Here is a 288,358-nt window from a genome sequence, read left to right on the forward strand (position 1 = left end):
TTGCTATTGCAACTCTGCTTCAGCAACGACAGCATCCTTGCTTTATTGTTCATATTAGGTCTCACACTCGCTTGCCAGGACCTCTGGTAGAAGGGAATGCAGTAGCTGATAAGTACACTGTTTTGCCCATAACATCATCCTCCCTTACTCAACGATTTCAACATGCACAATTATCTCACTCCTTTTTCCATCAAAATGCTCGCAGTTTACAGAAAGAATTTGCTCTGACAAAAACGCAGGCTCGTGATATTATTCGGGCATGTAACGATTGTCAATTATATAATACTGCAACTTATCATGATGGTGTAAATGTCAGGGGACTGAAGGCTAATGAAATTTGGCAAACAGATGTTACACATTATCCACCTTTTGGCAGGCAAAAGTATGTTCATGTTACTGTGGATACCTTTTCTGGTTATGATGTTGCTTCTGCAGCTACAGGGGAACGGACTCAGGATGTTAAGAAACATTGGACAAGGTGCTTTGCACTTATGGGCCTCCCTAAACAAATAAAACCAGACAATGGACCCGCCTATGTATCTCAAGCAGCGGCCTTATTCCTACAACAGTGGGGTGTGTCTCATGTTACAGGTATCCCGCACACCCCCACCGGACAAGCCATAATTGAACGGACACATCAAAACTTGAAACACATGTTACAAAAACAAAAAAGGGGGAGTGTAGCCACAACTCCTCAAGAACAATTAGATATGGCTGTGTTCACTTTAAATTTTCTAAATCGGTCATCATCTCGATTAGACACCATGGCAGTAGAACGACATTTTCAGGGTAAAGTTCCCTTTACACAAAATCCTAAGGTCTGGTATAAAGATCTGCCAGGCCCAACTGATTGGCGTGGACCAGTAGAATTGTTGACATGGGGAAGGGGATATGCTTGTGTTTTACTCCCAACAGGTCCTCGTTGGCTACCTGCGAGATGCATGAAGCCATACCATGAGCTGGAGAAACCACAACCAGAACCTGGTACCAGAAATGCAGACGCTGAAAGTGCAGGGACCACGCAAGCGACGTAGAACAGTCAACCTGACACCAGGCATTACTTGGGGAATGCTGAAATGACTGGATGAGCACGCAAGTAGCATGCTGCGAGGGGTCTTGGGTGGTCTCTGGTGGTCGTGGTCCCCCCATAGTTGTGCTGTCTGCTGTGTGACTTCGCTTCCACGCAAGCATGGTTAAGGCCTTTCTGTTGACACATGCAGGTGGCTCTGAGGAGAAGATACTGTTTTGATTTTCACAGCAGTTATCTCTTCTAGAGCGTGTGAATCAAGTAAATTTGGACACTATAGGGATGTTGTTCACAGTCTTGTTTATCTTTGGCCCTTCTTTGTAATTAGTGATGCTACAGCATTATTGTATAGATATCTATGTTTATTCCTTTTTCTATATGTATTTATTGCATGCCTCTGTATATTACTCTGCTCTATACCCCACAAGCCAAATGTGCACGTCCAGCTTTGCACTCCCCAGGAGAAGCAGTCTCATGAGCGAGGGGGTAGAATGTGGGAATATAACGGAAGATTGGCGAGGAGGATTGTAAACACGCTCAAGTGACTTGCACCTGGGGTGTCAAAAACCACGTATATCATACTACTAACTGTTGTTTAGTCTTGTGTGCTGGACAAGTAGAGCATCTCCATTCAGATAACATAGGCCTGTGATAAGACTCAAGGGCACCTAATTGTTCATGCCTGAGATTCCTGTCCTGCTGTGAGAAAGATCAAAGCACAGTGGAAAACTGCCGCCTGCAAGAAATCCCTAATATACAGGCAAAGGCAGCAGGCCCGGAATCTCTCTCACTCTCTTTCTAACAGGAACTGAACTCCGCGGTGCCTGCGTCCCTGCTTGTGTGCCTTTGCCCCGAGTGCTGCTTCAGAGATTTCTCGGTTTGCGAGTTCTTCATTTTACCTGGTCTGCAATCAGAGGACTCTGAAAAGCCGAAGCCCACATCATGACCACCCTTGTCATCGAATAAACAAAAAAGGGTGAAATGTGGAAGACCCTCAGCCTGCAAAGAGCTGTGCTTTACTTGGGGAGCATAAGATTTGCTTGGGAACACTGCATTGAGAATAGTTTTTGCTTGCTTCTAAGATAAAGGAGCCGAGACCAGTTCACAGGGCTTTTTGAGGCATGAAAGAAGTAAACATGTGTTGAAGGTCAGTTCTGAACACAGAGCTGAAAACGGGGAATGGTTGTTGATGTTTTGAGCCCAGGACACTGTGGCTCTTGCCAGAATGGGTGATGAGTGCTTAGCGTGTGAATGTTGGTGTTATCTTGAACTGCCTAGTCTGGCTCCTGCATTGTAGCAGTTAAACAGGGTAGTAGCATAAAAATAAAAAGCCTTAGGCCTTTCGGCTTCAGGCCCTTGCATCCTCGATCTCAGAGTCTGTGCCTTCCTTGCCGCCCGCCGCATTTTACATCAAGTGTCTTTTATGCAAAGAATCTTTTATGTTAAGAGTGTTTTACGTTAAGAGTATTTAATTGCGTGTGTGTTTCTGAGAGTATTTTATGTTAAGAGTATTTGACTCTGTGTGTGTGTTTCTGAGACACAGCGCCGCTGTAAACTGAGTGAGAGTCCTGATTCGTAGCGCCAGAAATGTTTGCAGAAATTTGTATATGTGAGTTAAGTTACTGTGGTGCTTGGTCAATTTCTTTAATATCAGAGTTCTGACTAATCTCTTGAAGGAGCCTATTTAACTCCCACAGGATGGTTAATAACTTTGGGCTGGGAACACCATCCTCAAGAACGCCTGCCCGAATCTAGATACGCAGGGGCAATACCTTGTTTTGTGTGTGGGACTGTGGTACTTAATAGACAAGGTGGATGACATTTGGTGTGGATCCTTTTAAGTTATAAGACCTGTAAAAAGGTGGTACTGCGTGTTTGGGAGATGAAGGGCTGAGTGAACCATGTTTTTTTTTCACCCTCCGAAACCATCCGGAGTGGCAGAGGGACTGTGGAATGATCCCACCACAGGACCCTATGGTACTCGCCCTTGAGCGAGAAAATAATAAAGAGTCTAAAGGTAAACTGAGGCGGTGTTGTTCGGCATGTAGTATTGGACAAAGGTACACTAGAGTAAATACTTGCCTAGCACCGGAATAAGATCTAACTGATTTGTTTAAGCCTCCCCCTCGACCACAGGAACAGGATGAGGACTTGGACGGACACCCCACTCCCCCAGACAGCCCTGTATCCTCCCGCACCAGAAGGAAACCTGCTCCAACAGCTTTACAAGCACCCCTTTGAGAGGCAGTAGGATCTGACGGTGGGACAATGCTAATAAAGGTACCTTTTTCTACTACTGATTTAGAGGCATAGAAAAGGGTTGCCAAAGATTACAGGAATGATCCGATAAGCGTAACCAAACATTTCCAATTTATTGTGAAACAGCATAACCCTGATTGGAATGACATACAATTGTTATTAGATTACATGACTGAAACGGAGAAGCAGTTAATCATAAAAACTGCAGGAGATTTAGCTGAGGATCACTATAAAACTATGGGAGGAGATATAAAGGAATACCTCCCCCTTCAAGATCTGAACTGGCAACCCAATAGATCTGCACACACGTGGAAAGGTTAAAGACATATCAGGAGTGGATCTCGAAGGGAATGGAGAGAGCCATTCCTAAAACCATAAACTGGTCAGCATTATATGCAATTAAACAAGGTCCCTCCGAGTCACCATCCGAATTCCTGGATCGATTAAGGGACGCAATGCACCGTCGAGGTCTAGAAGCAGTGTCCCTGTTGACGCGGAAGTTGCAGGACACTGCTATACAACCAATATGATTAAGCAAATGCCAGTTTATTAGCCGATGCACCGAGATTAATATAGCAATTCTACTCCCGTATCACGCGTCTACTTGATTATGATTGGTGGTTAAAGGCAATCACGCCGTAGCAACCCGCTTATGATACGTTAAGTCTTTTTGTCCATGCTCCCCCCTGCAACCTCTCACTAGTCAGTCCTTTCACCATCCCCCTGTGCTGTAACATGATCCTGCAGGTGCCAAGTCCAGCACTGTTCACAGTGATGTTTACTGTCAAGTATGCAGAGGCTCCGTGGGAAGCACACAGGAGATGGGCCTGTGGCCTTGCAGGTGCTAAGTCTGGCAGAGACTCTGTGGGAAGCACACAGGAGATAGGCCTGTGGCCTTGCTTGGAGAGCTTGTTGACTTCAGCTCTTGATTCTTTCCGTTAGCTGCAACAATATCCCCCAACATGTCCCATCTGTGGCGCCAAAATGTTACCGTAAAAGCCGTTGTAAAGGAACTGTCTAAGACTCATTTTGGAGATTTAGAAAGCAGGCATTCTTTATTCGGCGCCGGGAATACGGGGGATCGCTCCACCCAACGTGTTCACCCGAAAACAAAGGAACAGGTTCTTTTATCTAGTATAATCATACATATTCATTACATTTCTCGGAAAGAGGTAGTCATTTCTGGGAACTCATCTTAATACTTGCATACTTATTACACATGCGCAAAGTTAACAAGTAGTGGTCTCACGGTGGTCCTAGAAGGGTCTCTAGTGTTCTTTGGTGATCTTTACACTATGTCCTTTAGCTGAACTCTAGGAAAGAGCATGCACAGTCATTGCTGGTTGCCCATCTTGCCACAGTGCCTTACAAACTGGTTTAAGCCAGAGTAAGTTCCTTATCAGGAGATGAGGCTCCTTATCTTCTTGGAGATGAGTCTGTTCTTACAAAATGCTAATTTTGGCGACAGCCCCCAAGGCTGGTTCACAAACGATCTATCCCACAGAGATAAGGCCAGCTCGACAGGGTATCAGAAGTGAAATTAGTAGCAGTTTTACACTTCTTTTGCACTACATTTAAAGAACCTGTAGGTATCAGAGGAAAAAAAGGAATGATGTTGTTCACACATCACTAATAAAATACAGAATAAAAAAAATTAATCTGAGGCAAAGCATATTTTATTTTCACAGTATTCACATAGGTCCATCACAGTAAAATATTATTCCTATAGTTCAAACATGTTTTCAACTCTTCTAACTACATTTTGTGTGCAAACAGGAATTCTGATTTTCATTTGTTACTGAACCATTGTAGACTTTAATAGCTTGTGATTATACAAAGTTCACATATCTTGTTTTAAGCTGTTTGAATACAGCATGACAAAAGCAGCTGAATGTGATCGTCTCATTTCGTTCATCTCTAATTTTATTCTCCTATTTTGAGTCACCGAATCACTGGAATTCTGTCTTTAATAACTTATCAGAAACCTGATCAAAAAATTAAATGCTTTCAAATTCCTGGGCTTAGCAGGAAGTCAAGAGTAGCAAATACTTTTCAAGAAGCGTTCAGATCTCAGAGAAAATACTGGTTTAGGGATACTTTTCCCAAGATGACACATTCTCATAGGTGATGTGTTTTTAATGTTTAGGCTAAACCAAAATTGCTGGATAATTGTACAAAGAAATCAATAGTGATTTTACAGAATTAATGAATCATCAGGAAATTAATATCAAAGCACAGCTGACTGGGTTCCTATTCAGCACTTCTGAATCACTTCTCATTGAGCAAAGCAGTCACTGGACAATGGGGGTTTTGCCTAAGCAAAATGTGAGTCAGGAGACCTGGACTCCCTTTGTCTTCACTGGGAGTTTTGCCTGCATATGGAGTGAGCTGGAACTTATGGTGAATAGGACCCATTCACAGAGCAGTTAAGTAAAGCACCCATTACATCACTATTTTGAAGTTAACACTAGGTGGTAGACATAACTGGAAGAAATACAAACATTTTTGGAGCCATGTGAAAGACTTGTATAAAGCAGCACTTCAAATGTATTGTCTCTTATTTCCTCCTATTTTAGCCTAAACATTTTTGGTTTGAAAGGTATCTGGCTCTTCACTCTGACATTCCCTTTGGTTTAACAAATTAAAATAATTTCCTTTTTGCATGCAGTCTGTAGGCAGAGACATCCCTGTTTGGAGGGGAAGAGCTGACATCCTTGTAGCTGAAAATGAAAATCTATTCCACTGTCCATATCCTCTATTATTGTTTAGTTGGAGGAGGGAGAGATTTATACCTAACCAGTTCTCATCATGCTGCTATGTAAGTGCATATTCACTGATTATAAACACTTGCAGCTATACACTTGTGATACAAACTCCTCCATGAACACAAGTCAGTATATCTTCAATCACATTTCCCAACACAACTGGGAGTCGGTATAAGCAGAACATAGAGAAAAGCTCAAGGTGAAAAAGGAGATAGAGTCAAGTTAAAAAAAAAGAACAAAATAGCAGGACAAGAAAGCCTATAGGGAAAAGACAACATGAGAGAACAAAGAGCAAAGGAGTATTATAGACTACACACAGAAGGAGCATAAAATTAGGGATGATTTGGAATAGGTGTCTAAGAACCAAATAGGGCCAATATCTAAGCTTCCCTCAAAACTTGGATTCACTGATTCAAATGAAAACAAGACCTGTCCTTAATCATTTTTCTCTGACTCAGAGGAAAGTAGTGGTGGACTAAGGAGTAAAAGGGGAGCTAGACTTAATGGAAGAAGAAGGGAGAAAGAGAGTAATGAATCTGAAAAAAAATGGGGAGTAGTTGCTCTACCAAGGAAAAGAGGGGGAAAGGTAGCACTCTCTTGGGGTAGAAGTCCAGAAGGGAGCAGAAGGGATGGAGTGACTGCATGAAAAAGCAAACCTGATATGTATTATATAGTGAATCTGTAAATGAAGGATAGGACACTATACTATGCCTGAAATAGCGACTGAGGTGAGTCCGGGGCGAGGGTGAGATCGGGCTGTACCGGGCGGTTTCCATACTCAGGGCCACCCGAGCAGCAGCCCCGAGTCCCGTCTGGACCTGGAAGTTCCCGGCAACGAATCAGGCAAGGAGGGGGCGTAGCCGGAGGATTTGAAGGGCCCCTGGGGAGCGCGAGCAACCCTGAGCGTGCAAACAGGGGGGTGGCAGCTTGCTCGGCAGTTCGCGCAGGCAGGGCGAGCAGGCTGGGCGAGCAGGAAGGTGCGGTCTCCCTCCCATCGGGGCAAGAGGACAGTCCAGGAATGGTCTCCACTCGGCGGGGCACTAAGTCCTCTGTGGGTGCCAGAAAGGACATGGCTACGCAAACAGACCTGCCGCGGAAGCATGCGGAGGTCCAGGTGGCAGGCTGCAGGGAGTGCCAGAGCCCGGCACTGGCACTCGAGGGTAACGGAGATGTCGCCTGTGTGAGGTGTGAACAGGTCGATGACCTGATCTCCTTGGTGGCACAACTGAAGGAGGAGGTGGAAAGGTTAAGGAGCACAAGAGCATCCCAGGAAGAGATTGGTGGGCAGTGCTGTTCCCTGCCTGCCCTGGGGAAAAAGGACGGGCCTAATGCTCCCCGGGAAGTGGAGGATCCTCTTCCTCCTCCACAAGGAGCAGGAGGAGACCTAGGGGATGGGGGGGAATGGAGGCAGGTCCCTGCTCGGGGTTGTAGGCGAATCCCATCCTGGCCTTCCTCCCTTCCCCGCGTCCCCCTGCAGAATAGGTATGAGGTGCTGGAACCTGAGCGTCTTCCTGAGCGTCAGGAAGACATGAATCTAGGTGAAAGACCTTCTAAGGGGCTACTTAAACAGAAGCAACCAAGTAGGAGGGTTGCAACCAGCTCCAAAAAGGAGAAAAGAAAAGTAATTGTTGTAGGTGACTCCCTGCTAAGGGAAACAGAGGGCCCCATATGCAGGCCAGACCCAACTCACAGGGAAGTCTGCTGCCTCCCTGGGGCTCGGGTAAGGGATATTGCTAGGAGGCTTCCTGAACTGGTGAGGCCCTCTGACTACTACCCTCCATTAGTATTCCAGGTGGGTAGGGATGAGATTGAAGGGAGAAGTCCCAGGGCAATCAAAAGGGACTTCAGGGCCCTGGGGCATTTGGTGAAGGGGGTTGGTGCACAGCTTATATTCTCCTCAATTCCTTCAGTGTTAGGTGAAAATAGGGAAAGGACTATGAAAACACAACAGATTAATACGTGGCTAAGAGACTGGTGCCGTAGGTGGGATTTTGGGTTCTTTGACCACAGGGTGGCTTTCATGGCACTGGGCCTGCTTATGCTGAATGGGGAACAGCTGAGTCAGAAGGGGAAAAGGGTTATGGCCCAGAAGTTGGCAGGGCTGGTTAAGAGGTCTTTAAACTAGGTTCGATGGGGGAGGGGGATAAGACCAGGGCAACCACAAATGAACCTAGGGGTGACAGGCCTGCGTCAGGGGCAAGACCGTTAGCCCAGCTGAAGTGCCTTTACACCAATGCATGTAGTATGGATGGCTATAAGCTCTTTAAGAGAGACAGGCGAAGCAGGAGAGGCAGTGGGGTAGCGCTGTATGTTAGGGAGTGCTTGGACTGTGTTGAAATTGAGAAAGATGATGAGGATGACAAGGTTGAATGTCTATGGGTAAAGATCAGGGGGAAGGTCGGCAGGGCGGACATTACGGTGGGAGTCTGTTATAGACCACCCAACCAGGATGAGCAGGCGGATGAGGCGTTTTACAAGCGGCTGTCAGAAGCTGCCCGGTCGCCGGCCCTTGTACTCGTGGGCGACTTCAACTTGCTGGATGTCTGCTGGAAATACAACATGGCAGAGAGGAAGCAATCTAGGAGGTTCCTCGAATGTGTGGAGGACAACTTCCTCATGCAAGTGGTAAATGAGCCCACTAGAGGAGGGGCCCTGCTTGACCTGTTGTTTGTGAACAGAGAAGGACTAGTGGGAGATGTGAGGGTCGGTGGCCATCTTGGGAATAGCAGCCATGAAATGTTAGAGTTTTTGATAGTGGGGGAAGTAAGGAGGGGCAAGAGTAGAACTTCTGCCTTAGATTTCCGGCGGGCTGACTTTAGCCTGTTTAAAAGGTTGGTGGACAGAGTCCCTTGGGAGTCGGTCCTGAAGGGAAAAGGAGTCCAGGAAGGCTGGACGCGCTTTAAAAAGGAATTGCTAAATATTCAGGAGCAGGCTGTCCCGGTGTGTAGGAAGACAAGCTGTCGGGGAAAAAGACCGGCCTGGTTAAACAGAGAACTTAGGCTAGGAAAAAAAGAGAACCTATCTGCTCTGGAAGAAGGGTCGGGTAACTTGGGAGGTCTATAGGGATGTTGCCAGGTCATGTAGGGAGAAGATTAGAAGGGCCAAGGCTCAATTAGAGCTTGATTTGGCTGCTACAGTCAAAGATAACAAAAAAAGCTTCTACAAATACATTAACAGCAAAAGGAGGGTCAAGGAGAGCCTCCACCACTTGCTGAATGAGGAGGGTAGTGTAGTGTCAGGGGATGAGGAAAAGGCAGAGGTGCTCAATGCCTTCTTTGCCTCAGTCTTTAATGTCAGGACGGGTTGTCCTCAGGAGACTTGGCCCCTAGAGCCTGAAATTAGGGACGGGGGGGCTGTGTGAACCCCCCGTAATCCAGGAGGAGACGGTTAGTGACCTGCTGTGCCAATTGGACACCCACAAGGCTATGGGCCCAGATGGGATTCACCCCAGAGTAATGAAGGAACTGGCAAAGGAACTTGCCAAACCACTCTCTATTATCTACCGACAGTCCTGGTTAACTGGAGAAGTTCCAGCTGACTGGAAATTAGCAAATGTAATGCCCATCTACAAGAAGGGCTGGAAGGATGATCCAGGGAACTATAGGCCTGTCAGCCTGACCTCGGTGCCAGGCAAGGTGATGGAACAGATCATCCTGAGTGCCATTACACGGCACATGCAGGACAATCGGGGCATCGGGGCCAGCCAACATGGATTCGTGAAAGGCAGGTCCTGCTTGACCAACCTGGTCTCCTTCTATGACCAAGTGACCCGCTTAGTAGATGAGGGCAAGGCTGTGGATGTAGTCTATCTAGACTTCAGTAAGGCATTCGACACTGTCTCCCACAGCATCCTCCTAGACAAACTGGCTGCCCGGGGCTTGGATGGGTGGACTCTTAAATGGGTTAAAAACTGGCTGGATGGCCGAGCCCAGAGAGTGGTGGTGAATGGGGCAAAGTCCAACTGGCGGCTGGTCACTAGCGGTGTTCCCCAGGGCTCAGTTCTGGGGCCGGTGCTGTTCAATATCTTTATAGATGATCTAGACATAGGGATTGAATGCACCCTCAGTAAATTTGCAGATGACACCAAGCTGGGTGGCAGTGTCAATCATCTTTTGGAGGGTAGGAAGGCCCTACAGAGGGATCTGGACAGGTTAGATAGATGGGCTGAGACCAACGGCATGAGGTTCAACAAGAACAAGTGCCGGGTCTTACACTTTGGCCACAACAACCCCATGCAGCGCTACAGGCTGGGGGAAGAGTGGTTAGAAAGCGGCCCGGCAGAAAGAGACCTGGGGGTGCTGATCGACAGCCGGCTAAACATGAGCCAGCAGTGTGCCCAGGTGGCCAAGAAGGCCAATGGCATCCTGGCCTCTATTAGGAATAGTGTAGCCAGCCGGTCTAGGGAAGTGATCATCCCTCTGTACTCGGCACTGGGGAGGCCGCACCTTGAGTACTGTGTCCAGTTCTGGGCCCCGCACTTCAAGAAAGATGTTGAGGTGTTGGAGCGAGTCCAGAGGAGGGCGACCAAGCTGGTGAAGGGTCTGGAGGGTCTGACCTACGAGGAACGGCTGAGGGAGCTGGGGTTGTTTAGCCTGGAGAAGAGGAGGCTCAGAGGTGACCTTATTGCAGTCTGCAACTACCTGAAGGGAGGTTGTAGTAGAGTGGGAGTCGGCCTCTTCTCCCAGGCAACTAGCGATAGGACAAGAGTACATAGCCTCAAGCTTCGCCAGGGGAGGTTCAGGTTGGACATTAGGAAGAATTTATTCTCAGAAAGGGTCATTAGACATTGGAATGGGCTGCCCAGGGAGGTGGTGGAGTCACCATCTCTGGATGTGTTTAAGAAAAGACTGGACACGGCACTTAGTGCCATGGTCTAGTTGACATGGTGGCCTCAGGGCGCAATGGTTGGACTCGATGATCCCTGAGGTCTCTTCCAACCTGATTGATTCTGTGATTCTGTGAAATATTTGAAACATCTTTCTTTTAACAATTTCTGGTCTGAATGAAAAGGCTACTCTTTGTGTTCTTTCTACAGATGCATTTATAATATATGGCAGAATAGTTTTCAGTGTATACCAAATAAATAAAAATTAAAAAAAGTACAGTATATCAATCCCTTGTGTTGATACAGAAAAGAGACATTTTTAAAATATGAACTCAATACATTTTTCTTTCTTGATTTGTCTTAATTTTGAATTACAATTTTCTGGATTTCTTTTGTACAACAGTAACATTCATATCCTCTCAGACAGAGTGAAGAACCTAGTCCTTCCGAACAGAATAAATTCAGCTAATATATAACACCAGTGATGTGTTATCTCTCCTTTGAAACATACTTGTTCACCCTGCTATCTAATGCCTTCATAGACTTATTTTTTCTATAGGTCTGATGACAGGCATTTGATCACATTTCAAGAAGAACAATGAGTAACAAATATTAAATGACTGTTCCTATTTTCTTTTAAGTAAATCCCAGATTACCAATGAGTTCTGTGGGCCCTGGATCGCACCAGAAAATGGAATTTCAGAATGAAAAACAAAGCAAGAAAATAAATGCTGACTACCACACAGCCTGAATGTTTGGATGCCAGGGATATTATGAAACAGAGATATTTTGAGCTCTTCCATGGTATATGAAACAGATATTATCCAGGAGAACCTAATGACTTTAAATCATCTCAGCCTACACGGACTGGAAAGATAGAAGCAAAGATGACTTTCTGCCATTCTGTTTTCCAAACCTGATGCTGCTTTTTCCCTTGCTGAAAAGTTGCATGTTTTCTCAGAGCCTGTTTCTTTTTCACAATAAACAATGCAAATCCCTGCTGCCAAAAAAATGTACAAATGCTAAACAGTTGCTATTATAGTCATTATTCTAACAGCAACTTTGAACTGTGTGCTTTTAAATAATAATTATTTTTACAAAAGATTTTTATGTCTTGATTGCAGTAATTATGACGCTATAGTAGTAAATGTGTATTTAAAAAGTCACGTTAGCTTACTGCTCCAAATAAATGAGTTTCCTTAACTTCATACAAATGAGTGGTTTTCTTTGTATTTATCTTACTTGCTATTCTAACAACACACTAGGATGTATTAAACAGCTGATAAACCATTGTTTCATTACAAAAATAACTATGGACAAAGATGTCAAATGAAAAGCAATGTTTTATATGAAATGTGTTTCATGCAGATAATATCAGATTCTAATTTAGAAATGAGCATTTCTCTTTAGTCTTGTTTCTCACCTACCTGCCGTTGTTTTGTTTAAGGAGATCATGTCAAGAAAACAAAGCGATGAAAAAGGAAAAAGGAATCGGAGACCATGTTCATTGTACAGGCTAGAACATGTACTAGTGATAAGCTTGTACCCTGTGTAAAGAACATCCAGTATAAAGAGCATCACAGGGTCCAAGAAATGGGCTTCTTCAGCAACCAGTCTGGTAGGGAATAAAGACAGAAAATAGTTCAGCCAGTGGGGCACCCACCAACAGTGCTATTATCCCAAAGTAGGACCAATGTGGGATCATCATTTTGTTGCCACCATGACCAGCAGGGCTTGGAGGTAGTAGAGTACTTGTGACAGCATATACTTCCAGCCAGAGCTTCCCCAGGGGACTTTCAGTGGCTCAGTCGATTCACAAGCTACTGAAGTTTACAGCTGATCAGAGAGAAGGTTTAAAAAAAAAGAAATCAGGAAGAGGAAACAGAGAGGGACCTGAGAGAAAGGAGGTAGCAAGTTTCTGGCTCCAATGCCATGCTCTTTTGTAACTGGCCACAATGCTGTATTAACTTTTCAAATGAACCTGTCTGTCCCTCTGAGCCCATTTAAGTGGTTACCACTAGCTGTGGGAAAGCCAGTGAAGTCATACTATACAGCGGTTTGGATCTGAAACTCTATCAGCTATCAATGTGATGCCATTAGATTTCTTACAATGACACAATCTCATCCTATCTCCCATCCTTCCTAGACAACCTTGCCTATTCTTTGGTGAGAATTGCTCCATTGTGCATACAGACATTCACATTCTTGATAAGACATTGGGGGGGAAAGTTATGAGCCACATCCTCTGCTGGCATAACTTCCTTTCCCTTCTCCCAGGACTGAGTGGGTGATCTGGCTCCCTGTGCTGAAAGGAAACAAGGTTGTCTATTCAGCTGCAGTCAGACATACAGTATGTGTTAAGGCCCAGACAGCCCATGATGCTGAATGGAGATACTAGAGGTTCGTGTTTCTCTGCTGAGAATTTTCACAGAGCAGAAAGGAATGCCACGTTTTTGTTGTATAACTTCCGACTGAAAACTGACAGAGCTCCAAAGCATAAAATCAATTATTCTCGTGGCACAAGACCTCAAAATGTAGGAATAAAAACGACCAAGGGGACTTGTTGGTTGGCTTGAGTGAGCAATGTTAAGACTGTAATGGGACAATAAATAGAAATGTAGAAACAGATCACTGAAAATCTGAGTCCTGCTGATTAGATTGGTCATTACTACTAATCATTCTGCTTAATCTCAGGCAAAACACTTTGCTTTTGAAATGTTCTTTTGATGGAATAGTAGCATTTTATAATAATAATAATAACTTAATCGTTACTATCAACAGAACATTTCACAACATAATTTTTATTGATAATTGAGTTTGACCAATGATTTGCAATGTATCAAAGATATACTCAAGTTCAGAGTAATCAGTAGAGGAAATTTTCTACTAAAAGTGACCAACAGCAACATGCTTTGATTCTTATCATGGAGTGGTCTTAGAAGGTGTGAACTGGTTTCTTTTAGGAGAAAACAAAACCAGATCATATAGTCCAAGCACTAACAGGTGTTTGGGCCACAAAAATGAGGTTAGAACTAATTCAAAGTAACCTTCCCAGAGTGCATACAGTGCAAATGTCAGGTCCTCAATAGCAACTATGGATCTACAAATCTTTTCCTGCAGATCTTCATATTTGCTAACAGAACATAGCCTATGCCTTTTTTGATGTGTGCAGAGCACACACAAGTGTATAAATTATAGCACACTATCTCTTCCCACTGTCTTCAATAAAGCAATATGTTAACTTTCATTGCATCAGATGTTAATAAAAAATAAAGTATATTTTTCACATTTGGCTGGCCAAAACTGAGGTATTTGTCAAATCCCACTGTGATAAATAGATTTGAAAAGAAACAAACACCAAACCACAATTTCTCATACTCATTTTAGCATGCTCAAAAAAAGCAAGAGCCAACCAAGTGTCTCAGGAAAAAAAACATGCCATGGTCCTGTGGAAATATTCAGGAGCCTAAGGCTGTGTCTTAGCTCTGCCAACTATTTGCTAATTTGTATGGATTAATTTTGACCCCTTAGAGACTCAGTTTCTTCATTGATACAACAGGGTATAATGCTAATTAACAGTTCTAAGCTAGATTGAAGCTTGCAAGGGAGTCATATATATTCTTATTTTGTCCAACTTAACTGAAGACTAGGGACATACCGACATACCATTTACTATGAATAAATATATTATTTCATAAGAATTTCACTCCAATTTCACCATTGTGGTCTCAACAATACTTCACTGAGCTTCTACCTAAAACTCCAAAACTTCAAATATTCAGCCAGTATTAATTTATGGTGCTGATTTATTAATGTGAAGGCCGGATTATTTTGAATGTTAAAAAGCTTATTTCAGCTGGGATACATGCACTCTCATACTAGATTTATTACCATCTGGGACATGAAATAGTTGCAGAATTTGTTGATTCTTTTCCACTTCTTACATTTGTTACAACTGACTTCCCTGGGTTTTTGTTTGATAGCTCTAGTCAGCTGAAAATAACAATACTTTATGTTTGAACAGCAGCTTCCACTCTAACACCTTTACTTATTTTACAAAGGCACTCAGATACTTTGCCGACATGCAAAGTACATTTACTGACTGATTTTGTTAGCCACAACCAAACAGGGCTTGAGTTTACCATGACACATGATTTCAGCTGGCTGAATCCACACTACCTGGGAGGACAAGGTTCAAGTTAAAGCCAGTCCTTACTCTATACTTGCATTTCCCTGCTTTGCAAGCCACCTAGTACATTGTCAAAGAAGGGCTGAAACTGAAACCCAAAGCACAAATTAAGAGTGCTGAGCTAATGTGACAAGACAGACAGGCTCATCAAGGCCTTAGGTCGTTCCTTGTCTATTTTTACGGAAAAAACTCTGAAGCACATAGAAATTATTTTGTCAATGTAAAATTGGTGGTAACACCAATGACTGCTGCTCTGTGTTACTCTACAAAGCATATCAATGCTTTCATATATTCTTAGTGTTGGCTGATCCAATCTAAAGCTTGCAATACTTCTAGTAACTTTTATGTTTTAATTTGCTCTTCCTAGAAACTAATAATACTACAGAAAATTACAGACTTAACCAGTAACATTTTAATTTTGTCCTAGTCCTAGTCTTAAATATTGTATACTAAATCTGTTAAATCTATTGTGTATGTAAAAGGAAATTCCAGTATATGCATTGTAATTTTGTGTATTTCAGAGTGACAGCGTACTATGAACTGTGATTTTTTTATTGTCATCCAGGGATATCTAAAATACATGTTTATTGTAATATAAAGGATAGTACTCTTTATATAGTTTAGTTTCCTTATTTCACTATCAAAGCTAAGAAAATCAATAAAAGAAATGGATGTCAGGAAAGGAAGGAGAGAGGAAAAAAGCCAGAAATAAATTTTTTAATAAGAACATGTTGCCAAAAAACACTTAATAGTCTGTTTTTCTAAGCACTACGTAATAATGTCTGTTGCTCACTGAGAGCTAATAATAAAAGTATCACTGCTGAAGTTAAGCTAAGCTCTATGACTGCTTATTGTCTGTTTTCATTTTGTCTCACTGAATAGCTAATTATCTCACAGGATTATCCTTGTTTCTCATAGACTCCATTATTAATGAAAGCATTAAATGATGACATAGTTTTGGATCACCTCATTTGGGGCCTGACCCCTATCCCCTTAAAGCAACTGGAACATTACTATTCATATGAACAGAGGGCAGAATGAAGTCCTTATCTGGGAGGTTTCACAGAAAGCATGCCATACTCCAAAAAGAAACATCAAACAAGCAGATCACTAAAGGCCAAAGGTCTGTTAAGAGTTCAATTCCCATCTCCAGGCAAAATGGTGAAAGTATTTAAAAACTGTACCATGAAAAATAAGAATGAGATAGACATAGCAACACAAGCGGTCAACAATTTTTCTTGCTTTTTTAAGTAAATTAATAATAAACAAATTAATTCAGATGTTTACTTTCTTTCTTGTGTTAGATACCTAAGATCAAGATTCTGTGTTTCTCAATCCAAATGCAAACCTACATTAATCATGAGCAAGTTTGCATTATACTGTAAGATTATTTTTCTCTATGTTATACATCATTATTTGAAACACATTTAAATTAGAAAACACTTTAGCAAAACCATTACTGTGAAGGCATGGAAGTAACACTGCTCTTAATTTTATTTCGTACACAGAATCACAGAATCACAGAATGGTTAGGGTTGGAAGGGACCTCTGAAGATCGTCTAGTCCAACCCCCTGCCAAAGCAGGTTCCCCTAGAGCATGTTGCACAGGGTCACGTCCAGGCAGGTTTTGAATATCTCCAAAGAAGGAGACTCCACAACCTCCCTGGGCAGTCTGTTCCAGTGCTCTGGTACCCTCCAAGTAAAGAAGTTTTTCCTCATATTGAGATGGAACTTCCCATGTTTCAGTTTGTGCCCATTGCCCCTTGTCCTGTCACTGGGTACCACTGAGAAGAGTCTGGCCCCATCCTCTTGACACCTGCCCTTAAGGTATTTGCAAGTATTGATAAGATCCCCCCTCAGTCTTCTCTTCTCCAGACTAAACAGACCCAGCTCCCTCAGCCTTTCCTCATAAGAGAGATGCTCCAGTCCTCTAATCATCTTTGTAGCCCTCCTCTGGACTCCTAACTATTTTTTGTGTGTCTAGTACATATGATTATTTTTGTATACTTAAAATAGCTTTGGAGGAAAAAACATTAGAAGCCACATCATCTATAAACAAACTTCTTAATTATATGTTTAGCATATATTTATATAAATTTCCATTTACAATATTTGTTAATCTTATAAGAAAATACACTTAAAATCTCATGAAAGATGCACTAAAATATAATTCTTGAATATTTTTAACTGACTTTACCAAAATTTAAAACAAAAATGTTCTTCTAAAAAGTGAAAGAAGGTCTTTGGAAATTCCCCTGACTCTCTCTGCAAATATCTTTTCAATGGTGCAAACTTTTAAATGCTAAAAAAACTGAAGGCCACTTGTTTCTCAAAAGTGGATGTTTTATGCTTTTCCCTTCATCATTCATTCCATGCTATTGAAACAGGCTGAATGGGGCTTAGTACCAGTGAGTTTAAATTGCTAAACAAGAGGCAAGTCTCATCATGTGTTTTGAATATCTACAAGAAACATACAAAGAATTATAGCTGATTATGTTTTTCTCTATTCTTGATAACACTCCAGTTGCTTCTGAAAGATATGTCCGGTTCCCCAGCCTGGGAAGAGTAGTTCATGAATAACTGTCTTTAAGAATTAGAAAATACGTTATAAACTCACACCATGTCTCTTTTTAGAACAAACTAGCATGCTCACATATTTTACCATTTATTTTTAAAAGCACAGGAATGTTATATAATTATGCTTAGGCTTTTCAGATTTCCAGTCTGGAATATCTAATGAAGAAGTATTCCAGTCTCCCCTGTTCTATGTGTATGTGTGCCATCCTTCAATTCTTCCTGGGTTCTGATTTTGCATTTCTAATGAAGCTGAACTGACAAAGCGTGAAAGTGGTCTAAAAGGAAAAACAAAGAAAGTGACCCTGCTTTCACTGTTCCAAGACTAATCAATATTCCAGAAGCTCAGCTTTCCCCTCTTCTGATGTGTTTTTATTTTTTTCAGAGTTGAGCTAACAGTCTCCTCCCCTTTCCTTAAGTTACAGTGATAGTAAATTGCTGTATTCCAGAGCATATGCAGATTGTTTTCTCTGTCTCCTGCTCGCTCAACTTTGCAGCTCTGTTGTATTTGCTGGGAAACCCCTACCTTAACTGCTACCACCGTGTTCTTAGAGTACTGAAGATCTGAAAAGGTGAGCCGATCGTTTCACTTGGTGGTGTTTTGAGTATGGAGTCTTAATTTTTCACTCTCTTCCTTTGCATGTTATTTAATGTAATGATCTTTTTGGCTGTACCCATGTTCTTTCTTGATTTTAATGTAATGTAAGTTATAAAGGACAGATTAGCTGCATTAATCATCTTGGAAAGAAAAAGCACTGTGAATGAATCTGTTTTTTTACAAAATACTGAAAATTAATTGTTCTGAAAAAAATCCTTCTTGCACACAGTAGTCGTGTCCAAGCTAGAATACTTACTAATTTAAATATCCAGTTCAGTCTAAGAATGTTTTCACTCTCTGAAGAAGCAAAGCACATATCATTCTGTTAAAATTCAGAGAGAATATTGCACTAGCCAATCTTCAAACATATGGTAAAAGCAGTGAACAAATACCATCAAAATAAATTTGTTACAACATGGTATTTCCTCTAAAACATGCTGTTTGAAAACCTTATGTATTTATATTTTAAGTGCTTCCTAAAAAAAGGTATTTTGGGACTAGATTTATTAAAAGTAAGATGTTAGAGTTGGACTGTGTATAAATGGAGAGTGATTTCAGTGGAAGCAACTAACTCTATCCATTTATGAATTTCCAATTTCTTCATAAAAACATGCTGGTGTATTAAATAACACTTCAGAAAACAGGATTCTCAGTCTGGAAAACACCTTTGTACAGATTCCATTATTAAATAAATTCATACCAAGCAGCCACAAAAAAAAATCATTTTAAAATGAAAAATAATGTCCTAATGAAGGATTTTTAATATTAAAACATTTTAAGGTTGATTCAGTGTGTAATTTCTTAAAATCAGATTATATCCCCATAATTGCTGTCAGATCAAGCTAAGCATCACTTTGCAATGCGAACTTGTATTACAGTCTGAAGCGACAAGCTAAGTGGGATATAAGTTCTGATGTTTTACAGATGTGCTCTAAATAATTTATAGACTTCAAAGATGAATGTTATCAACATAAAATTGTCAAAGAAAAGTCTTCTAAATAGTGGTTGAGGGATAAATAAACTATTCCTGCTGTGTTTTGCCACATGAAAAGGAGGAATTCAGCCAATGCATTCAACCATTTAAAAACATCTGAAATGCAGAACATTTTAAACTTTCCAGTTCAAGCAAAATATTTCTCTCCAGTGGTTAATGCGAAGGTGAGCTAGAATTTTTTTCAGATAACATGGGCCTGCTAAACAGATGAAAAGCAAGCCTGACATAGTTTTAAATATTATAGCACCTTATGCTTCTATGAATTGTACCAATTTTACATTAGTATGTCTCTAGTAACTGCAAAGAAAATTACTCATGGGTTTTACAGCATGACAGCAAATTCATATTAATTTCTGAAGACACAGGGCATATATCTGATCAGTCCATGTAATCCTTCTTTCAAAGAGTTCTTCTAACGGTCATTGAGGCTATTTATCAAAAACTGCAATCAACAACTTAGATATTACAAATAATATACATTTTACTGAAACATGAGGAATATTTACTTCCATGTAAGCATATAGCTAATCATTCCTCTAAAATCTTATTGCAATATTTGATATTTCTTGTCATACAGGTTTCTCCAGTACCTCCCACAGAAAAGGGTCTTCCACTTTTCTGAAGGGATATTGACAGAAGTTAATTGTAAGAGAAAACTTTCTGCAAGTTAGATGACTAAAGGTAACAGAGAAGATCCAAAAACTGGAAGTAGGATGGAACGCTTTCAACAAGGAGTCCGGAAACGTACACTTTTGGCAAAAAAGAAAGTGCAGAGCATAACAAAGGATGATGTTAAAAGTTATTTATTGAGGAATGCCTTTGTGCTCTTCACCGTTGTTGCTGTGATACTTGGTGAGTAATTTGTTCAATAGGAATATTCTGTTCTCCAGTGCATTTGACAATGACGATTTGCTAGGGCAATTTGCATTACAAATGAGATCCCAAATTCTTCTGCACTGATAAGAATGTTCTGGCTTGGAGAGTTTTGGCTTTGACAGCTGCACATTGAAGTTTTAGAAAGAGCCGTTTTAATTATTCTAGTATTCCTAAGGAGAATTTTGGTGAAAGAAATCAGCTGTTTTATGGATTCTTCTCTTAAAGAATCAGGTACAATAACTGAATTGAATGTTCTCAGTTAAATCTTTTTCTATCAAAACCAGCTGCAGAAAAATGCTCAGGATATAACTTTTATTTACCTAATCTACCCAAAATTAACACCTTGCAATGACAAACAGAAGTCCTCAATGAATGAAATTAAAATTAAAGGGTGACATTTCTAAGCAAAGGTACATATTAGAGCCTCAATCTTTTCAGTTTTCCCTTGATAAATGCAAAACAATCAAACCTAAGTACAAGCTTATGTACTCTCAGTCGCTCACAATCTTACACATGCATCTTTCAGATGCAATTGGGGCAACAGTGGAAATTCTACTTGTTCAAAGGACTGCAAGATAGCACTTGATTAAATGCCTTTTTAGAGTGTATGGAGAGGAATCCAGAACAAAAAACAACATTTAGATTTGGAATGCACCAAAACGTTAACTTAAAATATAGCTACACATTTTGAATTTACATTAGAAAGAGAATCTTCCGAGAAAAACATACACTTTTTTAAACAAAATTTCCTTTATATAATTATGTGATCACTTTTGGTAATTTTCCTTTAACTACAGATTAATTTTCTAAATGACACCAGACGATTCATGAAATACCATTCCTTATAGTGTGAGCAAGAACATTATGGTTTTACTGCACTATTTTAATTTTTATTTTGTAATTAGTTTAAAATATAAAACTGCGAATCTGCTAATCAAAACCCAAATGTTAGCACTTAAAGACAGGAGTATATATCCTACACCTACATAGGCCCTAATGTCCTTGATGATGCTGTTCCACACAAATCTGCTTACTATGTTTCCACAACTTTTTTAGGAATTAAAATTTTAGAGCTTTACCATTATTGTTGCTTGATACCACATCTTCAGGATTATTTTAAATTAATTTTAGGTTTGATGGTCTTTTTTCTGTGAGACAATTATATGAATTTTCATATGGGTAAAATAAAGTACTTCATTGCTATAACAGAAATGTCATTCTCTCATATTTATCAACAATATTTGATCACAAGTGCTTTTAATTACTAAATAAGAATTTGTTCAATGCAAAAAACCCATTAATATCAGGGGTAAAAAATTTAGGCATTTTATCTACAATGGTCAGGAAAGGCAGAACAAACTAAGCAGGTTTTGAAACACTGTCCAATCATCTCAAAGGAATGCAATTCTTAGACTGCTGACTGTCTATACTGCACAAGACCAAAGCACTCTTGCAATTTTTTCACTGTCATCTACCTCGTGTGACGCCCATAAATTTGGCAATGTGAGAACAGAAATGTAGGCTGGACAAATGTTTTTACTGTTATTGCATGTTCCAATTAGCTTTAGATGACTAGCGACAAACGTCTGACCACAGCTCCACTACCACCTACAGCAATGACAGCGTACCAGTTAGGCTGGGACACAAGTTGGAGAACTGATGAAAATGTACAGCCTGGGATGAGCTGGCTACTCAAATTCTGCTCATGAACCTAAAGACATATCTGGTATAATATCTGGAAAAAGGTCTTCTCATTACTATGATGGAATATTAAAAATTTTCTCACATTTGTTATTTGTGGTGCAATTTTACGGTATATATATGATTAGAACAACAAGTTCACACTTGGTAGCTCATAAAAAGGTAAAACTTGGCTTCTTTTTGACCTTTTTTTTTCTGTTGTGGAAATAGGGAAGAAGTAGGGAAGAGTTGGCTAAAGAGTTTGGAAAACACTCAGTGGTTGAACTCCATCTGTCTAGTTTGTCAAGGACTAAATTGTTATAATCTCTCAGTTGTTTGGTGATCTGTGGAAAATCAGATGGTGGCATTGATCCCTTTCCTAGCAGACAGTAATCAACATTGCAAAATTAACCCACCAATTAGCACTGCTGGCTGTCTCATCAGAGATGCTTGGATGTGAATGTAGGTGGAAACCAAACTATACTCAGGTCAGGGTTGAATAATTTACAAGAAACAATGCTTAATGCTCTCTGTAATCTAAACAGACAGATGACATCAGTTTTTAGGGCTGTTGGTTCAGCAATTTTCATAAAGACTAAACTCCGGGAAAGCAAAATTTTAAAGAGCACAACATTTCTTCAGAAACATTTATTTCAGGCCTCTTTTGTCAAGGGAATGATGTGAAAAAGCCTATTTAATAGAGAATGTCCAACTTCTTTGCTGAGCAGGATTGATGCTGTTAGAGGTTAAGTGGATAGGACCACACATCTTAGCCCAGTTTCAGGACTGTAGTTTATAACAGGCACTTGAGTTTGTCAGATGACTTTGTCTGTGGAAACATGCACTTTCTTATGAAGTGTGTAGCTGCAATATGCATTTGTTTGTTTTGCATACTGATATACTGATATTTTGCAGGCAGAGCAGAGATTTTCTGGCATTCACATGATAAGGAGAAATATAGCTGTTTACCCTAACTTCTGCTGTTACTCTGATTCTGAACTGAATTCTAAACTGAATTCACTAGCTGTTGCAATACAAAAGCAATTAATCTTTAAAAACCTAATTATAAAGGTGCCAGAAGTTATAACTCATGTTGAGAATTGCTTACGCACTGTCCTCTATTTCCCCAAAACCTCAAAAAAGGTCCTTCTGACTTCACATTTTGCATAGTTAGGGTCTGTCTACACATCATCCTTATCATCATTGTTGCTATTTTTAGTGAAATTTAAACTGCTTTCAAGCCCTTTGAGAAACTTTGAGAAAAACGCGGTCAGTGAGTTACAATGAAGTGTTTCAGATTCTGCTGGCACACCTAGAAATATTAAATTAGTTTTTTTTTGCAGTGGATCTTGGCAAGAGCCAATGGATGAGAACAATTATGTGAGGCAAATTTGGGAAGTTGACCATTGGTGAATTCAGTTTCATGACGACCAGGAGCAATTTAAGGTAGGCTAGGGGTCCTGGTGGCTCATGGAAAATCTGCAGGAAGTCTTACAAACTTTGAAGTGCTAGCCAAATTGCTGGCAAAATCTCAGGCACTGCCCTCTCTCCCACGCTACTTAGCTTCATCATCCTGTCCTCAAAATGCCTTACTTTCAGATACCTTTCCTTCAGCAGACTGTCTTCATTCACTGCTACCTACCTCCCATTTTCCAAAAATGCCACAGAGTCCAGACTACTCTGTCAGGACTCTTAAATGCCAAAGGATCTCCTGTGTATTCTGAAGTTGTACTGAAAAAAAGATTGAGACACACAGAGCTGCTGAGCAGAGATCCTGAGAAGCTGTTCACAGAGAAATACTGTTTTAATTGATGGTCTCAGTGAAGTAGAGAGAGACTGTGGAGTAAGTACTATAAAAAGCAATTTCTGCATAGTTAAGAAGCCATCATAGCTCCAAATTGTTAGCTAAAATCCTCTTTACACTGCTGAAGTTATATGCCACAGTTGTCCACTGGGACATTCAAGGGGGACAGAGATGGATCCAGTTCTGGTTTCTGGCTACCTCCCCACTGAAGGGAGTGCAGGACTGGTTGTGTCATGGAACCCAGTCCTCTGTAATTACAGGCAATCTCACAATTGATATAAAATGTAGATAGGCCCATACAACTTCTGTTCTGCAACAACAGCATGCACCATATATAGGATCCCAAAACTTTCCAAAATCCTTATAAAAAAAAAAATAGTTAAAAGTACAGGAAGAAGACAGGAGAGGTGAAGGCATTACCAATGTCCCTATGTCCCTGAAAAAGCAGAGAGTTAAATAAAGCCTGCAGATGCTCCTTCATAATACAGAAGAAAAAAAAAAAACAAACCAAAAATAAAACCTCCACAATCTAAAATATCTGAACAGTGAAAAGTTGTGCAGAGTAGCAGGTTCCCTTATCTCAACACACTGCTGGTCTGAACAATAAGTTAAAATGACTCCAAAGAGGTAAAAGTCTGTGGTACACAGGTAGACAGAACCTTGGATAACACCCACAAAAAAGAAAAAAAAGTCTTTTGTCTATTGAAGGGACATCTTCTCTGCTACTGGCATATCCTCTGTATCCACTGAAGACCAAGACTGACATACCCAGAGAAGGGTATTTGACCTCATTACACACTGACAATGAACACGGTAGCAGTGTCTAAGGCAGCCTTGGTAAAATTTGCATGAGAATAAAGCAAAAATTTATCACTATAGGAGAAACAGCTGTGGGAGGTGAGTCCTAGGTGAGAAAACATAAAGAGAGAAATGTGATACCAGACAAAAGGTTAAGATATATACAAGAAAATCAAGACAGTTTAGGGACAGCTAGGGAGAAATTAATTCTATTTATGCTGAACTTAGAGGATGATTCTGTCCCAATGCTCTCCTAAAGAACCTGCCCAGCACAACTGCTCGTTCTCACCAAGTGAAAAAAACCTTCCTAAGTAATATCTTGAAAACATTGCTAAGCAAAACCTTAATTCTATTTGAAGTTAAGAAATATTTATAACTTTGGGGAAAATATTTAAACAGACACTGTAAGATCCAGAGTAACAGTTAAAAATTCAAAGATGATCCTTTTCCAAAAAGAGAAAAAGTATAGAAATACAAAGAACTTTAATTCTGCTATTAAGTAGACAGTAATAAAAGTCAGACTGTGAAATATAAACAGTATGCTAGTTTAGCAGTTACTTTCAAAATAAAATTATGTTAATTTATTATCACAATCTTAATTTCTACATTCTGGTAGTACTGAAATGAAACAGCAGTGGTTGTTGAACTGCCATACATGGCATAGAGTAACAACAATACAGTTGGCTACTTTGTGAATCACAATTGTGCATTATGGAGACAGTATCTGTGCATATTTACAGAGTAAAGGTAAAAATGTGCTAAATACAACCTTACTACCTTCTTATTTGCTCTAAATTGTCATATCAGTGGACTTGCAAAGTGGTGCTGAAAAGTAACATTTCTGAGCGGTCATAAAACAATTCAGAGAAACATACATTCACTGCACTCTTCATAGAATCACAGAATCACAGAATCACAGAATGGTAAGGGTTGGAAGGGACCTCTGGAGATCATCTAGTCCAACCCCCTGCCAAAGCAGGTTCACCTAGAGCATGTTGCACAGGGTCACGTCCAGGCAGGTTTTGAATATCATCTCCAGAGAAGGAGACACCACAACCTCCCTGGGAAGCCTGTACCAGTGCTCTGGCACCCTCCAAGTAAAGAAGTTTTTCCTCATATTGAGATGGAACTTCCCATGTTTCAGTTTGTGCCCATTGCCCCTTGTCCTGTCACTGGGTACCACTGAGAAGAGTCTGGCCCCATCCTCTTGACACCTGCCCTTAAGGTATTTGCAAGTATTGATAAGATCCCCCCTCAGTCTTCTCTTCTCCAGACTAAACAGACCCAGCTCCCTCAGCCTCTCCTCATAAGAGAGATGTTCCAGTCCTCTAATCATCTTTGTAGCCCTCCACTGGATTCTCTCCAGTAGTTCCTTGTCTTTCTTGAACTGGGGGGGCCCAGAACTGGACACAGTACTCCAGGTGTGGCCTCACTAGGCAGTGTAGAGGGGGAGGATAACTTCCCTCGACCTGCCGGCCACACTCTTCCTAATGCACCCCAGGATACCATTGGCCTTCTTGGCCACAAAGGCACATTGTTGGCTTATGGTGAACTTGTTGTCCACCAGGACTCCCAGGTCCTTCTCTGCAGAGCTGCTTTCCAGCAGGTCAACCCCCAGCCTGTACTGGTGCATGGGGTTATTCCTCCCTAGGTGCAGGGCCCTACACTTGCCTTTGTTGAACTTCATGAGGTTCCTCTCTGCCCAACTCCCTAGCCTGTCCAGGTCTCGCTGAATGGCAGCGCAGCCTTCTGGTGTATCAGCCACTCCTCCCAGTTTTGTGTCATCAGCAAACTTGCTGAGGGTACACTCAGTCCCTTCGTCCAAGTCATTGATGAATAAGTTAAACAGTACTGGAACAAGTTAAACAGGACTGCTTATGAAAACGTAGGCACTGGTGAGCTTCTCGAAACTCTCTCTAGAAATTCAATTTAAATTTATTTACGTAATACCACTTCTTACAAAGCAGATTTCAAGGCTATCCTGGGTGGAATGCAGTACAGTAACAGCATGAGATATTTAGGATGTTTACGTGGTTCCTAAGAGATTTTACAAGCAATTTCCCTGAATGCTAGTAGAATATGGCAATCAACCATGCAACCAAAAGATATGTTACAACAGAAACAGTGGTCATCTTAAAGCCTGTCAAGAAACAATTTGTGTTTGTATGAGCATCAAAGGAGACTAAAAAGACATTTCAGTAGCAAATGAACTAGACAGCATGTTCAGTTGTTTATGAATTCCTGAAACTTTCATTCATCTGGCTTAAATTTCTCACATAATTTCTTGAAAAAAAAGGCATCTAAAAGTTTCCAGAGATTTTATGATATCAAAGAAAAAATAGTTTTATAAAATATTTATCTTTTTAGGTGAATCAAGATAAAGTGCATTTGAAAAACTATAGAAAGAAATCCAATATTAAAGAGAAGTAAATAAAGAAATTAGATCTTCTGGATTTTAATAAGGCTGCTAAAAAAGATAGATATAAATGCAGGCATTCTGATACTTTATACTGTAGCATTGACTTTTAAATCAGGACAAATAGCAGCTGAGAGATATTAATTGACTTTTTTATTTTTTCATGCCTTGTTAAAAAAATCACGTGTTCTGGAACCAGCAACTGTGCAAAATAATCCATGCAGTCACATTAGTTGTGTATATCCTCTGTCCATCCTCCCAATTCCTTTCATTTACTGTGCATTCCATTTGTATTTCATTCAGTTTCAGATTAGAAATCAGCATCTTTGGGATTTATCATATTTTGTCATATATTTGTTTCTCAGCATAATACAGCCTGGAGCTTTGGAGCAATAAGGCAATGCAAGTGATAAATAAAAAAGTAAGGAGCTAAGACATTTCTTCTTCATACACTAATTTCTTTAAATGTGTTCTTCAGAGAATATGCTATGATATCTACAATGTATATTAGAAAACAACTAGGCTCCTGACCAAGGAACTTTAAATTAGATCATTGACACAAGAAAAAATAGAGGGTATGGAATAAGGAAGACACTACTGAAAATAGGGAAAGAACAAATGGAAATTATTCTAGAGAAAATTTAGTAAGAGTTGGATTATTCCATGCATTATGTCATAGAATCATAGAATGGTTTGGGTTGGAAGGGATCTTAAAGATCATCTAGTTCCAACCCCCCCGCCATTGGCAGGGACACCTTCCACTAGACCAGGTTGCTCAAAGCCCCATCCAACCTAGACTTGGATGCCAAGCCAACAGACTTGAAATTGTACAGACACTGTTCATACTTTTAATCAACAGGATGAAACCACAGAGTGTATAACTTTTTAAAAGCCATACAAAATAAGTTTATTTTGATAATAGATTTTATAAGGCATTTTTGAACAAAAGAGGAAAATAATAGGTCCAATGAACTGTACAACAGTGAAGAGGAAAACGGTTAAAAGCAGGAAAAGAGGCAAAGAAAACCAGAAGGATAACAGGAGAATCAAAATAACAAAGTCTTAGTTACTCATATTCTGTAGTTGTCCTCCCATGTCCTTTCTCTTAGCAGTAGTTATATTCACCTTTTGAACCTTGTTCAATTCTGTAAATTGAAGAAATGCATTTTCTTTCTTGAAATTTGACATGTCTACATACTTTCTATTGGCATGGATATAAGATCATGAATGGAAATCAGCTTGAAGTGTGTGCTTGGTTTTCACCATTTACTGTACCTCGGCATAATTGAAAATTAATTTATTCAAAAAGTCTATAAAAGATGAGGCTTAAGTGTTAAGCATTATTTACACAGAAACATAAGCTGCTCCCTCAAAATGGCTCTAGTAAATGCTCTGTTTTTACCATCCACAATGACTAATTTAAAAAAAAGATTAAAATTGCCTTTGTATTAATATAGCAGGGAATTCCTGGGAGTACTGACCAAAGGCAGTTGATAAATAACACTACTGCATACAATTTGATGTCTTTTAAAATAATTTTGACTTGGGAATACATACATTAAACAAACATGGATGTACAGTCTAGTCCTTCAAAGCCTAAAACGTAAGCAAAGGAAGCTGCATATGGAATCCAAATCTCAGAGCTGGGTGGTTTTTTAGTGCATGGGGAAGAGCTAGGAGACTCAAAAGGGTAACCCCACAAGTCCACAAACTAAGCATGTAACTGCCTAAAACTTGCCAGGAGAAAAAAAAAAAAAAAACAGGATTACATTCCTACTCCCACTCCTTTCTGAGTGAGTCAGGACTATGCCAGATACTTTCACCCAGTGAAGATCCAGAAGCACAAGAGCCCTCATCTTGGGAATGGTGTCACCAGTGCTTGAGGAATTGGCTCACTCTTTTCCTTTCAAAAGGCAAGTTACAGGAGGATGCAATTCCACCATTCCTTTCAAAGTTGTATCCTCAGACAGAAGGAAATGCAAGAATTCTAAAGGCAAATACATATGCCAAGAGAGCAAAAGACAGCATGATGTTTTACCTAATGGCTAAAACACTCATCTATAACAGGGAGCCCCAGGTTGTGAAGCAATCCTTGGAGCAAGAACAGTAACACAGGGCATCCAAAATCCAGGTGATTCTCTGCATGGGTGTGTCAAATGTGCTCAGTTTCTAGATTCCCAGGACTTAGCATGGAATTAGGCAAATAGATGTTTAGGTCATGGCAATTCTGAGAAAAACACAAGCAGAACGGTGAGAAGTGAGGGGTCTTCCAAAACAAATGGAGAAGTGTCCATTAACTTTATAGATTTTCCACAACTAAGCTTTTTTATCTAGAGGTACTTTGAAGGTCACAATTTGGACTCCAGTACTTACTATGTAATTAAGTATTGTTTCAGGTGCCAGTTTCGCTTTGCCATTTTTGTGACCTTTAAGATAGGGAAATTCTGCCGTGCTGAATAATGCTTAACAGTGAAAAGAGAGTCATCATAATCTATATGGAGGCTACATCTAAATTAATCCTCTATGCTACAATGTTTTCAGAATTACAGACCACCCACTGTATCCTTCAAATGACTTAACTCACATAAAGTTAGGCAATGAAAAGGCTTACATCAGACCTCTTTTTAATCAACTGAAATAAAACACTTTTTGCAATTCATATATTGAAAGAGACTGTTGACCAGTAAACTGAATAGATGGAAGGTTCCATCCATTTAGTCATATTGAGGCTTTTAGGGATGAAGTGTCTCAACTAACAAAACCAAACAGCTAGGGACGGAAAGCATCCTAGCTATCTTTTTAAAAAGATGGTAGCATGATTCCATGAATTTTAGTCATGAACCTGAATTCCTTATCAAAAGAATTCACTGAATGATAAACATAAATAAAGGATTCCAGTAATACTTACAACTGATATGGCAAGAGTCTTGTATTCTACAATGGGGAATCCTTCTCAGTCTGTCCAGGTTGCTTGCATGTGTCAGCAAAATACTGGATAAAAAAGAATCTTTAAAATCTTTTAACAGTCTGCCACATGAGTTATGTTCCAAGACCCAAACAGTTCCAGCATAGGCATATTTAGGTTCATCAAAACGGTTCAAAGAGAATATAAGGAAAACCAGAAAGCAAGGAAGGAGTGGGTGATATATAAGGGGGGGTGAGGGTGGGGGGAAGGTCCAAGATAAAATTATGAAAAAAAAAAATGAAGATCAAAATCAAAAGCACGCAAGGGAATTGGTGAGTCTGTCGTTCTTGCGGCGAGCAAATAAAGAGATTAAGAACAATTGCGATTTTGTTGGCAACTTGAAGTATTTATCACTAGAGAAGTTATTTACCTGTTTGTCTCAATTAAATACAGTTGTGGCCTTATCTGAAAGTGATTGTTAGAAGAAAAGGTGTCAGAACAAAATGGTAAATTAAGCAGAAACAAATGACCCGAAGAACAAGAGCATTCATTCCAGAGCTCTGCAGGAACATAAGAATGAAATGACTGTGCAGCTAACAAAAACATACAATGTCCCATTAAACTGGTAGGAGCCCGATTCTCTTACTGGCTCTAGCCCAATTTCTCTTATGGAACAAAATGTTATTTGCTTGCTGGTTAAAAGGTTTTCTGAAAGAGCACTATTAACAGTGCTACTAACTGATATTTTAGTGCATCATTCTACCTAGTTTAAGGTAATCTTTTCCAGTTATTATGAAGTTCTCTATTTCCTGCTGGAAAAGAAAAAGTAAGTCTGTACCTCATCTATTAAAGAAAAGGATATTGATACAGACCTTATTTAACAGTGTTTTGAAATTTAACTCTTATTGATGTGTTCTATTTGAACTGGTGAGCACTAATATGGAAAAAGCAGCTCTTGCACTGTCATTAATATATCACCTAGTAATTTTCTCTTTAAATACCCTTGAGTGATTTTTGATCAATTAAAAAGTAAAACTGCTAGATTTTCTACTTTCTGCATGAAAATACAGTAGAGGGCATGGACATTTAAAAAAATATTAACTCCAAATAATGGTGTGATCTTAATTCCTGTGTGTTTCTGAAATAAAATAGAGAATAGAAGCTCATAAGGATTATTTTTAAAAATTGAGACTTTACTTCTTTAACAAAACTGCTGCTATTGTTCAATTAAAACCATCATGCCAATTTTGGGGGCTTCTTTATGCTCTTAAAATTGTCAATTATTTGCAGTAGTGAAAAAACCCAATCCTTCTCTATTAAATTTTTTTATCTAATTCTTCTAAGTAGGCCAAGGAGGAGGATAGATTTAAACTTCCCTAAACTTCTTGAATGAGCACTTAGATGTGGGTAAAGCCCCATCGCTCACCTTCTAAGAGTTATGGTTCATTTTTTTTTACTGATGTGGTGTTTTAAACCCATGTGTAGGTGTGCAACTTATTTCATCCATGCAACACAAAGAATCATGTGAAAGAGTTTTATACCATTGTGAGACCAAGGCATTTTGTATTACAATTAAGAACTTCTTATTTTTCTCCATGGAAGATTTTAAAATTAATTTTCAAATTTAGTTTAGGAAATTATATATAAGTTGATGATACTCGGGTAGATCACTCGATTTTTTTTACAAACTTGTTTGTAAAAAAACAACCAAACAAAAAAGAATAAACAGCTCCATAACTAATCTATTCCTAAAAAACTGAATAGCATAAAAGTATTATTCCTGAGGGAAATGGCTGATGTAGTTGCCAAGCCACCCTCCATGATATTTGAAAAGTCATGGCAGTCAGGTGAAGTCCCTGGTGACTGGAAAAAGGGAAACATTGCACCCATTTTTAAAAAGGGTAGAAAGGAGGACCCTGGGAACTACCAACCTATCATCAGCCTCACCTCTGTGCCTGGGAGCTCCAGCCCCTATGACAGACACCGCAGCTGCTCCAGCACCCACAACAGGAACTGCAGATACTCAGACCCTGCCAGTCCCTATGCAGGCATCATGGCTACCCCAGAGGCTATTCAGATTTCTGCACTGGGTCCTGCGATCACCCAACTCCAGGCAGCACTTGCTGTGAGTAGCGAGACTTTGGCAACAAGCGCTGCAGCTAATGCGCCTCCAGCGATGGGTGGTGCAGCTAACTTAGGGATTCAACCAGTGCCGTTAACAGTCGCCCCTGTACAGAAGATAAAAAACACAAAAAGAGCAGGTCATGATGGCCTACCAGGGACATCACAGGAGGCCAAGCCAGAGGTAGCAACTCGATCCCTATCCCTGAGTGAGCTGTGAGATATACATAAAGAGTACAGCCGTCATGAAGGCGAGCAACTTGTTACTTGTCTGCTCCGCTGCTGGGATAACAAAGCCAATGGTCTCAAGTTAGATGGTAGAGAAGCCAAGCAGCTGGGACCAATGGCTAGAGAAGTGGGTATTGATAGGGGTCTTGCAAGTGGTGCAGAGCCCCTCATTCTCTGGCAGCGACTCCTGCAAAGCGTGAAGAACAGGTATCCCTTTAGAGATGATGTCATATACCACCCAGGCAAGTGGACAACCATTGAGAGAGGTGTTAAGAATCTGAGGGAAATAGCTGTGTGGGATCTGATTTTTGATGACCTGGATGACCCACAGACACCACTAGATCCAGATGCACTCAGAGTTACCAGACCCATGTGGTGCAAGTGGGTACTGAGCGCGCCAACATTGTATGCCAACACATTATCATTATTTAGTTGGGGAGATGCCGAAGCACCAATGGTGGGTGACATAGATAATCGGATGCAGGAATATGCAGACAATCTCTTTTCCTCCCCACAAGACAGCATCTCTGCTGTGGAAAAACCATCTGACAAATCCACAGAACTGCTCGGTAAGCTGTTGGACAAATTGTCCCAGATGGAGGACAGACCCCGCTCCCCACCTGCACCGAAGAATGTCTCAGCCATCAGGAGACAGTGTTCCCCTGCAAGACCTGCTCAGGAGAGACAGTATACGTCACGAGGCACCCTGTGTTTTTTCCTGTGTGACCATGGAGAAGACATGAGGAAATGGGATGGAAAACCTACCTCGGCTTTACGGATATGTGTACATGAGTTGCAAGGTGAACCGATTAGGAATGGGGCTTCTTCCAGGAGATTTGTTGCTCCACTTTCCAATGGGAAGCTCTCCAGACAGCGTAGATGGGCTTTAGATCCCTATTTACCAGATGTGAATAATAGGGATCAAGTCTACGTGAGTTGCTTGAACCAAGATGTCCATAACGAACACTATGTTCAGAATTAGAGGGGCCTTGCCTCCAGCCAGGTGGAGAAGAGGGACAACCGTGCTTTTTGGACTGTGTGGATTCGATGGCCTGGCACATCAGAACCACAGCAGTATAAGGCTCTAGTGGACACTGGTGAACAATACACCCTAATGCAGTCAAACTATAGAGGGACAGAATCAATTTCTATCTCTGGCGTTACAGGGGGCTCCCAAGAGCTGACTGTATTGGAAGCTGAAGTGAGTCTGACTGGGACTGAGTGGCAGAGGCACCCTATTGTAGCTGGCCCAGATGCCCCATGCATTCTTGGTATAGATTACCTGAGAACAGGGCATTTCAAGGACCCGAGGGAGTATTGGTGAGCATTTGGTGTAGCGGCTGTGGAGATGGAAGTAATTGAACAGCTGTCTATCCTGCCTGGTCTATCAGAGGACCCTTCTATTGTGGGGCTGCTGAGGGTCAAGGAGCAAAAGGTGCCCATTGCTACTACAACGGTCCACCGGCGACAGTATCGTACTAATCGAGACTCCCTGATCATCATCTGTCAACTGGAGAACCAAGGTGTGATCAGCAAAACACTCTCCCCCTTCAACAGTCCCATATGGCCAGTGCGAAAGTCTAATGGGGAGTGAAGACTAACTCTGGACTATCGTGACCTGAAGGAAGTCATGCCACTGCTGAGTGCTGCTGTACCAGATATGTTAGAACTCCATTACAAACTGGAGTCAAAGGCAGCCAAGTGGTATGCCATGACTGATACTGCAAATGCATTTTTCTGTATTCCCTTGGTAGCAGAGTGTAGGCAACAGTTTGCTTTCACCTGGAGGGGCATCCAATACACCTGGAATCGATTGCCCCAGGGGTGGAAACATAGCCCCACCATTTGCCATGGACTGGTCCAGACTGCACTGGAAAAGGGTGGAGCTCTAGAACACCTGGAGTACATTGATTATGATATTGTATGGGGTGATACAGCAGGAGAAGTTTTTGAAAAGGGGGAAAAAGTAATTCAGATCCTTCTAGAAGCTGGTTTTGCTATCAAACGCAGTAAGGTCAAGGGACCTGCAAGAGAGATCCAGTTATTAGGAATCAAGCGGCAAGATGGCCACCATCAGATCCCAATGGACATGATAAACAAAATAACAGCCATGTCTCTGCCAACTAACATAAAGGAGACCCAAGCTTTCCTAGGCGTAGTAGGCTTCTGGAGGATGCACATTCCCCATTACAGTCAGATTGTGAGCCCTCTCTACGAAGTAACTCTAAAGAAGAATGACTTTAAATGGGGCCCTGAGCAACAACAGGCTTTTGAGCAAATTAAACAAGAGATAGTCCATGCAGTGGCCCTTGGGCCAGTCTGGACGGGACCAGATGTAAAGAACGTCCTCTACACCGCAGCCGGGAAGAATGGCCCTACCTGGAGCCTCTGGCAAAAGGCACCAGGGGAGACTCGTGGTCGACCCCTAGGGTTTTGCAGTCGGGGATATAGAGGATCAGAGGACCATTATACTCCAACTGAAAAAGAGAGAGTGGCAGCTGTTTTGCCAATGGACGGGGGTCAGCACAAAGGACACAGACACCAGGTTCAAAAGATCATGGAACAGATCCTCCTAGAAGCTATGTTAAGGCACATGGAGGACAGGGAGGTGATTTGAGACAGCCAGAATGGCTTCACCAAGGGCAAGTCCTGCCTGACCAACCTAGTGGCCTTGTATGATAGAGTGGCTACATCAGTGGTCAAGGGAAGAGCTACGGATGTCATCTATCTGGACTTCTGTAAGGCCTTTGACACGGTTCCCCACAACATCCTTCTCTCTAAATTGGAGAGCTATGGATTTGATGGGTGGACTGTTCAGTGGATAAGGAATTGGCTGGATGGTCACAGCTCAATGTCTGGATGGAGATCAGTGACAAGTGGTGTCCCTCAGGGGTCTGTATTGGGACCAGTACTGTTTAATAACTTCATCAATGACATAGTGGGATTGAGTGCACCCTCAGCAAATTTGCAGATGACACCAAGCTGAGTGGTGTGGTTGACATGCTTGAGGGACAGGATGCCATTCAGAGGAACGTGGACAAGCTTGAGAAGTGGGCCCTTGTGAACCTCATGAAGTTCAAAAAGGCCAACTGCAAGGTCCTGCATGTGGAGCAGGGCAACCCCCGGTGTCAATACAGGCTGGGGGATGAAGGGATTGAGTGCAGCCCTGCCGAGAAGGACTTGGGAGTACTGGTGTGTTTTGCCAATAGACGGGGTCAGCACAAAGGGTACAGACACCAGGTTCAAATGATGAGCTTACTTTTTCTTTAGTTTAAAGCAGCAATAGAATAGTAAGGGAAAATAATACAGCAGGAACAAAACAAAGCAAGGTGATAATCATTACTACATAGAATTAAGCATAGTGATTAAGAAAGATTCATCACCCATTGCCTTAATACTTCCATAGGATCATAGAATGTCCTGAGTTGGAAGGGACCCACAAGGATCATCGAGTCCAACTCCTGTCCCAGCATAGGACAGCCCCAGAATTCACACCATGTGCCTGAGGGCATTGTCCAAATGCTTCTTGAATGCTGTCAGGCTTGGCGCCATGACTGCTTCCCTGGGAAGCCTGTTCCAGTGCTCCACCACCCTCTGGGGGAAGAACCTTTTCCTAATATCCAACCTAAACCTCCCCTGGCATATCTTCCTGCCATTCCCTCGAGTTCTGTCACTGGTCGCCAGGGTGAAGAGGTCAGCACCTACTCCTCCACTTCCCCTTGTGAGGAAGCTGTAGACCGCAATGAGGTCTCCCCTCAGTCTTCTCTTCTCCAAGCTGAACAGACCTAGTGAATTCAGCTGCTCCTCGTACGGCTTCCCCTCTAAACCCTTCACCATCTTTGTGGCTCTCTTCTGGACACTCCCTAGTATCTTCATATCCTTTTTATACTGTGGTGCCCAAAACTGCACACAGTAGTCAAGGTGAGGCCGCACCAGTGCAGAGTAGAGCGGTACAATCACCTCCCTCGACCGGCTAGCAATACTATGCTTCATGCACCCCAGGACACAGTTGGCCCTCTTGGCTGCCAGGGCACACTGTTGGCTCATGTTCAACTTGCCATCGACCAGAACCCCCAGATCCCTTTCCGCAGGGCTGCTCTCCAGCCTCTCGTTCCCCAGTCTGTATGTACATCCAGGGTTGCCATGTCCCAGATGCAAAATCCTTCACTTTCCCTTGTTAAACTTCATGCAGTTGGTGATCGCCCACCTTTCTAATTTATCTAGGTCTCTCTGCATGGCCTCTCTGCCCTCAGGGGTGTCAACAGCTCCTCCCAATTTTGTGTCACCAGCGAATTTGGATAGTAGTCCTTCAAGTCCTGCTTCCAAATCATTAATGAAGATATTGAAGAGCACTGGCCCCAAGATGGATCCCTGAGGAACCCCACTAGTGACCGGTCACCAGCCTGATGTAGCCCTATTTACTATAACTCCTTGAGCCCTACCCATCAGCCAATCGTTCACCCATTGCATTATGTGTTTATCCAGCTGTATGCTGAACATTTTGCCCAGGAGGATACTGTGAGAGACAGTATCAAAAGCTTTACCGAAATCCAAAAAGATTACATCGACTGGCTTCCCTTGGTCAACTAGGTGGGTAACCTTGTCATAGAAAGAAATCAAATTTGACAACCCCATGCTGGCTGGGACCAATGACTGCATTGTCTTTGAGATGTGTTTCAATAACTCCCAGAATAGTTTTCTCCATAATTTTGCCAGGCACCAAGGTGAGACTAACAGGCCTGTAGTTACCGGGGTCATCCCTGTTGCCCTTCTTGAAGATTGGGACAACATTTGCCAACTTCCAGTCAACTGGGACCTCTCCAGATTCCCAAGAGCATTGAAAAATCATTGAGAGAGGTCTCGCTATGACGTCAGCCAGTTCTTTAAGTGCCCTTGGATGAATCCCGTCAGGCCCCATTGTCTTGTAGGGATCCAGCTGGAGCAGCAAATCCCGCACAAGTTCAGGGTTGATTAGGAGTGTATCATTCTCACAGTCATGGATCTCAGGCACAGGGCTCTGGGGGTCCCAGCGCCCCTCATTGGTGTTGAAAACCGAAGCGAAGAAAGCATTAAACGTCTCCCATTAAACTTTACCATCATCCAGAGCCGTACATCAGCTGGGGAGCCCCTGTTACAGCAAGGATTTGGAGAGCCTTTCCCAACAATTGGGAAGTCCTACGCAGTACGTCCACTCATAGGTGAGGTCTCCAAAGTCGCTGTAAGAGGGTCCAGCTTTTATACTATTGAATAAACAAGCTTACATAACTTCAAATGCGCAAAAGTCTGGTTTCACTCCGTTAGATCCACCCAAAGCCTGTCCAGGGCTTAAGGAGGAACTAAGGGAGTGTCTTTATCTATTTGGCTCTGACTACATGTTCCCAGACAAGGCCGGACACCTGGTTTCACAGCCTTGACAGCCTGCCTCTAAGCAAGGAAAAATAGATACGTTCTCATAACATGGATACATTCTCATGACTTTTCATTTTCACTAAGGATATTTTACCTAAGCTACACCTTTCATTAATAATCATGCATATTTCATTAACAATCAGATACTAATATTATATAATGTGTGGTTGGCGGTTCATCTAGAGGTCAACTTTAGTTCGGGGCCCATTGCTCAGGCCTCAGCAATTCATTTGGTCCTCTGACCTGTAGAGGGGTTTCTGGAGGAGAACGGTCATGTAATGAGCCAGAAGTATGAGAGTATGGAGTGAGGGCCTAGCTGCGTGACAAGAGTCAAGCCGACCTTGGAGAGAAGAGATGAGGAAAAACAGCAGCTGAGCAAACAAGAATTGAGGGAGTAGCCGAGGGGAGCCGAACACGGAGGAGAAGAAACAAGAACTGATGGAGCCAATTAAGAAAGGACCAGTGGCAGAGCAGTAGCCAATCAACACATCAAAGAAGAGTATGCTTGAAGTGTGGACAGTAATATTAACCAATAGCAATGCACATGCTTACAGCCAGGGAAAGTACAAAATGTATAAAAGGGACAGCTTATGTTTAATAAATGTCTTCACTTTGATTCACATTGGATTGTGTGGAGTCGTGTTTCTTCTCCTCACTGACCTATAGATGAACTACAACCTTCACATTTTTCTATTAATCTAATCTTAGATTTAGGTATTAGGTGTAAAGGCATCGCCTTTTGTTCTTCCGTTAATTTCTGCTCCTAAAATTAGAAATCTATTTTCCGAACTTATGTTCTAATTACAATGATAACATAATATTAATAACGTCAACAAGTTTCATTGTCCGTGTGTCCTCTTCTGTCTATGAAAATCAGTCAGTGTTTGCATTGGTCTTCATATCAAGTCACATGGATAATATCCTCTCCCAGATGGAGCGTTGTGGTAGATAAGTAATTTTAGTTGCACAGGATCTGTAAAACAAAATTCTATACAATCTAGTTATTCTCTCATATAACACTTAGTTACAGGGATATATTCCCATTTTCCTTGCCCAGGTTTCATGATTAGAATGGTTTTGTTATTATTTCTAAGACAGCTTGTAATCTAATTATTCGATTCAGATTATAAATGGGTTCTCTGGTAAATTGCTTGCAGAGTCAGTCCTCCGGTCAGGAGCGGTCCTCCGGTGGTGGGTGGGAACATGCACCAGCATCCCAAGCGAGAAGTTCTAAATACTTTAGGTCATTTTCATGCGAGACAGGAGAGGGTGGTAACATCCCTCATCTCCTCCTTCCGCACACTCCTCATGCTAATTGGGATGCCTGTGCATTTGTAGTCTTAGATTGTTCTCAAAATGGGTCGGTGGTCCCCCCTAGTTGTGGTGTCTGCTGTATGATCCCATTTCTGCACAAGTGTGTTGATGCCCCTTCTGCGTTGTTGTCAATCGTGGCCCTCGTGGTCAACACCGAGGCCAATGGTCATGCTACTCTGGTCCACGGGGGTTAACTGAAACAGACTTTAATTTGTAATTAAAACCAAACAGCCAAAATAAACAAACAATAGGAAAAAACAAGTCAATACTCTGATAACATTGAATGAGTTGTGGGTTCAGTATACCGGTCAGGGATATTATTACTGCACGACATGCAAAAGAATGATGATTTAAAGTGTGCACACACTCACTCACAAAGAGGAAAATCTCTCGCTCAAGGGTACCCAGATGATAAAATCACTCACCCAAAGAGAAAAGGGGTTAGGGTTTCCTCGAGTATCTCTGGGTGGCGTCCCGGTCCAAAGGGGAGAGTTCCCGTCCACAAACCACTGCTCCGAGGAGAACCACTCAGAGGGGGTTTCCAGCGGGGGTCACTTTTATATCCTGGTCTGTAGTCATACATGGTTATGCTCCAGAACCTTCTCTGGGTTGAGGCACCCCATTGGCTAGGACCCTGTCTTGTTCAGGACCTTCTCTAGGCCGATGCATCCTGTTGGTACAAAGGGTGAGGATGCTGCAGTCCTAGTGCCCTCTTTTTTTTTTTTTTCTTTCTCATGGAGGTGGGTGTACCTGCCACATTCCACCCCATACCATAGTCACAGTCCAGTTAGTTCCTTTGGCACAATGTTAGTTGTTGCCGCTTGTCTGCGGCAAGCTCCGTTCGGTTGCTGGCTGGCCTGAGGCTATCCGCACCCCAGGGCCATTGAGCACTGACACCAATGTGAGGATGCAACAAATGGCGTTTATTTAACTGCGCAACAGCCTTATATAGTCGTCTTGTCCCGTACGAACTCGCACGATAATGACACATCCTGCTCCTTTCGCCACGCCTACCTTCCGTTACAGCCCGAGATTTTCCGGTCGCCGTACCCTAATCTACCTACATTTCCCCCTCCCCATGCTTCAAGTCATGCGAAGTAAAGCGTATCGCTGATTCTGGAGCCTTGCGTCAAAGCGTAAGCGTAGCTGGCGGATACAACATCCCGAGCCCAGGTTCTCCAGTAAGATTCCCCTGCAACTCCTGAGATGCAAAGCAAAAGCAAGCTAATCATGAGCGCATTGTTCAAAGCTTTTGTTTCACTCAGCAATGGTCGCCGTTCCTCATCTTTCTTGGTGCCCCGCCGCTTTACCAGGCTCTCTGTACTGTCATGACTCCTCACGTCTGAAGGTCGAGGCTGGTGCTGTTTCAGCTTCCCCCACAGGTACTCCTGCAAAACATAAAGCTCGGACAGCGTACATATTACTTCGGGTTAGGATTTTGTTTTAAATCAGGGCGCAAACAGCGTGTAGGGACCCACTGTATAACATCATCCCGTTTGATGGCGGCATACCCCCTCCCGTGATGTAGCAGCTCCCAACCTGTTTCCCACTCCGCTGTCCCAGGGAACCGAACCTTGACTGGGGGGCCCACTTCTGGCACCCCTGGACCCCAATGTCGCTCAATTGGGGCACGCTCTTGGTCTCCCCGGGCAAAATGATTTAAAGAATAAAGAGGGCGATGTAAAATGTGAGATTGGTAGTTGACAGGAATTACGTCTGGGAATCCTTCCCCCTCCCCAAGAATCTTAATTCTGTGTTTTTGTTTCTTACTTAAACCTGGTTCCCTGTGTCTCGCAGAGCCCGGTCAGAGAATCCCAGCCTTGGTTACCCATAAATCCTGCTCTCTGTTGTTGAGCCACAAAGGTTGTATTGACCATTCGTTGCACAGTTTTCTGCAAACATGCAAACAAACAGGGTAACACAAGTAGGATAATGCCTATTATAAACATTCCCATAAGCAGACTCTATCTACAAAACATGCAGTTTACTTCAGAACATACTGTTATTCTCTGTTATTCTAGCTGAAAGGAAAACTACTGACAGGAAAGCTGATTCTGTTTAAAGGTAACACAGAGCAGGCCTTTTAGAGCCTACTCTGAGGCCTACTCTTGCTAAACCGTTGCTAAACCATCCGGTATCAATTTCCCCCTTTGGAAGTAGTTAGATTTATTATCTCACTACTTCCATATACTATTCTCAATGATTGCCTCAACACAACCCACGCAGATCCCTATGATAACTATAATCACAACTACAGAGACTATTCCCTCTAATAATGTGGCTAACCATCCTTTTAGAGACAATCCACCTAATTCTTGCAGGATTTTGTTGAGCCAATTATTTCCTGCTGCATCCCTGATTGCCCTGCTGTCTTCTGCTACTCTCTGTCGGATCTCCGGATCTAAATCCCACCTCCACATATGGTTTAATACACTTGATCGGAAACCACCGTACTCCTGTGCCTGTAGAGACAGAAGCATAACCTCGACCCATTAGTAATAGTTCCCCTGGTCCCAACCACTCGTTAGTACCTGGTTCCCTATACCACACTTTGCCTTTGTTTTGCACATAGCTTGCTCCCTGTCGAACTGCCTCCCAATGTATTACAATTGGGGGTCGCTCCTTATCTCCTGCTAAAGTTAAATGGTTAAGTACATAAACAGCTTTTGCAAGTCTCTCAGAAGGCTCAGTTTCCTCTCCCCCTTTTTGTTTTTGCAGAAGCTGTTTCAATGTACTATGAACATGTTCCACAATCGCCTGACCCGTAGGCGAATGAGGAATCCCAGTGACATGTGTAATACCCCATAGTTGACAAAATTGATGAAAAATCTGTGAACAGTATGCTGGTCCATTATCAGTCTTAAGTTGTTGTGGAACCCCAAGACTCACAAAGCAAGCAAGTAAATGTCATTTGACATGACGACCTGTTTCCTCAGTTTGTGTTGCTGCCCATATTACATGTGAAAACATATCAACAGATACATGAACATATTTGAGCCTTCCAAATTCTGCAATGTGAGTAACGTCCATTTGCCACAGTTGCAACGCACTCAATCCTCGAGGATTTACCCCTATCCCAATTCCCATGCCAATTTTCTGACAACTAGGATAAGCACTAACTAATTCACGTGCTTGTGCCATGGTGAGGTGAAATTGTTTCGCTAACATTTTCGCTGATTGATGAAAGAATTGATGGGATAGGTGTACTTGTTCAAATAAATTTGGTGATATTTGCGTATAGGACACAAGTGTGTCTGCTTTATTATTTCCAATGCTCAAACCTTGATCAAATTGATGACTACGAATGTGGGTGACAAAATAAGGTATCTCTCTGAGGTTTATTGCTTGATGCAACTGTAGCAAAATGGTGTAAAGTCGCATATTTCTTATTGGTCGTATAAAAGCTTTTTCAATTCGATTTACAATGCCTGCTGCATAAAGAGAGTCTGTTACAATATTGACAGGTAAATCCTTCCATTTTACAAAAACCTGATATATCGCAAAAAATTCAAGTGTCTGCAATGAGTCCTCAGTTTGTCCTGAGAATTTACAATGTTTCCATTGTCCATCCTCTTGCCAGGTAATAATTGCTGAATGTGATCGCTTTCCTGCATCAGTAAAAACAGTTAGTCCAGTCACAGGTATCTCTGATCTGATAGGTTTTTCTTCCCAATCCTGTTTTCAAATAAACTGTAGCTTTTTATCTCTTGGCAAATGTGTTAACAATTGTCCAGTAAAGTCCTGTAAGGCCATTTGAAAAAGAGTTGACTGATTTGTTAACCACTGTAGATAGCATCTGAGTCTAGTCCGGTAATGTCTGTAATCCTTTTATGCACTTTGACAAGCAATTGTGCTATTGCTTCCACTCTGGTACAAATTGTTGTTTTAGGATGAAAAACCAAAGAGTCCACTCGAGCATTGCCTTCTGCAATAAACCCAGGCAAATTAGTATGATTTCTTACATGTAAAACATAAAACAATGCAGTTCGGATTTGAATTTCTTGCCACAGAGCTCGCAGCAATTCAAAAACACACTGATTACATATATGCTCTATAACAGATCTATCCAATTGCTTTATAATGCCAGCTACATATGCTGAATCAGTAATCAAATTAAAGGGAATGGGAAAATTCTGAAATATTTTTAATACAGCTCGTAATTCTACCACCTGAGGTGAACCCTTTTGTTGTACTACCATAGATTCCCACTTGCCATCAGAATACCAGACAAGGCCCGCCTTGCCTCTGTTCCCAGATCCATCCGTAAAAATGGTAATTCCATCCACAGGAGTGTCTGCGCACCACACTCCTGTGGCAATTGGAAGTTCCACACTCAATTTTATAACAGGATGGGAGGGCAAGTGGTAAACAACCTGTCCCGAGAAATTCTCCATGGCTCTTTGCAAAGCTATTAGCCATACACCACTCAAAATATTGAGCTGCAATAGGAACGGTTAGTGATGCAGGATCTCTGGCCACAAGCTCCCGACATCGCATCCGTCCTTTGATGAATAATCTGTGCCAATAGCTCTGTAACGAATCTGATCGTTCTGAATTCCATTGACCAATTATTGCATACGGAATTTGCCTATCAAACAAAGTGATAATTTGTATTTCCTGATTGAAATCAATACGATGTACAAATTTGGAATGTAGCCTGCTTTCTATTTCTGTAATCAGTTGCTGTATCTCTGAAGTAGTGTGTCGTGGTGCTGTTAAAGTTGTGTCCCCTGCTAATAATTGGAATAGAGACTGCAATTGTGACGACGTAAGCCCCAAGTACGGCCGCAGCCATAACTTGAGCCTTATGTTCCACAGTACCCACTTTTGCACATGCCTTTATCATAGCATTCAAATCTGTTTTTCCAGGTAAAGCTTCAATGATCTTTTGACAATCAGCATTAGCATTATCCCTGTTTGCCACAGGTCCAAGGCTTGGCAGCCGCACAGGTTAACCCTGCGTGGAAACACCAGTCCTGCGCTCCCTGAGGTTTGGGCTGCGAGTTAACTGCTTAGGCCTGGAACTGGTTGGGAAGATTCATTTGTGTCAGCACACAGTTCTCCCCCCCCCCCCGCTCTTTCTCCAGTTTCCCTGCACTCTGCAGCTGGTTGTTATCAGCTGACCTTGAGCATTATACTGAGACCTGCACAGCTTCACAAGATGCCCTAGCTTCCCACAGCAATGACACATCAAAACAGAGTTATCTCTCCCACTCAGCTTCAACTTCTTAAGGCAGTTTTTCTTAAAGTGACCTTCCTGCTCGCATGTATAACAACGATGAACTACCTTAATTGCCGCCGCAAAAGTTTTTGCTAAATGCTCCATCTGAAATGTGGTGGTTCCTACTTTCTCACAAGCATCCATTAGCTCAGTTAAGGTGGGGTTACGATTTGCCATCCCCGCAACAACCCCTCTGCAGTCCTCACCTGTGTTGTCCCTCGCCAACTATAGTGGCAATGCTTCTCCCACAACCCTCCAATCCAACAGTTGCCAAATATTTCCTCCCTCAGGACCTGCACCCACAATCACCGGATATGCCCGTGGAATCACAACTCCTTCTAATAACGCATCTCGAATGACCCCTTTCCATTTCACTCCTCCCTCACCTCCCCCCCCTTCCCCTGTATACGCGGGCGGACGCTGACCCTCTCCCTCACCTCCCACATTACCAGATGGACGCAAACCTCCCCCCCTGCCCTGATCTAAAGGTGGAGTAGGGAGTTGTAAAGGAGGTTGAGGTGGCCCTAATACTTGTCCCGAACACAGAGGGGGGTTTTGGGGGAGACATAGTCACGTGTCCCGAGGCGTTGGCTGAACGATGCTGCTGCAATTCCGTCTTTAATTCTTCCAGTCGTCTACCAAGCTCTGTCATGTCAAGTTCGTGTCCATTTCGTGATGGTAACGGTCCTTTAAGTCCTTGTGACTCTGGTACTGCTGACTCCGTAAATGGCGAATCCGGTAAAGGTGGATAAAAAGCAGGTTTACCCTCCTTCTTGTCCTCCTGCTCAGCCTAATCCATAGAGAGATCAATGAGAGGGAGGGGGTTTCGGAGGGGGTTTCGGCCAAGTCTCCTGTTCAGCGTCTGAATCAATTAGTTCAAATCGAGCTCATGTTTTAGGGTGCACTACCGGTTCTGATGGATCTGTATCTATTTTACTCGCTCCCCGCTCCTCAGCTTTTTTCGGAGCCGTCCGTACCCACGGTGATAAAGGAGCTGCCACCGGTACAGCCACCGGGGCCGTGGGAGGTGTTGGTCCCGCAAACAGTGAGGGGGTAGTAGACGTCTGCGGTCCTAAAGCCATAAAAGCTGTATGTGTGACTTCTCTCTCTGCTTTTATTCCTTTTAACGCTTCGCTAACCAGCCTCCATGTAGCAGACAATTTAAAGGCTTCCTTATCACCACTTGACACCGCATTCCAGAGAGAGTCACCAATCTTCTCCCATAAAGGCACTTCAAAGACATCATTAAAGGTTGTAAAATGTCCTTTATCTTTTGCCCAAGACAGTAACTGCTTTAACGCAGCTTCGTCATATTTAATTCCTCTCTCAGAGAGTATATGTTGGAGGAGTTTCACCACTGCCACTTCTGTCTTGGTCAGGGTAGACCCCATGTAAACACGTCCGAGCCGCATCCCATGTCGCCCAGTCCTCCTGCGCAGCCCGTAGCAGCCACAAGATAACTCCCCATGTTTTTAATTCTTTGGCAGAACCCGCTGCCATAGCTCGCTCAGCGAGCTGCATCGAGCACCGCTCCCAGGTATTCGGCTGTAAACAATCAGCCGGTCCTGCCACCGCCCCCTCTTTAATGAGGCGACCCACACTCTGGACTACGTCTTTCGATTTCACAGAAATCTTAAACTCCTCGCCCAGTAACGAAATCACCTTTATCAAGGTTTCCATGGCTCGCGAACCCACTCCGACCGCCTGCGGTCCGCCAGTCCAGCAATCACGTCGGGGTCACCATTTGTTGCCGCTTGTCTGTGGCAAGCTCCCGTTCGGTTGCTGGCTGGCCTGAGGCTATCCGCACCCCAGGGCCATAGAGCACTGACACGAATGTGAGGATGCAACAAATGGCGTTTATTTAACTGCGCAACAGCCTTATATAGTCGTCTTGTCCCGTACGAACTCGCACGATACTTGCACATCCTGCTCCTTTCGCCACGCCTACCTTCCGTTACAGCCCGAGATTTTCCGGTCGCCGTACCCTAATCTACCTACAGTTAGTGAGTTACAACACCCCTCACAGATCATTATTTGTCAAGTGTCCTCCAACTGTTACAAAGTGTTATTAGCAATCAATCTATTAATAGTCAATCAACAATAGAAACCAGCAAGCATAGAACAATAATCAACATTATAGTAACAATCAATAAATAAAATGGATAAACAAGCAAGTATCATCCTATGGTTGTAAATCTGTTGTTCCCCACATCCTAATAAAACCCTTAATCATTTTTCAAGCTAAGTTTTTGGGCTCATCTCCTCTCCCCCTAGTGACAGCAAGGGTGAGGAGAAAGGCCTCCCAAAACAATGATTGCGATGATAGTAAACGCATATTATAAAGATAAACAAACTAAAAAACATGTAAGCTATTAATACACTTAAAGTATCTCCTCTGGACATGAGCTGGCAATGTGCACTTGCAGCCCAGAAAGCCAACCGTATCCTGGGCTGCATTAAAAGAAGCATGGCCAGCAGGTCAAGGGAAGTGATTCTGCCTCTCTACTCTACTCTTGTGAGACCCCACCTGGAGTACTACATCCAGCTCTGGATTCCTCAGTACAAGACAGACATGGACCTGTTGGAGCGGGTTCAGAGGAAGGTCACAAAAATGATTAGAGGGCTGGAACACCTCTCCTGTGAAGAAAGGCTGAGAGTTGGGGTTGTTCAGCCTGGAAAAGAGAAGGTTCTGGGGAGACCTTATTGCAGCCTTGCAATACTTAAAGGGGGCCTGTAAGAAAGATGGGGACAGACTTTTTAGTAGGGCCTGTAGTGATAGGACAAGGGGTAATGGTCTTAAACTAAAATAGGGCAGATTTAGACTAGATATAAGGAAGAAACTTTTTACAATTAGGGTGGTGAAACACTGGAACAGCTTGCCCAGGGAGGTGGTAGATGCCCCATCCCTGGAAGCATTCAAGGTTAGGCTGGACAGTGCTCTGAGCAACCTGATCTAGTTGAAGATGTCCCTGCTCATTGCAAGGGGGTTGGACCAGATGACCTTTAAAGGTCCCTTCCAACCCAAACTATTCTCTGATTATATTAATTTTTGTCTTGCTGCTTCAGACCTTGATTTTAATACTCAATTTGTCACACTTTTATATAAATCCATTTAAGAAATTTGATATAGAAGGTTATATGTTTCTTAGCAATTACAGATGTACACATAATTTTTAAAGCCTGATATGAAGACTTTGTTTCCTTTCTGGTACTGGAGCATCTAGAAGTGAAAAACCCTAGGCCAATTCACCAATATCTACTTGTTTTAGGAATAAGCAATCCCAAATCATGTCTGCCACTTTTGCAATTTCCATCCCATTACTATCACTGTCAGAATTATTTTTGCCTTCTGTTCCTTTCAAGTTTTAAACCCTCTCTTCACTGTCTTCATATAAATTGAGTTTTATTTTGAACATCTACATTGGTATAAAAATGCAGTAAAATAATTTAGTTCAAGGATTGTTCTGATTGTCATCAGGATTATCTGCAAAATCATGTTTTCCATACATTTGACTATCACTAACAAGTACAACTCAAAAACTTTTAAAAAGTTGCCCATGTTTAGCCCACACCCTGGGCTAAACAAAAAGCAGTTTTTCTATCACCCAAAGACCCTTCCCCAAATGAGAAAGGGAATTGGGAAAAGGAGGGAGACCTGTAGGTTGAAGTTAACCAGATTTAATGAAATGAAAAAATCAATATAAATGACAAGACAAAATAGACAAAACTATACTTAGCTAACAACTAGCAAGCTGCTTTAAAAATCAGGAGCCCTCCCTTTTATAGTGAGCATGATGTTAATGATATAGAATACACCTGTGGGCCAGCCAGGGTCAGATGCCCTGGATTTAACTGCTAAGGGCCTTGATCACCATGGCTGGCCACAAACTGAAACCAAATCCCAATGAAACCAGGACAAAAGTCTAGCCTGATTTGCTTCTTCATTATGAACTGTATGAATTATTCAGCAATATGGTTCTGTTGTATGACTATACACATGTACAGAATTCATCTCCTTAACCTAAACAAGCTCTACTGATTTTTGTCCAGAAAAAGCCTAACAGATTCTGTCAAGAAATCTACTCTTTCCTGCCACGCAGAAATGGTATACCATTAATTGCTTGAGAAGTCAGGCTCTGATAATGTAGATTACTTGTTCTTTTCTATTACAAAGGGTAGACAGAAACCTGCACAACAGGTTGTGGGAGCACATTTCACACAAAGCTTTGTTTCATTACAATTTTCAGAATTAATCAGAAACTTGAAACTTTTACTGGGAAAGGCCAGCTCCAGTATTTTATCTTCTCAGTCTTGATCGTGAACTCTTACCACACACACAGACGTGGATGGTTGTTGAAATACTGCACACCTTCCAAAGATTTAGTACCTCCTACCAGGTCTTCCTGATTTTAGTTTGATACCTTGTCATTGTGTCTATCTTTAAATCATCATTGTATGCTGTTATCTCACTATTTAAAACCTGTGAATGTTGGCTCTGAGAAGTGAATTCAAAGAAATAAAAGCTATCTTGACAAGTTTGACTTTTCTGTTTCAATTTCATCATTTTTGTTCATAAAACTTTGACAGACAGGATGTAATATCCAGTATCCAGGTATTTAAACTCAGAATGGAAAATAAAGTCTCATCTCCATATATTCTAAAATGAAGAGTGACTGGTAAAATCATGCTGTTCTGTTTTTATTAACACAGAATACAAAGAGGAAATAATTTGCTTTAATTCCTTGCACTGCTAAGATCACTATGTGAACACAATTAATTTTCAGAAATATTTGTGAAGCAACTACTATACCTATTTTACAAGTAGGGAAACTGAGTCAGAGAAAGGTTCTTATGGTTTAGGCATGACTGCATATAAATTAATAGCAGTGCTAAGATTAAGGCTGAAGAATTAGTAACTATTGAGTGTCGACCCAGTTCACCAGAATACACTACCAGGGCACATTTTTTCCACATCTCAGTGCTGGGCAACCCTGCAATTATGTGCAGAGCACATTAGGACCAAAAAAAAGGAATAATTTTTGGCTCAACAGGTTTACATGGAGCTTCAGAAACTTACTCTCGCTACCAATAATATTCATTCAAACAGACATCTACTTGGGCCCTGATTCTCTCTTAGGCCACTTTGTACTGCTTGGACAGTAGTGGACCAGATAATCAGGCCCTTATAGCATAGCATAAGAACTAGTTCTTATAGCAGCCTCAGAAAACCTTACTAACATCAGTGAGGCTTTGTACTAGTGCAGAGATTAATCCATGTGGAACTAATTGCAGGACTGTGCCCTAAGTAAGAAACTGGTCTAGCTCTATTTGCTTGTTATCCAGTTGTCAAAATGTAGTGCTCATTAAGTGCAGAAACAAAGGGTCCAGATCACAGAATCATAGAATACCAGGTTGGAAGGGACCTCAAGGATCATCTTGTCCAACCTTTTTTGGCAAAAGCACAGTCTAGACAAGATGGCCCAGCACTCTGTCCAGTTGAATCTTAAAAGTGTCCAATCTTGGGGAATCCACCACTTCCCTGGGGAGATTATTCCAATGACTGATTGTTCTCATTGTGAAAAATTTTCCTCTTGTGTCCAATTGGAATGTCCCCAGGAGTAACGTGGATGGGTGGACTCTCTGATGGGTTAAAAACTGGCTGGACGGCCGAGCCCAGAGTGGTGGTGAATGGGGCAAAGTCCAACTGGCAGCCGGTCACTAGCGGTGTTCCCCAGGGCTCGGTTTTGGGGCCGGTGCTGTTCAATATCTTTACAGATGATCTAGACATAGGGATTGAATGCACCCTCAGTAAATTTGCAGATGACACCAAGCTGGGTGGCAGTGTCGATCTGCTGGAGGGGAGGAAGGCCCTACAGAGGGATCTGGACAGGTTAGATAGATGGGCCGAGACCAACGGCATGAGGTTCAACAAGAACAAGTGCCGGGTCTTACACTTTGGCCACAACAACCCCATGCAGCGCTACAGGCTGGGGGAAGACTAGTTAGAAAGCGGCCCAGCAGAAAAAGACCTGGGGGTGCTGATCGACAGCCGGCTAAACATGAGCCAGCAGTGTGCCCAGGTGGCCAAGAAGGCCAATGGCATCCTGGCCTCTATTAGGAATAGTGTAGCCAGCCGGTCTAGGGAAGTGATCGTCCCTCTGTACTCGGCACTGGGGAGGCCGCACCTTGAGTACTGTGTCCAGTTCTGGGCCCCGCACTTCAAGAAAGATGTTGAGGTGTTGGAGCGAGTCCAGAGGAGGGCGACCAAGCTGGTGAAGGGTCTGGAGGGTCTGACCTACGAGGAACGGCTGAGGGAGCTGGGGTTGTTTAGCCTGGAGAAGAGGAGGCTCAGAGGTGACCTTATTGCAGTCTACAACTACCTGAAGGGAGGTTGTAGCGGAGTGGGAGTCGGCCTCTTCTCCCAGGCAACTAGCGATAGGACAAGAGGACACAGCCTCAAGCTTCGCCAGGGGAGGTTCAGGTTAGACATTAGGAAGCATTTCTTTTCAGAAAGGGTCATTAGACATTGGAACGGGCTGCCCAGGGAGGTGGTGGAGTCACCATCTCTGGATGTGTTTAAGAAAAGCCTGGACATGGCACTTAGTGCCATGGTCTAGTTGACATGGTGGTGTCAGGGCACAATGGTTGGACTCGATGATCCCAGAGGTCTCTTCCAACCTGACTGATTCTGTGATTACCCCTCATATTTTCCATGTGACTCCTCCTAAAAAGGGAGTCTCCGTGTTTTCCGAAAAGTGGATTTGTTCCCGGCATGCAATTAACCAATCATCTCACATGCTCAGGAGAGATATTGTATTTATTCTGCACAGGGTGCTCAGTGGAATCATCCACAAATCAAGCACACCTACCGCAAATCCCAGCACCTTTTTATACACAAGGAATTACATGAAATCATCCCTCTGTTTGCATAACATACTTTTCATTGGTTAATATATCTGACTTAAATCCCTGCCTTTTTTGCCAAGTTGACCACCTGCACAAGAAATCTTATGTCTTTGTTCTGAATTTGATGTTCCAGAACTCAGTATACCTGTTTTTGGCCTTAACTTAGCAATTGTTTATTGTTTTCCTTATTAGCTCACCTGCAAAAGCTATGGTTAGCTTTTAATTCAGCTGAGCAATAAGCACTAGGTATCAATAAGCACTAAATAACAATAAGCACTAGGTGATTGATATCATTCCCCCCTTTGAGGCTTATGATGTTCAACATCGCAAGCCTCATATTCTTCCCTTAGAATAATTAGGTCTACACAAAGATATGCACTGGATCAAGCAACAAGTAATAATGACCAATAAGACAATCATCAATACTAGGAGGAATAATTGCCATAGCCAGTTCAAATTTGGGAGCCACGAGAATAACTAAGAAAAATCCAATCCTTCTCTTCTTTTAAATTCGGATGCTTCGCATTTTGAGGAACAGCTGGTAAATTTTATACAGTTATCAAAACCGAAGGATTGAAACATTATGTAATTCCGAATCAATTCCAAAGGGGTGGGGATCCCTACCAAACATGAACTATACATTCCCCCTAATGAATTCTCTGTTACTATGCTGAAAGAGGAGGTATTTGTCACCTCTCAGGCTAATAGTGCCTAAATATTTTGATCCCTGTCCCATTTTGGTAGCACATCTTGAAATTTAGTCTTGCCCACCAGAAGTATTAACAAACATAACAGCACCTTCAGCTCCATGGTGTCTGCTTTGGCCAATTTTGAAAATGTTGTGTATCCTGATTATTGTAATTATTCCTCCTATGCTTATTATTACAATACAGAAAACAACAATTCCTCAATTACACTCTAAATGAATAAATGATTCAATATCTGTCTGAGTACAATTCATTAATTTCTTTTCAGAGTTAGTTTCAATGGTCCCTTGGGAGTTGATGTCCACAGTCCTGGGGGCACCTTCTTGATCCTGGTATAGTGAATCCAAGAGTCCACTCCTTCCAATTTAGCAGTATTTGGAAGGGTCCTTTCCACTTTTCCCCCAGGGGATCATCTTTCCATGTTCGCAGGTACACCTGGTCTCCCAGCTGGAAGGGATGTACTGGAAGTTCAAGAGGTATTGGTGTCTTCAATAACACATACCTGTGTAAGGAACTCAACACCTTTTTTAGAGACAAGAGATATTCAGTTAACACCTTTTCTCCTGTAATATGCATCTATTCCGATTTCCCTGTCAAATTGACAGAATAGGGTCTCCCGTACAGAATCTCATAGGGGCTCACCTTTTCCTTGGTTCTAGGGGTCATTCTAATCCATAACAGAGCTAATGGTAACACTTCATTTAATTTGAGTTTCTTGGCATAATTTAGAAATTTGTCTTTTCAGTGTTTGATTCATTCTTTCTACTTGCCTGCTCGATTGTGGCCTCCATGGGGTATGTAAGTCCAATTTAATTCCCACTATCCTACTCATATTTCTAATTATGTCAGCCACAAAATGTGGTCCCCTATCAGAGGACATCCCTACTGGCAATCCAAACCTGGGTATAATTTCTTTTAGCAAATGTTTAATTAGCTCTCTTCCCTTGTTGGTACAACACGGAAAAGCTTCAGGCCATCCTGAAAAAGTGTTCACCAACACTAGTAGGTACTTGTACTGATTACACCTAGGCAATTCTGAAAAATCAATTTGCCAATACTCACCCGGAGCAATGCCTCTTTTTACCTCTCCAGGAGGGGGTTGAAGCTGGATATTTAGATTATTTCTAAGACAAACCTCACAACTGTTAACTACACATTGTCCATGTGAGGTAACCCACCATCCTTCATCATTTTTTGTACACTGCAAGAGTTCAGCCAATTTGTCTTTCTTTTTGCCATATTGTGAAGTCTCTACTTATATTTCTTTTGATGGGACTAAAACATAAATTATGGTTGTCGAAGCAGCACGCTTTTCAGCTTCATCAGCTTTCTTATTTCCTTCAATTATGTTGGAGTTTCCCTTCTGGTGTGTCTTGCAATAGATCACAGTTAGCTCCTTGGGCTTTTGGACTGCCTCAAGTAATTTTAGAATTTCAGCTTCATATTTTATAGGAGTTCCAGTTCCAGATAAAAGTCCTCATTCTTTCCATATGGCACCATGTGCATGGACATTCCGAAAAGCATATTTAGAATCTGTATAAATATTGACCCTTTGCCCTTCAGCCAATTCTAACATTCTTGTCAAGGCAATTATTTCTGCCTTTTGAGCAGATGTGTTCGGGGGTAACGCTTTTACCTCCAGGTCTTCAGTCAAAGTTATCACGGCATAGCCAGCTCTCCTTTCTCCTTTCATTACAAAGCTGTTTCCATCAGTAAATAGCTCTTCATCTGGATTTTGCAGGGGGGTATCCCTCAGATCTGGCCTGGGGGTATCCCTCAGATCTGGCCTGCTGGCATATACCTGTTCAATAACTTGTAGACAGTCATGATTAGAATAATTTTATTTTCCAATAGGCATCAGTGTAGCAGGATTCAGGACTGTACTTACTTTCAGAAAGACATCGTCTTGTTCTACCAATAGAGCTTGGTATTATAGTAGTCGGCTGGGGGTAAGCCAATTATGTCCTTTTTGTTCTAGTACTGCAAGTACCACATGAGGGACATGGACTGTTATCTTTTGTCCCAAGGTTAGCTTTCTGGCCTCCTGGATAATAAGAACTGTTGCAGCAACTGCTCGCAAGCAACCAGGCCAACCCGAACTTACTTTATCCAATCGCTTGGAGAAGTAAGCCACTGGCTTTTTCTAGTCTTCCAGGAGTTGAGTCAGTACTCCCATGGCCACATGTCCCCTCTCATGGATAAATAATTCAAAAAGTTTAGTCAAATTTGGCAGTCCCAAGGCTGGAGCCTTCATTAATGTCTGTTTAATTTCATCAAAACTGTTTCTGCATTCAGGAGTTCACTCTAAAACTTGTTCAGGGCTTTTGATTGCCTCATACAACGTTTTTACCAATAAACCGTAATTTGGAATCCAAAGGCAACACCATCTGGTCATTCCTAGAAATCTTCTCAGTTCTCTTTTAGATTGTGGGGGTGACAACCTGCAGATGTTTTTGTTTTGTTTTGTTTTGTTTTTGTTACCTCCCAATCTTCACTGTCCCCGGGATATCTCAAATCCAAGATATATTACAGTCTGTTGTGCAATTTGTGTTTTTTTTCTCTGATACCCGGTACCCAGCCATTCCCAAAAAATTTAGGAGGCTAACAGTCTTTTCCTTACAAATCTCAATCGTATCAGCTCCTAGTAAAATATCATCAACGTATTGGAGGAGTGGTACTTGATCTTCCTTACCAGACCATTGTTCTAATTCCTTGTCCAGGATTGTCCTGAAGATGGTCAGGCTGTTCTTGAAACCTTGAGGTAGTACCGTCCAACAGAGTTGAGTTTTTCTCCTGGTCGATGGGTCCTCCCACTCGAAAGTGAAAATTTTCTGACTATTTTCTTCCAGAGGGATACAAAAGAAAGCATCCTTCAAGTCTAAAACAGAAAAGTAAGCATTTGTCTCATTGATAGTTGTCAGCAATGTGTATGGGTTAGGGACCATCAGGTGGATATCCACTACCAGTTGATTTATTGCTCTCAGATCCTGGACCAATCTGTACCTTTGATTATGTGGTTTCTTCAAGAAAGTTATTTATAATTGATTCCAGACCTTTTCTAGCCTCTAAACTGATAGGATATTGTTTCTTTCTTACTGGTTTGGTTCCCACTTTTAATTCGACTTTTACTGGCTCTGCATTCTTTGCTCTTCCTTGTTTTTCCGTTGCCCAGACAAAAGGACTAACAGCATTCTTAATTTCCCCTGGAACACTTCCAGTTTCTTCCATTTTTGGCAGTTTTCCAGCTGCTTCTGTCTCTGACTGCAACAAATAAATCTGGGCTTGCCAGACATTAGCTTCAGGAAAATCATAGAATCATAGAATGGTTTGGATTGGAAGGGACCTTAAAGATCATCTAGTTCCACCACCTGTGCCACAGGCAGGGACACCTTTCCTCTAGAGCAGGTTGCTCAAAGCCTCATCCAACCTGGCCTTAAACACTGCCAGGGAGAGGGAAGCCACAACTTCTCTGGGCAACCTGTTCCAGTGTCTCACCACCCTCACGGGAAAGAATTTCTTCCTAATATCTAACCTAAATCTACCCTTTTTCAGTTTAAAACCATTCCCCCTCATCCTATCGCTACATGCCCTTGTAAAAAGTCCCTCTCCCACTTTCCTGTAGGCCCCCTTCAGATACTGGAAGGCTGCTATGGGGTCTCCCTGGAGCCTTTTCTTCTCCAGGCTGAACAGCCCCAACTCTCTCAGCCTGTCTTCATAGGAGAGGTACTCCAGCCCTCTGATCATCTTTGTGGCCCTCCTCTGGACTCATTCCAACAGCTCCATGTCCTTCTTATGTTGGGGGCCCCAGATCTGGATGCAGTACTCCAGGTGGGGTCTCATGAGAGCAGAGTAAAGGGGCAGAATCACCTCCCTCGACCTGCTGGCCACGCTTCTTTTGATGCAGCCCAGGATACGGTTGGCCTTCTGGGCTGCAAGTGCACATTGCCTGCTCATGTTGAGCTTCTCATCAACCATCACCCCCAAGTCCTTCTCCTCAGGGCTGCTCTCAATCCATTCTCCGCCCAGCCTGTATATGTGCTTGGGATTGCCCTGACCCACATGCAGGACCTTGCACTTGGCCTTGTTGAACTTCATGTGGTTCGCACAGGCCCACTTCTCAAGCCTATCAAGGTCCCTCTGGATGGCATCCCTTCCCTCCAGCATGTCGACCACACCACACAGCTTGGTGTCATCAGCAAACTTGCTGAGGACGCACTCAATTCCACTGTCCATGTCACCGACAAAGATGTTAAACAGGACCGGTCCCAATACCACCCCCTGGGGAATGCCACTCGCCACTGGTGTCCACTTGGACATTGAGCCGTTGACCACAACTCTTTGAGTGCGACCATCCAGGCAATTCTTTATCCACCGAGTGGTCCATCCGTCAAGTTCATGTCTCTCCAATTTAGAGACAAGGATGTCGTGTGGGACAGTGTTAAATGCTTTGTACAAGTCCAGGTAGATGACATCAGTTGCTCTTCCCCTATCCACCAGTGCTGTAACCCCATCGTAGAAGGCCACCAAATTTGTCAGACATGATTTGCCCTTGGTGAAGCCATGTTGGCTTTCACCAATCACCTCCTTGATTTCCATATGCCTCAGTATAGTTTCCAAGAGAATCTGCTCCATGATCTTGCCAGGCACAGAGGTGAGGCTGACTGGCCTGTAGTTCCCCGGGTCTTCCTTTTTTCCCTTGTTGAAGATGGGGGTTATGTTTCCCCTTTTCCAGTCAGTGGAAACTTCACCAGACTGCCACGACTTCTCAAAAATGATGGATAGCAGCTTAGCACCTTCATCTGCCAGTTCCCTCAGGACCCATGGATGCACCTCATCAGGTCCTATGGACTTGTGCACCTTCAGGTTCCTTAGATGGTCTCGAACCTGATCTTCTCCTACAGTGGACGGCTCTTCATCCTTCCAGTCCCTGCCTCTGCCTTCTGCGACTTGGGTGGTGAGGCTAGAGCACTTGCTGGTGAAGACTGAGGCAAAAAAGTCGTTGAGTACCTCAGCCTTCTGAACTTGAATTTTCCCATTCTCAAAAATAATTTGTGTTCCTAATTTATCCAATAAATCCCATCCTAGGAGAGGATTTGGGCATTCCAGTATATATAGAAATTCATGCATTACTGTTTTATTTCCAATTGTACATTTTAAAGGTTTCAGGTATGGTCGCATTTCTCTCTTTCCCGTAACCCCAACGGTAGACATAGAAAATTTACTTAAAGGTCCCTTGCATGTATTTATCATAGAATATTTAGCTCCTCTATGTACTAAGAAATCAATGGTATTTCCTCACAGCCTTATTGGAACCAGGGGCTCGGCTGGGGAATCCTTTTCTCCTGCCCCCGGCCCCCTTCATTCTGAAAGAGGGGGCACCAACATCTGAATATCCTCCTCCTCTTCCCCATATTTCAAACATCTCTTGCCAATACTACAAGTCGAATAGCAACACGATTTGGTATCTCTATCATCCAACATTAACATCACATTTGCATCAGAATCCATAAGTTTACATTTTTCCTAATATCATGATCTTTCCTGAGAGTAAAAAATAAATTCACATATGGTACCTCATCCCACTTGTTTTGCCTTCTGCAAAACAACGTTAATTGTAAAATGGTGTTATATTTCAACGACCCTTTTCCCGGCCACTTTTCCTCACCATCCAACTTATATAGTGGCCACCACTTAGTACAGTACTCAATCAACCATTTTTTCTTTAATGGATCTCCTCCAAATTTTCCCCAATTTTTCACACTACACCCAAGAGGAGAACATGGACTTAACTTAGACTGTTGACCACCCATATCGTTTCCAAAAAAAGAACATTCTCAACCACGATTTCATATACTCCAGTCATCACTGTCAAGCATATATGAATTTTATTTCAATAACCTCCCTTTGCATGCACATTAATCACAATTTCATATACGCCAGTCGTCACTGTCAAGTGTATATGAAGTATATTCCAGTAACTCCCTTTTGCAAGCACATTAATCAGAAACAAGATCTCTTATTCTAGCGTTGTACCATTGTGTCACTTACCTGCTCTGGGCGGGGAGAGTACTTGCAGAATCTCTGAACAGCTCGGTGTGCACTGGAATCCAGAGAGTCTCTTCCCTCCGGGAGCTGGCAAGTCAGTTCGGGCAAGGCATCACAGCAGTCCCATCTGGGTTGCCAAAAACTGTTGTCCGAAAAGCGGATTCGTGCCCGGCGTGCAATGAACCAATCTCACACGCTCAGGAAAGATATTGTATTTATTCTGCACAGGGTGCTCAGTGGAATCATCCACAAATCAAGCACACCTACCGCAAATCCCAGCACCTTTTTATACACAAGGAATTACATGAAATCATCCCTCTGTTTGCATAACATACTTTTCATTGGTTAATATATCTGACTTAAATCCCTGCCTTTTTTGCCAAGTTGACCACCTGCACAAGAAATCTTATGTCTTTGTTCTGAATTTGATGTTCCAGAACTCAGTATACCTGTTTTTGGCCTTAACTTAGCAATTGTTTATTGTTTTCCTTATTAGCTCACCTGCAAAAGCTATGGTTAGCTTTTAATTCAGCTGAGCAATAAGCACTAGGTATCAATAAGCACTAAATAACAATAAGCACTAGGTGATTTATATTATCCATCTTCTTGTAGCCACCCTTTAAATACTGGAACATGGTGATGAGGTCTCCCCTAAGCCTTCTTTTCTCAAGGCTGAATAAACCCAGTTCTCTCAGCCTTTCCTCAAACAGCAGGCTTCCCAGTCCTTTGATCATTTTTGTGGCCCTTCTCTGGACCCTCTCCAGACTGTCCACATCTTTTTTTGTATAGCAGGGACCAAAACTGAACACAGTATTCCAGGTGTGGCCTGACAAGCTGTCCTGGTTTCATTGGGATTTGGTTTCAGATTGTGGCCAGCCATGGTGATCAAGGCCCTTAGCAGTTCAATCCAGGGCAGCTGACCCTGGCTGGCCCACAGGTGTATTCTATATCATTAACATCAAGCTCACTATAAAAGGGAGGGCTTGGTGGGAAGAGGTGGGGTTTTTCCTGCTCTCCTTGCTTATTTTCCAATGGTTGTGATTCCTGGAGCAACTTGCTGGTGCTCTGTCAATAAGTATAGCTTTGTCTGTTTTGTGTTGTCATTTATAATGATTTCTTCATTTCATTAAATCTGTTTAACTTCAACCTACAAGTCTCCCTCCTTTTCCCAATTCCCTTCCTTGTTTGGGGAAGGGACATTGGGTGATAGAAAAACTGTTTATTGTTTAGCCCTGGGTGCAGGCTAAATGACGACACACGTGCTGAGTAGAGTGGGATAATGACTTCTTTTTCTCTGCTGGTGATACCCTTGTTGACGCAACCCAGCATCCCATTGGCTTGCTTTGCCACAACAGCATGCTGTTCACTCATATGGAGCTTGTCATCCACCAGGACCCCCAGGTCCCTTTCCACAGAGCTGCTCCCCGGCTGGGTAGATCCCAGCCTGTGCAGCACTCCTGGATTATGTTTTCCCAGGTGCAAGACCTTACCTGTGTCTCTGTTGAACTTCATAAGGTTCTTGTTAGCTCACTCTTCCAGCCTATTCAGGTCTTCCTGCAGGGTGGCTCTCCCTTCTGAAATGTCCACTTCCCCACTCAGTTTGGTATCATTGGCAAGCTTCATCAGGGTACACTTGATCCCATCATCCGGATCACTTATGAAGATATTAAACAGCATTGGGCCCAATATAGGTCTCTGGAAGACCCCACTTATGACAAGTTGCCAATTTGAAAAAGAGCTATTTACCACCACCCTCTGGGTGTGGCCTGTCAGACAGTTCCCCGCCCACTGCACTGACCACTTTTCTAGACCATAACACATCAGTTTCTCTAGGAGGAGGCTGTGGGGAACTGTATCAAAAGCCTTGGAGAAGTCCAGGTAGACAATGTCTTCAGTCACCGAGGGGAGCTGCTCCGGTGCCGGCACGATCCACAGCGGAGCGCTCTAGCATGGTGCACAGGGGGGATTCCTGAACTGGGGGAACCTCAGAGGGAGCCGTGCGCTAGCGACCTGGGCAGGCAAACAGGGAGTGGCGCCGCAGTTTGCGCAGGAAGGGTGGGCAGGAAGGGTGCTGAAGCTCTGCCAGCTTGACCAGGGGGCAATGGTATCCACCCAGCAGAGAGCCCTGGTCTCTCTAAGGTCTGCACCCACCACAACCGACACAGCTTCCCAGACAGAGCTCCAGTGGGAACATGTTGCCACCCAGGTGTCAAGCTGCAGGGTGTGCCCTACTCTTATGCCAGTACTGGACAGCAGTAGTGAGCACACCTGTGGGAGGTGCACCCAGGTAGAGGAACTCCTCTGCTTAGTGACAGAGCTTTGGGAGGAGGTGAGCAGGTTGAGGAGTATCAGGGAGTGCAAGAGAGAAAGAGACTATGGGAATCGTACCCTGCCTTCCCTGGGGCACTCCTGACAGGGAATCCCCCTTGTCATGTGCCTTATCTGCTTGTCTTCCCTCCGCCCAGCTGAACATACGGACTTAAGTGATAAGGGGCAATGGCAACAAGTTCCTGCCTGGCACAGCAGGAGCGTCTCCTCCATGACTGCCCCACTTTTCCAGGTGCCCTTGCACAATCGGTATGAGGCTCTGCAAGGGGACCAGGACAGTAATGTGGACGATGGTTCGGCTAGCTCAGAGGTGTCGCCGAGGTCAAGTCAACCTAAGCACTGCATCAAAACGGTGTCTATAAAGAAAAAAAGACGGGTCATTGTCATGGGAGACTCCCTTCTGAAGGGAACAGAAGGCCCAGAAGGTCCAATGTGTAGACCAGATCCACTTAGGGAAGTCTGCTGCCTCCTTGGTGCCTGAGTGAAAGACACGAAGAAAAAGCTTCCTACCCTGGTAACGCCCCCAGATTATTATCTGCTATTGATTTTTCAGGTTGGCAGCGACAAAGCAGCTACGAGAAGTCAGAGGGGAATTAAGGGAGGCTTCAGGGCCTTGGGTCAACTGGTTAAGGGATCAGGAGCACAAGCAGTGTTCTCCCCTATCCCTCCAGTTGCAGGGAATGATGAAGGAAGGAACAGGAAGAGCCAGGAGATCAATACCTGGCTCCGAGACTGGTGTCACCAGCAGAATTTTGGGTTTTTCAATCATGGATCGATCTACACAACACCAGGCCTGCTGGCGGCAGATGGGGTACATGTGTCTCAAAGGTGGAAAAGGATCTTTGTGGAGGAGTTAACAGGGCTCATCGAAAGAGCTTTAAACTAGTATGGAAGGGGGAAGAGGATAAAACTAGGCTCGCTAGAGACAAGCCTGGGGGTGGCACGCCAATGTTTGAGAGATGGTGTGCTAGTGAGGTCCTTCGGACTGCTGTCTCAGTGGAGGCAGGGGATGGAGAGTCATGCGGCAGCAGAGACGCAAGGGTTAGTGATGATTTAGAAACCGCAGAATTGCCCGAGAATGGTTATGCAGCAATTAGGGCTTCTCCCCCAATAAAGGTGGCAGGATCAATAGCCCAGCTGAAGTGCATCTACACCAATGCACGCAGCATGGGCAACAAACAGGAGGAGCTGGAAGCCATTGTGCAGCAGGAAAACTATGACATAGTTGCCATCACGGAAACATGGTGGGATGACTCAATCACAGAATCACAGAATCACAGAATCAACCAGGTTGGAAGAGACCTCAGGGATCATCGAGTCCAACCGTTGCCCTGACACACCCTGTCAACTAGACCATGGCACTAAGTGCCATGTCCAGTCTTTTCTTAAACACATCCAGAGATGGTGACTCCACCACCTCCCTGGGCAGCCCATTCCAATGTCTAATAACCCCTTCTGAAAAGAAATTCTTCCTGATGTCCAACCTGAACCTCCCCTGGCGAAGCTTGAGGATGTGTCCTCTTGTCCTATCGCTAGTTGTCCGGGAGAAGAGGCCAACTCCCACTTCACTACAACCTCCCTTCAGGTAGTTGTAGACTGCAATAAGGTCACCTCTGAGCCTCCTCTTCTCCAGGCTAAACAACCCCAGCTCCCTCAGCCGTTCCTCGTAGGTCAGACCCTCCAGACCCTTCACCAGCTTGGTCGCCCTCCTCTGGACTCGCTCCAACACCTCAACATCTTTCTTGAAGTGCGGGGCCCAGAACTGGACACAGTACTCAAGGTGCGGCCTCACCAGTGCCGAGTACAGAGGGAAGATCACTTCCCTAGACCAGCTGGCTACACTATTCCTAATAGAGGCCAGGATGCCATTGGCCTTCTTGGCCACCTGGGCACACTGCTGGCTCATGTTTAGCTGCCTGTCGATCAGCACCCCCAGGTCTCTTTCCACCGGGCCACTTTCTAACCACTCTTCCCCAGCCTGTAGAGCTGCATGGGGTTGTTGTGGCCAAAGTGTAAGACCCGGCACTTGTTCTTGTTGAACCTCATGCCGTTGGTCTCGGCCCACCTATCTAACCTGTCCAGATCCCTCTGTAGGGCCTTCCCACCCTCCAGCAGATCGACACTCCCACCCAGCTTGGTGTCATCTGCAAATTTGCTGAGGGTGCACTCAATCCCTACGTCTAGATCATCTATAAAGATATTGAACAGCACCGGCCCCAGAACTGAGCCCTGGGGAACACTGCTAGTGACCAGCCGCCAGCTGGACTTTGCCCCATTCACCACCACTCTCTGGGCTGGGCCATCCAGCCAGTTTTTAACCCACTGAAGAGTCCACCCATCCAAGCCCCAGGCAGCCAGTTTGTCTAGGAGGATGCTGTGGGAGACAGTGTCGAATGCCTTACTGAAGTCTAGATAGACTACATCCACAGCCCTGCCCTCATCTACTAAGCGGGTCACTTGGTCATAGAAGGAGACCAGGTTGGTCAAGCAGGACCTGCCTTTCATGAATCCATGTTGGCTGGCCCCGACGCCCCGATTGTCCTGCATATGCCGTGTAATGGCACTCAGGATGATCTGTTCCATCACCTTGCCTGGCACCGAGGTCAGGCTGACAGGCCTATAGTTCCCTGGATCATCCTTCCGACCCTTCTTGTAGATGGGCGTTACATTTGCTAACTTCCAGTCAGCTGGAACTTCTCCAGTTCACCAGGACTGCTGGTAGATAATAGAGAGTGGTTTGGCAAGTTCATTTGCCAGTTCCTTCATTACTCTGGGGTGAATCCCATCCGGGCCCATAGCCTTGTGGGTGTCCAACTGGCACAGCAGGTCACTAACCCTCTCCTCCTGGATTACGGGAGGTTCACACAGCCCCCCGTCCCTAACTTCAGGCTCTGGGGGCCGAGTCTCCTGAGGACAACCGGTCTTGACATTAAAGACCGAGGCAAAGAAGGCATTGAGCACCTCTGCCTTTTCCTCATCCCCTGACACTACACTACCCTCCTCATTCAGCAAGTGGTGGAGGCTCTCCTTGACCCTCCTTTTGCTGTTGATGTATTTGTAAAAGCTTTTTTTGTTATCTTTGACTGTAGCAGCCAAATCAAGCTCTAATTGAGCCTTGGCCCTTCTAATCTTCTCCCTACACGACCTGGCAACATCCCTATAGACCTCCCAAGTTACCCGACCCTTCTTCCAGAGCAAATAGGCTCTCTTTTTTTCCTTAAGTTCTAGCCTAAGTTCTCTGTTTAACCCGGCTGGTCTTTTTCCCTGATGGCTTGTCTTCCTACAGACTGGGACAGCCTGCTCCTGAATATTTAGCAATTCCCTTTTGAAGCATGTCCAGCCTTCCTGGACTCCTTTGCCCTTCAGGACCGACTCCCAAGGGACTCGGTCCACCAGCTTCTTAAACAGGCTAAAGTCAGCCCGCCGGAAATCTAAGGCAGAAGTTCTACTCTTGCCCCTCCTTACTTCCTCCACTATCGAAAACTCTAACATTTCATGGTCGCTACTCCCAAGACAGCCACCGACCCTCACATCTCCCACTAGTCCTTCTCTGTTCACAAACAACAGGTCAAGCAGGGCCCCTCCTCTAGTGGGCTCATTTACCACTTGCATGAGGAAGTTGTCCTCCACACATTCGAGGAATCTCCTAGATTGCTTCCTCTCTGCCATGTTGTATTTCCAGCAGACATCCGGCAAGTTGAAGTCGCCCACGAGTACAAGGGCCGGCGACCGGGTGGCTTCTGACAGCCGCTTGTAAAACGCCTCATCCGCCTGCTCATCCTGGTTGGGTGGTCTATAACAGACTCCCACCGTAATGTCCGCCCTGCCGACCTTCCCCCTAATCTTTACCCATAAGCATTCAACCTTGTCATCCTCACCATCTTCCTCAATTTCGACACAGTCCAAGCACTCCCTAACATACAACGCTACCCCACCGCCTCTCCTGTTTCGCCTGTCCCTCTTAAAGAGCCTATAGCCATCCATAGCAGCACTCCAGTCATGAGAGTCATTCCACCACGTTTCTGTGATGGCAACCACATCATAACCTTCCTGCTGTACAGTGGCTTCTAGCTCTTCCTGTTTGTTGCCCATACTGCGTGCATTGGTGTAAACACACTTCAGCTGGGCTAGCGGCCTTGCCCCCAACGCAGGCCTGTCGCCCCTAGGTTCATTTGTGGCTGCCCTGGTCTTATCTCCCTCCCCCATCGAACCTAGTTTAAAGACGTCTTGATCAGCCCTGCCAGCTTCTGGGCCATAACTCTTTTCCCCTTCTGACTCAGCTGTTCCCCATCCGGCATAAGCAGGCCCGGTGCCATGAAAGCCGCCCCGTGGTCAACAAACCCAAAATCCCACCTACGGCACCAGTCTCTCAGCCACATATTAATCTGTTGTACTTTCATAGTCTTTTCCCTATTTTCACCAAACACCGAAGGAATTGAAGAGAATATCACCTGTGCACCTACCCCCTTCACCAAACGCCCCAGGGCCCTGAATTCCCTTTTGATTGCCCTGGGACTTCTCTCTTCAATCTCATCCCTACCCACCTGGAATACTAATAGTGGGTAGTAGTCAGAGGGCCTCACCAGTTGAGGAATCCTCCTGGCAACATCCCTTACCCGAGCCCCAGGGAGGCAGCACAACTGGAGTGCTGCAATGGATGGTTATAAACTCTTCAGAAGGGAGAGGCGGTGGGGTGGTCCTGTATGTCAGGGAGTGATTTGACTGTCTAGAGCTTGAGGATGGTGACAGTAGGGTTGAGTGTTTCTGGGTAAGGATCAGGGCGAAGGCCAACAAGGTAGATAACATGGTGGGAGTCTGCTATAGACCACCCAACCAGGATGAAGAGGTAGATGAAATATTCTATAAGCATCTGGGAGAAGTCTCGCGATCAGTAGCCCTTGTTCTCGTGGGAGACTTCCACTTACAGGATGTCTGCTGGAAATACAATACAGCAGAGAGGAAACAGTCTCGGAGGTTCCAGGAGTGTGTGGGAGATAACTTCCTGACACAGCTGGTGAGTGAGCCAACTAGGGAAGGTGCCCCACTAGACCACTTGTTTGTGAACAGGGAAGGACTTGTGGGTGATGTGACAGTTGAAGGCTGTCTTGGGCATAGTGATCACGAGTTTTCGATTCTTGGAGAAGTAAGGAAGGGGGGGTCGGCAGAAGTGCTACCTTGGACTTCTGGAGGGCACACTTTGGCCTGTTTAGGAGCCTGGTGGACAGAGTCCCTTGGGAGGCAGTCCTGAAGGGCAAAGGAGTCCAGGAAGGCTGGACACTCTTCAGGAAGGAAATCTTAAAGGCGCAGGAGCAGGCCATCCCCATGTGCTGGAAGACGAACCGTCAGGGAAGAAGACTGGCCTGGCTAAACAGAGAGCTTTGGCTGGATCTCAGGAAAAAAAGGAGAGTTTACGAGATTTGGAAGAAGGGGAAGGTGACTCGAGAGGACTACAAGGATGTTGTGAGGCTATGCAGGGAGAAAATTAGAAGGGCCAAAGCCCAACTAGAAATTTATCTAGCCACTGCCATAAAAGGCAATAAAAAATGTTTCTATAAATACATTAGGAACAAGAGGAGGGCCAAGGAGAATCTCCATCCTTTATTGGATGCAAGGGAAACACAGTGATAAAGGATAAGGAAAAGGCTGAGGTGCTTAATGCCTTCTTTGCCTCAGTCTTTAGTAGCAAGACCAATTGTTCTCCAGGTACCCAGCCCCCTGAGCTGGAAGACAGGGACGGGGAGCAGAGTGAAGCCCCCATAATCCAAGGGGAAATGGTTAGAGACCTGCTACGCCACTTAGACACACACAAGTCTATGGGGCCGGATGGGATGCACCCAAGGGTACTAGGAGAGCTGGCAGAAGTGCTCACCAAGCCACTTTCCACCATTTATCAGCAGTCCTGGCTAATCGGGGAGGTCCCAGTTGACTGGAAATTAGCAAATGTGACACCCATCTACAAGAAGGGCCAGAAGTAGTATCTGGGGAAATACAGGCCTGTCAGTCTGACCTTGGTGCCAGGGAAGGTTATGGAGCAGATCATCTTGAGTGCCATCATGCAGCACGTACAGGACAACCAGGTGATCAGGCCCAGTCAGCATGGGTTTATGAAAGGCAGGTCCTGCTTGACTAACCTGATCTCCTTCTATGAGAAGGTGACCCGCTTACTGGTTGAGGGAAAGGCTGTGGATGTTGTCTACCTAGACTTCAGTAAAGCCTTTGATACCATTTCCCACAGCATTCTTCTGGAGAAACTGGCTGCTCATGGCTTAGATGGGCATCTACTTCACTGGGTAAAAAACTGGCTGGATGGCCGGGCCCAAAGAGTTGTGGTGAATGGAGTTAAATCCAGTTGGCGGCCGGTCACAAGTGGTGTTCCCCAGGGCTCAGTACTGGGGCCAGTTCTCTTTAATATTTTTATCAATGATCTGGACAAGGGGATCGAGTGCACCCTCAGTAAGTTTGCAGATGACACCAATTTGGGCAGGAATGTTGATCTGCTTGAGGGTAGGAAGGCTCTGCAGAGGGACCTCGACAGGCTGGATTGATGGGCTGAGGCCAACTGTATGAGGTTCAACAAGGCTAAGTGTCGGGTCCTGCACTTGGGGCACAACAACCCCATGCAGCTCTACAGGCTGGGAGAAGAGTGGCTGGAAAGCTGCCTGGCTGAAAAGGACCTGGGGGTGTTGATCAATAGCCAGCTGAATATGAGCCAGCAGTGTGCCCAGGTGGCCAAGAAGGCCAACAGCATCCTGGCTTGTATCAGAAATAGTGTGGCCAGCAGGACTAGGAAGTGATCCTACCCCTGTACTCATCACTGGTGAGGCCACACCTCGAATACTGTGTTCGGTTTTGGGCCCCTCACTACAAGAAAGACATTGAGGTGCTGGAGCAAGTCCAATGAAGGGCAATGAAGCTGGTGAAGGGTCCAGAGCATGTCTTATGAGGAGTGGCTGAGGGTACTGGGTTTGTTTAGTCTGGAGAAAATGAGGCTCAGGGGAGACCTTATCGCTCTCTATAACTACCTGAAAGGAGGTTGTAGCGAGGAGGGTGTTAGTCTCTTCTCCCAGGGAACAAGTGATAGGACGAGAGGAAACAGCCTCAAGCTGTGCCAGGGGAGGTTTAGATTGGATATCAGGAAAAATTTCCTCACCTAAATGCTTGTCAAGCATTGGAACAGGCTGCCCAGGGAAGTGGTGGAGTCACCATCCCTGGAGGTATTTAAAAGACGAGTAGACGTGGTGCTTAGGGACATGGTTTAGTGGTGGACTTGGCAGTGTTAGGTTAATGGTTTGACTTGATGATCTTAAAGGTCCTTTCCAACCAAAATGATTCTATGTCCAGCGCTCACCCCACAGCAACGAAGCAGGTTACTTTGTCATAGAAAGCGATCAGGTTTGTTAAGCACAATTTGCCCTTGGTGAATCCATGCTGGCTTTTCCCAATCACATACTTCATTTGACTTGTGATAGCCCCCAGGAGGATTTGTTCCATAACTTTTCCAGGGACTGAAGGGCCTATAATTTCCTAGATCCTCCTTTAAGCCCTTCTTGTAGATGGGGGTGACATTAGTCTTCTTCCAGTCTTCTGGGATGTCCCCTGATCTCCACGACCTCAAAGATTATGGAGAGCAGCCTCGCAACGATGTCAGGGCCATCAATTTGTAGGGGTCAAGCTCCTGTAATAGTTCACATACCAGCTCTTCTTCTTTCACTGATGGTGGGTTTGTGTTTGCATCAACCTGGATTTTTGTTCTCGAGGCCTGAGGCCCAACAGTGCTGGTAAAGACAAAGGTGAAGAAAGTGTTGAGAACCTCTGCCTTTTCAGCATTGTTGGTGACCAATTCACCTTTCCTGTTTAACAGTGGGCCAATATTTTCCTTCTCTATCTGCTTGTTGTTTACGTCCCTGAAGAACCCTTTCTTGTAGTTTTTGACATTGCTGGCCAATTTCAATTTGAGCTGACATTTTGCTTTTCTAACTGCATCTCTGCACACCCTGGCAATGCCCTTGTAGTTCTCAACAGCCATTCGTCCACTTTTCCATCTCTGGTAGGCTTCTCTTTTGGTTTTGAGCAGACTCCGAAGCTCACAGTTAAGCCAGGAACTTGATGGACATGTGATAACATGTGAGCTGCTGTATTGTTCTTCCAACAAATGTCTGGGTAGTTAAAGTCACCCATAAGAACCAGGTTCTGTTGACCCAAAGCTTGCTTAAGTGACCCAAATATTGCTTCTTTGGCCTTATCATCTTGGTTTGGAGGTCGGTAGCAGATGCCTACTGTAAGATCCCCCTTGGAGATGATTCCTCTGATCTTGACCCAGAGGCATTCGATAGGGCTTCCACAATCGCCATAGTTGACTTCTATACATTCAAGGTTCTCCTTAACATAGAGCGCAACTCCTCCTCCTCTTCTTCCCTGCCCATCTTTACCAAACAGCCTATAGCCATTCATCGCAATCCTCCAGTCATGTGAGTTGTCCCACCATGTTTCACTTATTCCTATGATATCATAACTTTCTGACTGGGCGCAGAGCTCCAGTTCCTCCTGTTTGTTCCCCAGGCTGCGTGTGTTGGTATACATATACTTGAGGTGGTTGGTCTTCTGGTTCTCATCTTGGGAGGCAGCTAAGGAACATTTGTCGCTGCTCTGGTTGGCCTGGCTTATTCCCCGGTTGGTTGCAATGGCGTGAGCATTGCCCCTTTGAACCTCGCCCCCCAAGTCCTTCAGTTTCAGATGGATTCTTTATAACAGAGAAACGTGTTTCCCATATAAAAAGAAAATAATCAGTAACACTGCAGTGGAATTTAAAACCTTATTGAAAAGAAGGGAACTCTAAGGCAGGTCTTTTAATCAAGAATAATTCAGAGGCCCTTTTATGATCACACCGTTTATGATCTACTTTTACCTAAAAAATTCATTTACACAAAATGCACTTTGACTACCTGAGTCCATAGAACATGAATGAGACTAAAACAAATGTCTTCTAGTCCCACCACTCTCTTCCATAGCGTGAAATCCATGCTTTGTTCCAATTGTGCTCTAATCACTTTTCTCCCATCCTGTAATATTGAGATTTTCTATCCTACACAAGACACTTCTGGACTCCTGTAACTTAACCAATCTGCTGAAGTCCCTAACAGCATGATCAGAGAGACAAGGGTCGCTAAGATCAGAGTTATAGATGTTTCCTTACATCAGCAGATGGCAATAAGCTAGTGTAGGAGACATAATAGCATATTTTAGCTAGTAAAATTTGGCATGAAGATATTATCTGCTGTATGGATGTACCAATCTAAAATCTGATTTAAAAAAAGAAAAAAACACAAAGTGATTAAGAATTTGAACTAGCAATTTTCACAAGTGTTCAATATTATTGCATTTTCAGGATATGCCCAAGTTCTAACAAGCTCTAGAAGTGAGCTTGAGAGCACTACTGCCTAACATCAATGAGGATGCAGTTTCATGAAAAGTTTTAGGAAACCTAAGTCTGCCTATCTGCCAAAAAGGGCAGTCCAACTCATCTCCAAGGCACATTTCTACCTATTCCCTTGTGAAGGTACCAAAACTTGTGCAGTCATGCAAACAAATTACCTCAGGGAATTGACCTGGCCGAAAAATAACCCAGTAAAATAAATTATTTTTGCAGTAGGATCAGTTCTTTGATCCAACTTTCTATACAGCCACAATTAGCACAAATGCCAGTACTAGGCAGTGGGCAAGAACATGGAGTCAAGAGTGGGAAAGAGGAATAGTTGAGTTTCACCATCTGTATGGTTAAGGAGTGTTCCAGATACAGCCACGTGTTGCCTGTCTGGATATAGATGATCTACATCAAATAGGCACCAAACCATTTAACACTCAGTAAATTGTAACTAGTTGTGTCAATTAACCAAATAAGCAAATACAGCAGTTGGTGCCAAGTACAGGACAAAATCTGAGAAGTTCTAGCTGAGAAGTTTGGGTTGCCACACATATCAGCCCATCTATGGCTTCCATTTGTAAATTTATCTTAAGCACCATTTATCTGTTCCCAGCAAGATAAATGGATTCAGGCACTCCCTTACCCCATTCCCTCAGGCATTGAAACCCACAACTTAATCATCCAGTAAGACTTTCCAAGCCTGATTAGCTGCTGCTTTGCAAGTGCCTGTGTTTCTGAAGGTAGGCATGTGTAAAACTGCTGATGCTGTTTTGCTGTGTAAAGACCTAACCACAAGGGGATTCACAAGTAAATCTCTCCTGATTATCTCATCCAATCTGAAGCACATCTACAGGATCAGGTCCCACAGAGAAAACAAGCAAGGACAAGACTTCTGAAGGTTGGCGGCTAGTATGTATATGCATTGCATATATGATTACACTCAAAAATCCCAGAAGTCAAAGCACTCGGTTGCAGTAGCAGGGACTGTTTCCTTTTCATTAATGCTCAAGATGTACCTTTTACATTAATCCAGATTTTAAAAAGTAGCAACAGAAATAACCTTCTGAATCTGTTACAGTAAAAAATAATTTACTGGCTTCAGTAGGACTACTCATATAGGTAGCTGATATTTGAGTCTAATCTGGGGTGTAGTAAAAACTGCATGTTACAATCAGATACATCAAGTAAGTACTATACAGATATCCACGTTCAGATGTTACTACTACTTTAGAAGAGTAAGTCATGATATCTTTTCCCTCTCTTCAGGTATAATCCTTGGATTTTCTCTCCGATCATATAAGATGAACTATCGGGAAGTCAAGTACTTTTCATTTCCAGGAGAACTACTCATGAGAATGCTGCAAATGCTGGTCCTGCCACTAATTGTATCCAGTTTAGTCACAGGTAAAAAAAAAAAGAAACAGTTTCTTTGTTCTGAAGTTTTCTTTTAAATAATTTGATAAAGATGCACACACAAAATCATAAAAAATGAACATTTCATGTGCTAGAACAGAAGTGTTATAACCTGCAGAAAGAAATACTGCTGCTATTGCTGTTTTAGAGACAATATAACAAAAGGTTTGAATTAATATACACAGAAACTAAAAGAGCCTTTTCCCAATTTCTGTATTCAAACAATACCCTTCTTTTTGATGTTTTTTTTTCTTTTAAATTCTTTGGAGCACTTTATCCTTTTTAATGCCCCTTTTTCCATAAAAATCATTCATATTATATAAAGGTTTTTGGCAAAGAGAAATGTTATCTATCTATGAGATTTGTCTTCTTATCGTGCAAGTGCCTCACAATGTTAAGTGGATTATTCTTAGAGTTTCCCTTTGAATCAGAGACATTTATTTTCAAGGTGAATAACAACATTTTGAACTTCCTTAGTCAGGCAGGGAACAATCACAGAAAACTCAATGCAATTCACAAATGACAGATTTAATTATTTAAAAAAAATCCTTAAATACAACAGGACTTTTTCATGGGTTTACAAGAACTTTCCTAGTTTATTGCTAAAAACTCTGGAAAAACTTTTCTACAGTGAGCAATACCTCATTTAGCACACAAATGATTTTAAAAAAAAAGATGCTCCTACATATTTGCTACAGAACTCATACTCAAGTAAATATACAGGTATTATTCAATATCTAAATAACAAACTATAAACTTTACAGGTATACTACTTTGCAATTTTATAGACGCTAATGTTTGGGGGTTTTTTTTTTTTTACACATTATAGGATAATTGGATAAAAGTCTTATGCTTCTCAAGTCAGTCTTAAGACCACTCTTGGCATCCATGACCCAAATCTCTTACTCTATTTTGTTTGACAAAGCTGTAACCATAAGATTCCTCCAGGGTCTTGCATGCTGGTAATATTGCTTCTTCCATCTGTAAATGATCTGAATAAATATTTTTGCTGTTTGCAGGCATGACAGTGTCTCCCAGATACGATGTTCTGGGTTTCCATTTGTATTTCACAGAACCACAGAACCACAGAATGTTAGGGATTGGAAGGGACCTCGAAAGATCATCTAGTCCAATCCCCCTGCCGGAGCAGGATTGCCTAGACCATATCACACAGGAACACGTCCAGGCGGGTTTTGAATGTCTCCAGAGAAGGAGACTCCACAACCTCTCTGGGCAGCCTGTTCCAGTGTTCAGTCACCTTCACCGTAAAGAAGTTTTTCCTCAAATTTAAGTGGAACCTCCTGTGTTCCAGCTTGCACCCATTGCCCCTTGTCCTGTCAAGGGATGTCACTGAGAAGAGCCTGGCTCCATCCTCTTGACACTTCCCTTTACATATTTATAAACATTAATGAGGTCACCCCTCAGTCTCCTCTTCTCCAAGCTAAAGAGACCCAGCTCCCTCAGCCTCTCCTCATAAGGGAGATGTTCCACTCCCTTAATCATCTTCGTGGCTCTGCGCTGAACTCTCTCTAGCAGTTCCCTGTCCTTCTTGAACTGAGGGGCCCAGAACTGGACACAATACTCCAGATGCGGCCTCACCAGGGCAGAGTAGAGGGGGAGGAGAACCTCTCTCGACCTGCTAACCACACCCCTTCTAATATACCCCAGGATGCCATTGGCCTTCTTGGCCACAAGGGCACACTGCTGGCTCATGGTCATCCTGTTGTCCACTAGGACCCCCAGGTCCCTTTCCCCTACGCTGGTCTCCAACAGGTCTGCCCCCAACTTGTACTGGTACATGGGGTTGTTCTTGCCCAGATGCAGGACTCTACACTTGCCCTTGTTATATTTCATTAAATTTCTCCCCGCCCAACTCTCCAGCCTGTCCAGGTCCCTCTGAATGGCTGCGCAGCCTTCTGGTGTGTCAGCCACTCCTCCCAGTTTTGTGTCATCAGCGAACTTGCTGACAGTGCACTCTATTCCCTCATCCAAGTCATTAATGAATATATTGAATAGAACTGGTCCCAGAACCGACCCTTGCGGGACTCCGCTAGACACAGACCTCCAACTGGACTCAGTCCCACTGACCACTACTCTCTGGCTTCTTTCCTTCAGCCAGTTCACAATCCACCTCACTACCCGATCATCCAGACCACACTTCCTCAGTTTAGCTGTGAGGATGCTGTGGGAGACCGTGTCAAACGCTTTACTGAAATCGAGATAGACCACATCCACAGCTTTACCATCATCTATCCACCGGGTAAAATCCTCATAAAAGGCTATCAAGTTGGTTGAGCATGACTTCCCCTTGGTGAAGCCATGCTGAGTGCCCCTAATGATCCCCCTATCCTTGATGTGCCTAGAGACAGCACCAAGGACAAGTTGCTCCATCACCTTTCCGGGGATGGAGGTGAGGCTGACCGGTCTATAGTTACCCGGGTCCTCCTTCCTGCCCTTTTTGAAGACTGGAGTGACATTCGCTTTCCTCCAGTCCTCAGGCACCTCTCCCGTTGCCCACGACTTAGCAAAGATGATGGAGAGTGGCCTAGCAATGACTTCCGCCAGCTCCCTCAGCACCTGTGGGTGCATCCCATCAGGGCCCATGGATTTATGGATGTCCAGGTTGCTTAATTGGTCCCTGACCCAGCCCTCATCAACCAAGACAGATTCCTCCTCTATCCTGACTTCTTCTGAGGCCTCAGGGGTCCGGGGCTCCTCAGGACAGCCTCCAACAGTATAGACAGAGGCAAAGAAGGCATTCAGTAACTCCGCCTTCTTTTTATCCTCTGTCTCCAGGGCCCCCACCTCATTCATCAGTGGGCCTACATTGCCTCTAGTGTTGACTTTACCTGCAATGTATTTGAAGAAGCCCTTTCTGTTGTCCTTGACCTCTCTTGCAAGGTTTAATTCCAAGGAGGCCTTAGCTTTCCTAGTTGCCTCCCTACATCCTCTGACAACAGACTTATATTCCTCCCAAGTGGCCAGCCCCTCCTTCCATGATCTGTACACCCTCTTCTTCCACTTGAGTTTGCCCAGCAGTTCCCTGTTCAACCATGCAGGTCTCCTGGTACCCTTCCTTGACTTCCTACCTGCTGGGATGCTCTGATCTTGAGCTCGGAAGAAGCAGTCCTTGAATGCTAACCAACTATCTTGGGCCCCCTTACCTTCTAGTACCCTGTCCCATGGGATTTCCCCTAGCAATTGCTTGAAAAGGCCAAAGTTGGCCCTCCTGAAGTCCAGGGTTGCAACTCTGCTAGCTATTCTGTTCCTGCCACATGAGATCCTGAACTCTACCATCTCATGGTCACTACAACCAAGGCTGCCCTCAACCTTCACCGCTTCAACCAGACCCTCCTTGTTAGTGAGGATAAGATCCAGCAGCGCTCCTCTCCTAGTTGGCTCATCCACCATTTGCATCAGAAAGTTATCATCAATGCACTGGAGGAACCTCCTGGACTGGGGATGGCTGGCTGAGTAGGCCTCCCAGCAAATATCAGGGTAGTTGAAATCCCCCATGACAACCAGACCCTGTAATTGAGAGACTGCTCTCAGCTGCCTGTAGAAGGCCTCATCACCCTCCTCATCCTGATCAGGTGGCCTGTAATAGACATCCACAACAGTATCACCCCTGCCAGCCTGCCCCTTAATTCGCACCCACAAACTCTCAACTTGCTCCTGATCTGCCTCTGGACAGAACTCAATACATTCTAGCTGCTCACTCACATAAAGAGCAACTCCACCACCTCTCCTTAGTGGCCTGTCTTTCCTGAACAGGACATAGCCATCCATGACCACATTCCAGTCATGCGAGGTATCCCACCAAGTCTCTGTAATTGCCACTAGATCATAGCCCCCCGACCGAACACGGATTTCTAACTCCTCCTGCTTATTCCCCATGCTGCATGCATTGGTGTACAGGCATTTCAGGGAGCGAGCTGGGCACACCGATTTCACCCCAGGGGGATGGGAGGCCTCCTGGTCTACCTCAACACTAGAGCGTTGCCCCAGTGGTGCAAGCCCAGCTACTACCCCATCCCCCTTCGAATCTAGTTTAAAGCTCTCCGAATGAGCCCTGCTAATTCCTGTCCCAGAACCCTTTTGCCCCTACGACATAAACCTTTCCCATGTATTACTGTCAGGTCTGGTGTCTTATAAAACCAGCCATTATCAAAGAACCCAAAGCCCTGCCTGTAGCACCAGTCTCATAGCCAGGCGTTAATAGAGAGAATCCTACTATTCCATCCCACGTCATCACCTGAAAATGGAAGGAGGGAGGAGAAAACAACTTGTGCCCCAGACTCTTTCACCAACCGTCCTAGGGCCTTGTAGTCTTTCTTCATCCCCCTCAGACTACAGGATGCAGCTTCTTCCCCACCTGTCTGGAAGATCAGCAGGGGGTAGTAGTCTGTGGCCTTCACCAGGCTGGGGAGTTTCCTGGTGATATCCCTGATTCAGGCTCCAGGCAGGCTGCAGACCTCCCTGTGATGGGGGTCAGCTCTGCATATTGGGCCCTCAGATCCCTTTAGGAAGGAGTCTCCAACCACTAAAACTCTTCTCTTCTTCCTTGTGGAGGAGGTAGCTATACGCCTGTCAGGTTTTTCTGACTGTGGTGGGACCTCTGATATAGGTTGCCTCTCCACCACATCCCCATTGGACCGGCTGTATTCCACTAGGGCTTCATATCTATTGCTCAGAGGCACCTGTGGAGGCAAGGTAGGCAAGGAGGGCACTTGCCTTTTGCCATGGCCATAGACTTGCCTCCACTCACTCCTCTCCTCTAGGTTATTGTTTTCCACCTGAGAGGGGGGGAGTACAGGGGTCCCTCGATCCTGGGAGCTCTCTGGCAGGTGCTCCCATTTTTGTTGCAGGGAGGGCAGAGCCTGGCTCCACCAGTCTATCTCCATTTCAGCCTCCCGAATGCTCCTAAGCCTTTCTACTTCGGCTTGAAGCCTTTCAACCTGGCTTTGCAGCTGTGCCGCTCGGCCGAGCAGATCATCTACCTGCTCACAGCACACACAGCCCCCTGACACCACAGAGACAGTGTAGCATTCCCTGCAGCCCGCAACCTGCACCATCGCCTCCTTCCATGGGAGCTCTGTCTGGGTTCCCACATCCATTTTGGTCTTCTTCCGCCGGGTAGATACCATTGTTCTTTCACTGAACTGGGAAATACCTGTTGGTACCACCCCTGGTTCACAGCTCCTTGGCACCTCCATCACCTTGTGCACTGGGAGGGAGTCAGTGCCCTCCCCAACGAGCTACAAACAACTGCAGCCTCTCCTGCCCTGGGACACACCCAGTCACTGCTGACTCACACAGTCACAGCTGAGTCTCCCACTCCCTTCTGGGCAGGGACTAGTCCCTGTCCTCCAGGAGGCTCTTTATCACCCGATAACAGGGGGTGGAGCATTTAAATCGCTTAAATTGCCCGCGGTGCCTCCGGCTATGCTCCCTCCTCTCCTGATTTGTTGCCGGGAACCTCTGGGTCCGGGGTCAGGAGGAAGCAGCTCAGGGCTGATGCTCGCGGGGGGCTCAGGGGGGGCCCAGAGTACGAAAAACCGCCCGGTTAAGCCCGATGTCGCCCTTGCCCCCGCACTAACCTCAAGTCGCTGCCACCGCTTTCGCTGCTGCTGCCGCTGTCAGCATTTATGTAAGTATTTATGTCAGTATTTATTATGTCAGTATTTTATTATTTATTATGTCAGTATTTATGTAAGTGCGCTCAATATAATTGGTTATGACAATATCAGAACATATGGTCTCTGAGGTGTTAGAAATAGGCTAGGCATGATTACATTCCTTTGCAAATTTTTTGAATATCAAATAAACCAGAACAATAAAAATGAAGTAATAATTATAGAAGCTATGAGCTGTTATGTAAGTGACAGATAAATTGAAAAAGTGAAGAGTTTTGCTATACAGGCAAACAGTTCTGATGGTTATTCACAGACTCTTGGGAAAATAAACTATAAAAGGTGAAGTTAACCCAGTCACATTTCTCTATAGCCTGTTTTGGTACTTTCATGAAAGAAACAATGCAGAATCACATTCAGAGGTTTTTACTCTCATTTGCCTTATGACTTACAATTATTTCACGTGGCTCAAGCAGGCATGCAGTTTTCTTCATGAGATTCTATGTTCTGATGTGTATGTTACCAGGCATGTACTAACATCTGCTTGGGAGAAAATAGAGATTATTTGCATACCTTTCATCTTTTACTGTTTATAGGAAAATATGGTTATATGAATATCTGTTTTCTTAATCTTTTTGTGGTTTAGACACAAATCCAACTGCATAGTCTATGCTGGTCTTTATTCTCTCCAGTCTGCATCTCCTTTCCCAAAATTTCCCCCAAAAGTTCAGAAGCTTGGAATTTATTTGTATAGGGACCACTACTTTTAAATGCAGGTAAACTAGGATTAAATTCTGTGCATTTCCTTCAAAGATCTGAGACCCATTTTTGCTGTGCATTGCACAAACAGTAAGAAAACATCCTGCCCTGAAAACTTTACTAACATAAATCAAGCTGGGGAAAGAGAAAGGGAATGTAGAAACAGTGAAACAGAGAGGTCTGCTGGCTTGCCAAAGATTATACAGCAGATCAGCAATAACAGAATCAAGCAAAGATCCCAGTCATGAATACCAGTACAACGCACTGTGCATTAGATGATAATGCTTGTCCAAACTGTTAATGGGAGTAACACTGATACAGTACAAATGAATCTTAATCACAGACCAGGATTTTGTGTGCAAGATTCTGTACAAACACAAAGAAAAAGACTCTGAATTTTCTTACACAAAAGAAGGCTGTATAGTAAAACAATTTAGAAGGCTGAGTATGGAAGGATTACCTCAAAGAAGAAACATCTTAGTATGCAGTTTGTAGTATGTCTTTGTTTATATTCGCTCCCTTTTCTAATTCCAATCATGACATGACTATCTTTCATGGATTCTGGAAGATATAGAAACTTCCTTGCCTCTGATGCAGCCTTTCAATAACAGACTACAACATCAACAACTGCAGGAGACACAAGTGACTTTTCTTTGGGCAGACTCAGAGACATAAGGTTTTGTCCCCAGACTTTTTCAACATGTTCGTAGTATTTACCGCTACACAAACTATAGAAAGAGTTGACAAAGTGCAGAGAGCTGGAATTTCCATGTGTGGATGCCTCTTAACTAACCTCAGATGTACATATGATGCTCTTGATTTCAATTGTCAATGGACTGCAATGAATGGTGGCAATGTTAAAAACAAGTACTAAGGAACATGGTCTATCATCTCCTCACCGAGATAAAAACAAAGGCACACAAAGTGACTTAAGTAATAAAACAAAACACAAGTAGAGGTCACAACTAACAGCCAAATTGCAGATACAGTTGCTTGAAATTACCTATAATGAAAGAAGGATAATATTCAAAGAAACAACTGAACTTGAAATAGTCTCTAAGCCACTCCCTTACTTAAGTCAGGAAAAACACAGCATCTGGATATGAATAGATTCAACTGGTGAAAAGCAAAATTTTTCCCAAAGCAACTTATGGATGTAAAAATGTGGAAAATTAATGCTGTGACATATTGTATAACCTTAGGCAAATCAAGTTAATTTCCTTTTATGACAAGGTCACCCATCTAGTTGACAAAGGGAAGCCAGTAGATGTGGTGGTTTTGGATTTTTAGCAAAGCTATTGATACTGGGGAAGTTGTCATGGCACCAAGCTTGTCAGAGTAATCCTGATTCTCCTTACTGAATATATTACTTTCTCAACTAGTTTTGTGGGGGTTTTTTTTGCTAACAGCATTTTATAAATGTTTGTGGAATAAATAGCTTCCCTAAGTCTTACACATAAATCCTGAGTTTAGACTCCTGTTTACAGAGATACTAATATAAAAGTTACCCTCTTGGTCACAATGCTTTGAAAATATGTTAATTTTATGTAATTAATTAACTTGCACCTGCATTGTATGTAAAGTAAGCATTCTGAAAACCTGGGTATAAAAAGCTGGATTTTCCCTCTCATATCAGTACCCCTTGGAAAGATCTTTTTGATGTGGAGATGAAAAAAATGTTACTGTATTTGTCACTGATTGATATGAAATGATATAGGCATAACAGCTGTTCAGAGGCAGAACACCAAGCCTGTCTCGGAGTTCAAGGAGCATCTGGACAGTGCTCTTAGTCATATGGTTTAGTTTTAGATAGACTTGCAAGGAGCGGGGAGTTGGACTCGATCATCCTTATGGGTCCCTTCCAACTTGAGACGTTCTATGATTCTGTTTCCCTTCTGTATCTCTGCTTTCTTTCTCCTTTCAAATGTAGTGCTGGCAATGTTTTTTTTATAGCTAGTAAGCAGAAAAGAAGATGACTATATTTGATGGAAATTTTAATGTAGACATGTAGATTACATTGTCACAGCTCAGCAGACACAAAGTATGTAGCTATTTTAGTTATATCGCTGTAGAGATGGAAATAAACTTAAGCAAATAATTGCAGAAAGAATTGTATGGGGCCATCACTGAGACAGTTACTGTAGAAATACTACACCCAAAGTTACCTAGTGACTGCTTGCAGCTAGCTATGATGATATCACCAATAATCAGATATGCATAAATGGACCATATTTTTTTACTAGATACAACTGTTTAACAGGAATGTGTTAGCCATGAAGTTAAAAAAAAATTCTGCTGAAGTTAGCATTTGGTGTGATGGACCTAAACTAGGTTGCATGACAGGGAACTGTGATACAATGGCACAGTCTCCCACATCCAGATAGCAGCTGTACCCAGTCCTCTGTAAAGACATCATTCTAGAAAATACTACAGTCCCATGTTATTAAATTTAAGAAGTTAGGTTTTATATTTGCCTTTCCAATATTTGGAATGAGGCAGTAAATGACCCATCAAGTGTAACTGGATGCAAATGCCACTAAATCTTATCAAAATATCTATCCTCTAGTAAATTATTACCATTTTTTATTTTGACAATCATGTCCTTTATTAACATATTAAGTTAATAGCAGTAAACATAAAGGGCCAGAATTATGAATTTGCTCTTCCTAACTGCTCACATTGGAGCACACAAAACAGTAGGAAGGTCTTGTTCAGAAACCTGTGCATCACCTCTTCAAAAAAGAGGCTGGGAATCCATCCTATGTCTAGCTTTATTGAAGCAGGAGCCATACTGCATGAAGTCTCTATGTAGTTCCAGTGTTCTCCTATCTCCTCGCTGACAAGTCTATGGTGGAAAAAATGCTATCACTTACTACGAGGTCCCAGGTGCTGTCTCATATCAGCCACAAATGTTTATAATAATTTCAACAGATGGAAAAATTCTCATTCAACAGGATTCCAGAGAGGGGAACAAATGCTGTGGAGCCAGCATTATCCTTCTCTCATGAAGAAAAAGGAGGGGCCTAGCAGTAACTCCCTTTAATTCATTCTGGCAGAACAGACCTATAACCATCTATATTGCCTGTGCAATGTCTTGGGTACTCACAGTAAAGCTGGAAGCAAAAAATATTAACAGAAGTCAGTCTTACACTTCTGTGTTTCAGTTTAAGAAATATAGCATTCCTAATTCAGTTCGTATAGCTCATACGTGAAAAGTGAGAAACAATTAGGCAGTGTTTGCTCAATTTAGCTCGTCACCAGAACAATGAATCTATTTTCCAAATTCTAAAAATTTGAAATTTTCCAACTTTCCCAAAATTCTCTGTTTTTTGCATGTCCTAAAGAAATTATTTTAGAAGTCAAAGCAATCAAAATCCATCAAATCAGTTAGAAGCTTTATAGTGATCTCAGTTGACTAATCCTCAGGGCAACTGCCCCCCGAGCCAGTAGACAGGGACGGGGAGCAGAATAGACCGCCTATAATTCAAGAGGAAGTAGTTAGCGACTTGCTGTGCCACTTGGACGCTCACAAGTCTATGGGACCGGATGGCATCCACCCAAGGGTACTGAGGGAGCTGGCCGAAGAGCTTGCTAAGACACTCTCCGTTTTTTATTATCAGTCCTGGCTAACCGGGGAGGTCCCAGATGACTGGAGGCTGGCCAATGTAACGCCCATCCACAAGAAGGGCCGGAAGGAGGATCCCAGGAACTACAGGCTTGTCAACCTGATCTCGGTGCCTGGCAAGGTCATGGAACAGATCATCTTGAGTGCAATTACACAGCACCTAGAGGACAACCAGGGGATCAGGCCTAGTCATCATGGGTTTAGGAAAGGCAGGTCCTGCCTGACCAACCTGATCTCTTTTTATGACCAGGTGACCCGCCTAGTGGATGAGGGAAAGGCTGTGGACGTAGTATACTTGAACTTCAGCAAAGCCTTTGATACTGTCTCCCACAGCATTCTCCTGGATAAGCTGGCAGCCCACGGCTTGGACAGGTGCACTCTTTGCTGGGTTAAGAACTGGCTGGATGGCCAGGCCCAGAGAGTGGTGGTGAATGGTACTGCATCCAGTTGGTATCCGGTCACTAGTGGTGTCCCCCAGGGCTCAGTACTGGGCCCAGTCCTGTATAGTATCTTTATCGATGATCTGGATGAGGGTATCGAGTGCACCCTCAGTAAATTTGCGGATGACACTAAGTTGGGTGGGAGTGTTGATCTGCCTGAGGGTAGGAAGGCTCTGTAGAGGGATCTGGACAGGTTAGATAGATGGGCCGAGACCAATGGCATGAAGCTCAACAAGGCCAAGTGCTGAGTCCCACACTTTGGCCATAACAACCCCATACAGCGCTACAGGCTGGGGGGAAGAGTGGTTGGAAAGCGGCCTGGAGGAAAAGGACCTGGGGGTATTGGTGGGCAGACAGCTGAACATGAGCCAGCAGTGTGCCCAGGTGGCCAAGGTGGCCAACAGCATCCTGGCATGTATCAGGAATAGTGTGGCCAGCAGGACTAGGGAAGTGATTGTCCCCCTGTACTCAGCACTGGTGAGGCCACACCTCGAGTACTGTGTCCAGTTCTGAGCCCCTCACTTCAAGAAAGACATTGAGGTGCTGGAGCGAGTCCAGAGGAGGGCAACAAAGCTGGTGAAGAGTCTAGAGGGTATGTCCTATGAGGAGCAGCTGAGGGAACTGGGATTGTTTAGCCTGGAGAAAAGGAGGCTGAGGGGAGACCTTATCACTCTTTACAACTATCTGAAAGGAGGTTGTAGTGGGGTGGGGGTCGGCCTCTTTTTCCAGGCAACTAGCAACAGGACTAGAGGACATACATAGCCTCAAGCTGTGCCAGGGGAGGTTCAGGTTAGACATTAGGAACAATTTCTTCACAGAAAGGGTTATTAGGCATTGGAACGGGCTACCCAGTGAGGTGGTGGAGTCACCATCCCTGGAGGTGTTTAAGAAAAGACTAGATGTGGCACTTAGTGCCATGGTCTAGTTGACACAGTGGTGTTAGGTCAAAGGTTGGACTCAATGATCCCAGAGGTCTCTTCCAACCTAGTTGTTTCTGTGATTCTGTGACTCTAGTTATGGGCAAAAGAACAGAACTGACAGATTGTCTATGAGTAAAGCTCCTTTTGGATTGCCAGTGCATATTTGAGCTGCCTGTGTTTTTGTATTGGAAGCTTTCTACAGAGGAACCCTGTAGATATCTCCTACAGTAGTAAGCCTGCTATGACTAATCAATCCATGACCATCCTAGGAGTGTGTTTTTTTTTCTTTTGTCTGTCTTTTAATACACAAAATGTTATTAAAAAAATAATTTACCTTCTTTTTCAGACAACTCTTCCCTCTTCCTCCCCCATCCAATACTATATAAGCATATCAACATTGTATGTTGGGGTCCATGCGAGGAACGGACTACAGCACACCAATGTGATGCTCTGATAGCCACTTTATTGCAGTTAACACAGCTCTTTTATAGCATACATACTTCCTTATCTCGCGATCACACCTTAAGCTATTGGCTGCAAGCACTGTGCACACTCTGTCCACGCACCTCTTCTGCTGTTCCGATTGGATACTTGCTATGAGCCTAAGCAAAGCCACATCCTTATAGTTTCTTGCTGTCTCATGCTGCCTCAGCACGTACACAACAGTGTACTCATATGTCCTCTCTATAGTTCTTCCACGACCCAGGCCCCAACAATTGTAAAAGCTGAATTGCATGGCAGCTTTAATTTTATGTACTTGTACATTTCATGCAAATGTCAGTTTATGCATTCATATAGGTATTTACATATGCAATTTGCATAACTGGACAACAGTGCTATTTAATTTGAACATCCAAATACTTTTTTTCCACAAATAAGGGAAAACTCATATTTTTATTTGTGTGTCTCCAAAACCAAGACTGGCTAAAAATGTGGCCATGCAAATTAATGTTTGTAAAGATCCAGTCATCTTGTAAATGGGATTTCCTGTAGGAATAAAGAAACAATTGAAGAAATATTACTGGTGTTGATCCATGTTCTGTAACAATTTCATTTCAAGCTAGCATCTATATGGTAGATTAGGGCCAACAGCAGCTAAAAATATATAAACATGAAAATTTATACACATAATTACTTTAAACACTGGCTCTTCAGTACCTGTATTACTGTTTAAAATAAATGTTTATCAAATCTGGCATATAGCCTCTATAATCATTGTTTAGACAGTCACTCAAAGATGAAAAAATTGGAACCTTCTTATACTGTTCCACTCCACAGTCGTTAAGGGAACATGGGCAGGGTAAGTTTAATAATCATGTCATGTAATTCTAAAGTAGCTTCTTACTCAGAAAGTGCTATATATCTTAATCTATGCAAATACTAAAAGCAAGGAGCTACAGAAAGGATCATAAAAGGAAAATATAACTCACTTCTGAGCCATTTCTGAAACAATTTTGCAATAGGAAACACACAACAATCTATCTTTACAAGAGCCTGAGAGAACAGTTCTAAGTGAACCCAGATCTCACTAAAAATTAAAACAGAAGAGATGAAATTCCTGTATATAATGACACTCTGTATAAAATAAAATTTTATTATATCTTAAAGAAAACCTAAGCATGATATACAGCATCCAATGGTGGAGCGCAGTAGTGTAGTTTTTGAAGCAGTAGTGTAGTTTTTGAATTCTTACTCTCTGCAAGCAGTAATGCACAAACAGCAAGGGTGTTCAAGAAGAAGTCTGCAATAATTAAAGACAGCAAAACTGAAAAAACCCTCTAAAATAATTTGAGTTTGCTAGTGGTCCTTAATTAAAGGCTGATTTAAATTTCATTGTAAAATATAGCTTTTCTTAGTGGACCACTACTTTTAGTTGTTTCACAAAGTAATGAATAACAGGTTGTTACACACTGTTATTGTTTGCATTCTCCATGGGATTCCAATTGAGCTGATAATAGGTAACAACCTCCCATCCACAAAGGCTTAGTTTTGATTTTTTTTTTTGTCTTAGTTCAAATGCATAACATCAAGACTTTGCTTGCTGACAGGCAAGTCACTGGCAAAACAAAAAGCAAAAACTATTTGGAAGAATATGTAAGAGTTAGTTAAAGTATCTTGTCTGAGCACTGATGGACCGTTGTAAATCCACACTGCCTCTATTAACATTTCCATTTCAATCAAAGGCAAAAGGACTAAAAATATCTTAGGGACAATTCATAACAATTTTTTTTTAGTTTAATTACAAAGAAATATGAAATGGTTACAGGAAAACAACATACCTGAAAATTAAACCCCACAAAAATATTATGAAATGCAAAATTAGCTACATTAGATTGTAAACAGAAAAGACTTGGGTTTATATTTTATGCTGCAAAATGTCCAAAATGCAAAAACAAGTCTCCTTAGCAGTTTGGGAATTAGGACAATGAGAGCAAGCATTTTATTCAGGATATTGAAGATTGAAACTGTAATGAATGATGTTTTCAATAATGAATGACTCTGTGATAAAGTGACGGATGAACTAAAATGGTGCCAAGTGCGAAGTAATACACCTGGGAAAGGCAAACATGCTACACCTAATCACGAGCTCTCAGTTGGCCATTAGTACACAGGCAAGAGTTCTCAGACTCACTGTGAACAGTCCGGAGAAGGTGACAAGGCTTATTAGTGGTATGGAGTTCCAGTGAAATGCAAGGAGGGATTAAACAGCTTACAACTTTTTGGCTTCAAAAACATACAACTGTGGAAGATCTCCATAAAAATCCACAGAAATCATGAATAATTTGTAGAGGCTTAGATGGAGTAACTATTTATTATTATATCTCATAATGATTTTTCATAATAAAGAAAATATGGGGTGTCCAATGAAGTAATTAGGGAGCACATTTATGATAAGGAAAAGGAAGTACTTTTTCACACAGCACACAATTAAATTGTGTTGTACATTGCCACAAGCCAGAAGTTAATAGTTTCAAAATGAAACTAGAGAGTTCACAGATACAGTCATCACTGACTATTAAACTTGGGGAACTAGCAATTTAGTCCCCACTGGTGGCTAGATGCAGGGAGGGCAAGCAACGGTGGTGAACACTATCTTTTTCTGTTTCTGATAGTCTTTCAATAAGAATCTGTTGCCAGGTAGAGTTGAAGACAAAGAAATGGGTTGGACCGACCATCGGACTAGCCTAGTTAATTTACCAATAGGTTTATGTTAAAACCTCTATTGTTGCATTCCTTAAAATTTCATATCAGATTGAAGGGATCTCTGTCTTCACCTCTTAAGATTTCACCTACCAATTACTCTAAGGCAATGACTACCATCAATAGTTTCAGTTTTCTGAGACAACATAGCTCTTTTGAGAGCCAGTTCAAAACCAAGGAAAAACTCCTCCAGGATCTGGGAATCACCTCACCTTCAGCAAATGTAAATTCACTCCGTAGACATGAAATTAGACTTAAAAATAAAATGAATAAAGCAAACCATTTTTCAAGAAAGAAAGAACGAACTATGCACAAAAATATCAACAGCTCTTAATTATGACACTCTTGGGAAGGTGGCAAATAACAACAGTGTAAGAGCCATATCAGAGTAAGACAAAAAATAGCCCGAAAACTTGTGAAGAGTTATACCCAGAGATATGTAGATACACGGAGGCTCCATTCAGGCTTTAACAGCTTTCACTTTCCTACTCCTTTCACCCCTTTACCTCATCATACTTGCTTCTTTGTCAGTTTGTCTTTGCCATAACCACTCATGAAGACCTGAACCATCTAAAAATCAAGAATCTTCCTGAGGGTGCATTTTGGGGACACCAGGAACACTACGGGGAGTACTTGCACAGCAGCAGGAGAAACACATGTCATCCTTTCATCAATGCTATAAAATCTGATAGACACAAAACACTTTCTGAATCACTGCATCAGCTACACAGATGATTGCAGAAGAACCAACTGGAGACCAAACCATAAGCAGAAGGTTGTTATCTCTCAGAAACAGGAGACTGTAATGCTGTCCTCAGGTCATCTACCCTTGTTTTCACCCCTGATTTTTCTTTTTCCATGTTTTAATAATGGGCAGTTGTTGACCTATAATATATTATTTCTATTTAAATCACAATTGTAATTGATGGAGCTGCTACATACTGTCCTTCAAACATGTCTTTGGATTATAAACTTCTATAATGCAGATTCATCATTATCACCATTACTGGAGGCAGAGATATTAAAATAGAATAGAATAGAATAATTTCAGTTGGAAGGGACCTACAACAATCATCTAGTCCAACTGCCTGACCACTTCAAATGCCTCTTGAACACTGACAGGCATGGGGCATCGACCACCTCTCTAGGAAGCCTGTTCCAGTGCTTGACCACCCTCTTGGTAAAGAAATGCTTCCTCATGTCAAGTTTGAATCATTCCCATGCGTCCTGTCACTGGATACCAGGGAGAAGAGATCAGCACCTCCCTCTCCACTTCCCCTCCTCAGGAAGCTGTAGAGAGCAATGAGGTCGCCCCTCAGCCTCCTTTTCTCCAAACTAGACAAACACAGAGTCCTTAGCTGCTCCTCATAGGACATGCCTTCCAGCTCTTTCATCAGCTTTGTTGCCCTCCCCTGAATGCATTCAAGGACCTTAACAGCCGCTTTAAATTGTGGGACCCAGAAGAGCACACAGCACTGACACTAAATACAGCAGGATAATTGCCTCTTTTGACCAGCTGGTTATACTGTGTTTAATGCACCCCAGCATGCGGTTTGCCCTCTTGGCTGCCAGGGCACACTGCTGACTCATACTGAGCCTACTGTCAACCATCATCCCCAGATCCCTTTCTGCAGGGCTGATCTCTAGCCACTCCTCACCCAATTTATACTTGTGCCTGGCATTACTCCGTCCCAGGTGCAGAATCTGGCATTTGTTCTTCATAGAATCATAGAATGGTTTGGATTGGAAGGGACCTTAAAGATCATCTAGTTCCAACCCCCCTGCCACGGGCATGGATGCCTTTCCACTAGACCAGGTTGTTCAAAGCTCCATCCAACCTGGCCTTAAACACTTCCAGGGAGGGGGCATCCACAGCTTCCCTGGGCAACCTGTTTCAGTGTCTCACCACCCTCACAGGAAAGAATTTCTTCCTAATATCTAATCTAAATCTACCCTCTTTCAGTTTAAAACCATTGCCCCTCATCCTATCACTACTTGCCCTTGTAAAAAGTCCCTCTCCTGCTTTCCTGTAGGCTCCCTTCAGGTACTGGAAGGCTGCTATAAGGTCTCCCCAGAGCCTTCTCTTCTCCGGGCTGAACAGCCCCAACTCTCTCAGCCTGTCTTCATAGGAGAGATGCTCCAGCTCTCTGACCATCTTCATGGCCCTCCTCTGGACTCATTCCAACAGCTCCATGTCCTTCTTATGTTGGGGCCCCCAGAGCTGGACGCAGTACTCCAGGTGGGGTCTCATGAGAGTGGAGTAGAGGGGCAGAATCACCTCCCTCGACCTGCTGGCCATGCTGCTTCTGATGCAGCCCAGGATATGGTTGGCCTTCTGGGCTGCAAGCGCACATTGCCTGCTCATGTTGAGCTTCTCGTCAACCATCACCCCCAAGTCCTTCTCCTCAGGGCTGCTCTCAATCCATTCTCCACCCAGCCTGTATTTGTGCTTGGGATTGCCCTGACCCACATGCAGGACCTTGCACTTGGCCTTGTTGAACTTCATGCAGTTCACACAGGCCCAGCTCTCAAGCCTGTCAAGGTCCCTCTGGATGGCATCCCTTCCCTCCAGCATGTCGACCACACCACACAGCTTGGTGTCATCAGCAAACTTGCTGAGGGCGCACTCAATCCCACTGTCCATGTCACCGACAAAGATGTTAAACAGGACTGGTCCCAATACCGACCCCTGAAGAACACCACTTGTCACTGGTGTCCACTTGGACATCGAGCCATTGACCGCAACTCTTTTAGTGCGACCATCCAGGCAATTCTTTATCCACCGAGTGGTCCATCCATCAAGTCCATGTCTCTCCAATTTAGAGACAAGGATGTCATGCGGGACAGTGTCAAATGCTTTGCACAAATCCAGGTAGATGACATCAGTCGCTCTTCCCCTATCCACCAGCGCTGTAACCCCGTCATAGAAGGCCACCAAATTTGTCAGGCACGATTTGCCCTTAGTGAAGCCATGTTGGCTGTCACCAATCACCTCCTTGATTTCCATGTGCCTCAGTATAGTTTCCAGGAGGATCTGCTCCATGATTTTGCCAGGCACAGAGGTGAGACTGACTGGCCTATAGTTCCCTGGGTCTTCCTTTTTTCCTTTCTTGAAAATGGGGGTTATGTTTCCCCTTTTCCAGTCAGTGGGAACTTCAGCAGACTGCCACGACTTCTCAAAAATGATGGATAGCAGCTTAGCAACTTCATCCACCAGTTCCCTCAGGACCCATGGATGCACCTCATCAGGTGCCATGGACTTGTGTACCTTCAGGTTCCTTAGATGGTCTCGAACCTGATCTTCTCCTACAGTGGACAGTTCTTCATCCTTCCAGTCCCTGCCTCTGCCTTCTGCGACTTGGGTGGTGAGGCTAGAGCACTTACCAGTGAAGAATGAGGCAAAAAATTCATTGCGTACCTCAGCCTTCTCCATATCCGGGGTAACCAGGTCTCCTGTTTCCTTTCGGAGAGGGCCCGCATTTTCCCTAGTCTTCCTTTTATCACTGACATATCTATAGAAGCTTTTCTTGTTGCCCTTGAAGTCCCTGGCCAGATTTAATTCCATCAGGGCTTTAGCTATCCGAACGTTCTCCCTGGCTGCTTGGACAATTTCTCTGTATTCCTCCCAGGCTACCTGCCCTTGCTTCCACCCTCTGTAGGCTTCCTCTTTGTGTCTGAGTTTATCCAGGAGCTCGTTATTCATCCATGCAGGCCTCCTGGCGTTTTTGCCTGCCTTCCTCTTTGTTAGGATGCATCGCTCCTGAGCCTGGAGGAGGTGGTCCTTGAATACTAACCAGCTGTTGCCGCTTGTCTGCAGCAAGCTCCGTTCGGTTGCTGGCTGGCCTGAGGCTATCCGCACCCCAGGGCCATTGAGCACTGACACCAATGTGAGGATGCAACAAATGGCGTTTATTTAACTGCGCAACAGCCTTATATAGTCGTCTTGTCCCGTACGAACTCGCACGATAATGACACATCCTGCTCCTTTCGCCACGCCTACCTTCCGTTACAGCCCGAGATTTTCCGGTCGCCGTACCCTAATCTACCTACATTTCCCCCTCCCCATGCTTCAAGTCATGCGAAGTAAAGCGTATCGCTGATTCTGGAGCCTTGCGTCAAAGCGTAAGCGTAGCTGGCGGATACAACATCCCGAGCCCAGGTTCTCCAGTAAGATTCCCCTGCAACTCCTGAGATGCAAAGCAAAAGCAAGCTAATCATGAGCGCATTGTTTAAAGCTTTTGTTTCACTCAGCAACGGCCGCCGTTCCTCATCTTTCTTGGCACCCCGCCGCTTTACCAGACTCTCTGTACTGTCATGACTCCTCACGTCTGAAGGTCGAGGCTGGTGCTGTTTCGGCTTCCCCCACAGGTACTCCTGCAAAACATAAAGCTCGGACAGCGTACATATTACTTCAGGTTAGGATTTTGTTTTAAATCAGGGCGCATACAGCGTGTAGGGACCCACTGTATAACATCATCCCGTTTGATGGCGGCATACCCCCTCCCGTGATGTAGCAGCTCCCAACCTGTTTCCCACTCCGCTGTCCCAGGGAACCGAACCTTGACTGGGGGGCCCACTTCTGGCACCCCTGGACCCCAATGTCGCTCAATTGGGGCATGCTCTTGGTCTCCCCGGGCAAAATGATTTAAAGAATAAAGAGGGCGATGTAAAATGTGAGATTGGTAGTTGACAGGAATTACGTCTGGGAATCCTTCCCCCTCCCCAAGAATCTTAATTCTGTGTTTTTGTTTCTTACTTAAACCTGGTTCCCTGTGTCTCGCAGAGCCCAGTCAGAGAATCCCAGCCTTGGTTACCCATAAATCCTGCTCTCTGTTGTTGAGCCACAAAGGTTGTATTGACCATTCGTTGCACAGTTTTCTGCAAACATGCAAACAAACAGGGTAACACAAGTAGGATAATGCCTATTATAAACATTCCCATAAGCAGACTCTATCTACAAAACATGCAGTTTACTTCAGAACATACTGTTATTCTCTGTTATTCTAGCTGAAAGGAAAACTACTGACAGGAAAGCTGATTCTGTTTAAAGGTAACACAGATCAGGCCTTTTAGAGCCTACTCTGAGGCCTACTCTTGCTAAACCGTTGCTAAACCATCCGGTATCAATTTCCCCCTTTGGAAGCAGTTAGATTTATTATCTCACTACTTCCATATACTATTCTCAATGATTGCCTCAACACAACCCACGCAGATCCCTATGATAATTATAATCACAACTATATAAACTATTCCCTCTAATAATGTGGCTAACCATCCTTTTAGAAACAATCCACCGTACTCCTGCGCCTGTAGAGACAGAAACATAACCTCGACCCATTAGTAATAGTTCCCCTGGTCCCAACCACTCGTTAGTACCTGGTTCCCTATACCACACTTTGCCTTTGTTTTGCACATAGCTTGCTCCCTGTCGAACTGCCTCCCAATGTATTACAATTGGGGGTCGTTCCTTATCTCCTGCTAAAGTTAAATGGTTAAGTACATAAACAGCTTTTGCAAGTCTCTCAGAAGGTTCAGTTCCCTCTCCCCCTTTTTGTTTTTGCAGAAGCTGTTTCAATGTACTATGAACACGTTCCACAATCGCCTGACCAATAGGCGAATGAGGAATCCCAGTGACATGTGTAATACCCCATAGTTGACAAAATTGACGAAAAATCTGTGAACAATATGCTGGTCCATTATCAGTCTTAAGTTGTTGTGGAACCCCAAGACTTGTAAAGCAAGCAAGTAAATGTCATTTGACATGACGACCTGTTTCCCCAGTTTGTGCTGTTGCCCATATTATATGTGAAAACGTATCAACAGATACATGAACATATTTGAGCCTTCCAAATTCTGCAATGTGAGTAACGTCCATTTGCCACAGTTGCAATGCACTCAATCCTCGAGGATTTACCCCTATTCCAATTCCCATGCCAATTTTCTGACAACTAGGACAAGCACTAACTAGTTCACGTGCTTGTGCCATGGTGAGGTGAAATTGTTTCGCTAACATTTTCGCTGATTGATGAAAGAATTGATGGGATAGGTGTATTTGTTCAAATAAATTTGGTGATATTTGCGTATAGGATACAAGTGTGTCTGCTTTATTATTTCCAATGCTCAAATTTTGATCAAATTGATGACTACGAATGTGGGTGACAAAATAAGGTATCTCTCTGAGGTTTATTGCTTGATGCAACTGTAGCAAAATAGTGTAAAGTCGCATATTTCTTATTGGTCCATTTTACAAAAACCTGATATATCGCAAAAAATTCAAGTGTCTGCAATGAGTCCTCAGTTTGTCCTGAGAATTTACAATGTTTCTATTGTCCATCCTCTTGTCAGGTAATAACTGCTGAATGTGATCGCTTTCCTGCATCAGTAAAAACAGTTAGTCCAGTCATAGGTATCTCTGATCTGATAGGTTTTTCTTCCCAATCGTGTTTGCAAATAAACTGTAGCTTTTTATCTCTTGGCAAATGTGTTAACAATTGTCCAGTAAAGTCCTGTAAGGCCATTTGAAAAAGAGTTGACTGATTTGTTAACCACTGTAGATATTCCTTTCTGATAGGTAAATAGATAGCATCTGAGTCTAGTCCGGTAATGTCTGTAATCCTTTTATGCACTTTGACAAGCAATTGTGCTATTGCTTCCACTCTGGTACAAATTGTTGTTTTAGGATGAAAAACCAAAGAGTCCACTCGAGCATTGTCTTCTGCAATAAACCCAGGCAAATTAGTATGATTTCTTACATGTAAAACATAAAACAATGCAGTTCGGATTTGAATTTCTTGCCACAGAGCTCGCAGCAATTCAAAAACACACTGATTACATATATGCTCTATAACAGATCTATCCAATTGCTTTATAATGCCAGCTACATATGCTGAATCAGCAATCAAATTAAAGGGAATGGGAAAATTCTGAAATATTTTTAATACAGCTCGTAATTCTACCACCTGAGGTGAACCCTTTTGTTGTATTACCATAGATTCCCACTTGCCATCAGAATACCAGACAAGGCCCGCCTTGCCTCTGTTCCCAGATCCATCCGTAAAAATGGTAGTTCCATCCACAGGAGTGTCTGCGCACCACACTCCTGTGGCAATTGGAAGTTCCACATTCAATTTTATAACAGGATAGGAGGGCAAGTGGTAAACAACCTGTCCCGAGAAATTCTCCATAGCTGTTTGCAAAGCAAAGCTATTAGCCATACACCACTCAAAATATTGAGCTGCAAAATAGGAACGGTTAGTGATGCAGGGATCTCTGGCCACAAGCTCCCGACATCGCATCCGTCCTTTGATGAATAATCTGTGCCAATAGCTCTGTAACGAATCTGATCATTCTGAATTCCATTGACCAATTATTGCATACGGAATTTGCCTATCAAACAAAGTGATAATTTGTATTTCCTGATTCAAATCAATACGATGTACAAATTTGGAATGTAGCCTGCTTTCTATTTCTGTAATCAGTTGCTGTATCTCTGAAGTAGTGTGTCGTGGCGCTGTTAAAGTTGTGTCCCCTGCTAACAATTGGAATAGAGACTGCAATTGTGATGACGTAAGCCCCAAGTACGGCCGCAGCCATAACTTGAGCCTTATGTTCCACAGTACCCACTTTTGCACATGCCTTTATCATAGCATTCAAATCTGTTTTTCCAGGTAAAGCTTCAATGATCTTTTGACAATCAGCATTAGCATTATCCCTGTTTGCCACAGGTCCAAGGCTTGGCAGCCGCACAGGTTAACCCTGCGTGGAAACACCAGTCCTGCGCTCCCTGCGGTTTGGGCTGCGAGTTAACTGCATAGGCCTGGAACTGGTTGGGAAGATTCATTTGTGTCAGCATACGGTTCCCCCCCCGCGTTCTTTCTCCAGTTTCCCTGTATTCTGCAGCTGGTTGTTATCAGCTGACCTTGAGCATTATACTGAGACCTGCACAGCTTCACAAAATGCCCTAGCTTCCCACAGCAATGACACATCAAAACAGAGTTATCTCTCCCACTCAGCTTCAACTTCTTAAGGCAGTTTTTCTTAAAGTGACCTTCCTGTTCGCATGTATAACAACGATGAACTACCTTAATTGACGCCGCAAAAGTTTTTGCTAAATGCTCCATCTGAAATGTGGTGGTTCCTACTTTCTCACAAGCATCCATTAGCTCAGTTAAGGTGGCATTACTATTTGCCATCCCTGCAACAACTTTTCTGCAGTCCTCACCTGTGTTGTCTTTCGCTAACTATAGTGGTAATGCTTCTTTTACAATTTTCCAATCTAACAGTTGCCAAATATTTCTTCCCTCAGGACCCGCACCCACAATCACCGGATATGCCCGTGGAATCACAACTCCTTCTAATAACACATCTCGAATGACCCCTTTCCATTTCACTCCTCCCTCACCTCCCCCCCTTCCCCTGTATACGCGGGCGGAAGCTGACCCTCTCCCTCACCTCCTACATTACCAGATGGACGCAAACCTCCCCCCCCGCCCTGATCTAAAGGTGGAGTAGGGAGTTGTAAAGGAGGTTGAGGTGGCCCTAATACTTGTCTCGAACACAGAGGGGGGTTTTTGGGGGAGACATAGTCACGTGTCCCGAGGCGTTGGCTGAACGATGCTGCTGCAATTCCATCTTTAATTCTTCCAGTCGTCTACCAAGCTCTGTCATGTCAAGTTCGTGTCCATTTCGTGATGGTAACAGTCCTTTAAGTCCTTGTGACTCTGGTACTGCTGACTCCGTAAATGGCGAATCCGGTAAAGGTGGGTACAAAGCATGTTTACCCTCCTTCTTGTCCTCCTGCTGAGCCTCATCCGTAGAGAGATCAATGAGAGGGAGGGGGTTTCGGAGGGGGTTTCTGCCAAGTCTCCTGTTCAGCGTCTGAATCAAGTAGTTCAAATCGAGTTCGTGTTTTAGGGCGCACTACCGGTTCTGATGGATCTGTATCTATTTTTCTCACTCCCCGCTCCTCAGCTTTTTTCGGAGCCGTCTGTACCCACGGTGATAAAGGAGCTGCCACCGGTACAGCCACCGGGGCCATGGGAGGTGTTGGTCCCGCAAACAGTGAGGGGGTAGTAGGCGCCTGTGGTCCTAAAGCCATAAAAGCTGTATGTGTGACTTCTCTCTCTGCTTTTATTCTTTTTAACGCTTCACTAACCAGCCTCCATGTAGCAGACAATTTAAAGGCTTCCTTATCACCACTTGACACCGCATTCCAGAGAGAGTCACCAATCTTCTCCCATAAAGGCACTTCAAAGACATCACTAAAGGTTGTAAAATGTCCTTTATCTTTTGCCCAAGACAGTAACTGCTTTAATGCAGCTTCATCGTATTTAATTCCTCTCTCAGAGAGTATATGTTGGAGGAGTTTCACCACTGCCACTTCTGTCTTGGTCAGGGTAGACCCCATGTAAACACGTCCGAGCCGCATCCCATGTCGCCCAGTCCTCCCACGCAGTCCGTAGCAGCCACAAGATAACTCCCCATGTTTTTAATTCTTTGGCAGAACCCGCTGCCATAGCTCGCTCAGCGAGCTGCATCGAGCACCGCTCCCAGGTATTCGGCTGTAAACAATCAGCCGGTCCTGCCACCGCCCCCCCCTTTAACGAGACGGTCCACACACTGGGCTACGTCTTTCGATTTCACAGAAATCTTAAATTCCCCGCCCAGTAACGAAATCACCTTTATCAAGGTTTCCATGGTTCGCGAACCCACTCCGACCGCCTGCGGTCCGCCAGCCCAGCAATCACGTCGGGGTCACCACTTGTTGCCGCTTGTCTGCGGCAAGCTCTGTTCGGTTGCTGGCTGGCCTGAGGCTATCCGCACCCCAGGGCCATTGAGCACTGACACCAATGTGAGGATGCAACAAATGGCGTTTATTTAACTGCGCAACAGCCTTATATAGTTGTCTTGTCCCGTACGAACTCGCACAATAATGACACATCCTGCTCCTTTCGCCATGCCTACCTTCCGTTACAGCCCGAGATTTTCCGGTCGCCGTACCCTAATCTACCTACAACCAGCATTGTTGGGCCCCTCTTCCCTCCAGGGCTTTATCCCAAGGGACTCTACCAAGCAGGTCCCTGAAGAGGCCAAAGTCTGCTCTCCTGAATCCAGGGTGGTGAGCTGGCTGCACGCCCTCCTTGCTGCCCTATGGATCTTGAACTCCACCATTTCACGGTTGCTGCAGCCAAGGCTGCCCTTGAGTTTCACATCCCCCACCAGCCCCTCCTTGTTGGTGAGAACAAGGTCCAGCATGGCACCTCTCCTCGTCTGCTCCTCTATCACTTGGAGAAGAAAGTTATCATCCACACATTCCAGGAACCTCCTGGATTGCTTGTGCCCTGCTGTGTTGTCCTTCCAACAGATATTGGGGTGGTTGAAGTCCCCCATGAGGACCAGGGCCTGTGAACATGAGGCTACTCCTGTATATAGAGGGCCTCATCCGCTCAGTCTTCCTGGTCAGGTGGCCTGTAGCAGACGCCCAATATAATGTCATCTGTCCCTGCCTTCCCTTTAATCCTGACCCATAAGCTCTCCATCGGCTCCTCCTCCATCCCCAGGCAGAGCTCCATGCACTCCAGCTGGTCATTGACATAGAGGGCAACACCCCCTCCTCATCTCCCCTGCCTGTCCTTCTTAAAAAGCCTGTATCCCTCCATTACAACACTCCAGTCATCAGAGCTGTCCCACCATGTCTCCATGATGCCAATAAGGTCATAGCTTTGCAGGTATTCACACATCTCTAGCTCCTCTTTTTTTGTTCCCCATGCTCCGTGTGTTTGCATAGAGGCATTTCAGTTGGGCCCTTGACGAAGCTGACACTCCCTGAAATTCCTTTCTGCTGCTCTTCCAGCACTCTCCTGCTGACCTGCCATCCTTTTCCAGGCTCTGGGCACCTATTGCTGGCCCTGGCATCAGACTGGCTGAATTGGGATGGACTGAGGTTCCCCTCCCCAGGCAACTCTAGTTTAAAGCCCTGTTCGCCAGCTTGGCAAGCCTATGACCGAAGATGGTCTTCCCCTTCTCTGGCAGATGGACCCCGGTGGCTGCCAGAAGACCAGGTTTCTCAAAACGAGTCCCGTGGTCTAAGTAGCCAAACCCCTGGCTGTGGCATCAGTCCTATAGCCATGTGTTGATTTGCCTAATTCAACTGTCCCTTTTAGTCCCCTTCCCTTTGACCGGGAGGATTGATGAGAAAACTACCTGGGCCCCAGAGTCCTTTACCACTGCTACCAGGGCTCTGTAGTCCTCCATGATACACCTCGGACTGCTCTTGGCTGTATCACTGGTGCCCACATGAAACAGCAGCAGTGGGTAATAGTCCGTGGGCTGTACTAGGCTCGGTAGTCTCTCCGTGACATCCCTGATGCGAGCCCCCGGTAAGCAGCACACCTCTCTAGAGAGTGCATCAGGTCGGCAGATGGGTGCCTCTGCACCTCTCAGTAGAGAGTCACCTACCACTATCACCCATTGCTTTTTCTTAGTAGCACTGGTCTTTATACGGGGAGCACACTGGGCTGCCTTACTGGGCTCCAGCATCTTTCCTGATGCAGCAGGTCTTTCCTCCTCAGACTGCAGAGGACTGAAGCGATTCTGCAAGTGCACCTCAGGCTTCGGGGGAAGTCTCTTCCTCCTGCTAGTCCTTGCCTTTGCACCCTTCCATTCCTCTGCAGTTTTATCCCCCCTTCCTTCTGTGCGTGCCACTGGGGGATTCTGCAGGGGCACCTCAGGCTCTGGGGGAAGTCTCTTCCTCCTGCTGGTTCTTGCCTTTATGACCCTCCATTCTTCTGCAGTTTTATCCTCCTTTCCTTCTGTGTGTGCTGCTGGGGGGGGGGGGGTTGGCTGTTTGGCCATGAACTGCGGTTCTTGTTAAATTTCATGCCATTAATGATTGCCCAGTGCTCCAATCTATCTAGACCCCTCTGGAAGGCCTCTTTGTCACGAAAATTGGGAATAAAACCTCTTAACACCAATGTAGTATTAAGAAGCAGGCACACCTGTATTGCAGCGCTGGGGACACGGGGGATAGCTCCACCTTGCGTGTCCACCTTAGCATCAAAATTTAAGGGTTTTTATACACTTTTTTTCAGTCAAGTCATTGTTACATAACCTCTATATTGATTGGTTTCACCCATCATACGATCACATCAATATTCCAATCTTACTATAATCATTGGTTAGCTCTCCATCACACAATCACATCAATATTTTAATTTTATTATAATCATTGGTTAGCTCTACTGACCGATATCCTTAATATTTAAATCAAGATAGGAAGGGTAAGGGGATTTCCAAGTAGCATTACTGGTGTTCATTGTATTTAACTAGCATCCATGTCGGTCTCCTAACAAAACAAAAAGTCCAGTAACTTACCTAGTGGGGTTTCTATGGTTACCTGTTTAAAATTTAACAATCCTGTAGCTAACTCTATAGATTCTAAAGCAGAACACAGCACTTCTTCTATTATTATACCTATTCTATTAAACTTATCTTCTTATGATTTTAAATTAAATTTCATTTAATTTAAAATATTTATAACATTTCCCCCCTTTGAAAGTTTTAAAAATCATTTCAAGACTTTCACCTTTATCTCTAGAGTTTATCTGTTAATACATTTTCATTCAATTTTGTTGGTGGGAGCCTTAAAATCATTTATCTTTCATCTTGTGGTCTGGTCACTGCTTGGATAATCATCTGATTTAAGGCAGTCTTGCTGTTTATTTATTTCTTTAGGCAATAATAGATCAGAAAAATAGTCATAAAGACTATTAGCAAAACTAATGCAGTGCTAATCAATGATTTAGCCCATGAACTCAATTTCCATCCCAATCCACTGAAAATTTTGTCTATCCAATTTTCTTGCATGTCCTGTTGAAGTTTTTGGCTATCAGTTTTTATTTTCTCCAATAAATCTAAATCATATTCCATATCTTGAGTCACATTTGGGATATGTATGCAGCAGTGGTCTACTCTATCTTTCAGATATCCACAAACCCCATGTTCTTTAAGTAAGAGCATATCCAATGCCATTCTATTTTGTAAAGTCATTCTAGATGTTGCCTGTAATTGTAAATTTAAGTCTCTAAATCCTTTTCTGGTCACATTTGCTAATTTCTCTACCTGTCCTGTTAACTGATATATCCATTCTCTATTCCGGTACGTTGATAAAGGAGTTAATAGGGATTCCAAAAAACAGCTCACTTTTACCCCAGTTGATGGTTCATTCCATTTATCTTCTTCTTCTGACCTTTTTACACGTTTTAATTTCAAATTTTCAAGTGCTCCCTTAAAGGGAGACTTTTTCCAAATTGGACATAATGTTGGCATGCCTAATGTTATTTGTTTTACTTTCCCATCTAAAGGTAAGTGGGTTGTCCAAGTTCCATCACTCATCGCCCAAACTAAATGTCCTGGGCTCTGAATTGTATATTTTCTACAACTAAATCTCTTGCCTCTTATTGGAGTATATGCATCAGTCAATAGGAGGTCATTCTTAAGGCCTCGACAGACACCCAAATTTTAAAGCTGCTGCTAAAGGGGGAATTTCCTGGATCGCCCAGTTTATTGTGCTACAGTTGTAAACCTTTTTGCAATTCCACCAGGGTACAAAACTTTCCTTTTCTTGAATTGAACTTCCTTTATCATCTACTGATGGCCATATTGTAAAAATCGATCTGTCCCAAACAAAGCACCAGGAAGCATTTGCCATATATTGGAACTGGGATAGTATGGTCATAGACCAGACTGAATCCCAAACTATTCCTTTTTTCTTGTTGAGTTTGATTATTCTTTTCACATTTTGTTTCTGATATCCATACACTGGTGGTTTTTGTATCCATTTTAGGGTAATAACACGCAAGCTGGAACACAGGAGGTTCCACATAAATATGAGGAAAAACTTCTTTACAGTGAGGGTAACTGAACACTGGAACAGGCTGCCCAGAGAGGTTGTGGAGTCTCCTTCTCTGGAGACATTGAAAACCTGCCTGGACGTGTTCCTGTGTGATATGATCTAGGTAATCCTGCTCCGGCAGGGGGATTGGACTAGATGATCTTTCGAGGTCCCTTCCAATCCCTAACATTCTGTGATTCTGTGATAACACCATCCCTTATTTGCTAAATCTCCATATAATCCAGGTTTTGCTACAAATCTTCCTTTACATTCCCAAATGGTTGAATATACTGGTGCTTCTTCCCCAATTTTAACCTTTTGTAATCCCCAAGTCTCCCTAGGTTCCTGTCTACAAGTCATTGTCCCATTTTTATATTCTAAGTTAGTCAAATTCATAGTTAAAATTCCCCATGGAATTGGTTTACCCACTGCCCTTGGTATTGGTAAACAAGCTGTAATCTGTGACACATTTTGTAAATTGGCAAACTCCTTGATTAATCCTAACATCAAATTTTCTTCCTGAGTTTTCCTTGGGAGATATATCAACTGATCTGTTTCTGTTTGAAGGTCTGTGTCCCCATACCCTTTTGTTACACCATGTTGTCCAATTTTTGTCTCAAACCAGGCTCCCACTAACAATAATTCACGAATCAATATTAATTTCACAAGTATTACAAACTGATATCCAAAGTTAGATATATTTCAGAGTCAATTTTGAAGTTCCAGCATCCCTTTTAACAATCCTCCACGCTGGCGGAGTTTTCTTCTCTCTGGTATAATGTATCCACGCATTTGATTCAGCGATTTTTATGGCAGTGAATGTAGTCAGCAACACCTGGAAAGGTCCTTTCCAATGTTCCTGAAGAGGTTCAGAAGTCCAGGTCTTTATATAAACGTAATCTCCCGGTTGAAAATCATGTACAGGATCTTCTAAAGACAGAGGTCTGTTCCACACAATCACACTCTGAAGTGCAGTTAGAGTTTTTCCTAAAGAAAGCAGATAGTTATATACATCTTGTTTCCCTTTTAAATGAATATTTACATTTGGTTCAGGAGATTCATAAGGTTTTCCATACAATAGTTCATAAGGACTAATTGATGTCTCACTTTTTGGTTGAACCCGTATCCGTAAAAGGGCTAATGGAAGAGCCTGAGGCCATTTCAAATTGGTTTCTTGACGTATTTTACTGATTTGTCTCTTTATTGTTTGATTCATTCTTTCTACCTTTCCCCTAGATTGTGGCCTCCAAGGTGTATGTAAATCCCAAGTAATTCCCAACACCTTACTGATATTTTGCACTACCTCTGCAATAAAATGTGGACCTCTATCTGAGGAAAGTCCAATAGGTACTCCAAATCTCGGAATGATTTCTTGTAACAACCATTTAATAACTTCTTTTGCTTGATTTGTCCGACAGGGAAAGGCTTCTGGCCATCCTGAAAAAGTATCAACCCCTACCAGAATGTATCGATACCCATTTTGTCTAGGTAATTCCGAAAAATCTATTTGCCAATAATCTCCTGGTTCCATTCCTGATTTTAACACTCCCATTGGAAGCTTCTTTTTCACTAATGGATTGTTCTTTAAACAAACCTCACATTTAGCAATCGTCTTCCTTGCCATTTCTAGCATCTTTACTGATACAATTTGTCTCTTTAGGGAAGTCAGTAATGCTTCTGCTCCCCAATGACATTCCCTATGTTTTGTCTGTATTATTTCCCTCATCAAAAGCGGTGGAATCACCACTTGACCTGTACCTGTCACCCACCATCCAGCTAAATTTTTCCTTGCATTCAATAAATTTGCTAACTTCTCATCTTCTTGTGAATATTTAGGTTCTTCTCTAGGTAGGGTAATAGTCTTAGTAGGAATTAATGCCATTTGAAAGGCATCTTTCTTTGCTACTCTTTTAGCTATCCTGTCAGCTAGTTTATTTCCTATTGTTTCTTTTGAGTTTCCTGTCTGGTGGGCTTTACAGTGCATGATTGCTACATTAGCTGGCTTCTGAACTGCTTGTATTAATTTCAAAATTTCTTCTTTGTATTTTATACTTGCTCCCTGGGAAGATAGTAATCCTCTTTCTTTCCACAGAATTCCATGGACATGTACTACACCAAAGGCATATTTTGAATCAGTCCAGATATTTACTCTTTTTTCTTTGCTCAATTCTAACGCCCTTGTCAAGGCTATCAATTCTGCCTTTTGAGCTGAGGTTGTGCTAGGTAAAGAATTTGCTTCTATGACAGAGTTTTCAGTTGTCACTGCATATCCTGCGTATCGAATTCCATCTTCCACAAAGCTGCTGCCATCTGTATACACTTCCCAGTCAGGATCCTCCAACGGTGTATCCTTTAGATCCTCCCGACTGGAGTATGCATGTTCTATGGTCGTTAGACAGTCATGTTTTAGTTGCCCTTCTTCCTGTACAGAACTCAAGAAGACTGCAGGATTGACAAGGTTAGTAGTTTTCAGAATCACATCATCCTGTTCTGTTAAAATCACTTGGTACTTCATCATTCTGCTAGGGGATAGCCAGTGACCCCCCTTTTGTTCTAAAACGGTGATTACCATATGTGGTACATATACTGTTATCATTCTCCCCAAAGTCAATTTTCGCGCCTCTTGTATTAGCATTACCGTGGCTGCAACTGCTTGAAGGCAACTTGGCCATCCTTTACTTACAGTGTCCAGTTGTTTGGAGAAGTATCCTACTGGTCTCTTCCAGCTTCCCATCCTCTGAGTTAACACTCCAAGTGCAGGATGTTGTCTCTCATGAACAAACAGTTGGAAGTCCTTAGTCAAATCTGGAAGTCCTAGTGCTGGTGCAGTCATTGGGGCCTGTTTTAAATTCCGAAAGGCTCTTTGTTGTTCTTTACACAAGTGGATCTTGTTTCTGTAGCAATCAGGATGTCATCCACATATTGTAGAAGTAAATGTCCAGGTTTTAGTTCTGAATCATTTTGTTTCCACTGTTCAAGATCCTTTGTTAACTGGTTACCAAAGATCTTCGGACTGTTTTTAAATCCTTGGGGTAACCTTGTCCATGTCAGTTGCATCTTCCGTCCTGTCTGCAGATTTTCCCATTCAAAAGCAAACAGTTTTCGACTTTCCTTCTCCAAGGGTATGCAAAAGAAAGCATCCTTTAAATCAAGCACTGTAAACCACCAATATTTTTCTCTTAATGCAGTTAAGAGTGTGTACGGGTTTGCAACAACAGGATGTATGTCTTTAACTAACTGGTTTATAGCTCTCAAATCCTGAACTAACCTGTATTCACCTGAAGGTTTCTTTACTGGTTTCTAACTGGAGTGTTATATTCTGATTCACATTCTTCTAAAATTCCGTATTTTAAAAACTTGTCAATTATTCTTTTAACTCCCTGTCTCACCTCTGGTTTAATTGGATATTGTTTAATCCTTACTGGTTTTGCTTGATCCTTTAATCCTATTTTTACAGGCTGTGCTACCTTAGACTTCCCAGGTAGGTCTTTATTCTAGACTGTTGGTATAACAGCCTCATCTGTTTCCTGGGGTATTTCTGATTCTTTTACCCTTTCTTGTATCATCAATATTTCTCCTGTCTTTGATTCTGGAATTTTCAGAAAGACTTCACCTTCCTCAAAAACTATTTGTGCATTTAATTTAGATAACAAATCTCGTCCTAGTAAAGGTATCGGACAATCTGGTATATACAAGAATTCATGTGTGATTATTTTACTTCCAAATTTTAAGTCTAGGGGTTGTAGGAATGGCCTGTTTTCTTCTTTCCCTGTGGCTCCAATTATTTTAGCAGATTTATTTCCCAACTTTCCTTTACAAACATTTAGAACAGAATATATTGCCCCAGTATCAACCAGAAATTTGACTCCTTCATTTCCCAGCTTAATTGTAACCAGAGGTTCAGCTGGGTTCCCCTCCTGTCCTCCTCATTCATCTAAAGTCATCATTCTCCTTGCCTCTCTTTGATTTGCTCCTTGATCTTGTCTTGGGACATTCTCTTTTCCAGTGCCCCTCCTCTTTGCAGTACGCACACTGATTAATCCCGAGGGTATTTGACCCTCATTCTCCAAAGTTTCTAAAGCCTCCTCTTCCCCTAGCTCGATCTCTGCCTCTTGTAACATTTCCTGTTAATGCAGCTATCGGTCTGCTCTCTTTAATCCTTTCTTTCTTTTCCTTTCTCTGTTCTTCCTCCTTTTCTCGGTTATTATATACCTTCCAAGCTGTTTCAAGCATTTTATTTAAATTCCTTGAATCCTCCCCCTCTAATTTTTGCAGTTTCCTCTTTATATCTGGCGCTGATTGTCCCATGAATATTAAAGCCAATTGTTGTTGTTCTGCTTCTGTCTCTAATTTCAAATCAGTAAACTTCCTGGCCGTTTCTTTCAGTCTCTCTAAAAACAGTGAGGGTGATTCATTTTTGTCTTGTCTCACCTCATATAATTTAGACCAATTTAAAGCTCTTGGCATTGCATGTTTCACCTCATACAGCACCCACTTTTGGTACTGACTTAGCTTCCTCCTGTTCTCTGTTACATTCGGATCCCATTGAGGGTCTCCTGTAGGAAATTTTGCTCCGGTGTTCCGGTAAGTGAACCGTTTGTGTGTGCACCTTCTGCCTGTGTCTTTACATTTTTTTCTGTTTCCATGCCATCAAATCCATAACAGAAAACGGCACTTTCACATACACTGGCCCCTGCTGCCCTACCCCCTGTCTTAAAGGAGCTATTTCTAATTCTAATTCCACTTCATCTTCTCTCGTTACAGTACACCTAATAATACATCTCTTGCCAATATCACAAGCAGAACAACAACTTTTAATTTTCCTTTTTTCTGAATCCAGTGTCATTACTAGATTGTCCCGACTAATTAATTTACATTCATTTTGCCAATCAGTTCATTGTCTCAAATAAAAGAACAAATCTACATATGGTACATCACTCCACTTTCCTTCCCTCCTGCAAAACAGCATTAATTGTAGTATAGTGTTATATTTCAATGTTCCATTCATTGGCCACTTTTCCTGATCTTCCAAGACATACAATGGCCACCAATTACTACAATATTCTATCATTTGACTTTTACGCAAATCCTCATTTAACTCTCCCCAGTGTGATAGCAAACATCCCAATGGCGAGGTTTTTGGTATCTTTTCATCCAATGTTAAATTCCCTGCACTTTTACTCTTAAACAATTTTACAAATCCTGATGCCATGTTACCAAATTTTTTTTTTCTTTTTCTTTTTCTTTTTTTTTTTTTTTTGTAAACACTCAAATCAAATGCTTCATCCTTCTCCGACCAAGCCCCTCGTGGGACGTTGGAACTGTGGATTGGGACTCCGCACTCGCTTCGTGCTTATATGCACGTCTCAGTCACGCACTCACACACTCAATAAAATTCACAGTTACACAATCACCCAACAGAAAAAACAGAACTCGAGTTTCCCAAGGCAACCAAAACCAAAATCAAATGTCCAACCCTGCAATAGCTTTCGCTTATGACTGACGGGCAGACTACCAACATCTAATTCAGCAACAGCTGATTGGACCCAAAGCGGGCGCCCTGAGCCCCAACCCTGTGAAGCTTTCGCCGCGCCTTACGGACAGGCTATCCAAAACCAAAACCAAACCAGAGTTTGTAAAGATGTGCCTTATCTTTCCAGGGGACGTTGCGAGGAGCTATCGTGAGTCGAGGACGATGCTTCTCCTCCGAGAATTCCTCGGTGCCAGCTGGAGCTGAATCAGCACTCGATCTCCTTCAGTCTTACTCACAACGTCCCATCTGGGTCGCCAAAACTGTCACCGAAATCAGGAATAAAACCTCTTAACACCAATGTAGTATTAAGAAGCAGGCACACCTTTATTGCAGCGCTGGGGACACGGGGGATAGCTCCACCTTGCGTGTCCACCTTAGCATCAAAATTTAAGGGGTTTTTATATACTTTTTCAGTCAAGTCATTGTTACATAACCTCTATATTGATTGGTTTCACTCATCATATGATCACATCAATATTCCAATCTTACTATAATCATTGGTTAGCTCTCCATCACACGATCACATCAATAGTTTAATTTTATTATAATCATTGGTTAGCTCTACTGACCGATATCCTTAATATTTAAATCAAGATAGGAAGGGTAAGGGGATTTCCAAGTAGCATTACTGGTGTTCATTGTATTTAACTAGCATCCATGTCGGTCTCCTAACAAAACAAAAAGTCCAGTAACTTACCTAGTGGGGTTTCTATGGTTACCTGTTTAAAATTTAACAATCCTGTAGCTAACTCTATAGATTCTAAAGCAGAACACAGCACTTCTTCTATTATTATACCTATTCTATTAAACTTATCTTCTTATGATTTTAAATTAAATTTCATTTAATTTCAAATATTTATAACATCTTGACCCTCAAGAGAATCAACAACACCTCCCAGTTTGGTATCATCAGCAGACTTGCTAATGGTGCATTCAACTCCTGCATCCAGATCATTGATAAATATATTGAACAGAACTGGCCCTAGAATTTAACCCTGAGGAGCACTGCTGGTGACCAGTCACCAGCCAGATGTAGCCCCATTCACTACAACACTTTGAGCCCTGCCATTCAGCCAGTTCTTCACCCAGCACACTGTGTACCTGCTCATCCCACAGTTGGACAACTTGTCCAGAAGGATGCTGTGAGGAACAGTATCAAAAGCCTTGCTAAAATCCAGAAAAACTATATCCACCACCTTCCCTTCATCCACTAGGCAGGTGGCCTTATCGTAGAAGGATATTAAATTAGTTAAACAGGACTTTCCCTTCATGAACCCATGTTGAATGTCCCTGATGATTGCATTGTCCTTTAAATGCCTTTCAATAGTACCCAGTATGATCTTCTCCATATTTTTTCCAGGTACTGAGGTTAGACTAACAGGTCTGTAGTTTTCCTGGGTCTTCCCTCATGCCCTTCTCGTAGATTGGAATAACATTGGCTAGCTTTCAGTCAGCAGGGTCCTCCCCAGACTCCCAAGACCTTTGGTAGATGATCGAGAGGGGTCCTGCTGTAACATCCACTAGCTTCTTCAGTACTCTGGGATTAATCCCATCATGCCCCATGGACTTGTGAACATTCAACTGATACAACTGGTCCCTTACAATTTCACTGTCCACAAATGGAAATCATGTTCCTGCAGTCATGGTCCTCCCACTCAGAGGACCGGGCAGCCCGAGGTCTATCATTATTATTAAAGACTGAGGCAAAAACCACATTGAATGCCTCTGCTTCTTCTTCATCCCTATTAGTCAAGGTGACCATCTTCAACAAGTATCAGTCCAATGTTTTCTTTAGACCTCCTCTTGCTATTAACATACTTTAAAAAGCCTTTCTTGTTGTCTGACACAACACTGGCCAGTTTCAACTCTAATTGAGTTTTGGCCTTTCATGTCTTCTCCCTGCATATGCAAACCACAGCTCTGTAATCTTCCTGCGAAGCCTGAGCTCACTTCCAGAGATCATTCAATTTCTTTTTTTTACTGAGTTCCACGAGGAGTTCCCTGTTCAGCCAAGCTGGTCTTCTGCCCCCCTTGCTTGATTTTTGACACAATGGGATTGCCTGCTCCTGTGCTTTTAAAAGGTGGTTCTTAAAAACTGACCAGCACTCATGGACCCCTAAGCCCTCAAAAGCAGATTCCAAGGGGACACTGCTAAGTAGCCTCCTGAGTAGCTTAAAGTTTGCTCTCTTGAAATCCAGAGTAGCAACGCTGCTGTCCTTTTTTCTCATTACATTGAAAATTTTAAACTCAGCCATTTCATGATCACTGTGGCCAAGACAGCCACCTACCATCACATCTCCCACGAGTCCTTCTCTATTCACAAACAACAAGTCTAGGAGGGCATCTTTCCTAGTTGGCTCACTGAGCATTTGTGACAAGAAATTATCTTCAACAAACTTCAGGAATTTCCCAGACTTGCTTGTCACAGCAGTATGATATTCCGAGTTGATGTCTGGGAAGTTGAAATCTCCCATAAGGACAAGGGCTACCAATCCAATATTGAATACTTGTCTCTTGATAGCACTGCTGGATGCCCCACCTGAGTTCTGAGCAATGGAGAATGAGGAAAGTCACTGTGCACCACAGGAGCTACAAGACTCAAGCCTTGGGTCTGAGTTCCAGTAAGATATTGGATTGTCTGGAAGATGAGAAAGGCTGCCCAGCTAGTTGTTCATCCTGGTATCTGGCTGCATGACACAGCTCTCACTGGTGATGGAAGATGAGGAGGAGAAAACAGAGACACTTGGGGCAGAAATGTCTAACTGGGAAAGATTTGTTGAGACTACAGATATTACTAAGGATCAGCAACATCTGAGATTTGAGCTGCATGTTAGAGAATCACAAAGCAGATCCTGCATCAGCTACAATTCCTTTCATCCAGGCACTCCTGTTAGTGCATATTTTTTCTTTACTTTCTCTTCCAGGCTTTCCAGTTGTGTCATAGTTCCTTTTCATGGTTGATAACTTTTTGCAGAGATGTGGCACAGGGTGAAATACCATTTCCTCTTTCTTTTGTTGCAATGTTGTCTCCAGATGAGCGCCTGAGGCAGCCATGAACACAGCAAAATGTTTGCTGAAACCTAGAATGTCCTTACAGAATTGCCAGCCTTTTTTAATTGGGTGGAAAGTCTTTCGATGTGAACTTTTTCATGCTCACCCAGCCTGATCTCATTTTCTTCTTGCAAGTCAATCCAGGGTGCTGTTATAGTGCTGAAGTTTGGTGCAAAACTCTTATCCCACCAGTCCCAGAAATAACTGTGGTGTTGGTTTTTTTTTTATTCTATAAAGTGTCAGTTTTGGCTAGGTCTGGACATACTCTGCCACTTCTATGCACTGCCTCAGATATTTTACTTGGGCCACCCTGATGACGCTTTTCCCCATTTACACAAGGTCTTTTTCCTTTGATTCTCTCTAGGACTTGATCTTCCCAGGTTTGACTGAATATAGGGATGTCATTGATACATACCACAGCAAAGTTAATTCAATTCACCTAAAAGCCCCATCTATCTGTCTCTGGAAGGTAGAAAGTGCCATCTGAATTCTAGAAATGGGGAAAAAAATTCCTACAGCCCCTACCTGTTCTCAAGGCTGGCCTTTCTTGAGTGGCCTGTCTCAGTGTTTCTCAGGTCAACGGAGGTTGTATATTTTGCTTTTCTGATCTTGGCCAAGAGTTCATCATTGTAAAGCATGGCATTGCCATCTGAAAGAGGGACACGTGTAATCAGTGCAAACACAGATTCCTCAGAGGTTTGCACACTTAGCAAAACAGGGCAGTTCTGTATGCCACAAACTTTCAGTTCCTGCTGCTGTGAAGACAGTTATATCTAGCAAAATGGCAAGAAAAGCAGCTGGGACAGCAAGCTCTCAAATTGTGGTCCCTCAGCTCACCAGATACAAAAGTCCCATGTACTCCTTCTATAGATAGTTTCTTGAAGGGACCTTTTTCTCTGCAGGAGTCTATCAAAATCAGCTATACCAACGTTGATCTACAAAGAGAAGTAAAAACTACTAGGACACAGAAAGACTCATGCAAAAATAATTTATCTTATTATTTATGGGGGCATATCACGTGGGAAGTGAAAAGATCAAATTCTTCACCGTTTGACACAATTGAATAGCAATTTGGTTCTAATACGGAGTAAGAAACATGGGAATAAAGAAAACAGTAGAGTGCTCAACTCTCATGCCATCAGAAGCTTTCGGATCTTAATGTTATTCTTAAAGACCCATCATCTCTGGAAGTCAAGTATCAAAGCAAATTAAGACCCTGGCCCTCTGGTTGTGAAGAAAAGCTCAAAAATAGATCCTGACTATATTCTGAAAACTCAAGAGTCACACAACAGAGTACTTATTTTTAAAACTGTTTTTTTCTAAGTTATTTCAATATTTGGAGAGCATGACTTGTAATTCCTGAGTAGTTAGAGTTATCGGTTTTGATATTATTCTTTAAGCAACATTAATCTTTGCTACTTCACTGAAGAGTTTGAAGGGCCTCATATGTCTCACAAGTTGTGAAGATTTTTTTGGACTACATACTTTAACATAAACATTTACTTAGATGCCTCAGTTAAGCATGTTTTCGAGATCAGGCTCTGGTTTGTAAGAATTATATACTTAAGCAGAATTCATGTTTTCTTTCATCCTCTTGCCTTTTCATCCTCAGTCAACTATACCGCTAGCTCTTTACTGGTGGTAGATAAGAAAAAGAAAAGTACAGCATAGTACTAGAAGTACACTGTTTGCACTAGAATTAACATGCTGATGCCAATTCCTTCCTCTGTAAATAGCTCTTATTTTCTCTCTACTCATATGCAAAGCTAAGTACTTACTTTATTCTGACATTTCACCACCCACTTCTAACTTAGATCTGAATACTTAGATAATATCCGAGATTCTTCAGTGAATATAGTTCCTTTTCAGAGTTAGAGAAAAAAGAGGTTTTGGTCAAGAGTTCATCTAATGAATGGCTGTTTCATTAATGAATACATTCCTGCACTGAAAATCATCTTTGTTCAATATTTACAATTGCAGTATGTCTTAACTCCCAAACCCCTAAAAACAAAGAGAATATTAGCTTACTAAGCCTGGCTAATACCTCTCTCAAGGTTAACGAAGCTGTGCAAAGGGCCTGCATCCATAAAGAAAATAAAGCTTTCAAATTCAAGATAGGATGTTGTCCTGGTTTCATTGGGATTTGGTTTCAGTTTGTGGCCAGCCATGGTAATCAAGGCCCTTAGCAGTTAAATGCAGGGCAGCTGACCCAGGTTGGCCCACAGGTGTATTCTATATCATTAACATCAAGTTCACTATAAAAGGGAGGGCTTGGTAGGTAGGGGTAGGGTTGTTTCTTCTCTGTTGTAGCTACTGCAACAACATCACCAAAGAAAAAAAAAAAAAAAACACAACCAACAAAAAAAACCAAAACAAACACACTGCAGGATTCTTTAGTGAGTGGGCAGTTACTAGAGTAACTTCAGATTACTCAAAAAAATCAAGTCTTGTTGAACATACCTAAAGGCAATGTCACACTGTTCTTTTCCAAATTTTCTTAATATTGCTGAATTAGCAAAGAAAGATGATCTCAGGGTTTAAAAAATGTACTAAAATTAAAATTCCAAGCAGAAATCCAATGGCCAGGTTGTTATCAGATGCAGTAGTTACACACTACCATTAGTTCAAATCTTAGTTGAGTCACATCCAACTGGGCAAAACTTCTTTCCAAATCATGGCTGCTGCATGAACTCTATAAAATGAACTTAACTAGTGTCAGATCCTAGTGGGCAATCATCCAAATAAAAGACACTATCACTGCAGTAGACTCTATTATTGGAAGTTTTAGTGAAGACGACAAGAACTGGCTGGCCAACAATACTGGATCACATTTTGAGTGAGAAGGTGATACCTCCAGCATAGAGTTGTGACAAATTACAGATCAGTACAATCCCATACCCCAAATCCCATGTCATTTTGCACATAGATAAAGATATGTCTCTCTCTATCTTTTTTTAGACAGGTGACCTTAATTTTCCATTCTTTAAATATTGCACCTCTCTGACTAGAATTATATTCACTTCATTTTTCTAGCAATTCAACAGAAGTGTCTCTTCAGACATCTGTTACATATTGAAGATGTAAAAGCAAATGCATTTTTACATTAGGCTGCATTACTAGCTACTGTGCCTTTAGGGATACCTTTAATCTCACATCTGTATTCTAAAGTATGTCATATTATTTTTTTCAGTAGCAGCTAAAGTAGATCAGGAGTGATTTAGCATAGTAAATAGTTTACAGCTTCATCACATGGTATACAGCCAGTCAGATAACAGAAGCACTGTACATTTGTGGAATGTTGTTTAATAAGTGCTGCACATACAAAAACATGTCTTTGAAGTACTCCAGGCACAGTCTGCCAAAACTCAGACCGGCATTTTAAATTAAAAGCTTCCACATGTATTTTAAGAAATCGCATTATGTATTTTATGGAGCACTAAGTAATGTGCTTAACACTATTCAGAAGGGGAAGGTATCTATCTTTATCAGTGGTATCTTGCTAGGATGCATGGTTAAAGTAGACATTTTTGGCAATATGTTAAGAATAAGTGAAAAGTAGTAGGCTTCATCCTTGGAGAATAGGGTAGAAGTCTGTTACAACTACTAGCATATTTATTTCAGTCTTGTAACAACATGTCCTGTAGGATTCAAGCTATCTTAATGTGCTTTGGCTTATCAGCTACCACAATGAACTTTTTTTCTAATTAAACTGAAAAAATTTACCATGTTACATTATGCTTTTTCTTAAGCAAATGTTCTGTGCTCATTGTTTCACTCCTAATACAGAAAATAAGCAGCTTTATGCCCAACAGAAGAATCCCATTTCCAGGAAAGGTTAGTCCAAATGTCTGGACATAAAAGGATGTCTTTTTAGAATTGCACTGTGCAGGTAGCAGCAGTGTTTTGTTACAAAAAAAAAATGTGAGCTGCTATTTTCTGTGTTCCTGGGTCTCTGATTCTTGGCTTGAGGACAGTCAGTCCTTTGTACTCTGTTATTACAATGAGGTAATAAAAGAAAGAGAGTCTTGGTTTGAGACTGTCAGCTGTTACTAATCACTGTTCCATGGCTTGCTGTGAATCCCTGCTTGCTTCTCCCTCCTGCTCTGCTTAGCACACATAAAGAAGATAAATTGCTCTCCAGTTTCCCTTCAAAAAGCATACTGTTTGGCACATTCCAATACTGTGAGCAAAAGATGGAATAATGCGAAGAGTTAAATGGGTATTTAAACAGCTCCACAGCAGGGTCCTTCTCAGGCAGATGTCAGTTTCAGGAAATGTACTTTCCTACTGGTTCTCCAAATATATTCTGTTGTCTTGCAACCCTGAAAAGTAAAACAACTACACTTTTCAGAACAGTACAGCATATTCCTGCAAGAGGTTTCCTGCAGTAACACAAATATCACTAATGCTCAATAAATGCAGCATCTAAGTGTACCATATTTACATATTTCATTTTACTTGGAGCTGTAATACTTTGGTGTCTATAAATTATTTAGTAACAACAAGCACAGTCTGGGGAGTTTTACTGAATTTTTCCCTGCCTTCACTGACTGGCACTGTCCTGATACAGAGAATATTTTAAAAGGAAGAAAATCAAGTTATTTGTGCATGTATAAAAAAGCACCATGGAAGCAAGCAAAGAAAGAAGTGAGCAAGGCTGTGGAATACCCTACCATGAAAAAAGTTAGGGTAAAAATAGCAACTGATTTGAATCTTAAGCTCAAAACATTTATAACCAAGACTGTATAATATATTTGCCTGCTATATAAGAACACTATACTTGATGGCCCAGGAAATACTTTCCACCATAGATTGCTTTCATATTTTTTTATAAGATAACAACTAATCTTGGTGCACTGAAACCAAGCTGAGTTTCATAAAATTAAATTAATATTATTCCACGGAAAGAGCATTATCAGTGATGAATAACAACAAAATGGTCTTTCATTCATGGTTAAATGAAAGGTAAAAATCACTGTAAAGCCACTAGAGATTATTTGGGCCTCTACCATTCACACCACTCAGTGATGTTCTAACAGTATCTTACCATGGTTTCACAAACATATTCCTTCTAATGACAAAGCTGTGGTTAGAAGAACATGTGTTTGCAGCCAGGAGGATGAAGGATGAGAAAACATGGTCAGTTACTAATTATTTTCCCTCAACAAGAGTTAGAAAGGGATGGAGGAAAAAATTTGCAGCTAGCACACATTGTACCTATTTGCTAGCATATTTTTACACTGTTTCCATCAAGAAGTATGGGACCAACAGAAAATATGTTCAGTTTGCATCACTTCTGCATGTGATGGGTGGACATTACGGTGGGAGTCTGTTATAGACCACCCAACCAGGATGAGCAGGCGGATGAGGCGTTTTACAAGCGGCTATCAGAAGCTGCCCGGTCGCCGGCCCTTGTACTCGTGGGCGACTTCAACTTGCTGGATGTCTGCTGGAAATACAACATGGCAGAGAGGAAGCAATCTAGGAGGTTCCTAGAATGTGTGGAGGACAACTTCCTCATGCAAGTGGTAAATGAGCCCACTAGAGGAGGGGCCCTGCTTGACCTGTTGTTTGTGAACAGAGAAGGACTAGTGGGAGATGTGAGGGTCGGTGGCTGTCTTGGGAGTAGCGACCACGAAATGTTAGAGTTTTCGATAGTGGGGGAAGTAAGGAGGGGCAAGAGTAGAACTTCTGCCTTAGATTTCCGGCGGGCTGACTTTAGCCTGTTTAAGAGGCTGGTGGACCGAGTCCCTTGGCAATCGGTCCTGAAGGGCAAAGGAGTCCAGGAAGGCTGGACGTGCTTTAAAAAGGAATTGCTAAATATTCAGGAGCAGGCTGTCCCAGTCTATAGGAAGACAAGCCGTCGGGGAAAAAGACCGGCCTGGTTAAACAGGGAACTTAGACTAGAACTTAAGGAAAAAAAAGAGAGCCTACTTGCTCTGGAAGAAGGGTCGGGTAACTTGGGAGGTCTATAGGGATGTTGCCAGGTCGTGTAGGGAGAAGATTAGAAGGGCCAAGGCTCAATTAGAGCTCGATTTGGCTGCTACAGTCAAATACAACAAAAAAAGCTTTTACAAATACATCAACAGCAAAAGGAGGGTCAAGGAGAGCCTCCACCACTTGCTGAATGAGGAGGGTAGTGTAGTGTCAGGGGATGAGGAAAAGGAAGAGGTGCTCAATGCCTTCTTTGCCTCGGTCTTTAATGTCAAGACCGGTTGTCCTCAGGAGACTCGGCCCCCAGAGCCTGAAGTTAGGGACGGGGGGCTGTGTGAACCTCCCGTAATCCAGGAGGAGACGGTTAGTGACCTGCTGTGCCAGTTGGACACCCACAAGGCTATGGGCCCGGATGGGATTCACCCCAGAGTAATGAAGGAACTGGCAAATGAACTTGCCAAACCACTCTCTATTATCTACCGGCAGTCCTGGTTAACTGGAGAAGTTCCAGCTGACTGGAAATCAGCAAATGTAATGCCCATCTACACGAAGGGTCAGAAGGATGATCCAGGGAACTATAGGCCTGTCAGCCTGACCTCGGTGCCAGGCAAGGTGATGGAACAGATCATCCTGAGTGCCATTACACGGCATATGCAGGACAATCGGGGCATCGGGGCCAGCCAACATGGATTCATGAAAGGCAGGTCCTGCTCGACCAACCTGGTCTCCTTCTATGACAAAGTGACCCGCTTAGTAGATGAGGGCAGGGCTGTGGATGTAGTCTATCTAGACTTCAGTAAGGCATTCGACACTGTCTCCCACAGCATCCTCCTGGACAAACTGTCTGCCCGGGGCTTGGATGGGTGGACTCTTAAATGGGTTAAAAACTGGCTGGATGGCCGAGCCCAGAGAGTGGTGGTGAATGGGGCAAAGTCCAGCTGGCGGCCGGTCACTAGCGGTGTTCCCCAGGGCTCAGTTCTGGGGCCGGTGCTGTTCAATATCTTTATAGATGATCTAGACGTAGGGATTGAGTGCACCCTCAGCAAATTTGCAGATGACACCAAGCTGGGTGGGAGTGTCGATCTGCTGGAGGGTAGGAAGGCCCTACAGAGGGATTTGGACAGGTTAGATAGATGGGCTGAGACCAACGGCATGAGGTTCAACAAGAACAAGTGCCGGGTCTTACACTTCGGCCACAACAACCCCATGCAGCGCTACAAGCTGGGGGAAGAGTAGTTAGAAAGCGGCCTGGTGGAAAGAGACCTGGGGGTGCTGATCGACAGCTGGCTAAACATGAGCCAGCAGTGTGCCCAGGTGGCCAAGAAGGCCAATGGCATCCTGGCCTCTATTAGGAATAGTGTAGCCAGCCGGTCTAGGGAAGTGATCGTCCCTCTGTACTAGGCACTGGTGAGGCCGCACCTTGAGTACTGTGTCCAGTTCTGGGCCCCGCACTTCAAGAAAGATGCTGAGGTGTTGGAGCGAGTCCAGAGGAGGGCAACCAAGCTGGTGAAGGGTCTGGAGGGTCTGACCTACGAGGAACGGCTGAGGGAGCTGGGGTTGTTTAGCCTGGAGAAGAGGAGGCTCAGAGGTGACCTTATTGCAGTCTACAACTACCTGAAGGGAGGTTGTAGTGAAGTGGGAGTTGGCCTCTTCTCCCAGGCAACTAGCAATAGGACAAGAGGACACAGCCTCAAGCTTCGCCAGGGGAGGTTCAGGTTGGACATCAGGAAGAATTTCTTTTCAGAAGGGGTTATTAGACATTGGAATGGGCTGCCCAGGGAGGTGGTGGAGTCACCATCTCTGGATGTGTTTAAGAAAAGACTGGACATGGCACTTAGTGCCATGGTCTAGTTGACAGGGTGGTGTAGGGGCAACGGTTGGACTCAATGATCCCTGAGGTCTCTTCCAACCTGGTTGATTCTGTGATTCTGTGATGTGCAAAAGCTTTCAGAATCTCTGAGAGGTATCCAGTGTCCCCATTCAGGTATAATTCAAACCAAGCGCTCTATGAATACCAGAAATAAGTATGTATGGCAAGGTTAGGTTAGCATCCTCTATAAAAGGGTTTTTTTTCATCATATACAACCTTTCTTCTCACTGTGGTGGTGGAGAATCCACAAAGAAAGGCACGCTACTTAAGTGCTTATGTGGGTTCTTCTACGTGTTGTTAATTCCCACCTTTCTGTTAAGGTCTGTGATTTCTCTGATTCACTCATGCAGTGATATTTTTTTCTTAAATGTAACAGGAACATCTGTGTGTCTTCATAAGGGTATATTTTTATGCTGATTTTTTTTGAAGGCAGTGCTGGTTTGAGTAGCCATGGCCCTCCAGAGGTCTCCTGAGCCCAGGTGCTCTTTCACACACCTTTGTTCTCTCCTTGTCATCAAATGGTGGATGCTGTTTGCTCAGCTATGTGGTGAGAATGGAGCCAGCTTAAACATAAGCAGGGAAAAGTAAGGAATGCTTAACTTGCTTTAGCTGCCACCAAAGAGCAAAGGATGCAGTTTAACAATACAGCCAACCTGAAGTACTGGCAAATTGCTGCCAAAAAGGCTAGTTTTCTGCTCCTGGACATGCTCTCCTTCTGCTTCCCTTGTACAAGTTCTGGTGTTCACATGACACCATTCTGAGATGATTCAGAATGACAAACCGACAGGAAAACTAACCCTACAGAAACTGAAGTTAATAGTTTTCTGGTAGCAAGGGATGGGGTAGGACTACAAAGCTGTGGGGCAGGTCTAGTCCTTTAGGAGCCACTCTTAGCCATTTAATTAGCTCATTAAATTGCATTACTATATCCCAGCCATCAGTTTCATTAGTCAGCTTGGCTTAATCACAGTCACATAATTTTGGATCAAATACAATTACTAATTACTAATTTTCCTGTGAGATATTTGTCCAATGTTCTTAATAGGCCTGGAAAAATTATTAAAATATCTAATTTCATTATTTAAATTTCTATATTCAAATAAGGCTAAGATAAACTGAGATTTGGAGACAGCTTGCCCCATCAGTTCATGCAAAAAGGCATGCAGAGCTATATTTCAGATGTATTTTATGTGGCTTCAGGAAGTCATTAGCTGTATTAATTTAATATTAATTAACTTCACCAATGCATATAGTTCTTTGAAAATGCAATTTAGCTTTTTTCTTTGCAATTTTATTCTTTTAATGCTACTGCTATTAAAAATAATAATCTAGAGTTTGAACTAATTTTGGACCTGATCTTGTGAAGGCCTCAATTGTGAAAGCTTTAAATATTATTTAACTTTTGTTTTCTGGGAATGCTCAGCACCACTCAGGACATGCTCAGCAGCTGTCAGAATAAAGCTCTAGAGCTTAATCATGTTAATTAAACTCAGGCAATACTTCAACTATCTTTACCTAACTATTGCTTTTCCTTATGTATCAAAAGTAATTTTAAAGAAACCAAAAGTTAAAAATATTGCGGGCAAAATGTTAGATTCTCTTACACAAAACACAAGAATTTTAGTATAGGAAAGCAAACACATAAACTTCTTATTTTTTCCAAAAAGCTTTTAAAGGGCAGCAAAAAGCTTTCATAAACAGGGACTTCTCAAATGAAAAGCAGTAGCTGAGCATTTTAATTTTTTCAAACTGAAATTATACACATGCGTATATGTATACACTCACATGCACACCCTCTCCCCCAGTGACAGAGCTTTGCTTGCTCTGTCAGATGATAAAATCACTGAAGGTACTAGGATCAGTCCTAAGTAGTGACTGGTTTTTTTAGGAAAAGCAAAATAAAATTAATCTTGCTACTTGCCCAGTTCTTCAATGGCATACTACTTACTGTTGGGACTATTTGAGGTCAGTGAGTGTAAAGAAAAACATCCCATTTAAAAACTGCTAGTTATGGGCCCCTATTCAGCAAACCACTTTAGTTAGTGATTAACATTAAGGACAAATTTAAGTCCAAGAATGATTTTCTGACTAGGGGTTTACATGCAGAAAGAGGGCCTCAGTCATACCAGCTGCTTACCAGATATCATTGTCGTAAATATGCATATTCCTTATAATTATGTAAATATTTATATCCCTTCTTTCTAAAGAAAACCACAGGCAGAAACTCTTAGGTACTGTAATGGGAAAAGTAGGTATATGCTTAAATTCAAATCTCAGACTTAAATAGCTCATAACATGCCTTGAGGACATTGGGCTATTCTGCAAGAAATCAGTTGATGCAGTTGAGCTAATTAAAGGGAGAAAGTGTTCTGAAGTTGTAGGACTTTTTAGCATAGGCTCTGCTTTTTGGCTTTTAAAATAATTCCTAGGAATTTATTTTTGAACAAGCAGATCCAAGCTATTATTGGCTTAAATGTCATCTAAAGATACAGAATCTACAGAATTCTGTGATTCTGTAAAGAGAATATGCTCGGTGTATTTTATCTTTGATCTTACTGAGGAGTATCATCCCTCTGCGTTAGTGTGCCCTAGTATAATCCAAGATAGACTATGTACAGCATGCTTACAATGTTGAGAAAATTAAAAACAATAGAAGCAAATCTGGATTTATAAATTCTAGAATTCTGTATAATCTAGAATCATAAGTACAGTAAATATATATATAATTGGCACAAACCCAGTAATAGTATAGTAGCTATTCAAGAAAGTTGCTGCATGTTTAGTTCATGCTAATTTGCAGAACCATGATCAAGTCAGGTGAACAATCAGAACTATCAGATTAACAATTCAGCATTTTTAACAAATTGTCCTAACTAGATTTTTTCTCCTTTTCCCTGGATCCTTTCTCTCTCTTTCTCCTTCTCTTACAATACCCTACTTGCTGCCTTTCCTACATCCTAAAATATTTTAATTTCTTCTCTAACACCTTTGTTAAAGAACAACATAGTGCTTTGCTTTTTGTCCTGACACTCTGGAGAACTCCTTGTCATGTCTTTATTTCACCCACAGTGTGACTGATTCCTCACTTATTTCTCAAGAGAGAGAAAGAGCAGGTGAAGGGAGAGGACAGGGGTAAGGGTTTGTTTGCAGTTTTACAGACTTATGTCTGCCCCTTTCTTTCTTCCCTTCCCTCCTTCCCTCCCCAGAAATATGTAAAAAAATCATTCCCATTCATGTTGTGCGCACGCACACTCTGGGAGAAATTACAGGCACTCTGCTCGGGGTTGCCCTGACAACTTCAAGGCTTCCATGTGCGTCGGGACCGGTGGCACAGCAAAGTTTCCCAGGCCCCCTAGAGAAAGGGAGGGGAGGGGAAGAGAGGAGGCAGAGGTGCTGGAGCCAGAAGCCGTGTGGAGGAGAGAGCAGCGAGCAGGATGAAAGGGGCATATACATCTCCCGCAGGACAATGGGAGTTTTGCTGGCTGGCTGTGAAAGGACACACTGAGGATACAATGGGCTGTGATACATAGAATCACAGAATCACAGAATCAATCAGGTTGGAAGAGACCTCTGGGATCATCGAGTCCAACCGTTGCCCTGACACCACCCTGTCAACTAGACCATGGCACTAAGTGCCATGTCCAGTCTTTTCTTAAACACATCCAGAGATGGTGACTCCACCACCTCCCTGGGCAGCCCATTCCAATGTCTAATGACCCTTTCTGAGAAGAAATTCTTCCTGATGTCCAACCTGAACCTCCCCTGGCGAAGCTTGAGGCTGTGTCCTCTTGTCCTATTGCTAGTTGCCTGGGAGAAGAGGCCAACTCCCACTTCACTACAACCTCCCTTCAGGTAGTTGTAGACTGCAATAAGGTCACCTCTGAGCCTCCTCTTCTCCAGGCTAAACAACCCCAGCTCCCTCAGCCGTTCCTCGTAGGTCAGACCCTCCAGACCCTTCACCAGCTTGGTTGCCCTCCTCTGGACTCGCTCCAACACCTCAACATCTTTCTTGAAGTGCGGGGCCCAGAACTGGACACAGGATTCAAGGTGCGGCCTCACCAGTGCCGAGTACAGAGGGATGATCACTTCCCTAGACTGGCTGGCTACACTATTCCTAATAGAGGCCAGGATGCCATTGGCCTTCTTGGCCACCTGGGCACACTGCTGGCTCATGTTTAGCCGGCTGTCGATCAGCACCCCCAGGTCTCTTTCCACCGGGCCGCTTTCTAACCACTCTTCCCCAGCCTGTAGGGCTGCATGGGGTTGTTGTGGCCGAAGTGTAAGACTTGTTCTTGTTGAACCTCATGCCGTTGGTCTCAGCCCATCTATCTAACCTGTCCAAATCCCTCTGTAGGGCCTTCCTACCCTCCAGCAGATCGACACTCTCACCCAGCTTGGTGTCATCTGCAAATTTGCTGAGGGTGCACTCAATCCCTACGTCTAGATCATCTATAAAGATATTGAACAGCACCGGCCCCAGAACTGAGCCCTGGGGAACACCGCTAGTGACCGGCCGCCAGTTGGACTTTGCCCCATTCACCACCACTCTCTGGGCTCGGCCATCCAGCCAGTTTTTAACCCATTTAAGAGTCCACCCATCCAAGCCCCGGGCAGACAGTTTGTCCAGGAGGATGCTGTGGGAGACAGTGTCGAATGCCTTACTGAAGTCTAGATAGACTACATCCACAGCCCTGCCCTCATCTACCTCATCTACATGAAAGCTTCCAGACCCTGACATGAAACCCTTCCAGAGACCCATTCAGCTCTAAGAAATCTTGTCATCATCTTAAAATGTAAAGAAAACAACCCCCTTCATTTTCTCATGTTTTAAAAACAGATTTAAAATATTTTTTAGATAATTCTTGTTGTTGGTATGCTGGAAGCTTTTGCAGTTTCAGCCCTGGACAGTCCCAAGTGTCCCTCTTGTGAGTTCCCTGAGTTCCATTAATGTCAGTGGGAGGGAAGGCTGCCCAGCAGCTCCCCCGTAAGGGCTCTCTGAGGTGAGAACTTGCTTCCTCCTCATACAGCTTTTGTTCATACTTATGCCTGTCATCCCTCTGCTTTGAATGCTTACTGCTATACATGCCACGAGCGTTTAGAGCTCAAGAAGAGAGGAATTGCTGTCCCCTACTTTCAAGCTGATAAGTCATTTATATGATAAGCAAGAGCAGAAATGAGACTGAGTAACCTAAAATAAGGGGCTATGTAGTCACAGCCAGAGTGCATAATAGGAAATCGAGCTGGAAAGCAGCTTATAAAGAAAAGAGCATGACTCTTGCTCCCTGACATATCACTCTTGAGCAACCCGGTCTAATGAAAAGGTGTCCCTGCCCATGGCAGGGGGGTTGGAACTAGATGATCTTTAAGGTCCCTTCCAACCCAAACCATTCTATGATTCTATGATTAATGTATAAATTGATCCTGGATTAGTCCTCTCTCCATGGGCAAACTTGCACACAGTTTACCACTCAATCCCAAAATCAGTCCAAGAAAGAAATAGGATCACAAGCTCTAATCCTTCAACACAGCAATCTTTAGTGGCAAGATATGCCCTACACTGACTCCTGGTGATTTTTGGAGTATAGGAGACTCAGCCTAGTACCAAGTATGGAGTACAAAGAAAATTAGGCTTGGTTAAAGCAGTAAGCACATATGCCTGTGAACCTTCTAGACTGACAGTGCTCAGCATCTGGTCCTGAATCTATTACCTGGCAAGGGCAGGATAATGGGAACTGACTGATTTAACATCTGTGCATTTCCAAATCTTCTCACCAAACTATATAAGTTAAATTTACCTTTTCATGCTCAGGATGTAAACCAAGTTTAAAGTTGATCTTAGCTAAAATGAAAAAACTACACAGCCCATTGCTGCTACTTTAGAAATAGCAAGAACATAAAACAGCAATTAAAATATATAAAGACAAAGTTGACAGGACTAGTATGCATGCATTCATTTTTCACTTTTTAAATTACACTTATTTTTAAGTTATATACTGATACTTTAAAACTAAAATTTGTAACAAATGCTGTCTGATATAAACACTCTACAACTCAGTAGCAGCTCTGAAAGACTCCAACAATTCTTAACTTTATTTTTATGCATTGGTTAATTATATTTGCATTATTTTGCATTTGCATTATTTTGAGGGCTCTAAAAAAACAAGCAATACTCCATCTGCCTACAAGACTGGCTATAGGATTTACTTCCTGTTTGTAAAAATAACTATTTATTACTTGGTAGCATTTACCATTTTCCTCACAGAATTTCAAAACATAAATGAAAACTTACCGCAAGCATTATCATCCAGTTTTACTGATGGAAAAGTTGAGAAAAGAAATGAAGGATCAAGTGCTTCAAATGTTGGATTTTCATTTTCAATTTCTTCCTGTGCCTGTAACACTTTGTTCTTCCACTACAATGGCACATATAAATCAAGCAATTCAGGGTGCAAATCTAGTAATCACCCTTTGCAATTCATTTTGTGGGTACAAATCTTACTGTCTCTAATTGCTTCTGCTGAAAGGACAGGCAAGCCTTAGCTGAAATGAAAGGGCAAGTAAGTATGAAGCATGTGATTGGTTTTATACTTTGAAGATTTGATCAGCGCCTGGAACACAGCCTTGATCTCAGTTACATCAGTGACTATCTAGAATAGTTTCACTGTAACCCCAGTAGCACGTATTTCCTCCTTCAGAAGATAGACAGAAGTATGATATATCTACAGTGATAAGCATTTTGAGAAAATATTTAGTTTTGACAGGCCATGATTTTAGTTTTAGGTTTCCACATTATTTATATTCACACAGTCCTTTTGCCTTATTTTAAATGCTTTTTCCTCTGAGATGAGTACCCAGAGCAGAAGGTAGGCAACTTTCACTATCTTCTATATGTTCAAAGATGGCATCTAGATAAATATGTGGGCAGTTCGCAAAAGTTTGGATTAGACAGTGCCATAGAGGTACATAGGAGGAGATAATAAAGCAAAGAGATCTTTTCCTGACCTCTTTCTTCATTCTGCACTTTGAAAGCATGATTCCAACAAGAAACACCAGCACTGTTTTGAGACAGATGGTGTAGCCCTCCAGATGAAGTATGAGAAAGTTGTTGACTACTTGAAATTTTAAGGAGAAGGAGCAAAGGGTCATTTTAAGGAGAGGAACACTGTCTGTTTGGAAAGAGAAAGAGCATCTCCATTTCTGACAGTTGTCATGAGACAGTCCTCAGAAATTCAGAGCTCTGTCCCTGGCAGAACTGCACCTTCATTTAAAAAACACAGTGCAGCCCTGTTGGTGCAATCTCATGAACAAATACTTTAGCAGATGCCATACTGAGCACCCTAGTATTCATATTAGATCAAATGCATTAAGATGAGCCAAGAATTAGGAGTAATGTCATAAGTTTTGCAAAGCTTATAAAAGACTCTAAATGCTTATTCATACAATAGTAAGGATTTTCTGAAACAAGCTAACAGCATTTAATCTATTTTAAACTCCCATGGCTTGGGACAGAGGTGAACTCGGGTCATTCCATTAGGGATTGAAGAAATCTCTTCGTACACATTAATTATAGCAAACATTATCAACATTACTTGAGAGTACTCTGTTTTCTTTCTTACCATTACAAATTTGGTGCAGCACATTTGTAAGGTACATTTTTCAGACTACGGTAACTATGCTAATCAAAAACCATGAATTGGCTCACTGGAATATAGGGAGTGCCACACTGCATCAGACCAATAATCTTTGCTTTTAACAAGTGTTAACAAAGCACAGAAAACTGTAACTCTTGTAATAGAAAATTATGTAATAACAAGCATTAGGGGTGGGATGGGAAGACAGTGGCACTACAAGCTGCAAAAGAGGGCCAACTTACCTTGGGTAGCTTTAAATGTACTGGTCATCAAAACTCTTCCCACAAAACCATTTTCATCATGCTGAGTTTATAGTCTTTACTCACAACTGTATGAGGTGAATGTCCTTGTGCTTAAATTTACTAGGAATTGCTGCCCTGGACAGTAAAGCATCAGGGAAGATGGGAGTCCGAGCAGTAGTCTACTACATGAGTACTACGATCATTGCTGTACTGATTGGTATAATCATTGTGGTCATCATCCACCCTGGGAAAAGTACTAAAGAAAACATGCACAGAGAAGGCAAAACTGTGCAAGTGACAGCAGCAGATGCCTTTCTTGATTTAATCAGGTATGGCTATGATATTGCACATTTTCTGTACCAGTAACGATGACAGTAATATTTAGATTCACACGAGGATAGTAGAGAATTTTAGACAGTGACTGCCTAAATTAGCCAAATTTCTTACCAATATTTCTAACCTCTACAATGCTACAAAAGAATACATGGATTTATTTTCAAATCAGGCTGTTGCAAGGGAAGAAACTGCTTTTAATATTCAAAGAAAGAAAGATTCTTTCTTTCACGCACAAAAGAAAGACTTCTGTTCTGCTATCTGCATGGGTCTTTTCCCCTCATTCCATAGCACAATCCTTATTACCAAATTCCTCCGCTTTCCCTTACTTCCAACTTTTGACAGTTTTATTACTTCACTTGAATCCCTGATTTAGCTAGTCATCTTAATTTTGAATTGTAGCTGCCAGTCTGGGTGCATCTACCCAACCTTGTTAAATTCCAGGAACAGGCAAGTAAAATGCTTGAAATAGAGGGGCACAAATATAAAAGCTTGTTTTCTCCTTGCTCAGAGACTCTGCAGTGCCTCTTTTCTAGAGAGGCACTACACATAGAGCTAATATGTGACAGATGTATTCCAGGGAGTAGGGAAGCTGAGGTTTTGAACTCAGGAGCTTTTCCACAGGTAAAGCCTCCAAAATTTTGTGTTCCACTAACCCATTTGGAGAAGTCAGAGACAGGGAGAAAGGCCTCCAAGAGTCATGCTGCCAGGAAGGGGGACTTCAGAAAGACCCATGAAGGGGTTTGCACTCAGATTCCTCAAGATTTATTCAGTTAGGGTGCTTCTAATTCCCTCAGAAATGTCACCATTCTGGAAAGCAAACGAGCAAATCCCCATATGTAACAAGTATACACACACATATATAATTATATGTGTATGTGTTATTATTAATACTCAAATAATAAACAATAAATAAATACTCAAACTTCAGAAATATTTATTTCTTAAGCACGATGAGACTCTAAATTGTGTGATAAATGTCATGATATACTAGGCTACGTGACTGCAAAAATTGTTTGAGAAGTAGAAATGCATTAAATATTAATAACTTCTTTATTCATCTGGATTCAGACAGCATTAATAAATACAAAATTAAAGTCAACACTGACCCACAGAGCTTTGTTCATTTGGTAATTTAGCTAATATTCTGCTCCATAACCAGACCTGCTATACAATATTGGATACAGAGATTGCAATTGACAGGATCGATCCAACCCTATTACATTTAATCCTGATAAAGATAACCAGGCCAAGGCTATATGCAAAGCTCTACTCACTGTATACACAATTACATATTTGTGTTAGGATTCCTTTGAAAATTAGCTCGTCAATTCTTTTATTAGCTGTGCCACTACTTAAGGTATTACTAGAGTCTTATTACTTCTCATGTTATTTTCTTTCTTTTTCACAGAAATATGTTCCCTCCAAATCTGGTGGAAGCTTGCTTTAAACAGGTAAAAATGTTATGTTATTTCCAACTAAAACATATAGTAAAGTAAGAAATTGAAATGTAATAGTATTTTCTTTAGAAATATCATGTACTTGTACTTACAGCAGAAACAAATCTTACGTATCCTGCCAGCTGTCACCAAAACACCCCCAACCAAATCTATGCTTTGTTTTCAATCATATTGTCTCAGTATTTGCTATGAGAAGTGAAGAAAACATACCTGGCACAGCAAATCAAAAAATAAGTTTTTTCAAAATGTCAAATTCATAAGTCTACAGCAAGCTTCACTAAAGTCAATACGGAATTTACTTTTCAAAAACAGTGTTATGTTAAATTGGGAGATACTGAGATATGTACCATCTGTACAAGGACTGGAAGACATTCAAGAATGTCATGTGGGAAATGTGCATAGGTTAGAAACTGAGGCAACAATTTTGTGGACATCAATAATAAAATCAAACTAGGGGACTTCCTGTCACCTATGGTAGGAGTGCACAGGAATGTTCTTTCTGTGTTGCTTCCCAAATTCCTCTATCATTAGCCTGGTCTTAACCTTAACTGTTCTATGGAGAAAATAATAGTAACTAGTTACATTCCACCTTTAAAAAAAGAACATTATAGTTTCAGTAAAACCTATAATGCATATTGCCATAATCTAATTGCTTCATACTGACCTCACAGACAATCTTGAACTGATATTATTTACCAGTTATTGCCATAGCAATTAAAAAAAGCTGGAATGCAGAGGTCAAGAAGCAAGAGGATAAAGTAGAAACTTTCCAAAGTCCAGCTGAGTTACATCTTGCAGAAGAACTGAAAAGCACCAGTAAGATTTTCTTTAGTTACATAAACAGAGACCAACAAAAAGCAGTGACTTTCTAGATTAAAGATTCGGTCAAGATTAAAAATAAACTAGTCCCAGGTGCAAAACCAATAAATGCTATGCCTCTGTTTTCAGTAAGAACAGTGATGCAGAAGAGCAGTATGGAAATAGAAAAGTCTGTATCTAAACCAGAAACAAAATTCAAAGATTTTAATGTAATAAAGTCAGGGAATTACATAATTTTAATTTCAAAATCATGAAAGAATTAGATCATAAAGTTACAGATCTAGCAGCAAGTATTTTTAATAAATCTGTCAAGTTGGGAAGTTATTATCTATAAGTGGTGAAAGCAATCATAGTCCCTTTCACATTGCAATTTCAAAAAGATTTAGGAATTGATTTAAGCAGTTAATAGCCCATTAGCCTGATCTTGGTTGTACTGAAGGATACAAGTACCTTGAAGGAAAGAGTAAAGACTTAGTAATAAATGAAAAATATATGAAAAAAAAAGATAAAGAATAACATGGGTTTCTGAAACAGATTGTACCAGAATAACCTTCCATCTTTCTTCCATAAGATTGTTCATTTTCTTCTTTTCTTTTTTTTTGGTGGCACAGAAGTTGAATGGATCTAATCTCTTTAGACTTCCGTAAAAAAGAGTTTTTAATATGAGGGAAGTGAAATAGTTGAGCAGGGGGATAAGATTATTGTGAGAATTGTAAAATTTATGGAGACAGCAATGGAAGTTGCTGAAGGACTGGGTCTATCTCAATTGATATTTTCATGAATGACATCATTGCCACAGGATGCACACAATGAAATTTACAGATGACAAGAAAGTCGAAGCACTTTGTATTGAGATATCTAACAAACACCGAAGAAGGTAGCATGTCCCTGGCACACTAACAATATAAAGTCACAAGAACAAAGTGAACTGGCTCTTGCAGATGTTGGCATGTTCAGTCTCCTGGTAGCTCTTCATCGCATGTGAAATAAGCATTTAGAAATTAACTGTAATTTCTGCTTTGAGATGGGAAGTCATCATCAGAAAGAAAAAAATATTAAAACCCCTCTCATTCAGCTCTAGGATATATTAGGTGACATAACTGCAAGAGAGGAAATAAAACAAGAGGAATGTGACTATCTGGGATACTGGGTATATTCTGGTCATTACGTTCAAGGAAGATTAATGTAAAATAAGCACAATGGAGAGAGGAGTTGCTGTTCAAAAGAACACAGCATATAAAGCAAAAAGAAGCTTGCTTTAAAAACTATTCAGATACAAAAAACAAAGTGGGAACAGAGCTGTATAAGGTAAAGAAAAATGTTTATACAAGAAGAAATGGAAATCACTATGACTGAATTTAAAGTGGGAATTAGTAAGGTTTTTAACCTTCATTACCTAAAAGGTGAGGTCCTGGAAAAATCTTCAATTAGGAATTGTGGGAACAAACTACCTCATCAGTTTTAAGATACGGCTTGAAAAATTCATTCAATAAAGTATCCTACAACAACAGGAAACTCAACTCGGTGACTAGAAGTCCTAAATCTATGTTCTTAATCAAAGATATCCTGTAGATTCTGTTTACATTAAGTATATTGTATTTCTCATGTGCTTTACAGCTTAAAGGGATCTACTAAAAATGGTTCTAAAACCAGGAAATGTTTAATGAAAGTTTTTTCTGACTTTCATTAGCAGGTATGCTTACTGAAGAACCAGGATTTTAAATCTGTCATACTGATACTATTACCTTTTGAATCAGGTACCAAAACCTAGATTTTTAGGCATAAGTTATTTTGTTGAACCAGATTTGTTACACTAAAAACATTTTACAGGAGAAACAAGTATGTGTAAGATTCATAGGTATCCAGATGACTTTGTACATATGACTTCATAACTTTCTTTTCAAAAGTTTACGTCAGGGTTTTCATATGTTTCTCAGAAGATTTTTGAAGAAGGATGATCCATCTGGCACTAATCTGGTTCTGTAACACCGTGTTTGATGGCCCAAACACAAAACACGGTACTACTCGTAGTAGTCCACACTCAAAGGTGTAATACCAATCCACAGCTTTGCACACCTGGAAACCATCACTGGCATATACACTCCACATTCAAATAACATCTTTTGATATATTAGGTGCTCACATTCTGTCTTATAGCATCCTTAGGCAGTTTTCTTTCCTGACAGAGATCTGCACTGGAACCCACTGGAAGGGTTTTCTTTCTTTCTCACTATGGCCAGCAGGCAGGCCCTCTAGTGACTGTGTTAGGACTCAGCAAATTTTGAACCTGTTATTTCTTCACCAATAGCAAGCACCTCCCAAAGCAGCTCCACTAACACACAGGACCAACTATCATTTCAAAGTTTTTTAACCTCAAAAGAACAACTATTACTCCTCACACTCTTCCCCTGCTCCAGCGTGGGGTCCCACCCATGGGAGACAGTCCTTCCCAAACTGCTCCAGCGTGGGTCCCCCACGGGGCCACAGGTCCTGCCAGAAAACCTGCTCCAGTGTGGGCTCTCCATGGGGTCACAGCCTCCTTCGAGGCATATCCACCCGCTCCAGCGTGAGGTCCTCCACGGGCTGCAGGGTGGACATCTGCTCCACCATGGACCTCCATGGGCTGCAGGGGGACAACCTGCTTCACCATGGTCGTCACCACAGGCTGCAGGGGAATCTCTGCTCTGGTGCCTGGAGCACCTCCTCCCCCTCCTTCTTCACTGACCTTGGTGTCTGCTTTTTAACTGCTTGTTCTTTCTGCTGTGCTCTGGGGATATATCAAAAGCGAAAAGAAACACAAGTGAACTTGGGACATCAAGAGAAGCAGAATCAGTCTAACAATTTGGGGAGGGTCATTCTGTTGTGAATAGGTGGGATGTGATGCCAGACAAAGCTTAAAGAACTACAAAGGTGCATCTGATAACCGCATTTCTTCTGAGATATTTTTAATTAATATTATTTCCTGAACTCATTCTTATCAAGGGGATTGGAAGTGTTAATCACACATCCAGACATGAATACTAACCAATATATGCTGTCTATTCCTTGTGATAGTTTTGGTTAGTTAAGATATATTTTAACCTGTGTCATCAGCTCTTCTGCAGACAATTTAGAAGGCTTTCACACATGTCCATATGGAAAGGAAAGAAAAAATTAATCAGGAAGATTGGATATCACTGCCTTATTTTCATTTATTTTCATTTTTTTAGGGTTGCATTTAAGCAAACATGTTGCTTTTAAAATCATCATTCGCTAAAAACGATATCACCATAGTGACTTAGCACAGACATTGCTAATTATACTATCTCAGAGTACTGACAGTAAATCATGAGCTTTCAGAGCAGTTATCCATGTAATTACCTTGTCTGCAAGTTAACCACTGGAATGTGCTACTGCCATGGTATAATGCTGTTGCCGTTTGTCTGTGGCAAGCTGGCTGGCCTGAGGCTATCCGCACCCCAGGGCCATTGAGCACTGACACCAATGTGAGGATGCAACAAATGGCGTTTATTTAACTGCGCAACAGCCTTACATAGTCATCTTGTCCCGTACGAACTCGCACGATAATGACACATCCTGCTCCTTTCGCCACGCCTACCTTCCGTTACAGCCCGAGATTTTCCGGTCGCCGTACCCTAATCTACCTACATTTCCCCCTCCCCATGCTTCAAGTCATGCGAAGTAAAGCATATCGCTGATTCTGGAGCCTTGCGTCAAAGCGTAAGCGTAGCTGGCGGATACAACATCCCGAGCCCAGGTTCTCCAGTAAGATTCCCCTGCAACTCCTGAGATGCAAAGCAAAAGCAAGCTAATCATGAGCGCATTGTTCAAAGCTTTTGTTTCACTCAGCAACGGTCGCCGTTCCTCATCTTTCTTGGCGCCCCGCCGCTTTACCAGACTCTCTGTACTGTCATGACTCCTCACGTCTGAAGGTCAAGGCTGGTGCTGTTTCGGCTTCCCCCACAGGTACTCTTGAACCTGGTTCCCTGTGTCTCGCAGAGCCCGGTCAGAGAATCCCAGCCTTGGTTACCCATAAATCCTGCTCTCTGTTGTTGAGCCACAAAGGCTGTATTGACCATTCGTTGCACAGTTTTCTGCAAACATGCAAACAAACAGGGTAACACAAGTAGGATAATGCCTATTATAAACATTCCCATAAGCAGACTCTATCTACAAAACATGCAGTTTACTTCAGAACATACTGTTATTCTCTGTTATTCTAGCTGAAAGGAAAATTACTGACAGGAAAGCTGATTCTGTTTAAAGGTAACACAGAGCAGGCCTTTTAGAGCCTACTCTGAGGCCTACTCTTGCTAAACCGTTGCTAAACCATCCGGTATCAATTTCCCCTTTTGGAAGTAGTTAGATTTATTATCTCACTACTTCCATATACTATTCTCAATGATTGCCTCAACACAACCCATGCAGATCCCTATGATAACTATAATCACAACTACAGAAACTATTCCCTCTAACAATGTGGCTAACCATCCTTTTAGAGACAATCCACCGTACTCCTGCGCCTGTAGAGACAGAAACATAACCTCGACCCATTAGTAATAGTTCCCCTGGTCCCAACCACTCGTTAGTACCTGGTTCCCTATACCACACTTTGCCTTTGTTTTTCACATAGCTTGCTCCCTGTCAAACTGCCTCCCAATGTATTACAATTGGGGGTCGTTCCTTATCTCCTGCTAAAGTTAAATGGTTAAGTACACAAACAGCTTTTGCAAGTCTCTCAGAAGGTTCAGTCTCCTCTCCCCCTTTTTGTTTTTGCAGAAGCTGTTTCAATGTACTATGAGCACGTTCCACAATCGCCTGACCCATAGGCGAATGAGGAATCCCGGTGACATGTGTAATACCCCATAGTTGACAAAATTGACGAAAAATCTGTGAACAGTATGCCGGTCCATTATCAGTCTTAAGTTGTTGTTTTAGGATGAAAAGGTGGAAAAACCCATTCTATGATTTGCTGTTTAATGTCCGGCACCTGCACAGTCATTGCAGTAGAATTTGTAAGGTCAGAAACCAAAGAGTACACTCGAGCATTGCCTTCTGCAATAAACCCAGGCAAATTAGTATGATTTCTTACATATAAAACATAAAACAATGCAGTTCGGATTTGAATTTCTTGCCACAGAGCTCGCAGCAATTCAAAAACACACTGATTACATATATGCTCTATAACAGATCTATCCAATTGCTTTATAATGCCAGCTACATATGCTGAATCAGTAATCAAATTAAAGGGAATGGGAAAATTCTGAAATATTTTTAATACAGCTCGTAATTCTACCACCTGAGGTGAACCCTTTTGTTGTACTACCATAGATTCCCACTTGCCATCAGAATACCAGACAAGGCCCGCCTTGCCTCTGTTCCCAGATCCATCCATAAAAATGGTAATTCCATCCACAGGAGTGTCTGCGCACCACACTCCTGTGGCAATCGGAAGTTCCGCACTCAATTTTATAACAGGATGGGAGGGCAAGTGGTAAACAACCTGTCCCGAGAAATTCTCCATGGCTGTTTGCAAAGCAAAGCTATTAGCCATACACCACTCAAAATATTGAGCTGCAATAGGAACGGTTAGTGATGCAGGGATCTCTGGCCACAAGCTCCCGACATCGCATCCGTCCTTTGATGAATAATCTGTGCCAATAGCTCTGTAACGAATCTGATCATTCTGAATTCCATTGACCAATTATTGCATACGGAATTTGCCTATCAAAGTGATAATTTGTATTTCCTGATTCAAATCAATACGATGTACAAATTTGGAATGTAGCCTGCTTTCTATTTCTGTAATCAGTTGCTGTACCTCTGAAGTAGTGTGTCGTGGTGCTGTTAAAGTTGTGTCCCCTGCTAACAATTGGAATAGAGGCTGCAATTGTGACGACGTAAGCCCCAAGTACGGCCGCAGCCATAACTTGAGCCTTATGTTCCACAGTACCCACTTTTGCACATGCCTTTATCATAGCATTCAAATCTGTTTTTCCAGGTAAAGCTTCAATGATCTTTTGACAATCAGCATTAGCATTATCCCTGTTTGCCACAGGTCCAAGGCTTGGCAGCCGCACAGGTTAACCCCGCGTGGAAACACCAGTCCTGCACTCCCTGCGGTTCAGGCTGCGAGTTGACTGCTTAGGCCTGGAACTGGTTGGGAAGATTCATTTGTGTCAGCACACAGTTCCCCCCCCGCTCTTTCTCCAGTTTCCCTGCACTCTGCAGCTGGTTGTTATCAGCTGACCTTGAGCATTATACTGAGACCTGCACAGCTTCACAAGATGCCCTAGCTTCCCACAGCAATGACACATCAAAACAGAGTTATCTCTCCCACTCATCTTCAACTTCTTAAGGCAGTTTTTCTTAAAGTGACCTTCCTGCTCGCATGTATAACAACGATGAACTACCTTAACTGCCGCCGCAAAAGTTTTTGCTAAATGCTCCATCTGAAATGTGGTGGTTCCTACTTTCTCACAAGCATCCATTAGCTCAGTTAAGGTGGGGTTACGATTTGCCATCCCTGCAACAACTTTCCTGCGGTCCTCACCTGTGTTGTCTTTCGCTAACTATAGTGGTAATGCTTCTTTTACAATTTTCCAATCTAACAGTTGCCAAATATTTCTTCCCTCAGGACCCGCACCCACAATCACCGGATATGCTTGTGGAATTATAACTCCTTCTAATAACACATCTCGAATGACCCCTTTCCATTTCACTCCTCCCTCACCTCCCCCCCTTCCCCTGTATACGCGGGCGGACGCTGACCCTCTCCCTCACCTCCCACATTACCAGATGGACGCAAACCTCCCCCCCGCCCTGATCTAAAGGTGGAGTAGGGAGTTGTAAAGGAGGTTGAGGTGGCCCTAATACTTGTCCCGAACACAGAGGGGGGGTTTTGGGGGAGACATAGTCACGTGTCCCGAGGCGTTGGCTGAACGATGCTGCTGCAATTCCATCTTTAATTCTTCCAGTCGTCTACCAAGCTCTGTCATGTCAAGTTCATGTCCATTTCGTGATGGTAACAGTCCTTTAAGTCCTTGTGACTCTGGTACTGCTGACTCCGTAAACAGCGAATCCGGTAAAGGTGGATACAAAGCAGGTTTACCCTCCTTCTTGTCCTCCTGCTGAGCCTCATCCGTAGAGAGATCAGTGAGAGGAGGAGGGGGTTTCGGAGGGGGTTTCTGCCAAGTCTCCTGTTCAGCGTCTGAATCAATTAGTCCAAATCGAGTTCGTGTTTTAGGGCGCACTACCGGTTCTGATGGATCTGTATCTATTTTACTCGCTCCCCGCTCCTCAGCTTTTTTCGGAGCCGTCTGTACCCACGGTGATAAAGGAGCTGCCACCAGTACAGCCACCGGGGCTGTGGGAGGTTTTGATCCCGCAAACCGTGAGGGGGTAGTAGACGTCTGCGGTCCTAAAGCTAAAAAATCTGTATGTGTGACTTCTCTCTCTGCTTTTATTCCTTTTAACGCTTCGCTAACCAGCCTCCATGTAGCAGACAATTTATAGGCTTCCTTATCACCACTTGACACCGCATTCCAGAGAGAGTCACCAATCTTCTCCCATAAAGGCACTTCAAAGACATCATTAAAGGTTGTAAAATGTCCTTTATCTTTTGCCCAGAACAGTAACTGCTTTAATGCAGCTTCATCGTATTTAATTCCTCTCTCAGAGAGTATATGTTGGAGGAGTTTCACCACTGCCACTTCTGTCTTGGTCAGGGTAGACCCCATGTAAACACGTCCGAGCCGCATCCCATGTCGCCCAGTCCTCCCGCGCAGTCCGTAGCAGCCACAAGATAACTCCCCATGTTTTTAATTCTTTGGCAGAACCCGCTGCCATAGCTCGCTCAGCGAGCTGCATCGAGCACCGCTCCCAGGTATTCGGCTGTAAACAATCAGCCGGTCCTGCCACCGCCCCCTCTTTAATGAGGCGATCCACACACTGGACTACGTCTTTCGATTTCACAGAAATCTTAAACTCCTCGCCCAGTAACGAAATCACCTTTATCAAGGTTTCCATGGCTCGCGAACCCACTCCGACCGCCTGCGGTCCGCCAGTCCAGCAATCACGTCGGTGTCACCATTTGTTGCCGCTTGTCTGCGGCAAGCTCCGTTCGGTTGCTGGCTGGCCTGAGGCTATCCGCACCCCAGGGCCATAGAGCACTGACACGAATGTGAGGATGCAACAAATGGCGTTTATTTAACTGCGTAACAGCCTTATCTAGTCGTCTTGTCCCGTACGCACTCGCACGATACTTGCACTTCCTGCTCCTTTTGCCACGCCTACCTTCCGTTACAGCCCGAGATTTTCCGGTCGCCATACCCTATTCTACCTACAGAATGCTGCTGCTTAAAAAGTCATGCTATATAGTCAAGTCAAATGGTTGTGGGTATCTTGTACTACTAATGAAAAAGAATAATAAAAGTGTAAACAACTAATTCGTTATATTACATGAAAAAGCAAATATATTGTCTATTTCATAATGAGATAACTTAATTAAAATTCCTTTTTAAGTTGTTCATTAGCACTGTATCTTGTAACGAAGTCCAGAAATGCCATTATTTTTATATTTTACTTGCAGATAAGGTTGCTAATAGAAAGCTATTAGTATTAATATGTATCAAATAATATTTACCTTGTTCCTAATTTCTTTTCTATACATGAACTTAAGGAAAATTTTATGAGTATTTTGCATCTAAAATCTTACCAGGCAAAAATACTTCTGTCTGGAGACAAAACACACCAAACATCCTCAGAAATGACAGGACTTCGGTGATATTGTCTAGCCCATCACAGATTATCAGTGTAGGTGTGTGGACTTCTAGTAAAACATAACCAGCTCTTTTGAGACCCCTAAGCCTACAATGTGTTATATGAGCAGTTTTTCTTTGTCTAATTTCTTCCATTACTGAATGTTGCAAAAGAACAAGGATCTGCAGAATCACAGTGTGATATTAAAATGTCAGTTTGAGCTAAATGAACAGCTGGTAACTCTGATTCCCACCAAGATACAGTAGAGATCTGCCTGAAAGTAGGGATCTCATAAAAGCTCACAAAATTATCTCTGTCACCAGTTTCTCTGCAAAGTAGTAATAGTCAACTCTGCTATTACCTCATCTGTTTCAAAACCTTTTACATTTCCTATCCTCTTGAAGGTGCTCTTTCATCCTGTCACTTCCTACAAACAGTTGGCTTTTTCACCATTCCACACACAGAACATTTGTTTTGTGGTGGTCAAGCAATCTTGTATTTTGCCTTAGGTGTCATCTGAAAAAGCACTAACAAGAATAAACCTCAACCTACACTTTTTCCTTGGTAGATATCTCCTTTGCATTTCCCGTATTTGGTTTTCCCTAATTTCTTTTGCTTCACCAGGAATCTTCTCATGACTTTTGATAGACAACTTTGAGCATAAGACGACAGACACGTCCACAAAGTTATCCTTAACCTCATTAAGCAATAATGAAAGAAAGAATAGCTCAAATGACTGTCTCAGAGCAAATAAAGTTGCTCTGATTCCTGTTGCTCAGATTGCCCTTCTGAATTTTACTTTAAATAAACTGTTTCTCCACTTCTCTGGAAAGGGTTCTGGAAAGACTATTCTCCCTAGACTAAAGCTAACATTTCTGAATACTTAAGTCTGACCAACAGGATGAGTCAACAGATAACATCTACATCTCTGTGTACCAGTCTAGCAGCTGAAACAAAACCAGACTTTGCTAAGTGAGGTCCTAAAATCCATATGATATCCCTAAAGAGACTTAACTAATAAAGGATTAAAGGCATCCTCCTGCTGGGACAGAATTCCAGAATCAGCACAAAAAAGAAGGAATATGCTTATTATAACCTAAAATGATTTCTAACTGGGTTTTTAAGGTAAGAAACTTCATGTGATTGTGCTTTCTCCCCTGTAGCTGCCCAGCTTTTTCTCAGTCCCTTGTAATTTTTGAGCTCAATGGCCAATTCCAACCTAATTTGACAGAGGAGTGAGGGGGGGCAAGTCTCAGAGAAATCAAAATATTTTTGATATTGGCAGTATTTTAACACTTCTGCCACAACTGAAATAAAATCCCTTCAGTGATAACTTCTAGAGAATTTCCACTCTAATACCTCTCTGTCACTTAAAGAGGCAATCCCTTCCCTCCTTCCCTGGCTGTATAGTCCAAGTCTCAGTGTTTTGCCCTCTCTGGCATTCATCTGATTCCTCAGTGAGTTGATTCACCTCCATAGCTTTTATCAAAAAAATGGCCACTTTTTTGCTTGATAAGTTTTCTGCAAATTTAAAGAGTAGGATTGGCTCTGTCCTGGTTTCATGGGATAAAATTTATAGAATCAAGTTTCTGTTAGATTTTTGTTTCAGTTTGTGGCCAGCCATGGTGATCAGGGCCATTAGCAGCTAAACGCAGGGCAGCTGACCCAGGCTGGCCCACAGATGTATTCTATATCATTAACATCAAGTTCACTACAAAAGGGAAAGCTTGGGGGGAAGGAGTGGACATTTTTTTGTTTTGTTTTGTTTTGGTGGTGGGTTTTTCTTTTTGTGTGTGCTCTGCTTCTCTCTCTTCTAGCCTCCCTCTTTCTCATTCCAAACAATTGGTATTCCTGGAACAACCTGCTGTAACTCTGGTTTCTTGATTTTATTAAATCAGTTCAATTTTAACCCGTGAGTCTTCCTCCTTTTCCCAATTCCCTTCTTTGGTTGGGGAAGGGACATTGGGTGAGAGAAAAACTGTTATTGTTTAGCCCTGAGTGTGGGCTAAATGAAGACAGGCTCATGGAGAGATCAAACTAGAACTGACACAGAGGAGAAATTATCACAGGTTGGATGGGAGGGGGTGAGGAAGTGGAATGGTGCTTTTCTGTGTCGGCCAACTGTTGGAACAGCTGAGCTGTCTACTCTAACCACAGCCCAAGTCTTAAAACTTTTTAGCAAATTTCATTTAAAACTTAAGAATATCTAACGTCCATGGAGATTTGTTCTGCTACATCTTATTCAGAATTTTTCCATAAATCTCTAAGCAAGTTTTACTTGAACTTCTGAAAGACTTAAAGCCTTCAGGGGATACAGCAAATATGTGGAAGGAGGACATCAAAACTATTCAGGTGTGGAAAATAACAAAATTAGATCAGTGTTGCTAGATGCTGATATTCAGGTTTCCCATCTTAGTCATAAGTACTCCATTACACTCAAATACTTTCAGAGTGTGCATCAGTCTCCAAATATTACTAATACTGCTGCAGTTCCTGGACTTACTATTTGGGGTGTTTTTGTTGGCAAGCCAAAAGGAACATGTAGGTAGATTAGGGTACGGCGACCGGAAAATCTCGGGCTGTAACGGAAGGTAGGCGTGGCGAAAGGAGCAGGATGTGTCATTATCGTGCGAGTTCGTACGGGACAAGATGACTATATAAGGCTGTTGCGCAGTTAAATAAACGCCATTTGTTGCATCCTCACATTCGTGTCAGTGCTCAATGGCCCTGGGGTGCGGATAGCCTCAGGCCAGCCAGCAACCGAACGGAGCTTGCCGCAGACAAGCGGCAACAAGTGGTGACCCCGACGTGATTGCTGGGCTGGCGGACCGCAGGCGGTCGGAGTGGGTTCGCGAGCCATGGAAACCTTGATAAAGGTGATTTCGTTACTGGGCGGGGAATTTAAGATTTCTGTGAAATCGAAAGACGTAGCCCAGTGTGTGGATCGCCTCATTAAAGAGGGGGGCGGTGGCAGAACCGGCTGATTGTTTACAGCTGAATACCTGGGAGCGGTGCTCGATGCAGCTCGCTGAGCGAGCTATGGCAGCGGGTTCTGCCAAAGAATTAAAAACATGGGGAGTTATCTTGTGGCTGCTACGGACTGCGCGGGAGGACTGGGCGACATGGGATGCGGCTCGGACGTGTTTACATGGGGTCTACCCTGACCAAGACAGAAGTGACAGTGGTGAAACTCCTCCAACATATACTCTCTGAGAGAGGAATTAAATACGATGAAGCTGCATTAAAGCAGTTACTGTCTTGGGCAAAAGATAAAGGACATTTTACAACCTTTAATGATGTCTTTGAAGTGCCTTTATGGGAGAAGATTGGTGACTCTCTCTGGAATGCGGTGACAAGTGGTGATAAGGAAGCCTTTAAATTGTCTGCTACATGGAGGCTGGTTAGCGAAGCGTTAAAAGGAATAAAAGCAGAGAGAGAAGTCACACATACAGCTTTTATGGCTTTAGGACCACAGGCGCCTACTACCCCCTCACTGTTTGCGGGACCAACACCTCCCACGGCCCCGGTGGCTGTACCGGTGGCAGCTCCTTTATCACCGTGGGTACGGACGGCTCCGAAAAAAGCTGAGGAGCGGGGAGCGAGTAAAATAGATACAGATCCATCAGAACCGGTAGTGCGCCCTAAAACACGAACTCGATTTGGACTAATTGATTCAGACGCTGAACAGGAGACTTGGCAGAAACCCCCTCTGAAACCCCCTCTGAAACCCCCTCCCTCTCATTGATCTCTCTACGGATGAGGCTGAGCAGGAGGACAAGATGGAGGGTAAACATGCTTTGTACCCACCTTTACCGGATTCGCCATTTACGGAGTCAGCAGTACCAGAATCACAAGGACTTAAAGGACTGTTACCATCACGAAATGGACATGAACTTGACATGACAGAGCTTGGTAGACGACTGGAAGAATTAAAGATGGAATTGCAGCAGCATCGTTCAGCCAACGCCTCGGGACACGTGACTATGTCTCCCCCAAAACCCCCCTCTGTGTTCGGGACAAGTATTAGGGCCACCTCAACCTCCTTTACAACTCCCTACTCCACCTTTAGATCAGGGCGGGGGGGGAGGTTTGCGTCCATCTGGTAATGTGGGAGGTGAGGGAGAGGGTCAGCTTCCGCCCGCGTATACAGGGGAAGGGGGGGAGGTGAGGGAGGAGTGAAATGGAAAGGGGTCATTCGAGATGCGTTATTAGAAGGAGTTATAATTCCACAAGCATATCCGGTGATTGTGGGTGCGGGTCCTGAGGGAAGAAATATTTGGCAACTGTTAGATTGGAAAATTGTAAAAGAAGCATTACCACTATAGTTAGCGAAAGACAACACAGGTGAGGACCGCAGGAAAGTTGTTGCAGGGATGGCAAATCGTAACCCCACCTTAACTGAGCTAATGGATGCTTGTGAGAAAGTAGGAACCACCACATTTCAGATGGAGCATTTAGCAAAAACTTTTGCGGCGGCAATTAAGGTAGTTCATCGTTGTTATACATGCGAACAGGAAGGTCACTTTAAGAAAAACTGCCTTAAGAAGTTGAAGCTGAGTGGGAGAGATAACTCTGTTTTGATGTGTCATTGCTGTGGGAAGCTAGGGCATCTTGTGAAGCTGTGCAGGTCTCAGTATAATGCTCAAGGTCAGCTGATAACAACCAGCTGCAGAATACAGGGAAACTGGAGAAAGAACGTGGCGGGGGGGGGAACCGTATGCTGACACAAATGAATCTTCCCAACCAGTTCCAGGCCTATGCAGTTAACTCGCAGCCCAAACCGCAGGGAGCGCAGGACTGGTGTTTCCACACAGGGTTAACCTGTGCGGCTGCCAAGCCTTGGACCTGTGGCAAACAGGGATAATGCTAATGCTGATTGTCAAAAGATCATTGAAGCTTTACCTGGAAAAACAGATTTGAATGCTATGATAAAGGCATGTGCAAAAGTGGGTACTGTGGAACATAAGGCTCAAGTTATGGCTGCGGCCGTACTTGGGGCTTACGTCGTCACAATTGCAGCCTCTATTCCAATTGTTAGCAGGGGACACAACTTTAACAGCACCACGACACACTACTTCAGAGATACAGCAACTGATTACAGAAATAGAAAGCAGGCTACATTCCAAATTTGTACATCATATTGATTTGAATCAGGAAATACAAATTATCACTTTGTTTGATAGGCAAATTCCGTATGCAATAATTGGTCAATGGAATTCAGAATGATCAGATTCGTTACAGAGCTATTGGCACAGATTATTCATCAAAGGACGGATGCGATGTCGGGAGCTTGTGGCCAGAGATCCCTGCATCACTAACCGTTCCTATTGCAGCTCAATATTTTGAGTGGTGTATGGCTAATAGCTTTGCTTTGCAAACAGCTATGGAGAATTTCTCGGGACAGGTTGTTTACCACTTGCCCTCCCATCCTGTTATAAAATTGAGTGCGGAACTTCCAATTGCCACAGGAGTGTGGTGCGCAGACACTCCTGTGGATGGAATTACCATTTTTACGGATGGATCTGGGAACAGAGGCAAGGCGGGCCTTGTCTGGTATTCTGATGGCAAGTGGGAATCTATGGTAGTACAACAAAAGGGTTCACCTCAGGTGGTAGAATTACGAGCTGTATTAAAAATATTTCAGAATTTTCCCATTCCCTTTAATTTGATTACTGATTCAGCATATATAGCTGGCATTATAAAGCAATTGGATAGATCTGTTATAGAGCATATATGTAATCAGTGTGTTTTTGAATTGCTGCGAGCTCTGTGGCAAGAAATTCAAATCCGAACTGCATTGTTTTATGTTTTACATGTAAGAAATCATACTAATTTGCCTGGGTTTATTGCAGAAGGCAATGCTCGAGTGGACTCTTTGGTTTTTCATCCTAAAACAACACTTTGTACCAGAGTGGAAGCAATAGCACAATTGCTTATCAAAGTACATAAAAGGATTACAGACATTACCGGACTAGACTCAGATGTTATCTATTTACCTATCAGAAAGGAATATCTACAGTGGTTAACAAATCAGTCAACTCTTTTTCAAATGGCCTTACAGGACTTTACTGGACAATTGTTAACACATTTGCCAAAAGATAAAAAGCTACAGTTTATTTGAAAACAGGATTGGGAAGAAAAACCTATCAGATCAGAGATACCTGTGACTGGACTAACTGTTTTTACTGATGCAGGAAAGCGATCACATTCAGCACTTATTACCTGACAAGAGGATGGACAATGGAAACATTGTAAATTCTCAGGAATTTACTGAGGACTCATTGCAGACACTTGAATTTTTTGCGATATATCAGGTTTTTGTAAAATGGAAGGATTTACCTGTCAATATTGTAACAGACTCTCTTTATGCAGCAGGCATTGTAAATTGAATTGAAAGAGCTTTTATACGACCAATAAGAAATATGCGACTTTACACCATTTTGCTACAGTTGCATCAAGCAATAAACCTCAGAGAGATACCTTATTTTGTCACCCACATTCGTAGTCATCAGTTTGATCAAGGTTTGAGCATTGGAAATAATAAAGCAGACACGCTTGTGTCCTATATGCAAATATCACCAAATTTATTTGAACAAGTACACCTATCCCATCAATTCTTTCATCAATCAGCGAAAATGTTAGCGAAACAATTTCACCTCACCATGGCACAAGCACGTGAATTAGTTAGTGTTTGTCCTAGTTGTCAGAAAATTGGCATGGGAATTGGAATAGGGGTAAATCCTCGAGGACTGAGTGCGTTGCAACTGTGGCAAATGGACGTTACTCACATTGCAGAATTTGGAAGGCTCAAATATGTTCATGTATCTGTTGATATGTTTTCACATATAATATGGGCAACAGCACAAACTGGGGAAACAGGTCGTCATGTCAAATGACATTTACTTGCTTGCTTTACAAGTCTTGGGGTTCCACAACAACTTAAGACTGATAATGGACCAGCATACTGTTCACAGATTTTTCGTCAATTTTGTCAACTATGGGATATTACACATGTCACTGGGATACCGCATTTGCCTACGGGTCAGGCGATTGTGGAATGTGTTCATAGTACATTGAAACAGCTTCTGCAAAAACAAAAAGAGGGAGAGGAGACTGAACCTTCTGAGAGACTTGCAAAGGCTGTTTGTGTACTTGACCATTTAACTTTAGCAGGAGATAAGGAGCGACCCCCAATTGTAATACATTGGGAGGCAGTTCGACAGGGAGCAAGCTATGTGCAAAACAAAGGCGAAGTGTGGTATAGGGAACCAGGTACTAATGAGTGGTTGGGACCAGGGGAACTATTACTAATGGGTCGAGGTTATGTTTCTGTCTCTACAGGTGCAGGAGTACGGTGGATTTTTTCTAAAAGGATGGTTAGCCACATTGTTAGAGGGAATAGTTTATATAGTTGTGATTATAATTATCATAGGGACCTGCGTGGGTTGTGTTGAGGCAATCATTGAGAATAGTATATGGAAGTAGTGAGATAATAAATCTAACTACTTCCAAAGGGGGAAATTGATACTGGATGGTTTAGCAACAGTTTAGCAAGAGTAGGCCTCAGAGTAGGCTCTAAAAGGCCTGATCTGTGTTACCTTTAAACAGAATCAGCTTTCCTGTCAGTAATTTTCCTTTCAGCTAGAATAATAGAGAATAACAGTATGTTCTGAAGTCAACTGCATGTTTTGTAGATAGAGTCTGCTTATGGGAATGTTTATAATAGGCATTATCCTACTTGTGTTACCCTGTTTGTTTGCATGTTTGCAGAAAACTGTGCAACGAATGGTCAATACAACCTTTGTGGCTCAACAACAGAGAGCAGGATTTATGGGTAACCAAGGCTGGGATTCTCTGACTGGGCTCTGCGAGACACAGGGAACCAGGTTTAAGTAAGAAACAAAAACACAGAATTAAGATTCTTGGGGAGGGGGAAGGATTCCCAGACGTAATTCCTGTCAACTACCAATCTCACATTTTACATCGCCCTCTTTATTCTTTAAATCATTTTGCCCGGGGAGACCAAGAGCATGCCCCAATTGAGCGACATTGGGGTCCAGGGGTGCCAGAAGTGGGCCCCCCAGTCAAGGTTCGGTTCCCTGGGGCAGCGGAGTGGGAAACAGGTTGGGAGCTGCTACATCACGGGAGGGGGTATGCCGCCATCAAACGGGATGATGTTATACAGTGGGTCCCTACACGCTGTATGCGCCCTGATTTAAAACAAAATCCTAACCCGAAGTAATATGTACGCTGTCCGAGCTTTATGTTTTGCAGGAGTACCTGTGGGGGAAGCCGAAACAGCACCAGCCTCGACCTTCAGACGTGAGGAGTCATGACAGTACAGAGAGTCTGGTAAAGCGGCGGGGCGCCAAGAAAGATGAGGAACGGCGTGTGTGATTTTTACCTTTGCTATAATTCACAGAATTCCTATCTTTCTTTTCTTTTTGTCTTACCAGTTCAAAACTAACTATGAAAAGAGAATGTTTAAAGTAGATATTTCATTCGATGACACATCCACAGTGGCTTCCATATTAAGTAATGTGTCAGAAGCAATGGAAATCCTCACCCGAATGAAAGAGGAAATAGTTCCTGTTCCAGGTTCTGTAAATGGAGTGAATGCCCTTGGCTTGGTGGTTTTCTCAATAAGCTTTGGCCTGGTAATTGGAAGCATGAAGGAGCAAGGTCAGGCATTAAAAGACTTCTTTGATAGCCTAAATGAGGCTATCATGAGATTGGTAGCTCTAATAATGTGGTAAGTGCCTCTTTGATAAATTCCATATTAAGTTACTAACAATATTTTTTCATCACAGTCGTGCACTGGATAGCAAGAGTCTGTTTGGCAGGAAGTCAGACAATAAGATCTTAACTACCTTATAGCTTTTTTTGTAAATGAGCCCAAGAACTGTAATTCTGTATATCAATAATTTCCCAAACATACGTGTTATTTCAGTGTGTTTAGCTTTTGACATGAAAAAATCAGGGTGTATGGCAGAATTTGCCAAGCTTATACAGAGCCATTCTATGTCTTCATAAAGACAGCGATCACAACAGTATGCTATCAAAGTATCCTTATAACCTACTCTGACTTCACTAAAGGAAAATGACAAACCTCTCCCATAATCTTATTTCTACACAGCAAGACCTTGTTATCATTAGTTTCCAACACAACTGGTTCCTGCAGTTGTGTAGTGTATATGTATGTCCTTGCATTGTAGCTGCACTGCTTACAGATACACATAATTTTGCCACTTTCTTTATTGTGTTCAATGGGTAAATAAAACCAATACCTTTTCCTTCAAACATTAGGTATGAAGTCTTTTCAACAATGAAGATTCATTACTTGTCAGGTAGAAGGTTAATTATGAAAAGAAATTATGTCTTGTTTCCTTCTTTACTACAGAAAACAAACAAACATATCAACTCCAAAAGTGTAAAAAACTACCCAAGAGCACACACATATGTTGTAGTACTAGATACAAAACTAAAAATAAGTGTATTTTTTCCAGTAAGTAAAATTCTATTCTGCCAGGAAACATCTATACGAAGCAAAAATCTTTTCTCCTTCTTTACGAGCTCACTTAAGATGATAAAGCAGTGGATGAGAATTATTACTTCTGAGACATTTCTACATGGATTTGATGGCTGAAAGTGCAATTGAGATATGCTGGATAAATTTTGTTCTGTGGTAACGGTATAAAAAAACAAGGGGATATTTACGGAAATAAGGCTGTATCAAAAGTCCAGTTGCAACAGGATTATGTTAGAGTTTTATGCTCAGCACTAGCTCCTTCTTCATCTGTAGCTGTGCTTGCCGATATGAAAAAGCAGATGGTATCACCTTTGTTGCTGCCCCACAGTGCAGCTAACCTCTGTCATACAGATGGCTTCATGCTAAAGTATTTATCCAGTGCCCACTGGATAAAATGGGGCATGGCCAGAAGCAGCTTGAAATCATCAGAAGTTAGCCTTCTGTGTGGGTTCCTTCCCCAACAACATGGGAAACAACGCTGGAGAGAGAATAGAACTGGGCGCTTGGCATAGTCTCCAACTATGTTGGTTGAGCCTTCATTCATATAGACAGAATTATAACAGAATTGGCTAAACTAGCTTTTAAATGACACTTGAATTCCAAAGGGAACTCATCTCCCTACATGTCTGAGAGGCATGCTATATGTCTTCTTGAAATCCTTACCAGATCCTGAATCCAACAGAGCCTATCATCAGAAACATTCACTGCTGTGGTTTCATCCAGCTTAAACTGTTAAGAGTTAAAGAGTTAAACTCTTGGGGTGCTTCTGAATAATTACAGTCATTCTACCAGCAAAATCTTACATTCATGCATGCATATAAACACAAAAGGTATGGATAGGGGAGTGGATTTCTACTTTGTTCAGTGCAATACTAATTTGATTTCTTATTTGCAGGTATGCTCCGCTTGGAATCCTCTTCTTGATTGCTGGAAAAATTGTTGAGATGGAAGATATGGGTGTGATTGGTGGTCAGCTTGCCATGTATACTGTAACAGTCATCATCGGTTTGCTAATTCATGCTGTCATTGTCCTACCTCTTCTCTACTTCCTGATCACTCATAAGAACCCTTGGGTATTTATTGGAGGCCTAATCCAGGCATTAGTCACAGCCTTGGGAACGTCTTCCAGGTATAATACAATATTTTAAGGCCATATTGTTTTTATAATATTATTGGTTTGAGAAACAATTTTGCATAATGTAATTGGTTAACTCCATATTCAAATATTCACTTGGGCACTTTATTTCAGTTCCACTGCTCTCCAACAGAGATTATTATTATTATATTGACTTGAAGTCTATTTTCCATGAGAACCCTTGAACAGAGATGAAATAGGTCTGTTTGGTGATGCAGACTGTATGGCTGGAACCCTTGTGACTTTGGTTAGCCTTGGTGTTTGAGATTTGTAAGTAGTTTGTAATGGCTTGCTGATAAAGGATGCTGCTGGCAAGGGAAGTTTTACATTTGTGCATGGCAAAATGGAGCAGCAAACAGGAAGGTTCAGAGGGGATTCTGAGAGAGCTTGAGAGCCCTTCTTGGCAGGTGACATTCTGTGCTCAAAATCCTGATAGCCAATGATGGATATCAGAAATGCAATAGAAATGCCATTTTTGCTCTTTGTTGGTGAAATCATAGGGACTTCATATGAATAAAAAACCTGTTTGCATCTATGATGAAAAGAAACATTATTGTAATCAAATATATATTTCTACACCATATGACCTTTCATAAAACACCTTCCATTTTAATAGATTTTAAAAGCATCTCCTAAAGACAAATGTTTTCAGTCAGCCATTCCATATAACTAAATTCAAGACCCTGGTGTTTGGGATTATTCTGAAGATCTGGATGAGACACAATTGGGACCATTAATGTAGAATCTCATTAAGTTTTGTATCACTGAAAAAGCTCTTTAGGACTTTAAAAATTATGCCAGTATATTAATGGGTAGAGAGGGACAATTACTAATTTCACATTTGACATTTTAATGTCAATCCTTGCAAATTTGTGGAATGCCTGAAAGGAAATCTGATTAATAATTATTTTTAAAGGAAGATAATATAACTAATTCCAGTCAACATAGTTTGAGAAAATAAACTCAGGGGAGGGGGAAGGCAGTGGCTGTGTGCTGCTTAGCTGCCTACTGCGGTTAACCCACAAGTGGTAAAATTATGTAATCGTCCATCAGAATGCCCTTTCCAGGGGAGCCAGCAAATAAAGATGAGAAAACGTGCTGTTTACTGAAGGGTTGAATAGCTCAATTTGTATAAATTCAGGGAAACAATGTTTTAGGGGTGATTCAATCATAACTCGATGACATCAAAAATGGGAAGTGGTAATTTTTAAATAGATTCTTCTGCCTAGCATGCTAAAGTATAATAAAATCTGGTGACAAAATACTGAAGTTAGACACATTCAGACTAGGGACTACATAGAGAGTGACAGTAATTAACCATTGGAAAAACCTTCCAAGAGCATCAGGAGAACCACCATCATTAGAAGTGTTTAAATCCAACCTTGAATTTAAAAAAAAAAATATTCTGGTAGATCACATAAAAATTAAGACAATTTTGAACAATCTATCTTGTCATCACAAATCATGACATTCTTTTCATTCCCTCTTTGTAGAATTTATATCATGTATTACCTTCTTTCTTTTTGTTTCAGTTCTGCAACACTACCTGTTACATTTAAGTGTCTAGAAGAAATAAATGGAGTGGACAAACGAGTTACAAGATTTGTACTCCCAGTTGGTGCTACAATTAATATGGACGGAACTGCTTTATACGAGGCTTTGGCTGCAATTTTCATTGCACAGGTTAACAACTTTGATCTGAACTTTGGACAGATTATCACAATCAGGTACAGAAGCCATTATTACCTACATCTAATAAAAGCACCTTTGTGATGACCCCTTCTTGCCATTATATGTGGGATTAAACAAAAGCTAAAAATGAGAACTGATACAGTAGCTGAATAACTGTAATGATTTACATCTTCTGCACGGAAGAGGCCCCTCAGCACATATTCTCCATTAGGTAAACCTTTAAAAAACTGTAGCATGACACACCTATCACTGGACTTAGTAGAGTCAACAAGAACAGTTTTTAATGACTTTTAAATTTTCTTTTTTAAGAACTCATGCAGCTTTTGGGAGCTGTAGACTTACAATCAGTACCAGATAGTTTCTAATGCATGTACAAAGCAGTAGCATAAGAGCATCACAGTAGCATGGTACAGTGCTAATGCTAGGAGAGGTAGTGTTTTCCTAGTGTCACGGTTTAAAGCTGGGCTGGCTATTAACCAGGTGGCAGATGCTCTCTGTTAACCCTCTCCCCCCCCAAGGGAAAGGGAAAAGGGAGAGAGACTTATGGGTTGGAAAGTTAAAACAGTTTTAATAAACTATAATAATGAAAAAGAGTATAATAACAATAATAATCAAATATATACAAATATATACAAATATATACAAAACCAAAACTGAGAGCTTGGAAATCCTCCTCAGGCAGAGTTGCTCCCCCCAGCACAGGCACAGGGGAAAATGCAATAGCTCCCTGCCATCACACCTGCAGGCTTTTAACTGGAGAATTGGCAAAGCTGGTACCAATCAGTGGGAGACAGGAGGGCCCCTCCCTCCTGGGCCCCACCTCCAGGAGGCAGTGGGTTAGTGATAAATAGGAAAGTAAGAATGACATGTATGGGATGGAATACTTTGTTGGTCAATCTTGGGTCACCTGCCCTGTCTGCTCCTCCCTGCTCCTCCCTGCAGGTGCGATCCCCCTTCGGCTCTTCACTCATAAGCAGTGAGGAATTTAGCAGTGACCTTGGTTTCTTTAAGACTAATTGGCCTGGTTTGGGCCAAACCAGGACACCTAGTCATGATGGTCTCAGGATACAAGTAGAGCAAGCTGTGTAAGGAGCAGTAATACCTTTTATTACACCAGCTGATAGAGGTGGAGAAGATAGGTATGTTTTCAAGCACACGAGCCTTCATGTTTGAAATAGAACAACAAACAACCCACTAAGTACCACTTGACAATAACTGATCTGCATTAATTTATTGTGTTACTCAAACAGTTTAAGAGAAAAGGGTGATGGGTACACGTGCAGAAGAAAGAAACGTCAGCAAGGGGAGAGGGGGACACTGTAGGACAGAGACACAGGTATTTTATCACTCAGAAACAGTGTAAGTTCAGATATGGTGAACTGGGAATGTAGATGATTTTCAAGCAGAAGTGCTTCTCTCCGTAAAAAACACCAGCTTAATTCAGTATTCATCAACAGAAGGCAAAACTCTGTCTTCACACTCCAAGGCAATAGTTCCACGTTCATTAGTACTAGAGCTGCTCCCTGCCAAATCACCTGACAAAACAAATTCTTCCTAAACTAGGTGTGAACAAGCATATTTCTATCAAGTTACTAGACTGTATGATTAAGGGTTTCTGGCAGCTTTCTTGTTTTCTGATGGCTGAATGCCAGCTGCTGGAGGACAGTTACTTCACCTAACATGAAGTTATAGTGAGATGGACATATGTCCTGGTTTCATTGGGATTTGGTTTCAGTTTGTGGCCAGCCATGGTGATCAAGGCCCTTAGCAGTTAAATCCAGGGTAGCTGACCCTGGCTGGCCCACAGGTGTATTCTATATCATTGACATCAAGCTCACTATAAAAGAGAGGGTTTGGGGGAAAGGGGGGTGCTCTTGGCTTTCCTTCCTTCTTCCTCATTGTGATTCCTAGAGCAACTTGCTAGTGATCTGTGGATAAGTATACTTTTGTCTGTTTTGTGTTGTCATTTATATTGATTTCTTCATTTTTTTAAATCTGGTTAACTTCAACCTACAAGTCTCCCTCTTTTTCCCAATTTCCTTCCTCATTTAGGGAAGGAACATTGGGTGATAGAAAAACTGCTATTGTTTTCCCCGGGTGTGGGCTAAACAAAGACAACAGAGAATAAAAGTTCTTGCATTAGATCTGCCAGAACAAAATTACCTCCTTGGCTTTTCTTTTAATGTGTTTGAGCTTGTGGAGTGAGTCTGTTCAATGGGTGAGGGCATGTAGCTATAATGTTTTTGTCTGGCCCTTAGCATCTAGTATGGGATTTAATATCTAACAAAATAATGTTTCCAGGGTTCTGAATAAAGGTTTAGTGTAAACATTTTAGGTTAAGATCCACACTCCCCTGCAGCTGTGTAGTGTTCAGATTAGGGACTGAGCTCATCTTTTTCTTTCCTAATGAGCAAATGCTTTCTTGCTTCATATGTTTTTGATGTTTGCCAGATGATAAAGAGAGTTTATTATGGAAGTCAATTAATTGTTCTCGCCATCTCTTTGCACAGCATCACAGCTACAGCTGCCAGTATTGGAGCTGCAGGGATTCCTCAAGCTGGACTGGTCACCATGGTCATTGTGCTTACATCAGTAGGTTTGCCTACACATGATATCACTCTTATCATTGCAGTGGACTGGTTCTTGTAAGTATTTTCATGGAGTCACTAAGGGCTTAGACCACACTTAGAACTGCAATAGCCAAGGACACTTTGGCAATACTGCGATCAGTTGTGTACTTCTTTTGCTGTGGAAGGCAGTTGGAAAGAAGTGTTAAAAAGAATCACAATTTCTTGTCATTAATGTATTTTCTTAGAGCAGATGGTGAGAGGTGTTACTTAATGATGGTTCCTCTTGCATGCAAAAGGGTTACTTAGAAACCTGGATCCTTAGGGTACTAAGAAAGCTTTCAGACACACTGTAATTCAATCAGCAAAGAATTGCTTTAGTCTTCTAATTTTCATAGGCTGTAAATGAAAACCTTTCTATCAATCAGGTTTAGAGCTGGTTCAGATCCAACCCAGTTCATTGCAGCCCTGCTGACTATCTAATCCAGGAAAGGTTCATATGTCTACCTCATGGACACAGAACTGAAAAACAGTTGTGTAACTCTCTTATCCAGCCACCACAATGTATTGCCCTTCAGTTTTTCCATTCCTCTGTCTGTAAAAGACTGACACCTGTAGGTATATGGGGAAATCCCTGAGGACCAGGAACTAAATCAAAGGCAGAAAGTTTCTTCCAACCTCTATTTTTATCTAACCTCTATTAGTTATAGTTTCCAGAGGCTTTTACCCTTCAGTCTTCTCAAATGATCCCTGCAAGAAGTTGCCCATGTCATTATCAGAATGTAATGTCTTCAAATGATTATTGGAACAGGTTGCCCAGAGAGGTTGTAGATGCCCCATCCCTGGAAACATTCAAGGTCAGGTTGGACAGAGCTCTGAGCAACCTGATCTAGTTGAAGACGTCCCTGCTCATTGCAGGGGGGTTGGACTAGATGACCTTTAAAGGTCCCTTCCAACTCAAACCATTGTATGATTCTATGATTATCTAACCACACGCTCTCAACCTTATTTAGGTGGATGCTTATCAAATAACAGTGCCAGTCACTCCTTGTCAAGCTGCCTCCTACATCTTCTGGTCAGAGCCCTCTAAGATGACTGAATTGTTGTAGTTTACTTTGAATCATTTTAGCAGAGTTCCACCCTAAATTACTGACCATAGTTTAGGGTCAGGAGGGAAATGACACTAACAAGGTAGATTCGCATTGGCTTACATTTTCAGAGGATATAAACCCAAACCATCAGAGTATAGAAATGCTTCCAAGAAGCATCTTCCATATTCTCCCTTTGTCATCCTCGTCACACAGCTGTTTCTTGCTGTGAAGCTGCCAAGAGTATTAACACATTTTGTGGCTCCAAATCCTAGTATATTAATTTCTGTAGAAGGAATCATGGCATTAACAGTTCGGATAAATGAATATACATAAAATTGCTGAATCATCTATGTCCTGGTTTGGCCTAAACCAGGCCGATTTTCCTTTCAGTGATTTTTACTTTCAGCTAAGTCTCCTCTAAATAACTGCACTTTCTGAAACTAACTGCATGTTTTTGCAGACAGTGTCTGCTTCCAGGACTGATAACGCTCGAAGTTTGTAGTTATCGCTGAGGCACCGGTAGGGATGTTGTGCAGTAAGGCTCTTGCTGTACTTTTTTCTTAGAGAAACCAAGGTCACCGCTGAATTCCTCACTGCTTACAAGTGAAGAGCCGAAGGGGGGTCGCAGCTGCAGCGGGGAGCAGACAGGGCAGGTGACCCAAAATTGACCAACGAGGGTATTCCATCCCATACACGTCATTCTCGGTATAAAGCGGGGGGATCACGAGGGTCTCGCTTTTCTTGCTCCTCTTGCTCTTTTCTGCTATGGCCGGTGTCCAAGGAGGACTCCGACTGTTTTCCTGCTGCCCCCGATCCCGATCTGTGCATCCCTGAATCCAGCTCTCGACCGTCGCTAGGCTCAGCCTGGGCCTTCCCGGAGCCTGCCCTGCAGTGCCGGTGGTGACGTTGCCGACATCGGGGGAGCTCAATCTTGGTTTTGTATATATATTTGTATATATTTGACTATTCCAATATTATTATTATACTCTTTTTCATTATTATAGGTTTATTAAAACTGTTTTAACTTTCCAACCCGTAAGTCTCTCTCCCTTTTCCCTTTCCCTTTCCCTTCGGGTGGGGGGGGGAGGGTTAACAGAGAGCGTCTGCTGCAGGTTTAATCGCCAGCCCAGCTTTAAACCGTGACAGATTTAATTGGCGCCCAACATGGGGCTCGAGAGAAGCTCCAACAGGTTCCTCTGATAAGTCGAATCCCAGCTCCGGCGGGAGGAGACCCGGAGAGCTCAGCTGAGAGAGTATCAGATTTCTTCCTTTGAGATTTACGAGGGGTTGGAAATTAAAACAGATAGCGAAGATGCTGATGTCATTTTTGAATGCTGTGTTATCTCATCTCTTTATAAAGCCTTTTACAGAGTTAAGTGTAATACCTTACTTGCCGTATGCGCTGTTTGTTACTGTTTATGTGCAGTTTATCACTGCTGGGCACTGGTCAATGTGCATTGTTTTGTTATGGCGTTTCATACTGATTTATGTCGTGATAAACTGGGCTGTTACTATTCTGACCGCGGTAGCAGCGATTTTATCTGCGGGCTCCGGGCGTCCTTTAGCTGATTGTGTTAATGATTACACTTCCAATTTTACTTTGGGAAATAGTACCTTCTCCTTTTCTGCCAAGCTGATTCCTCTAGATTTTGTGAAATTCGGATGGTGCTGTCTAGGTGGCATGTTTTTATTTTCGGTTGTCCTGAATGTGTTTCTGATGTGGGATAAGATTAAGTATCGGTGCAGGGACAGGTGTAGGTGTTATGCAGCCACCTCAGATCCTACAGCGTGTGCTGCCGCTACAGCTTGCACCGCAGCTGCTACACCCCCCAAGATGGCCACTGCAGCTACTCAGACTCTAACGAGTCTCAGCACTCCCACGACAGCCACTGCATCTACTCAGACCCCAGCATCTAACGAATCTGTACCAATTGCTCCTGTAACCAGGAAGAAATACCAAAAGAAATCAGCTCTTGAAGAGGAGGATGATGACTCAGAGCCTTCTAAGGCAGAGCCATCACATGACCCAGGTGAGGGCCCTTCTCAGGCAGAGTCAGGGCCTGACACAGATGGGGGTTCCCTTGATCGTCATTTTAAAGCAGACCCATCACAGAAGAAAGGTCGTTCTAAAGCAGAACTATCACAGGAGGAGGACTCGGATGTAGAGATAACCTACCACTCCTTATCCCTGAAGGACCTGAGAAATATAAGGAAAGATTTCAGCCGTTATGATGGTGAGCCAATTATTACCTGGCTGCTCCGATGCTGGGATAATGGGGCAGATAGCATGCAATTAGATGGCAGAGAAGCCAGACAGTTGGGATCCCTGTCCAGAGATGGTGGTATTGATAAGGCGCTTGCAAGAAAGTCAAACACTATCAGTCTCTGGAGGCGACTCTTGTCAGCTGTAAAGAGCAGGTATCCCTATAAAGATGATGTTATGAGCCACCTGAGCAAATGGACCACTATAGAAAAAGGTATTAACTACCTTAGACAACTAGCTGTGCAAGAGATCATTTATAGACACCCACGGGAAATTGTAGATCCTGTAGATCCTGATGAAGTGGAATGCAACCGATCCATGTTCCGGAAGGTTGTGAAGAATGCTCCACCGACATATACCCATACATTGTCAATATTAGTCTGGGGAGAAGATGCTATGGCACGACCTAGTGTGGATGAAATGGCTAACTGTATGCGACAGTATGAAGATAGTATTTCTTCCCCACTGCAGGCACGCATCTCAGCTGTGGAAAAACTGACTAAGGAAAACAAGGACTCATTTAAACAACTGTCAGACAAACTGTCCAGGATAGAGAATAAACTTGACTCTCTACCTACACAGGCGCGCGTTGCAGCCGTTAAGAGAAAACGGCCTCCTACAGGACCAGCTCAAAGGAAACGGAACACATCACGAGGTGTCCTGTGGTTTGCCCTGCATGGTTATGGGGAGGACATGAGCAGATGGCATGGACAACCTACCAGTACCCTACAGGCACGAGTATGTGAGTTGCAAGCTAAAAGAAATACCAGAGAGAATTTTTCTAGGAGGATGGCTGCTCCAGTTACCAGTGAGCAGGACCCCAGTCAGGGTAGATGGGCCTCAAATTCCTTTTTCCCAAGTGTGAATAGGAGAAATGAAGGTCCAGTCCCTGTGAGCAGCACAAATCCATTTCTTGATTAGGGGGGCCCTGCCTCCAGCCAGGTGGAGGAGAGGGACAACCGAGTTTATTGGACTGTGTGGATTCGATGGCCTGGCACATCAAAACCACAAAGGTATTGAGCCTTGGTAGACACTGGTGCACAGTGCACCCTAATGCCATCGGATCATAAAGGGGCAGAATCTATCAGTATTTCAGGAGTAACAGGAGGATCTCAAGTGTTATCTGTATTGGAGGCCGAAGTGAGCCTAACTAAAAATGAATGGAAAAAGCACCCCATTATGACTGGTCCAGATGCTCCGTGCATCCTTGGCATAGACTACCTCAAGAGAGGGTATTTTAAGGACCCAAAAGGGTACAGATGGGCCTTTGGTGTAGCAGCTGTAGAGACTGAGGACATTAAACAGCTGTCTACCTTGCCTGGCCTCTCAGAGGATCCTTCTGTTGTGGGGTTGCTGAAGGTTGAAGAACAACAGGTGCCAATTGCTACTACCACGGTGCACTGACAACAATATCGCACCAATTGAGACTCCCTGATCCCCATTCATAAACTGATTAGACAATTAGAAAATCAAGGAGTGATTGGCAAGACTCGCTCACCCTTTAATAGTCCTATATGGCCAGTGCGAAAGTCTGATGGAGAATGGAGATTAACTGTGGACTATCGTGGCCTAAATGAAGTTACGCCACTGCTGAGTGCTGCTGTGCCAGACATGCTAGAACTTCAATACGAACTGGAGTCAAAGGCAGCCAAGTGGTATGCCACCATAGACATTGCTAATGCATTTTTCTCTATTCCCTTGGCACCAAAGTGCAGGCCACAGTTTGCTTTTACCTGGAGAGGTATCCAGTATACCTGGAATCGACTGCCCCAGGGGTGGAAACACAGTCCTACTATTTGCCATGGACTGATCCAGACTGCACTAGAAAAGGGTGGAGCTCCAGAACATTTGCAATACATTGATGACATCATTGTGTGGGGTGATACAGCAGCAGAAGTTTTTGACAAAGGGGAGAAAATCATCCAAATTCTTCTGAAAGCTGGTTTTGCCATAAAAAGAGGCAAGGTCAAGGGACCTGCCCGGGAGATCCAGTTTTTAGGGATTAAATGGCAAGATGGGCGTCGCCAGATCCCGATAGAGGTGATCAACAAAATAACAGCTATGTCCCCACCTACTAACAAAAAGGAAACACAAGCCTTCTTAGGCGTTGTGGGTTTCTGGAGAATGCATATTCCAGATTACAGCCAGATTGTACGCCCTCTTTATCAAGTGACCAGAAAGAAGAATGATTTTCAGTGGGGTCCTGAACAACGACAGGCCTTTGAACAGATTAAACAAGAGATTGTGCATGCAGTAGCCCTTGGACCAGTCCGTACGGGACAAGATGTTAAAAATGTGCTCTACACCTCAGCTGGGGACAATGGTCCTACCTGGAGCCTCTGGCAGAAAGTACCAGGGGAGACTCGAGGTCGACCCCTAGGATTTTGGAGTCAAGGATACAAGGGTTCCGAGGCCAATTACACCCCAACTGAAAAAGAGATACTGGCAGCATATGAAGGAGTTAGAGCTGCTTCAGAGGTAATTGGTACTGAGGCACAACTTCTCCTGGCACCTCGATTACCAGTACTAGGCTGGATGTTCAAAGGTAAGGTTCCCACTACCCATCATGCAACTGATGCTACATGGAGTAAATGGATTGCATTAATTACACAGAGGGCTCGAATAGGAAACCCTAATCGCCCAGGAATCTTAGAAGTGATCATGGACTGGCCAGAAGGCAAAGACTTCGGAATGCCACCAGAAAAGGAGGTGACACGTGCTGAAGAAGCCCCACCATATAATGAACTACCAGAGGATGAGAAGCAGTATGCCCTGTTCACCGATGGATCCTGCCGTCTTGTAGGAAAGCATCGGAAGTGGAAAGCTGCTGTATGGAGTCCTATACGACGAGTCACAGAAGCCACAGAAGGACAAGGTGAATCAAGTCAATTTGCAGAGGTAAAAGCCATCCAGCTGGCTTTAGACATTGCTGAACGAGAAAAGTGGCCAAGGCTGTATCTTTATACTGACTCATGGATGGTGGCAAATGCCTTGTGGGGGTGGTTAAAGCAGTGGAAGCGAAGCAACTGGCAGCGTAAAGGTAAAACTATTTGGGCTGCTGAACTGGGGCAAGATATTGCTGCTCGGCTAGTCGTGAAGGTACGTCATGTAGATGCTCACGTACCTAAAAGTCGGGCAACTGAGGAACATCGAAACAACCAACAAGCAGATCAGGCTGCTAAAGTGTTCCAAATAGTTTTGGACTGGGAACATAAAGGTGAACTATTTTTAGCTCGGTGGGCTCATGACACTTCAGGTCATCAAGGGAGAGATGCAACATACAGATGGGCTCGTGACCGAGGGGTGGATTTAACCATGGACTCTATTGCACAGGTTATCCATGATTGTGAAACATGCGCCGCAATTAAGCAAGCCAAACGGTTAAAACCTTTGTGGTATGGGGGGAGGTGGTTGAAATATAAATATGGGGAGGCCTGGCAAATTGACTATATCACACTCCCTTAAACCCGCCAGGGTAAACGCTATGTGCTTACCATGGTGGAGGCAACCACCGGATGGCTGGAAACATACTCTGTGCCCCATGCCACTGCCCGGAACACTATCCTGGGCCTCGAAAAGCAAATCTTGTGGCGACACGGCACACCAGAGAGAATTGAGTCGGACAATGGGACTCATTTCAAAAACAGTCTCATAGATAACTGGGCCAAAGAGCATGGCATCGAATGGGTATATCACATCCCCTATCATGCACCAGCATCTGGGAAAGTTGAACGGTATAATGGGGTGTTAAAAACTACCCTGAAAGCAATGGGGGGTGGAACCTTTAAAAACTGGGATAAGCATTTGGCACAAGCTACCTGGCTAGTTAACACCAGAGGATCTATCAACCGAGCTGGCCCTGCTCAGTCAGATCTTTTACATACAGTAGAAGGGGATAAAGTCCCTGTGGTGCATGAAAGGAATCTGTTGGGAAAAACTGTCTGGGTTCTTCCTACTACGGGCAAAGGTAAACCCATTCATGGGATTGCTTTTGCTCAAGGACCTGGATGTACTTGGTGGGTGATGCTGCAGGATGGTGGAGTCCGATGTGTCCCTGAAGGTGATCTGATCTTGGGTGAGAATACTTAATTCTGAACTGTATGATGTTAATTGCTGCATAATACTAACAGTGTTCATAAGTGTCTTTCAGGTTGAAGCAGTGGTGATGGGAATAGAGCTAGCTGCAAGTGGTGTCCAGTAACCTCCTCGAGACTGACATCTTTAACCTGCAACCCGTGGGCATGAACCGTGACAAAACTCATACCATGTCTCCTGCCCTGAGAGACTCCTAGCCAGATGGAAACCCACAATCCTGAACTAAATGAACTTGATGAACTTTTTTTTTTTCTGTATAGAGATGAATCATAAACTAATGTTATCTGTATATATTTTAAAATGAAAAGTTAGTGGTGATCTGAGTATGACGTGAATGGTATGGAATAAGGGGTGGAATGTCCTGGTTTGGCCTAAACCAGGCCGATTTTCCTTTCAGTGATTTTTACTTTCAGCTAAGTCTCCTCTAAATAACTGCACTTTCTGAAACTAACTGCGTGTTTTTGCAGACAGTGTCTGCTTCCAGGACTGATAACGCTCGAAGTTTGTAGTTATCGCTGAGGCACCGGTAGGGATGTTGTGCAGTAAGGCTCTTGCTGTACTTTTTTCTTAGAGAAACCAAGGTCACCGCTGAATTCCTCACTGCTTACAAGTGAAAAGCCGAAGGGGGGTCGCAGCTGCAGGGGGGAGCAGACAGGGCAGGTGACCCAAAATTGACCAACGAGGGTATTCCATCCCATACACGTCATTCTCGGTATAAAGCGGGGGGATCACGAGGGTCTCGCTTTTCTTGCTCCTCTTGCTCTTTTCTGCTATGGCCGGTGTCCAAGGAGGACTCCGACTGTTTTCCTGCTGCCCCCGATCCCGATCTGTGCATCCCTGAATCCAGCTCTCGACCGTCGCTAGGCTCAGCCTGGGCCTTCCCGGAGCCTGCCCTGCAGTGCCGGTGGTGACGTTGCCGACATCGGGGGAGCTCGATCTTGGTTTTGTATATATATTTGTATATATTTGATTATTCCAATATTATTATTATACTCTTTTTCATTATTATAGGTTTATTAAAACTGTTTTAACTTTCCAACCCGTAAGTCTCTCTCCCTTTTCCCTTTCCCTTTCCCTTCGGGTGGGGGGGGGGAGGGTTAACAGAGAGCGTCTGCTGCAGGTTTAATCGCCAGCCCAGCTTTAAACCGTGACAATCTAGTAGCTATTTAAAGGCCATTTTAACAGCTAGTCTGCGTGCTTCCCTGAACAAGTGATCAAGTCAAGGCTAACTTACTATTTCTCCTTAGGGATCGTCTCCGTACCACTACCAATGTCTTGGGAGACTCCATCGGAGCAGGAATTGTTGAACATTTATCATGGCATGAGCTGAAGAACAGGGATACTGAGATGGGTAATTCTGTGATACAGGAGAATGAAATGAAGAAACCATACCAACTGATCTCGCAAGAAAACGCAAGTGAGAAACCATTAGATCATGAAACCAAGATGTAGGGTAAAGAAGGCATGAGTCCAGCACTACAAGTGTGGAAAACACACACTTTTTCCAGCCATTTATATCTTGAATTCACCAAGTTCACTTATTCCTTGTTTTCTCCCTTTATGCTAGCACTGGAAAGAATTAATGAAAATATATTCTAAATTAGCAGTGATCAAGGTATATGTTGGCTTCCCGCTTAAATTTTTTTTTTTTTTTTAACAGGCAACACCACTGGTCTTGCTAGACATGTGCTAACTGAGGATAAATAAAAAGATTGTCAATTAAATAAAAAAAAAATCAGTGTATATGCTACTCAGTTCTGTAAATGTGATATTTTTTTTTTTTTTTTTTATGAACTGGAAAGTAAAAACAGATAACGGTCTGAAAAAGGTTTTATTTTTTTAAATACCTGTTGCAAAATTCCTAACATCTATAAACACACAATCAATACTTCTAACTTGATAACTGCATCCAGCTAAATTAACTGGGTTTTTGCTTTTTATCTGATGTTTTTTTCTCTAGTGTTATATCCTTGTTGAAATACTAGCAGGACAATAGAAAGAAGGACATTAATTGAAAGGATAAAAGAAGATATATAAATAAAGAAAAAGATACCCACAATGAGCACTTTTATCAGCTGAGTTGAAATATTTCTGAGAAAGTGATTTTATCTGGACACAGTTTTTTGCATTAGCTTCAGCTGATCTTGACAAAAACTTAGTCTAGTCAGCTCTCACTGACTTGCAAACATATATGTATGTATGTATGTACCTCCACTCTGTATTTGCTCCCTTAATTTCAACATCACAACCTAGTTGAACAATCTCTGTGTGTTTTTGTAGGAGCAAGGCCCTAGGCTGTATTGACTCTGGGACAAAAAAATGTGTCTTCATGTCTCTGGGGGAAAAAAAAAGATAGCATGCTCTGGGTATGCCAATTATCTACTTAATAAACAATAATAAGAATAGAAGGCAGTGCCAGCCCTCTGCAGAAGGGTGAGATGCTGAGATCCTAAAGGACTGGATTCTAAATCTGAATCCCTGAAACCAACAGGAAGTTTTCTGATTGGAAACTTCCCAAATGCTTGGTCATTCCACTGATAAATTATAAAGCTATTAGCTGGATTTACATTTTTTCCATCTGGAGAAGAAGGTTCCCTATCTCAATGTGAAATTTCAAAATCCTTGTCTGTTTATCAGCAGCATCTCAAAAAGAAAAAATAACCCTTTAGAAAGTAAAACTAAGGGGTGTGTTTTTACTTTTTACTAGGAAAAATATATAAATTGCAAAATAGTAAATACTATAATAAATATTGAAATTTTAATTAGAAAGGATTTTAAACCGCAATATTGTATATTTCTTTCAGGGAATAGATAAGGAAAGAAGGAAAAAAGGGAGATAATGCACTTGTAATCCTGTGGCTTTTTTTGTTCATTTCAATGTTATTCCCTGATGAAGCCCTTTTTTAGAAATATAAATTATGTATTTTTTCCTTTTTGCCTTGTGTTATTATAGAGGTTAAACTGGAAAGATTTATAATGCAATTACAGTTGGGGGAATGAAGAAATATTAATCAAAAGGCACAATAGTGTTGAGTGATCTTTTTTTATTTAAATATTCGGTTCTCTTCTTTCTCCCTCCCTCCGCCAAAGAATTCTGATTGATAGAAATGAAGGATTCCCTTGCAATGTCCCAGTTGCCACTCAAAAAAATATTCAATATGTTGCTCTTGACACTAAAAGAACATAAATATGGTGTACAAGTAACTGTAGTGAAAATGTCAGGATGCTGGTTGAAGGCAAACCTTTTCCCATGTTTAGAGCAATGAGGCAAGACTGTTTGTTTTATTTAGGACTGAAAACCCCTGCCCATCTTCTCCAGTTGAGTAACCCAGACAATATGAGCAGGAACTCTCCAGTGAATTAAGTGAGCAGGTTTTAATACAGAGTATTGAGCTGTCAAACCTACAAAGCTCTAAATGAATCTCTGACTGAAAGAAAACAAGTATGGGGTAGGGGTTTTTTGCTAACAGAATACAAATCTAGGATACAGACAGACGTTTTCTGATATGTAATTAGAGATATTTTTATATAGATACTGTAGTCAGAATGTGTGTATAAATGTTAACTGTAGAATTTATGGCATAACAATTTAATTTTTGTTAAGATTTTGTTTGGAAATAAATTGCAAAGACAATGTAAATGGCTGTCTTTCTATGACATCAGCTGAGAAAAATTAATTGTGTCAGAAAGAATGTGATCTTTTTTACACTAACTTTGTTTCTTATGGAAACCAGGTATTATAGAAAGATTCCCTTCCCCATCCCTTATTGGTTTTGCATCGGTATAAACCCAGAGTAGATGATTGAGAAACATTACTTTGTAGAAGTATTTTCAATAAAAATAGTTTTACATTACTGCTTTTCTGTCATTTAGGATTTCTTTCAAAGACTCTGTAACAGAAGTTTCACACAAACTCAAAGCAAACAAACTCATAATATGGGATTTCAGGAATTCCAGGCCATTTTATACAGCAGGGCTTTGATATAGCAGGGCTTCCTCACTTCAAATACCTGCTTATGTTTTCATGATCAAAAATAAATAAATAAGTGGAACTGCACAGACAAAAGAAGGCAAGGAAGGGGGGAGGGAGGATCATTAAAAATTAAAAGAATCAATGTTATCCCAACTTAAGTTCATTCAAATTCAAGTATATAAATTCATAGATATCAGCAAAATATAAAAAAATTAAGCATTTATATTTTCATTGATTCAGCTACTGCAAAGCTGCCAGTTCATTATGGATGTGTAATTAGATGGTCCAAAACTCAGAAAGGTCATTGTGCCATGGGAAGCAAAATACATCCATTGACTGGGGTATTACAGTGTTGTAACACTACAGTCATCCTAGAGAATCCACTGTTTTACTCACAGAAGTGGTTTGTGATGGTGTCAGGGTTCATTCGGCAACAACTTCAGCTAGTAGAGTTATCATCTAGTGGAAGTGAATGTCTTGTCAGAAGGACCAGGAAGGTATAAAAGACATGAGCTGAATCACTTGCATCTGGAAAGCTGTGTTGGTTGGAGCAGATGGATGCAGCAGGGAGAAGTCCTGCCTTCCTGAACATAGACCAACAAACCACTGGACAATGACCTCTATTAATTTGTCTGCGGTATTTTGAGTGAAAACAATATATTAAGTTCAACCATTTTTGTAAAAAAAAAATTTCAGAGAAGGCATGGTGTTATAAAGCACATGAGCGTAATTTTTCCCATTTTTTTTCTAGTTATCTACTCATTCATTCACTCAATCTTTGTGTTTCTAGAATTACTGTCATGATGGGAAGAGCTAAAGAGAGTTAATGATGTATTACTTGGAGGTATTACTGGCACAGTGGCCTCGCTCACTCTTCTGTGCCCCCATGCAGAATAAAGATCTCTGGTATTCCATATTTTTTCAGCAGTGTTTTCATTTGGAAGTTAGGGTACAAAACAGCCACGCCATTCTTAGGCAAGAATTTATGTCTCTGTAACAGTGTGTGGCCAGTATAAAACAAAGTGATCATGCATGTGGAAAATCAACAACTGGCACAGGAAAGTACTTCTGTCTTCCTTTCTGAAGGACTGGATTTGCACAGGTGACATTTGTGTTCGAATGCAGGCACAACTGATGAGAAATTTAGGGCATTTTTTTTCAACTGACACTGTAACATGTGCTTGGTTTAATAAAGTTACAATGGAAATGGTACAGAAGAGTATATCTTGCTTCTAGTGTGATCAACTGTGCTAATTGTGCTAGTTGTGATCAATCATGTGTGATCAACTATTTCCCAGAACAGGATAAAAACTCTGAGGTGAATTGATAGATCACTCCCTGTCTGGGTTTCTGTGGCATCTTTTTAAGAGGTCAGCTTACACTGGAAGTATGGAATAATAAAGAGGGAGATGGAGAAAGACTTTTACAGATCCAAACTGAAAACCCAGACTTCCAACATTAGTGAGGCAGCAAGATTCCTTCTGATAACAAAGAGAACCATAATCAGATGATATAATACTGCACAGTGAGCCTTTTCCTTTCCCCTCTTCCCCCACCTGGCTCCTTAGATGTCTCTAAGATACCCAAAGGTATCTAAAATTCCAAAATTTTAGTACAGGAGCACTTGCATCTCTAACCAAAGTTTTTCTTCAGCATGCCTCATTACACAACTAGGGCTGCACAAATAATTGGTTTTTCACTTCAGTGAGAGAACTGAAAAACTGGGGAGAATAATTCTTCCAGGGCATCATGACACATTTTTTTAAATGCTTAAAAAAAAAGAACAGTTTCTTTCTTTCAGGTATAATGAAATGTTTCATTCTCCACTTCTTGAAACATCCTATCTCATTTCTGGATCGCTTTTACTCTATTTTAAATTAAAACAAACTCAGCTGTAAAATGAACTGTAACTTTGAAATAAAACATTGAACCATTTTGCTAGGAAAATGTCAAAATGAAATATTTCAACTTTTCTATATCTCCTCACTTTAAAGCCAATTGTATTTACAGGAGTTGGCACAGCTTCACAAGTACTTGCCTCAAAACTGCATTTTTCAGCAATATATTTTTATATGAATGCTTTTTCTTTGCTCTTTACAACTTCCTTTCTCTAGACATTGCACATTTTTCTGCTTTTCCTGATTGCTCAGATTTTTTCTTCATTGTACCATTGGCTTTTTAAGAGCTTTTTAAAACTCCTTAAAATGGTAAAAAACTCTTTCCTGATATTTTTCCTATATTATTATTATTACTCTTGCTACTAAACTTGTGTTAATTTCCTGCATAATTTTTTTTTCAATGCCTCAACCAGATTCCCATTTTCTGCAGTACCATATTCTTCTCTCCATCTATCCCACTTTCTCTCTTAGCTTTAACCTTCATTTTTACAGTTTCTCCTCCAAGAACTCCACTGCAGCAGGTCTTCATAAACCCAGATTCAGGTCTCAGTAGTACCCTTGGTCTCCTTCATAACCCTAGACAAGACACTCAGCCTTTCTGTGTTTTGGTTCCTCATCAGTAAAACGAGGACAATAGCGTTACCCTAGTACCAGGGTTGTTTCCAGAGAAATCAAGATTGTGGAGTCTGTACAACGGAGATGACACACATACATACCTGGATCATGTCTTGTGCACCATCCAAACCCTGAGGATTTGCCCCTAGTGCATAGGACCCTTGTACTATTATCTCCTGTGCTCTAGATACTTGAGGTGTATTTGAGAATTTATACTACCTTCGCTTCAAAACAAAACTTAAATGAATTTGTTCATCATAATTGTACGTAAAAACAGTCCAGATCCTGTGGTGCTTGCTGGCTCCTTTCACTGGTAAAACTTCTATGAATAGCAACAGGGAGAAGGATAAAATAAAGATCTGACTTGGATTTCATGCACAGGGAATAAACTACAGTGCAAATATATTCAGAATAAAATTAGTGCTGATGACAGATGGTGTCCTGGTTTCATTGGGATTTGGTTTCAGTTTGTGGCCAGCCATGGTGATCAAGGCCATTAGCAGTTAAATCCAGGGCAGCTGACCCAGGCTGGCCCACAGGTGTATTCTATAACATTAATGTCACATTCACTATAAAAGGGAGGGCTTGCGGGGGAGAGGTGAGGCTGTTTTTGCCCTCCCATCCCATCCTATGATTGCTATTCCTGGACAACCTGCTGCAACCTGTAGCGAAGTATAATTTTGTGTGTATTACCATTGCTATTGGTTTCTTTATTTTATTAAATCTGTTTAATTTTAACCCATGAGTCTCCCTCTTTTTCCCAATTTACTTCCTCAGTTGTAAAGGGACATTGGGTGAGAGAAAAATTGTTATTGTTTAGCCCTGGGTGTGGGCTAAATGAAGACAGATGGTGACTGTTATTTGGTCTGAACAGGTGCTACACAAATCTCCCTTCACAGATGTGCTGCTTCACCTTGTTCATGACCTGCAGTTCCCCTCCTATTCGAATCCTGCTCCTCTCCCAGGCAGCAACTCCTGGCCATGCCAAATTGCCTGGTGGTTTTGTGATCCGCACAAATGGGGACTGGGATGAGACCACCCAACTTGCTTTCATTTACAGGCTAAGTCAGGATGTAAGGCTGAGTCTCCAGAAGAAAAAGACTACTAATCCACTGTGCCACTTCGCCTCCACAGTGCAAAAGAGTTACTCAGATGCTGTCAACGCTTCATTTTTAAGATGTACTGTGGCTCTGTATCAATCAGCCTCCTAAAAACTGCAAAATGTTTCCCAGCAATGACAGCCAAAATTTTTGTCTCATTGGATTATGTTGCTATCGTGTGGCAAATGTTTTTTTCAAGTAACAATTTCCTACAATTAAAAAAATAAGGTTAAATCCTCTGATGAACAGTTTAGCACAACACTTAACGTTTGCTTCAGCTTGTCACGGTTTAAAGCTGGGCCAGCTATTAACCAGGTGGCAGATGCTCTCTGTTAACCCTCTCCCCCCCCCAAGGGAAAGGGAAAGGGAAAAGGGAGAGAGACTTATGGGTTGGAAAGTTAAAACAGTTTTAATAAACTATAATAATGAAAAAGAGTATAATAACAATAATAATAGAAATAATCAAATATATACAAATATATACAAAACCAAGACTGAGAGCTTGGAAATCCTCCTCAGGCAGAGTTGCTCCCCCAGCACAGGCAGAGGGGAAAATGCAGTACCTCCCCCCAGCACGGGCAGAGGGGAAAATGCAATAGCTCCCTGCCATCACACCTGCAGGCTTTTAACTGGAAACTGGCAAAGCTGGTACCAATCAGTGGGAGACAGGAGGGCCCCTCCCTCCTGGGCCCCACCTCCAGGAGGCAGTGGGTTAGTGATAAATAGGAAAGTGAGAATGACATGTATGGGATGGAATACCCTCGTTGGTCAATTTTGGGTCACCTGCCCTGTCTGCTCCCCGCTGCAGCTGCGACCCCCCTTCGGCTTTTCACTTGTAAGCAGTGAGGAATTCAGCGGTGACCTTGGTTTCTCTAAGAAAAAAGTACAGCAAGAGCCTTACTGCACAACATCCCTACCGGTGCCTCAGCGATAACTACAAACTTCGAGCGTTATCAGTCCTGGAAGCAGACACTGTCTGCAAAAACATGCAGTTAGTTTCAGAAAGTGCAGTTATTTAGAGGAGACTTAGCTGAAAGTAAAAATCACTGAAAGGAAAATCGGCCTGGTTTGGGCCAAACCAGGACATTCCACCCCTTATTCCATACCATTCACGTCATACTCAGATCACCACTACCTTTTCATTTTCAAATATATATACACATATCACTAGTTTATGATTCATCTCTATACAAAAAGTTCATTAAGTTCATTTGGTTCAGGATTGTGGGTTTCCATCTGGCTAGCAGTCTCTCAGCAGTCTCTCTGGCTAGCAGTCTCTCTTTTGTCATGGTTCGTGCCCACGGGTTGCAGGTTAAAGATGTCAGACTCGAGGAGGTTACTGGACGCCAATTGATGAAGCTAGCTCCAGTCTCATCACCACTGTCTTAACCTGAAAGACACTTATGCAGTAACAACATACAGTTCAGAATTAAGTAGTCTCACCCAGGACTAGATCACCTTCAGGGACACATCGGACTTCACCATCTTGCAACATCACCCACCAAGTACATCCAGGTCCCTGAGCAAAAGCAATCCCACGAATGGGTTTACCTTTGCCCGTTGCAAGAAGAACCCAGACAGTTTTTCCCAATAGATTCCTTTCATGCACCACCGGGACTTTATCTCCTTCTACTGTATGTAGAAGGTCTGACTGAGCAGGGCCAGCTCGATTGATAGATCCCCTGGTGTTAACTAACCAGGTAGCTTGTGCCAGATGCTTATCCCAGTTTTTAAAGGTTCCACCCCCCATTGCTTTCAGGGTAGTTTTTAACAGCCCATTATACCGTTCAATTTTCCCAGATGCTGGTGCATGATAGGGGATGTGATATACCCATTCGATGCCATGCTCTTTGGCCCAGTTGTCTATGAGACTGTTTTTGAAATGAGTCCCATTGTCCGTTTCAATTCTCTCTGACGTGCCGTGTCGCCACAAGATTTGCTTTTCAAGGCCCAGAATAGTGTTCCGGGCAGTGGCATGGGGCACAGAGTATGTTTCCAGCCATCCGGTGGTCGCCTCCACCATGGTAAGCACATAGCGTTTACCCTGGTGGGTTTGAGGGAGTGTGATATAGTCAATTTGCCAGGCCTCCCCATATTTATATTTCAACCACCACCCCCCATACCACAAAGGTTTTAACCGTTTGGCTTGCTTAATTGCGGCGCATGTTTCACAATCATGGATAACCTGTGCAATAGAGTCCATAGTTAAGTCCACCCCTTGGTCACGAGCCCATCTGTATGTTGCATCTCTCCCTTGATGACCTGAAGTGTCATGAGCCCACCGAGCTAAAAATAGTTCACCTTTATGTTCCCAGTCCAAAACTATTTGGAACACTTTAGCAGCTTGATCCGCTTGTTGGTTGTTTCGATGTTCCTCAGTTGCCCGACTTTTAGGTACGTGAGCATCTACATGACGTGCCTTCACGACTAGTTTCTCTAGCCGAGCAGCAATATCTTGCCACAGTTCAGCAGCCCAATTAGGTTTACCTTTGCGCTGCCAGTTGCTTCGCTTCCACTGCTTTAACCACCCCCACAAGGCATTTGCTACCATCCATGAGTCAGTATAAAGATACAGCCTTGGCCACTTTTCTCGCTCAGCAATGTCTAAAGCCAGCTGGATGGCTTTTACCTCTGCGAATTGACTTGATTCACCTTGTCCTTCTGTGGCTTCTGTGACTCGTCGTATAGGACTCCATACAGCAGCTTTCCACTTCCAATGCTTTCCTACAAGACGGCAGGATCCATCGGTGAACAGGGCATACTGCTTCTCATCCTCTGGTAGTTCATTATATGGTGGGGCTTCTTCAGCACGTGTCACCTCCTTTTCTGGTGGCATTCCGAAGTCTTTGCCTTCTGGCCAGTCCATGATCACTTCTAAGATTCCTGGGCGATTAGGGTTTCCTATTCGAGCCCTCTGTGTAATTAATGCAATCCATTTACTCCATGTAGCATCAGTTGCATGATGGGTAGTGGGAACCTTACCCTTGAACATCCAGCCTAGTACTGGTAATTGAGGTGCCAGGAGAAGTTGTGCTTCAGTACCAATTACCTCTGAAGCAGCTCTAACTCCTTCATATGCTGCCAGTATCTCTTTTTCAGTTGGGGTGTAATTGGCCTCAGAGCCCTTGTATCCTCGACTCCAAAATCCTAGGGGTCGACCTCGAGTCTCCCCTGGTACTTTCTGCCAGAGGCTCCAGGTAGGACCATTGTCCCCAGCTGCGGTGTAGAGCACATTTTTAACATCTTGTCCCATACGGACTGGTCCAAGGGCTACTGCATGCACAATCTCTTGTTTAATCTGTTCAAAAGCCTGTCGTTGTTCAGGGCCCCACTGAAAATCATTTTTCTTTCTGGTCACTTGATAAAGAGGGCGTACAATCTGGCTGTAATCTGGAATATGCATTCTCCAGAAACCCACAACGCCTAAGAAGGCTTGTGTTTCCTTTTTGTTAGTTGGTGGGGACATGGCTGTTATTCTGTTGATCACCTCTATCGGGATCTGGCGACGCCCATCTTGCCATTTAATCCCTAAAAACTGGATCTCCCGGGCAGGTCCCTTGACCTTGCCTCTTTTTATGGCAAAACCATCTTTCAGAAGAATTTGGATGATTTTCTCCCCTTTGTCAAAGGCTTCTGCTGCTGTATCACCCCACACAATGATGTCATCAATGTATTGCAAATGTGCTGGAGCTCCACCCTTTTCTAGTGCAGTCTGGATCAGTCCGGCAAATAGTAGGACTGTGTTTCCACCCCTGGGGCAGTCGATTCCAGGTGTACTGGATACCTCTCCAGGTAAAAGCAAACTGTGGCCTGCACTTTGGTGCCAGGGGAATAGAGAAAAATGCATTAGCAATGTCTATGGTGGCGTACCACTTGGCTGCCTTTGACTCCAGTTCGTATTGAAGTTCTAGCATGTCTGGCACGGCAGCACTCAGAGGTGGCGTAACTTCATTTAGGCCACGATAGTCCACAGTTAATCTCCATTCTCCATTAGACTTTTGCACTGGCCATATAGGACTATTAAAGGGTGAGCGAGTCTTGCCAATCACTCCTTGATTTTCTAATTGTCTAATCAGTTTATGAATGGGGATCAGGGAGTCTCGATTGGTACGATATTGTCGTCGGTGCACTGTGGTAGTAGCAATTGGCACCTGTTGTTCTTCAACCTTCAGCAACCCCACAACAGAAGGATCCTCTGAGAGGCCAGGCAAGGTAGACAGCTGTTTAATGTCCTCAGTCTCTACAGCTGCTATACCAAAGGCCCATCTAGACCCTTTTGGGTCGTTAAAATACCCTCTCTTGAGGTAGTCTATGCCAAGGATGCACGGAGCATCTGGGCCAGTCACAATGGGGTGCTTTTTCCATTCATTTTTAGTTAGGCTCACTTCGGCCTCCAATACAGATAACACTTGAGATCCTCCTGTTACTCCTGAAATACTGATAGATTCTGCCCCTTTATGATCCGATGGCATTAGGGTGCACTGTGCACCAGTGTCTACCAAGGCTCAATACCTTTGTGGTTTTGATGTGCCAGGCCATCGAATCCACACAGTCCAATAAACTCGGTTGTCCCTCTCCTCCACCTGGCTGGAGGCAGGGCCCCCCTAATTAAGGAATGGATTTGTGCTGCTCACAGGGACTGGACCTTCATTTCTCCTATTCACACTTGGGAAAAAGTGATTTGAGGCCCATCTACCCTGGCTGGGGTCCTGCTCACTGGTAACTGGAGCAGCCATCCTTCTAGAAAAATTCTCTCTGGTATTTCTTTTAGCTTGCAACTCACGTACTCGTGCCTGTAGGGTACTGGTAGGTTGTCCATGCCATCTGCTCATGTCCTCCCCATAACCACGCAGGGCAAACCACAGGATACCTCGTGACGTGTTCCGTTTCCTTTGAGCTGGTCCTGTAGGAGAACATTTTCTCTTAACAGCTGCAACGCAGGCCTGTGTAGGTAGAGAGTCAAGTTTATTCTCGATCATGGACAGTTTGTCTGACAGTTGTTTAAATGAGTCCTTGTTCTCCTTAGTCAGTTTTTCCACAGCCGAGATGCGGGTCTGCAGTGGGGAAGAAATACTATCTTCATACTGTCGCATAAAGTAAGCCATTTTACCCACAGCAGAACGTGCCATATCATCTTCTACCCATACTAATATTGACAATGTATGGGTATATGTCGGTGGAGCACTCTGCACAACCTTCCGGAACATGGATCGGTTGCATTCCACTTCATCAGGATCTACAGGATCTACAATTTCCCGTGGGTGTCTATAAATGATCTCTTGCACAGCTACTTGTCTAAGGTAGTTAATACCTTTTTCTATAGTGGTCCATTTGCTTAGGTGACTCATAACATCATCTTTATAGGGATACTTGCTCTTTACAGCTGACAAGAGTGGCCTCCAGAGACTGATAGTGTTTGACTTTCTTGCGAGCGCCTTATCAATACCACCATCTCTGGACAGGGATCCCAACTGTCTGGCTTCTCTGCCATCCAATTGCATGCTGTCTGCCCCATTATCCCAGCATCGGAGCAACCAGGTAATAATAGGTTCACCGTCATAACGGCTTGTTGCCGCTTGTCTGCAGCAAGCTCCGTTCGGTTGCTGGCTGGCCTGAGGCTATCCGCACCCCAGGGCCATTGAGCACTGACACCAATGTGAGGATGCAACAAATGGCGTTTATTTAACTGCACAACAGCCTTATATAGTTGTCTTGTCCCGTACGAACTCGCACGATACTTGCACATCCTGCTCCTTTCGCCACGCCTACCTTCCGTTACAGCCCGAGATTTTCCGGTCGCCGTACCCTAATCTACCTACATTTCCCCCTCCCCATGCTTCAAGTCATGCGAAGTAAAGCATATCGCTGATTCTGGAGCCTTGCGTCAAAGCGTAAGCGTAGCTGGCGGATACAACATCCCGAGCCCAGGTTCTCCAGTAAGTTTCCTCTGCAACTCCTGAGATGCAAAGCAAAAGCAAGCTAATCATGAGCGCATTGTTTAAAGCTTTTGTTTCACTCAGCAACGGCCGCCGTTCCTCATCTTTCTTGGCGCCCCGCCGCTTTACCAGACTCTCTGTACTGTCATGACTCCTCACGTCTGAAGGTCGAGGCTGGTGCTGTTTCGGCTTCCCCCACAGGTACTCCTGCAAAACATAAAGCTCGGACAGCGTACATATTACTTCGGGTTAGGATTTTGTTTTAAATCAGGGCGCATACAGCGTGTAGGGACCCACTGTATAACATCATCCCGTTTGATGGCGGCATACCCCCTCCCGTGATGTAGCAGCTCCCAACCTGTTTCCCACTCCGCTGCCCCAGGGAACCGAACCTTGACTGGGGGGCCCACTTCTGGCACCCCTGGACCCCAATGTCGCTCAATTGGGGCATGCTCTTGGTCTCCCCGGGCAAAATGATTTAAAGAATAAAGAGGGCGATGTAAAATGTGAGATTGGTAGTTGACAGGAATTACGTCTGGGAATCCTTCCCCCTCCCCAAGAATCTTAATTCTGTGTTTTTGTTTCTTACTTAAACCTGGTTCCCTGTGTCTCGCAGAGCCCAGTCAGAGAATCCCAGCCTTGGTTACCCATAAATCCTGCTCTCTGTTGTTGAGCCACAAAGGTTGTATTGACCATTCGTTGCACAGTTTTCTGCAAACATGCAAACAAACAGGGTAACACAAGTAGGATAATGCCTATTATAAACATTCCCATAAGCAGACTCTATCTACAAAACATGCAGTTTACTTCAGAACATACTGTTATTCTCTGTTATTCTAGCTGAAAGGAAAACTACTGACAGGAAAGCTGATTCTGTTTAAAGGTAACACAGATCAGGCCTTTTAGAGCCTACTCTGAGGCCTACTCTTGCTAAACCGTTGCTAAACCATCCGGTATCAATTTCCCCCTTTGGAAGTAGTTAGATTTATTATCTCACTACTTCCATATACTATTCTCAATGATTGCCTCAACACAACCCACGCAGATCCCTATGATAATTATAATCACAACTATATAAACTATTCCCTCTAATAATGTGGCTAACCATCCTTTTAGAAACAATCCACCGTACTCCTGCGCCTGTAGAGACAGAAACATAACCTCGACCCATTAGTAATAGTTCCCCTGGTCCCAACCACTCGTTAGTACCTGGTTCCCTATACCACACTTTGCCTTTGTTTTTCACATAGCTTGCTCCCTGTCGAACTGCCTCCCAATGTATTACAATTGGGGGTCGCTCCTTATCTCCTGCTAAAGTTAAATGGTTAAGTACATAAATAGCTTTTGCAAGTCTCTCAGAAGGTTCAGTTTCCTCTCCCCCTTTTTGTTTTTGCAGAAGCTGTTTCAATGTACTATGAGCACGTTCCACAATCGCCTGACCCGTAGGCGAATGAGGAATCCCAGTGACATGTGTAATACCCCATAGTTGACAAAATTGACGAAAAATTTATGAACAGTATGCTGGTCCATTATCAGTCTTAAGTCTTGGGGTTCCACAACAACTTGTAAAGCAAGCAAGTAAATGTCATTTGACATGACAACCTGTTTCCCCAGTTTGTGCTGTTGCCCATATTATATGTGAAAACATATCAACAGATACATGAACATATTTGAGCCTTCCATATTCTGCAATGTGAGTAACGTCCATTTGCCACAGTTGCAACGCACTCAATCCTCGAGGATTTACCCCTATTCCAATTCCCATGCCAATTTTCTGACAACTAGGACAAACACTAACTAATTCACGTGCTTGTGCCATGGTGAGGTGAAATTGTTTCGCTAACATTTTCGCTGATTGATGAAAGAATTGATGGGATAGGTGTATTTGTTCAAATAAATTTGGTGATATTTGCGTATAGGATACAAGTGTGTCTGCTTTATTATTTCCAATGCTCAAACCTTGATCAAACTGATGACTACGAATGTGGGTGACAAAATAAGGTATCTCTCTGAGGTTTATTGCTTGATGCAACTGTAGCAAAATGGTGTAAAGTCGCATATTTCTTATTGGTCGTATAAAAGCTTTTTCAATTCGATTTACAATGCCTGCTGCATAAAGAGAGTCTGTTACAATATTGACAGGTAAATCCTTCCATTTTACAAAAACCTGATATATCGCAAAAAATTCAAGTGTCTGCAATGAGTCCTCAGTTTGTCATGAGAATTTACAATGTTTCCATTGTCCATCCTCTTGCCAGGTAATAACTGCTGAATGTGATCGCTTTCCTGCATCAGTAAAAACAGTTAGTCCAGTCACAGGTATCTCTGATCTGATAGGTTTTTCTTCCCAATCCTGTTTTCAAATAAACTGTAGCTTTTTATCTCTTGGCAAATGTGTTAACAATTGTCCAGTAAAGTCCTGTAAGGCCATTTGAAAAAGAGTTGACTGATTTGTTAACCACTGTAGATATTCCTTTCTGATAGGTAAATAGATAGCATCTGAGTCTAGTCCGGTAATGTCTGTAATCCTTTTATGTGCTTTGATAAGCAATTGTGCTATTGCTTCCACTCTGGTACAAAGTGTTGTTTTAGGATGAAAAACCAAAGAGTCCACTCGAGCATTGCCTTCTGCAATAAACCCAGGCAAATTAGTATGATTTCTTACATGTAAAACATAAAACAATGCAGTTCGGATTTGAATTTCTTGCCACAGAGCTCGCAGCAATTCAAAAACACACTGATTACATATATGCTCTATAACAGATCTATCCAATTGCTTTATAATGCCAGCTATATATGCTGAATCAGTAATCAAATTAAAGGGAATGGGAAAATTCTGAAATATTTTTAATACAGCTCGTAATTCTACCACCTGAGGTGAACCCTTTTGTTGTACTACCATAGATTCCCACTTGCCATCAGAATACCAGACAAGGCCCGCCTTGCCTCTGTTCCCAGATCCATCCGTAAAAATGGTAGTTCCATCCACAGGAGTGTCTGCGCACCACACTCCTGTGGCAATTGGAAGTTCCACACTCAATTTTATAACAGGATGGCAGGGCAAGTGGTAAACAACCTGTCCCGAGAAATTCTCCATAGCTGTTTGCAAAGCAAAGCTATTAGCCATACACCACTCAAAATATTGAGCTGCAAAATAGGAACGGTTAGTGATGCAGGGATCTTTGGCCACAAGCTCCCGACATCGCATCCGTCCTTTGATGAATAATCTGTGCCAATAGCTCTGTAACGAATCTGATCATTCTGAATTCCATTGACCAATTATTGCATACGGAATTTGCCTATCAAACAAAGTGATAATTTGTATTTCCTGATTCAAATCAATACGATGTACAAATTTGGAATGTAGCCTGCTTTCTATTTCTGTAATCAGTTGCTGTACCTCTGAAGTAGTGTGTCGTGGTGCTGTTAAAGTTGTGTCCCCTGCTAACAATTTGAATAGAGACTGCAATTGTGACCACGTAAGCCCCAAGTACAGCCGCAGCCATAACTTGAGCCTTATGTTCCACAGTACCCACTTTTGCACATGCCTTTATCATAGCATTCAAATCTGTTTTTCCAGGTAAAGCTTCAATGATCTTTTGACAATCAGCACTAGCATTATCCCTGTTTGCCACAGGTCCAAGGCTTGGCAGCCGCACAGGTTAACCCCTTGTGGAAACACCAGTCCTGCGCTCCCTGAGGTTTGGGCTGCGAGTTAACTGCATAGGCCTGGAACTGGTTGGGAAGATTCATTTGTGTCAGCATACGGTTCCCCCCCCCGCGTTCTTTCTCCAGTTTCCCTGTATTCTGCAGCTGGTTGTTATCAGCTGACCTTGAGCATTATACTGAGACCTGCACAGCTTCACAAAATGCCCTAGCTTCCCACAGCAATGACACATCAAAACAGAGTTATCTCTCCCACTCAGCTTCAACTTCTTAAGGTAGCTTTTCTTAAAGTGACCTTCCTGTTCGCATGTATAACAACGATGAACTACCTTAATTGCCGCCGCAAAAGTTTTTGCTAAATGCTCCATCTGAAATGTGGTGGTTCCTACTTTCTCACAAGCATCCATTAGCTCAGTTAAGGTGGCATTGCTATTTGCCATCCCTGCAACAACCCCTCTGCAGTCCTCACCTGTGTTGTCTTTCGCTAACTATAGTGGTAATGCTTCTTTTACAATTTTCCAATCTAACAGTTGCCAAATATTTCTTCCCTCAGGACCCGCACCCACAATCACCGGATATGCCCGTGGAATCACAACTCCTTCTAATAACACATCTCGAATGACCCCTTTCCATTTCACTCCTCCCTCACCTCCCCCCCTTCCCCTGTATACGCGGGCGGAAGCTGACCCTCTCCCTCACCTCCCACATTACCAGATGGACGCAAACCTCCCCCCCCGCCCTGATCTAAAGGTGGAGTAGGGAGTTGTAAAGGAGGTTGAGGTGGCCCTAATACTTGTCTCGAACACAGAGGGGGGTTTTTGGGGGAGACATAGTCACGTGTCCCGAGGCGTTGGCTGTACAATGCTGCTGCAATTCCGTCTTTAATTCTTCCAGTCGTCTACCAAGCTCTGTCATGTCAAATTCGTGTCCATTTCGTGATGGTAACAGTCCTTTAAGTCCTTGTGACTCTGGTACTGCTGACTCTGTAAATGGCGAATCCGGTAAAGGTGGATACAAAGCAGGTTTACCCTCCTTCTTGTCCTCCTGCTCAGCCTCATCCGTAGAGAGATCAATGAGAGGGAGGAGGTTTCGGAGGGGGTTTCTGCCAAGTCTCCTGTTCAGCATCTGAATCAATTAGTTCAAATCGAGTTCGTGTTTTAGGGCGCACTACCGGTTCTGATGGATCTGTATCTATTTTTCTCGTTCCCTGCTCCTCGGCTTTTTTCGGAGCCGTCCGTACCCACGGTGATAAAGGAGCTGCCACCGGTACAGCCACCGGGGCCGTGGGAGGTGTTGGTCCCGCAAACAGTGAGGGGGTAGTAGGCGCCTGTGGTCCTAAAGCCATAAAAGCTGTATGTGTGACTTCTCTCTCTGCTTTTATTCCTTTTAACGCTTCACTAACCAGCTTCCATGTAGCAGACAATTTAAAGGCTTCCTTATCACCACCACTTGACACCGCATTCCAGAGAGAGTCACCAATCTTCTCCCATAAAGGCACTTCAAAGACATCATTAAAGGTTGTAAAATGTCCTTTATCTTTTGCCCAAAACAGTAACTGCTTTAACGCAGCTTCGTCATATTTAATTCCTCTCTCAGAGAGTATATGTTGGAGGAGTTTCACCACTGTCACTTCTGTCTTGGTCAGGGTAGACCCCATGTAAACACGTCCGAGCCGCATCCCATGTCGCCCAGTCCTCCCGCGCAGCCCGTAGCAGCCACAAGATAACTCCCCATGTTTTTAATTCTTTGGCAGAACCCGCTGCCATAGCTCGCTCAGCGAGCTGCATCGAGCACCGCTCCCAGGTATTCGGCTGTAAACAATCAGCCGGTCCTGCCACCGCCCCCCCCCTTTAACGAGACGGTCCACACACTGGGCTACGTCTTTCGATTTCACAGAAATCTTAAATTCCCCGCCCAGTAACGAAATCACCTTTATCAAGGTTTCCATGGCTCGCGAACCCACTCCGACCGCCTGCGGTCCGCCAGTCCAGCAATCACGTCGGGGTCACCACTTGTTGCCGCTTGTCTGCGGCAAGCTCCGTTCGGTTGCTGGCTGGCCTGAGGCTATCCGCACCCCAGGGCCATTGAGCACTGACACCAATGTGAGGATGCAACAAATGGCGTTTATTTAACTGCGCAACAGCCTTATATAGTTGTCTTGTCCCGTACGAACTCGCACGATACTTGCACATCCTGCTCCTTTCGCCACGCCTACCTTCCGTTACAGCCCGAGATTTTCCAGTCGCCGTACCCTAATCTACCTACAATGGCTGAAGTCTTTCCTTATATTTCTCAGGTCCTTCAGGGATAAGGAGTGGTAGGTTATCTCTACGTCCGAGTCCTCCTCTTGTGATAGTTCTGCTTTAGAAGGACCTTTCTTCTGTGATGGGTCTGCTTTAAAAGGACAGTCGAGGAAACCCCCCTCTGTGTCAGGCCCTAACTCTGCCTGAGAAGGGCCCTCACCTGGGTCGTATGATGGCTCTGCCTTAGAAGGCTCTGAGTCATCATCCTTCACTTCATGAGCTGATTTCTTTTGGTATTTCTTCCTGGTTACAGGAGCAATTGGTACAGATTCGATAGATGCTGAGGTCTGAGTAGATGCAGTGGCTGTCGTGGGAGTGCTGAGACTCGTTAGAGTCTGAGTAGCTACAGTGGCCATCTTGGGGGGTGTAGCAGCTGTGGTACAGGCTGCCGAGGTGTTAGTGGGTTTAGTGGCTGTAGCGGCAGTACACACTGTAGGATCTGAGGTGGCTCGTACCACAGCTGCTACACCCCCCAAGATGGCCACTGCAGCTACTCAGACTCTAACGAGTCTCAGCACTCCCACGACAGCCACTGCATCTACTCAGAGTCCAGCATCTAACGAATCTGTACCAATTGCTCCTGTAACCAGGAAGAAATACAGAAAGAAATCAGCTCGTGAAGAGGAGGATGATGACTCAGAGCCTTCTAAGGCAGAGCCATCACAGGACCCAGGTGAGGGCCCTTCTCAGGCAGAGTCAGGGCCTGACACAGATGGGGGTTCCCTTGATCGTCATTTTAAAGCAGACCCATCACAGAAGAAAGGTCGTTCTAAAGCAGAACTATCACAGGAGGAGGACTCGGATGTAGAGATAACCTACCACTCCTTATCCCTGAAGGACCTGAGAAATATAAGGAAAGATTTCAGCCGTTATGATGGTGAGCCAATTATTACCTGGCTGCTCCGATGCTGGGATAATGGGGCGGATAGCATGCAATTAGATGGCAGAGAAGCTAGACAGTTGGGATCCCTGTCCAGAGATGGTGGTATTGATAAGGCGCTTGCAAGAAAGTCAAACACTATCAGTCTCTGGAGGCGACTCTTGTCAGCTGTAAAGAGCAGGTATCCCTATAAAGATGATGTTATGAGCCACCTGAGCAAATGGACCACTATAGAAAAAGGTATTAACTACCTTAGAGAACTAGCTGTGCAAGAGATCATTTATAGACACCCACGGGAAATTGTAGATCCTGATGAAGTGGAATGCAACCGATCCATGTTCCGGAAGGTTGTGAAGAATGCTCCACCGACATATACCCATACATTGTCAATATTAGTCTGGGGAGAAAATGCTATGGCACGACCTAGTGTGGATGAAATGGCTAACTGTATGCGACAGTATGAAGATAGTATTTCTTCCCCACTGCAGGCCCGTGTCTCGGCTGTGGAAAAACTGACAAAGGAAAACAAGGACTCATTTCAAAAACAGTCTCATAGATAACTGGGCCAAAGAGCATGGCATCGAATGGGTATATCACATCCCCTATCATGCACCAGCATCTGGGAAAGTTGAACGGTATAATGGGCTGTTAAAAACTACCCTAAAAGCAATGGGGGGTGGAACCTTTAAAAACTGGGATAAGCATTTGGCACAAGCTACCTGGCTAGTTAACACCAGAGGATCCATCAACCGAGCTGGCCCTGCTCAGTCAGACCTTTTACATACAGTAGAAGGAGATAAAGTCCCAGTGGTGCATGAAAGGAATCTATTGGGAAAAACTGTCTGGGTTCTTCCTGCTACGGGCAAAGGTAAACCCATTCATGGGATTGCTTTTGCTCAAGGACCTGGATGTACTTGGTGGGTGATGCTGCAGGATGGTGGAGTCCGATGTGTCCCTGAAGGTGATCTGATCTTGGGTGAGAATACTTAATTCTGAACTGTATGATGTTAATTGCTGCATAATACTAACAGTGTTCATAAGTGTCTTTCAGGTTGAAGCAGTGGTGATGGGAATAGAGCTAGCTGCAAGTGGTGTCCAGTAACCTCCTCGAGACTGACATCTTTAACCTGCAACCCGTGGGCATGAACCGTGACAAAACTCATACCATGTCTCCTGCCCTGAGAGACTCCTAGCCAGATGGAAACCCACAATCCTGAACTAAATGAACTTGATGAACTATTTTTTTTTTCTGTATAGAGATGAATCATAAACTAATGTTATCTGTATATATTTTAAAATGAAAAGTTAGAGGTGATCTGAGTATGACGTGAATGGTATGGAATAAGGGGTGGAATGTCCTGGTTTGGCCTAAACCAGGCCGATTTTCCTTTCAGTGATTTTTACTTTCAGCTCAGTCTCCTCTAAATAACTGCACTTTCTGAAACTAACTGCATGTTTTGCAGACAGTGTCTGCTTCCAGGACTGATAACGCTCGAAGTTTGTAGTTATCGCTGAGGCACCGGTAGGGATGTTGTGCAGTAAGGCTCTTGCTGTACTTTTTTCTTAGAGAAACCAAGGTCACCGCTGAATTCCTCACTGCTTACAAGTGAAAAGCCGAAGGGGCGTCGCAGCTGCAGGGGGGAGCAGACAGGGCAGGTGACCCAAAATTGACCAACGAGGGTATTCCATCCCATACACGTCATTCTCGGTATAAAGCGGGGGGATCACGAGGGTCTCGCTTCTCTCTGGCTCGCTCTTGCTCTTTCTGCTATGGCCAGTGTCCAAGGAGGACTCCGACTGTTTTCCTGCTGCCCCCGATTCTGATCTGCATCCCTGAATCCAGCTCTCGACCGTCGCTAGGCCCAGCCTGGGCCTTCCCGGAGCCTGCCCTGCAGTGCTGGTGGTGACGTTGCCGACATCGGGGGAGCTCGATCTTGGTTTTGTATACATATTTGTATATATTTGATTATTCCAATATTATTATTATACTCTTTTTCATTATTATAGGTTTATTAAAACTGTTTTAACTTTCCAACCCGTAAGTCTCTCTCCCTTTTCCCTTTCCCTTCGGGTGGGGGGGGGGGGGAGGGTTAACAGAGAGCGTCTGCTGCAGGTTTAATCGCCAGCCCAGCTTTAAACCGTGACACTGCATAACACCTACAACTGTCCCTGCACCGATATTTAATCTTATCCCACATCAGAAACACATTCAGGACAACTAAAAATGAAAACATGCCACCTAGACAGCACCATCCTAATTTTGCAAAATCTGGTGGTATCATCTTGGCAGAAAAGGAGAAGGTACTATTTCCCAAAGTAGAACTGGAAGTGTAATCATTAACAGAATCAGCTAAAGGATGCCTGGAGCATGCAGATGAAGTCGCTGCTACTGATTCGCGATTAAAGCTGCCCATCATTGTGTCATAGAGATAAGAGATCGGAATATTAACTGCCCAGTTTATCACAGCATAAATCAGTATCAAACCCCATACCAAAACAATACATTTCGACCAGCGCCCACTGCTAAACTGCATGTAAACATTCATAAGAAGCAAGCAATAACACAGTGCCCACGGCAGGTAAGGCATCATTGCAATACTCAACTGTGAAAGAAACTCCATAAAAAGATAAGATAACACAGCATTCAAAAATGACATCACCATCTTCACTATCTGTTTTAACTTTCCAACCCCTCGTAAATCTCAAAGGAAGAAATCTGATATTCTCTCAGCTGAGCTCTCCGGGTCTCCTCCCACCAGAGCCAGGATTCAACTTATCAGAGCAACCTGTTGGAGCTTCTCTCGAGCCCCACATTGGGTGCCAATTAAATCTGTCACAGTTTAAAGCTGGGCCAGCTATTAACCAGGTGGCAGATGCTCTCTGTTAACCCTCTCCCCCCCCCCAAGGGAAAGGGAAAGGGAAAAGGGAAGAGAGACTTATGGGTTGGAAAGTTAAAACAGTTTTAATAAACTATAATAATGAAAAAGAGTATAATAGCAATAATAATAGAAATAATCAAATATATACAAATATATACAAATATATACAAAACCAAGACTGAGAGCTTGGAAATCCTCCTCAGGCAGAGTTGCTCCCCCAGCACAGGCAGAGGGGAAAATGCAGTACCTCCCCCCAGCACGGGCAGAGGGGAAAATGCAATAGCTCCCTGCCATCACACCTGCAGGCTTTTAACTGGAAACTGGCAAAGCTGGTACCAATCAGTGGGAGACAGGAGGGCCCCTCCCTCCTGGGCCCCACCTCCAGGAGGCAGTGGGTTAGTGATAAATAGGAAAGTGAGAATGACATGTATGGGATGGAATACCTTGTTGGTCAATCTTGGGTCACCTGCCCTGTCTGCTCCTCCCTGCAGGTGCGACCCCCCTTCAGCTCTTCACTCATAAGCAGTGAGGAATTTAGCAGTGACCTTGGTTTCTCTAAGACTAATTGGCCTGGTTTGGGCCAAACCAGGACACAGCTGCAGAATGTTATTGTTATTATAATCCAATTTATTCACATAAAGAACATATTCATTCATCTTGTCCTTTGTTCAGTACAGCCTTAAAGAGGTTCAGCTGTGAACACCTTCATTCTTCTTACATTGATTCTTGTGTGTGTGTGTGTGTGTGTGTTCATTTGTCTGTGCTTTATCTGAGCATCTCTCAGGTGAGATGAAGGTGTCTTCAGGAAAATATGTGCCACAGTTCCTGAAACACTCTTTTAGATACTGGGGGAATGGTGGTGTATGGGCTAATTTGCTAACACTAATTGCTAACACAGTGGAGTTTCACACAATTATTAATCTCTCTTCCAATTTCATTGTTTTGATTTGAAGGGGCTTTCTCTTGGTAATCTGATGTCCCCCAAGGTGCTATGAAAATGCTAGATTTCCACATTTGGAATCTATACCTGCTGAACCTCGGCCCTATCAATGCATATAGACAGTACATAGACATAATGCATTTTGAAGGGACTTGAGAGTCAGGCCAAATGTTAGTCTTTCTACAGGAACCCTTGTCACGGTTTAAGGCTGGGCAGGCTGTTAAGCAGATGGCAGATGCTCTCTATTAACCCTTTACTTCCCCAAAGGGGAAAAGCAAAAGAGAAAAGGGAGAGAGGCTTACGGGTTGGAAAGTTAAAACAGTTTTAATAAACAATATTAAGGGAAAAGAGTACAATAAATAATGAACTATATACAAAATCAGTACTGAGCTCCCCCCAATGACAACCACGTCACCGCTGACGCTGCAGGGCAGGCGCTGGGCAGTCCCGAACCAGACGTGGAAGCAGGCAGGAACCGGATTCAGGAGCGAAGGCAGGAGCACGGGCAGAGCCTTCCCTGGATGTCGGCCATAGGGGAAGAAGAGCGCGACCCCTGTGGTCCCTCAGCTTTAAACTGAGTATCATGTGGGTGGGATGGAATACCCCGTTGGTCAGTTTTGGGTCACCTGTCCTGTCCGCTCCTTCCTGCAGGTGCAACACTTTTACGGTCCCTTCCTTTGTGGAACAAAGAGACCCAATAGGGACCCTAGTTTCCATGGCAACAAGCGTGTGTAGTCAACTTCAGAAAGTACAGTCACTCAAAAGAAACTTAACTGAAAAGTCTGTCCTAGTCCAAACCAGGACACCTTGATTAACACCTAACTGAAAAGTATCATCCAGGGTGTCAGCTGTGGCCAAAGAGCATCTGATGAAGAGAAAAACATACAAAACTTTTAAGTTTCCTTGCTCCTAAGACAGAGTCTGGCCCAGGCCAGTTCCTGGACTCAACTGCTCTAACCTGCCAAGAAGTTACAGAGCCCCTCAGAGTACAGACAAAGGACGAGCACTGCACCTTTCTTACATGTGTTCCCTCCTGGTGGGCTGATGATCTGCCTCAAAAATCTCTGAACTACATCAGAATTCAGATGAGTCAGATGAGATCTTCCAGGGCCACATCCACCAGCTATGTGGCTGCTCTCTGCTGGCATGAAGCAAACGCTATGCGGCATCTGGCCAGGGCCTGAGCTTTTCCTTTGCAAACCATCAGTGCTGCCGACTCTCATAGTACTAAATATTGTATTGCAAACTCCTGGAGTCAAAATTCTCCTGGAGAATTTTGGCTACGCTGTCTTAAAATACATTTCCAGCCCTCATAACACTCCAAAAACCTGATGGGACATAAAGGACCAGAAAGCAAAGAAAAAGAGCTCCAAATTATTAAGTCAGTCTTAAAAGAGCCCAACTCATGATTTTGAACATTTGCGATCTGTAAAACAGAATTCTACTAAAATAACATCCCTCAAAACCTACTCTGGCAAATATTGACCTTTCTCTCAACGAATGTCTTCATCAAACTGCACTAGGATTTTCACAGTTTAGCAACAACTGAACCACCATGAAACTCCACCACTATCAAAAAGCGCATCACCTGGGTCCTGGTTTCCTGGGGATAAAATTTATAGAATCAAGTTTCTGTTAGATTTTGTTTCAGTTTGTGGCCAGCCATGGTGATCAAGGCCATTAGCAGTTAAACCCAGGGCAGCTGACCCAGGCTGGCCCACAGGTGTATTCTATATCATTTATGTCAAGTTCACTATAAAAGGGAAAACTTGCTGGGGAGAGGTGGGCATGGGTTTTTTGTTTGGGTTTTTTTTTTTTTTGGTTGGTTGGTTGGTTTTGGTTCCCCCCCTTCCCCCCCTTCCCCCCCTTTTCCCCCTCTCTTCTCCCCTCCCTTTAGCATTCTCAATGATTGCTATTCCTGGAGTAACTTGCCACAACTTCGTAGCTAAGTATAATTTTGTGTGTATTACCATTGCTATTGGTTTCTTTATTTTATTAAATCTGTTTAAATTTAACCCACGAGTCCCCCTCCTTTTCCCAATTTCCTTCCTCGGTGGGGGAAGGGACATTGGGTGAGAGAATAACTGTTATTGTTCAGCCCTGGGTGTGGGCTAAACGAAGACAGTTTATTTGGCATCCGATGTAAATAGACATCCCACATGACATCCTTGTCTCTAAACTGGAGAGACATGGACTTGATGGATGGACCACTCAGTGGATAAGGAATTGGCTGGATGGCTGCACTCAAAGAGCTATGGTCAACGGCTCGTTGTCCAAGTGGACACCAGTGACGAGTGGCGTTCCCCAGGGGGTGGTATTGGGACCGGTCCTGTTTAACATCTTTTGGCGGTGACTTCCCCTGAAGTCAGCCACGTCACCACCGGCACTGCAGGGCAGGCTCTGGGAAGGCCCAGGCTGGGCCTAGCGACGGTCGAGAGCTGGATTCAGGAATGCACGGATCGGGATCGGGAGCAGCAGGAAAACAGACAGAGTCCTCTTCGGACACCGGCCATAGCAGAAAGAGGGTGAGACCCTCGTGATCCCCCCGCTTTATACCGAGAATGACGTGTATGGGATGGAATACCTTCATTGGTCATTTTGGGTCACCTGCCCTGTCCGCTCCTCCCTGCAGGTGCGACCCCCCTTCACCTCTAGTTATCTATGAGACTGTTTTTGAAATGAGTCCCATTGTCCGTTTCAATTCTCTCTGGCGTGCCGTGTCGCCACAAGATTTGCTTTTCAAGGCCCAGAATAGTGTTCCGGGCAGTGGCATGGGGCACAGAGTATGTTTCCAGCCATCCGGTGGTCGCCTCCACCATGGTAAGCACATAACGTTTACCCTGGCGGGTTTGAGGGAGTGTGATGTAGTCAATCTGCCAGGCCTCCCCATATTTATATTTCAACCACCGCCCCCCATACCACAAAGGTTTTAACCGTTTGGCTTGCTTAATTGCGGCGCATGTTTCACAATCATGGATAACCTGTGCAATAGAGTCCATGGTTAAGTCCACCCCTCGGTCACGAGCCCATCTGTATGTTGCATCTCTCCCTTGATGACCTGAAGTGTCATGAGCCCACCGAGCTAAAAATAGTTCACCTTTATGTTCCCAGTCCAAAACTATTTGGAACACTTTAGCAGCCTGATCCGCTTGTTGGTTGTTTCGATGTTCCTCAGTTGCCCGACTTTTAGGTACGTGAGCATCTACATGACGTACCTTCACAACTAGTTTCTCTAGCCGAGTAGCAATATCTTGCCACAGTTCAGCAGCCCAAATAGGTTTCCCTTTGCGCTGCCAGTTGCTTCGCTTCCACTGCTTTAACCACCCCCACAAGGCATTTGCCACCATCCATGAGTCAGTATAAAGATACAGCCTTGGCCACTTTTCTCGTTCAGCAATGTCTAAAGCCAGCTGGATGGCTTTTACCTCTGCGAATTGACTTGATTCACCTTGTCCTTCTGTGGCTTCTGTGACTCGTCGTATAGGACTCCATACAGCAGCTTTCCACTTCCGATGCTTTCCTACAAGACGGCAGGATCCATCGGTGAACAGGGCATACTGCTTCTCATCCTCTGGTAGTTCATTATATGGTGGGGCTTCTTCAGCACGTGTCACCTCCTTTTCTGGTGGCATTCCGAAGTCTTTGCCTTCTGGCCAGTCCATGATCACTTCTAAGATTCCTGGGCGATTAGGGTTTCCTATTCGAGCCCTCTGTGTAATTAATGCAATCCATTTACTCCATGTAGCATCAGTTGCATGATGAGTAGAAGGAACCTTACACTTGAACATCCAGCCTAGTACTGGTAATCGGGACGCCAGGAGGAGCTGTGCTTCAGTACCGATTACCTCTGAAGCAGCTCTAACTCCTTCATATGCTGCCAGTATCTCTTTTTCAGTTGGAGTGTAATTGGCCTTGGAGCCCTTGCATCCTTGACTCCAAAATCCTAAGGGTCGACCTCGAGTCTCCCCTGGTACTTTCTGCCAGAGGCTCCAGGTAGGACCATTGTCCCCAGCTGCGGTGTAGAGCACATTTTTAACATCTTGTCCCATACGGACTGGTCCAAGGGCTACTGCATGTACAATCTCTTGTTTAATCTGTTCAAAAGCCTGTCGTTGTTCAGGGCCCCACTGAAAATCATTTTTCTTTCTGGTCACTTGATAAAGAGGGCGTACAATCTGACTGTAATCTGGAATATGCATTCTCCAGAAACCCACAACGCCTAAGAAGGCTTGTGTTTCCTTTTTGTTAGTTGGTGGGGACATGGCTGTTATTCTGTTGATCACCTCTATCGGGATCTGGCGACGCCCATCTTGCCATTTAATCCCTAAAAACTGGATCTCCCGGGCAGGTCCCTTGACCTTGCCTCTTTTTATGGCAAAACCATCTTTCAGAAGAATTTGGATGATTTTCTCCCCTTTGTCAAAAGCTTCTACTGCTGTATCCCCCCATACAATGATGTCATCAATGTATTGCAAATGTGCTGGAGCTCCACCCTTTTCTAGTGCAGTCTGGATCAGTCCGTGGCAAATAGTAGGACTGTGTTTCCACCCCTGGGGCAGTCGATTCCAGGTGTACTGGATACCTCTCCAGGTAAAAGCGAACTGTGGCCTGCACTTTGGTGCCAAGGGAATAGAGAAAAATGCATTAGCAATGTCTATGGTGGCGTACCACTTGGCTGCCTTTGACTCCAGTTCGTATTGAAGTTCTAGCATGTCTGGCACGGCAGCACTCAGAGGTGGCGTAACTTCATTTAGGCCACGATAGTCCACAGTTAATCTCCATTCTCCATTAGACTTTTGCACTGGCCATATAGGACTATTAAAGGGTGAGCGAGTCTTGCCAATCACTCCTTGATTTTCTAATTGTCTAATCAGTTTATGAATGGGGATCAGGGAGTCTCGATTGGTACGATATTGTCGTCGGTGCACTGTGGTAGTAGGAATTGGCACCTGTTGTTCTTCAACCTTCAGCAACCCCACAACAGAAGGATCTTCTGAGAGGCCAGGCAAGGTAGACAGCTGTTTAATGTCCTCAGTCTCTACAGCTGCTATACCAAAGGCCCATCTAGACCCTTTTGGGTCGTTAAAATACCCTCTCTTGAGGTAGTCTATGCCAAGGATGCATGGAGCATCTGGACCAGTCACAATGGGGTGCTTTTTCCATTCATTTTTAGTTAGGCTCACTTCGGCCTCCAACACAGATAACTCTTGAGATCCCCCTGTTACTCCTGAAATACTGATAGATTCTGTCCCTTCATGATCCGATGGCATTAGGGTGCACTGTGCACCAGTGTCTACCAGGGCTCGATACCTTTGTGGTTTTGATGTGCCAGGCCATCGAATCCACACAGTCCAATAAACTCGGTTGTCCCTCTCCTCCACCTGGCTGGAGGCAGAGCCCTCCTAATTAAGGAATGGATTCGTGCTGCTTACAGGGATTGGACCTTCATTTCCCCAATTCACATTTGGGAAATAGGGATCTGAGGCCCATCAACCGTGACTGGAGTCCTGCTCATTGGTAACTGGAGCAGCCATCCTCCTAGGAAAATTCTCTCTGGTATTTCTTTTAGCTTGCAACTCACGTACTCGTGCCTGTAGGGTACTGGTAGGTTGTCCATGCCATCTGCTCATGTCCTCCCCATAATCACGCAGGGTAAACCACAGGATACCTCATGACGTGTTCCTTTTCCTTTGAGCCGGTCCTGTAGGAGGGCGTTTCCTCCTAAAGGCTGCAACGCAGGCCTGTGTAGGTAGAGAGTCAAGTTTATTCTCTATCCTGGACAGTTTGTCTGACAGTTGTTTAAATGAGTCCTTGTTTTCCTTAGTCACTTTTCCCACAGCCGAGATGCGGGTCTGCAGTGGGGAAGAAATACTATCTTCATACTGTCGCATAAAGTAAGCCATTTTACCCACACTAGGTCATGCCATAGCATCTTCTCCCCATACTAATATTGACAATGTATGGGTATATGTCGGTGGAGCATTCTTCACAACCTTCGAAACATGGATCGGTTGCATTCCACTTCATCAGGATTTACAGGATCTACAATTTCCCGTGGGTGTCTATAAATGATCTCTTGCACAGCTAGTTCTCTAAGGTAGTTAATACCTTTTTCTATAGTGGTCCATTTGCTTAGGTGGCTCATAACATCATCCTTATAGGGATACCTGCTCTTTACAGCTGACAAGAGTCGCCTCCAGAGACTGATAGTGTTTGACCTTCTTGCAAGCATCTTATCAATACCACCGTCTCTGGACAGGGATCCCAACTGTCTGGCTTCTCTACCATCCAATTCTATGCTATCTGCCCCATTATCCCAGCATCGGAGCAACCAGGTAATAATTGGCTCACCGTCATAACGACTAAAGTCTTTCCTTATTCTTCGTAGTTCTTTCAGGGATAAGGAGTGGTAGGTTATCTCTACGTCCGAGTCCTCCTCCTGTGATTGTTCTGCTTTAGAAGGACCTTTCTTCTGTGATGGGTCTGCTTTAAAAAGACAATCAAGGAAACCCCCCTCTGTGTCAGGCCCTGACTTTGACTGAGAAGGGCTCTCACCTGGGTCATGTGATGGCTCTGCCTTAGAAGGCTCTGAGTCATCATCCTTCTCTTCAAGAGCTGATTTCTTTCAGTGTTTTCTCCTGGTTACAGGGGCAGCATAATACCTACAGCTGTTGCTGCACCGACATTTAATCGTATACCACACCAGAAACACATTCAGGACACCCGAAAATAAAAGCATGCCCCGTTCGAATTTCACAGAATCTAGTGGAATCAGCTTGGCAAAAAAGGAGAAGATACTATCAAAATCAGCTAAAAGACGCCCGGAGTGCGCAGCTATCGATTCGCGATTAAAGCTGCCCATCATTGTATCACAGAGATAAGAGATCGGAATAATAACTGCCCAGTTTATCACGACATAAATCAGTATCAAAACCCATACCAAAACGACACATTTCGACCAGCGCCCACTGCTAAACCACATGTAAGCACTAACAAACAGCACATACGGCAAGTAAGGTATTATTACTCTTAACTCTGAAACAAGCTTTATAAAGAAAAGAGGTAACACAACGTTCACAAATGACATGACCATCTTAGCTGTCTGTTTTAATTTCCAACCCCTCGTAAATCTCAAAGGAAGAAATCTGATACTCTCTCGGCTGAGCTCTCCGGGTCTCCTCCCACTGGAGCTGGGATTCGACTTATCAGAGCAACCTGTCGGAGCTTCTCTCGAGCCCCACGTTGGGCGCCAATACATCTGTCACGGTTTAAAGCTGGGCCGGCTATTAAACCTATGGCAGATGCTCTCTGTTAACCCTCCCCCCCTGCCCCCAAAGGGAAAGGGAAAGGGAAAAGGGAGAGAGACTTCCAGGTTGGAAAGTTAAAACAGTTTTAATAAACTATAATAATGAACAAGAGTATAATAATAATATTGGAATAATCAAATATATACAAATATATATACAAAACCAAGATCGAGCTCCCCTGAAGTCAGCCACGTCACCACCGGCACTGCAGGGCAGGCTCCGGGAAGGCCCAGGCTGGGCCTAGCGACGGTCGAGAGCTGGATTCAGGAATGCACAGATTGGGATCGGGGGCAGCAGGAAAACAGACAGAGTCCTCTTCGGACACCGGCCATAGCAGAAAGAGGGCGAGACCCTTGTGATCTCCCGGCTTTATACTGAGAATGACGTGTATGGGATGGAATACCCTCGTTGGTCAATTTTGGGTCACCTGCCCTGTCCGCTCCTCCCTGCAGGTGCGACCCCCCTTCAGCTCTTCACTCGTAAGCAGTGAGGAATTTAGCAGTGACCTTGGTTTTTCTAAGACTAAGTACAGCAAGAGCCTTTCTGCATAACATCCCTACCAGTGCCTCAGCGATAACTACAAACTTCGAGCGTTATCAGTCCTAGAAGCAGACACTGTCTGCAAAACATGCAGTTAGTTTCAGAAAGTGCAGTTACTTAGAAGAGTCTTAGGTGAAAGTAAAAATCACTGAAAGGAAAACTGGCCTGTTTTAGGCCAAACCAGGACACATGGACAGTTGGACTGAGTGTACCCTTGGCACGTTTGATGATAACACCAAGCTGTGTGGTGTGGTTGACACACTGGAAAGAAGGGATGCCATCCAGAGGGACCTTGACAGGCTTGAGAGGTGGGCCCGTGCAAACCACATGAAGTTCAACAAGGCCAAGTGCAAGGTCCTGCATGTCGGTCGGGGCAATCCCAAGCACAAATACAGGCTGGGCAGAGAATGGATTGAGAGCAGCCCTGAGGAGAAGGACTTGGGGGTGATGGCTGATGAGAAGCTCAACATGAGCCAGCAATGTGTCTTGTGAGACCCCACCTGGAGTACTGCGTCCAGCTCTGGGGGCCCCAACATAAGAAGGACATGGAGCTGTTGGAATGAGTCCAGAGGAGGGCCATGAAGATGGTCAGAGAGCTGGAGCATCTCTCCTATGAAGAGAGGCTGAGAGAGTTGGGGTTGTTCAGCCTGGAGAAGAGAAGGCTCCAGGGAGACCTTATAGCAGACTTCCAGTACCTGACGGGGGCCTACAAGAAAGCTGGAGAGGGACTTTTTACAAGGGCATGTAGTGATAGGACAAGGGGTAAAGGTTTTAAACTGAAAGAGGGTAGATTTAGATTAGATATTAGGAAGAAATTCTTGACTGTGAGGGTGGTGAGACACCGGAACAGGTTTCCCAGAGAAGTTGTGGATGTTCCCTCCCTGGCAGTGTTCAAGGCCAGGTTGGATGGGGCTTTGGGCAACCTAGTCTAGTGGAAGTTGTCCCTGCCCACAGCAGGGGGGTTGGAAGTAGATGATCTTTAAGGTCCCTTCCAACCCAAGCCATTCTATGATTTCTAAAGTGTTTACTTTTTTCCACGTGTCACACAACAGCATGCATTTGGGCAATACAACATGGCCCATTCTGTTATCTGTTGATGAGCATCCTATGGCACCAGTAATTCCTTCTGTGGCTTTCCACTTCACTGACTCATGCCTCGAAGTCCTGCATCTTGCATAGTCACCCTGGAGCTGGAAATTGATGGTTAACATCTTTCAGGAAGAGCTATTTTCTGCTTTCAGACTTGTAATGCTGTGTGTGCTCATGTGTATGATATGTTATCTTCCTTTGCAGTATGTTACAAAGTTCCCTTGTTAAACCTTTTGCAAAACTGACATGGCTTTCCTAGACACAGACCTCTCTCCTAGACCTGGAACAGCAAGACCTGCTTCCTAGATCTCCCAGTACGTACCATTTTGCAGTTTGGGCAATGCAAGAAAGGTCAGGTGAAAGAGTGAACAAAATGTCACATCTTCTCATCTCCTATTTTTCTATTCCTTAATAAATTTCAGCAAATCCAACTTCCTTTCGGAGCAGCCTGGTAAGTTGTCCTGGTTTCACTGGGATGAAATCATAGAATCAATTTCTGTTACATTTTGGTTTAGTTTGTGGCCAGCCATGGTATGCAGGTTTCCATGGTGATCAAGGCCATTAGCAGTTTCAAGTCAGCCAGGTGCTAAAGCCATGAGGAGTAAAAGCCAGGGCAGCTGACCCAGGCTGGCCCACAGGTGTATTCTGTAACATAAATGTCATGTTCACTATATATTAGAAAGTTTCTCTCCCTCTTGCTATCACTATATGGGCTAAGTATAACTTTGTATTTTTTATATTAGCATTAGTATTGATATTGGTTTTTTTATTAAATCTGTTTAAATTTCAACCCCCAAGTCTCCCTCCTTTTCCCAATCCCCTTTCTTGGCTGCGGAGGGGTTATTGGGTGATGGAGCAACTGATTATTGTTTAGCCCTGGATGTGGGCTAAATGAAGACAGTTTATTTACTGTCCAACTTAAATAACTCACCCGGGACAACCGTAGACTCTTAAACTGAGAGTCTCAGGGGGTTGAAGTTTTCACAGATTTGACTGCATTTGTTACAAGCATTCATTATGTTGGTGTCAGTAGGATGGTTGCTGGGCAGAATTCTCTGGTATTTGTTTTTAGAGTTGCTTTTGGGGTGGCTAATCAAATTTGTGGATTTACTGCTGTTTGTTACTGGTTTTGTGTGGCTTATTGCTTCGGGGCATGGAATTAGAGGTATTGCTCTGCTATGTTGTTTGGCAATGGTTTATGGCATTATAACTTCTTTTGTAATTGTGTCTATTTCTGATTTCTGTGGAATGGGAGTGGGCAAAGAGTACTTTCCTTTTTTTCCTTGAGGCTGCTTTCAACAGCTTTTGAGAACTTTAAATACCCTTGGGATGTTTCAACCACCATGCTCATATTGTCAGGCCTTTTGAATATCCTTCAGCTCTTGGTCTTGCTTAGAGCAAAACATAAGTATAGGTGTGCATACAGCACAGCTGCTGCAACCACTGTCACAGGCCCTGCAGCAGCCCCGGCCCCTACAACAGACACTGCAGCTGCCCCAGCCCCCATGACAGACACTGCAGCTGCCCCAGCACCCATGACTGGCACTGCGGACACTCAGACCCTGCTAGCCCCTGTGGCAGGCATCATGGCTACCCCAGAGGCTATTCAGATTTCTGCACTGGGTACTGCAATTACTGACCTCTAGGTGATACTTGCTGTAATTACCCAGACTTTGGCAACAAGCACTCCAACTATTCAGTCCCCAGTGATGGGTGATGCAGCTGACGTAGGGATTCAACCAGTGCCAGTACCAGTGGCCCCTGTACAGAAGACGAAAACCCCAAAAAGAGCAGGTCGTGATGGCTGACCAGGGACATCACAGGAGGCCGAGCCAGAGATAACCTCTCGATCTCTATCCCTGAGTGAGCTGTGAGATATATGTAAAGATTACAGCTGTCATGAAGGCGATCAACTTGTTACTTGGCTGCTCTGATGCTGGGATAATGGAGCTGATGGTTTTGAGTTAGAGGGTAGCGAAGCCAAGCAGCTGGGACCAATGGCTAGAGAAGTGGGTATTGATAGGGGTCTTGCAACAGATGTACAGCCCCTCACTCTCTGGTGGTGACTCTTGCTAAGCATGAGGAACAGGTATCCCTTTAGGGATGATGTCATATACCACCCAGGCAAGTGGACAACCATTGAGAGAGATGTTAAGAATCTAAGGGAAATAGCTGTGAGGGAGCTGATTTTTGCAGACCTGACGACTCGCAGACACCACTAGATCCAGATGCACTCAGAGTTACTGGACCCGTGAGGCGCAAGTGGGTACTGAGCGTGCCACTGTCATATGCCAACACATTACCATTATTTAGCTGGGCAGATGATGAAGCACCAATGGTGGGCGACATAAATAATTGGATGCAGCAATATGCGGACAATCTCTCTTCCTCCCCATGGGCCAGCATCTCAGCTGTGGCAAACCCGTCTGACAAATCCACAGAACTTCTCGGTAAGCTGTTGGAAAAATTGTCCCAGGTGGAGGATAGGCCCTACTCCCCGCCTGTACCTACGAATGTCACAGCCATCAGGAGACAGCGTTCCCCTGCAAGACCTGCTCAGGAGGGATGGTACACATCACAAGGTGCCCTGTGGTTTTTCCTGCATGACCATGGAGAAGACATGAGGAAATGGGATAGAAAACCTACCTCAGCTTTACAGGCATGCATACATGAGTTGTGAGGTAAACTCATTATGAATGGGGGTTCTTCCAGGAAACTTGCTGTCCGTGTTCATGAGAGGGCTCAGAGTAAATGCACACAGACCAATATGATCGTTAAGCAGATCTCGTTTATTTACGTATCTGAGGGTACATTTATACTATTCTATTGAGGGTACATTTATACTATTCTATTTTTGTACACGCTCTGTGTACATGTCATTTCTATTATGATTGGTTAGTATGCTTTGTTCACACGCCTCTATATTAGTTCTGATTGGCTTATGCTAAAAAGTTATATCTTGCAGGTGCAGCATTCTTTCTTATTTTTCAACTTCCCCCATATCTTGTTGGTCTCATAGCCAAGGCCCTTGTTCTGTATTATGATTGGCTAGTTCATCACCACCCCATTACCACCCCCTGGACATGCCTGGACATAGCTCATTCAGTAGCTTGTTCCCACCATTGTCCCATGGGAACCCCACAACTTGCTGCTCGTTTCCAATGGAATCCAGACAGCATAGGTGAGCTGCAGATCCCTATTTTCAATACGTGAGTAATGGGGATGGGGGTCGAATCCATGTGAACTGCTCGAACAGAGATGTTGATAGCAGACACTATGTTCAGCCAGGTGGAGGAGAGGGACAACCGTGTTTTTTGTACTGTGTGGGTTCGATGGCCTGGCACATCAGAAATACAGCAGTATAAGGCTCTAGTGGACACTGGTGCACAATGCATCCTAATGCCATCAAACTATAGAGGGACAGAATCCATTTGTATTTCTGGAGTGACGGGGACTCCCAAGAGCTGACTGTATTGGAAGCTGAAGTGAGTCTGACTGGGACTGAGTGGCAGATGCCCCCTATTGTGACTGGCCCAGATGCCCCATGCATTCTTGGTATAGATTATCTGAGAAGAGGGTATTTCAAGGACCTGAGGAAGTACTGGTGGATGTTTGGTGTAACGGCTGTGGAGACGGAAGAAATTAAATAGCTGTCTACCCTGCCCGGTCTATCAGAGGACCCTTCTATTGTGGGGCTGCTGAGGGTCAAGGAGCAAAAGGTGCCTATTGCTACTAGAACGGTCCACCGATGACAATATTGGACTAAGAGCCTCACTGATCCCCATCCATGAGCTGATCTGTCAACTGGAGAACCAAGGAGTGATCAGCAGAACGTGTTCACCCTTCAACAGTCCCATATGGCCAGTGTGAAAGTCTACTGGGGAGTGGAGATTAACTGTGGTCTATTGTGGCCTGAATAAAGTCATGCCACTGCTGAGTGCTGCTGTACCAGACATGTTAGAACTCCATTATGAACTGGAGTCAAAGGCAGCCACGTGGTATGCCATGATTGATATTGCAAATGCATTTTTCTCTCTTCCTTTGGCAGCAGAGTGCAGGCCACAGTTTGCCTTCACCTGGAGGGGCATCCAGTACATGTGGAATCAACTGCCCCAGGGGTGGAAACATAGCCCCACCATTTGCCATGGACTGATCCAGACTGCACTGGAGAGTGGTGTTGCTCTGGAACACCTTCAATGCATTGATGACATCATTGTAGGGGGTAATAGAGCAGGAGAAGTTTTTGAAAAGGGGGAAAAAGTGTGGGGTTCCCACGGGACAATGGTGGGAACGAGGTACTGAACAAGCTATGTCCAGGCATGTCCAGGGGGTGGTAATGGGGTGGTGATGAACTAGCCAATCGTAATACAGAACAAGGGCCTTAGCTATGAGACCAACAAGATATGGGGGAAGTTGAGGACCTTGGCTATGAGAAAAATAAGATATGGGGAAGCTGAAAAATAAGAAAGAATGCAGCACCTGCAAGATATAACTTTTTAGCATAAGCCAATCAGAACTAATATAGAGGTGTGTGAACAAAGCATACTAACCAATCATAATAGAAATGACATGTACACAGAGTGTGTACAAAAATAGAATAGTATAAATGTACCCTCAATAGAATAGTATAAATGTACCCTCAGATACGTAAATAAATGAGATCTGCTTAACGATCATATTGGTCTGCGTGCATTTACTCCGTGCCCTCTCAACAAGTGGCGCCCGAACAGGGACTTTCCCCCGGACCAGGGGCCTTCGGCCGGAGACTGCGGAGAAGCAGCGGACAACGGCACGAAAGGAAAGGGTGAGAGGAAGCCAGCTGTAGAGTGCTGCCCCAGCACTGGATTTTCGCACCGGCAGGAACGGATGCGGTAAGCCTGAGTGTTGCTAGCAAAGGAAAACCTGGGTAGGGCTTCCCAGGCAGCTGGGGGAGGAATGGGGTCTACCCTGACCAAGACAGAAGTGGCAGTGGTGAAACTCCTCCAACATATACTCTCTGAGAGAGTGTCACGGTTTAAAGCTGGGCCGGCTATTAACCAGGTGGCAGATGCTCTCTGTTAACCCTCTCCCCCCCCAAGGGAAAGGGAAAAGGGAGAGAGACTTATGGGTTGGAAAGTTAAAACAGTTTTAATAAACTATAGTAATGAAAAAGAGTATAATAGTAATAATAGAAATAATCAAATATATACAAAAACCAAGACTGAGAGCTTGGAAATCCTCCTCAGGCAGAGTTGCTCCCCCCAGCACAGGCAGAGGAGAAAATGCAATAGCTCCCTGCCATCACACCTGCAGGCTTTTAACTGGAAACTGGCAAAGCTGGTACCAATCAGTGGGAGACAGGAGGGCCCCTCCCTCCTGGGCCCCACCTCCAGGAGGCAGTGGGTTAGTGATAAATAGGAAAGTGAGAATGACGTGTGTGGGATGGAATACCTTGTTGGTCAATCTTGGGTCACCTGCCCTGTCTGCTCCCCCCTGCAGCTGCGACCCCCCTTCAGCTCTTCACTCATAAGCAGTGAGGAATTTAGCAGTGACCTTGGTTTCTCTAAGACTAATTGGCCTGGTTTGGGCCAAACCAGGACAGAGAGGAATTAAATATGACGAAGCTGTGTTAAAGCAGTTACTGCTTTGGGCAAAAGACAAAGGACATTTTACAACCTTTAATGATGTCTTTGAAGTGCCTTTATGGGAGAAGATTGGTGACTCTCTCTGGAATGCGGTGTCAAGTGGTGATAAGGAAGCCTTTAAATTGTCTGCTACATGGAGGCTGGTTAGCGAAGCGTTAAAGGGAATAAAAGCAGAGAGAGAAGTCACACATACAGCTTTTATGGCTTTAGGACCGCAGACGTCTACTACCCCCTCACTGTTTGCGGGACCAACACCTCCCACGGCCCTGGTGGCTGTACCGGTGGCAGCTCCTTTATCGCCGTCGGTACGGACGGCTCCGAAAAAAGCTGAGGAGTGGGGAGCGAGTAAAATAGATAGAGATCTGCTTAATGATCACATTGGTCTGCGTGCATTTACTCCGTGCCCTCTCAACAAAAAAGTCATTCAAATCCTTCTGGAAGCTGGTTTTGCCATCAAACAAGGTAAGGGTCAAGGGACCTGCACAAGAAATTCACTTCTTAGGAATTAAGTGGCAAGATGGGTGTCGTCAGATCCCAAAATAACAGCTATGTCTCTGCCAACTAACAAAAAGGAGACACAAGCTTTCTTAGGTGTAGTAGGCTCCTGGAGGATGCACATTCCCCATTACAGTCAGATTGTGAGCCCTCTCTATGAAATGACTCAAAAGAAGAATGATTTTAAATCATTTTGGGAGGTCTATAGGGACGTGGCCAGGTCGTGTAGGGAGAAGATCAGAAGGGCCAAAGCTCAATTAGAGCTTGATTTGGCTGCTACAGTCAAAGATAACAAAAAAGCTTTTACAAATACATCAACAGCAAAAGGAGGGTCAAGGAGAGCCTCCACCACTTGCTGAATGAGGAGGGTAGTGGAGTGTCAGGGGATGAGGAAAAGGCAGAGGTGCTCAATGCCTTCTTTGCCTCGGTCTTTAATGTCAAGACCAGTTGTCCTCAGGAGACTCGGCCCCCAGAGCCTGAAGTTAGGGACGGGGGGCTGTGTGAACCTCCCGTAATCCAGGAGGAGACGGTTAGTGACCTGCTGTGCCAGTTGGACACCCACAAGGCTATGGGCCCGGATGGGATTCACCCCAGAGTAATGAAAGAACTGGCAAATGAACTTGCCAAACCACTCTCGATTATCTACCGGCAGTCCTGGTTAACTGGAGAAGTTCCAGCTGACTGGAAATTAGCAAATGTAATGCCCATCTACAAGAAGGGCCGGAAGGATGATCCAGGGAACTATAGGCCTGTCAGCCTGACCTCGGTGCCAGGCAAGGTGATGGAACAGATCATCCTGAGTGCCATTACACGGCACATGGAGGACAATCGGGGCATCGGGGCCAGCCAACATGGATTCATGAAAGGCAGGTCCTGCTCGACCAACCTGGTCTCCTTCTATGACCAAGTGACCCGCTTAGTAGATGAGGGCAGGGCTGTGGATGTAGTCTATCTAGACTTCAGTAAGGCATTCGACACTGTCTCCCACAGCATCCTCCTAGACAAACTAGCTGCCCGGGGCTTGGATGGGTGGACTCTTCGATGGGTTAAAAACTGGCTGGATGGCCGAGCCCAGAGAGTGGTGGTGAATGGGGCAAAGTCCAACTGGCAGCCAGTCACTAGCAGTGTTCCCCAGGGCTCAGTTCTGGGGCCAGTGCTGTTCAATATCTTTATAGATGATCTAGATGTAGGGATTGAGTGCACCCTCAGCAAATTTGCAGATGACACCAAGCTGGGTGGGAGTGTCGATCTGCTGGAGGGTAGGAAGGCCCTACAGAGGGATCTGGACAGGTTAGATAGATGGGCCGAGACCAATGGCATGAGGTTCAACAAGACCAAGTGCCGGGTCTTACACTTTGGCCACAACAACCCCATGCAGCGCTACAGGCTGGGGGAAGAGTGGTTAGAAAGCGGCCCGGCGGAAAGAGACCTGGGGGTGCTGATCGACAGCCGGCTAAACATGAGCCAGCAGTGTGCCCAGGTGGCCAAGAAGGCCAATGGCATCCTGGCCTCTATTAGGAATAGTGTAGCCAGCCGGTCTAGGGAAGTGATCGTCCCTCTGTACTCGGCACTGGTGAGGCCGCACCTTGAGTACTGTGTCCAGTTCTGGGCCCCGCACTTCAAGAAAGATGTTGAGGTGTTGGAGCGAGTCCAGAGGAGGGCGACCAAGCTGGTGAAGGGTCTGGAGGGTCTGACCTACGAGGAACGGCTGAGGGAGCTGGGGTTGTTTAGCCTGGAGAAGAGGAGGCTCAGAGGTGACCTTATTGCAGTCTACGACTACCTGAAGGGAGGTTGTAGTGAAGTGGGAGTCGGCCTCTTCTCCCAGGCAACTAGCGATAGGACAAGAGGACACAGCCTCAAGGTTCGCCAGGGGAGGTTCAGGTTGGACATCAGGAAGAATTTCTTTTCAGAAAGGGTTATTAGACATTGGAATGGGCTGCCCAGGGAGGTGGTGGAGTCACCATCTCTGGATGTGTTTAAGAAAAGCCTGGACATGGCACTTAGTGCCATGGTCTAGTTGACATGGTGGTGTCAGGGCAGCGGTTGGACTCGATGATCTCAGAGGTCTCTTCCAACCTGGTTGATTCTGTGATTCTGTAAATGGGGCCCTGAGCAATGACAGGCCTTTAAACAAATTAAACAGGACATAGTTCATGCAGTAGCCCTTGGGCCAGTCTGGAGAGGACCAGATGTAAAAAACATGCTCTACACCACAGCTGGGGAGAATGGCCCTACCTGGAGCCTCTGGCAAAAGGCACTGGGTGAGACTCAAGGTTGACCCCTAGGGTTTTGGAGTCAGGGATACAGAGGATCGTTATAGTCTAACTGAAAAAGAGATACTGGCAGCCTATGAAGGAGTTCAAGCTGCCTCAGGCACAGCTCCTCTTGGCATCCCGATTGCCAGTGTTGAACTGGATGTTTAAAGGGAAGACTCCCTCCACACATCATGCAACTGATGGAAGTGCCCTTTGACTATGGTAAGTTCTCAGTTTCAGCCTGTATTTAGAGATTTCTCATTTACTTTGATGCAAGATTATCTTTCTGGCCCCAAACCCAAGCTTTCCAAACTAATTTTATTATTCAGTGCTCCTATATACCATGTTATATTTTAATGGGTGTAGCCTGCATCTCAGATAACCGACATCCTTTTAGAAGTACCAGGCCTTGAGAATAAGCACTTAGATAACATGTAGAAGATCAGAGGAAGGAGGAGGAAAACTATTGGGGAGTAAGAGCTGTGGAGTAAAACTTTTGTATGCAACCCACACTTATAAAACTGCTCAAGTGAAGAGGATTTTTGTCTGTTTATTTTAAAGAAACTGAAGTTTCACATGTGGAAAGAAGCTTGAGGCTTTGAATTGTTACCAGTTACTTTCCATATGTACCATCCAGTTGCCTAATATATACTATGTATTTTTTGTTATAAATACCTGTCTTTCTAAATATTTTCATAGCTCCAGTTTCTGCTGCTGTCTTTACATACCTAAGTCCCTGTACGACAAATCCCTGTTCCACACGCTGCTCTCTGACATAACTAAGGCCCTTCCATGCAATCATTCATGCTGTATGGATTGATAGATTGCTATGTGCTAAATTAAGCCATTCTTTTTTAGTTAGGGAAAAGATTATGACTGATGCCATTTAGAATGTCAAATTTCTATAATATATCTTCCTCCAAAGTGTCCTAATAAGTTTTGCACATTAGTATTATCACCACACATATTTACACTTTATTTTATTATTCAGACTCAAATACCTCCTTCATATTAATCCTTCTTTATTTTATAATAGACTGCGCTTTCTACAAAACAGGAAAGAAGTTTGTTTGAAAGTATTTTAATTGTCCGCTTAGGTCTAAGAGACTATACATGAGTGAGAATGTATTGCTTTTTGCTAGCCCGTAGGAGATTAACCTTCTGTCCAAATAGGGAAGCTGGAGCTTTTCCTCTATCACCATCTAGTGGGGAAGAAACAGGAAGTGCTGGAGGACCGTGCAGTAGCTGTGAACCGGCAGTCAGAGCGATTACTTTCTATTAACACTGCTCCTGTTAACAGGATTCTGTTATGTGCATGTCTGTGGAAAGTGATGGGAACTGAGTGTATTCCCAAGCGCTGATGTATCTGATCTTCATGAGTATGAAAGCAGGTTCTTGACTGAATAATGTAACTGATGGATTTCACGTTACCTGCTTTATCTGAATCTTTATATCCTGACATCAGATAACTCTGATAGGAGACTGAACTGAGCGTTAGACCAGAGATGTTCAAAAAAACAGCTCAACAGCTCTGGGTACGTCACCTTTTTAACCTTTTACCATTTTAGACAGGAGCAATCAGAGTATTTTTTAACTCCATGCATGGAGGTTAAAAATTAGAAACTGTTCCCTAGGTGTTATTGGGAATAGACATTTGCTACAAATAATGGGTTTCTTGTAAATTAACAAGCCACAAAACTGGCATGATTATTTTAGGGAAATAAAACTGGACATAATTTGCTCAACCACTGAAACAAGGACAAGAGGAAGACACTATGGAAAAACATGCCTTTGGGGTAAAGATTCAAAGAATAGAGGAAGACTTGTAATATTTATTTCCCTTTTTGCTACTTTAAAGCAATAACTCTAACAAAGTGGTAAAGGAAAAATAGATTTCAGGACAATTTTTATATCAAATAGAGCTAAAATTTAAAAGATTTATTGATATTTTCAGGGACATTAGAGGGACATGGTAATTATTCAGAACATTTTGCTGGGGCTAGGGTATTTTAGTGTACGTGCTTCCAAACTAGATTTAAACTATTAAAGGGCGTCATTTCTCTCTTCACATGTCAATATAGAGTTTAGAGTTCTTTTTCTGACCTAGCTATGTATTTCCATACTGTCCTGGTTTTGCTGGGATAGAATCAATTTTCTGTTCAGAAAAGCTGCACTTCTGAGAAGACTGCAGCACCTGATAGGGTGGGAACAAAGTTGATAAGACACTGTTTTAGTTTGTGGCCAGCCATGGTATGCAGGTATCCATGGTAATCAAGGCCAGTAGCAGTTTCAAGTTAGCCAGGTGCTTAAGCTAGGAGGAGCAAAAGCCAGGGCAGCTGACCCAGGCTGGCCAACAGGTGTATTCTATAACATAAATATCACATTCACTATAAATTGGAAAGCTTGCTAGGGATGGCCCTCTCTTTTCTCAATGGTTGTCATTTGTGGATGGTCTTGCTTATCATTCTGCTCCTGATGCCTAGTCTCCTGTTCATTGTGACCATCGCACTTTCACTGGAGCTGTGGTGCTCGCAGTGTTTGACATCCGGCATTCACTGCTGAGAGTGCACAGCTCCTGACCACTATATGGGCTGAGTATAACTGTGAATTTTATATTAGCATTAGTATTGATATTGGTTTTCTTATTTTATTAAATGTTTCCATTTCAACTCATGAGTCATCTTCCTTTTCCCAATTCCCTTTCTCAGCTGGGGAGGGGTCATTGGGTGATAGAACAGTTGGTTATTGTTTAGCCCTGGATGCTGGCTAAATGGAGACACGTACCTAAATTTCTTGTAAATATAATCCTAATACGGAGTTTCTTGACATGAGAACTAGACAGAAGCTGACAGATGCCATGAGGGACAGTCAGTTTAAAGCACTGCAAAAAAGCATTGGTATGGACAACCTTAAATATCAACCAAAGCCAAAGGTGGCCAAGGTGCCTTTTACAAGGAAAGGTTTATGGGTGTTCTGAAAGACTGAACTCAAAGTAGAAACAAAGGTTTTATATTATCTCCTTGTTTATTTCTGAAGGAAGAAAAACAAGCTGTGGACTTCAACCACCCCCCAAAGAATCATAGCTATTTGTGAGGCTGTAGTGTGAAAGGAAAGAAGTCCTTTCTGGAGTCTAACTGGATAGGAGATCAGGAGGTTAACAGAATCAACCAGAACTTCAAAAGTTCCCAGTGCTCCCAACACTTCATATGAAAAGGAAAGCTCTACATTTGACTGAAGAGAACCAAACAACAAAATTCACTGAGTGAATACAGTATCCTTGTTTACCATTTTTTTTAAAACTTGCACAAGTTCTCTAAGCAAAAGCAGACATTTCTTATATGCATTGTATTAAACAAAATCTCACAACTTGTTATTTTGCAAAATGGTTTCCTTCTCTTTTTACTTTTAAGGGTTGTGGTTGCAGTTGTATACCATGTGTGCTTTCTAGATTAGAAAACTAGGCCTAATGTTGAAATATAAACCAAATGTGCAAAACACTTTTCAGACAAGAAGTTATACGGATGTAATAAATTTAAATATTCTAATGCCTAGTTTGTTATAGAAAATGTGATACCAGTATTCATGAATTGTCAGACACCAGTATAAGTAACTTACCTTGCTTGGCCTTAATCGGTCTAGGAGGTGCAATTCGTACATCCATTCATACAACTTAGGAGGCTTCTGGAAAAAGCTCTCCTGCACTAGCACAGGTGACACTAACCTCTTGCAGAAGTTCTTCTACCAGAACTTTTTCCACATGTTCCCTGCTACTAAGACATGCCTGATAACCTTAATAACTTGAAGTAAAGGTAATAATTTTCTTCTGCATTTACTTTAAGCTATATGCCTCCCTTTCTTCCTAAAAAATGTAAATGTCTCTTACTGTACAGTTCAGTATGGTTCAAAACAGTATCCTTTGGGAATTATAGAATAAAAGAGAATGGAAAGAAAGAGTGGTCCAAAGAAGGAACCTTGATCCAGCAAAGATGTCAGAGAAGGAAAATACTGAAAGAAAAACATTTAATTGCAGCCATTAAGGTCAAGGAAAATTCCAGAGAGATTCAGTGCTGTGAACCCAGGAGACAATCTGAGGAAGGGAAATGGGGTTTCTAGAGTTCAGTACAGCCAAGAGACTGAAGAGACTGAGAAGTTGATAGTTGTTTTATACACTTTATTTAAGATAACTGAAGCTTTTTGAGGGATTGAATTGCCACTTGATCTTGAGGGGAAGCAGGAATAGAGAAATGGAGGAATAGTTGAAGAAACAAAAAATTTATCTAAATGACCCCTCACATTACATTATTTTAAAAAGTAAGTACATTTACTACAATTTTCTTTAATTCCTCTGCAATTCTAATTGGGAAAGACTATATATCAAAATCTGTAACATCTTACCATACACTTAAGTGCTTAAATTGAGAAATGCAGGTTAGGACCCCAGGTCTCAGGTCAGGACGCCTCCATGTCTCCAGTTATTGCTCAAGAGGAAAAAAAAAAGTTGTTTCTGAAAGGTGACTTAACCCACCTGAGAGGAGCAACTGCTCTCCACTGACTGAGGGCAATGTATGTCCTCAAGGGACAAGGAGATTGTTGACCTGGGGCGGCAGGCGTGCCGCAGGGTCTACGAAGTTTTCCACTGCAAAACTTAAAAAAATCAGTTTACCCAATCAATACTTAAGCATTGACACATATCTCCACAACACTTACTAAGAAGAAAACACAATGGATGACTTTACCTGATGGCGTTTAAGTCCATCTCGAAAGTCAGTAGTCGTTTCCCTCATTTCACACTGCCCATATGAGACAGTTCTTACAACCCTGCCCTGTCTGTGGTGTTTAAGTGTGACAGAGCTTGAGGCAGGATCCAAGTCTCTGAAAGAAATAACCTTCTACAGCGGGAGGTTGGGATTTGGCAGAAAAGGAGTTAAAAGTTTAGTGTCGGCGCCAAGGAACCTAGCGGACTGTTCCATTACCCGGGGAGGGGGGAATCTACTTCCACGCTATTAATTATTCGTTATAAAATTAATGACAAAATTTCAAAAGGAGAGCGATAAACAGTCATTATAAAGCACGGGGAGGAAATCTATCAATTAAAAGAGGTGAACCTGAGGTAAAATCCTGAGGGCACCTCTCTCCTTTCTCCTGCGTGGGCAAGTTCCACTCAGCAGCCGAGTTGGTGTCGCAGCCTGGTTTGAGGGAGGAGGCGAGGCGACACCCCGGTAGCGTGGTTGGGGCTGGCTGGGCGTTTTAGGAGCTTTTAGATCCACTTTTATTTCTCCTTCCAGCATCACCAGAGTTTCCCTCCTCGCTAGCGCAGTGGCTGCTCATAACAGGCCTCATTTACCTGAACGGGACTGGGAGGACAGAAGAAAGGGAGGGCACGGGAGCGGTGATGGGAGATGGGGTTTGGAGTGACAAAGGCGCGGGCGCAGCCCGGGGTGCCGCTCGGTCAGGAGTCCAGTGGCTTTCTTTAGTGCAAATAATAATAATATAATCTGACGTACTGAGCCAAAATCCGCTCCGTAGAAGAGGTGTAACAAATAGGCTTGACTAACGGGAGTCTTGAGCATAAATGCAAGTAACTCGACCAGATTTCATACAAAGTGTTTAAGAATGGGGGGGCTGACTGACTGAGACCCACCACAGGCAGTTCTCAGGAACACGCTCGGGCATTGAGTGCTTCTCCAGACATCTGATTACACTAATGTTTTGGAGTATTTTAGATATATTGATTGTGTTCTTTAAGATCGATTTAAAATGTCAGTGTATACAAAAAATACTTTTTGCTATTAAGTGATTATACTGTGGCGTCTTTGATTTAGAGTACCATAATAAAAATTTCTGAAGAAAGTGAGGAACTGGGTTCTTTGATCTGCACCTAGACAGAAGGAAACTGAGGGCACTTTAAATGTTCATGAAGTAGCTGGTGTAAGAGCAGCTATTAGTGATAAACATGAGAGCTTTCCATCATACTAAAAATATTTCTGTAGAATCATAAGCATGTGCAGTGCTTCCCAAGCAACTATAAAATGCCAAGCTCACTTCTGAGAAACTCTGAAACTTAAAAGCAAACCAAAACCACACAGAATAAACAAATTAGGAGCATAAAATGAGGTGAATAGGAGGTGTATTGTCTTTGGGAAGCCCAATTAATTTTTTTAATGTTATATTTTCTTCTATATTATTAATAAGAACATTTCTTGTCTGCCCAATTACTCCTAAGTACCAGATGAGTACTATAAGCAGTAATACTGTGGTAACATGGTATATATGGAGAGTCCACATACTAAGGAGAAAGAAGTAAGAGATTGAACTACATTATAACAATGGTGGTCCCTCTGGGGGAAGATAAACATTGCCCAAGGAAATGCAGGAGAAACAAGCACTTTGATCAGAAAAGAGTGGTCACTAGTGTAGCCTGGAGTAAACACAAGAGACTGACTGAAGTCTGGAAATGAGAGGAAACAGCAATAGAACCATGGAAGGTATGAAAGTCATGAGTAACTTCAGGAAAATATCTAGAGAATGAAAGTATAAAAAATATTTTATGGGGCATGTGTACATATTTTCCTGTCAGGAAAATTCATATTTTGAATGCTGCCAGGTTATTGTAATTTATGGATCTATTTAGGAGGCAACTGTCTTTAAAATTGGAAATGTATTCTTACATGCTTTGACTTGAATGGCCAGCGCATTGTCTCTGTCAGAAAAAAATATGTGATGGCATCAGATATTTCAATGCACTCTATTTATAAAGAGTGGGCATACGTTATTTTCCTCTGAAATCATGGGAAAATTTCACTCAAAATCTCAAGTTCTTTTTGCTTGACAGCCATCTTGAATCTTTCTTGCTCTGTTTTTCTTAGAGCTACATTCCCAGTGATTGCTCAGGCCTGTGTATGGGTTTCTGTCTTCTCTGCATCTGTTTCTATGGCATTTTACATCTTTTTTCTCACACATGCCTATCCTGAAAATATCCAATAAAACATGTGCTGCCCACATGTGCCTTTGTTTTGGGTGGTGACATGCACCCATGTTCTCATGCAGGCTGTTCTTGTTCCAGAAAGTTTAACTATTTCTTACACTGATTTTAAAGAGCACTGTCTATGATAACTAGCTGTAATATGTTTTATCTAACAACAATATTATGGATAACAGGCCACCTTAATACATTGAACTCTGCATAGAAAACATACTAGCAAAAGCATGGGTATACATATTACAGCCTCTTTAGGAGAGTCACTATATCACCTATCATATGAGTACTTGCACTGGATTGAAATCTTTACTGGGAATACAGTAGAGAAAGTTGGCAAACCTACAAAATGTTCAATAGTAACTCAAAACTATAAATTAACATAAATTAACAATGCTGTGCACAATAGTGTTCTTTCATTATAGTCAAGATTTGTAAACAATTTCCACTTACCCATAACCTTTAAAAAAAACTGCTCATGCTTATCCTGCTATTTCTCCAAATATATACCTCTTAGGCCAAGATTTTCTATGCTGTTCTTTTCTTCAAAGATCACTTATGTTTAGGGAACCTGAGGAAAGTCATGTAGGTATTTTAAAACAGTGGGAGGACAAATAGAGAAATTTAAACATCAAAAACTAGAATTTAAATACATCATGATACAGAAAAGGACATTTTTCATAAATAGATCATTTTGACTTGATTTTTAAGTTATGGTGTTACAAGCAAAAAGCAGGTGCAGATCCCCCAAGGATGAGGCAGAACACTCAGCAAGTGAAAGCTTTGGCTTTAATAAAAGCATAGCATTACCACAATGGGAGCCCCAGGACACTGATGCTAATCGAATAGGGATCCAACATAGTGAAAGCCTACTAGGAAGTGAAGCTCAAAGGAAAGAGCTGCAGGGGTGGATAATAAAACTTACACTGATTAACATATCATACATATGCAATGTCTTGTTTTGCTCATTAGCAAACTAGCTGATGTAATGCAGGTGCTGTTGTCTGAATTCCAAGATCTGTAGCTGGCTGCCCTCGTTGGTGTCTGTGCAGGGGTATGTGCAGATGGGGGGGGGAGCGAACTATCCTGGGTTAACATGACAACGAGATAAGATGTGCTTGGGACTCTACATACTCAGATGGGGGAGGCAAACTATCCTGGGTTACTGTAACAAAATCTTCTCGTGCCCTACATATGGCTATTTGAAAATTCCATGCTAACCATTCCTACAAGGTATATTCTTATCTGTCTTTTTTTTTTTTTTTCTACTGTAACTGAGTTGCACCACATAGGCAGAGACATTTATCTGTATCTAGAGCACAAGTCTTATGAGGAGCAGCTGAGGGAACTGGGGTTGTTTAATCTGGAGAAAAGGAGGCTCAGGGGAGACCTTATCACTCTCCATAACTACCTGAAAAGAGGTTATAGTGAGGTGGGTGTCAGTCTCTTGTCCCAAGTAACAAGTGACAGGACAAGAGGAAACGGCCTCAAGTTGTGCCAGGGGAGGCTTAGATTGGATATCAGGAAAAATTTCTTCACCGAAAGGGTTATTAAATGTTGGAACGGGCTGCCCAGGGAAGTGGTTGAGTCACCATCCCTGGAGGTATTTAAGACGTATAGATGTGGTGCTTAGGGACATGGTTTAGTGGTGGACTTGGTAGTGTTAGGTTAATGGTTGGACTTGATGATCTTAAAGGTCACAGAATCACAGAATGGTTAAGGGTTGGAAGGGACCTCTGGAGATCATCTCGTCCAACCCCCTGCCAAAGCAGGTTCACCTAGAGCATGTTGCACAGGGTCGCGTCCAGGAGGGTTTTGAATATCTCCAGAGAAGGAGACTCCACAACCTCCCTGGGCAGCCTGTTCCAGTGCTCTGTCGCCCTCAAAGTAAAGAAGTTCCTCCTCATCTTCAGATGGAACTTCCCATGTTTCAGCTTGTGCCCATCGCCCCTTGTCCTGTCACTGGGCACCACTGAGAAGAGTCTGGTCCCCTCCTCTTGACACTCAACCCTAAGGTATTTGTAAGTGTTGATAAGATCCCCCCTCAGTCTTCTCTTCTCCAAGCTGAACAGACCCAGCTCTCTCAGCGTCTGCTCATAAGAAAGGTGCTCCAGTCCTCTGATCATCTTTGTAGCCCTTCACTGGACTCTCTCCAGTAGTTCCTTGTCTTTCTTGAACTGGGGGGCCCAGAACTGGACACAGTACTCCAGATGTGGCCTCACCAGGGCCGTGTAGAGGGGCAGGATAACCTCCCTTGACCTGTTGGCCACACTCTTCCTAATGCACCCCAGGATACCATTGGCCTTCTTGGCCACAAGGGCACATTGCTGGCTCATGGTGAACTTGTCCACCAGAACACCCAGGTCCTTCTCTGCAGAGCTGCTCTCCAGTAGATCAGCCCCCAACCTGTACCAGTGCATGGGGTTATTCCTCCCAAGGTGCAGGACTCTACACTTGCCTTTGTTGAGCTTCATGAGGTTCCTCTCCTCCCAGCTCTCCAGCCTGTCCAGGTCTCGCTGAATGGCAGCACAGCCTTCTGGTGTATCGGCCACCCCTCCCAGTTTTGTGTCATCAGCAAATTTGCTGAGTGTACACTCTGTTCCTTCATCCAGGTCGTTGATGAATAAGTTGAACAGGACCGGACCCAGTACTGACCCCTGGGGAACACTACTAGCCACAGGCCTCCAACTAGACTGAGCACCGCTGATCACAACCCTCTGGGCTCTGTCGTTCAGCCAGTTCTCAATCCACCTCACTGTGCACTCATCTAAGCCACACTTCTTGAGCTTTCCTATGAGGATGTTATGGGAGACAGTGTCAAAAGCCTTGCTGAAGTCATGGCAGATAACATCCATTGCTCTCCCCTCATCAACCCAGCCAGTCATGTCATCGTAGAAGGCTATCAGATTGGTCAAGCATGTTTTCCCCTTGGTGAATCCATGTTGACTACTTCTGATGACCTTCTCCACAGGCTTAGAGATTGCATCCAGAATGAGCTGCTCCATCACCTTTCCAGGGATGGAGGTGAGGCTGACCACCCTGTAGTTGCCTGGGTCCTCCTTCTTACCCTTTTTAAAGACTGGAGTGACATTGGCCTTCCTCCAGTCCTCAGGAACCTCTCCTGTTCTCCAGGACCTTTCAAAGATGATAGAGAGTGGCTGGGCAATAACATCTGCCAGTTCCCTCAATACTCGTGGGTGCATCCTGTTGGGGCCCATAGATTTGTGGGTGTCCAGTTTGTCTAAATGATCTCTAACTTGATCCTCCTCAACCAAGGGAAAGTCTTCCTTTCTCCAGACTTTCTCTCGTACCTCTAGGGCCTGGGATTCCTGAACACCAGCCTTAGCAGTAAAGACTGAGGCGAAGAAGGCATTCAGTAACTCCGCCTTCTCTGTATCCTCTGTCACCAGGGCACCCTCCTCATTCAGCAGCGGGCCCACGTTTTCCCTAGTCTTCCTTTTGCTGCTGATGTACTTGAAGAAGCCCTTCTTGTTGTCTTTGATGTCCCTTGCCAGATTTAATTCCAAGCGGGCCTTGGCCTTCCTTGTTGCCTCCCTGCATACTCTGACAACCTTCCTATATTCCTTCCAAGTAGCCTGTCCCTTTTTCCACATTCTGTAGACTTCCTTCTTCCATTTGAGTTTTGCCAGAAGCTCTTTGCTCATCCATGCAGGTCTCCTGCCCCCTTTGCTTGATTTCTTACTCATAGGGATGCACTGATCTTGAGCTTGGAGGAAGTGATGTTTGAATATTGACCAGCTCTCATGGACCCCCCTGCCCTCTAGAGCCCTAACCCATGGGATACCCCCAAGGAGGTCCTTGAAGAGGCCAAAGTCAGCTCTCCTGAAGTCCAGGGTTGTGGTCCTACTTATCGCCCTGCTTCCTCCATGCAGAATCCTGAACTCCACCATCTCGTGGTCGCTACAACCTAGGCTACCCCCAACTTTCACATCTCCAACCAGACCTTCTTTATTTGTTAACACAAGGTCTAGCGGCACACCTCTCCGCGTTGGCTCCTCCACCGCCTGTGTCAAAAAGTTATCGTCAACGCTCTGTAGGAACCTCCTGGACTGTGGGTGCCTAGCTATGTTGTCTTTCCAGCAGATATTGGGGTGATTGAAGTCCCCCATGAGAACTAGGGCCTGCGATTGCGAGGCTACTTCCAGCTGTCTGTAGAAGGTCTCACCTACTTCCTCTTCCTGATCAGGTGTCCTGTAGTAAACCCCCACAACAGTGTCACCCATGTTATCCTGCCCCTTAATTCCTTTCCAACCAAAACAATTCTATGATACACCTCTTTGACTGCTAGGTTTGGATGTAAGCCCCCCCCTTTTTTTTTTGTTAATCAGCTCATTTTCAAAGTACTCCCCTCTTACCCTTCCCCAAAATATCTTCTGAAGTTGTTTTACCTATCCCTTATTTGCAATTCTCTTCCCAATTATAGAGAATTACACAGTAGCAGGCCAAAAAAACTCAGAATTTTAGAAAAAAATTATTTTAGAATTCATTTTTTCAAAATCAGCATCTGTGATGATTTGATTAAACTTGTGCCCAGTTGTCAGACATTTCTGGAAAGGCAGAAATTTATTCCTTAAATAATTTATTCCTCAAATAATTTATTGCTCCAAAAGGTCTGTCTGCTATGTTCTCAAAGTATCAGTGGTATTTTAAAACCAAAACACCACGAGGAAGGGGGAGGATTATGTTCTGAACTAGAAAGCAAATTTCCTTTGAAGGTACTACTCTGCTTGAGAGAGAGAGGATTCCTTTCCTTCCCTTTATATTGAAATCCATATGAAATAATTGGGGGCAGAAGTTGTTACTAAGTCTGTGTTGAGCCTTCAAGTCATCCAGATCAAACTTTCCAGACCAACCATGTACAGTCTTCTACACGCGTACTGTTTCGGCAACTCTGATTAGTACTGGATGCTCCATGGTTAGTGGAATTTTTTCCTACCTTCAATTTTAAATGGTGGCTGAGGAACGCAAACAGGCCACTTCCTTAAATGTCATTGTCCTGGTTTCATTGGGATTTGGTTTCAGTTTATGGCCAGCCATGGTGATCAAGGCCATTAGCAGTTAAAGCCAGGGCAGCTGACCCAGGCTGGCCCACAGGTGTATTCTATATCATTAACAATCAAGCTCACTATAAAAGGGAGGGCTTGCTGGGAAGAGGTGGGGCTGTTTTTGCTCTCTTCTTTTCTAGCTTCCCTTTTTCCTCATTGCCAATGATGGGTATTCCTGGAACTTGCTGTAACTGTAGCTAAGTATATTTTTGTGTGTTTTGTGTTATCATTTATATTGTTTTCTTTATTTTATTAAATCTGTTTAATTTTAACCCACGAGTCTCCCTCTTTTTCCCAATTTCCTTCCTTGGTTGGGGAAGGGACATTGGGTGAGAGAAAAACTGTTATTTAGCCCCGGGTGCGGGCTAAATGAAGATAGTTTATTTGGCGCCCAGAGTAAATAGCTCACCTGAGAGAACTGTAGACTTTTGATCTAAGAGTCTTGGAGCATTGAAGTTTTCACAGATTTGACTGGTTTTGTTACAAGCATTCATTTGTTGGTGTCAGTAGCAGGGCCACTGGGTGGAATTCTCTGGGCTTTGGTTTTACAGTTGCTTTTGGGGTGGCTAATCAAATGTGTGGCTTTGCTGCTCTTTGTTACCACTCTTGTGTGGTTTGTCACTTCTGGGCATGGACTTAGAGATGTCGCTCTGCTGTGTTGTTTGGCATTGGTTTATGGTATTATAAATTCTTTTGGAACTGTGACCATTTCTGATTTCTATGGAATGGGAATGGGTGACATGGACTTTCTTTTTTCCCTTGAGGCTGATTTCAATGGCTTTTGAGAATTTTGAATACCCGTGGGATGTTTCAGCCACCATGCTCATACTGTTAGGCCTTTTGAATGTCTTTCAGTTCTTGCTCTTGCTTAAACATCAGTATAAGGGTGGATACAGCACAGCTGCTGCTAACATTGTAACGAGCCCCACAGCAGCCCTGGCCCTTACACCAGGTGCCAGAGCAGCTCCAGCCCCTATGACAGACACTGCAGCTGCCCCAGCACCCATGACTGGAATCACAGATACTCAGACCCTGCCAGTCCCTACAGCAAGCATTCTGGCTACCCCAGAGGCTATTCAGATCTCTGCACTGGGTACTGTGATCAACCAACTTCAGGAAGCACTTTCTGCGATGACCCAGACTTTGGCAACAAGGGCTGCAGCTAATCAGCCCCCAGTAATGGGTGATGCAGCTAACCTAGTGATTCAACCAGTGCCAGTATCAGTTACTCCTGTACAGAAGACGAAAACCACAAAAAGAGCAGATCGTGATGGCCAACCAGGGACATCACAGGAGACCAAGCCAGAGGTAACCTCTCGATCCCTATCCCTGAGTGAGCTGCGAGATATATGTAGAGATTACAGCTGTCATGGAGGTGAGCAACTTGTTACTTGGCTGCTGGATAACGGAGCTGATGGTCTTGAGTTAGGTGGTAGAGAAGACAAGCAGCTGGGACCAATGGCTAGAGAAGTGGGTATTGATAGGGGTCTTGCAACTGGTGCACAGCCCCTCACTCTCTGGCGGCGACTCCCGCAAAGCGTGAAGAACAGGTATCCCTTTAGAGATGATGTCATATACCACCCAGGCAAGTGGACAACCATTGAGAGAGGTGTTAAGAATCTAAGGGAAATAGCTGTGCAGGACCTGATTTTTGCTGACCTAGATGACCCACGGACACCCCTAGATTCAGATGCACTCGAAGTTACCGGACCCATGTGGTGCAAGTGGGTACTGAGCGCGCCACCATTGTAGGGCAACACATTAGCATTATTTAGCTGGGCAGATGCCGATGCACCAACGGTGGGTGACGTAGATAATGGGATGTTGCAGTATGCAGACAATCTCATTTCTTCCCCCCACGGGTCAGCGTCTCAGCGTCTCGGCTGTGGAAAAAACATCTGATAAATCCACAGAACTGCTTGGTAAGGTGTTGGAAAAATTGTCCCAGATGGAGGACAGACCCCACTCCCCACCTGCACCGATGAATGTCTCAGCCATCAGGAGACAGTGTTCCCCTGCAAGACCTGCTCAGGAGAGACAGTATACGTCACGAGGCACCCTGTGGTTTTTCCTGTGTGACCATGGAGAAGACATGAGGAAATGGGATGGAAAACCTACCTCGGTTTTACGGACATGCGCACATGAGTTGCAAGGTGAACCAATCATGAATGGGGCTTCTTTCAGGAAATTTGTTGCTCCAGTTTCCAATGGGAAGCTCTCCAGACAGCGTAGATGGGCTTTGGATCCCTATTTACCAGATGTGAATAATGGGGATCAAATCTATGTGAGCTGCTCGAACCAAGGTGTCGATAACGAACACTATGTTCAGGATTAGAGGGGCCCTGCCTCCAGCCAGGTGGAGGAGAGGGACAACCGTGTTTGTTGGACTCCGTGGATTTGATGGCCTGGCACATCAAAAATACGGCAGTAAAAGGCTCTAGTGGACACTGGTGCACAATGCACCATAATAACATCAAACTATAAAGGGACAGAATCTATTTCTATCCTTGGTGTGACGGGGTTCCCAAGAGCTGACTGTATTGGAAGCTGAAGTGAGTCTGACTGGGACTGAGTGGCAGATGCACCCTATTGTGACGGCAATATCGTACTAATAGAGACTCACTGATCCCCATCCACGAGCTGATCTGTCAACTGGAAAACCAAGATGTGATCAGCAAAACGCACTCCCCCTTCCACAGTCCCAAATGGCCAGTGCAGAAGTCCAACGGCAAATGGAGACTCTGGACTATCGTGGCCTGAATGAAGTCGCACCACTGCTGAGTGCTGCTGTACAGGACATGTTAGAACTCCATTATGAACTGGAGTCAAAGGTAGCCAAGTGGAATGCCACGGTTGATATTGTCACCGAAATCGGGAATAAAACTCCTTAACACCAATGTAGCATTAAGAAGCAGGCACACCTTTACTGCAGCGCTGGGCGGCACGGGGGTAATCCTCCAAAGCTGTGCGTGCCCCCCCCTTGATAATTCATCTTGTATTTATGTAGTAAAATGTTACATATTCATCATGATTCCAAGGACGCCTATACGTATTCATAACTTTTCCCCGAAAAGGCGCTCTTTCACAGAATCAGGGAATGTTAGGGATTGGAAGGGACCTCAAAAGATCATCTAGTCCAATCCCCCTGCTGGAGCAGGATTGCCTAGACCATATCACACAGGAACGCATCCAGGCGGCTTTTGAATGCCTCCAGAGAAGGAGACTCCACAACCTCTCTGGGCAGCCGGGTCCAGTGTTTGGTCACCCTCACCGTAAAGAAGTTTTTCCTCATATTTATGTGGAACCTCCTGTGTTCCAGCTTGCACCCCTTGTCCTGTCAAGGGATGTCACTGAGAAGAGCCTGGCTCCATCCTCATGACACTTGCCCTTTACATATTTATAAACATTAATGAGGTCACCCCTCAGTCTCCTCTTCTCTAAGCTAAAGAGACCCAGCTCCCTCAGCCTCTCCTCATAAGGGAGATGTTCCACTCCCTTAATCATCTTCGTGGCTCTGCGCTGCCTCTCTCTAGCAGTTCCCTGTCCTTCTTGAACTGAGGGGGCCCAGAACTGGACACAATATGCCAGATGCGGTCTCACCAGGGCAGAGTAGAGGGGGAGGAGAACCTCTCTTGACCTGCTAACCACACCCCTTCTAATACACCCCAGGATGCCATTGGCCTTCTTGGCCACAAGGGCACATTGCTGGCTCATGGTCATCCTGTTGTCCACTAGGACCCCCAGGTCCCTTTCCCCTATGCTGCTCTCCAACAGGTCTGTCCCCAACTCGTACTCATACATGGGGTTGTTCTTGCCCAGATGCAGGACTCTACACTTGCCCTTGTTATATTGCATTAAATTTTTCCCCGCCCAACTCTCCAGCCTGTCTAGGTCTCTTTGAATGGCTGCGCAGCCTTCCGTTGTGTCAGCCACTCCTCCCGGTTTTGTGTCATCAGCGAACTTGCTGACAGTGCACTCTATTCTCTCATCCAAGTCATTAATGAATATATAAAAGGCTATCAAGTTGGTTAAGCATGACTTCCCCTTGGTGAAGCCATGCTGAGTGCCCCTAATGATCCCCCTATCCTTGATGTGCCTAGAGACAGCAGCAAGGACAAGTTGTTCCATCACCTTTCTGGGGATGGAGGTGAGGCTGACCGGTCTATAGTTACCCGGGTCCTCCTTCTTGCCCTTTTTGAAGACTGGAGTGACATTCGCTTTCCTCCAGTCCTCAGGCACCTCTCCCATTGCCCACGACTTAGCAAAGATGATGGAGAGTGGCCTAGCAATGACTTCCGCCAGCTCCCTCAGCACCCGCGGGTGCATCCCATCAGGGCCCATGGATTTATGGACGTCCAGATTGCTTAATTGGTCCCTGACCCAGCCCTCATCAACCAAGACAGATTCCTCCTCTATCCTGACTGCCTCAGGGGTCCGGGGCTCCTCAGGACAGCCTCCAGCAGTATAGACAGAGGCAAAGAAGGCATTCAGTAACTCCGCCTTCTTTTTATCCTCTGTCTCCAGGGCGCCCACCTCATTCATCAGTGGGCCTACATTGCCTCTAGTGTTGGCTTTACCTGCAATGTATTTGAAGAAGCCCTTTCTGTTGTCCTTGACCTCTCTTGCAAGGTTTAATTCCAAGGAGGCCTTAGCTTTCCTAGATGCCTCCCTACATCCTCTGACAACAGACTTATATTCCTCCCAAGTGGCCAGCCCCTCCTTCCATGATCTGTACACCCTCTTCTTCCACTTGAGTTTGCCCAGCAGTTCCCTGTTTAACCATGCAGGTCTCCTGGTACCCTTCCTTGACTTCCTACCTGCTGGAATGCTCTGATCTTGAGCTCGGAAGAAGCAGTCCTTGAATGCTAACCAACTATCTTGGGCCCCCTTACCTTCTAGTACCCTGTCCCATGGGATTTCCCCTAGCAATTGCTTGAAAAGGCCAAAGTTGGCCCTCCTGAAGTCCAGGGTTGTGATTCTGCTAGCTATTCTGTTCCTGCCACATGAGATCCTGAACTCTACCATCTCATGGTCACTACAACCAAGGCTGCCCTCAATCTTCACCTCTTCAACCAGACCCTCCTTGTTAGTGAGGATAAGATCCAGCAGCGCTCCTCTCCTAGTTGGCTCATCCACCATTTGCATCAGAAAGTTATCATCAATGCACTGGAGGAACCTCCTGGACTGAGGATGGCTGGCTGAGTAGGCCTCCCAGCAAATATCAGGGTAGTTGAAATCCCCCATGACAACCAGGCCCTGTAATTGCGAGACTGCTCTCAGCTGCCTGTAGAAGGCCTCATCACCCTCCTCATCCTGATCCGGTGGCCTGTAATAGACACCCACAACAGTATCGCCCCTGCCAGCCTGCCCCTTAATTCGCACCCACAAACTCTCAACTCGCTCCTGATCCGCCCCTGGACAGAACTCAATACATTCTAGCTGCTCACTCACATAAAGAGCAACTCCACCACCTCTCCTTAGTGGCCTGTCTTTCCTGAACAGGACATAGCCATCCATGACCACATTCCAGTCATGCGAGGTGTCCCACCAAGTCGCTGTAATTGCCACTAGATCATAGTCCCCCGACCGAACACGGATTTCCAACTCCTCCTGTTTATTCCCCATGCTGCGCGCATTGGTGTACAGGCATTTCAGGGGGCGAGCTGAGCACACCGATTTCACCCCAGGGGGATGGGAGGCCTCCTGGTCTACCTCAACACTAGAGCGTTGCCCCAGTGGTGCAAGCCCAGCTACTACCCCATCCCCCTTCGAATCTAGTTTAAAGCTCTCCTTTAAATCTAGTTTAAAGCTCTTCTCTTTATTATAATGAGTTCCGAGAAATCATTTCCATAGTCTCCGCCTTTAACTCCTCCTGGTTGCGCTCGCACAGTTTCTTCTGGTGGTCGTGGGCCGGGGTCTCAGGGATGAAGGCTGTATGTCTTCCTCGCTGTGCACTTTTCACCTCTCCTCCTTGGCAGGTGTAGTAGTCCCTTCGCTCTTGGTCAAACCTCCGTACCAGTTCTCGCTGGGTTTTGCACAACCGTAATGTTCTGTACTATTCTAAGGATATGCTTAGGTAGTTAACGTAGCTTTAGGTTGATAAGATAAAGAATTTAAAGAATTTCTCAATCCCCATGGCAGTTTGCAGGCAAATCAAATAGCAAGTAAAAGAGAAGAAAAAAAAATAGAATACAGCATCCCTTCCCCATTATACCTAACCTACTAAACCTATCATTTTGTGATTAAACTGATTTCCATTTAATTTCGAATATTTGTAACAATATCGCAAACGCATTTTTGTCCGTTCCTTTGGCAGCAGAGTGTAGGCAACAGTTTGCTTTCACCTGGAGGAGCATCCAGTACATGTGGAATCAACTGCCCCAGGGGTGGAAACATAGCCCCACCATGGCACCACTTAGTGCCATGGTCTAGTTGACGTGGTGGTGTCAGGGCAATGGTTGGACTCGATGATCCCAGAGGTCTCTTCCAACCTGATTGATTCTGTGATTTGCCATGGACTGCTCCAGACTGCACTGGAGAAGGGTGGAGCTCCAGAACACCTGCAGTACATTGATGACATCATTGTATGGGGTGATACAGCAGGGGAAGTTTTTGAGAAAGGGGAAAAAGTAATTCAAATCCTTCTAGAAGCTGGTTTTGCCATCGAACACGCTAAGGTCAAGGGACCTGCAAAAGAGATCCAGTTTTTAGGGATCAAGTGGCAAGATGGCCGCCATCAGATCCCAATGGATGTGATCAACAAAATAACAGCCATGTCTCTGCCAACTAACAAAAAGGAGACACAAGCTTTCCTAGGCGTAGTAGGCTCCTGGAGGATGCACATTCCCCATTACAGTCAGATTGTGAGCCCTCTCTACGAAGTAACTCGGAAGAAGAATGTCTTTAAATGGGGCCCTGAGCAACAACAGGATTTTGAGCAAATTAAACAAGAGATAGTCCATGCAGTGGCCCTTGGACCAGTCCAGACAGGACCAGATGTAAAGAATGTCCTCTATACCGCAGCAGGGGAGAATGGTCCTACCTGGAGCCTCTGGCAAAAGGCACCAGGGGAGACTCGAGGTTGACCCCTAGGGTTTTGGAGCCGGGGAGATGGAGGATCAGAGGACTGTTATACTCCAACAGAAAAAGAGATACTGGCAGCCTATGAAGGAGTTGGAGCCTCAGAAGTAATTGGCACTGAGGCACAGCTCCTCCTGGTGCCCCAATTGCCAGTGTTGAACTGGATGTTTAAAGGGAAGATCCCCTCTGCACATCATGCAACCGATGCTACGTGGAGTAAGTGGGTTGCACTGATTACTCAGTGGGCCCGAATAGGGAACCTCAATTGCCCGGGAATTCTGGAAGTAATCATGGACTGGCCGGATGAGGGGTTGGACTGGGCTGCTGGCGGCCCTGACCTTGAAGGAATGGAGCTATGTCCTTGAAACGGTTAAACCTGAGAGTGAAGAGGAATTTAGCAAGAAAACAGCATGTGAGAAAAACAGGATACGGAGTGACATTCCAGCTGCCAACCATGGACTCGTGGCTGGCGCGTGACGGCCAATCAGCGGTTGTGGTCGGGCGCGTGAACAGCGAGCGCAACCAATCATAAAGCTAGTCAGCTAGAGGGGGAAGATATAAAAAATGGAGTAAAATAAACGCAGGCGCTATTTTGCTTTTGCTTTTTGCTTTTGCTTTGCTGTCTGCTGTTGCCGCTTGTCTGTGGCAAGCTCCGTTCGGTTGCTGGCTGGCCTGAGGCTATCCGCACCCCAGGGCCATTGAGCACAGACACCAATGTGAGGATGCAACAAATGGCGTTTATTTAACTGCGCAACAGCCTTATATAGTCGTCTTGTCCCGTACGAACTCGCACGATAATGACACATCCTGCTCCTTTCGCCACGCCTACCTTCCGTTACAGCCCGAGATTTTCCGGTCGCCGTACCCTAATCTACCTACATTTCCCCCTCCCCATGCTTCAAGTCATGCGAAGTAAAGCGTATCGCTGATTCTGGAGCCTTGCGTCAAAGCGTAAGCGTAGCTGGCGGATACAACATCCCGAGCCCAGGTTCTCCAGTAAGATTCCCCTGCAACTCCTGAGATGCAAAGCAAAAGCAAGCTAATCATGAGCGCATTGTTTAAAGCTTTTGTTTCACTCAGCAACGGCCGCCGTTCCTCATCTTTCTTGGTGCCCCCCCCGCTTTACCAGACTCTCTGTACTGTCATGACTCCTCACGTCTGAAGGTCGAGGCTGGTGCTGTTTCGGCTTCCCCCACAGGTACTCCTGCAAAACATAAAGCTCGGACAGCGTACATATTACTTCGGGTTAGGATTTTGTTTTAAATCAGGGCGCATACAGCGTGTAGGGACGCACTGTATAACATCATCCCATTTGATGGCGGCATACCCCCTCCCGTGATGTAGCAGCTCCCAACCTGTTTCCCACTCCGCTGTCCCAGGGAACCGAACCTTGACTGGGGGGCCCACTTCTGGCACCCCTGGACCCCAATGTCGCTCAATTGGGGCACGCTCTTGGTCTCCCCGGGCAAAATGATTTAAAGAATAAAGAGGGCGATGTAAAATGTGAGATTGGTAGTTGACAGGAATTACATCTGGGAATCCTTCCCCCTCCCCAAGAATCTTAATTCTGTGTTTTTGTTTCTTACTCAAACCTGGTTCCCTGTGTCTCGCAGAGCCCAGTCAGAGAATCCCAGCCTTGGTTACCCATAAATCCTGCTCTCTGTTGTTGAGCCACAAAGGTTGTATTAACCATTCGTTGCACAGTTTTCTGCAAACATGCAAACAAACAGGGTAACACAAGTAGGATAATGCCTATTATAAACATTCCCATAAGCAGACTCTATCTACAAAACATGCAGTTTACTTCAGAACATACTGTTATTCTCTATTATTCTAGCTGAAAGGAAAAGTACTGACAGGAAAGCTGATTCTGTTTAAAGGTAACACAGAGCAGGCCTTTTAGAGCCTACTCTGAGGCCTACTCTTGCTAAACTGTTGCTAAACCATCCAGTATCAATTTCCCCCTTTGGAAGTAGTTAGATTTATTATCTCACTACTTCCATATACTATTCTCAATGATTGCCTCAACAGAACCCACGCAGGTCCCTATGATAATTATAATCACAACTATATAAACTATTCCCTCTAATAATGTGGCTAACCATCCTTTTAGAAACAATCCACCGTACTCCTGCGCCTGTAGAGACAGAAACATAACCTCGACCCATTAGTAATAGTTCCCCTGGTCCCAACCACTCGTTAGTACCTGGTTCCCTATACCACACTTCGCCTTTGTTTTGCACATAGCTTGCTCCCTGTCGAACTGCCTCCCAATGTATTACAATTGGGGGTCGCTCCTTATCTCCTGCTAAAGTTAAATGGTCAAGTACACAAACAGCCTTTGCAAGTCTCTCAGAAGGTTCAGTCTCCTCTCCCTCTTTTTGTTTTTGCAGAAGCTGTTTCAATGTACTATGAGCACGTTCCACAATCGCCTGACCCATAGGCGAATGAGGAATCCCAGTGACATGTGTAATACCCCATAGTTGACAAAATTGACGAAAAATCTGTGAACAGTATGCTGGTCCATTATCAGTCTTAAGTTGTTGTGGAACCCCAAGACTTGCAAAGCAAGCAAGTAAATGTCATTTGACATGACGACCTGTTTCCCCAGTTTGTGCTGTTGCCCATATTACATGTGAAAACGTATCAACAGATACATGAACATATTTGAGCCTTCCAAATTCTGCAATGTGAGTAACGTCCATTTGCCACAGTTGCAACGCACTCAATCCTCGAGGATTTACCCCTATTCCAATTCCCATGCCAATTTTCTGACAACTAGGACAAACACTAACTAATTCACGTGCTTGTGCCATGGTGAGGTGAAATTGTTTCGCTAACATTTTCGCTGATTGATGAAAGAATTGATGGGATAGGTGTACTTGTTCAAATAAATTTGGTGATATTTGCATATAGGACACAAGTGTGTCTGCTTTATTATTTCCAATGCTCAAACCTTGATCAAATTGATGACTACGAATGTGGGTGACAAAATAAGGTATCTCTCTGAGGTTTATTGCTTGATGCAACTGTAGCAAAATGGTGTAAAGTCGCATATTTCTTATTGGTCGTATAAAAGCTTTTTCAATTCGGTTTACAATGCCTGCTGCATAAAGAGAGTCTGTTGCAATATTGACAGGTAAATCCTTCCATTTTACAAAAACCTGATATATCGCAAAAAATTCAAGTGTCTGCAATGAGTCCTCAGTTTGTCCTGAGGATTTACAATGTTTCCATTGTCCATCCTCTTGCCAGGTAATAAGTGCTGAATGTGATCGCTTTCCTGCATCAGTAAAAACAGTTAGTCCAGTCACAGGTATCTCTGATCTGATAGGTTTTTCTTCCCAATCCTGTTTGCAAATAAACTGTAGCTTTTTATCTTTTGGCAAATGTGTTAACAATTGTCCAGTAAAGTCCTGTAAGGCCATTTGAAAAAGAGTTGACTGATTTGTTAACCACTGTAGATATTCCTTTCTGATAGGTAAATAGATAGCATCTGAGTCTAGTCCGGTAATGTCTGTAATCCTTTTATGTGCTTTGATAAGCAATTGTGCTATTGCTTCCACTCTGGTACAAAGTGTTGTTTTAGGATGAAAAACCAAAGAGTCCACTCGAGCATTGTCTTCTGCAATAAACCCAGGCAAACTAGTATGGTTTCTTACATGTAAAACATAAAACAATGCAGTTCGGATTTGAATTTCTTGCCACAGAGCTCGCAGCAATTCAAAAACACACTGATTACATATATGCTCTATAACAGATCTATCCAATTGCTTTATAATGCCAGCTACATATGCTGAATCAGTAATCAAATTAAAGGGAATGGGAAAATTCTGAAATATTTTTAATACAGCTCGTAATTCTACCACCTGAGGTGAACCCTTTTGTTGTACTACCATAGATTCCCACTTGCCATCAGAATACCAGACAAGGCCCCGCCTTGCCTGTGTTCCCAGATCCATCCGTAAAAATGGTAGTTCCATCCACAGGAGTGTCTGCGCACCACACTCCTGTGGCAATTGGAAGTTCCGCACTCAATAGCTGTTTGCAAAGCAAAGCTATTAGCCATACACCACTCAAAATATTGAGCTGCAATAGGAATGGTTAGTGATGCAGGATCTCTGGCCACAAGCTCCCGACATCGCAACCGTCCTTTGATGAATAATCTGTGCCAATAGCTCTGTAACGAATCTGATCATTCTGAATTCCATTGACCAATTATTGCATACGGAATTTGCCTATCAAACAAAGTGATAATTTGTATTTCCTGATTCAAATCAATACGATGTACAAATTTGGAATGTAGCCTGCTTTCTATTTCTGTAATCAGTTGCTGTATCTCTGAAGTAGTGTGTCGTGGTGCTGTTAAAGTTGTGTCCCCTGCTAACAATTGGAATAGAGGCTGCAATTGTGACGACGTAAGCCCCAAGTACGGCCGCAGCCATAACTTGAGCCTTATGTTCCACAGTACCCACTTTTGCACATGCCTTTATCATAGCATTCAAATCTGTTTTTCCAGGTAAAGCTTCAATGATCTTTTGACAATCAGCATTAGCATTATCCCTGTTTGCCACAGGTCCAAGGCTTGGCAGCCGCACAGGTTAACCCTGTGTGGAAACACCAGTCCTGCGCTCCCTGCGGTTTGGGCTGCGAGTTAACTGCATAGGCCTGGAACTGGTTGGGAAGATTCATTTGTGTCAGCATACGGTTCCCCCCCCGTGTTCTTTCTCCAGTTTCCCTGTATTCTGCAGCTGGTTGTTATCAGCTGACCTTGAGCATTATACTGAGACCTGCACTGCTTCACAAAATGCCCCAGCTTCCCACAGCAATGACACATCAAAACAGAGTTATCTCTCCCACTCATCTTCAACTTCTTAAGGCAGTTTTTCTTAAAGTGACCTTCCTGCTCGCATGTATAACAACGATGAACTACCTTAACTGCCGCCGCAAAAGTTTTTGCTAAATGCTCCATCTGAAATGTGGTGGTTCCTACTTTCTCACAAGCATCCATTAGCTCAGTTAAGGTGGGGTTACGATTTGCCATCCCCGCAACAACCCCTCTGCAGTCCTCACCTGTGTTGTCCCTCGCCAACTATAGTGGCAATGCTTCTCCCACAACCCTCCAATCCAACAGTTGCCAAATATTTCTCCCCTCAGGACCCGCACCCACAATCACCGGATATGCTTGTGGAATTATAACTCCTTCTAATAACGCATATCGAATGACCCCTTTCCATTTCACTCCTCCCTCACCCCCTCACCTCCCCCCCCTTCCCCTGTATACGCGGGCGGACGCTGACCCTCTCCCTCACCTCCCACATTACCAGATGGATGCAAACCTCCCCCCCCGCCCTGATCTAAAGGTGGAGTAGGGAGTTGTAAAGGAGGTTGAGGTGGCCCTAATACTTGTCCCGAACACAGAGGGGGGTTTTGGGGGAGACATAGTCACGTGTCCCGAGGCGTTGGCTGAACGATGCTGCTGCAATTCCGTCTTTAATTCTTCCAGTCGTCTACCAAGCTCTGTCATGTCAAGTTCATGTCCATTTCGTGATGGTAACGGTCCTTTAAGTCCTTGTGACTCTGGTACTGCTGACTCCGTAAATGGCGAATCCGGTAAAGGTGGGTACAAAGCACGTTTACCCTCCTTCTTGTCCTCCTGCTCAGCCTCATCCGTAGAGAGATCAATGAGAGGGAGGGGGTTTCTGCCAAGTCTCCTGTTCAGCGTCTGAATCAATTAGTCCAAATCGAGTTCGTGTTTTAGGGCGCACTACCGGTTCTAATGGATCTGTATCTATTTTACTCGCTCCCCGCTCCTCAGCTTTTTTCGGAGCCGTCTGTACCCACGGTGATAAAGGAGCTGCCACCGGTACAGCCACCGGGGCCGTGGGAGGTGTTGGTCCCGCAAACAGTGAGGGGGTAGTAGGCGCTTGCGGTCCTAAAGCCATAAAAGCTGTATGTGTGACTTCTCTCTCTGCTTTTATTCCTTTTAACGCTTCGCTAACCAGCCTCCATGTAGCAGACAATTTAAAGGCTTCCTTATCACCACTTGACACCGCATTCCAGAGAGAGTCACCAATCTTCTCCCATAAAGGCACTTCAAAGACATCATTAAAGGTTGTAAAATGTCCTTTATCTTTTGCCCAAGACAGTAACTGCTTTAATGCAGCTTCATCGTATTTAATTCCTCTCTCAGAGAGTATATGTTGGAGGAGTTTCACCACTGCCACTTCTGTCTTGGTCAGGGTGGACCCCATGTAAACACGTCCGAGCCGCATCCCATGTCGCCCAGTCCTCCCGCGCAGCCCGTAGCAGCCACAAGATAACTCCCTATGTTTTTAATTCTTTGGCAGAACCCGCTGCCATAGCTCGCTCAGCGAGCTGCATCGAGCACCGCTCCCAGGTATTCGGCTGTAAACAATCAGCCGGTCCTGCCACCGCCCCCCCCCTTTAACGAGACGGTCCACACACTGGGCTACGTCTTTCGATTTCACAGAAATCTTAAATTCCCCGCCCAGTAACGAAATCACCTTTATCAAGGTTTCCATGGTTCGCGAACCCACTCCGACCGCCTGCGGTCCGCCAGCCCAACAATCACGTCGGGGTCACCACTTGTTGCCGCTTGTCTGCGGCAAGCTCCGTTCGGTTGCTGGCTGGCCTGAGGCTATCCGCACCCCAGGGCCATTGAGCACTGACACCAATGTGAGGATGCAACAAATGGCGTTTATTTAACTGCGCAACAGCCTTATATAGTTGTCTTGTCCCGTACGAACTCGCACGATAATGACACATCCTGCTCCTTTCGCCACGCCTACCTTCCGTTACAGCCCGAGATTTTCCGGTCGCCGTACCCTAATCTACCTACAGTCTGCTTGGAACTATCCTTCTGTCTCCTGTATTTTTTTTGACTGCCGTGACAAATATAACGACAAATGGTGGCCCGTGTGAGGCACGACCGGGGCGTGTGAGGAACGACCGGAGCATTTAGAGGTGCTGAGAGACCGCGGACGACGAGCGGTGACGGCGGTGCCCAACGTAGCTGAGACAGGCGGAGTGAGCCTGGAGTCTGGACCACTGTAACAGACACCTTGGAGAGGTGAGCCGTTGGGGACTGATTAACATGGGTGCTAAAATTTCAGCCGAGGAAAAATCCATACTAACGATACTGATAAGCATACTCGAAAGGAGGGGAATCAAATATGAGGAGAATGCCCTGAGAACATTGCTGGTATGGCGTCAAAAGAATGATTTGCCAGCTACGGCGCAGACTGCTTTCGAAGTTAGTACGTGGCAAAGTGCTGCAACGTCTCTCTTTGAGGCTGTCTCAAGGGGGGACAAGATCGCCACTGCGTCGTTGACGACATGGAGATTAGTTTTAGACTCACTGGAGCAAATGAAGGCGGACAGAGAGGCAAAGGCGGCGGCTGAGGCGGCTACAGCTCCTCTCACAGTGACTTTGCCCTCCGCGCCGCCAGAGCCACCCCCCAAGGCCCTATGCGCCGCCAGAGCCCCCCCCCATGGCCCTCCGCGCCGCCAGAGCCCCCCCCCCCACGGCCCTCCGTGCCGCCAGAGCCCCCCCCCCGCCACCGCCCTCCGCGCCGCCAGAGCCCCCCCCCCGCCACCGCCCTCCGCGCCGCCAGAGCCCCCCCCCCTTGGCCCATAGAACAGCAGCGGAACATTGATCCTTCTACTGTCCCGTTACCCGAATCTGAGGCTGAGCCACCCTTAATAGACATTTCTGAAGAGATGGAAGCGGGACATAGTTGTTGCAGAGCCCGAGGGTCGGGAAAGTCAGCCGGTAGTGTGGAGGAGTTATTCACACTGTAGCCAGTCCGGTTACTGTGTCTGGCCCGGACCCAGCCAGGTTCTGGAGAAAGTTAAGAGAGCACGCACTTGCGGACGGTGATTTCGGGGCCACGGCTGCTATGGGTGGCGGGGTATTGGCTTGCCCGGTATATCGAGGGGACGGAAGTGGCCCACCAGAATGGGAGCCATTCAATTGGGGAGTGATTTGCCTTAGACAAACAAATACAAAACGGGGCTGCTAAAGAAGCGTTGTTACAGTTAGCGAAGGACAACGCAAACGAGGATTGCAGGAAAGTTATTGCAGGGATGGCAAATCGCAACCCCACCTTAACCGAGCTAATGGATGCTTGCGGGAAAGCGGGAACCACTACGTTTCAGATGGAGCGTTTAGCAAAAACATTTGCGGCAGCAGTTAAGGTAGTTCATCATTGTTATACATGCGGGCAAGAAAGTCACTTTAAGAAAAATTGCCTTAAGAAGTCGAAGCTGAGTGGGGGAGGTAGCTCTGTTTTGATGTGTCATTGCTGTGGGAAGCTGGGGCATCTTGTGAAGCAGTGCAGGTCTAAGTATAATGCTCAAGGTCAGCTGATAACAACCAGCTGCAGAGTGCAGGGAAACTGGAGAAAGAACGCGGGGGGAACCGCGTGCTGACACAAATGAATCTTCCCAACCAGTTCCAGGCTTATGCAGTCAACTCGCAGACCGAACCGCAGGGAGCGCTGGACTGGATGTTACCACAGCAACCGCAATCACAATAGAGAATAGCAGAGTGCATAAGGTTCCATTGAATGCCGTGGGACCCATTGGAAACGGGTTAAGTGCACTATTACTTGGACGTTCTAGTGTAACCTTGCAAGGTCTATTTGTTTTACCAGGAGTTATTGATGCAGATTATATGGGTCAAATTTGTGCGATGGTATGGACCCCTACCCCCCCCCCGTGTCAATTACCGAAGGTAGCCGGATTGCGCAGTTGATTCCTTTCCGAGCGCAAGTCACTTGTAAACAGGATAAGATCAGAGGGGAGGGGGGGTTCGGTTCGACGGGAACGCCGCAGATCTTTTGGGCTCAGAGCATACAGAATACCCGCCCAACTTTAACTTGTATACTCACCTTCGCCAAAGGAACCCCCTCGACAATACAGGTGACCGGGATGATTGATACGGGAGCAGATGTGACTATCACATCTGCACATATATGGCCTCGATCCTGGCCCACCTGCTCGGCTGGCTCCATGCTGGCAGGAGTAGGTGGTGCGACACAGAGTGTCTAGAGCCGATTTATGGTGCAAGTTCGGAGCCCTGAGGGTCAGATGGCGACAGTGCGACCCTACATGATTGATGTCCCCTTGAATTTGCGGGGACGGGATGTTCTGGGACAATGGGGAGTGGTCATTGGTACACAAAAGGATTTTTAATAGGGGCCACTGTTGTGGAGGGTGCACAGAGACCAACTCTGCCTCTAACTTGGCTAACAAACACCCCCGTTTGGGTGGAGCAGTGGCCCCTTCCTGAAGAAAAGCGTGTAGGCCTCCGACAATTAGTGGAAGAACAAGTAGCACAAGGTCACTTAGAACCTTCCCATAGCCCCTGGAACACCCCTGTGTTTGTGATTAAGAAAAAGTCAGGTAAATGGTGACTACTGCAGGATCTGCGGAAAGTAAATGACGTGATGGAGGGGATGGGAGCCTTACAACCGGGCATGCCCTCTCTGATATGATCCCACGAAACTGGGACATTTTGGTTATTGATCTGAAGGATTGTTTTTTCACCATCCCTTTACATGAAACTGACAAATGCAAATTTGCTTTTTCAATACCTAGTAGGAACAACATGGCGCCTTGTCAACGATATCAGTGGACGGTATTACTGCAAGGCATGAAAAACAGTCCCACAATATGTCAATGGTATGTAGCAAAGGCGTTGACACCAGTACGGGAGCAATTTCCACAGGTATCCTGTTATCATTACATGGACGATATTCTTGTGTCAGCTGCAGATAAAGCAGAACTTCAACAAGTATATCCAGCTCTGCGGCAATCATTGGCCACTTTTGGGCTGTGTATAGCACCGGAAAAGGTTCAGCAGCAGGCCCCATGGAAGTACTTGGGAGTTAAGGTCTTGGATCAGACAATTGAGCCACAATCCATCCAATTCCGAGTAAACGTCAAAACCCTGAATGATGTGCAGAAATTATTGGGGATCATCGATTGGATAAGGCCGTACTTGGGCCTCCCGACTGCTCAATTGAAGCCGCTCTTTGACCTGTTGAAAGGAGACACTGATTTGATGTCTCCCTGGTGTGGGGATCTGTTCCGTGTCCCCTTTTTTTTTTTCTTCCTTTCGGCATTGTCTCAGAAACCGTCCTATGCCATGTGCTCAGATGCCATCTTGTGGAGGCCCGGACTGCCTGACCTTGGCGACGTTTTATGACGCAATAAGGTAGGCGCCGACCTGACCTTGGCGACGTTTTATGACGCAATAAGGTAGGCGCCAACTTGAGGGATGCCTCCGCCCTGCGCCCCCCACCCGCCTCCGGAGAGACACATCCGGCAACAGCCTGGCAATGGGCCAATCCTACGGCGCAGGAACCGGACATGTCCCACCCTCGGACCTGTGATTGGTGCGAACTGTTGACTGGCGGCTCCAAGTCACATGACTCTGCCGAAAAAACTCTATAAAAGAGGCCGGACCGCCCGACCACGCGGGCTCCCACCGCCATCTTCCGAGAAGCAACAAAAGATCCCACGGGACGCCGCTGGATCCCAGGGTGGTGACTATCCTTTCCCTCTCAACTGTTCTCTTTTCCTCTCCTTCTTTTACTTCTCTCTCTCTCCCTCTCTCTCTCTCTCTCCCTTCCTTGCTCACTGAGTTGCCTCATTGTTGGACTTAATAAAGTCAGAGTTAAGTTTATTGATACCGTGCCTCGGTTGTGCTTTGTCCGAACTCAAGGATCACGAATCTATTTTATTTCAGGTCAGGATTTTGGGGGGGTGCTTTACCTGCAGGCAGGTTAAGCATACCGGGTGATTTATAATCTGGCGGGCCCTGCGTGGGGGCTGACTGCATTGAACCAGGCACGCCGCACGTGGGCTGCACTGGAGTTACTAATCAGGCGGGTCCCTCTCGGGGACTGACTGCATTGTATTTTCTAGATTTACTTCTTTTTACTAATCAGGCGGGTCCCTCTCGGGGACTGACTGCATTTTATTTCTAGATTTACTTTTTACCAATCAGGCGGGTCCCTCTCGGGGACTGACTGCATTTTATTTCTAGATTTACTTTTAAGGCGGATCTTAATCCGGAACCCGACACCCGGTCATTGACAGTGGAAGCCACCTTGGCTTTAGAGGAAGTGGCCAATGGTATGCGGCAGAAAAAGGTACATCCTGTGGATTTAGAGACGCCAGTAAGTTTATATGTAGCCATTGCCAACTGTCATCCCATGGGATTACTGGGCCAGTGGAATAAGCGCTGGCAGGATCCGCTACGCGTTCTAGAGTGGCTGTTTTTATCCGTTCAACCACAAAAAACAGTGAGCACTCAGATTGAGCTGATATTGAAAATAATCACGAAAGGACGCACACGATGCGTTCAACTCACAGGCCAAGACCCCGGTCGACTGATAATTCCCATTGAACGCGATTATGTAAGCTGGTGTATGGCAAACAGTTTACCATTTCAATTGGCCCTGGAAGGATTTGAAGGGCAGGTATCTTATCATCTTCCCAGTCACAAATTATTACAAGCTCATTCAGAGTTACAAGGGATTCAAAAGCCGCTGGCAGCGGATAGCCCAGTACAAGGCCCCACGGTCTTTACTGACGGCTCTGGAAAATCGGGAAAAGCAGTAGCTACCTGGTATGACGGAAGGCAATGGCAGGAATTGGTGCATTTAGTACAGGGATCACCTCAATTGGTTGAACTTAGTGCTGCCATTGTTGCTTTTCAAACATTTTCCTATTGTGCTGTAAACATTGTCATGGACTCTGCTTATGTAGCAGATATTGCGCAGCGTGTTGATCGTGCGCTACTCAAAGAGGTAAACTCAGAACAATTATTTCCGTTGCTAAAAATGCTATGGACTGTAGTGAACAGACGTATGCATAGGTATTATATCTTGCATATTCGCAGCCACACCGGTCTGCCAGGATTCATATGTGAAGGGAACGTGCGTGCCGACGCCCTCGCAGCCCCTGCTTGGACCCCTCCAGTGCCAGACCTAGTTCATCAAGCGTTTCTGTCTCACCAGTTTTTTCACCAAGGGGCTCGGGCGTTATTCCGTCAATTCAAGATCTCTTTTGCAGACGCGAAATCTATCACCGCCGCTTGTCCGGAGTGTCAACGCCTAGGACCCGGACTGGTGTTTCCACGCAGGGTTAACCCGCGCGGCTGCCAAGCCTTGGACCTGTGGCAAACGGACATAACACATATTCCCTCTTTTGGTCGCCTACAATATGTTCAAGTCTCTGTGGATACTTTTTCTAAGGTCGTGTGGGTGTCGGCCCATGCCGGCGAGAAAGCAATCGACGCCATCTCACATCTTCGACAAGCCTGGGCTGCCCTTGGGATTCTGAAATGTATTAAGACGGACAACGGGCCGGCGTATGTATCTGCACGCATGGCCCGATTTCTCGCCTCCTGGGGGGTGGAACATGTTACTGGCATTCCTCATTCCCCGACCGGCCAGGCCATTGTGGAACGAGTGCACCACACTCTGAAGCAACTTCTTGAAAAACAAAAAGGGGGAATGAGCTCTGAGACCCCACATGCTCGCCTATGGAAGGCTGTGTACACATTGAATCATTTAACTGTGCCAGCCGGGAAAGAGCGTCCTGTAATTATCTCTCATTTTTTGTCTTTGCAGGGAGGCGATCCTCTTGCCAGGGCAAAGGTTTTAGCATGAGACCTGCCAACGGGAAAGTGGACAGGCCCATGGGATTTAATTCCCTGGGGACGTGGGTATGCTTGTGTCTCCACAGATGCAGGGCCACAGTGGTTTCCCACCAGGTGTGTTAAGCCTGCTTTGGATCCTGGAGCTGACAAGAGGACACCAGCCGATAGTCCTTCCGCCGACACCTTGGGAGGGGAGTCACAACGTTTGGGTGACTCTGATGCGGAGCCTGAACCAGATGCAGTTCTGTGCCTCCTTAGCTCAGCCTGAACAACCCTTTCATACATGTCTAGTGGGGGTCCCCTTAAACAGATCTGAAAGCAAAAATTACCAAAGGGTTTATTCCTAATTTGTGGGGATAGGGCTTGGCCAGGGCTGCCCAGTAAGAAGGTGGGAGGTCCGTGTACCATAGGCAAATTAAGTCTACTACTGCCTACGCAAAAAAGTCATACTAAACCATACTAACCTACATAAGGCCAGGCAAAAAAGAAGTGGCACTACCATAGGGATAGAATGTAACGATGCTGCCCAGGGGTTGACGCAACTGCGAAATTTAGCTTGCTGGGTTGCAAAAAGAGCTAACCAAACTTCTAGAGTTTAGAAGCATTAGCCAACGATGTAGATAGATAGTATTCGACATGCTACCTTGCAAAATAGAGCTGCTATAGACTTTTATTGTTAGCGCATGGTCATGGGTGTCTGTCAGGATTTTGATGGAATGTGTTGTATGGATCTGAGCGATCACTCCAAATCAATTCATAAGCAAATCAAAGAACTAATGGACACAACGCAGAAAATACGAGAGGGTCATGGGTTCTTAGATGACTGGCTGGGTCACCTAGGACTCGGGGGATGGCTGACAGGATTGATAAAGATGGGACTTATGGGATTGTTTGTAGTTTGTATCATCATGCTCGTGTTACCGTGTTTGTTTTCTTGTTTGCAAAGGGCCCTGCAACGGATGATAAACACGGCCTTTTTGGTTGAAAAACAAAAAAGGGGAATTGAGGGATTGGACTGGGCTGCTGGCAGCCCTGACCTTGAAGGAATGGAGCTATTTCCTTGAAACGGTTAAACCTGAGAGTGAAGAGGAATTTAGCAAGAAAACAGGATGTGAGCAAAACAAGATACAGAGTGACATTCCAGCTGCCAACCATGGACTCGTGGCTGGCGCGTGACGGCCAATCAGCGGTTGTGGTTGGGCCCGTGAACAGCGAGTGCAACCAATCATAAAGCTAGCCAGCTAGAGGGGGAAGGTATAAAAAAATGGAGTAAAATAAACGCAGGCGCTTTTTGCTTTTGCTTTTTGCTTTGCTGCCTGCTTGAAACTATCCTTCTGTCTCCTGTCTTTATTTGACTGCCGTGACAAATATAACGACAGCCGGAAGGCAAAGATTGTGGAATGTCGCCAGAGGAGGAGGTGATGTGCGCTGAAGAGGCCCCACCATACAATAGACTCTCCGAGAATGAGAAGCATCATGCCTTGTTCACTGATGGATCTTCTTGTACTATAGGCAAACAGCGAAAGTGGAAAGCTGCTGTGTGGAGTCAAGGAGATTTGATTCTGGGCGAGAATAGCCAATAACTGTATGATGCTAATTGTCATTTATTACAGTAAGAATCACCCCAGACTGTGAACATGGGCTGCAGCAGATACACCAGCTGCAAGATCAAGATGCAACACATCATCCTGCTGTGCCCAACTTCACCAGTCCATGACACCGTATTGAGGCCTGGTCCCAATCTGCCAACTGAGTGGATCCCACACCAATGTTTTTCCTGCCCTGAGAGACTATGATGAGAAATGGAACCCACGGATTTGGACTGAATTGATTTAATGGACTTCTTGGAGAGATGGCCCATGGACTGAAGAGAATATCTGTGTGTATATGTGGATGTGTATGTATGTTGAGGGATGGGGAAAATAGTAGTGACTTGATGTAAATGATATAGAATAAGGGGTGGAATCCTGTCCTGGTTTCATTGGTATTTTGTTTCAGTTTGTGGCCAGCCATGGTGATCAGGGCCATTAGCAGTTAAATGCAGGGCAGCTGACCCTGGCTGGCCCACAGGTTTATTCTATATCATTAACATCAACTTCACTATAAAAGGGAGGACTTTCGGGGGGAGAGGTGGGACTGGTTTTGCTCTCTTCTATTGTAGCCTCTCTTTTTCTCACTGCCGATGATCGCTGTTCCTGGAACTTGCTGCAACCGTAGCTAAGAATACTTTTGTGTGTTTTGTGTTATCATTTATATTGTTTTCTTTATTTTATTAAATCTGTTTAATTTTAACCCATGAGTCTCCCTTTTTTTCCCCAATTTCCTTCCTTGGTTGAGGAAGGGACATTGGGTGAGAGAAAAAATATTTATTGTTTAGCCCTGGGTGCAGGCTAAACAAAGACAGTCATACTAAATACTTTTAGGAGGGTACATATAGTTGGTCATCACAAGGCATGTATTTCTCTCAAGGTCCTTTTCAACTTTGTATTTTCTGAGTTTACTTTCCTTCTATTTGTTGTGTCTTTATACATCAGAAAAAGAAAAAAAAAAAAAACCTTCCATTATTTAGGTAACTTAAAATATTCCAATTGTTGATCAGAGTAGTCTGTTGATGCCTTACCTCTTCTGTCTTACATAAAGCTGTGAAATGTGATTTCAAAAGCAAGTTTTAGGGTTGTATTTATTCGGTGGGTAGTAGCTATTAATGAATACTTGTTCCTTTTTCTTACAAATTTTTACAAATTGTAGTGCAGACTTCAGCACATGTTCTAATGCCAAGTACAGTTTCTTGAAGCCTGTGTAGGATCTTTAATGTAGCTTGATCCACAGCTGAACACACTCCCTTCCTTCTTCAGAAGGTAAGAGTGTGACTTTGAGGAGCTAGGAAGCCCAAAATGCACCTACCTTTCCTTGTATGTTCCCTGTGAATTATACCTATTTCTCTTTCTTTACTGATGCAGTATTTTTGGAAATAAAACATAGATGCCAGCCCTGTGTAGCTTAAGCTTTTTGCATAATTTGACATCTCTTTAGTAGTCCCTTAGTTTAAATATCTCAGTCAGAACTCTGACAAAGAGACAGATGACTTCTGAAGATGTATAGCTGAAGACAGCCAATGACTGCTAAGTACTACTTTCTTTATTAATCTGAGTCCCTTAATAATCAAGATATATTAAAGAATAAAGTTTGTCAAAGTAGTATCTTCTTACTTTTGTAGCTTTGTCTTTTTCCTTTTTCTATTTTAATTCTTTTGTTTTCTTAGAGGTTTTTTTTGGTTGTTGGTGGGTGGTTTTTTCAGTGTCTCTTTTGATGGTTTGTTGTTTTGGGTTTTTTTAACTTCCTGGAAGAATGTTTTTTTCATTTTGGTGTTTTTTTAAACTTTCTGACTGAAGCTACCAAAGACAAAAACATATATTAAGATGTCAAATGCATGGAATTAAACAATTTTTTCTATATTTTGTACTTCAAACAGTCATTCTTATAAAAAGGATATCTAAATTCAAGTTTCTAAGTCTATGTATATGATTTAACCCAATAAAATAATCTTATGCTTAAAGCTGTGAAATTTCAGTATCTTGGAGTCAGATGGAAATATCTCACTGCTCTACTGCTAAAGGAAACTTAAGTTTCTTCAGGTGGGATTCCAAAAAAGTGTTATGTGCTTTAGGAAAATAAAAATTTCTGTAGCTTGTGCCACTTGAGCCATTCTAAAAAGTCAACCCTTCTTTTTAAAATACTCTTTCTCCATTTCTTATTTTTCTATTAGGTTATTCTAAGTAAGTATACATAAGATTATATAGATTCTATTTCCCACATTTTCCTCTTCTCTATTTCCATATATATTTTCTTAACTAATTGATACTTTCATCTTTCTGCAACTGATCTGTTTCATAACATACTCTATTTGGCTTATGTGCAGAGCCTTTTGGTTAACAAGCAGACAGATAAATCCGAAGTTCTCTTGTGAAAACAGGCCTGTGTGCTAGTATTACTTTTTGCTCTTCCTTCCTTCCTCTGCCTCTCTCTCCAGCAGACATGTGGAAGAAGGAAGAGGTGATCTCTTATTATGGATGCCACTTTCAAAGAGCACAGTAAAACTGAATTTGGAGTTAGCCCTTCCAGTCCAAGGTTCAGCCAACTGCAAGCTGCCATGTTGCTATTTGCTCTTCTTTTCATAGATAGACAATGTCTCCATTAATTTTTCTAGTAGGACCAAGGGGATATTTGCTCTCACTGAGGATTATGCTGTTGGCTTTGCCAGAAGTGTTCCTATTTTGCTTTCATCTTGTAGCCAGAGCCAGTACACAACTTCTACCAAGCCTTTTAGAGATCTTCCAAAACTTATTTGCTAGTTTTCCTGTTATGAGTCAGAAGAGGTGTTTACATTCATCTCAGCATCCCTCTATGTTTCTACGAAGTCTGGATCTCCCTTTGCTCCTGGGATAGCAGAGGGAAATCCAATTACATCAGCATTTCTCAGGGGGAAAAAAAAGGAATTATTTCAACTGGTTCACAAGAGAATATTTTTACAGATAAGGATTTTTAATACAGAGGAGCATTGTTTGCTCCTGAGGCACTAAAACTTTTTTTTTTTGAAGAACGTTTTTCTTGACCTGCCTCATGTGAAAGCATCACCTACTGTTGCATCCCAACTGTTAAGTTCTCAGAAGAGAATGATCAACAGAATATCAAAGTACTCCAACTGATAAAGTATCATCCAACCTGTTTGTATGTATGTGTTAAAACAGCTCCTTTTGGCTTCAAAAGGATGCCTTGACCTTGCATCACACAGCTGTATCCATGTTGACTTGAAAGCTCTTCTCATGATAACCTCTATCTCAATTATCAGGGAGACTAGTGTAGCCACCTACCCTCAGTTAAGGATTTTAAGGCAATTCTAAACTTTTTTGTTAGCAGAGCATTGCTGAGGTGGCTGCATCTTGCTTTTCTAAGTAAAAATTGTCCATCTCCATCATACAAGCTCCTGCACCCATTTAATTGCTGCTGACACACACCTTTCAAGATTCTGACTTTACAGAAACCTGCTCTAGTCTAGTTAGAGAATAACAGAGATGGTGATTTACATCCTTCTCTGTCCACTTATCACCGGGACATATTTTTCTTCTCTTGAAGTTCCTCGATGACCTGTGGAAACTCATGGCTGGGGGAGATTCTCAGCTGCATTTTGCAGAAAAGAGCTTCTATTCACAGCATCACAACATTGGATTGTTTTGCATTCAATAAAATAGAAATGACAAGTCACTACTATGAAAACAAAACAAAAACAAGGCTAAGCTTTTAAGATCTTTTGCAAGAGATATGTGCCTCATAGCACAAGACATAAATTTGTACATCTTTTTTCATCAAATCCCAGTCACAAAAGGTCTTTTTGCTGTTCTTCCTGAAGAAAGTAAAATACTGGGCAGTTTTTTTTCCTTCAACGGGTCTTTGCTTCTAGTATCCTGGCAGTTTACTGTTAAGAACACAACTCTGTGAGGCTAAAAAAAAAAAAAAAAAAAAATCATCATAGTCTTTAGTCTACAGCTTTTTCAGGTATGGGCTATCAACACATACCAGACTTCTACTCACCTCACCTCAGAGTCTACCTGGTGAGTAAAAGTCTGGTCAAAGATCTTGTGGCATGTTGCAGCACTATGTGTAGAGAAGTCTTTGTTCAAGGGTGGCTTTGTTTGAAACTGCTTTCAACCTAACTGGAAGACATTCCATTTGCAGCCTTTTATTCTAACAAAGTGGTCCTGAAATTGTTGTGATCATCAGCTGTTGCATTAGCAAAAGTTTTTACTTTAGGTTGGAGCTGATGAAAGGAAAAAATGGGTTGTGTATTTTCTTAATACAACAGAACCCTTCATTACTTGGAAGGAACAGCTCTGCTTCCCTCGCTTTTGAAAACAAGCAAACATCACTTTTATTTGGCACAACATACAATGAGATGATGATACAATTTTTAAAGTATTGCTTTCCTGATTACTTAACAGCAAATTTTAACACAGGGCTCAACTGGGGTATATTGGGGATTTCTCTTGGATAAGAGGGATGTGATGTTTTTGAAAAGATTGCAATGCTATCTACCTGCTTATCAAAGGTAGATGGTAGCATAATGGATTAATTTGGGTTTCTTTCTTCCATCGACTTTGGTTTTGCAATGCTTAGAAATTACATATGAGAGAGAGAGAGAGAGCGCGTGCGCGAGAGAGCGAGCAAGAGCGCATGTGTGTCAGGCTGTGCTTCTCCCGCTCCTAACTCGATTCATTGATGTTTATGGAAAGCTCATTAGACAGGGGTTATTAAATGCAATATTTCTGTGCAAGCATTTCCAAATGCAGGCCCAATTATGGCTGATCAAAGTAATGACATTGCTGATGAAGGTAAGGGAGGTGAGAAATATTTACTTTCTACTTCCCAGGAGCACTAGCAAATGAGGAAATTGCTATTACAAGGAAACTTACTTTATATTTTGATTCTCTGCCTGTTGTTCCTGTGTTGAAGAGCATTTCTATATTTGATGTGCAACAGAGACATACTTGTAAACAAAAGTGTGAAACAGGTAACTTATAAAATTTATAATAGGTGCATGTAGTGCTGTTACCAAGTTTCTGGTAAAAGTCTGGAGGGAGGTGGGGAAGAATATAACCATTACATTAATAAATACAACATATGGTTTATTGGAATTGCTTGTCATTTGCTCTTTTTTTCCTCTGATATATTACATTTTACTGGTTTTTGATCTCCTACTTTTGCTCTTATTTCCTGCCCTCAGAACTTAATCTTGCTGGTATCATTATGGGTCTAGAGAATCCCTGGCCCCAAAGAATCATCAGATTATTGGAAAACTACAAGGTGGAAGTCACATTTGCATGAAAATCTGATGAAGAAGAAAAATTGTTGTTTTTCTTGGCTGGTAGAAGAAGGGAGAGCTGTTTTGTCAGTCAGGATATGCAATTATAGAATTCATTGGAGGACAGTAGCAGAGGAGAGAATTATAGAGGAAAACTGAGGCTAGAGGAAGCCTGTCAAAGGAATATCAGACTGCAAGTGAAAGGGAGAACACATGTAAATAGGTAAGAGGCTATGACAAAAAAAAAAAAAAAAAGGGAGGAGGGTGACAAATGTGAAGCAGACTTCAAAACAAAATTAGCAGAATGAAAGTGAGCTGGATAAAGAAGGGAAAAGGTATTTACCAACTTCCTTGTTGCTTTCCAAAGTTTCAGTTTCTGGAGTTTGGTGTTGAGAATCTTAAGCCTTCACATTTCATGAGAGCATTAACTTCTATTTCAACTAGTGGCAATTACAGAGACTTGGTGGGACACCTCGCATGACTGGAATGTGGTCATGGATGGCTATGTCCTGTTCAGGAAAGACAGGCCACTAAGGAGAGGTGGTGGAGTTGCTCTTTATGTGAGTGAGCAGCTAGAACGTATTGAGTTCTGTCCAGGGGCGGATCAGGAGCGAGTTGAGAGTTTGTGGGTGCGAATTAAGGGGCAGGCTGGCAGGGGTGATACTGTTGTGGGTGTCTATTACAGGCCACCAGATCAGGATGAGGAGGGTGATGAGGCCTTCTACAGGCAGCTGAGAGCAGTCTCTCAATTACAGGGCCTGGTTGTCATGGGGGATTTCAACTACCCTGATATTTGCTGGGAGGCCTACTCAGCCAGCCATCCTCAGTCCAGGAGGTTCCTCCAGTGCATTGATGATAACTTTCTGATGCAAATGGTGGATGAGCCAACTAGGAGAGGAGCGCTGCTGGATCTTATCCTCACTAACAAGGAGGGTCTGGTTGAAGAGGTGAAGGTTGAGGGCAGCCTTGGTTGTAGTGACCATGAGATGGTAGAGTTCAGGATCTCATGTGGCAGGAACAGAATAGCTAGCAGAATCACAACCCTGGACTTCAGGAGGGCCAACTTTGGCCTTTTCAAGCAATTGCTAGGGGAAATCCCATGGGACAGGGTACTAGAAGGTAAGGGGGCCCAAGATAGTTGGTTAGCATTCAAGGACTGCTTCTTCCGAGCTCAAGATCAGAGCATCCCAACAGGTAGGAAGTCAAGGAAGGGTACCAGGAGACCTGCATGGTTAAACAGGGAACTGCTGGGCAAACTCAAGTGGAAGAAGAGGGTGTACAGATCATGGAAGGAGGGGCTGGCCACTTGGGAGGAATATAAGTCTGTTGTCAGAGGATGTAGGGAGGCAACTAGGAAAGCTAAGGCCTCCTTGGAATTAAACCTTGCAAGAGAGGTCAAGGACAACAGAAAGGGCTTCTTCAAATACATTGCAGGTAAAGCCAACACTAGAGGCAATGTAGGCCCACTGATGAATGAGGTGGGGGCCCTGGAGACAGAGGATAAAAAGAAGGCGGAGTTACTGAATGCCTTCTTTGCCTCTGTCTATACTGCTGGAGGCTGTCCTGAGGAGCCCCGGACCCCTGAGGCCCCAGAAGAAGTCAAGATAGAGGAGGAATCTGTCTTGGTAGATGAGGGCTGGGTCAGGGACCAATTAAGCAATCTGGACGTCCATAAATCCATGGGCCCTGATGGGATGCACCCGCGGGTGCTGAGGGAGCTGGCAGAAGTCATTGCTAGGCCACTCTCCATCATCTTTGCTAAGTCGTGGGCAATGGGAGAGGTGCCTGAGGACTGGAGGAAAGCGAATGTCACTCCAGTCTTCAAAAAGGGCATGAAGGAGGACCCGGGGAACTATAGACCGGTCAGCCTCACCTCCATCCCTGGAAAGGTAATGGAACAACTTGTCCTTGATGCTGTCTCTAGGCACATCAAGGATAGGGGGATCATTAGGGGCACTCAGCATGGCTTCACCAAGGGGAAGTCATGCTTAACCAACTTGATAGCCTTTTATGAGGACATAACCTGGTAGATAGATGATGGTAAAGCAGTGGATGTGGTCCATCTCGATTTCAGTAAAGCGTTTGACACTGTCTCCCACAGCATCCTCGCAGCTAAACTGAGGAAGTGTGGTCTGGATGATTGGGGAGTGAGGTGGATTGTGAACTGGCTGAAGGAAAGAAGCCAGAGAGTGGTGGTCAATGGGACAGAGTCCAGTTGGAGCCCTGTGTCTAGCGGAGTCCCTCAAGGGTCGGTACTGGGACCAGTACTATTCAATATATTCATTAATGACTTGGATGAGGGAATAGAGTACGCTGTCAGCAAGTTCGCTGATGACACAAAACTGGGAGGAGTGGCTGACACACCGGAAGGCTGCGCAGCCATTCAGAGAGACCTAGACAGGCTGGAGAGTTGGGCGGGGAGAAATTTAATGAAATAAAACAAGGGCAAGTATAGAGTCCTGCATCTGGGCAAGAACAACCCCATGTACCAGTACAAGTTGGGGAAAGACCTGTTGGAGAGCAGCGTAGGGGAAAGGGACCTGGGGGTCCTAGTGGACAGCAGGATGACCATGAGCCAGCAATGTGCCCTTGTGGCCAAGAAGGCCAATGGCATCCTGGGGTGTATTAGAAGGGGTGTGGTTAGTAGGTCACGAGAAGTTCTCCTCCCCCTCTATTCTGCCCTGGTGTCACAGTTTAAAGCTGGGCCAGCTATTAAACCTGTGGCAGATGCTCTCTATTATCCCCCCCCCTCCCCCCAGAGGGAAAGGGAAAGGGAAAAGGGAGAGAGACTTCCGGGTTGGAAAGTTAAAACAGTTTTAATAAACTATAATAATGGAAAAGAGTATAATAATAATAAATATGAGGAAAAACTTATTTACGGTGAGGGTAACCGAACACTGGAACAGGCTGCCCAGAGAGGTTGTGGAGTCTCCTTCTCCCTGCTCCCAGGAGCAAAGGGAGATCCAGACTTCGTAGAAACATAGAGGGATGCTGAGATGAATGTAAACACCTCTTCTGACTCATAACAGGAAAACTAGCAAATAAGTTTTGGAAGATCTCTAAAAGGCTTGGTAGAAGTTGTGTACTGGCTCTGGCTACAAGATGAAAGCAAAATAGGAACACTTCTGGCAAAGCCAACAGCATAATCCTCAGTGAGAGCAAATATCCCCTTGGTCCTACTAGAAAAATTAATGGAGACATTGTCTATCTATGAAAAGAAGAGCAAATAGCAACATGGCAGCTTGCAGTTGGCTGAACCTTGGACTGGAAGGGCTAACTCCAAATTCAGTTTTACTGTGCTCTTTGAAAGTGGCATCCATAATAAGAGATCACCTCTTCCTTCTTCCACATGTCTGCTGGAGAGAGAGGCAGAGGAAGGAAGGAAGAGCAAAAAGTAATACTAGCACACAGGCCTGTTTTCACAAGAGAACTTCGGATTTATCTGTCTGCTTGTTAACCAAAAGGCTCTGCACATAAGCCAAATAGAGTATGTTATGAAACAGATCAGTTGCAGAAAGATGAAAGTATCAATTAGTTAAGAAAATATATATGGAAATAGAGAAGAGGAAAATGTGGGAAATAGAATCTATATAATCTTATGTATACTTACTTAGAATAACCTAATAGAAAAATAAGAAATGGAGAAAGAGTATTTTAAAAAGAAGGGTTGACTTTTTAGAATGGCTCAAGTGGCACAAGCTACAGAAATTTTTATTTTCCTAAAGCACATAACACTTTTTTGGAATCCCACCTGAAGAAACTTAAGTTTCCTTTAGCAGTAGAGCAGTGAGATATTTCCATCTGACTCCAAGATACTGAAATTTCACAGCTTTAAGCATAAGATTATTTTATTGGGTTAAATCATATACATAGACTTAGAAACTTGAATTTAGATATCCTTTTTATAAGAATGACTGTTTGAAGTACAAAATATAGAAAAAATTGTTTAATTCCATGCATTTGACATCTTAATATATGTTTTTGTCTTTGGTAGCTTCAGTCAGAAAGTTTAAAAAAACACCAAAATGAAAAAAACATTCTTCCAGGAAGTTAAAAAAACCCAAAACAACAAACCATCAAAAAGAGACACTGAAAAAACCACCCACCAACAACCAAAAAAAACCTCTAAGAAAACAAAAGAATTAAAATAGAAAAAGGAAAAAGACAAAGCTACAAAAGTAAGAAGATACTACTTTGACAAACTTTATTCTTTAATATATCTTGATTATTAAGGGACTCAGATTAATAAAGAAAGTAGTACTTAGCAGTCATTGGCTGTCTTCAGCTATACATCTTCAGAAGTCATCTGTCTCTTTGTCAGAGTTCTGACTGAGATATTTAAACTAAGGGACTACTAAAGAGATGTCAAATTATGCAAAAAGCTTAAGCTACACAGGGCTGGCATCTATGTTTTATTTCCAAAAATACTGCATCAGTAAAGAAAGAGAAATAGGTATAATTCACAGGGAACATACAAGGAAAGGTAGGTGCATTTTGGGCTTCCTAGCTCCTCAAAGTCACACTCTTACCTTCTGAAGAAGGAAGGGAGTGTGTTCAGCTGTGGATCAAGCTACATTAAAGATCCTACACAGGCTTCAAGAAACTGTACTTGGCATTAGAACATGTGCTGAAGTCTGCACTACAATTTGTAAAAATTTGTAAGAAAAAGGAACAAGTATTCATTAATAGCTACTACCCACCGAATAAATACAACCCTAAAACTTGCTTTTGAAATCACATTTCACAGCTTTATGTAAGACAGAAGAGGTAAGGCATCAACAGACTACTCTGATCAACAATTGGAATATTTTAAGTTACCTAAATAATGGAAGGTTTTTTTTTTTTTCTTTTTCTGATGTATAAAGACACAACAAATAGAAGGAAAGTAAACTCAGAAAATACAAAGTTGAAAAGGACCTTGAGAGAAATACATGCCTTGTGATGACCAACTATATGTACCCTCCTAAAAGTATTTAGTATGACTGTCTTTGTTTAGCCTGCACCCAGGGCTAAACAATAAATATTTTTTCTCTCACCCAATGTCCCTTCCTCAACCAAGGAAGGAAATTGGGGAAAAAAAGGGAGACTCATGGGTTAAAATTAAACAGATTTAATAAAATAAAGAAAACAATATAAATGATAACACAAAACACACAAAAGTATTCTTAGCTACGGTTGCAGCAAGTTCCAGGAACAGCGATCATCGGCAGTGAGAAAAAGAGAGGCTACAATAGAAGAGAGCAAAACCAGTCCCACCTCTCCCCCCGAAAGTCCTCCCTTTTATAGTGAAGTTGATGTTAATGATATAGAATAAACCTGTGGGCCAGCCAGGGTCAGCTGCCCTGCATTTAACTGCTAATGGCCCTGATCACCATGGCTGGCCACAAACTGAAACAAAATACCAATGAAACCAGGACAGGATTCCACCCCTTATTCTATATCATTTACATCAAGTCACTACTATTTTCCCCATCCCTCAACATACATACACATCCACATATACACACAGATATTCTCTTCAGTCCATGGGCCATCTCTCCAAGAAGTCCATTAAATCAATTCAGTCCAAATCTGTGGGTTCCATTTCTCATCATAGTCTCTCAGGGCAGGAAAAACATTGGTGTGGGATTCACTCAGTTGGCAGATTGGGACCAGGCCTCAATATGGTGTCGTGCACTGTTGAACTTGGGCACAGCAGGACAACGTGTGGCATCTGGAGCTTGCAGGTGGTGTATCTGCTGCAGCCCATGTTCACAGTCTGGGGTGATTCTTACTGTAATAAATGACAATTAGCATCATACAGTTATTGGCTATTCTCGCCCAGAATCAAATCTCCTTGACTCCACACAGCAGCTTTCCACTTTCGCTGTTTGCCTATAGTACAAGAAGATCCATCAGTGAACAAGGCATGATGCTTCTCATTCTCGGAGAGTCTATTGTATGGTGGGGCCTCTTCAGCGCACATCACCTCCTCCTCTGGCGACATTCCACAATCTTTGCCTTCCGGCTGTCGTTATATTTGTCACGGCAGTCAAATAAAGACAGGAGACAGAAGGATAGTTTCAAGCAGGCAGCAAAGCAAAAAGCAAAAGCAAAAAGCGCCTGCGTTTATTTTACTCCATTTTTTTATACCTTCCCCCTCTAGCTGGCTAGCTTTATGATTGGTTGCACTCGCTGTTCACGGGCCCAACCACAACCGCTGATTGGCCGTCACGCGCCAGCCACGAGTCCATGGTTGGCAGCTGGAATGTCACTCTGTATCTTGTTTTGCTCACATCCTGTTTTCTTGCTAAATTCCTCTTCACTCTCAGGTTTAACCGTTTCAAGGAAATAGCTCCATTCCTTCAAGGTCAGGGCTGCCAGCAGCCCAGTCCAATCCCTCAATTCCCCTTTTTTGTTTTTCAACCAAAAAGGCCGTGTTTATCATCCGTTGCAGGGCCCTTTGCAAACAAGAAAACAAACACGGTAACACGAGCATGATGATACAAACTACAAACAATCCCATAAGTCCCATCTTTATCAATCCTGTCAGCCATCCCCCGAGTCCTAGGTGACCCAGCCAGTCATCTAAGAACCCATGACCCTCTCGTATTTTCTGCGTTGTGTCCATTAGTTCTTTGATTTGCTTATGAATTGATTTGGAGTGATCGCTCAGATCCATACAACACATTCCATCAAAATCCTGACAGACACCCATGACCATGCGCTAACAATAAAAAGTCTATAGCAGCTCTATTTTGCAAGGTAGCATGTCGAATACTATCTATCTACATCGTTGGCTAATGCTTCTAAAACTCTAGAAGTTTGGTTAGCTCTTTTTGCAACCCAGCAAGCTAAATTTCGCAGTTGCGTCAACCCCTGGGCAGCATCGTTACATTCTATCCCTATGGTAGTGCCACTTCTTTTTTGCCTGGCCTTATGTAGGTTAGTATGGTTTAGTATGACTTTTTGCGTAGGCAGTAGTAGACTTAATTTGCCTATGGTACACGGACCTCCCACCTTCTTACTGGGCAGCCCTGGCCAAGCCCTATCCCCACAAATTAGGAATAAACCCTTTGGTAATTTTTGCTTTCAGATCTGTTTAAGGGGACCCCCACTAGACATGTATGAAAGGGTTGTTCAGGCTGAGCTAAGGAGGCACAGAACTGCATCTGGTTCAGGCTCCGCATCAGAGTCACCCAAACGTTGTGACTCCCCTCCCAAGGTGTCGGCGGAAGGACTATCGGCTGGTGTCCTCTTGTCAGCTCCAGGATCCAAAGCAGGCTTAACACACCTGGTGGGAAACCACTGTGGCCCTGCATCTGTGGAGACACAAGCATACCCACGTCCCCAGGGAATTAAATCCCATGGGCCTGTCCACTTTCCCGTTGGCAGGTCTCATGCTAAAACCTTTGCCCTGGCAAGAGGATCGCCTCCCTGCAAAGACAAAAATGAGAGATAATTACAGGACGCTCTTTCCCGGCTGGCACAGTTAAATGATTCAATGTGTACACAGCCTTCCATAGGCGAGCATGTGGGGTCTCAGAGCTCATTCCCCCTTTTTGTTTTTCAAGAAGTTGCTTCAGAGTGTGGTGCACTCGTTCCACAATGGCCTGGCCGGTCGGGGAATGAGGAATGCCAGTAACATGTTCCACCCCCCAGGAGGCGAGAAATCGGGCCATGCGTGCAGATACATACGCCGGCCCGTTGTCCGTCTTAATACATTTCAGAATCCCAAGGGCAGCCCAGGCTTGTCGAAGATGTGAGATGGCGTCGATTGCTTTCTCGCCGGCATGGGCCGACACCCACACGACCTTAGAAAAAGTATCCACAGAGACTTGAACATATTGTAGGCGACCAAAAGAGGGAATATGTGTTATGTCCGTTTGCCACAGGTCCAAGGCTTGGCAGCCGCGCGGGTTAACCCTGCGTGGAAACACCAGTCCGGGTCCTAGGCGTTGACACTCCGGACAAGCGGCGGTGATAGATTTCGCGTCTGCAAAAGAGATCTTGAATTGACGGAATAACGCCCGAGCCCCTTGGTGAAAAAACTGGTGAGACAGAAACGCTTGATGAACTAGGTCTGGCACTGGAGGGGTCCAAGCAGGGGCTGCGAGGGCGTCGGCACGCACGTTCCCTTCACATATGAATCCTGGCAGACCGGTGTGGCTGCGAATATGCAAGATATAATACCTATGCATACGTCTGTTCACTACAGTCCATAGCATTTTTAGCAACGGAAATAATTGTTCTGAGTTTACCTCTTTGAGTAGCGCACGATCAACACGCTGCGCAATATCTGCTACATAAGCAGAGTCCATGACAATGTTTACAGCACAATAGGAAAATGTTTGAAAAGCAACAATGGCAGCACTAAGTTCAACCAATTGAGGTGATCCCTGTACTAAATGCACCAATTCCTGCCATTGCCTTCCGTCATACCAGGTAGCTACTGCTTTTCCCGATTTTCCAGAGCCGTCAGTAAAGACCGTGGGGCCTTGTACTGGGCTATCCGCTGCCAGCGGCTTTTGAATCCCTTGTAACTCTGAATGAGCTTGTAATAATTTGTGACTGGGAAGATGATAAGATACCTGCCCTTCAAATCCTTCCAGGGCCAATTGAAATGGTAAACTGTTTGCCATACACCAGCTTACATAATCGCGTTCAATGGGAATTATCAGTCGACCGGGGTCTTGGCCTGTGAGTTGAACGCATCGTGTGCGTCCTTTCGTGATTATTTTCAATATCAGCTCAATCTGAGTGCTCACTGTTTTTTGTGGTTGAACGGATAAAAACAGCCACTCTAGAACGCGTAGCGGATCCTGCCAGCGCTTATTCCACTGGCCCAGTAATCCCATGGGATGACAGTTGGCAATGGCTACATATAAACTTACTGGCGTCTCTAAATCCACAGGATGTACCTTTTTCTGCCGCATACCATTGGCCACTTCCTCTAAAGCCAAGGTGGCTTCCACTGTCAATGACCGGGTGTCGGGTTCCGGATTAAGATCCGCCTTAAAAGTAAATCTAGAAATAAAATGCAGTCAGTCCCCGAGAGGGACCCGCCTGATTGGTAAAAAGTAAATCTAGAAATAAAATGCAGTCAGTCCCCGAGAGGGACCCGCCTGATTAGTAAAAAGAAGTAAATCTAGAAAATACAATGCAGTCAGTCCCCGAGAGGGACCCGCCTGATTAGTAACTCCAGTGCAGCCCACGTGCGGCGTGCCTGGTTCAATGCAGTCAGCCCCCACGCAGGGCCCGCCAGATTATAAATCACCCGGTATGCTTAACCTGCCTGCAGGTAAAGCACCCCCCCAAAATCCTGACCTGAAATAAAATAGATTCGTGATCCTTGAGTTCGGACAAAGCACAACCGAGGCACGGTATCAATAAACTTAACTCTGACTTTATTAAGTCCAACAATGAGGCAACTCAGTGAGCAAGGAAGGGAGAGAGAGAGAGAGAGGGAGAGAGAGAGAAGTAAAAGAAGGAGAGGAAAAGAGAACAGTTGAGAGGGAAAGGATAGTCACCACCCTGGGATCCAGCGGCGTCCCGTGGGATCTTTTGTTGCTTCTCGGAAGATGGCGGTGGGAGCCCGCGTGGTCGGGCGGTCCGGCCTCTTTTATAGAGTTTTTTCGGCAGAGTCATGTGACTTGGAGCCGCCAGTCAACAGTTCGCACCAATCACAGGTCCGAGGGTGGGACATGTCCGGTTCCTGCGCCGTAGGATTGGCCCATTGCCAGGCTGTTGCCGGATGTGTCTCTCCGGAGGCGGGTGGGGGGCGCAGGGCGGAGGCATCCCTCAAGTTGGCGCCTACCTTATTGCGTCATAAAACGTCGCCAAGGTCAGGTCGGCGCCTACCTTATTGCGTCATAAAACGTCGCCAAGGTCAGGCAGTCCGGGCCTCCACAAGATGGCGTCTGAGCACATGGCATAGGACGGTTTCTGAGACAATGCCGAAAGGAAGAAAAAAAAAAAGGGGACACGGAACAGATCCCCACACCGGGGAGACATCAAATCAGTGTCTCCTTTCAACAGGTCAAAGAGCGGCTTCAATTGAGCAGTCGGGAGGCCCAAGTACGGCCTTATCCAATCGATGATCCCCAATAATTTCTGCACATCATTCAGGGTTTTGACGTTTACTCGGAATTGGATGGATTGTGGCTCAATTGTCTGATCCAAGACCTTAACTCCCAAGTACTTCCATGGGGCCTGCTGCTGAACCTTTTCCGGTGCTATACACAGCCCAAAAGTGGCCAATGATTGCCGCAGAGCTGGATATACTTGTTGAAGTTCTGCTTTATCTGCAGCTGACACAAGAATATCGTCCATGTAATGATAACAGGATACCTGTGGAAATTGCTCCCGTACTGGTGTCAACGCCTTTGCTACATACCATTGACATATTGTGGGACTGTTTTTCATGCCTTGCAGTAATACCGTCCACTGATATCGTTGACAAGGCGCCATGTTGTTCCTACTAGGTATTGAAAAAGCAAATTTGCTTTTGTCAGTTTCATGTAAAGGGATGGTGAAAAAACAATCCTTCAGATCAATAACCAAAATGTCCCAGTTTCGTGGGATCATATCAGAGAGGGCATGCCCGGTTGTAAGGCTCCCATCCCCTCCATCACGTCATTTACTTTCCGCAGATCCTGCAGTAGTCACCATTTACCTGACTTTTTCTTAATCACAAACACAGGGGTGTTCCAGGGGCTATGGGAAGGTTCTAAGTGACCTTGTGCTACTTGTTCTTCCACTAATTGTCGGAGGCCTACACGCTTTTCTTCAGGAAGGGGCCACTGCTCCACCCAAACGGGGGTGTTTGTTAGCCAAGTTAGAGGCAGAGTTGGTCTCTGTGCACCCTCCACAACAGTGGCCCCTATTAAAAATCCTTTTGTGTACCAATGACCACTCCCCATTGTCCCAGAACATCCCGTCCCCGCAAATTCAAGGGGACATCAATCACGTAGGGTCGCACTGTCGCCATCTGACCCTCAGGGCTCCGAACTTGCACCATAAATCGGCTCTAGACACTCTGTGTCGCACCACCTACTCCTGCCAGCATGGAGCCAGCCGAGCAGGTGGGCCAGGATCGAGGCCATATATGTGCAGATGTGATAGTCACATCTGCTCCCGTATCAATCATCCCGGTCACCTGTATTGTCGAGGGGGTTCCTTTGGCGAAGGTGAGTATACAAGTTAAAGTTGGGCGGGTATTCTGTATGCTCTGAGCCCAAAAGATCTGCGGCGTTCCCGTCGAACCGAACCCCCCCTCCTCTCTGATCTTATCCTGTTTACAAGTGACTTGCGCTCGGAAAGGAATCAACTGCGCAATCCGGCTACCTTCGGTAATTGACACGGGGGGGGGGGTAGGGGTCCATACCATCGCACAAATTTGACCCATATAATCTGCATCAATAACTCCTGGTAAAACAAATAGACCTTGCAAGGTTACACTAGAACGTCCAAGTAATAGTGCACTTAACCCGTTTCCAATGAGTCCCACGGCATTCAATGGAACCTTATGCACTCTGCTATTCTCTATTGTGATTGCGGTTGCTGTGGTAACATCCAGTCCAGCGCTCCCTGCGGTTCGGTCTGCGAGTTGACTGCATAAGCCTGGAACTGGTTGGGAAGATTCATTTGTGTCAGCACGCGGTTCCCCCCGCGTTCTTTCTCCAGTTTCCCTGCACTCTGCAGCTGGTTGTTATCAGCTGACCTTGAGCATTATACTTAGACCTGCACTGCTTCACAAGATGCCCCAGCTTCCCACAGCAATGACACATCAAAACAGAGCTACCTCCCCCACTCAGCTTCGACTTCTTAAGGCAATTTTTCTTAAAGTGACTTTCTTGCCCGCATGTATAACAATGATGAACTACCTTAACTGCTGCCGCAAATGTTTTTGCTAAATGCTCCATCTGAAACGTAGTGGTTCCCGCTTTCCCGCAAGCATCCATTAGCTCGGTTAAGGTGGGGTTGCGATTTGCCATCCCTGCAATAACTTTCCTGCAATCCTTGTTTGCGTTGTCCTTCGCTAACTGTAACAACGCTTCTTTAGCAGCCCCGTTTTGTATTTGTTTGTCTAAGGCAAATCACTCCCCAATTGAATGGCTCCCATTCTGGTGGGCCACTTCCGTCCCCTCGATATACCGGGCAAGCCAATACCCCGCCACCCATAGCAGCCGTGGCCCCGAAATCACCGTCCGCAAGTGCGTGCTCTCTTAACTTTCTCCAGAACCTGGCTGGGTCCGGGCCAGACACAGTAACCCGGACTGGCTACAGTGTGAATAACTCCTCCACACTACCGGCTGACTTTCCCGACCCTCGGGCTCTGCAACAACTATGTCCCGCTTCCATCTCTTCAGAAATGTCTATTAAGGGTGGCTCAGCCTCAGATTCGGGTAACGGGACAGTAGAAGGATCAATGTTCCGCTGCTGTTCTCTGGGCAGTGGGGGGGGCTCTGGCGGCGCGGAGGGCGGTGGCGGGGGGGGGCTCTGGCGGCGCGGAGGGCGGTGGCGGGGGGGGGCTCTGGCGGCACGGAGGGCCGTGGGGGGGGGGGCTCTGGCGGTGCGGAGGGCCATGGGGGGGGGCTCTGGCGGCGCATAGGGCCTTGGGGGGTGGCTCTGGCGGCGCGGAGGGCAAAGTCACTGTGAGAGGAGCTGTAGCCGCCTCAGCCGCCGCCTTTGCCTCTCTGTCCGCCTTCATTTGCTCCAGTGAGTCTAAAACTAATCTCCATGTCGTCAACGACGCAGTGGCGATCTTGTCCCCCCTTGAGACAGCCTCAAAGAGAGACGTTGCAGCACTTTGCCACGTACTAACTTCGAAAGCAGTCTGCGCCGTAGCTGGCAAATCATTCTTTTGACGCCATACCAGCAATGTTCTCAGGGCATTCTCCTCATATTTGATTCCCCTCCTTTCGAGTATGCTTATCAGTATCGTTAGTATGGATTTTTCCTCGGCTGAAATTTTAGCACCCATGTTAATCAGTCCCCAACGGCTCACCTCTCCAAGGTGTCTGTTACAGTGGTCCAGACTCCAGGCTCACTCCGCCTGTCTCAGCTACGTTGGGCACCGCCGTCACCGCTCGTCGTCCGCGGTCTCTCAACACCTCTAAATGCTCCGGTCGTTCCTCACACGCCCCGGTCGTGCCTCACACGGGCCACCATTTGTCGTTATATTTGTCACGGCAGTCAAAAAAAATACAGGAGACAGAAGGATAGTTCCAAGCAGACTGTAGGTAGATTAGGGTACAGCGACCGGAAAATCTCGGGCTGTAACGGAAGGTAGGCGTGGCGAAAGGAGCAGGATGTGTCATTATTGTGCGAGTTCGTACGGGACAAGACGACTATATAAGGCTGTTGCGCAGTTAAATAAACGCCATTTGTTGCATCCTCACATTGGTGTCAGTGCTCAATGGCCCTGGGGTGCGGATAGCCTCAGGCCAGCCAGCAACCGAACGGAGCTTGCCGCAGACAAGCGGCAACAAGTGGTGACCCCGACGTGATTGTTGGGCTGGCGGACCGCAGGCGGTCGGAGTGGGTTCGCGAACCATGGAAACCTTGATAAAGGTGATTTCGTTACTGGGCGGGGAATTTAAGATTTCTGTGAAATCGAAAGACGTAGCCCAGTGTGTGGACCGTCTCGTTAAAGGGGGGGGCGGTGGCAGGACCGGCTGATTGTTTACAGCCGAATACCTGGGAGCGGTGCTCGATGCAGCTCGCTGAGCGAGCTATGGCAGCGGGTTCTGCCAAAGAATTAAAAACATAGGGAGTTATCTTGTGGCTGCTACGGGCTGCGCGGGAGGACTGGGCGACATGGGATGCGGCTCGGACGTGTTTACATGGGGTCTACCCTGACCAAGACAGAAGTGGCAGTGGTGAAACTCCTCCAACATATACTCTCTGAGAGAGGAATTAAATACGATGAAGCTGCATTAAAGCAGTTACTGTTTTGGGCAAAAGATAAAGGACATTTTACAAACTTAATGATGTCTTTGAAGTGCCTTTATGGGAGAAGATTGGTGACTCTCTCTGGAATGCGGTGTCAAGTGGTGATAAGGAAGCCTTTAAATTGTCTGCTACATGGAGGCTGGTTAGCGAAGCATTAAAAAGAATAAAAGCAGAGAGAGAAGTCACACATACAGCTTTTATGGCTTTAGGACCGCAAGCGCCTACTACCCCCTCACTGTTTGCGGGACCAACACCTCCCACGGCCCCGGTGGCTGTACCAGTGGCAGCTCCTTTATCACCGTGGGTACAGACGGCTCCGAAAAAAGCTGAGGAGCGGGGAGCGAGTAAAATAGATACAGATCCATTAGAACCGGTAGTGCGCCCTAAAACACGAACTCGATTTGAACTAATTGATTCAGACGCTGAACAGGAGACTTGGCAGAAACCCCCTCCCTCTCATTGATCTCTCTACGGATGAGGCTGAGCAGGAGGACAAGAAGGAGGGTAAACGTGCTTTGTACCCACCTTTACCGGATTCGCCATTTACGGAGTCAGCAGTACCAGAGTCACAAGGACTTAAAGGACCGTTACCATCACGAAATGGACATGAACTTGACATGACAGAGCTTGGTAGACGACTGGAAGAATTAAAGACGGAATTGCAGCAGCATCGTTCAGCCAACGCCTCGGGACACGTGACTATGTCTCCCCCAAAACCCCCCTCTGTGTTCGGGACAAGTATTAGGGCCACCTCAACCTCCTTTACAACTCCCTACTCCACCTTTAGATCAGGGCGGGGGGGGAGGTTTGCATCCATCTGGTAATGTGGGAGGTGAGGGAGAGGGTCAGCGTCCGCCCGTGTATACAGGGGAAGGGGGGGAGGTGAGGGAGGAGTGAAATGGAAAGGGGTCATTCGAGATGCGTTATTAGAAGGAGTTATAATTCCACAAGCATATCCGGTGATTGTGGGTGCGGGTCCTGAGGGGAGAAATATTTGGCAACTGTTGGATTGGAGGGTTGTGGGAGAAGCATTGCCACTATAGTTGGCGAGGGACAACACAGGTGAGGACTGCAGAGGGGTTGTTGCGGGGATGGCAAATCGTAACCCCACCTTAACTGAGCTAATGGATGCTTGTGAGAAAGTAGGAACCACCACATTTCAGATGGAGCATTTAGCAAAAACTTTTGCGGCGGCAGTTAAGGTAGTTCATCGTTGTTATACATGCGAGCAGGAAGGTCACTTTAAGAAAAACTGCCTTAAGAAGTTGAAGCTGAGTGGGAGAGATAACTCTGTTTTGATGTGTCATTGCTGTGGGAAGCTAGGGCATTTTGTGAAGCTGTGCAGGTCTCAGTATAATGCTGAAGGTCAGCTGATAACAACCAGCTGCAGAATACAGGGAAACTGGAGAAAGAACGTGGCGGGGGGAACCGTGTGCTGACACAAATGAATCTTCCCAACCAGTTCCAGGCCTATGCAGTTAACTCGCAGCCCAAACCTCAGGGAGCGCAGGACTGGTGTTTCCACACAGGGTTAACCTGTGCGGCTGCCAAGCCTTGGACCTGTGGCAAACAGGGATAATGCTAATGCTGATTGTCAAAAGATCATTGAAGCTTTACCTGAAAAAACAGATTTGAATGCTATGATAAAGGCATGTGCAAAAGTGGGTACTGTGGAACATAAGGCTCAAGTTATGGCTGCGGCCGTACTTGGGGCTTACGTCGTCACAATTGCAGTCTCTATTCCAATTGTTAGCAGGGGACACAACTTTAACAGCACCACGACACACTACTTCAGAGGTACAGCAACTGATTACAGAAATAGAAAGCAGGCTACATTCCAAATTTGTACATCGTATTGATTTGAATCAGGAAATACAAATTATCACTTTGTTTGATAGGCAAATTCCGTATGCAATAATTGTCAATGGAATTCAGAATGATCAGATTCATTACAGAGCTATTGGCACAGATTATTCATCAAAGGACGGATGCGATGTCGGGAGCTTGTGGCCAAAGATCCCTGCATCACTAACCGTTCCTATTGCAGCTCAATATTTTGAGTGGTGTATGGCTAATAGCTTTGCTTTGCAAACAGCTATGGAGAATTTCTCGGGACAGGTTGTTTACCACTTGCCCTCCCATCCTGTTATAAAATTGAGTGCGGAACTTCCAATTGCCACAGGAGTGTGGTGCGCAGACACTCCTGTGGATGGAACTACCATTTTTACGGATGGATCTGGGAACACAGGCAAGGCGGGCCTTGTCTGGTATTCTGATGGCAAGTGGGAATCTATGGTAGTACAACAAAAGGGTTCACCTCAGGTGGTAGAATTACGAGCTGTATTAAAAATATTTCAGAATTTTCCCATTCCCTTTAATTTGATTACTGATTCAGCATATGTAGCTGGCATTATAAAGCAATTGGATAGATCTGTTATAGAGCATATATGTAATCAGTGTGTTTTTGAATTGCTGCGAGCTCTGTGGCAAGAAATTCAAATCCGAACTGCATTGTTTTATGTTTTACATGTAAGAAACCATACTAGTTTGCCTGGGTTTATTGCAGAAGACAATGCTCGAGTGGACTCTTTGGTTTTTCATCCTAAAACAACACTTTGTACCAGAGTGGAAGCAATAGCACAATTGCTTATCAAAGCACATAAAAGGATTACAGACATTACCGGACTAGACTCAGATGCTATCTATTTACCTATCAGAAAGGAATATCTACAGTGGTTAACAAATCAGTCAACTCTTTTTCAAATGGCCTTACAGGACTTTACTGGACAATTGTTAACACATTTGCCAAAAGATAAAAAGCTACAGTTTATTTGCAAACAGGATTGGGAAGAAAAACCTATCAGATCAGAGATACCTGTGACTGGACTAACTGTTTTTACTGATGCAGGAAAGCGATCACATTCAGCACTTATTACCTGGCAAGAGGATGGACAATGGAAACATTGTAAATCCTCAGGACAAACTGAGGACTCATTGCAGACACTTGAATTTTTTGCGATATATCAGGTTTTTGTAAAATGGAAGGATTTACCTGTCAATATTGTAACAGACTCTCTTTATGCAGCAGGCATTGTAAACCGAATTGAAAAAGCTTTTATACGACCAATAAGAAATATGCGACTTTACACCATTTTGCTACAGTTGCATCAAGCAATAAACCTCAGAGAGATACCTTATTTTGTCACCCACATTCGTAGTCATCAATTTGATCAAGGTTTGAGCATTGGAAATAATAAAGCAGACACACTTGTGTCCTATATGCAAATATCACCAAATTTATTTGAACAAGTACACCTATCCCATCAATTCTTTCATCAATCAGCGAAAATGTTAGCGAAACAATTTCACCTCACCATGGCACAAGCACGCGAATTAGTTAGTGTTTGTCCTAGTTGTCAGAAAATTGGCATGGGAATTGGAATAGGGGTAAATCCTCGAGGATTGAGTGCGTTGCAACTGTGGCAAATGGACGTTACTCACATTGCAGAATTTGGAAGGCTCAAATATGTTCATGTATCTGTTGATACGTTTTCACATGTAATATGGGCAACAGCACAAACTGGGGAAACAGGTCGTCATGTCAAATGACATTTACTTGCTTGCTTTGCAAGTCTTGGGGTTCCACAACAACTTAAGACTGATAATGGACCAGCATACTGTTCACAGATTTTTCGTCAATTTTGTCAACTATGGGGTATTACACATGTCACTGGGATTCCTCATTCGCCTATGGGTCAGGCGATTGTGGAACGTGTTCATAGTACATTGAAACAGCTTCTGCAAAAACAAAAAGAGGGAGAGGAGACTGAACCTTCTGAGAGACTTGCAAAGGCTGTTTGTGTACTTGACCATTTAACTTTAGCAGGAGATAAGGAGCGACCCCCAATTGTAATACATTGGGAGGCAGTTCGACAGGGAGCAAGCTATGTGCAAAACAAAGGCGAAGTGTGGTATAGGGAACCAGGTACTAACGAGTGGTTGGGACCAGGGGAACTATTACTAATGGGTCGAGGTTATGTTTCTGTCTCTACAGGCGCAGGAGTACGGTGGATTGTTTCTAAAAGGATGGTTAGCCACATTATTAGAGGGAATAGTTTATATAGTTGTGATTATAATTATCATAGGGACCTGCGTGGGTTGTGTTGAGGCAATCATTGAGAATAGTATATGGAAGTAGTGAGATAATAAATCTAACTACTTCCAAAGGGGGAAATTGATACTGGATGGTTTAGCAACGGTTTAGCAAGAGTAGGCCTCAGAGTAGGCTCTAAAAGGCGTGCTCTGTGTTACCTTTAAACAGAATCAGCTTTCCTGTCAGTAATTTTCCTTTCAGCTAGAATAATAGAGAATAACAGTATGTTCTGAAGTAAACTGCATGTTTTGTAGATAGAGTCTGCTTATGGGAATGTTTATGGTAGCTGGGCTTGCACCACTGGGGCAATGCTCTAGTGTTGAGGTAGACCAGGAGGCCCCCCATCCCCCTGGGGTGAAATCAGGGGGTGAATCTGGGATGAAATCGGTGTGCCCAGCTCGCTCCCTGAAATGCCTGTACACCAATGCACGCAGCATGGGGAATAAGCAGGAGGAGTTAGAAATCTGTGTTCGGTCGGGGGGCTATGATCTAGTGGCCATTACAGAGAGTTGGTGGGACGCCTCGCATGACTGGAATGTGGTCATGGATGGCTATGTCCTGTTCAGGAAAGACAGGCCGCTAAGGAGAGGTGGTGGAGTTGCTCTTTATGTGAGTGAGCAGCTAGAATGTATTGAGTTCTGTCCAGAGGCAGATCAGGAGCGAGTTGAGAGTTTGTGGGTGCGAATTAAGGGGCAGGCTGGCAGGGGTGATACTGTTGTGGGTGTCTATTACAGGCCACCGGATCAGGATGAGGAGGGTGATGAGGCCTTCTACAGGCAGCTGAGAGCAGTCTCTCAATTACAGGGCCTGGTTGTCATGGGGGATTTCAACTACCCTGATATTTGCTGGGAGGCCTACTCAGCCAGCCATCCTCAGTCCAGGAGGTTCCTCCAGTGCATTGATGATAACTTTCTGATGCAAATGGTGGATGAGCCAACTAGGAGAGGAGCGCTGCTGGATCTGATCCTCACTAACAAGGAGGGTCTGGTTGAAGAGGTGAAGGCTGAGGGCAGCCTTGGTTGTAGTGACCATGAGATGGTAGAGTTCAGGATCTCATGTGGCAGGAACAGAATAGCTAGCAGAATCGCAACCCTGAACTTCAGGAGGGCCAACTTTGGCCTTTTCAGGCAATTGCTAGGGGAAATCCCATGGGACAGGGTACTAGAAGGTAAGGGGGCCCAAGATAGTTGGTTAGCGTTCAAGGACTGCTTCTTCCGAGCTCAAGATCAGAGCATTCCAGCAGGTAGGAAGTCAAGGAAGGGTACCAGGAGACCTGCATGGTTGAACAGGGAACTGCTGGGCAAACTCAAGTGGAAGAAGAAGGTGTACAGATCGTGGAAGGAGGGGCTGGCCACTTGGGAGGAATATAAGTCTGTTGTCAGAGGATGTAGGGAGGCAACTAGGAAAGCTAAGGCCTCCTTGGAATTAAACCTTGCAAGAGAGGTCAAGGACAACAGAAAGGGCTTCTTCAAATACATTGCAGGTAAAGCCAACACTAGAGGCAATGTAGGCCCACTGATGAATGAGGTGGGGGTCCTGGAGACAGAGGATAAAAAGAAGGCGGAGTTACTGAATGCCTTCTTTGCCTCTGTCTATACTGTTGGAGGCTGTCCTGAGGAGCCCTGGACCCCTGCGGCCTCAGAAGAAGTCAGGATAGAGGAGGAATCTGTCTTGGTTGATGAGGGCTGGGTCAGGGACCAATTAAGCAACCTGGATGTCCATAAATCCATGGGCCCTGATGGGATGCACCCGCGGGTGCTGAGGGAGCTGGCGGAAGTCATTGCTAGGCCACTCTCCATCATCTTTGCTAAGTCATGGGCAACAGGAGAGGTGCCTGAGGACTGGAGGAAAGCGAATGTCACTCCAGTCTTCAAAAAGGGCAGGAAGGAGGACCCGGGTAACTATAGACCGGTCAGCCTCACCTCCATCCCCGGAAAGGTGATGGAGCAACTTGTTCTTGGTGCTGTCTCTAGGCACATCAAGGATAGGGGGATCATTAGGGGCACTCAGCATGGCTTCACCAACGGGAAGTCTTGCTCAACCAACTTGATAGCCTTTTATGAGGATGTTACCCGGTGGATAGATGATGGTAAAGCTGTGGATGTGGTCTATCTCGATTTCAGTAAAGCGTTTGACACGGTCTCCCACAGCATCCTCACAGCTAAACTGAGGAAGTGTGGTCTGGATGATCGGGTAGTGAGGTGGATTGTGAACTGGCTGAAGGAAAGAAGCCAGAGAGTAGTGGTCAGCGGGACAGAGTCCAGTTGGAGGCCTGTGTCTAGCGGAGTTCCGCAAGGGTCGGTTCTGGGACCAGTTCTATTCAATATATTCATTAATGACTTGGATGAGGGATTAGAGTGCGCTGTCAGCAAGTTCGCTGATGACACAAAACTGGGAGGAGTGGCTGACACAACGGAAGACTGCACAGCCATTCAGAGAGACCTGGACAGGCTGGAGAGTTGGGCGGGGAGAAATTTAATGAAATATAACAAGGGCAAGTGTAGAGTCCTGCATCTGGGCAAGAACAACCCCATGTACCAGTACAAGTTGGGGGCAGACCTGTTGGAGAGCAGCGTAGGGGAAAGGGACCTGGGGGTCCTAGTGGACAACAGGATGACCATGAGCCAGCAGTGTGCCCTTGTGGCCAAGAAGGCCAATGGCATCCTGGGGTGTATTAGAAGGGGTGTGGTTAGCAGGTCGAGAGAGGTTCTCCTCCCCCTCTACTCTGCCCTGGTGAGGCCGCATCTGGAGTATTGTGTCCAGTTCTGGGCCCCTCAGTTCAAGAAGGACAGGGAACTGCTAGAGAGAGTCCAGCGCAGAGCCACGAAGATGATTAAGGGGGTGGAACATCTCCCTTATGAGGAGAGGCTGAGGGAGCTGGGTCTCTTTAGCTTAGAGAAGAGGAGACTGAGGGGTGACCTCATTAATGTTTATAAATATGTAAAGGGCAAGTGTCAAGAGGATGGAGCCAGGCTCTTCTCAGTGACATCCCTTGACAGGACAAGGGGCAATGGGTGCAAGCTGGAGCACAGGAGGTTCCACTTAAATTTGAGGAAAAACTTCTTTACTGTAAGGGTGACTGAACACTGGAACAGGCTGCCCAGAGAGGTTGTGGAGTCTCCTTCTCTGGAGACATTCAAAACCCGCCTGGACGCGTTCCTGTGTGATATGGTCTAGGCAATCCTGCCCCGGCAGGGGGATTGGACTAGATGATCTTTCGAGGTCCCTTCCAATCCCTAACATTCTGTGATTCTGTGATTCTGTGATAATAGGCATTATCCTACTTGTGTTACCCTGTTTGTTTGCATGTTTGCAGAAAACTGTGCAACGAATGGTTAATACAACCTTTGTGGCTCAACAACAGAGAGCAGGATTTATGGGTAACCAAGGCTGGGATTCTCTGACTGGGCTCTGCGAGACACAGGGAACCAGGTTTGAGTAAGAAACAAAAACACAGAATTAAGATTCTTGGGGAGGGGGAAGGATTCCCAGATGTAATTCCTGTCAACTACCAATCTCACATTTTACATCGCCCTCTTTATTCTTTAAATCATTTTGCCCGGGGAGACCAAGAGCGTGCCCCAATTGAGCGACATTGGGGTCCAGGGGTGCCAGAAGTGGGCCCCCCAGTCAAGGTTCGGTTCCCTGGGACAGCGGAGTGGGAAACAGGTTGGGAGCTGCTACATCACGGGAGGGGGTATGCCGCCATCAAACGGGATGATGTTATACAGTGCGTCCCTACACGCTGTATGCGCCCTGATTTAAAACAAAATCCTAACCCGAAGTAATATGTACGCTGTCCGAGCTTTATGTTTTGCAGGAGTACCTGTGGGGGAAGCCGAAACAGCACCAGCCTCGACCTTCAGACGTGAGGAGTCATGACAGTACAGAGAGTCTGGTAAAGCGGGGGGGCACCAAGAAAGATGAGGAACGGCGGCCGTTGCTGAGTGAAACAAAAGCTTTGAACAATGCGCTCATGATTAGCTTGCTTTTGCTTTGCATCTCAGGAGTTGCAGGGGAATCTTACTGGAGAACCTGGGCTCGGGATGTTGTATCCGCCAGCTACGCTTACGCTTTGACGCAAGGCTCCAGAATCAGCGATACGCTTTACTTCGCATGACTTGAAGCATGGGGAGGGGGAAATGTAGGTAGATTAGGGTACGGCGACCGGAAAATCTCGGGCTGTAACGGAAGGTAGGCGTGGCGAAAGGAGCAGGATGTGTCATTATCGTGCGAGTTCGTACGGGACAAGACGACTATATAAGGCTGTTGCACAGTTAAATAAACGCCATTTGTTGCATCCTCACATTGGTGTCAGTGCTCAATGGCCCTGGGGTGCGGATAGCCTCAGGCCAGCCAGCAACCAAACGGAGCTTGCCACAGACAAGCGGCAACAGCAGACAGCAAAGCAAAAGCAAAAAGCAAAAGCAAAATAGCGCCTGCGTTTATTTTACTCCATTTTTTATATCTTCCCCCTCTAGCTGACTAGCTTTATGATTGGTTGCGCTCGCTGTTCACGCGCCCGACCACAACCGCTGATTGGCCGTCACGCGCCAGCCACGAGTCCATGGTTGGCAGCTGGAATGTCACTCCGTATCCTGTTTTTCTCACATGCTGTTTTCTTGCTAAATTCCTCTTCACTCTCAGGTTTAACCGTTTCAAGGACATAGCTCCATTCCTTCAAGGTCAGGGCCGCCAGCAGCCCAGTCCAACCCCTCATCCGGCCAGTCCATGATTACTTCCAGAATTCCCGGGCAATTGAGGTTCCCTATTCGGGCCCACTGAGTAATCAGTGCAACCCACTTACTCCACGTAGCATCGGTTGCATGATGTGCAGAGGGGATCTTCCCTTTAAACATCCAGTTCAACACTGGCAATTGGGGCACCAGGAGGAGCTGTGCCTCAGTGCCAATTACTTCTGAGGCTCCAACTCCTTCATAGGCTGCCAGTATCTCTTTTTCTGTTGGAGTATAACAGTCCTCTGATCCTCCATCTCCCCGGCTCCAAAACCCTAGGGGTCAACCTCGAGTCTCCCCTGGTGCCTTTTGCCAGAGGCTCCAGGTAGGACCATTCTCCCCTGCTGCGGTATAGAGGACATTCTTTACATCTGGTCCTGTCTGGACTGGTCCAAGGGCCACTGCATGGACTATCTCTTGTTTAATTTGCTCAAAAGCCTGTTGTTGCTCAGGGCCCCATTTAAAGACATTCTTCTTCCGAGTTACTTCGTAGAGAGGGCTCACAATCTGACTGTAATGGGGAATGTGCATCCTCCAGGAGCCTACTACGCCTAGGAAAGCTTGTGTCTCCTTTTTGTTAGTTGGCAGAGACATGGCTGTTATTTTGTTGATCACATCCATTGGGATCTGATGGCGGCCATCTTGCCACTTGATCCCTAAAAACTGGATCTCTTTTGCAGGTCCCTTGACCTTAGCGTGTTCGATGGCAAAACCAGCTTCTAGAAGGATTTGAATTACTTTTTCCCCTTTCTCAAAAACTTCCCCTGCTATATCACCCCATACAATGATGTCATCAATGTACTGCAGGTGTTCTGGAGCTCCACCCTTCTCCAGTGCAGTCTGGAGCAGTCCATGGCAAATCACAGAATCAATCAGGTTGGAAGAGACCTCTGGGATCATCGAGTCCAACCATTGCCCTGACACCACCACGTCAACTAGACCATGGCACTAAGTGGTGCCATGGTGGGGCTATGTTTCCACCCCTGGGGCAGTTGATTCCACATGTACTGGATGCTCCTCCAGGTGAAAGCAAACTGTTGCCTACACTCTGCTGCCAAAGGAACGGACAAAAATGCGTTTGCGATATTGTTACAAATATTCGAAATTAAATGGAAATCAGTTTAATCACAAAATGATAGGTTTAGTAGGTTAGGTATAATGGGGAAGGGATGCTGTATTCTATTTTTTTTTCTTCTCTTTTACTTGCTATTTGATTTGCCTGCAAACTGCCGTGGGGATTGAGAAATTCTTTAAATTCTTTATCTTATCAACCTAAAGCTACGTTAACTACCTAAGCATATCCTTAGAATAGTACAGAACATTACGGTTGTGCAAAACCCAGCGAGAACTGGTACGGAGGTTTGACCAAGAGCGAAGGGACTACTACACCTGCCAAGGAGGAGAGGTGAAAAGTGCACAGCGAGGAAGACATACAGCCTTCATCCCTGAGACCCCGGCCCACGACCACCAGAAGAAACTGTGCAAGCGCAACCAGGAGGAGTTAAAGGCGGAGACTATGGAAATGATTTCTCGGAACTCATTATAATAAAGAGAAGAGCTTTAAACTAGATTTAAAGGAGAGCTTTAAACTAGATTCGAAGGGGGATGGGGTAGTAGCTGGGCTTGCACCACTGGGGCAACGCTCTAGTGTTGAGGTAGACCAGGAGGCCTCCCATCCCCCTGGGGTGAAATCGGTGTGCTCAGCTCGCCCCCTGAAATGCCTGTACACCAATGCGCGCAGCATGGGGAATAAACAGGAGGAGTTGGAAATCCGTGTTCGGTCGGGGGACTATGATCTAGTGGCAATTACAGCGACTTGGTGGGACACCTCGCATGACTGGAATGTGGTCATGGATGGCTATGTCCTGTTCAGGAAAGACAGGCCACTAAGGAGAGGTGGTGGAGTTGCTCTTTATGTGAGTGAGCAGCTAGAACGTATTGAGTTCTGTCCAGGGGCGGATCAGGAGCGAGTTGAGAGTTTGTGGGTGCGAATTAAGGGGCAGGCTGGCAGGGGCGATACTGTTGTGGGTGTCTATTACAGGCCACCGGATCAGGATGAGGAGGGTGATGAGGCCTTCTACAGGCAGCTGAGAGCAGTCTCGCAATTACAGGGCCTGGTTGTCATGGGGGATTTCAACTACCCTGATATTTGCTGGGAGGCCTACTCAGCCAGCCATCCTCAGTCCAGGAGGTTCCTCCAGTGCATTGATGATAACTTTCTGATGCAAATGGTGGATGAGCCAACTAGGAGAGGAGCGCTGCTGGATCTGATCCTCACTAACAAGGAGGGTCTGGTTGAAGAGGTGAAGGTTGAGGGCAGCCTTGGTTGTAGCGACCATGAGATGGTAGAGTTCAGGATCTCATGTGGCAGGAACAGAATAGCTAGCAGAATCACAACCCTGGACTTCAGGAGGGCCAACTTTGGCCTTTTCAAGCAATTGCTAGGGGAAATCCCATGGGACAGGGTACTAGAAGGTAAGGGGGCCCAAGATAGTTGGTTAGCATTCAAGGACTGCTTCTTCCGAGCTCAAGATCAGAGCATTCCAGCAGGTAGGAAGTCAAGGAAGGGTACCAGGAGACCTGCATGGTTAAACAGGGAACCGCTGGGCAAACTCAAGTGGAAGAAGAGGGTGTACAGATCATGGAAGGAGGGGCTGGCCACTTGGGAGGAATATAAGTCTGTTGTCAGAGGATGTAGGGAGGCAACTAGGAAAGCTAAGGCCTCCTTGGAATTAAACCTTGCAAGAGAGGTCAAGGACAACAGAAAGGGCTTCTTCAAATACATTGCAGGTAAAACCAACACTAGAGGCAATGTAGGCCCACTGATGAATGAGGTGGGGGCCCTGGAGGCAGAGGATAAAAAGAAGGCGGAGTTACTGAATGCCTTCTTTGCCTCTGTCTATACTGCTGGAGGCTGTCCTGAGGAGCCCCGGACCCCTGAGGCAGTCAGGATAGAGGAGTAATCTGTCTTGGTTGATGAGGGCTGGGTCAGGGACCAATTAAGCAATCTGGACGTCCATAAATCCATGGGCCCTGATGGGATGCACCCGCGGGTGCTGAGGGAGCTGGCGGAAGTCATTGCTAGGCCACTCTCCATCATCTTTGCTAAGTCGTGGGCAATGGGAGAGGTGCCTGAGGACTGGAGGAAAGCGAATGTCACTCCAGTCTTCAAAAAGGGCAAGAAGGAGGACCCGGGTAACTATAGACCGGTCAGCCTCACCTCCATCCCCAGAAAGGTGATAGAACAACTTGTCCTTGCTGCTGTCTCTAGGCACATCAAGGATAGGGGGATCATTAGGGGCACTCAGCATGGCTTCACCAAGGGGAAGTCATGCTTAACCAACTTGATAGCCTTTTATATATTCATTAATGACTTGGATGAGAGAATAGAGTGCACTGTCAGCAAGTTCGCTGATGACACAAAACCGGGAGGAGTGGCTGACACAACGGAAGGCTGCGCAGCCATTCAAAGAGACCTAGACAGGCTGGAGAGTTGGGCGGGGAAAAATTTAATGCAATATAACAAGGGCAAGTGTAGAGTCCTGCATCTGGGCAAGAACAACCCCATGTATGAGTACGAGTTGGGGACAGACCTGTTGGAGAGCAGCATAGGGGAAAGGGACCTGGTGGTCCTAGTGGACAACAGGATGACCATGAGCCAGCAATGTGCCCTTGTGGCCAAGAAGGCCAATGGCATCCTGGGGTGTATTAGAAGGGGTGTGGTTAGCAGGTCAAGAGAGGTTCTCCTCCTCCTCTACTCTGCCCTGGTGAGACCGCATCTGGCATATTGTGTCCAGTTCTGGGCCCCCTCAGTTCAAGAAGGACAGGGAACTGCTAGAGAGAGGCAGCGCAGAGCCACGAAGATGATTAAGGGAGTGGAACATCTCCCTTATGAGGAGAGGCTGAGGGAGCTAGGTCTCTTTAGCTTGGAGAAGAGGAGACTGAGGAGAGGCTGAGGGAGCTGGGTCTCTTTAGCTTGGAGAAGAGGAGACTGAGGGGTGACCTCATTAATGTTTATAAATATGTAAAGGGCAAGTGTCATGAGGATGGAGCCAGGCTCTTCTCAGTGACATCCCTTGACAGGACAAGGGGTGCAAGCTGGAACACAGGAGGTTCCACATAAATATGAGGAAAAACTTCTTTACGGTGAGGGTGACCGAACACTGGACCCGGCTGCCCAGAGAGGTTGTGGAGTCTCCTTCTCTGGAGGCATTCAAAAGCCGCCTGGATGCGTTCCTGTGTGATATGGTCTAGGCAATCCTGCTCCAGCAGGGGGATTGGACTAGATGATCTTTTGAGGTCCCTTCCAATCCCTAACATTCCCTGATTCTGTGAAAGAGCGCCTTTTCGGGGAAAAGTTATGAATACGTATAGGCGTCCTTGGAATCATGATGAATATGTAACATTTTACTACATAAATACAAGATGAATTATCAAGGGGGGGGCACGCACAGCTTTGGAGGATTACCCCCGTGCCGCCCAGCGCTGCAGTAAAGGTGTGCCTGCTTCTTAATGCTACATTGGTGTTAAGGAGTTTTATTCCCGATTTCGGTGACAATATCAACCGTGGCATTCCACTTGGCTACCTTTGACTCCAGTTCATAATGGAGTTCTAACATGTCCTGTACAGCAGCACTCAGCAGTGGTGCGACTTCATTCAGGCCACGATAGTCCAGAGTCTCCATTTGCCGTTGGACTTCTGCACTGGCCATTTGGGACTGTGGAAGGGGGAGTGCGTTTTGCTGATCACATCTTGGTTTTCCAGTTGACAGATCAGCTCGTGGATGGGGATCAGTGAGTCTCTATTAGTACGATATTGCCGTCACAATAGGGTGCATCTGCCACTCAGTCCCAGTCAGACTCACTTCAGCTTCCAATACAGTCAGCTCTTGGGAACCCCGTCACACCAAGGATAGAAATAGATTCTGTCCCTTTATAGTTTGATGTTATTATGGTGCATTGTGCACCAGTGTCCACTAGAGCCTTTTACTGCCGTATTTTTGATGTGCCAGGCCATCAAATCCACGGAGTCCAACAAACACGGTTGTCCCTCTCCTCCACCTGGCTGGAGGCAGGGCCCCTCTAATCCTGAACATAGTGTTCGTTATCTACATCTTGGTTCGAGCAGCTCACATAGATTTGATCCCCATTATTCACATCTGGTAAATAGGGATCCAAAGCCCATCTACGCTGTCTGGAGAGCTTCCCATTGGAAACTGGAGCAACAAATTTCCTGAAAGAAGCCCCATTCATGATTGGTTCACCTTGCAACTCATGTGCGCATGTCCGTAAAACCGAGGTAGGTTTTCCATCCCATTTCCTCATGTCTTCTCCATGGTCACACAGGAAAAACCACAGGGTGCCTCGTGACGTATACTGTCTCTCCTGAGCAGGTCTTGCAGGGGAACACTGTCTCCTGATGGCTGAGACATTCATCGGTGCAGGTGGGGAGTGGGGTCTGTCCTCCATCTGGGACAATTTTTCCAACACCTTACCAAGCAGTTCTGTGGATTTATCAGATGTTTTTTCCACAGCCGAGACGCTGAGACGCTGACCCGTGGGGGGAAGAAATGAGATTGTCTGCATACTGCAACATCCCATTATCTACGTCACCCACCGTTGGTGCATCGGCATCTGCCCAGCTAAATAATGCTAATGTGTTGCCCTACAATGGTGGCGCGCTCAGTACCCACTTGCACCACATGGGTCCGGTAACTTCGAGTGCATCTGAATCTAGGGGTGTCCGTGGGTCATCTAGGTCAGCAAAAATCAGGTCCTGCACAGCTATTTCCCTTAGATTCTTAACACCTCTCTCAATGGTTGTCCACTTGCCTGGGTGGTATATGACATCATCTCTAAAGGGATACCTGTTCTTCACGCTTTGCGGGAGTCGCCGCCAGAGAGTGAGGGGCTGTGCACCAGTTGCAAGACCCCTATCAATACCCACTTCTCTAGCCATTGGTCCCAGCTGCTTGTCTTCTCTACCACCTAACTCAAGACCATCAGCTCCGTTATCCCAGCAGCCAAGTAACAAGTTGCTCACCTCCATGACAGCTGTAATCTCTACATATATCTCGCAGCTCACTCAGGGATAGGGATCGAGAGGTTACCTCTGGCTTGGTCTCCTGTGATGTCCCTGGTTGGCCATCACGATCTGCTCTTTTTGTGGTTTTCGTCTTCTGTACAGGAGTAACTGATACTGGCACTGGTTGAATCACTAGGTTAGCTGCATCACCCATTACTGGGGGCTGATTAGCTGCAGCCCTTGTTGCCAAAGTCTGGGTCATCGCAGAAAGTGCTTCCTGAAGTTGGTTGATCACAGTACCCAGTGCAGAGATCTGAATAGCCTCTGGGGTAGCCAGAATGCTTGCTGTAGGGACTGGCAGGGTCTGAGTATCTGTGATTCCAGTCATGGGTGCTGGGGCAGCTGCAGTGTCTGTCATAGGGGCTGGAGCTGCTCTGGCACCTGGTGTAAGGGCCAGGGCTGCTGTGGGGCTCGTTACAATGTTAGCAGCAGCTGTGCTGTATCCACCCTTATACTGATGTTTAAGCAAGAGCAAGAACTGAAAGACATTCAAAAGGCCTAACAGTATGAGCATGGTGGCTGAAACATCCCACGGGTATTCAAAATTCTCAAAAGCCATTGAAATCAGCCTCAAGGGAAAAAAGAAAGTCCATGTCACCCATTCCCATTCCATAGAAATCAGAAATGGTCACAGTTCCAAAAGAATTTATAATACCATAAACCAATGCCAAACAACACAGCAGAGCGACATCTCTAAGTCCATGCCCAGAAGTGACAAACCACACAAGAGTGGTAACAAAGAGCAGCAAAGCCACACATTTGATTAGCCACCCCAAAAGCAACTGTAAAACCAAAGCCCAGAGAATTCCACCCAGTGGCCCTGCTACTGACACCAACAAAATGAATGCTTGTAACAAAACCAGTCAAATCTGTGAAAACTTCAATGCTCCAAGACTCTTAGATCAAAAGTCTACAGTTCTCTCAGGTGAGCTATTTACTCTGGGCGCCAAATAAACTATCTTCATTTAGCCCGCACCCGGGGCTAAATAACAGTTTTTCTCTCACCCAATGTCCCTTCCCCAACCAAGGAAGGAAATTGGGAAAAAGAGGGAGACTCGTGGGTTAAAATTAAACAGATTTAATAAAATAAAGAAAACAATATAAATGATAACACAAAACACACAAAAGTATACTTAGCTACAGTTACAGCAAGTTCCAGGAATACCCATCATTGGCAATGAGGAAAAAGGGAAGCTAGAAAAGAAGAGAGCAAAAACAGCCCCACCTCTTCCCAGCAAGCCCTCCCTTTTATAGTGAGCTTGATTGTTAATGATATAGAATACACCTGTGGGCCAGCCTGGGTCAGCTGCCCTGGCTTTAACTGCTAATGGCCTTGATCACCATGGCTGGCCATAAACTGAAACCAAATCCCAATGAAACCAGGACAATGACATTTAAGGAAGTGGCCTGTTTGCGTTCCTCAGCCACCATTTAAAATTGAAGGTAGGAAAAAATTCCACTAACCATGGAGCATCCAGTACTAATCAGAGTTGCCGAAACAGTACGCGTGTAGAAGACTGTACATGGTTGGTCTGGAAAGTTTGATCTGGATGACTTGAAGGCTCAACACAGACTTAGTAACAACTTCTGCCCCCAATTATTTCATATGGATTTCAATATAAAGGGAAGGAAAGGAATCCTCTCTCTCTCAAGTAGAGTAGTACCTTCAAAGGAAATTTGCTTTCTAGTTCAGAACATAATCCTCCCCCTTCCTCGTGGTGTTTTGGTTTTAAAATACCACTGATACTTTGAGAACATAGCAGACAGACCTTTTGGAGCAATAAATTATTTGAGGAATAAATTATTTAAGGAATAAATTTCTGCCTTTCCAGAAATGTCTGACAACTGGGCACAAGTTTAATCAAATCATCACAGATGCTGATTTTGAAAAAATGAATTCTAAAATAATTTTTTTCTAAAATTCTGAGTTTTTTGGCCTGCTACTGTGTAATTCTCTATAATTGGGAAGAGAATTGCAAATAAGGGATAGGTAAAACAACTTCAGAAGATATTTTGGGGGAAGGGTAAGAGGGAGTACTTTGAAAATGAGCTGATTAACAAAAAAAAAAAGGGGGGGGGCTTACATCCAAACCTAGCAGTCAAAGAGGTGTCCCATGCAACATGGTTTAGTGCTCATAACTACAGCTTCTAAAAGACAGAGGCTATGTTACAAACACCGTAGTAGTATTCTGTTTAATAGTCAACCCCCTGGGGAGGTGGGGGTGGAAATCAGCTGTTCTAGCTTTTAGGAACCAGGATACTTGTTTTCAAAACAAAGATATGGAGCCTTTCAACACAGCTTCACTAAGTACAGTTAGGGAGAAAAGGTCTTTTGAAGTCAAAACAAAAAATTTTTTAAATAGTCACTGAAATACCGAGAAATACTTGCCACACTGTCACAAACTGTAACTGGGACAGTTATTTGGTAATGTACTTTCACAACTCCAGTGTTGCAGACTCCCTTGCCTGGACAGATGATTGCTAAAATGCATGCCACACACTTGTACAACCACTACACTGGTGTTTGGTTGCCTGAGCTATTGCTGTTTCGCACAGGATAAACTCACCCCTCCCACCCCCTCACTTCCCCCCAAACCAACCCTCAGGTTAAGGATTTTTTTGAAGAGGATGTTCGGAAGAGACATTTAACACAGTAGCTGCAAGTAGTGTATGCAGTTGCACGTATGCCAATGAAAATTATTCCTTCCTAACATAGAGAAGTCCAAAATTAGGTGGGAAATCACATTTGAATCATGTAGAAATTAGAAACTACATAGTTATGTCTGATGGGTTGAACATAGACCGGCAAGAATTCTCTCAGAATAATCTAAAAATGGATTCCCTGGATGCCTTATAGGTGCCCCAGGCATAATTTGAGCATTGTGAGCATGAGAAAGCGATCAATGAAGTGTATGCGCATTCAAGGATAAAAACTTGCAAGTTTCATTTTGGAAGGGCCCAAACTGAACTCTAACAACATTTATTTTAAATAAATGAAATAAGAAAATACTATTAATTTATTTGTATATAACAGTAACACTTTAATATTTAGTCAAGGAACCACGAAATCTAAAAACTCACTACTTACATTAAGAACTCGCCCATTACAGCTCAGTACTTTAATGACAAGGACAAATTCTCTGAGGGATATGGAAACGCTTGTACGATTATGGTGTGACTCTGGTGAGTGGAAGCAAACTTGTGCCTTGGGCTCTTGCTATTTCTAGCGCATGAGACTTAGGAGTGTCGGGCACATAACAAAAGCATTAGGTGTTTGTTTGAGTTCAACTCCATTAATATGTGTCTAGGGCTCAGAGTTAAAATGTGTTAGCTTTACAGTAAGGATCAATTGAACTGATCCATTCATTACCCTGGAACATTATTAACACCTGCATTTAGGCAGAACATCCTGCTGTTTAACTAGCACCAGATGAGTCAGACTTGATTACAAATATTTTTTTGTCATGAGCCACAAATACATTTAAGAACTATTTCAGTGCTACAAGGTATTTCATGTTAGAGCTAATGTTTAGCACAATCCAACTATTTCACAGTAACAATATTCTCACTAGTGACACCTCAACAGCAAAACAAAGGCTAAAGTTTGACTTAAATTTTAAATAGCTTTTTAATGGCCACACCTTGCTAAAATACTTATGCTGAATATTGCCCATGCCTACCTTTATACATGTTAGAGTCGTTAATATAAGCAATAGAGAACTTCAAAAAAATACAAAAAGGCATTACTGAATCATTTAAAAAAATACTTATTTGTAATTAAAGTTCTGTCAAAAACTATTGTGATCTTTTATAGCTGCAGATAATGAAAATACTCAAGAATTATTCTGCAATTTTACAGTACTGAAGTGGAAGATTAAAAATAATAATTTAATTATTTATTTAGATTGTGGAAGTGTCCGTGTTTTCTTAAAGAGTACAATATGTTTAGTGTTAATTCTAAAAGTTTGACAATATCCCTTTGTTAGGTAAGCTACTGCAACAAGTTTCCATGTACAGAACTTGTACTCAAAGGGAGAAAGCAGTAAGAATAAAAAAATTCAATAATCATTATAGTTATGTATGTAAAAATCTATAGCCATACAGTGAAAAAAATACTACAAAGCTATGTCAACACAAAGGAGTAAAATTCTGTTACTGTATCAATTACTGCACTGCAGCACTTTTTTTTTTTTTAACTTCTTTTTAATGTAAAAAACACCCCTTATCTTGGTATGTGCTGTTGCCAATAATGTGGTTCATGTTGGTAAACCTGTCACTGCTACTCAGAGACACAGATTACTGCTGCAGCCTCGGGCTTTCTATTTCATCTCTCTGAAAATCATCAGCCCATGTTATACACAGCTAACAGGAATTTGTTTCCCCAAAATGAACTCTGATAACCTTTTTCTTTCACAGCAAGTAATCTGAATGTTTGTGATAGGCAAAACAAAACTAGATATTACTCTGGGTAGTACAGAAGGGGAAAATTCAACTCTTAACTAGTGAGAATCTTATTCAATGTATTCAATAATCTATAATTAATTTTATAAGTCTATATTATATCATAGCCAACGGATCCCATCAAGGAGCATATATGCCCTTTGGCATATTACACAATATAGTAATGGTCCAAATCCTCTCAACTAAAATAACTTTAGACTTCAGGTTTCTATTGTTTAATTACAATTTCTTTCTGATAATTTTATTCTAATAAATACTAAACAAATTGAAATAAAAACCCCTCTTTGCTATTGGGAAAGCCACATGATCAGGAAACAATTTGTTTATGAACAAGGAAATTGTTTGTATTACCTATTAAAAATAAGATTCTTTAACATAAAATAGCATCAGAAATGGCTAACAGACTAGTGACAACTTCATTTTAGACTGCATCTGTATGAAATTCTTGTTTTTATCATTCAGGAGTTTCCTTGTGAAGTATTTTCAACTCTTTCTACTAGTAACATGTGACATGTCATACAACCCCTCTATTCTCAAAGTATGAAATTCCCACTATAAAAGCTGCTCCTGGCCCTGAGAAATACAGTATTTCATCATTTGCTACAAGTGTCCTGCTTCCAGAGCTGCAGGGGTGACTTCTGCTTTTTCTACTTTTCCCTACTTTAACAATACCTACCTTAGCATGAGATGTGGCTTTTTGTACAGTGAAGAAAACACCATGAACAGTGAAAACAAAAAGGTGAGAAAATATTTCTGTTCAGAAAAATTCCAGTGGTGAAACAGCAAAAAGGCATTTCCCATAGTAACAATTACTAACTAGATTCTGAGGAGTTATTAATCAATTCAGTTTAATGTTTTTTCTGTACATGAGAATATTTTGCAATACTGTTACTATTCCTCACAAATCAAATAATGCAAGCTAGTTTCATAAAAACAGCCTCCTACCATAAATTAAATTTGTAAAAGAAAATAAACATAAGAGAAAGATTTACTTACTGAGGAACACCTGTTTTAGATAAACACATTTGAAAATACAGCAGGGTTTAATACTCCCCTAAAAGGTTTAGTTGTTTTAGATTTTTTCTATTTGCAAATCTGCTGCTTTTGTTACTCTCTAGAAAGGCAAACTGCTTATGAAAGGCTTGTGGCAACAGAGTCAAAACAAATGCTTCTGAAAACTTTCAATAGCATTTTTTCAATTTACAAAATGTGAAAACATCTTTCAATTAGTAAAAAAAATAGGCTAATATGCAAACATTTTTTAAAAAAATTCATTTGTGAAGGAATGTAGCGTAATTACCCAGATTCATACCCATTCACTCCTCAGATAATAGTAGCTATCTCCTTTTCACACAGACCTCTCTATATTAACCCAGAGAAATGCGTACATGGCCAGTTAGCCCAAGCAGAATAGTCATTCAGCTTTCCCCAAATTTAAACTATCATAAATTACCATTTGGACAGCATTAGAAAGAAACTGAAGCATACAAGGAATAAACTATAGTTTCTTTTTATATCAAAATGTACTCTTGAAAATGTGTTTGGCACAGTGCTAAATCATATAGTTAATACTAAATATTGCAGGATACAATAAAACCCTGGAGTTAACTTGTGTTTACACCCTTTAAGGGATAAAAATAAAAAGATACCAATTATTCAGAAGTCAGCCTATACAAACTGTATAAACAATATTTTATCTTGTTCTTAAAACCACTAATATAGTAAATTTTACATAAAAGACTGCAAAATAATATAAATGGATTTAAACAGATCTTTACAATAAGAAATTCAAATGGAAACAGACAAGTAACAAAGAGAAGTAAAAAAATTTATTGCAGTATTTGTTCCACCAGATTGCTGGGGATCCCTTTCTTGTATTATTTCAGGGTGACCTAATACATCAAAATCTACACTTATAAAAACTCCTCCTGCAGATAGGTCATAGATACTGCATGCTTTTTTTTTCCTTTTTTTTTTTTTTCTTCAATAGAATAAATTATATATGCAGGAGATTCTGCCATTTTACAGCCTGGAAAAACAATGCTTCTCTGGAAACTGGGCTAAGCTAAAGAAAGCCATCCGCTGCTAGGTTAAACTCCAAGAACACTTTATTAAGAACATTAACAGACTAATTTCCAACATTCACTTGTTTATTTTTTTAAACAGAAAGGTTTTTTTCAAGATATAAACAATTTTTTTGTTAAACTATAATACAGTGGGAGTAAAAATGAACTGAGAAGTTTCTGCTGCACAACAGCGAAGGAAGCTCCCACATAAATGTTTACCAAACATTTCCTTCTTTTTTCCTGCGTCCCAGGTTCCATTCTTACTCTTCATTTAACTGATATTTTTTTTTTTTTTTTTTTCCAGAAAGTTGATATTTCAAGTTTTTCTGTTATTTCAATTCTTGTAAATTTGGCTGCATGTACAAATTCATTAGCTGGAAGTTCCATCCTTGGCAGCATACAGCAATCGTAAAGTCTGAACAACTTTATTAGTCAGCTTATTAGCACTCGTTAGAGCAATTTTTTTGTAAATAATGTCTGACTCTTTAATAGTGTCTACCCAAGGCACCAGTTTGCGGCCATCACGGCGCTTAGCCTCAGTCCAGGAGCCACTGTAGGAGCCTGCCATCCACTGAACACTGAAGCCATTGCTGGTTTTCTGTACTACTCTTGCAATTTGTGGTCGGTCTTTGTACTTTGGACAGCAAATAGCGATGACATCCATGACATCAACACTTTCATTCATCTGTGCTGCCAACTCCGTAGAGTCTGAATTTCGTTTTGACCTTCTCAATGACTAAAACATTAGGGGGAAAAAAGACCAAGTGTTACACAAAAGAACTTTAGTGAAATTATTGCTTTTATTGCTTTTAATCCCTTGACGCCGGGAGCTGGGATTTCCCGGCACACATTCCATTGCCGGCAATGAGACGCACCGTGACCGCCAGCGCCAAGGGGTTAACATATCCTTGTAAAACCACATAATCTTAATTTGTACCCGTGTCTTTATCTCTTATTGATATATAAAATTATATATACACATGAATCATAAAGCTACATAAAATCTTGGCAACAATAAAAAGGATAACACACAGTACATTCCAAAGGAAAATTAATAAATTTTTATATGGGATAAATCTCATTTTCTAGGTGTTTTGTTTTTTTTTTTTTTATTGTCTTTTCTGTTAAACTTTCTACAAAAGTTGTATAAACGGTTAAGTAGAGAATCTCTATCTACAAAATGCTTTCTTTCATGTGGATTACATTACTTGGTGTACATTTAATATAATTGACTGACATTTATAAGCACATAAAAATAATTTTACGTAATACGCTGCGAAATACGTTGACTCCTCCTCCGCCTCTTGGTATACAAGATGGATACCAGAAATTAGAAAATACTCTAGACTTTGAAAGATAATTCTGCTAAACAACCTGAAAGGAAATGGTGAGTTATCAGTATATCGCATAAGATTACCAGGAACTTAACATTCTGAAATGTTCATCCAATACATCAGCATCTACTTTCAAGTTTATACTGTGTTACCTAGTTTGAAAGGATTTCACATTTTCTGCAAAGCAACTTTACTTACATCTAAGTACTGTTTTACTATACTCCTCTTCACTTCTTCAGTGATCTTGGAATTAGCCATATCACTCCGCAGAAAATCCAGAGTTTGTTTTGGATGGAAATAAACTCCTGTCTTCCTGTTTATCGCTTTATCATAAACTTTTGCAGATTCAGATGGAGAATATTTCTGAATTTTACTGTTTAAAGAAAACAAAAGGGAAGAGCTTTTAAGGAAAGTCCAAAGCAATTTCAAGGAAAAGCTTTTAAAATCTTCAATATAAGTAGTGATATTTTAATCATTCCATATACAATAGACATCCTGGTAAGAAATGAAATCATTGCTTTTTCTACGCCAGTTTCATTACATTCACAGAATCACAGAATCAATCAGGTTGGAAGAGACCTCTGGGATCATCGAGTCCAACCATTGCCCTGACACCATCATGTCAACTAGACCATGGCACTGAGTGCCATGTCCAGTCTTTTCTTAAACACATCCAGAGATGGTGACTCCACCACCTCCCTGGGCAGCCCATTCCAATGTCTAATGACCCTTTCTGAGAACAAATGCTTCCTAATGTGTAACCTGAACCTCCCCTGGCAAAGCTTGAGGCTGTGTCTTCTTGTCCTATCGCTAGTTGCCTGGGAGAAGAGGCCGACTCCCACTCCACTACAACCTCCCTTCAGGTAGGTGTAGACTGCAGTAAGGTCACCTCTGAGCCTCCTCTTCTCCAGGCTAAACAACCCCAGCTCCCTCAGCTGTTCCTCATAGGTCAGACCCTTCACCAGCTTGGTCGCCCTCCTCTGGACTCGCTCCAACACCTCAACATCTTTCTTGAAGTGTGGGGCCCAGAACTGGATACAGTATTCAAGGTGCGGCCTCACCAGTGCCGAGTACAGAGGGACGATCGCTTCCCTAGACCGGCTGGCTACACTATTCTTAATAGAGGCCAGGATGCCATTGGCCTTCTTGGCCACCTGGGCACACTGCTGGCTCATGTTTAGCCGGCTGTCGATCAGCACCCCCAGGTCTCTTTCCGCCAGGCCGCTTTCTAACCACTTTTCCCCCAGCCTGTAGAGCTGCATGGGGTTGTTGTGGCAGAAGTGTAAGACCCGGCACTTGTTCTTGTTGAACCTCATGCCGTTGGTCTCGGTCCATCTATCTAACTGTTGCCGCTTGTCTGCAGCAAGCTCCGTTCGGTTGCTGGCTGGCCTGAGGCTATCCGCACCCCAGGGCCATTGAGCACTGACACCAATGTGAGGATGCAACAAATGGCGTTTATTTAACTGCGCAACAGCCTTATATAGTCGTCTTGTCCCGTACGAACTCGCACGATAATGACACATCCTGCTCCTTTCGCCACGCCCACCTTCCGTTACAGCCCGAGATTTTCCGGTCGCCGTACCCTAATCTACCTACATTTCCGCCTCCCCATGCTTCAAGTCATGCGAAGTAAAGCGTATCGCTGATTCTGGAGCCTTGCGTCAAAGCGTAAGCGTAGCTGGCGGATACAACATCCCGAGCCCAGGTTCTCCAGTAAGATTCCCCTGCAACTCCTGAGATGCAAAGCAAAAGCAAGCTAATCATGAGCGCATTGTTTAAAGCTTTTGTTTCACTCAGCAACGGCCGCCGTTCCTCATCTTTCTTGGCGCCCCCCCGCTTTACCAGACTCTCTGTACTGTCATGACTCCTCACGTCTGAAGGTCGAGGCTGGTGCTGTTTCGGCTTCCCCCACAGGTACTCCTGCAAAACATAAAGCTCGGACAGCGTACATATTACTTCGGGTTAGGATTTTGTTTTAAATCAGGGCGCAAACAGCGTGTAGGGACCCACTGTATAACATCATCCCGTTTGATGGCGGCATACCCCCTCCCGTGATGTAGCAGCTCCCAACCTGTTTCCCACTCCGCTGTCCCAGGGAACCGAACCTTGACTGGGGGGCCCACTTCTGGCACCCCTGGACCCCAATGTCGCTCAATTGGGGCACGCTCTTGGTCTCCCCGGGCAAAATGATTTAAAGAATAAAGAGGGCGATGTAAAATGTGAGATTGGTAGTTGACAGGAATTACGTCTGGGAATCCTTCCCCCTCCCCAAGAATCTTAATTCTGTGTTTTTGTTTCTTACTTAAACCTGGTTCCCTGTGTCTCGCAGAGCCCAGTCAGAGAATCCCAGCCTTGGTTACCCATAAACCCTGCTCTCTGTTGTTGAGCCACAAAGGTTGTATTAACCATTCGTTGCACAGTTTTCTGCAAACATGCAAACAAACAGGGTAACACAAGTAGGATAATGCCTATTATAAACATTCCCATAAGCAGACTCTATCTACAAAACATGCAGTTTACTTCAGAACATACTGTTATTCTCTGTTATTCTAGCTGAAAGGAAAAGTACTGACAGGAAAGCTGATTCTGTTTAAAGGTAACACAGAGCAGGCCTTTTAGAGCCTACTCTGAGGCCTACTCTTGCTAAACCGTTGCTAAACCATCCGGTATCAATTTCCCCCTTTGGAAGTAGTTAGATTTATTATCTCACTACTTCCATATACTATTCTCAATGATTGCCTCAACACAACCCACGCAGATCCCTATGATAATTATAATCACAACTATATAAACTATTCCCTCTAATAATGTGGCTAACCATCCTTTTAGAAACAATCCACCGTACTCCTGCGCCTGTAGAGACAGAAACATAACCTCGACCCATTAGTAATAGTTCCCCTGGTCCCAACCACTCGTTAGTACCTGGTTCCCTATACCACACTTTGCCTTTGTTTTGCACATAGCTTGCTCCCTGTCGAACTGCCTCCCAATGTATTACAATTGGGGGTCGCTCCTTATCTCCTGCTAAAGTTAAATGGTTAAGTACATAAACAGCTTTTGCAAGTCTCTCAGAAGGTTCAGTTTCCTCTCCCCCTTTTTGTTTTTGCAGAAGCTGTTTCAATGTACTATGAGCATGTTCCACAATCGCCTGACCCGTAGGCGAATGAGGAATCCCAGTGACATGTGTAATACCCCATAGTTGACAAAATTGACGAAAAATTTATGAACAGTATGCTGGTCCATTATCAGTCTTAAGTTGTTGTGGAACCCCAAGACTCACAAAGCAAGCAAGTAAATGTCATTTGACATGACGACCTGTTTCCCCAGTTTGTGCTGTTGCCCATATTACATGTGAAAACGTATCAACAGATACATGAACATATTTGAGCCTTCCAAATTCTGCAATGTGAGTAACGTCCATTTGCCACAGTTGCAACGCACTCAATCCTCGAGGATTTACCCCTATTCCAATTCCCATGCCAATTTTCTGACAACTAGGACAAACACTAACTAATTCACGTGCTTGTGCCATGGTGAGGTGAAATTGTTTCGCTAACATTTTCGCTGATTGATGAAAGAATTGATGGGATAGGTGTACTTGTTCAAATAAATTTGGTGATATTTGTGTATAGAACACAAGTGTGTCTGCTTTATTATTTCCAATGCTCAAACCTTGATCAAATTGATGACTACGAATGTGGGTGACAAAATAAGGTATCTCTCTGAGGTTTATTGCTTGATGCAACTGTAGCAAAATGGTGTAAAGTCGCATATTTCTTATTGGTCGTATAAAAGCTTTTTCAATTCGGTTTACAATGCCTGCTGCATAAAGAGAGTCTGTTACAATATTGACAGGTAAATCCTTCCATTTTACAAAAACCTGATATATCGCAAAAAATTCAAGTGTCTGCAATGAGTCCTCAGTTTGTCCTGAGAATTTACAATGTTTCCATTGTCCATCCTCTTGCCACGTAATAACTGCTGAATGTGATCGCTTTCCTGCATCAGTAAAAACAGTTAGTCCAGTCACAGGTATCTCTGATCTGATAGGTTTTTCTTCCCAATCCTGTTTGCAAATAAACTGTAGCTTTTTATCTCTTGGCAAATGTGTTAACAATTGTCCAGTAAAGTCCTGTAAGGCCATTTGAAAAAGAGTTGACTGATTTGTTAACCACTGTAGATATTCCTTTCTGATAGGTAAATAGATAGCATCTGAGTCTAGTCCGGTAATGTCTGTAATCCTTTTATGTACTTTGATAAGCAATTGTGCTATTGCTTCCACTCTGGTACAAAGTGTTGTTTTAGGATGAAAAACCAAAGAGTCCACTCGAGCATTGCCTTCTGCAATAAACCCAGGCAAATTAGTATGATTTCTTACATGTAAAACATAAAACAATGCAGTTCGGATTTGAATTTCTTGCCACAGAGCTCGCAGCAATTCAAAAACACACTGATTACATATATGCTCTATAACAGATCTATCCAATTGCTTTATAATGCCAGCTACATATGCTGAATCAGTAATCAAATTAAAGGGAATGGGAAAATTCTGAAATATTTTTAATACAGCTCGTAATTCTACCACCTGAGGTGAACCCTTTTGTTGTACTACCATAGATTCCCACTTGCCATCAGAATACCAGACAAGGCCCGCCTTGCCTGTGTTCCCAGATCCATCCGTAAAAATGGTAGTTCCATCCACAGGAGTGTCTGCGCACCACACTCCTGTGGCAATTGGAAGTTCCGCACTCAATAGCTGTTTGCAAAGCAAAGCTATTAGCCATACACCACTCAAAATATTGAGCTGCAAAATAGGAATGGTTAGTGATGCAGGATCTCTGGCCACAAGCTCCCGACATCGCATCCGTCCTTTGATGAATAATCTGTGCCAATAGCTCTGTAACGAATCTGATCATTCTGAATTCCATTGACCAATTATTGCATACAGAATTTGCCTATCAAACAAAGTGATAATTTGTATTTCCTGATTCAAATCAATACGATGTACAAATTTGGAATGTAGCCTGCTTTCTATTTCTGTAATCAGTTGCTGTACCTCTGAAGTAGTGTGTCGTGGTGCTGTTAAAGTTGTGTCCCCTGCTAACAATTGGAATAGAGACTGCAATTGTGACGACGTAAGCCCCAAGTACAGCCGCAGCCATAACTTGAGCCTTATGTTCCACAGTACCCACTTTTGCACATGCCTTTATCATAGCATTCAAATCTGTTTTTTCAGGTAAAGCTTCAATGATCTTTTGACAATCAGCATTAGCATTATCCCTGTTTGCCACAGGTCCAAGGCTTGGCAGCCGCACAGGTTAACCCCTTGTGGAAACACCAGTCCTGCGCTCCCTGAGGTTTGGGCTGCGAGTTAACTGCATAGGCCTGGAACTGGTTGGGAAGATTCATTTGTGTCAGCACACGGTTCCCCCCGCCACGTTCTTTCTCCAGTTTCCCTGCACTCTGCAGCTGGTTGTTATCAGCTGACCTTGAGCATTATACTGAGACCTGCACAGCTTCACAAAATGCCCTAGCTTCCCACAGCAATGACACATCAAAACAGAGTTATCTCTCCCACTCAGCTTCAACTTCTTAAGGCAGTTTTTCTTAAAGTGACCTTCCTGCTCGCATGTATAACAACGATGAACTACCTTAACTGCCGCCGCAAAAGTTTTTGCTAAATGCTCCATCTGAAATGTGGTGGTTCCTACTTTCTCACAAGCATCCATTAGCTCAGTTAAGGTGGCATTACTATTTGCCATCCCTGCAACAACTTTTCTGCAGTCCTCACCTGTGTTGTCTTTCGCTAACTATAGTGGTAATGCTTCTTTTACAATTTTCCAATCTAACAGTTGCCAAATATTTCTTCCCTCAGGACCCGCACCCACAATCACCGGATATGCTTGTGGAATTATAACTCCTTCTAATAACGCATCTCGAATGACCCCTTTCCATTTCACTCCTCCCTCACCTCCCCCCCTTCCCCTGTATACACGGGCGGACGTGGACCCTCTCCCTCACCTCCCACATTACCAGATGGATGCAAACCTCCCCCCCCGCCCTGATCTAAAGGTGGAGTAGGGAGTTGTAAAGGAGGTTGAGGTGGCCCTAATACTTGTCCCGAACACAGAGGGGGGTTTTGGGGGAGACATAGTCACGTGTCCCGAGGCGTTGGCTGAACGATGCTGCTGCAATTCCGTCTTTAATTCTTCCAGTCGTCTACCAAGCTCTGTCATTGTTGCCGCTTGTCTGCGGCAAGCTCCGTTCGGTTGCTGGCTGGCCTGAGGCTATCCGCACCCCAGGGCCATTGAGCACTGACACCAATGTGAGGATGCAACAAATGGCATTTATTTAACTGCGTAACAGCCTTATATAGTCTTCTTGTCCCGTACGAACTCGCGTGATACTTGCACATCCTGCTCCTTTCGCCACGCCTACCTTTCCGTTACTGCCCGAGATTTTCCGGTCGCCGTACCCTAATCTACCTACATTTCCCCCTCCCCATGCTTCAAGTCATGCGAAGTAAAGTGTACTGCTGATTCTGGTGCCTTGCGTCAAAGCGTAAGCGTAACTAGCGGCGAAAACATCCTAAAATAGAAAAACCAAAACATGTTAGGAGAATAACTCTAACAACAACAGCAACAACTATTATGAGTTTGTCCCAAGAAAACCAAGACATTAGCCATCCCCAGACACTAGCTCCGATATCAGCTAGCCATTGCCATTTAACTGGATCCTCCTTAGCTATTTCTACCAAGCTATCCGCTGCCTTCTGGAGGATTACATTACGTTCCTGGATCTGTTAAAGCTAACGTAAAGACTCCCGCAGCGCCTTTCCAGACAGGGAAAGACAAGAACTCCCCTGCATAACAGTTCTCACCGGTTATTACCTCGCCATCATCCAGTTCCACTCTCAATGTCCCTAAGTCCCTCTTCCTTCATCGAGACAATCGACTGCCTCGTCTCTCAGGTTTCAGGAAGATGTCCATGGGTTCTAGAGTGCCAAATATGCACCACCCATATGGCTCTCTTGGGTAGAAACATTTGTGAACAGTACCATTACATAATAATAATACTAACGGGTGCTGCAGACAAAAAGGGAGTATCCCTTATATCTATTTCATCCACAACGAGGGAACTATTTACAGTAGTGTTCCGCCCTGGCTGGAAACGTTCCCCCCAGAGCTTTGGTCCTCGACAGTACCGTGTCTGATTATGTACCCGAGCCCAGGTTCTCCAGTAAGATTCCCCTGCAACTCCTGAGATGCAAAGCAAAAGCAAGCTAATCATGAGCGCATTGTTTAAAGCTTTTGTTTCACTCAGCAACGGCCGCCGTTCCTCATCTTTCTTGGCGCCCCCCCGCTTTACCAGACTCTCTGTACTGTCATGACTCCTCACGTCTGAAGGTCGAGGCTGGTGCTGTTTCGGCTTCCCCCACAGGTACTCCTGCAAAACATAAAGCTCGGACAGCGTACATATTACTTCGGGTTAGGATTTTGTTTTAAATCAGGGCGCAAACAGCGTGTAGGGACCCACTGTATAACATCATCCCGTTTGATGGCGGCATACCCCCTCCCGTGATGTAGCAGCTCCCAACCTGTTTCCCACTCCGCTGTCCCAGGGAACCGAACCTTGACTGGGGGGCCCACTTCTGGCACCCCTGGACCCCAATGTCGCTCAATTGGGGCACGCTCTTGGTCTCCCCGGGCAAAATGATTTAAAGAATAAAGAGGGCGATGTAAAATGTGAGATTGGTAGTTGACAGGAATTACGTCTGGGAATCCTTCCCCCTCCCCAAGAATCTTAATTCTGTGTTTTTGTTTCTTACTTAAACCTGGTTCCCTGTGTCTCGCAGAGCCCAGTCAGAGAATCCCAGCCTTGGTTACCCATAAACCCTGCTCTCTGTTGTTGAGCCACAAAGGTTGTATTAACCATTCGTTGCACAGTTTTCTGCAAACATGCAAACAAACAGGGTAACACAAGTAGGATAATGCCTATTATAAACATTCCCATAAGCAGACTCTATCTACAAAACATGCAGTTTACTTCAGAACATACTGTTATTCTCTGTTATTCTAGCTGAAAGGAAAAGTACTGACAGGAAAGCTGATTCTGTTTAAAGGTAACACAGAGCAGGCCTTTTAGAGCCTACTCTGAGGCCTACTCTTGCTAAACCGTTGCTAAACCATCCGGTATCAATTTCCCCCTTTGGAAGTAGTTAGATTTATTATCTCACTACTTCCATATACTATTCTCAATGATTGCCTCAACACAACCCACGCAGATCCCTATGATAATTATAATCACAACTATATAAACTATTCCCTCTAATAATGTGGCTAACCATCCTTTTAGAAACAATCCACCGTACTCCTGCGCCTGTAGAGACAGAAACATAACCTCGACCCATTAGTAATAGTTCCCCTGGTCCCAACCACTCGTTAGTACCTGGTTCCCTATACCACACTTTGCCTTTGTTTTGCACATAGCTTGCTCCCTGTCGAACTGCCTCCCAATGTATTACAATTGGGGGTCGCTCCTTATCTCCTGCTAAAGTTAAATGGTTAAGTACATAAACAGCTTTTGCAAGTCTCTCAGAAGGTTCAGTTTCCTCTCCCCCTTTTTGTTTTTGCAGAAGCTGTTTCAATGTACTATGAGCATGTTCCACAATCGCCTGACCCGTAGGCGAATGAGGAATCCCGGTGACATGTGTAATACCCCATAGTTGACAAAATTGACGAAAAATTTATGAACAGTATGCTGGTCCATTATCAGTCTTAAGTTGTTGTGGAACCCCAAGACTCACAAAGCAAGCAAGTAAATGTCATTTGACATGACGACCTGTTTCCCCAGTTTGTGCTGTTGCCCATATTACATGTGAAAACGTATCAACAGATACATGAACATATTTGAGCCTTCCAAATTCTGCAATGTGAGTAACGTCCATTTGCCACAGTTGCAACGCACTCAATCCTCGAGGATTTACCCCTATTCCAATTCCCATGCCAATTTTCTGACAACTAGGACAAACACTAACTAATTCACGTGCTTGTGCCATGGTGAGGTGAAATTGTTTCGCTAACATTTTCGCTGATTGATGAAAGAATTGATGGGATAGGTGTACTTGTTCAAATAAATTTGGTGATATTTGTGTATAGAACACAAGTGTGTCTGCTTTATTATTTCCAATGCTCAAACCTTGATCAAATTGATGACTACGAATGTGGGTGACAAAATAAGGTATCTCTCTGAGGTTTATTGCTTGATGCAACTGTAGCAAAATGGTGTAAAGTCGCATATTTCTTATTGGTCGTATAAAAGCTTTTTCAATTCGGTTTACAATGCCTGCTGCATAAAGAGAGTCTGTTACAATATTGACAGGTAAATCCTTCCATTTTACAAAAACCTGATATATCGCAAAAAATTCAAGTGTCTGCAATGAGTCCTCAGTTTGTCCTGAGAATTTACAATGTTTCCATTGTCCATCCTCTTGCCACGTAATAACTGCTGAATGTGATCGCTTTCCTGCATCAGTAAAAACAGTTAGTCCAGTCACAGGTATCTCTGATCTGATAGGTTTTTCTTCCCAATCCTGTTTGCAAATAAACTGTAGCTTTTTATCTCTTGGCAAATGTGTTAACAATTGTCCAGTAAAGTCCTGTAAGGCCATTTGAAAAAGAGTTGACTGATTTGTTAACCACTGTAGATATTCCTTTCTGATAGGTAAATAGATAGCATCTGAGTCTAGTCCGGTAATGTCTGTAATCCTTTTATGTACTTTGATAAGCAATTGTGCTATTGCTTCCACTCTGGTACAAAGTGTTGTTTTAGGATGAAAAACCAAAGAGTCCACTCGAGCATTGCCTTCTGCAATAAACCCAGGCAAATTAGTATGATTTCTTACATGTAAAACATAAAACAATGCAGTTCGGATTTGAATTTCTTGCCACAGAGCTCGCAGCAATTCAAAAACACACTGATTACATATATGCTCTATAACAGATCTATCCAATTGCTTTATAATGCCAGCTACATATGCTGAATCAGTAATCAAATTAAAGGGAATGGGAAAATTCTGAAATATTTTTAATACAGCTCGTAATTCTACCACCTGAGGTGAACCCTTTTGTTGTACTACCATAGATTCCCACTTGCCATCAGAATACCAGACAAGGCCCGCCTTGCCTGTGTTCCCAGATCCATCCGTAAAAATGGTAGTTCCATCCACAGGAGTGTCTGCGCACCACACTCCTGTGGCAATTGGAAGTTCCGCACTCAATAGCTGTTTGCAAAGCAAAGCTATTAGCCATACACCACTCAAAATATTGAGCTGCAAAATAGGAATGGTTAGTGATGCAGGATCTCTGGCCACAAGCTCCCGACATCGCATCCGTCCTTTGATGAATAATCTGTGCCAATAGCTCTGTAACGAATCTGATCATTCTGAATTCCATTGACCAATTATTGCATACAGAATTTGCCTATCAAACAAAGTGATAATTTGTATTTCCTGATTCAAATCAATACGATGTACAAATTTGGAATGTAGCCTGCTTTCTATTTCTGTAATCAGTTGCTGTACCTCTGAAGTAGTGTGTCGTGGTGCTGTTAAAGTTGTGTCCCCTGCTAACAATTGGAATAGAGACTGCAATTGTGACGACGTAAGCCCCAAGTACAGGCCGCAGCCATAACTTGAGCCTTATGTTCCACAGTACCCACTTTTGCACATGCCTTTATCATAGCATTCAAATCTGTTTTTTCAGGTAAAGCTTCAATGATCTTTTGACAATCAGCATTAGCATTATCCCTGTTTGCCACAGGTCCAAGGCTTGGCAGCCGCACAGGTTAACCCCTTGTGGAAACACCAGTCCTGCGCTCCCTGAGGTTTGGGCTGCGAGTTAACTGCATAGGCCTGGAACTGGTTGGGAAGATTCATTTGTGTCAGCACACGGTTCCCCCCCGCCACGTTCTTTCTCCAGTTTCCCTGCACTCTGCAGCTGGTTGTTATCAGCTGACCTTGAGCATTATACTGAGACCTGCACAGCTTCACAAAATGCCCTAGCTTCCCACAGCAATGACACATCAAAACAGAGTTATCTCTCCCACTCAGCTTCAACTTCTTAAGGCAGTTTTTCTTAAAGTGACCTTCCTGCTCGCATGTATAACAATGATGAACTACCTTAACTGCCGCCGCAAAAGTTTTTGCTAAATGCTCCATCTGAAATGTGGTGGTTCCTACTTTCTCACAAGCATCCATTAGCTCAGTTAAGGTGGCATTACTATTTGCCATCCCTGCAACAACTTTTCTGCAGTCCTCACCTGTGTTGTCTTTCGCTAACTATAGTGGTAATGCTTCTTTTACAATTTTCCAATCTAACAGTTGCCAAATATTTCTTCCCTCAGGACCCGCACCCACAATCACCGGATATGCTTGTGGAATTATAACTCCTTCTAATAACGCATCTCGAATGACCCCTTTCCATTTCACTCCTCCCTCACCTCCCCCCCTTCCCCTGTATACACGGGCGGACGTGGACCCTCTCCCTCACCTCCCACATTACCAGATGGATGCAAACCTCCCCCCCCGCCCTGATCTAAAGGTGGAGTAGGGAGTTGTAAAGGAGGTTGAGGTGGCCCTAATACTTGTCCCGAACACAGAGGGGGGTTTTGGGGGAGACATAGTCACGTGTCCCGAGGCGTTGGCTGAACGATGCTGCTGCAATTCCGTCTTTAATTCTTCCAGTCGTCTACCAAGCTCTGTCATTGTTGCCGCTTGTCTGCGGCAAGCTCCGTTCGGTTGCTGGCTGGCCTGAGGCTATCCGCACCCCAGGGCCATTGAGCACTGACACCAATGTGAGGATGCAACCCGTCTTAATTCTTCCAGTCGTCTACCAAGCTCTGTCATGTCAAGTTCGTGTCCATTTCGTGATGGTAACAGTCCTTTAAGTCCTTGTGACTCTGGTACTGCTGACTCTGTAAATGGCGAATCCGGTAAAGGTGGGTACAAAGCATGTTTACCCTCCTTCTTGTCCTCCTGCTCAGCCTCATCCGTAGAGAGATCAATGAGAGGGAGGGGGTTTCGGAGGGGGTTTCTGCCAAGTCTCCTGTTCAGCGTCTGAATCAATTAGTTCAAATCGAGTGCATGTTTTAGGGCGCACTACCGGTTCTGATGGATCTGTATCTATTTTTCTCACTCCCCGCTCCTCAGCTTTTTTCGGAGCCGTCCGTACCCACGGTGATAAAGGAGCTGCCACCGGTACAGCCACCGGGGCCGTGGGAGGTGTTGGTCCCGCAAACAGTGAGGGGGTAGTAGGCGCCTGTGGTCCTAAAGCCATAAAAGCTGTATGTGTGACTTCTCTCTCTGCTTTTATTCCTTTTAATGCTTCACTAACCAGCCTCCATGTAGCAGACAATTTAAAGACTTCCTTATCACCACTTGACACCGCATTCCAGAGAGAGTCACCAATCTTCTCCCATAAAGGCACTTCAAAGACATCATTAAAGGTTGTAAAATGTCCTTTATCTTTTGCCCAGAACAGTAACTGCTTTAACGCAGCTTCGTCATATTTAATTCCTCTCTCAGAGAGTATATGTTGGAGGAGTTTCACCACTGCCACTTCTGTCTTGGTCAGGGTAGACCCCATGTAAACACGTCCGAGCCGCATCCCATGTCGCCCAGTCCTCCCGCGCAGTCCGTAGCAGCCACAAGATAACTCCCCATGTTTTTAATTCTTTGGCAGAACCCGCTGCCATAGCTCGCTCAGCGAGCTGCATCGAGCACCGCTCCCAGGTATTCGGCTGTAAACAATCAGCCGGTCCTGCCACCGCCCCCCCCTTTAACGAGACGGTCCACACACTGGGCTACGTCTTTCGATTTCACAGAAATCTTAAATTCCCCGCCCAGTAACGAAATCACCTTTATCAAGGTTTCCATGGCTCGCGAACCCACTCCGACCGCCTGCGGTCTGCCAGCCCAGCAATCACGTCGGGGTCACCACTTGTTGCCGCTTGTCTGCGGCAAGCTCCGTTCGGTTGCTGGCTGGCCTGAGGCTATCCGCACCCCAGGGCCATTGAGCACTGACACCAATGTGAGGATGCAACAAATGGCGTTTATTTAACTGCGCAACAGCCTTATATAGTCGTCTTGTCCCGTACGAACTCGCACGATAATGACACATCCTGCTCCTTTCACCACGCCTACCTTCCGTTACAGCCCGAGATTTTCCGGTCGCCGTACCCTAATCTACCTACACCTTTTGGAGTAGCAACGCGGTGGCTCTAATGTATGTCATGTACGCGGTCGTCATTTGGTTAGAGAAAAGCCACAATAAGACTTGAGGACATCGTCCTAGCTGTTGTGTGAGGGCTCCCGTTGCCCCCTCTGAACCCAACATGACCAGGGCAACAATAGGTTCTTTGGGATCCCATCTGCTGAGTCTTGCGGTGGCCAGAAGCTTCTCAATTTGTCTCAGGCTCTCTTCTCCCGCTTTTGACATTGTTCTTGGTTCCCATAGGTGTTTCCCTTTTAACAGCTCATAAAATGGCACCATGACCTCTGGAGGGATCCCGATGATCGGTCGCATCCATTGCAGGGCTCCGACTAACTTCTGTACATCATGCAGGGTGGAAATTTTTGGATTTAACTGGATGTTCATAGGACGTACCGTGTTCCCTGTTATACAGGTGCCCAGGTAGGAAACGTCATCTCCTCTTTGGGTTTTTGCGTCTGCGATGAAAAGGCCGACACTCTGGAGTGATGCTGTTACTTCTTCCTCCATTTTTTCCACTTGGGGTGTTTCTGGGGCTGCCAACAGGATGTCGTCCATGTAATGAATAATCACTGCTTCAGGAAAGTGTGCGCGCACCAGTGAGAGCACTTGGGCCACCACATATTGGCAGATGGTTGGTGAGTTCTTCATGCCTTGAGGAAGGACCTTCCATTGATAGCGTGTAGCTGGCTCCTCCAAATTCGTAGTTGGGACAGAGAATGCAAACCTGTGCCGGTCCTTAGGATGTAATGGGATGGAGAAGAAGCAATCTTGAATATCCATTACCACAATTGGCCATCCCCTAGGGATTGTTGAAGAAAGGGGCAGGCCAGCTTGCAGTGCCCCCA

At 44.0% G+C, this 288,358-nt stretch overlaps 1 protein-coding gene and 1 long non-coding RNA gene across 5 annotated transcripts; one reads left to right on the top strand and one right to left on the bottom strand.

The window, feature by feature from the left end:
- Window positions 1-19,902: 19,902 nt before the first annotated feature.
- Window positions 19,903-158,749, top strand: LOC137675701 (excitatory amino acid transporter 1-like). 4 transcript variants are annotated; one of them, XM_068421892.1, is made up of 9 exons: window positions 19,903-20,083; window positions 70,677-70,814; window positions 123,678-123,882; window positions 125,298-125,340; window positions 143,382-143,677; window positions 145,350-145,583; window positions 147,122-147,316; window positions 149,792-149,926; window positions 158,545-158,749. In XM_068421892.1, the coding sequence occupies exons 1-9, from the start codon at window positions 19,903-19,905 to the stop codon at window positions 158,747-158,749; spliced, it is 1,632 nt and encodes a 543-aa protein (XP_068277993.1). The 4 variants fall into 4 exon arrangements, with proteins under 4 accessions (XP_068277993.1, XP_068277994.1, XP_068277995.1 ...); XM_068421893.1 differs by lacking the exon at window positions 149,792-149,926; XM_068421894.1 differs by lacking the exon at window positions 70,677-70,814.
- Window positions 158,750-272,932: 114,183 nt separating this feature from the next.
- On the bottom strand, window positions 272,933-274,211 carry LOC137675773 (uncharacterized). The gene is made up of 2 exons (XR_011049996.1): window positions 274,174-274,211; window positions 272,933-273,644 (listed from the first exon to the last, which is right to left on the bottom strand). It is a non-coding gene; the product is annotated as an uncharacterized lncRNA (long non-coding RNA).
- Between the last annotated feature and the right edge of the window lie 14,147 nt (window positions 274,212-288,358).

This window comes from Nyctibius grandis, chromosome W (assembly GCF_013368605.1).
Source record: "Nyctibius grandis isolate bNycGra1 chromosome W, bNycGra1.pri, whole genome shotgun sequence".
Lineage (NCBI taxonomy): Eukaryota > Metazoa > Chordata > Aves > Nyctibiiformes > Nyctibiidae > Nyctibius > Nyctibius grandis.

Coding starts and splice junctions, on each gene's coding strand:
- LOC137675701 (XM_068421892.1), top strand. CDS start 19,903: ATGACTAAAGGTAACAGAGAAGATCCAAAAACTGGAAGTAGGATGGAA. Junction 20,084..70,676: donor CGTTGTTGCTGTGATACTTG/GTGAGTAATTTG, acceptor CCCTCTCTTCAG/GTATAATCCTTGGATTTTCT. Junction 143,678..145,349: donor TTGGTAGCTCTAATAATGTG/GTAAGTGCCTCT, acceptor TCTTATTTGCAG/GTATGCTCCGCTTGGAATCC.